Source organism: Letharia columbiana (assembly GCF_014066305.1).
Source record: "Letharia columbiana isolate WasteWater2 chromosome Unknown Sc0000013_s0, whole genome shotgun sequence".
In the NCBI taxonomy this organism is placed as follows: domain Eukaryota; kingdom Fungi; phylum Ascomycota; class Lecanoromycetes; order Lecanorales; family Parmeliaceae; genus Letharia; species Letharia columbiana.
The window spans coordinates 734086-1014793 of record NW_023501052.1 but is presented as its reverse complement, the minus strand read 5'-3'; the positions used below and the strand labels follow the sequence as shown (position 1 = coordinate 1014793).

The following is a 280708-nucleotide window of genomic DNA, read 5'->3' as shown; positions in this document are numbered from 1 at the left end:
ATAAAATCGAGATTAATAAGATATAAATTAAGCTTTAAAAATATAAGTAAAGAACTTAAACCTTAACTAGTCTAGTTTAAGATTTCATCTCGCTATATTTACTAAATAGAAAAGAGAATAATATATTAAACGCGTCGATAAAATCGATACTATTAAACGCGATCTCGAGTTTACTATCTCTTATAAGCTTTAATTATCGCTAAAAATTAAAAAAGTGATAATTATTTATAACGAAGATTTAATATAGATAATATTATATTTAAATAAAATAGATATTATAGATAAGTAATATAGATAGATAATATAAATAAATAATATAGATAAAGATAATACTTTAACGATAAAAGACGTATAAAGAGTTAAGTAAATAACTTAAAGAGAGATTAAGCGAGTAATATAATATATCTTTATAATTCTCTAAAAATTATTTTCTAAACCTTACCTCTAACGATTAGATATTTTAGATAAAATAATAATTAAGTAGAAATATTATTAGATATAATTAATCTAATTTCTAAGTCTATTAAAATACTCTATCTATAATAATATTCATAGAGATTATAATTAAGATTTTAAATAAGAAAAGACTTATAATTTAAGTTAAAATTTATATTTAATTATATATATAATCTAAGAAAGAAATAAAGAATAGTATAATAAAATACTTATCTCTCTTATTAATCTAAAAAATAAAGAATAATATAATAAAACGCTTATCCCTCTTATTCTTCACCGCCCATTCAAATATTAATAATAATTTTCTCGAAGTTTTATTCGATAGCTAGTAGATATAAAAAGACTAATCGCTATATTATATCAACTCGATATCTTACTTAACTTCTATAAAATCATATTAAAACTATATATTATACGTAAATAAATAGCTTATAATAGAGATATTAATCTTTAACTTATATAAATTTAATTATAATAATAGTAAAAGCTATAAACTTAACGCGCTATACTAAGCTAGATATAGTAACTTCTATAACTATAATATATTAGTATTTATATATTCTATATTAATTAATAATTAATAGTAAATTACTTACTTTAATTATAGATACTAAAAACTAATAAAAAAAGCTTATTAGTAGAAATCGATCTCGTACTCGCAATTAAGCTATCTTTAATATTATATAATTAATATCTAAGAGTTTATAGACTTATATTATTCGATAAAATAAAATTTCAACTAGATCTAAGATATAATTAGCGATATAATAAAATATACTTAAATATAAATAGTTAAATACATTATAGATAATATTAAGTATTATTATTATTATTACTTAGAGAAAGAGTTTTTCGCGAAAAAAGCTTTAAAAGATTAGATTTTATATTATTAAGATTTAGTTAATTATAAGCTTAATAGTTTTTAAAGTTTAAATCTTATCTAATTAAGACCTAAATTATAAGCTTAATACTCTTTTTATTATCTATATATTAGAAAACTATCGATATTTCTATATCGAGTTTTTATAGATTAACGCTAATTCTACTCTAATAATTATTCTTAATAATTATTCGTCGAAATAGTATATTATTTAATTACGCGTATCTAATACTTCTAATAATTAAAATTCTTCGACTACTATATCTCTTTATCTTATATATACTTTAACTTAAGTCTTATATCGTAATATAATCGAGTAAATTAAATAATAATAGATTAAAACTAAGATATAAGTTTTATTATAGCGCTCTTATAGATAGAAGTATAACGCTAATTCTTATTATCTATTTATAGATTTAACTAGTTATAATAATAGAATTTTATATAAATATTATTATTCGCTTTAATTAAATATATATTAGATAAGATAAATATATCTCTTAGCTTATATAAATAATATTCTCTTAATAATAGTTAATAGTATAAGCTTAATCTTAAGTAATATATTTAACTAAATTAAGAATTCTATCTTCTTTAATTAATTATTATATTATAGCGAAGCGAAAATTTTTAAATATAAATATATTTAAACTTAAGAATATAATCGAAGTTCTTTTAAGTAATTTATCTATTTCGACGATATAAGATTAATTACTCTATCTATAATATAAATATTCGCTAACTAATATAGATGTAGCTAGAAGATATCTCGAGAATATTAAGAATTAAAATATTTAAAAAGTTAAAGAAAAGTAATATCTCTATTATAAAGTCGGCTAAGTTAAAATCGAAGGCTACTTATTAATACCTTATACGCTTTATTAGAAAATACTTATTAACGCTATTAATAAACTCTATAGCGAATAAAAAAAGAAAGACTAGAAGAATAACGATAGATATATTTATAAAAAAGATTAAAATTAAAACTAAATTAAATAAGGCGAAGAAGAAAAAAATAGAGTAGAAATTAAGATAAGATAATATTTTAAAATTACGCCGCTAAGTAATCGATTACGAGTATATTAATAGAGATTATACGCTAATAAAGATCTAGTAATTAATAACTTAATAAAAAAAAAAAATATTTCGATATATAATACTCTTAATTCGCTTTTTACTAATATTAAGAAGTTTAAATCTATCTATATAATCTTTATCGTCTTAATACTAGATATATTTAAAGATCTAGATAGAGATATTTAAATTAAAGCTTTACTCTATAATAAGATATAATAAGATAAAGAAGTCTAATAATATTATATAATAATATCTATAGTAATATTATATATAGAGAAAGTATATATAAATAAGAATCTAGGTAAGAATATTTAAAGCTTTACTTTATAATAAAATATAATAAAATAAAGATTTAATAATATTATATAATTATATCTGCAATAATATTATATATAAAGAAATTATTAATATTATCTGCGATCTATTATATAATATATAATAAAATATTATTAATCTTTAATATCTATTACTTAAATTCTTTTTATCTTAATATCTATTATTTAAATTCTTTCCCCGCCTAATATCTATTATTAAAATCCTTTTCGCTATTCTACGAAATTAATAATTCTCTAATAAAGAGTTAAGCTTAGACTCTTTCCCTAGCTTCTTATATACTCGATAAATAATTATACTTAAATTTAAATCGAGTAATATTACTCTTATTTATACGAATATCTAAAAGATTAAATATTTTATAAATTCGTTATATATAGCGATAATATCATTATTTTACCTTTAGTATAAGCGAAAATAACTAGAGTTTTTAAGCTCGAGAATCTTAATCTATCGATAGCTAACGATTTCGCTAAAAGCCTTATTATCGCTAACGTAGTAAATATTTATATTATTAAATATAATCTCTTTAATATATTTTCTTCTATACTTAAAGAAGATCTTTTAAAAGAATTTAAGTTATAACGCGTTAAATTTATAATTTAATATAAGATATAGTAATAAGTAATCGAGGATAACTACGATATAAGTTATTTAAATATTTTCATCGTATTATCTATATAATCTATCGCCTTTATTAAATCGCGATTAAAAGAGTTTCTTAATATAAATTATTTAAGTCTAAAGTTAAGAGCTCGAAGTGAGATTAAAATATCGAAGGCGACGAATTAATCTAAATTCGAGTATTATAAAAAAATAAGTCGAGTATTACTATTCTAGTTTCTACGTCTAAAATATACTATAATATTCTTTAAGTAAAATATTAAGAAAAACGTCTATTCGTATATAACCGCTCTTACGCTTTATTTTAGAAGCTTTTAAATGACGATAAACTAGATTAATTAAAGTATTTCTAATACGACTTAAATCGCGTTATATAATATTATATTAGAATTAAATAATTATAACTTTTATTTAATAAATTAGAGAATATAACTTCGCTAGTTAACGCGTTTTAATAAGCGCTATTTAATTATAATTACTTAGCTCGATATATATTAAATACTTAAGAATAAGATAAATATTAAGCGCGTAGATATTTATATCTTAAAAGAGTATTATATTAAATATTAATAAGATTAAACTTATACTCTCTATATATATTAAATATATATTAAAATCAAATAAGATTTAGTTAGAGAGGACTCGAATATACTTTATATTATTTTCGAGAATTAAAAAGTCTATCGCACTCTTAATTATAATAAGAGAAATATTACTAAGTATCTTCTAATAGCGATAGAGATAAATTATATTTAATTAAGACTTAAGCTATACTAATATCTTAAAAATAATAAAATTATATATTTTATCTTCGCTAAATTTAAGAATATTATTTAATAATAATTTATAACGCTATATTTTTCTAAAATTATTAATTATATACTATAAAATAAGAATAAAAACTACTAGCGTAGAATATATAGATATATATATTATCGCTAAATAGCGATTATAATTATCTTAAATCTTAAAACATTAAAAGATATAACGCGATTATTATCGAATATTAAATCTTAATCGATTAAGATTTAATAGAAGATTATATAATATAACTAAGATCTTTAGCGCTATAATATAAAGTAGACTTAATATACTTTCTAATTATTAGTAGTAATTATTCTTTTCTAATTATAGAAATTAGAAAACTTTAATAGAATTCGAGCTATTTTTCGCTATTAATTATTTATAGAGCTATTATTAACTTAATAACGATTAAGCGCGCGAATTAATTAAATCTCGAGTACTCGCATTTAAAAAGCGTACTTTATTCTTAATTCTCTTAATATTATAATATTATATATTATTTATTAAAAGAATTACAAATATATATATCTTAAAAAGCTTTATAATTATATTATCTAAGTATATCGCTAAAAAGATAATAATAGATATTAACGAAGATCTAATAAAGATAAATAAGAATCTAATAAAGATAAATAAGATCGAACTTAATAACGTAGATTTAACTATAACGCTACGCTCTTAGAGATAGAAATATACTAATTCTCACTACTTACTTATAGATAGAAATATAAACTAAAATAGAACTCTATATAAACGCGGTTATTAACTATAACTAAAGATATACTAACTCGAAGATCTATAAATAAAAACTTATATCGATAATATCTTTCTAATATTCATCGATAGTCTAAGAGTCTTTATTTAAGATTAATCTAATCTTAATTAAAGTAATTTAATTTAATTATTAATATCTATATAGCGAAGAATAATATATCTAAGTCTAAAACGCTCGACGATTAATTAATAAAGCTAACGTTCTCTTTATTTATTAAGAAATCTAATAAGCTAAAGAAATTTACCTTTATTAAGAGACTATAGACTTCTTATTAATATCTTATACGCTTTATTAAAAAGTACCTACTAATACTATCGATAGATTTTATAATAAATAAAGAAAAGAAGACTAGAAAAGCGATAATAGATAAAATTATAAAAAAGATCTAAAGTAAATTAAATCTATTCTATAACTTTAAATTATAAATATATTAATAGAGGCGTAATAATCGTATTTAAGAGTATTAATAACGATTTTCTTTAAGTAAATAGTAGTCTTAATAAGCGTAATAAGAGAAAGAATAAGAAACTCGATAAGAAGATATTAAAAAATTATAAGATAAATATATATAAATAAAAATTAAGAGAGTAAAGCTTTATTTAATAATAAGATATTATAATCTTAATCTAATAGTATTATATAATAAAATCGAATATATTACTTTAAGAAACTATCTAATAATAAAGAGTTATTATAACGTCTATACTATAATATATAATATATAAATAAATACCGCTAAAATTCTAATATCTAACTTTTTTTATATTTATAATATATACTTAATCTAATTAACTTCTTAACTTACTCCGCCTATAAGCGAGTTCTTATAATATTTATACTATAATATATAATATATAAATAAATATTATCGAAATTTTAATATCTAATCTTTTCTATACTTATAATATACGCTTAATCTAATTAATTTCTTAACTTACTTCGCTTATAGATGAGATAAATAAATTAAATTTTAGCGTATAAAGTATAGATCTAATAGATTATAATCGCGACGATTATTCGCTTTATCTAAGAGCGTATCTTTACTATAAAGATAACGCCTATTCTTTCTCTAAACTTATTATAAATTTATATATTATTCTCGCTATATCTTTAATAAAGTGTAAAGTAATTAGCGTTTACATATTAAATAAATCTAATTTAACGATAATTAACGCTTCTTTTACTTATAAATTAAAGTTATAAAATAAAAATAATAAGATTATTAAGAATCTCTATTTTTATTTATACGCTAATTTACTTAAGTCTATAGCTTATAATTAAAAATAGTAATAATTAATTTAATATGAAGGTAAATAATACTAATCGCTATGAATAATCTTTATACTTTAATTATTTAAGATTATTAAAATTATCTAATATCTTTATCTTAAAAAGAAGATTTATTTAATTCTTCTAGACTTAAGCTTTAACGTATTTCGCATTATTATTAATCTTAAAACTAATATAATAAACTCGAAAAGATAGATTATTATTATAAGTTTTTATAATATAGCTAAGATACTAATAATTACTCTTCTACGTTTAAAATACGCTATAATATTCTTTAAAAAGAAGATAGAGAATATAATCGTAAGAGAGAAAACCGCCTTTACGCTTATTCGAAGTTATATATAAATAATTATAAATTAATCTAACGAGAGCATTTCTAATCTTATTTAAATCATATTATATTAAATCTTACTAAGAACGAGCGATAATTACCCTTATTTAGAACATCAAGCACTTATTATCGAATAGATTTTTCTCCTCTATCGGCGATATCTAGTTATATCTATTTATATTAATATATATTAGACATTTAAATATAAGATAAATATCTACGACATAGATATTATATCTTTAAGAAAGTAAAATATCTAATTTAAACTCTAAATATCTTAACTTTTAAGGGAGACTAAAGATCTATATTAAGTATATCTCTATATCTATAAACATCTAAATCGAAAGATAAATTAGAGTACCTTCGTATAGATTACTAAGCCTCATATCCTTATTAATAACTTTAATATAAATATATATATTTATAAAATAACTTTAATAGCGTTATTAAAAATATAAGAGATAATTTATAATTAATTAAAATATTAGCTATACGAATATCTTAAAGATAATAAAATTATATATCTTATCTTCGCTAAACTTAAGAATATTAATCGATAGTAGTTAATAATATTTAAACTTTCTAAAATTATTTATTAATTATAAATTATAAATTAAGAGCTAATACTATAGATATAAATATATAATTATATATATTATTATTAGATAATAATTAAAGTTATCTTAGATCTTAAGATATAGAAAAATATAGCGCTTATAACGCTTATAATATAAATTAATAAGAATTAAGTTTTAATTAATTAAGAGCTAAAGATAAGTAAACTTATAATAAAATCGTTCTTCAAATATTAAATATATTTAAATAGATATAGAGAAAGTCTAAAGAGCGAGTAATTAGCGAAAAAAATACGCTTTATAAATCTAGCGATAAATATTTCTTAATTTATAATACCGCGAAAGCTAGTTTAAAATAAACTCTATATTATTAGTTAATTAAGCGATATACTAGCGAAGAATCTAAATTAGTTTAAAGATAGCTCGATAGTATAAAATAATATAATTATCATATAATTATTAGAATAATAAAATTTTATAAAACTTTTAAACGTAATAATATATTTTTATTCGAGATTAATTCTTATAATAATCTAATATATATATAATTTAAGATATAAATACGCTCTATAAAATACTTACATCTATATTTATCGCTAATCTATTTCTACTATTATCCCTTAATCTTAATAGATTTTATATCTCTCTTATACTAACTTTATCGTCTCTATCTAAATCTATATCGATTTCTAAATCTTTTATAACGATTAACTAATCGTTAATACCCTTTACTTCATATTTATCGAAATCTTTATTAAATCTCAATATCCTCTTTAGATTAAAATCGCGATTAAAAGTCTCATCTCAAAGAATCTCTTTAATTTCTTTATCTATAATTGCGACTAGATTAGATAAAGATTTTATATTTATAATAACTATCTATCTTAATTAAACTACTAGCGATAATACTAAAATAAATAAACGAGTTATTTATATTATTCGAAATTTAATTACTTATTTAAGAACTCGTATAAAAAAGTAATTAATTAAAGAAGAATATATTAGCGAATAAAGTTATTAGCTTATAGTATACTAACTAATTTAAAATAAGAGAGAATCGCCTAAAAAGCGAATAACACTCTCTCGAGATATATTATTTATTATAAAAATTAGACTACTATAGATAAGTAGATAGCGAGAGTTATAAAATAAAGCTATTCTAGCGAAATTATTATTCTTATATATTTTATTTATTTATTTATTCTAGATAACGCGGAAGATTCCATATTTCGCTTTTTAGACGTTTTATAATATTTATAGCGAATATTAAGTAATATATAAGAAAAATAATAATTACTTATTAATACTCTATTAGTATTAATCTTTAGCGATATTTACTAATCTTAATTATTTCAAATCTTACTTATAAGCTATTATACACTATTATCTTAGATATTAAATTCTCATATCGATTAACGCTAAAAAGAGTATACTTAAAAATTAGCTAGCGAGATTTAACGATATTCTTTATACTATCTACCACTCCTATATCTTAATATCTATTAAAATCAACTACGATTATATCGAATAAGAGTAATTCGATTATAATAAGTAAATTTAAAATCGAGATTTCTCTCTCGAGAAAGTCTATAGCTTAGCAGATATTCTTATTCTTAAAATAGACCGCCCGCGAAGATAAACTCGATAGAGAGTATAATATATAAGTAATTATATTACTAAAGTTAATTAAGATCTATCGTAAGACTATAAAAGATAACGAGTATAATCTAAGCTCTATCGTCGTCGTTAATTCTAACTTCTAATTATTTAATACATCTCGCGATATAAATAAACTCGATAGAGATATAATTAAGAACTCTATCGTTTTAAAAAATTATTATAATAGAGAAAGCTAATTTATATAAGATAAACTTTTTATAAGATTTAAATAATTAAAAATAATTATAATAATGATAGACTCTTCTATTAATATTAAAGGGAATTTATAGAATCTTTAAATATCTTCTTTATAATATAGTAAATCGTAATATAATAAATCGTAAATCTATAGCGAAAAAGGGAATAAGAGATGAAAGACGAAGAATCTATTCTTTAATTAAATACGAGTATACTAGAAATAAAGTAGAAATAATATAATCTTAACCGCTATAATAGATCGATAGAAATCTATAGTATAAGAGATATAAAAGCTACATTCAAAAACGATTAATTAAGAGAAAGAATATAAATAAATAAAGAAAAAATTAACTATTCGAAGATAAGGCGAAGATAGAATAGCGAATATATCGATAAAGACGGCCGACTTAGTTAATAATTAAATTATATATTTCTATCGAGTATTTAAAAGACTAGACGCTAGCCGATTATATAATCTAATAAAATAAATTTAATTATATCTAGAGGAGAGAAGGGTATTAAAGTATTATTTACTAACGATATAACTTCTATTAGAGAGTTAATAGCGGTCGTTAAAAAAGTAAATTAAGTCTCTATAATAATAATATTAAACGCGTATCGAGAAATTAAATACTATCTTTAAGCGATATCTATCCAATATAAAGTAATATTAGAAATACGAGAAGATATTATAAGATATCGAAATCTCCGATTTTAATATATATAAACGAATATAAGCCTTAAATCTAACGATCTCTTAAGAATATAAAATTATAACTCTTATTAAAGTCTATTATCTTTATATAATATAAGACTTTAATATTAAGTAAACGACGGCGAAAGAGAAAAATATTATTAATAATAATTTACGTCGAGTTTAAAATAAGCTATAAAACTTAATTACGATAAGTAAAACCTATTTTATCTTATAGAATACATTTACACCTAGTATTTTTATTCTTTTATTAAAGTAAATTTCTAACTAGTAAATATCTTTTCTATAGACTTCTATAAATCTATCTTCTTATTATCTATACTAAAATATAATAATAACTTTTAAAGCTTAATATAATTAAAAATAAGTCTTACGAAGATAACGTATTATATTATCTTTAGTATTCTAAAGATTATAATATTATATCGTAATATTCTTAAGCTTATATTAAACCTCTTAATTGAAGACTAAAATATTTAATTTTTAAAGATAAAGATCTCGAAGCGTAGTCGACTAAGCTTACTATAATTAATTATATTAATAGAGATTAAGTTAATTATAAATATAGATATTAAAAATATTAAAAGCGAAGATTAGCGGCGAATTTAAGAGATTAAGAAGAATATAGATATTACTACGTAGAGGCTACTAGATCTAATATCGCTAGATAATAATATTATATCTTTAATCTTAAAGATTTAATCGTTAAATTAAAATAACATAAATATTACTTTTAATAAGAGTAAAGAAAAAGAATTATTTTATTTCTCGACTATATTTTAATTATAAGAGTAATAAATAATATCTATATAAGATTTATAATCGTAAAAGATTATTAAATAAAAGGCTAATAGTGTATATATATCTTAAGAAATACTTTCTATATATTTTTTACTTTACTTTTTACTTATATACTTTAAATTAAAATTATTCAAGATGAGAGAAAATTAATACGAGAGATAATTTAGTACTCGTAAATAGTTATAACTATATAGAAATAATATATATATAAGTAGATATATAGATATATAAATATATAAATATATAATTAAGTATATTTAATATAAGGGTAGCTAAGACCTTTCTAAATATATAAATAATTTAAAAAAATCTCTTAGCGCTAGAAAAACTTCTAATATCTAAGCGATATATCTTAAAGTGAAAATAAAGTTATATATAAAATATATAGATATAGATAAGAGAGAGAATAATAATATAGCTCTAAAAGAGAATAATTTAAATAAAGAGTCTACTATTAATATAGTAGCTATATAAATAATACTCGCTATAGCTATCTATATCTCTACTATTATATATTATATAATAATAAAATAATTAATTAAATAATTACGAATACTATAGTCTTAGAATAAATTCACTAATCTATAGTCTTTATAATTCTTATTATTATAAATAATAGAACGTATAATATAAAAGGATAAATAGAAATTATACGAGACTTAATTATATAAGAATATACTATACTTAGTATAGAGTTATCTCAACGCGAAGATTATCTTAACGCGAATTAATTTTATACTTAAATTCTAAAACTTTAAGTATAGCGTATTTCTATATAATTACGATATATGAATTATAGATAAAACTAAATACTTTTTCTATATTCGCGCGTATATTTTATAGAGAGTATATATATAGTAATATATTACGACTTATATATTTACTCTTTTAATCTACCTTTATAGCTAATTAATAATATATTTTAGATAATATATATTCATCTAATAATCTCATTTTCTAGAGAATATCTATATATTCTCTATATATCTTTAAGTCTAAAGTTCTTCTAGCATTCGCTATTTACGTCTCGCCATATATTATAAGACTTTAATACTATTCTTAAATTACGAAGATATATTCTTTTTCTAAAAGATATAATAAAGATTTCGTAATACGTTATTAATATTCTAGAATTAACTTAAGATATTAATACGATTAATAATCTATAGCGTAAATTAATATTAGATAGAATATAGAAAGTTTATAAATTATATCTAATAGCTTAATTATAAATCACGCTTAAATATATTAATCTTCGCTTAATAGACTTTTATAATAACGTTAATAGCGATATCGATTTTATTAATATTATTAAGACGATTAATTAACTAGCGAATTCGATATATAAATATTAATAGTAACAGCGAATCCGCGATATTCGATAAAACGTTTATAATATTTATTATAATATATAAAATATTACTAATAAAAGCGTTAATAAGACTATATAGATTGAGTTATAGTAGATATATTATTAATAATTAACTTAATTATAAAGAATATAAGATTTTCACTTAAAATATATTAGAAAATAAGATTAATTTATTAGATCTTACGAGATTAAGAACTAAATCTAGCGCCTTAACGTTATACTAGATAACCGTTTATTATTATTTCTAATTTACTCTCTATATCTTAAAAAATTTATATCTAAATATTATCGTAAGTATAGCTTCCCCTAAAGAAATCTAGTAGATAATATTATAAATTAGATTATTATTAGATATTTATAATCTTTAACTCTTTAACGTTAATAGCATTATTTGTATAACGATAAAATATATATATAGCCTTTTCTAATTACTTATAAATACTAATATCTAAAAAAGTTAATAATAAATATAAATTAGAATATAATATTTCGATTATTAATTAATATTATAATAAGAAACTTTCCGCGTAGTATAAACGAGTACGAAATTATAAGAGAGAGAAGAATATAAAGAAAGAGAGTAACGATAAAATAGAGTAAATAAATAATAAGATATTTATTAATCGCTCCGCCAGCGTAGAAATTATTAATAAATTTAAAATATCTTTAAAAATTCTTAAACGTCTCGCGAATAAGATAAAGTATTAAAGTAAGCGATTAAGATATAAAAATAGCGAGAAGTAGAAGAAGAAATAATATAGAAAGACTATAAGTTCGTTAATTAATAAAAGTATATAAGATATAGAGAGAGAGAAGAGTATACGAAATATAAAGAGGGAGAGAGACGATAATAAGAACTCGAATTCTTATAAGAATAAAAAGAAAAACGAAGCTTTCTAGTAGATCGCTTGAAAGTTAGCGTCTTAGCGTATTAATAAAAGAAAATAAATACCCCTCTTAAGTAGCGAGATATCTTTAAAAGAGTTACTTAAAAAGAAGACTTACGTAAATAGCTCTAAGCTTTTAATTAAAGTTATAAGCGTCGTAAATAATATAATAAAATTATCTCGTAATAAGTTAGAGACTAATTCTTCTATAATTATTTATTATTATATAAATCTAGACTAATTATAATCGTAGAGAATTTATAAAAATAATTATCTTATTCTACTACGCATTATAAAGTTAAGTTAAATATATCGTATATAATAATAAAATCATTTTATATAGTTTATATAAAAAGTAAATAAGCGAGACTAATTATCAAATAAGAACTATCTATTATTCTTTAATTTATATTAATCTTAATTATAAAGAAGCTTCTTAAGAAGATAGTATAAATAAAAGAGTTATAGAAGTATAAGTTAGATAAATAATAAGTAAAAGACCTATAAGCTAAGCTATAGAATAGATAAAATAATAAATCTTATAATATATAATAGTTAATAGAATATAATCTACGTAGAATATATATAATTAAACTCTTATTTCTATAACTTATATTACTAAGCGACTTTATTATATATTCTAGATAATTAAAGTAATAAACGCTATTAATAGAACGCGATTTTATTAAAATATATATTAAGCTCTCTATCGCTAATATTAATCTATATAATACTTTAATTAATAATATAATATCGTAATAATAACTAATAAATTAAATTAGAGACGCTATTAAAGATTTTAATACTTATCTTTATATAGAGAAATCTAATATATATTAACTTACTATTAATAATACTTATATATTACTATTACGCGTATTAAACTTAATCTTAAAAGAGTCTATAATAAAGGCGAATATATTTTAAAGCGAAGTAAATTATATCTAGATATTTAAATAGAGTAATAAATATTAGCGCTTAATTCTAGCTACGAATTTATTCTTAACTATAATCTTAATTCTATATAAATCTAAAAGAGCTTATAAATAGATAATTACTTTAAAAACAATTTAGTAAAAAGATTAATATATTCTACGCGCGGATATATATATATTTATAAATATTTAAAGAGACTATAAGCTCGGCGATTTAAATATAAATAATAATTAACTATAGTTATTCGTAGACTAATATAATTAATAGATAGTACTTAATTTATATAAAAGCGAATAAAAAGTATAATTAAAGCGTTAAGATCGCCTAATAGAGCTTAATAGCTCTATAGATATATTAAGAATAAAAATCATATATCTATATAGCGAGATTCGATGGCGCTAAAGCTAATATATTATATAAAGTCTCTTATAAATCGAGAATAAGCTAAGTAATTAAATTACTTCTTTAATTAAAAGGAAGATAGATAATAGTATTAAAAGGCAATCGACGTTACTTACAAATATAAGTCATTATTACTACTTATTTATCAACCTTACTAATTAATATTAAAAAAAGAATATTAAATCTATATACGAGTTCTAATATATAATTAAATATAAATCGCAATTATCTATTATAGATATAGATATCTATTATTATTTAGTTATCGACTTTACTAATTAGTATTAATAATAGAATTTTAAGTTTATATATAAGATATAGAGTATAATAAAATATAATCTTCTTCTATCTAATACGAAAATAAGAGCTTTATATAAACTATTAATATATTTAACTAAAATATCTAGCGTTAATATATTTATATTAAGCGAGTATTTAATAAAAGAAAGAGTTAATCTTTTTTAAATATATCTTTAATCGAGATAGCGAAATTAATAAATATAAAGAGGAAATAATTAGTAGAATCTAGCGATAAAATAATAGCGAAAAGCCGAAAGTAATATTAACGCTCTTTAAATATATCTTTAATTAAAATAATAAAATTAATAAACGCGAAGAGGAAATAGCTAATAGAGTCTAACGATAAGATAATAATAAAGAGCTAAAAGCAATATTAACGCTCTTTAAATACATCTTTAATCGAAATAGTAAAGTCGATAAACGCGAAAAGAAAATAGCTAATAGAGTCTAGCGATAAAATAATAACGAAGAGCTAAAAATAACATATTATGAGAATAACTAATAGATAGTAGATAAATCGAAAGAGAGTTAAAAAATAGAAAGAAATTTAAATATAGTACTACGCTCTCAATTAAAGTATAAAAGCATTACGCGTAAGATAATAGATTTATCTTTATATATATAATAAACTAATTCTTAAATATAAACTATCTATATATATAAGGTTCTATATAAATTCGCCATTATAGAATATATAGAAGAGTCTATAAACTATAAATTAATTAGAAATTTAGAAGTATATATTACTAGTATTAGATCTTAATCGATTAAGATCTATTTAATAACGCTAATAAGGCGTAATTAAAAGCATAAACTATCGATCTATAGATAAAAGTATACTTCCCTCTATTATAAGACTATTAGATTATTAAATCTTATTTAATTAAGATTATCGTTTTCGCTTATAATAGTATAACCTTTATTTCTTTATTTTCTAATCTAATTTAATACTCTTATTCTTATCCGCTTTATTCAACTACTTATTTCTATCCGCATTCTCCCCATTCATATTCTCTCTATTCATATTCTCTTCATCCATATTCTCTCTATCTATATTCTCCCCATTTATATTCTTCTTATCCATATTCTCCTTATTCGTATTATTCCTATTCATATTCTTCTTATTCATATTCTCTCTATTTATATTCTTCTTATCCGCTATCTTACTTTTAATAATATTACTTACTTCGAGAAATACTTAATTTAGAGATTATAAGACTAATAATTTAAAGAAAGTAAAAAGCTTCTCGAGAGCTATATTCTCTAGATTTATTATATTAACCTTTATAAGAAAGATCTAAGATACTATACCGCGCTTTAATATCTCTATAATATATATATTAATTACTATAAGAAAAATCTTTATATTCTTAATTACTACTAGTTAATAAGTAATTAAGTCTATATAAGTTCTCTAGCTATATACTTTTAAGTAGCTAGAGAAATATTAATATAATATCTAGATAATTATTTAAATTTCTTATATTTATAAAAAGAGAGAACTCGAAAAAAGAAGAAAAAAGATTATATATCTAAAGGCTTACGAAAGTTCCCTTAATACGTCTTTAATATACTTTTTCTCTATTACCTTCTTATATTTCTCGATTTAATCGAGATATTTAGATATATAGCTAAAAAGAGAATAAGTAATATACTAAGAGATAAGATTTAAGTCTCTCTTCTTTACTTCTAGTTAATACTCTCTATAGATCTTCTTAACGTAACTAATAACTTCGATATCGCGATTATCGATTAAAACCTTCTTAATCTCTATTATAAATAATATAAATTTCGCTAAATCGAATAATCTAATATACTTAACATCTATAGTCTAAGTAAATTCGCTAAAAATAATATAATACTAATTAACGATCTTTTATAACTCGATTAATATTTTAATAGAAGCGAGTATATAATAAAAGAGAGTACTCTATATTAAGATAAGAGTCTATTAAATATAAACGAGATTATCTTTAAATAATATTATTTCGAAATAATTAAAAATATTAATTTAAGATTAAATTAGCGTAAAATCTTAGATAAATAAATTATTTAGAATATTATAATAGCGAAAGCTAATATAAATTTATTTAAATAGAATTATTAATATAAGCGTAATTATTATCTTATACTTCTTAAATATCGCCTAAATATATATATATTAGCTAAGATCTATATAGAGTAGAAAATAATAAGTAAAGATATCGAGATTATTTCGATCTTAAATATATATTTCTTAAATACGCGTTTCTTAATTATACGTTTCTTAGACCCGCGTTTCTTAAATTCGCGTTTCTCTACTTTATAATCGCTAGTAATTATTTATTCTAACTTAAAATCGAGTCTTTATATCTTATAATTATTATTAAATTAAATAATTTTAAAATTCGATATTATTTAGCTAGCCGTCTCGCTTAATTAAATAAAATTCTTATCGCTTTTATAAGGCTTCTAATTAAGAGCTTTATCTTTCTTACTAGATTTAGAATTTTTAATAATAAAAAATATATTAATATTATTATTAATAGCTAGCTTTAACTCTTTAATAATCTTTTTAATCTCTATCTTTATATTTTTAATCTCTATTTTTACTTTCTTAATATCTATCTTTACTTTTTTTAGATTTATAATAATCTTTTAAATAAATATTAGAATATAATTAACTCTATACTCGATATCTTAATTAAATAATCTCTTCTTATCGACGTAATTATAAATAACTTATAGAGTTTAAATTATATTAATTCGAGTTAGATTAATAATAAATATAAACTTATATAATCGAGATATATAGCTAGACTATTAGCTAAGAAATTACTATAATTAAAATAATAATTAAAAATTATAATACTCGAGATTTATAAAGAAATAGCGTATAAGAAAATTTATTAATATATATAAATAAAAAAATCTATTAATATATATAGATAAAAATATTAAAAGTAAAGATAATTACTATAGAGTAGCTAAGGTTAAAAAATATTATATTATTAAGATTATTAAGCTTCTAGCGTAAACGCTAGCTTTTCTAATAATCGAGATTAAGAAATAGATTTTAATAAATTAAGACTTAATTTTATTATAATTAAAAGAGAAGAAATTATATTACTATAATTAAAAGAGATAGAAAATTATAAAACTATAATAGAAGAAAGTTTAAAAAAGAATAATAATTATAATTATACTATATATAGCTTTAACGCGAAAAGTCTTATACTTTAATTAGCTTACTTCGATAAAACTAATTATTATTATTTTTATTATTATATCTTAATACTTATTCTTTTCTTCTTAATAGATCTATTATAATAGACTTATTATAATATACTTCTTATAATTAAAATTCGCTTAACTTTTATTATATTATATATTATCTAATATCGATAGCGCTATAAAGCGCTTCTTATTATAAAATATCGCGAGATATATAAAAATATACTTTTTATACTAATAAATTTCGATTAATAAAATTAACTTTTTTATATATACTTAGATTATTAAAATAAAGAAGAAAATCGCCTTATAAATAATAGAAGCTTCGATATATATTTAAAGTCTTCTTATTAAAATTCTATTAGCGATAATATATTAGCCTTCTCTTTCTTCGATAACTCCCCTCCCCTTTCTCCGCCAACTTCTCTCTCTCTCTCTTATTTCACTTCGCTCTTATAGTTATTAAGCGTCGAAATTATATTATAACTCTCTACTCTTAACTCTTTAGATTTTCTCTCTTTAACTTTATCTACTCTCTTAAAAATAGAAATAAATAATTTATTCGCTAGCGATAAGATGATTAATTTATATAAGAGATATATATCGCTAATAAATAATAGATAAGATCTTTTCTTCGTTAACTTTTCTTTCTCTCTCTTATCTTACTTCGCTTCTATAATTATTAAGCGTTAAAATTAAACCGTAGCTTTTTACTCTTAACTCTTTAAATTTTCTCTTTTTAACTTTATCTACTCTCTTAAAAATAGAGATAAATAATTTATTTATTAGCGATAAGGCGATTAATCTATATAAGAGATATATATTACTAATAAATAATAGATAAGATAGAAGATAATGAATATTACTTTTATATTAAGAAGATAACTAATAATAAAAAGTTATATATAATAATTCACTATTTTATATATAAGAAATCTAGGTATTTTTTATATATTAAAAAATACTTAACTATAAGAGTTAATATCTCTTATTTATTTTATTATCTAATATATATTAAAATAAAGAAGATATAGATCTAGAAGAAGTTTAAGAGATTAATATTTTAGAATAAATAATAATACTATTACTAAGAGTCTAAGATATTAAAAAAAAATAAAGAAATAAATAAGAGAAGAAATAAGAGATCTAGAATTTGAACGAAATCTGAGAATAAGACGAAATTACGTCTATACGCGAGTCTTAAATATAGATATAAAACTTTAACTTATTAAAGATAAATTATAAATATAAATTATATTTAAAACGATAGCTTAATAATTAGTAGACTATTTCGCTTTCTATATATAGAGTAAAATTAATTAAAACGTAATAATATAATATAATTAAATATATTACTTCGTTTACTTTCTCGAGAGTAATATAAAATATTCGATTTAAGTCTTTATATATATAATTAGTAAAATTAACTCTTAATTAATTAAGATTTAATTAAGATATATCGTTCTAGAAAGCTAACTATCGAGCTTTAAGAAATCTTTATCTATAAGATTTTAATATATATAAAAGACTATAACGCTTAATAATATTTTATAATTAAATTTATAGATATAGAAGCGCTAGCTTTTCTAATAATCGAGATTAGAAAATAAATCTCGATAAATTAAAATCTAATTTTATTATAATATAAAGAGAAGAAATTATTATAGTTAAAAGAGATAAAAAATCGTAAGACTATAATAAAAGAAAGCTTAAAGAAGAATAATAACTATAGTCGTACTATATATAGCTTTAGCGCGAAAAGTCTCGCGTCTTAACTAGCTCGCTCGAGTAAGGCTAATAATCATTATTTTTATCATCGCATTTTAACGCTTATTTTTTCCTTCCCAATAGACTTATTATAACAAACTTATTATATATCTTATACTCTCGCTATCGCTTATAATATATATCTTATAATTATTTTCGAATTATAAAATAATACTTAAGTATTAAAGATAATAACTTAAATTATTAATATATTTTAAAAGCTAACTCTATTATAATAATTATTATAACTAAATAATAATCGAGTTATTATAGATCTTAATAAGAAGATAATTATATATTCTATTAACTCGATAAGTTATAACTTAATATTATATATATTATTAAAAAATCTCTAACTATATAATCGTTATTTAAGATTAGATTCTTATAAAGTTATATATCTATTATTACTTATAATAAGATAATATAGAAAGCTATAGACTTATTATAATATATCTATTATAATATATTTATTATTTATCTCTACTTATAAAATCAATATTAAAATTCGCTTAACTTTTATTATATTATATATTATCTAATATCGATAGCGCTATAAAACGCTTCTTAATATAAAAAACCGCGAGATATATAAGAATACGCTTCTTATATTAACGAATTTAGATTAATAAAATTAACTCTTTTATATATATCTAGATTATTAAAATAAAGAAGAAAATTATCTAATAAATAATAGAAGTTTCGATATATATTTAAAATCTTCTTATTAAAATCTTATTAGTAATAATAAATTAGCCTTCTTTTTCTTTAATAACTTCTCTCCCTCTTTCTTTATTGACTTCTCTCTCTCTCTCTTATTTTACTTTCTTAAAAATAAAGCTTTTTTTATCTCTAGCTATTAAGCGTTAAAATTAAACTATAACTTTCTACTCTTAACTCTATAGATATTCTTTCTTTAACTTTATCTACTTTTTTAAAAATAAAGATAAATAATCTATTTATTAGTAATAAGACGATTAATCTATATAAGAGATATATATTACTAATAAATAATAGATAAGATAAAAGATAACGAATATTATTTTTATATTAAAAAGATAATTAATAATAAGAAATCGTATATAATAATTTACTATTTTATATATAATAAGTCTAAGTATTTTTTTTATATCGAAAGATACTTAAATATAAGAGCTAATATCTCTTATTTATTCTATTATTTAGTATATATTAGAGTAAAGAAGCTATAAACTTAAAAGAAATTAAAGAGATTAAGATTTTTAAATAAGTATTAATACTATCGCTAAGAGTCTTAAATATTAAAGAATAAATTAGAGAATAAATAGAGAGAAGAGATAAGAGATTTAAAATCTTAACGAAATCTAGAAATAAGATAAAATTACGAATCTAGATTATTAAAATAAAGAAGAAAATCGCCTAACGAGATAATAGAAGCTTTGATATATATTTAAAGTCTTCTTACTAAAATTCTATTAATAATAATAAATTAGCCTTTTCCCTCTTTGACGACTTTCCTTCTTCTTTCTTTATCGACTTTTTTCCCTCTATTTTTTATCTTATTCTTTTAAGAGTAAAGCTTTCTTTATCTTAGTTATTAAGCGTTAAAATTAAATTATAGCTTTTTACGTTAAACTCTTTAAACGCTCTTTTTTTAACTTTATTTACTTTCTTAAGAGTAGAGATAAATAATTTATTCGCTAGCGATAAGGCGATTAACTTGATATAAGAGATATATATCGCTAATAAATAATAGATAAGATAGAAGATGGCGAATATTACTACTATGTCGAAAAGATAATTAATAATAAAAAATTGTATATAATAATTTACTATTTTACTTATAAGAAGTTTAGGTATTTTTTTTATATTAAAAAATACTTAAGTATAAGAGTTAATATCTTTTATCTATTTTATTATATAGTGTATATTAAAGTAGAGAAGCTATAGACTTAAAAAAATAAATTATCTTTACTTTACTCTTCGCTCTACTCTTTATAAATTTAATTACTTATTTATTTATATATATTACTACGACGATACTTTACTTACTTATTTACTTATATATATTATTATAATAACTCTTATAAATCTAGTTATTTAAAAAATAAAGAGGAGATTATAATATTTAATTAAAATAATAAACTAATTAATAAGGTTACGATATTTTTCTTAATACGCTATATTATTGATTCGACGAGTATTATAGTAATTATCTTTAAGAATTATATATTATAAGAAAATTTCTATATAGTATTACGCGTTTATTAAGATATATAATATTTTTAAATATTAATATCGCTACTATAACTAACTTAGCTAAATTTTTTAATAAAATAAAATTAAAAGTTTACTTTTTAATTACTATACTATAGCTTTTAATTTAACAAAGATCTATTTAACTATTTATTCGACTTTTATTAAGAGTTTTAAAAAGACTATATTACGTAATTACATATTTTTATTAAAGATTATATATATATAAAATATAAATATTATATATTAGATAATATACTAAAAAATTAAGTCTTAATAGAGTTTTCTACTTAAACTTATCTTAAGATCGATAAAGTTAAGTTAAAACTATATATAAAAGATTATAACGCTTAATAATATTATATATTAAATTAATATAATGTTAAGATTTAATATATATAACTAGTAAATATAAAAGAAAGTATATTATAACTTATATAAAGAAGAATAGATTTTAGTATTAATAATATAAGATTTATATAATATTAAATTTCGATATATATAAAAAATATATAATACTAAATTTCGACTATATAAACGAATATATAACGCTAAATTTCGATATATATAAATGAATATATAACGCTAAATTTCGATATATATAACGAATATATAACGCTAAATTCTAGCGTATATAAACGAATATATAACGCTAAATTTCGGCGTATATAAACGAATATATAATACTAAATTTCGATATATATAAATAAATATATAACGCTAAATTCAATATATATAAACGAATATATAACGCTAAATTTCGATATATAAAACAAATATATAACGCTAAATTTCGATATATATAAACGAATATATAACGCTAAATTTCGGCGTATATAAACGAATATATAACGCTAAATTCTAATATATATAAACGAATATATAACGCTAAATTTCGACGTATATAAACGAATATATAACGCTAAATTCTAGTATATATAAACGAATATATAACGCTAAATTTTAATATATATAAACGAATATATAACGCTAAATTCTAGCGTATATAAATGAATATATAACGTTAAATTTCGGCGTATATAAACGAATATATAACGTTAAATTCTAATATATATAAACGAATATATAACGCTAAATTTTAATATATATAAACGAATATATAACGCTAAATTTTAGCGTATATAAAACGAATATATAACGCTAAATTCTAGCGTATATAAACGAAAATATCGCGCTATAGTAATCTTATTTTTTTTTATAAAGACGAATCTCGAATTCGATTTCGAAGATCTCTAAATCTATATTTTATTTACTATTAAGTATCTATATTAATAATTATACTTATATAAGATATTTAGATAATATAAAATAGTTTAAATAATAGAAATTAAGTTAGATTTTGAGAAATTTTATAGAGAAAATTTAAATTATAATTAGATTTATGAATATAGAATATCTTATCTTAAAATATAACTTAAATATTCTTTTATTCGATTAAAAGATCAAATATTTCGAATATAATAAAAGAATTTATAAAATATATTATTAGCTAATTAAAGCTAATTTAGAAAACGCGATTAGAAGATAGATAATATCTTCTATAGAAATTAATCTACTTAAAATTATATAATTCTATATCGCTTAATTACTTATTTAAAATCGAGATTAATAAAATTATATTAATTAGACTTCTAAGTTATCTAAAAGACTATTTTTAGAAATCTTATTATTATTATAACGAAGCGCTTAGCGTTAAAGTTACTTTTATCGATATTTATAACTTTTTATTTTTTTTAATATTAACTTAAATCGTTATAATAATATAACTTTTTTTATAATTAATATAAAAATATAATAATAAACGCTAATTGTAATTTTATAAAGATATTATTAGATTTTCGAAAGTAATAGAATAGTTATTTAGTCTAGAGATAAGCTCTTAATCGTTAATACTTTTAAATATATTATTTATCTATTTAAATAGACTAATATAAACTTATTAATCTTTTTAATTAAAAGTATTTAATAAAAATAATAAAAGTTTTTAATAATTAAGACTTCTTATCTAATTATTTATAGATAAATAGCTATTAATATTATTTATAAATAATATTAAATTATTAAATCTTCTAAATATTTAATAAAAAAGAATAGTCTATATAATAATAATCGAGTAATTATTAATATTAAATTCGTAATATATAAAGAATAATTATTTTATATAATATTTCGATTATATATTAAATAAGAACTTTATTTTTATTAAATCTTTTAATACGATAGCGACTCTTTACTTACTCTTTTTATATTCTTTAACTATATTAAGCTATTTTAGATAAGATTCTTAAATATTAACTATAGTTCGACTATATCGATTTACTTCGAAATATTTATCGATATAAAATTAAGAGAACTCTAAGCCTTTAAAGTTATTATTATTAAATATAAAATAATTTTTAAATAATATAATAAATAGATCTTTATTACTATTATAGATCTTATTATAAATAAAATTTTCTTCGCTTTATAATAGATTACTTAAATTTAATTTAATAAAAATTAAACTTATATCGTACGTTAATATAAAAGAATATTATAAAACTATAAGATAATATATAATCTATCGAAGATTATAGAATTCTTATATTTATTATTTAAGATAATATATCTTTTATAGTAATATAATATCGTTAATAGCGAAGAATATCTTTAACTTCGATATTAAGTTACGCGTTATCTCGATTTAAATAACTCTTATTATAAATATTATAGTAGAATTTTATAAGCTTAAGAAAGTTATACTTTATTAGAGCGAGGCTATTATATTAAGTTAAGCTTCTTAAAATTATAAACTATAATAATTAATACTAAGACTTATAAATTTAAAATATTTATTACTCTTATAAAATATATACTTTTAAAATTATTTTAGTAGATTAATAGATAGTAAATAATTAATATTAATCGAATAATTAGCGTTATTAATACTCTACTTTTTTTTAACGTATATCTTATAATTTATATTAATATAGCTTCTTAACTAATACTATTATATATAATAACTATAGATATTTCTAAGCGTAAATTAAATAATATTATTAATCTATCTATTTTACTCATCGTTATTTAGATATATAATATCGAAATTAACTATTAAAAGATAAGAAAAGAAAATATAAATAATAACCTTTAAGTTATTATCGATAATATAGTAGCTTAAATAAAGTTATTTTATCTTATATAATTTTAAATCGTAAATAATTATTTATTAATTCTAAATAATTTATTATAGAAATAATAATTAAAGTATAAAGTAAAATTTATATCGATAAATAGCTAGACTCAAAATATCGAATATTATATTATTAATATTTTAAAAATGTTAAAATATAAGATCTTTCTCTCGAGTCTAGCGTAAAAAGCGCTTCTTTAGATCTATTAAAATTAATAATAACTAAATTTCTTATTATTTATAAAAAGAGCTTTTTAATTAATAATCTTAAAATCATTCGCTACTTTATCTCGCTTTATAATCTTATTTTAATATAAAAGGTGTAAAGCGTTATTAAAAAAGAACTCTATAAAAAATACTAATTTTAATAATTAATTATTTCGCGAAGAGAAAGAATATCTTCAAGAATAATATTAAAATTACTCGCTATTTAACGTTAGTTAGATTTTAAAAAAGAATTTAATAATAATATATTATAGATATAGTAAGTCTTTTAGCTAGCTCTAAGAATCTTTATAATATTATTATATAAATTAATAAAAGAGAATAATATCTTTAAATATAGTTTCTTAATCTTCTAAATTTATTTATAAAAGTTAAAAGATAATTATATCGCTCTAATCTAGAGTTAAAATTATATATATTTTTTAATCTATAATTATACTTATCTAAATATTTCGAGAAAAGATTAATTATTAAAAGATTAGAAGTATTAAGATTAATTAAATTAGACTTAACTTCACTTAATATTAAAAGTCTCTTAAATTATAAAGAAAGAAAGAATTATATCGAAGAAAGTATATATAAAAAACTCTTAGATTAAAAAAAAAAAAAGAGTTATATCAAAGAAAGTATAAATAAAAAACTCTTAAATTAAAAAAAGAAAGAAAAATTATATCGAAAAGAGTATAGATAAAAAACTCTTAAATTAAAAAAAAGAGAGAAGTTATAGAGAAGAGAGTAAAGATAAAAAACTCTTAAATTAAGAAAGAAAGAAAGGGTTATAAAGAAGAGAGCAAACTTAAGAGTCTCTTTATAAATATATAAATATTTAATTATAACGATAAATATAGAAAACTCTATTACTTAATTTCGATTATAGATATATATTTATAGCTAAAATATTTATAATCTTAATAAAATTCTAAATAAATAGAATAATATAAGTCTATCTACTTAGTTTACGCGATTTATTAAAATTTAAAAAAGCTTCTTTAAATAATAATCTAATTAAAAATCGAGTAATTATATTACTCTTACTTTAAGATCTAATTAAAAAATTAAATATAATCGAGAGAGGAAATTATTACTACTACGATTTTATTTTAATTAAAATAATATTACTATTCTTCTTCTAACTCTCTTAATAAATTAGAACTCTCTATAATATTAATAAATTAATTATTTTTTATTTAAATTATCTCTTATTATTTAGCTATAACTCTAAAGAGTAAAAAATCTATAAGATTTAAGAATTACGATAAAATAGTTATATCTATTTATAAAAATTAAATTTTATATTTAATTTAATATCTAGCTTAAAGTCTAGCTATAATCTTATAAGCGAAAATATATTTTTCTTTTAAAGTCTTTTTAGAATAAGTTATTATAATAAAGAAAAGAGAGTAAAGAAAGAAAAATTATATTCTTATAAGAGATAAGATTAAATTAAATATATAGTAAGCGCGTAATAAATATAAGTTAAAGATAAAATTCTATATTAAAATAATTAGAGATAAAGTAAAAAAGAATTTATTTTTTATTTAGATAAATATTATCTATAGATAATAATAACTTATTAATAATATTTAATTAAATAAATTATATATAATAATAATAGTATAAAACTAAATTTAATTAAATATATTACTTATAATAATAGATGATATTAATTTTTAAATAAGATAAAGTTAAATTTAATTAAGTATATTACTTATAATAACGCGCGATATTAAAATATTTAACTTCGCGCGTTATAGTATATAAAAATTATTATTAAATAAAATATATTAAAATAAATATAATCTATAGATTTTAGCGTCGCGATTATAGATTATTAAAAGATTTTAAATAAAGTAATATATAAAGAAGAAAGTAGACTAGATAATTAAAAATCGAGAATACTATTAAATTTAGTATATTCGCTTTTATAATCTTAGATCTTAATATTATTATAAAAAGACGTAAAATAATAAAATAAAAATCTAAAAGAAATTTTTTTTTTTTTTTTTTTTTAAGTTCTACGTATTCGTCGCTATAACTCTAATTTCTTCGCCCGTCTAATCTATATATATATAATATATTAAATAAATAAATATTAATAAGTATAAGATTTTAGATAATAGCGATATTAATATAGTAATAGAAATTATTATAATAGACTTAGATATATAATAAAGTCGACTAAGAAACTTAATATTAATTATTCTAATTTATAGATATAGATAATATTATTAATCGAGTAGATTAAAATAAGATTAAATACTTAAATTATTTATTAAGAAAATTATAAACTCTAGACTATTAATAATAAAACTCTTATTTCTTATTTAATAATTTAATATTATTATTATCTAGCTACTTATTTACTTTTAAATTTTATCTTTTAATTTTATTTTAAAGTTAATTAATAGATATAATTTTATATTAAAAGTAATATCGATAAGATTCTTAAAATAAAAAATTAATAAGATATTAACTATTAAGATATAAAGCTACTTATAAAATATTATATCTTAAAATATTTTTTAGATATTTTTAATAGAAATATTACTTTTTAATAGAGAAATATTTAATTATCTTTATTAAATCTTTTTAATTAAATGCAAAAGTAGCGAGATATTAATTAATCTTCTCTAAAGAATTAAGCTTATAAATATTCTATTAAATCTTCTAATTATATTTCTTATTAACTTTATATTAAATTAATAACTTATTTAAATTATATTAGAGAATAATTAATAGTTATTATAAAGTATAATAGTTTATTTAATATAGAAATTAGCTTATAATATTTAAATATATTTTTTATAATATTATTTTATATAGTTAATATATTAATATTTAAAAGACTATAATATTCTATCGTTAAGTTAATAAATCGAGATTATTATATATAAATAAATCTTTAATATAATTAATTTAAAGTTCGAAATTTTAATATTTATAAAAGATATTATTTTTTTAATTAAAGAATTAGATAACTCGAGCGTTAGCGATATAAGATTAAATATTAATTATATATTAAATTATAATATAATAAGTAAAGAGCCTATAAATTAAATTTATAGAGTTAAATTTTTCTAAGTTAAATTAAATTTTAGTTCTAGTTCTAAGTTAAATTAAACTCTAATCGCTTACTATACGTTTTTAATCTAAAAAGTATCGAAATATTAAAAAGAAATAAAGATAACGTATTAATTAGTAATATAAATCTTATAATATCTTTTATCGTAGTAAAATCTTTCGAATAATAAAATAGCTTTAAATTCGTCTAAATATATATTATTCGATATTTCTTTTATAGAGATTTAATTAACTATAAGCGTCGTAGTAAATTCTTCTCTTATAATATTATTATAATAATATATTATATTAATATAGTAGAGATAATAAACTAAGTTATAATAATATTCTCTACTTACTAAGTAATAATTTAATATGAAATCGTAGAGAGTATATAACGTGGGATCTTAAAGAGTTAAGTTATATTCTTAACGATAATAATCTTATTATCGCTTAATTTCTTCGTAATATTCTTTATATTTATCTATTATAATTTCTTCTCTTACTTCTTAATATAGTAGAAATAATAGATTAAATTATAGTAGTATTCTTCGCTTACTAAGTAATAATTTAATATGAAATTATAGAGAGTATATAACGTAGGGTCTTAAAGAGCTAAGTCGTATTCTTAATAATAGTAATCTTATTACCGCTTAATTTCTTCTATAATATTCTTCGCATTTATCTATTATAGTTTCTTCTCTTACTTCTTAATATAGTAGAGATAATAGATTAAATTATAGTAGTATTCTTCGCTTACTAAGTAATAATTTAATATAGAATTATAAAGAGTATATAACGTGAAATCTTAAAGAGCTAAGTCGTATTCTTAATAATAATAGTCTTATTACCGCTTAATTTCTTCGTAATATTCTTCGTATTTATCTATTATAGTTTCTTCTCTTACTTCTTAATATAGTAGAAATAATAAGCTAAGTTATAATAATATTCTTCGCTTACTAAGTAATAATTTAATATAAAATCGTAAAGAGTATATAACGTAAGATCTTAAAGAGCTAAGTCGTATTCTTAACGATAATAATCTTATTATCGCTTAATTCTCCGTAGTATTCTCTATAGTATTCTCCGTAATATTCTTCGTATTTATCTATTATAGTTTCTTCTCTTACTTCTTCTTTTATAGAGTATTAGATTAAGTAACTAGCTAAGTAATTAACTAAGTAAATTACTAAGCTAATAAGATAGATAATATTAATTAAGCGACTAATCGAGTATCGCTAACTTAAGAGAAATATATAAAGAAGAATAATAGCTATAAATTCGTTTAAGCTCTATTAAAAGACTTTAAAATAGAGTAATAAAGAACGAGTTAAGAAGAAAGACACGTCTTAGAAAATAGTATTACTAGATTAAAAGATATTATCGCTAGCTTAAAAGAAGTATATAAAGAAGAACGTATTCGTTTAAGCTCTTTTTAAAAGTCTTTTAACGCGTTTATAAGTAGTAGTAAATAGCTAGCTATTAAGCTCGCTTACGACCTCGATTATTAATAATAGCGAATTCGTTAAGAAGTAATCTAAGAGCGTTAATAGAGGGTCTAAGAGGCGAATAAAAGAGATATATATATCTAAAGTATTTAATAACGTTTTCGCGAGAGATATCGAGAACGATTATATTTATATTAATAAAATAATAAAATAATAAAAGAAGAATAATTATATAAATAGGTGAAAGGATTATTATTCGATCTCGAACGCGACTAATTATAACTATTATAACTATTATATTTAAATATTTATTTAATTTACTAATAATAGATTAAACTTTATAATTTTTATAGCGTTAGAAAGCGTATATTAAGCTTTATAATTTACGAAATTATAAAGTAATAATATTCTTAAAAAGATAATTATTTTAGAGTATAAGACTTCTATATATAGATTTTTAATAAGAAAAGCGTAAGAGAGCTATTAAGCTAACTTAGCTAATCTAATTAAAAAGCGTATAGAACTCGAATTAATAATTAACTATATATATAAATTCAAGATTTTCAAGCTTAGCTCTATCTTATTCTTTTATATATACTAATTAAAATTATAAAGATTCTTAACTTTATTTATAATTAATAATTTTAATAATTATTTCTTTATCTTAATAATACTATTAAAGAAATTATAGTACTTATATAATCTCGCGATTAAAATTTTAAAAATATATTTAATATAGAATTATAAGATAAATTTAATATTTAAATTAAATAATAAGTACGTAATATTAATAGTTACTCGCCTTTTTTTATTATTCTTTTAATTAAATATATTATAATTATAATAAAAGTTAATATTTATATATCTTTCTCGAAATATAACTTAAATATTCTTCTATTTAATTAAAATAATTAGAATATTCTAAATATAATAAAAGAATTTATAAAATATATTATTAGTTAATTAAAGCTAATCTAGAAGATATAATTAAAAAATAAATAATACTTTTTATAGAAACTAATTTATATAAAGTTATATAATTTTATATAATTTAATTATTTACTTAAAATCGAGATTAATAAAATTATATTAATTAAACTTCGAGTTATCTAAAAGACTATTTTTAGAAATCTTATTATTATTATAGCGAAGCGCTTAATATTAAAATCGCTCTTATTAATATTTATAACTTTTTATTTTTTTTAATATTAACTTAGATTATTATAATAATATAACTTTTTTTATAACTAGTATAAAAGTATAATAATAAATATTAATTATAATTCTATAAAGATATTATTAAGTTTTTAAAGTAATAGAGTAGTTATTTAATTTAAAGCAAGCTCTAGTTATTAATACTTCTAGATATACTATCTATCTATTTAAATAAATAATATAAACTTATTAATCTTTTTAATTAAAAGTATCTAATAAGAGCGATAAAAGTTTTTAATAATTAAGATTCTTATCTAATTATCTATAGATAAATAACTATTAATATTATTTATAAATAATATCGAATTATTAAATTTCTAAATACTCGATAAAGAAGTAATAATTTATATAATAATAATTAAGTAATTATTAATATTAAATTTATAATATATAAAGAATAGTTATCTTATATAATATTTTAATTATATATTAAATAAGAACTTTATTTTTATTAAATCTTCTAATACGATAATAACTCTTTATTTACTCTTTTTATATTCTTTAACTATATTAAATTATTTTAAATAAAATTCTTAAATATTAACTATAGTTTAACTATATTAATTTACTTCGAAGTATTTATTAATATAAAATTAAGAGAATCTTAAGTCTTTAAAGTTATTATTATTAAATATAAAATAGTTTTTAAATAATATAGCGAATAGATCTTTATTACTATTATAGACTTTATTATAAATAAAATTTTCTTTACTTTATAATAAATTACTTAAGTTTAATTTAATAAAGATTAAACTTATATTACGCGTTAATATAAAAGAATATCGTAAAACTATAAGATAATATACGATTTATCGAGAATTATAAAATTCTTATATTTATTATTTAAAATAGTATATCTTTTATAATAATATAATATTATCGATAATAAGAATATCTTTAATTTCGATATTAAGTTACGCGTCGCCTCGATTTAAATAATTCTTATTATAAATATTATAATAGAATTTTATAAGTTTAAGAAAGTTATATTTTATTAGAGTAAGACTATTATATTAAATTAAGCTTTTAAGATTATAAATTATAACGATTAATATTAAACTCGCGAATTTAGAATATTTATTACTCTTATAAAATATATACTCTTAGAATTATTTTAATAGATTAATAGATAATAAATAATTAATATTAATCAAATAACTAGCGCTATTAATACTCTACTTTTTTTTAATATATATCTTATAATTTATATTAATATAGCTTTTTAACTAGTACTATTATATATAATAACTATAGATATTTTTAAACGTAAATTAAATAATATTATTAATTTATCTATTTTACTTATTATTATTTAAATATATAATATCGAAGTTAATTATTAAAAGATAAAAAAAGAAAATATAAATAGTAGTTTTTAAGTTATTATCGATGATATTATAATTTAAACGAAGTTATTTTATCTTATATAATTTTAAATTATAAATAATTATTTATTAATTCTAGATAATCTATTATAAAAATAATAATTAGAGTATAAAGTAAAATTTATATTAATAAATAATTAAACTTAAAATATTAAATATTATATTATTAATATCTTAAAAGCGTTAAAATATAAGATTTTTCTTTTAAGTCTAGTATAAAAAGCGCTTTTTCGATCTATTAAAATTAATAATAACTAGATTTTTATTATTTATAAAAAGAGCTTTTTAATTAATAATCTTAAAATTATTTATTATTTTATTTCGCTTTATAATCTTATTTTAATATAAGAAATATAAAGCGTTATTAAAGAAGAACTCTATAAAAAGATATTAATTTTAATAATTAATTATTTTATAGAGAAAAAGAATATCTTTAAAAATAGTATTAAGATTATCTACTATTTAATATTAATTAGATTTCGAGAAGAGATTTAATAATAATATATTATAGATATAGTAAGTTTTTTAACTAACTCTAAAAATCTCTATAATATTATTATATAAATTAATAAAAAGAATAATATCTTTAAATATAGTTTTTAATTTTTTAGATTTATTTATAAAAGTTAAAAGATAACTATATCGCTTTAATCTAAAACTAGAATTATATATATTTTTCGATTTATAATTATACTTATTTAAATATTTTAAAAAGAGATTAATTATTAAAAGATTAAAAGTATTAAAATTAATTAGATTAAACTTAACTTCGCTTAATATTAAAAGTCTCTTAAATTATAAAAAAGAAAGAATTATATTAAAAAGAGTATATATAGAGAATTCTTAAATTAAAAAGAAAGAGAGAGTTATATCGAAAAAAGTATAGATAAAAAACTCTTAAATCGAGAAGAAAGAAAGAGTTATAGAGAAGAGAGTAAAGATAAAAAACTCTTAGATTAAGAAGAAAGAAAGAGTTATAAAGAAGAGAGCGAACTTAAAAATCTTTTTATAAATATATAAATATTTAATTATAATAATAAATATAGAGAACTTTATCGCTTAGTTTTAATTATAGATATATATTTATAATTAAGATATTTATAATTTTAATAAGATTCTAAATAAATAAAATAGTATAAATTTATCTACTTAGTTTACGCGGTTTATTAAAATTTAAAAGAGCTTCTTTAAATAGTAATCTAGTTAAAGATTAAGTAATTATATTATTTTTACTTTAAGATTTAATTAAAAGATTAAATATAGTTAAGAGAAGAAATTATTGTTATTATAATCTTATTTTAATTAAGATAATATTATTATTCTCTCTTAACTCTCTTAATAAATTAAAATTCTCTATAATATTAATAAGCTAATTATTTTTTATTTAAATTATTTTTTATTATTTAACTATAATTTTAAAGAGTAAAAAATTTATAAGATTTAAAAATTATAATAAAATAGTTATATCTACTTATAGAAATTAAATTTTATATTTAATTTAATATCTAACTCGAAATCTAATTATAACTTCGCGAGCGAAGATATATTTTTCTTTTAAAATCTTTTTAGAATAAGTTATTATAATAAAGAAAAGAGAGTAAAAAAAGAAAGATTATATTCTTATAAGAGATAAAATTAAATTAAATATATAGTAAGCGCGTAATAAATATAAATTAAAAATAAAATTTTATATTAAAATAGTTAGAGATAAAGTAAAAGAGAATTTATTTTTTATTTAGATAAATATTATTTATAGATAATAATAACTTATTAGCGATATTTAATTAAATAAATTATATATAATAATAATAGCGTAAAGCTAAATTTAATTAAATATATTATTTATAATAATAAATAATATTAATTTTTAAGTAGAGTAAAGCTAAATTTAATTAAATATATTATTTATAATAATATACGATATTAAAATATTTAATATCACGCGTTATAATATATAAAAGTTGTTATTAAATAAAATATATTAAAGTAGATATAATCTATAGATTTTAATATCGCGATTATAAATTATTAAAAGATTTTAAATAAAGTAATATATAAAGAAGAAAGTAAATTAGATAATTAAAAATCGAGAACGCTATTAAATTTAGCGTATTCGCTTTTATAATCTTAGATCTTAATATTATTATAAAAAGACGTAAAATAATAAAATGAAAATTTAAAAGATTTTTTTTTTTTTTTTTTTTAAGTTTTACGTATTCGTCGCTATAACTCTAACTCCTTCGCTTATCTAATTAATTAAAAAGATTTTAATATTATATTAAATATATCTAGACTAAATTAATTATAAATATTATTAAATTTAATAATAAAGTAATAGCGATTTAAAGTTAACGCTAATAAATTATAAATTAAAAAATTAATTAAATTTATTTAAATTATTAAATAAAAGCTAAATATATTTATAATTATATATATTATAATAATATAAAGCGAATCGAAAAATAAATATAATCTAAAGCTCTCTTAGAAGTTATTAGAGTTTAATAATATTTTTTTTTATAAAAAGTAGAGATCTTATTTATATTTAAGTAAAGAGATTATACTATTAAGATTAAAAGTAATAAGAAGTTACTATATAGTTTTTTATATAATTTATTTTAAATAAAGTTAATAAAGCTATAATATTATCTAAAGAACTCTCTTTAGAAAGATTAAATTTATTATTTAACTTTCTTAATCGAAGTATTAATTCTTTTTATTTCTAAAAAAAAAAAAGAGTTTTATTTTTATATTAATTATCGAAGTTTAAATATAATAATTATTAAAAATTAATATTCGTTATCTCTAATTATTAAGACTCTAAATTACTTATATAAGTTTAAAATCTTTATAAAGCTAAACTTTAAAAAAATTTATTATTAAATTTAAATTAAAGAAAATAAAAAATAAAAAATAACGTTTCGTAGTTATTACGACTACTTCGAATATTTAATTATATCTTTTAAACTCGTTAATATATTAATAACTTTTTAAATATATATTAATAAAGCTTTTACGAATTTAATAGATATAATATATATAATATATTTAAATAATATTTTAATTTATAGTATTAATTTAATAAAGTATTAATAATATATTAAATAAGTATTTAAGCGTTTACGCTAGTTTTAATTATATATTAATTTAAAAAAATATTAATTCTATATCGAATAAATTAAGTTTCTAGAGTTTATTATATTTATCGAAGATATTATAATAAATTAGAAATATATTATTATTATTAAAAAGTAATTAAAATTAAAAAGTTATTAAAATATATAAGTCTTTTTAAACTTTATTAATTTCTATTAGCGATTTATCTATAGCTATTTTAATATAATAGCGTTACTTATTTATTTACTTAAAGAAAATAAGAATAATAAGAAATTTAAATCGCTAGAGTAGATAAATAACGTTAAGCTAGCGTTTTAATAGCTTTAAAGTACTTTTATAATCGCGCTATTTCTACGCTATTATAATTTAAATTTAAAATTATATCTTAAGATTAACGCTTTTAACTTCGATATAAAAATTATATTTTTATAATTAAATAAAGATAGCTATTAATAATTAATAGTATTTTAATTTAAAAAAAAATTCTATAAAGTAAAACTATAAGATTTATAATTAAGAGCTACTCGCTATTATAGTATTTATAAAGTAATAATATTATTATCTAAAAGATAATACGTTTTATATTAAAATTCTAACGAATTATAATATTTTTAAAGACTTTATAAAGTAGAAGAAATTAAATTTTAAATAAACTCGTTAAATATTAAAGTTAACTACTTATAACTTTAAGATTTTTTATTAAATAAATAAATTAAATTCTATTAACTCGCTATTATAACGTTTTAATTATAAGAGAATATCGTTATTAAATATTAAGCTATTATTAATATTATAAAATAAACTTATATTTTAAATTAATAGCGAGTAGTTATAAAGAAATAAGAAGATTATAATAATAATAATATTTATATTTTATATTATCGACGTTTAGATAATTATTTCTAAAAGAGAGCTTAAGATTATATAAGAGATTATTTATAACGTATTTTAAAGACTAATAAAAATATTAATTCGAGACTTATAAACTTATAATAATTAAATAAGCTCTTTTCGAATTAATATTAATAAGTTAGCGATTAAGCGTTATATATATAATTAAATATAAATCTTAGACTTTAAGAAATTATTAAGATATAATAATCGCCTTTATATCTCTAGAAATAAGATTTTAAAAAAAGAGCTTATTAGTAAATATTATAATAATTCGTTATTTAAATACTTTAATATTATAAAGATATATAAGCTACTTACTTATAAATATTATTAAAATAAAAGCTTAAAGTAAGTTATCGACTATATTAAGATATATAATATTTATTAATAAATTAAGACTTCGCGATATCGTCTCTATAACGAGTTAAATTCGCTTTTTATCGCTATTAAGTTATAAAAGAAAATTTCTATAAACTTTATTATCGACTTATTAGCGAGTAAATATAAGAGTATTATTTATAATACTATTTCAATTATAATAAATTAATTTATAAAAATAATAAGATATATTTCTATATTTATTACGATCGATATCGCTTAGCTAATAAAAGTATTTTATTTTAAAATAGTATATCGCTATAATATATTAAATAATATTATTAATAATAGAGATTCTATATTTATTAGTAACTTCTAGTTTACTATTTACTTTTATTTTAAAATTAAGCGACGTCTAAGTATCGTCTTTTATTTATAAATTAACGAGTAAACTAAGCGTTAAAATTAGATATTAAAATACTTCTTATATATATTCGCTAATAATAAGTAAAATATTTAAGTAAAATAATTATTAATAATAGAGTTCGCTTATATAAATAGTTAATATTTCTTTATTAAAATAATATCGTTCTTTCTAATATATAAATATTATTTTAAAATTTATTAAGAGATTAAGAACGACTTTATTAAGAGAGAGATATTCGTTATAAATAATAGAGTAAAGAAGTTATAAGTATTAAAAAATAAGATAATAGAGTATTTTTATAGCGTTATTATAACTTAGTTTAAGTATTATAATAAAATATATTAGCTTTAAAGCTATAAAATAGATAATTTAATAATATTAACGATTAAGAATTTAAAGTAAAAATATCTAAGTAAGAAGTTATCTTATAAATTTATAAGATTATTTCGAATTATAGATAAGATAAAAGCGTAGATATACTATTTACTTTTACTCTCGACGTATAAAATTTATAATATCTTTTATATATCGTTATTTAAGTTTTATTATAATCGCGATTATAATAATATAGGGAATATTTTTATATAAGCTCTTAAGCTTATCGATAATAATAAACTTTAGAAAATTAAAGAAATTATTAATAAGATTACGTATAAGAAAGATATTTAATATAAAGTTAAATAAATTAATTAAAGTAAAAAGTATAATTAATAATTATTAAATAATAAATTTATTAATATTAGCGAGCTAATTTAAGTCTATAAATAGATAAATAATAAGCGAAAGTATTAAGTAATAAATAATAAATCTCTTATTATTAAAGAGTTTAATTAATTATATAAATTAATAATAAGTAAGTAAAGATAATAAAATAAGATATAATTATTAATTAGATTAGATATATTTCTAGATAATACTTATATTATATATATACTTCTTTATATTTACTATTATTAAAATATAAGTTAATAAAATAATTATATTATTTAATTATCTATTAAGCTCTACTATAGAGAGAATTTATTATATTAAAATATATACTATTAATATAAATATATTTTTATCTAGAGTAATTATTAAAGAACTATCTAAGAATCTTACGCTAGCGTTATTATTAAAAAAAGATTATTATTTAAATATTCTTTATTATCTTAGCGTTAGATTTTAAATTAAATTTATTAACTTAATTCTTTAATAAAAAGATAGTTAAAGTATAGTTATCGAGTTAATATTTATTAATATTTATTATATATCGATAAAGGCTCTTAAGCTCTTTCTTTAATAACTTATTTATTTTCTTTAACTTTACTATACGCTTATTTATCGTTATAAACTAGTTTTAAAAATCTATAATTATAATAGAAGCGATTAAAGTTATCGCTATCGTATATTTTTATAACTTATATTATTAAGTAATCTTCTTATTAAGCTTAGTTTATCGATAAGATAACTTCTAAAACTATTTAATACGACGATAGCGTTATATTAATTTTCTTATCTATATTTAAAGATATAAAGAAATTTTAATATAGCGATTAATATCGCGTCTTTTAGTCTTATAGTTATTATAGAGAGAAGATTTATTTTAAATATATAAATCGTCGTCTTAATAAAAGTAAGTTTTATATAATAAATTAGATATTAGAATTTATTAATAGATATATATATAAAGTAATAGTAATAGAAATAGTTAAGAATTAATAGTCGCGTCTATAAGACGACTATATATTTACTATTAAAGTTATTATTATTATTAAAAAAGAATATTATAAAATTATTAATTTATATATTAACGCGATTAATAATAATAAGATACTTATAATAAAGAGAAGTAGATTACTAGTATAATAAGATATATTATATTTATATTAATATTAATATTAATATTATAGCATTAAAGTAAATACTTATAAGAGAAATATTAGAAGTTATAAAGAATAAAAATAAATAATTCGAAGAGGATTTTTATATTTTTTATTATAGCGCTATTATTAATAGATAGTATTTAATAATATAAATAGTAGCGATATAATTATATTTCGCTATTATCTATAAAGTCGCGTCGTCTAACTATTATTATTATTTCTACTATTATTATTAATTAATAATTAAAAGTATTATCGCGAACGCGTTACTTTATTAATTATTTCCTTCGAATTTTTATAATAAAGATTATTATTACGTTATTTCGCTATAAACGTAATACGCTATAGAAATAATATTATTTATAGAAAAACTCTTCTTTCTTTATTTATCTATTAGATTTTTTAAGATTTTATTATAAATTCTTAAATTTAATATTATTCGCTATAGAGGCTATTAACTAGCGCTATAAAAACGCTAATATTAAATATATCGATTTATTATAAATTACTATTAATTAATATTATAGAAATAATATTATTTTTAAAAATAGTATTAATATTATTATATAATATATTAATAACGCGTTTACGACGCGTAATAGTTAATTCTATTATTTTATTAAAATAATATCGTAATAAATCGACTCTTTTCTCTTATTTTTCTATTAGAGTTTAAAGATTTTTTAATAAGTATTTTATTTCTATTTAGACGTCTAAAGATTAAGATTTAGAAGAGAAGATAATTATTAGATTTAATATTATTATAAGCCTTAGCGCTACTTACGCTAAAGCGTCGATATTATATATATTATATTAAGATTTCTTTTAGAGTTTAATTTTAATAATATATCTTATATACTTAGAGACTTAACGAATATAGATTTACTTTATATATCTCGAAGTTTTAATATTTCTTAGAGATTAATTCTACTATTAAATATACTATTAAATCTTATAATAATACTATATCTTTTATAGTCTATATTCGCTAGCTAACTACTAGTAAACTACGCTCTTATAAATACTTAATAATATTTTATAATTAAATTTATAGATATAGAGACGCTAGCTTTTCTAATAATTAAGATTAAAAAATAAATCTCGATAAATTAAAATTTAATTTTACTATAATTTAAAAAGAAGAAATTATTATAGTTAAAAGAAATAGAAGATTATAAAATTATAATAGAAGAAAACTTAAAGAAGAATAATAATTATAATTATATTATATATAGCTTTAGTATAAAAAGCCTCGCGCTCTAACTAGCTCGCTCGAATAAGATTAATAATTATTATTTTTATTATCGCGTTTTAATATTTATTCTTTTCTTCTTAATAGACTTATTATAATAAATTTATTATATATCTTATACTCTTATTATTACTTATAATATATATTTTATAATTATTTTTAAATTATAAGATAATACTTAAGTATTAAAAATAATAATTTAAATTATTAATATATCTTAAAAGTTAACTCTATTATAATAATTATTATAATTAAATAATAATCGAATTATTATAAATCTTAATAAGAAGATAATTATATATTCTATTAGCTCGATAAATTATAATTTAATATTATATATATTATTAGAAAATCTTTAATTATATAATTATTATCTAAGATTAAATTCTTATAAAATTATATATTTATTATTATTTATAATAAGATAATATAAAAAGCTATAGACTTATTATAATATATCTATTATAATATATTTATTATAATATATTTATTATTTATCTTTACTTATAAAATTAATATTAATATTCGCTTAATTTCTATTATATTATTTATTATTTAATATCGATAGCGCTATAAGACGCTTCTTATTATAAAGAGCTATAAGATATATAAAAATATACTTTTTATATTAACGAATTTAGATTAATAAAATTAACTCTTTTATATATATTTAAATTATTAAAATAAAGAAGAAAATCGTCTAGCGAATAATAGAAGTTTCGATATATATTTAAAATCTTTTTACTAAAATTCTATTAATAATAATAAATTAATCTTCTCTTTCTTCGATAATTTCTCTTCTTCTTTCTTTATTAATTTCTCTCTTTTACTCTTATTCTACACTTTTAAAAGCGAAGCTTTTTTTATCTTAATTATTAAGTATTAAAATTCAATTATAACTCTCTATATTAAACTCTCTAAATACTCTCTTTTTAACTTTATTTATTCTTTTAAAAGTAGAAATAAATTATTTATTTATTAGCGATAAGATAATTAATTAATATAAGAAATATATATTATTAATAAATAATAGATAAAATAGAAGATAATAAATATTACTACTATATCGAAAAAATAATTAATAATAAAAAATTATATATAATAATTTACTATTTTACTTATAAGAAGTTTGAATATTTTTTTTATATTAAAAGATATTTAAGTATAAAAATTAATATCTCTTATTTATTCTATTATATAGTATATATTAAAATAAAGAAGCTATAGACTTAAAAAAATAAATTATCTCTATTTCGCTCTCCGCTTTACTCTTTATAAGTTCGATTATTTATTTATTTATATATATCGCTATAGTAATACTTTATTTATTTATTTATTTATATATATTATTATAATAACTCTTATAAATCTAATTATTTAAAAAATAAAAGAAAATTATAATATTTAATTAAAATAATAAACTAATTAGCGAGATTACGATATTTTTCTTAATATATTATATTATTAATTCGATAAATATTATAGTAATTATCTTAAAAATTATATATTATAAGAAAATTTCTATATAATATTACGCGTTTATTAAAATATATAATATTTTTAAATATTAATATTACTACTATAATTAAGTTAACTAAATTTTTTAATAAAATAAAATTAAAAGTTTACTTTTTAATTATTATACTATAACTTTTAAATTAATAAAAATCTATTTAACTATTTATTTAACTTTTATTAAAATTTTTAAAAAAGACTATATTACGTAGTTACGTATTTTTATTAATAATTATATATATATAAAGTATAAATATTATATATCGAGTAATATATTAAAAAATTAAGTCTTAATAGAGTTTTCTATTTAGATTTATTTTAAGATTAATAAGATTAAATTAAGATTATATATAAAAGACTATAACGCTTAATAATATTATATATTAAATTAATATAATATTAAGATTTAATATATATAACTAGTAAATATAAAAGAAAATTTATTATAACTTATATAAAGAAGAATAGATTTTAATATTAATAATATAAGATTTATATAATATTAAATTTTAATATATATAAACGAATATATAACGCTAAATTTCGATATATATAAACGAATATATAACGTTAAATTTTAATATATATAAATAAATATATAACGTTAAATTTCGACGTATATAAATAAATATATAACGTTAAATTTTAACGTATATAAACGAATATATAACGTTAAATTTTAGCGTATATAAATAAATATATAACGTTAAATTTTAATATATATAAATAAATATATAACGTTAAATTCTAGCGTATATAAATAAATATATAACGTTAAATTCTAATATATATAAACGAATATATAACGCTAAATTCTAATATATATAAACGAATATATAACGCTAAATTCTAGCGTATATAAACGAATATATAATATTAAATTTTAATATATATAAATAAATATATAACTTCTAGCGTATATAAACGAATATATAACGCTAAATTTTAATATATATAAACGAATATATAACGCTAAATTCTAGCGTATATAAACGAAAATATTATATTATAATAATCTTATTTTTTTTTAATAAAGATAAATCTTAAATTCGATTTCGAAGATCTTTAAATTTATATTTTATTTACTATTAAGTATTTATATTAATAATTATACTATATAAAATATTTAAATAATATAAAATAATTTAAATAATAGAAATTAAGTTAGATTTTAAAAATTTTATAGAGAAAATTTAAATTATAACTAGGTTTATAGATATAGAATTAGATATCTTACGTAGTAAAGTAGAGTATATGTTAAAAATAGCGAGCCTTAAGGACGAGAATAATCGATTGATTCTCCAACTGCTTCTCTGGAATAGGACTATTTTTCATACAAATTTGGGTGGCTGGGAATCCCAGCCCCCACACCAGTCCCCGCACCAACTTTGAAGGCCAAATCTCAACAGCATACCTTAGGGCTTAGCGCTTATGCCCCAACATTAATATTCCAGCAACTTTGTCCTTAACTTTCTGTTCTTCACACTCATTGTTGTATGGCCCATGCTGATGCTAGATCGTCAACATCTACCTATCTAATACAACAGTTCATGATACTTATGTTCAAGCACTTGACTGCACTTGTCTCTACTCTACTCTATTCTGCTCAATTTTTTCAAACTTGGATCTTGATCATCCGCTGGTCTTTGTTCAGACCATGTCTGTTCTCCTCGAGCCTGACAAAGCACTCTTGGATTGTATATTTTCCCATTCCAAGCCAACAAGCATAACCATCTTATCCCAAACGTATGAAGTGTGCACCTTCATCGCACATTTGGACGCTACTCGCCCCACTGAACCATTGCCTGGAAATGTCGTCGTACGTCTTGAGCTTCCATCAAAAGTTCCCCTACGCACCGTCTCGGCTCTTCAACAACTGGCAACATTGGCGATCCCAGAAGTCGTTCCGGCTGTGTTCCAAACCGGTACCGCAAAACCGGGGGACGGACGAGAAATCTATTTTTCCGTTTCGGCCTTTGTGGACAACGCTGTGACGCTGGAGACGGTCTGGGATGATTTGACAGACCATCAGCAATCCGACATCATGGACACGGTGCTGGATGCAGTGACGAAGCTTCAGAATCTTGATCTGGCGGATGAATCCGTTCTGGCAATCCTGAAAGCCGGCGGGAGCGGGGTCTTTTTCAAAACGACTGGGAAAGAAGGAGATGTCTCGTCCAGCAACCCGAACAACGTAGCTCTCGGGAATCGAGAAATCGGATTCTTCAACGACATGCCCAATCTCCTCACGGCCATCATCGCGTACAACGGCGTGAGCAAAAAATTGACGTTGAGCCCCAGCGTGAGTGAACCAAGCGACGACAACAATGGCATCGTGATGGCCTCTACGGACGAAGAAATCCCAACGGTCCTCCACATCGGGCGAAAGGATCTCGAATCGCTCCAGCGAGATGCCGTGCTCTGCCACAATGACCTCGAACCGCGCAATCTACTCGTCCGCCCGGTGGATGTGGTGAGCGACGGCGGCGCATCGATCCAACGGTACGACCTGGCCGCCATCATCGACTGGGAAATGGCCGGGTTCTTCCCCTTCGCCTACGAGTACGTTACGAAGGACGCCCTCCTCGGCAGTTCAAACACATCTTTCAGCTGGTATTCTCTCTTCAAACGACGCACGGCACCACTGCTTCCTGCAGAATTGGCTCAACCATCATCCAATAAGTCTCAGACGTTTTTGATGGAAGCGATGGATCGGATACAGCGATCCAGGGGGCAGAAGAGAAGAAACGTCGGGGCCTTGTTTCGAGAACGATGGATCGAAAGGAAGCAACTGGTACCTGGCGCGTTTCTGGGGTCCGGATGGGTCAGACGGCCCGATGCAACGAGCGACGTCAGAGTGTACCGTAAAGAGGATAATGAACTGCTCGAGGAAGAGGTTTTGAAAGAGCTGGGCTTGCTGTAGATGGGTTCCTTCCTACCTCCCTCCATAAGTCACGGTACAATACAAAACAAAGCAAAGCAAATAACACTAGTAATGTAAGCTCCTCACGTAGCAAGACAATTGACGATGATGGGAGAGGCTGAAACTATCAAACAAGCGAGCTTTCAAAAACCTCCCCCTCTCCCTTCCCTTCCCTTCCCTTCCCTCCCCTCCTTCCCCTTCTTTCCTTTTTCTCTACCCTTCCTAAACCAGGATTACTTCCCCCATTCTTCCCTTTCCTTTCTTTTAAAGATCGTGGCCTTAGACGACCTCCCATACCCATAAGCAAAGCCAACTATTCCATACATACGGAGGTCGGTAATATGTGCTGGGGCGTGTCCTTCCCAGTAGTGAAAAGCTTGCCAAGTACTGGTTTTCAACTATTTTTGATTCTCAGGGAGATCCCCTAAAACCCCTCGGACCCTTCGGGGGCTCTTTAAGGGCTCTCCGAGAGCTTCTATCGAGGGGCTGTCAAAGCAAGCTCGAAATTTGATTATTTTAGTGATGGGCTAATTACTAATTCATACCCCGAAACTATGAATCCTTACCGAATCATACCCCTAATTACTGAATCATACCCCTAGGGGTATGATTCAGTAATTTGCCATTACTTGGGGTATGATTCGGTAATTTGCCATTCATGATAAAAATCGCAAAGGAGAAAATTCGCGACCTGGGCCATCCGACCATAGAAAAGAGGAAATATCTCCGACCGTATTCAATGTGTGACCTACCAGCTTAAAAATACATCAGACGAAAGCCGAGTGGGTGTTAGCAGCAGCCCCCACGGGGCCCTATTTAGGTTCAAATAGGGGTGTCTGGCTGTCAAGCGCAAACACCCCCGGGACCTGTCTGGCTGTCAAGCGCAGACACCCCCGGGACCAGGCTTTTTTGCGCTTGACAGCCAGACACCCCTATTTGGACCTAAATAGGGCCCCCGTGGGGGCTGTTGCTAACAGTGGGCTAAATTTGGCCCCCCAGCCTGTCTACACCCAGTCTGTGACTCTCACACACAGTCTTCACTCGCAATCATCTGCAAATCTGAAAAGTTCCTGCAAAATTTGAAATTGCTGATCGCGCGTTTATCGCGGAAATCACAAAATCCGCCGGATCAGTAAATCTGATTAGAATCCGCCTAAATTCCGTCGGTTTAGTAATTATCTTAACCTTTTTTATTAGTTCTATTAATTTAGTAGTAATATATACGAAAAAAGAAAAGTTCTAATAATCGACGTTATAATGATAAGATTTTATAATAATAAATATTAACGTTAACTCAAATTTAGCTATAAAATTAAACGATTTAATAAAATTAATTACGTAAGTAATACTCTAATATAATATATAATAATACGTATATTAATGATAATATATATTAATATTATATATATATAGAATAGTACTTAAAGTATATTAGAGTATATTACGTAAAATTTTTAAAGTTATTAAAAAATTTTTAAAGTTACTAAATTAATAGAATTAGTGAAAAGAATTAAATATAGATAAAGTTTACTTAATAGACTAAATCGTATTAAATCGTACTTATAATACGAACTCGACGAAAATCGTATAGAAATTCACTTTTTAAATTTATAGATAATAGTCTATATAGTAAGTTTAATAAATTACTAAATTATACCCTAAGCAATTAATTCTTATCGAATTATATTTTAAATTTTAATATAGAGATATAATTTAGTAATTAGAGATATAATTCGATAAGAATTTATAGTTTCGAGATATGATTCGATAATTAGCCCTTTTAGTAATATTTAATTAATTTTAAGCTTGCTTTAATAGTCCCTCGATAGAAGCTCTCGGAGAGCTCTTAAAGAGCTTCGAAGGGTTTAAGAGATTTTAAGGGATCTAACTCTGAGAATCGAGAGAGACGTTAAAGAGAGACGTTGGAGAGAGACGTTGGAGAGAGACGTTGGGGAGAGACGTTGGAGAGAGACGTTGGAGAGAGACGTTGGAGAGAGACGTTGGAGAGAGACGTTGGAGAGAGACGTTGGAGAGAGACGTTGGAGAGAGACGTTGGAGAGAGACGTTGGAGAGAGACGTTGGAGAGAGACGTTGGAGAGAGATATTAGAGAGAGACGTTATACGGAGAATAATATTAAAAGTTCTATATATACGCTAAATCTCTTAGTATACTTAATAAATATTCTAAATATTTTAAATATTCTTAATATTACTACTTTTTACTTAATAGCGACGTTAATACTATATATACGAGGTATATATATACGAAGTATATATATAAAGTATTATTACTAGAAAAATAAAGCTATCTAAGAAAAAGATTAGATTTATTAAAATGTTAAGTATATTAAGAGATTTAGCGTATATATAAGACTTTTAATATTATCCTTCGTAGTTTACTAAGAATCGAGAGAGATATTATAATTTATTTAATATACTTAGAGAAAGACCCTCTAAAATCCCTCTAATTCTTCGAGGACTTCTATCGAAGAGACTCTTCTCGTAAGCTCGATAATTTAAATAAAAATCTTAGTTTTTAGTATATCTTTACGAATACTTTATTAAATTTCGTCTTCGCTACTTTATTTAAAAGCGTATAATTAACTCTATAACTTTATAAATTTACTTTATTATCATTTATTACGTAATATTAAAGAAATTAAATAGAATAATTTAATAAAGTTAATATTAAAGATTTAGTCTTATAATACTTCCTCTTTTAGATATATTCGTATTTAGAACGAAAATAAAGAAATAAGATATATTTTAGATTAGAAATCGTAGTTTTAAAGAATCTAATTAATTAATCTTAAATTTATAGTTATTAAATATTTTATAATTTTAATCTTAAGTAATAAGAAAGTAAGCTTTTTAATTAAAAGTTCTAGATATATTAAGATAAGAGTTTAAATAGAGCTAAGTACTTAATATACTTTTAAATTTTATAAATAATATTATTATTCTTTATTTTAAGAAGTATTAATACTCTATATAATAGCGACGTAGTATATATATATAAAGTATAAATATACGAAGTATATATATAATAGCGATATTAATAGAATATATAATAGTAATAATATTAAAGTACTAATTATAGTATAAAGAAATAAAGAAAGAGTATAAAGACTTTTAATATATAAGTCTTATATTAGAGAATAAATCGTATATCGAATAATAATATTAGTAATATTATATAAATAAAATATTAACTATAAAGGTTACTAAGTAATATATATATTAAAGTTATTAGAGTATTAAGTCGCTAAGAAGCTAGCTCGAATAAAGTCTAGCGTAAGTCTAGAGAAGAAATATCGATTAAAATTATAATATCTTATTAATATATATAAAAGAATAAGATAGAGCTAAGTTAGAAAATCTTAAATTTATATATATAGCTAATTATAAATTTAAGATTATTATATCTTTTAGCTAGATCGACTAAGTTAGTCTAATAACTCTCTTAAGCTTTCTTATTAAAAATTTATATATAGAAATCTTATACTTTAAAGTACTTAACTTATAATATATATAATTACTTTATAATTTCTTAAATTATAAAGCTCGCTTTACGCTTTTTAACGCTATAAAAATTACGAAGTTTAATTTACTATTAATAAATTAAATAAATATTTAAATATAATAGTTATAATAGTTATATTAAACGCGTTTAAAATCGAATAATAATTCTTTTATCTATTTATATAACTATTCTTCTTTTACTATTTTATTAATACTATTAATTTCATTAATATAAATATAATCGTCTTCGATTTTAGATATATATATCTTTATTACTTATCTCTTAGAGTCTCTATTAATACTCTTAGATTATCTCTCGACGAATTTATTATTATTAATAATCGAGGTCGTAAGCGAGCTTAATAGCTATCTACTACTACTTATAAACGTATTAAAAGACTTTTAAAGAGCTCGAATAAATGAATAAATATATTTTTCTCTATATACTTCTTTTAAGTTAGTAATAGTACTTTTTAATTTAGCGATACTATCTTCTAAAATATATCTTTCTCTTCTATCTATTTTTTATTATTCTATTTTAAAATTTCTTAATATATATTAAATTCTAAATATTATTAAAAAGAAGCTTTTAAAAATATAATAATTATATTAAATATATTCGAGATTAAATAATAATTCTTTTATCTATTTATATAATTATTCTTCTTTTATAAATTTATTAAATTTATTAATTTTATTAATATAAATATATTTATTCTCGATATTCTTATATTTAATTAAATAAGAGAAGAAACTATAATAAGTAAATACGAAGAATATTATAAAGAATACTATAAAGAATATTATAAAGAATACTATATCTATAAATCTAAAAAGTTTCTTTTCATATAATTTCCGTCGAGTTTATATTATAAGTACGATTTAGTATAATTTAGTCTATTAAGTAGACTTTATCTATATTTAATTCTTTTCGCCGATTTAGTAACTATTTTAATTCTTTTTACTAGTTCTATTAGTTTAGCAACTTTAAAAATTTTTAATAACTTTAAAAATTTTACGTAATATACTCTAATATACTCTAAGTACTATTCTATATATATATGATATTAATATATATCATTATTAATATACGTATTATTATACGCTATATTAGAGTATTATCTACGCGATTAATTTTATTAAATTATCTAATTCTATAGTCAAATTTAAGTTAGCGTTAATATTTATTATTATAGAATCTTATCGTCGTAATATCGATTATTAGAACTTTTTTTTTTTATTACGTATTACTATTAAACTAATAGAACTAATAAAAAAGATTAAGATAGTTACTAAATCGGCGAAATTTAGACGAATTCTAATTAGATTTACTAAATCGATAGAATTTGGGCGGATTCTAATTCGATTTACTAATTTAACGAATTTTATAATTTCCGCGATAAACGCGCGATTAGCAATTTTAAATTTTATAGAAACTTTTTAGATTTATAGATATATAAAGAAATTAAGCGATAATAAAGTTATTATTATTAAGAATATAGCTTAGCTCTTTAAGATTTTATATTATATTAATTAATTACTTAATTAATTACTTAGTTAATTACTTAATTTAATACTCTATAAAAGAGAAAGTAAGAGAAGAAATTATAATAGATAAATACGGAGAATATTACGAAGAAATTAAGTAATAATAAAGTTACTATCGTTAAGAATACGACTTAACTCTTTAAAATTCTACGTTATATTAGTTATTTACGATTTTATATTAAAATATTACTTAGTAAGCGAAGAATATTATTATAACTTAGTCTATTATTCTTACTATATTAAGAAGTAAGAGAAGAAATTATAATAGATAAATACGAAGAATATTACGAAGAATACTATAAAGAATATTATAAAGAAATTAAGTAATAATAAAGTTATTATTATTAAGAATATAACTTAGCTCTTTAAGATTCTACGTTATATATTCTCTACGATTTTATATTAAATTATTACTTAGTAAGCGAAGAATACTACTATAACTTAATCTATTATTTCTATTATATTAATATAATATATTACTATAATAACGTTATAAGAGAAGAATCTACTATTATAGTTAATTAAATCTCTTTAAAAGAAATATTAAATAATATATATTAATTGAAATCGTTCGATATCTATAGCTATTTTATTATTCGAAAGATTTTACTATAATAAAAGATATTATGAAATTTACATTACTAATTAATATATTATCTTTATTTCTTTTTAATATTTCGATACTTCTTATTATAAAGATATAATCTTTCTCTATTTTTTATAAATAATTATTACGAATTAATTCTCTATACTCGATATATCTTTCTAATTAAATCTTAGCGCGTCTCTCTTCATATATATATATCTATATATTATATAGATTAAATTAATTTTATAGTAGTAAAAGTAGATTAAAAACGTATAGTAAGCGATTAGAGTTCGATTTAACTGAGAACTAGAACTAAAATTCGATTTAACTTAGAAAAATCTAACTTTATAAATTTAATTCATAGGCCTTTACTTATAAATAATAATATTTTAATAAATTTCGAAGAATAAAAAGCTATTAATTAATCTATTAAATAATTATTAAATAACTCTTATTATTTAATTAATTAATACTATTTATAATAATCTTAATTAGTATATTAAATAGCTAATTTCTATATTTTTAAAGCTATTCTTTATACTCTTAATAAGAATATTATTTAATTTAATAATTAAGTTTTTAATAAGTTTTTTAAATTAAAACTATTTATAATAATAGAAATTAAGTTATTAATAAAAAAGTAGCTTTCTTTTATTTATTAAAATAATAAATATTTTTAAATTAATCTCGCTTTTACTCTATTATTTAAAGTTAAAATAAAATTCTATAATAATATTACTAAGAAATTTAAAGTAGAATATAAATTTATATAATAAAATATATTTATAAATTAAATATATTAAGTTTAAGATATTTAATTATTATATTTTTAAAAATAAATATAATAATAAATAATATTATATATTATATATCTCTCTAACTTCGTCTAATTTAAACGATTTATATACTTTTTTTTAATATATTTAATTTCTAATTTAATTAGTTTTTAATATAATAATTAATTAATCTTAAAATTAATTTTTATAATAAATTAATCTATATTTATATTTTAAAATTTTTATTTATAATTAATTATATATAGTTTTAAGTTAAGTTATTAATAAAGTCGATTTATTAATTATAACTTTAAATAATTTATTAAGAAGATAATCTACTTAATTAATAAGATATATTAAAAATAAAATTATTAAATAAATACTTCTTTTTTAAATAAAGATATAATTATTTAATAATTTATAATAGATAGATTTAGTAATATAATTTAAAAGAATAATTTAAAATAAAAAGAATAATAATTTAATAGACTAATTATATAGAGTAGTTATTAATCTGTCTCGTCGATTATCTATAAATTAAATTACTATTTTATATTATAAAATAATAATTTAATTATAAAGTTATTCTATACGACGTTAGCGTAACTACTTATTTAGATATATAAAATTAAAAGAATATTATAAAGATAGTTAATAGTAATAGTAATATAATAAATCTACTCTTTATAATCTTATACTAGTTCGATATTTAATAAGAGAAGAAATTACTATAGTAGATAAATACGAAGAATATTACGAAGATAGAGTAGTAGTAGTAATATAATAGATCTACTCTCTACGATCTTATATTAGCTCGATACTTAGTAAGAGAAGAAACTATTATAGTAGATAAATATAAAGAATATTACGAAGATAGAGTAGTAGTAATAATATAATAGATTTACTCTCTACGACTTTATATTAATCTAATACTTAGTAAGAGAAGAAATTACTATAGTAGATAAATATAAAGAATATTACGAAGATAGAGTAGTAGTAGTAATATAATAGATCTACTCTCTACGATTCTATATTAGCTCGAAATATTTAATAAGAGAAGAAATTACTATAGTAGATAAATATAAAGAATATTACGAAGATAGTTAGTAGTAATAATAATATAATAAACTTACTTTCTACGATCTTATAATAATCTATTTAATTAGTTACTTAGTTAATTACTTAATTAATTATTTAACTAAAGTATTTAATTAAATAAGAGAAAAAAATATTATAATAGATAAATAAGAAGAATATTATAAAGAAATTAAGTAATAATAAAGCTATTATTATTAAGAATATCGCTTAACTCTTTAAGATTTCATATTATATACTCTTCTATAATTCTATATTAAATTATTATATAATAAGCGAAGAACGATATTATAATTTAGCTTACTATCTTTATATATCTAGATAATATTATATTATAGTATATTACGATAATAAGTATATAAGAGAAGAATTTACTACGTCGATTATAGTTAATTAAATCTCTATAAATAAGAATTATCTATCGAATAATATATATTTAAATGAATTAAAATCGTTCGATATCTTATCTCGATAGCTATTTCAGCTATTTAAACTATCGTAGATATAAGAATATTCTAGTTATTTTAGCTATTTAGACTATCGTAGTTATAAGAATATCTTAGTAAGTTTAACTAATAAAGCTATTCTAGTTATAAGAATATCTTAGCTATCGTAATTATAGAGAAGTCTTAACTATTTCATCTATTTAAACTATTATAGCTATAAAGATATCTTAGCTATTTTAACTAGTTAAACTATTATTAAGCTATAGAAATATTTTAATTATTTTAATTATTTGAAATATTAATAGTTATATTTAACTAATATTAAACTCGATTTTACTCCTATACGTCTATTAAAAGAATTTATATTTATAATATAATATAATAGCGATTATAGCTATAATTAGTTTATAATATAATATATATAATAAAAGTAAGAAGAATAAGTAAAATTTAAAGAGATTTATAACTCTTCGATAAAGATTTTATTAAAGTTCGTAATATTACTTAATCGGAGATATAGCAAAAAAAAAATAAGACTATTTTTACTTTAAATTATTCTTTTAAAATTCGTTACTAAATCTATCTAGTAATAAAAATAAATTATTTATTATATAAAAAGTAAATAAAATTTAACTTAACTTAAAATTAAAGCTTTTATCTTCTTTATTAATTTTATAATAATAAAAGTAAATTAAAAATATATAATAAGCGATTAGAGTTTAATTTAACTTAGAGCTAAGATAAAAATTTTATTTAACTTAAAAAAATTTAACTTTATAAATTTAATTTATAAACTTTTAATTAAAGTAATAAATATAATAAATTATAATTAAATCTATTAGAAAGAAAATTAAATATCTAGAAATTTTTAAAGATATAATAAACTTTTAAAAAAAAATTATATATAGAAGTGTTTTATATAATTTATAAAAAAAAATTAAAAAAAAATCGCTAAAATAATTTTTATTAATATAATTTTTTTTTTATATTAATTTTAATTTTAATATTATAATTTATATTTTAATAAATTTATTATTTATATATTAATTTTACTTATATTAAATTTATTTATAAATTATTTTAAATTATAAAATCTAAAAAAGTTTATTATCTTTCTCTTTTATATATATTTTTTATTAAAATAAAATATATAATTTTTAGAAAATATTAATATATATAATAGAATAAGATAGAGCTAAATTAGAAAATCTTAAATTTATATATATAGTTAATTATTAATTTATTAGATTTACGCTTTTTAATTAAATATCGTAAGTAAATAAATTAATATTTATAATTATTAAAAAAATAGATATATATTATTAATATATAGAAAAACTTCTTTATTTTCTATTAACTTTTTAAAATTTAAAATTTTAAATTTTAAAGCGTAGTCTACGCTTTTCGAATTTTTAAGAATTCTAAAATTTAATCTTATAATTATTAAAGCGTAAGAAATTTAAATATCGCTTATTAAGAGTTCGCTCGATAGTCGAATAGCTCTAATTAAAAAAAAATAGATATATATTATTTAATTTTAAAATAACTTTTTTATTTTCTATTAAAATTTTAGAATTTTTTATTTAAACTATAGAGTATAATATAAGTTTTTAAATAAAAAAAAATTACTAAATTTAGTCTTATAGATATTTAAAGATAAGAAATTTAAATATCGCTTATTAAAGATCGCTTATTAAAATTTACTCGATAGTCTCGATTTAAAAAAAAGATTATAAATTTAATTTATAGATCTTTACTCGTATAATATAAGTTTTTAAAAATAAAAAAAAAAATTATTATTAAAATTAATTAGATAATAATTTAAAAATTATAATATAATAAAATATAGATTTATATTTAATAAGATAAGTAGAAAAATATAAAAAACTTTTAAATTTATTAATATTAAATTAATATATAAAAATCTTATTAATATATTTAAATAATTTAAATATTTTTATAAGAATATAAATTATTTAAATTTTAAATTTTAATAAATTAATTATATAATTCTAATTCTAAATTAAAAATAAAAATAAAAATATTTTTTATTATTATAATTATCTTTAAATAATAAAAATTAAAAAAATAATTAGAATTCTCTATCGCTATAAAAATATATATTATAATTTATAATTTTTTATATAATAATTTTTTTTCTTAATTAAATTATATTTAAAAATCTTAAATAATAAAATATTATTTAATACGCGATTAGATATTTATATAAAAATAATATATAAATTTTAATTTAATTGATAGACTTGGCGGGATAACGAGGTACCCTCATTACCCCGAAAGGAAAACATTACCCCGACCCCACCCCACCCCGTCAAAACCCCGACCCGAAGCGGGGTGGTATTGGGTACCCAAAACCCCGCCCCACTCCGCCCCGTTGCGCAGCGTATAATCAGGGCTGATATTGATAACTCTTCCAAGAGTATTCGGCTCTCAGCTCCTCGTCATGCATTTCTTCGGAGCTATCCTACACCCTTAATCTGTCGCCGTTGCCACATGAGGTTCAGCATGGGTTCGGGTGCCCGGTTCTCTGGTCTTCGTGACCCCAAAGCTCTCATTCAAAAAGACGGCGTCCATGTCTTCAAGGCTTCGTCTTGCCGTCTCCGGATAGAACAACCACGTAATAGGCACGAAAGTTGCGTTAAGTGCAGCCCAGATTAGATAAAGTCGATACCCAAGCCCCTGAATAGCTTGTGGGGTGATGTAGACAACGACGAAGTTAGAGAGCCAGTGGGAGGCTGCACCGAGAGCGACGCCCTTGTTGCGCGTGCGAAGGGGCATGATTTCAGAAGCATACATCCACGAGACTGGAAGAATCCCGAGGGAAAATGCGTCGAAGAATAGGAAGGTGAAGGCTACGAAGGCCCATTGAGACTGTCGCGAAGACGATTGTCAGCCTTGGATGTCCCCCTAAGACGGGAAGACTGAGGGACCCACTGTAGTAGTATCCAAAGCCAGCATAGAAGAGATCATTATCATGCAGAAGCAACAAGCGGCTGCGCTTGACATCAACATTTTGCGACGGCCAAAGTGCTCAATGAAAAAGTATGGACTATAACTCCGTCAGGGGTAATTCAGGAAGGCTCGTGGAGAGGGTAGACTAACAGCCAAGAAATAAGGAAATACTGGAATCCTAGCACGCCGGAGATAATGAGTGAAAGCTGCGTGGACAGCCCAATATTGCGCTCGAAAGTAATGGGCAAAAAGTAAGCCAGTGAGTTAATGCCACACCACTGGTTCATCCTGACCCCAGTACGTTAACATCGGTCTTGCGAATGGATAGGATGGAGGCACGTACATATACGGGCCAGCTCCTAGGAGCACACGACTAATGTTCCTATTTCTACCCTCTGTGAATACCTCACCCCACGATGCCGAGCCTAGCAGAAGCTCCTGTTGCACAGACGCCTTGACTTCATCTCGCTGACGAACGACACTAGGGTGCTCGATGCTTACGTCCCTGCCTTCTAGCCTAGCGAAGATCTCCACAGCTTCTTCTAGCCTGTCATGTTGAGCGAGCCAGCGAGGTGATTCTGGGAGGATCGGCAAAGCGATGAGAATGATAACCAGAAACACTCCTTGGAAGGCGATTGGCCACCTCCATGCGAAAGAGGAGGGTTCGGCTTGGCTGCTGGCGAGGCCCATAAATGTGCTGAGTGGATGACCAAAGGCGATCAACGCACTCTGAATGATGAGAAGTGCCTGTTCGCATCATCAGCGAGAGCTTCTATGATCGGCTAATTGTATATACTTACCCCTCGATTATGGCTCTTGAAGCTCTCAGCTTGCCAGACAGGCACGTTGACTGTGTTGATCCCATTGCCAACTCCGGTCAAGGTTCTGGCAATTATCAACTGCACGCTCTCCGTTGCAGATGTCTGCAAAACGGTTCCGACTACCATGATCCAGCATCCCCACTTGATACTACCTTTCCGCCCATAACGATCAGCAGTCAGGAATGCCACGATTGCGCCTATGAAACAACCAATGTCATAGATAGCGGCGATGATGCCTTCGAGCTTGGCGCTTGGATTGTCGAAATCGGCGCGAAAAGAGCGCAAGCCAATTACAGCGCCGAGGACACCCTGGTCGTAGCCGAAAAGCTTGTAGCATGTGAGTCAGTCTTCAGGTGGACCGTCAAACTTCCAAGACATACACGTCACGTACGCATTAAGCTTTCAAAGATCAAGATAACTCAAGTAGGCGCTACGGTAACACACTTGGTATAGTAAAGATGAGAGTGGATGGGAAGATAGACCTACAAGGAAAGCTGTTCCACAGACCGCAGCTATGGCTCCTCGAAGGGTAGACCCCGTCAACAGTCCTTGCACCAGTTTTAGCAACGAACCTTACAATGCTACGGTAACGAGGAAGCAGAAGCGAACTTAGGATAAGTGTATCAGAAGGAGAGCAAAGCCATCCCCTTATGCGGAAAAGAAATACTGAAGTATTGAAAGTGGGCTGGCTCTTTTGTGATTAGGGATTGTGGTAGGTAGAGTCAACGTTGGTTGTCTTGGCCAGAGCACATTTAGACCAAGATGATCAAGGCAGGGGGCCAACGCTTGGGAAACTGGAGTAAAATACCGTAAGAAGGAGACACTGACGAGTGCTCGAGGTCGGATAGCTGAGTGTACTTGGATGAAGATGCGGAGCTAGGCCAAAGGTTGTTGAGCATGGCTAATGGGTTCTGCTTGTTCTTGTCGGGCAGTGTCTTTTCGTACTTTGTGGAGAAGATGATGCCAAATGTCTCGGGCTAACTTAGGCAGCATTCAGTGACACACTCTTCTTCAACAGGCATGGAGCGCTTATCGCTGGGCGCTCTCTGTTCACTTCTTGCATGCACTTACCTAGACTGCGCATTTGCCAAATGGACCAAGAAGTCTCGAGTCAGCTGTGAGCTCTCCCTCCTTGTCCCGTTCCAAACCATTCTTGAGGTCTCGATTTCCGACTGATGGGGGTTCTCTAGCGATTGTTGTAGAGTAAAGATCATAAACAGTAACAGAGATAGCGCGCCGATACTTGTAAGCGCCGAGCAAAAAACGCCTCAATCTGCAGGGGCAGTTTTTCTTGGCACACATGACATCACCGTGTTCGCTACGAAACTCGGTGGATCTACAACAGTACAAGGTCAACATACTCGCAAATAGGGGCTCCTCGACACGCAACATTTTGCAGCATCAGACAGCCTCATACACCACCAGTCTACATCCTGTCTTCAGACGAACATTAACCATGAGCTTGTTCTTCCACGAGACTATCATGCTCTACCTCGCAACGCTCTCCCTCACCCTTCCCTGTCCAAGCTGGAGGAGCAATAGAAGACCTGCCAGCATCTAACAAAACAACCAGTCCCCCATCCCACGTGCAACAAGCTTCTTCGGTCAGACTCATCACCGCCTCTCGTAGGTTCCAGTGTCTGTCCCTTCCTGCTTCTCACCCCCATGAACCCATCTCCAACTCATGCCTACTCAACACTTTCTCGATCTCCCCCGTTGTCCAACTCTGCCTCTGCTCTGCGGCTGTTATCTCATGGTTTTTCTCCAGTGAAGTCAGGTTAACGCTTTTTAGTAGCCTTCCTTCGTCGTATCCGTGGCGTCCCGGTCCCCTTCGTGGTTGGTGACGAGCGAACCCACTCAAAGAGGCTTCGCCACCAAGTCCAAATCGACTCTCCATGGCAGCTATCTGCTGCAGGTCCCCTAATGTCGCCGGCCTCATCTCCAATATCGGCCGATTCTGCATACTCCATGGATGTTCCACTTCTTGCGACTCCAGCGCTCTGTTTTTCGCGAACTTATTGATAGCTTCTTGGTAGTCCCCTGTTTGAACAAGGATTCTTTTGAGTTTCTCCTTCTCGACAGGGTCTGTTTGGTAGGCCATGAGCAAATTGTAGGATTCCGAAGGTGGCGTCTGCTGTCTTGTGGGCCTTGGCACGGGACAACCCTTCTCTTGGGGGTGCAGGTACGACTTGTATCGATCATTTGTGTGTGGACTATGGGTTGGCTGCAAAGGTTTCCGCCAAGAGAAGTCCTCTCTTGCTATGACCCAAGGGTGTTTCCTCTTGTACTGTACATTCAACTTTCGTCCGAACACTTGATGGTAATTGAGCTCCAGGACCACTTGCCGCGCCTCCTCCGACGTGGCAAAGGTGGCAAATGCCATGCCACGAAAGTCATCAAATTCGTCGTAGAGATAGTTCAAAGCCCTTGGTGGTGGGAGCTTCATTTGGCTCATGAGGTGTAGCAGATGACCAGTGTTCCAGTGGATGGGAAGGTTCTTGATCATGGTTGTCGTTGGTATGATCTCCTCATCGGCATCAGTCGCATACTGCTTGGAATGTGCAAAGGCCATCTCGTTACATTATGAAGGTTCTTTCATTGTTCATTAGCTATGTGATACAAAGATTGCTTGAAATCGGCGGTGCCAAGGCACTAGAGCAAACTAGTGGGGTGTTTAACACATTATAAAAACCTGGGCCCAGAGGAGGTGTCTTTAACACATTAACTGTACCAATCTAGCTAGATCTTACACACTGCTCGATGAAGGTGTTAAAAAGCGTTGTGTTACATGCGCGATGGGCCGGGAGTTGTTCGGCTCATTGACCAGCGATAGTGAGCCTTCAAAACAATCAAGATTACGCGGAGGTCCCAGATCGCAAATGAGGACAAGAGGCAATCTGGGAGTCAAACTCTCCACGTACCTTTCGTGTGTAGTTTATCGCTTCAATCCTGCTCCTTTCAAATTTTGCCCGTCAATCATTGTGATGTTTTGAAAGTAGGTCGGGTATCAGGCCTACGGTGCATCTTAAATCCCTACAGATCCTAGTCTCTCTCTACTCATACGGCATATGAGAAGATAAGCAGGTTGTCCAGGATCCTTGTAGTGGATTCCCGGAAAATGCTCCGTACGCCTTCGCAATGACCAAAGATGACTCTCGCAATTTTGCCACGCGTGGCCTCCGGATCTACTCGTACAACTTCAGACGGCCAACAGTATCTCCTCCTTGCACATCAAGCGGTAGCAGAGCAGAGTTGAGAGAGTGAACCCATTTCGATCGTTGTTGAGGCGCCAGAGAACCCGAAAGAAACCCGAATGGCAAGACAGGGTGGCAAGCGCCCCCGGAAGAGTGGTATGATTGAGACTCCAGTTGGAGTGGTCGTCCATATCCTTCAATTGCCATACTCTGAAGCCATCCGGGTCGGCCAGTGAGAAGAGTCGTTTTGCGATAGGATCGAAATCACTACAGATATCAAGAATGATGTCGTAAGAGACCTTCTGACCATATGCTGCACGGCAAAAGGGTCAACCTTGGAAAGTCATTAAATAGATCAAGAGTGATCGTACAAATAGCAGCGGCAGAATTGTTACTGAAAGTCTGCTGGTTGAAAACATTGCTCGGGTAAGTGCACGTGACATTGAACTGGTTGTCATAGTCTACTGGAACGAGAACGCGTTTGTCATTGCCTTTCCATGAGAGCATGAGTACATCATCGCTAACAGCAGTGGACAAGATGATGTCCCTCTGCGCAACGGCTTCGGGGAGCATGAATCTAATCGCGCTCTGGCCAGTTGAAGGCTGTGGGAAGAATTTTTTGCCATCAAGGATGTGAGACCTGACCACCGACTATGGAGTAATTGATCCATCAGTAACGAGGTCGTCGGCTCTCGGAACCAGCATCACCTACGTGGAGACCGTCTGCAGCATTGATCACGTCTGTGAAAATTGCCTCTCTGTCCGCCAGCATTATTGCTGTTTTGGTAACATCCATCGACTCCACTTTCAGACCGGACTTCCCTATGATACCACTTCCGAGCGTCACCTGCATCAATTGCTGATGTAACTGCGGCTGTTGTGGCTTGCGGTTTTTCCCTCCAGCCCCACTGCCACTGGTGGGCAAGGATCGACTGCTAGGCGGTATACCAGGAGCGAGGGAAAGTTCGACGTATTTTCATTCACATCAAAACCAGCGTCGCCGGAAGCGTGGGTCCGAATACAAAATCTTATTTACGCCACGTACTGATCCAAAAGATCCGGCGCCCTCAGTTGAGTTCATAATGAGCAATGCACCAAAAACCCTTTCAGTGGAGCTTCGTGCTTCATGGGACTCCATGGATCTGTCTTTTTCTCTCTTTCTTCCCGTTGCCTCATCGTAATTTGCACCTCTTTCTGCATCTACTCGCTTGATGTTCCCAAATCATTTCTTGTACAGATGATATTCCTCGTTATGTCGGTCAATCCAGCTTCTTTCCCTGTGGGGCAACTCGAAAAGTACAAGACTACGCCCGCATTACCCTTTCCACCGGGTATTGTGTCAAACTTCGCGGCCCGCAATCAGCGCGCCAATATTTACAAAATTCCTTGCGCTACCCTCTTGGGAATAGTCTATATTTTTGTCTGTATTCGCATGTATGTCAAAGTTTGGATCAAGCGTAGGCCGGGCTTCGACGATCGTAAGCTACCAAACGTTTTCTCGCTGATTGTGCATTGTTGCGACGGTAGGTTCGCTCAACCCAACACCGCAACACTTTTGACTCATATGGTATTATAGATGGGGGTTACTGCATGCTTCGGAATGGCGATCATGAGTAAGTACAACTTTCAAAGTATGGCAATCCTTTTGTTGACTACGTATCAGTGTCACAGCATGGGGTTGGCAAGCACCAATGGGACGTACCGCTGTCCGAAATCCCTTTCATAGTCCGAGTAAGTGAACAGGAAGGATTTCTCATTGCGCAATGACCTTACACGATGTAGTTCAGGAGATACAATAACATAGTCTTACCGCCTACCATGCTCTTTCTCAGGCTGTCACTCCTGCTGCTATATGTACGCATCTTCGCTACCGATAAAGTCACCAGATATGTTAAGGAATAGTTCTTAATATCATAATATTGGTGTGGTGTAAAGCTGTTCTATTAATCTATGTGGTCTGCAGGCACATAGTGCGGAGGAGGCGCGCTAAGGCCTAATGAGGAAGGTGTACCGAGTGTGAAGGATTAATCCGTAACAAGATATCTAACATACTTTGAGACGACGTTTTGTATTCTCGCACATACCATTTTGATGTTCCTTAACATCTTCTTATACGTTGACCCTGTTGTCGACACCAACAAAGCTCTCGGGGCTGTGAATCTTTTCAGTGACATTTGTATACTATGCGCTCCTATTGCAGCATTTTCGACATCTCAGCTTTCTGTCAAAAAGAAAATCGGCATCATGTTAGTATTCATGATCGGAACTATGTATATTGTGTCTTTTTGCCAAGGAAGAAGTGACTCTGCTAACGTCAACTCAGAGCTTGCGCGATGAGTCTTGTAGGCCTTATATTTCGACTACAAGTTCATCAAACGGAGGTGGATGCCACGTACCTTTTAGCAGGCACTTGTCTAGTCACGTCCGTGCCCCATACAGGGATTCAACCGCCTCAGCTTGCTTTCTGAAACCGCTAACTTCACACAGCACCATCGAACAACAGATAGGTCTGATGTGCGCTTGCATGCCTTCTTTCCCAGCCATAGTCAAGAACTCGCCAACCCTCCAAAGATGCATCCACTCAGTTCAGAATCTGGGCTCGTGGACTCTCAACCCGAGTCCGCCCTAGCTCGACAGCAGATACGAGGAGAAGTAACCAAAAGCGCTTTAGTCTTGACGGGTCTGTAGAAGACAGCTTAGAGCTCCACGGCAGGGAGACTTCCACAGAAGCCGTGTTGCCTGAGAGCCCAAAGTCGTAAAGGATTTCGTTGCTAGAGATTGCCATTGTAATTTGACCATTCTCGAGAAGAGGAATTTACAGGGCTCGCCATCTGTATCAAGGGTTGCTGTTGAGTAAGGCAGCAGAGAGTGACAGGCAAAAATCAGCAAGCTCTGGTCTTGAAGACCAACATCCCTCAGCCTCGTCGACCAGGCTGCTGCACTCCACGGTCGCCGATTGTCAAAGAGCAGACGCCAATCGGGATCCTTGGGATCAGTAGTTGCAGAACCTTGCAACCAATTCATCCAAAGACGCACTCAGCTACAGGATGCAAGGCGTTGTTTTCATTGCAACGCCCACTACGGTATCTAAGATTGGCGGACCAGCATCTGCTTAGTAGAAATACAATTCCGCGACGTTCTGACGGTGGCACAAGGCAGTAAGGTATATTGACAATCTGGGAGAAACTTACACGGTCCGCAATAGTCTTCTGGACGACGAGACATTTCCGAGGTTCAGATGTTGTTTTTATGTTGAGACCAAAAGACATGAAAGTTGTTGACGCGCCGCTATCGCCAACGCAGTCTAGACTATTTCAGACTAGCGCAGCGTCTCTTGGTAACAGCGGGCAGCGATCATGCGACTGTTGACCTCGAGACATTCCCATCTATAAAATCAGGTAGGTACTATGAATCACATGGGTCTGCTCCTCGATCATCTGCCTTGCCAACGATACAATTCTTTAGCGACTAATGCCACAAAATCTACAGACTCGATGGCCGATTCAATTGCTGACGTGGCGGCTGTGGCTCTTCGACGCAACGGCAAGAAATTCTCTCGCGAACCATGCAGGAGGTCGAAGCTTCCATGCGACCATATAAGGCCAATGTGTGATGGATGTCAACGTCGGCGAGCCCCTGAAAGATGTGTCTACCACCCTGCGCCCATGACCAATTGACAGCAGCCAAGCCCGTCAACAGTCAACTAGCACTGGATGGTGAGGCTCAGGCCCGTGCTTTGAGTGATCCGGACCAGGAAGGCTGGAATCTAAACTCCGTTGTGGGTCGCGCATTTTGGCTCCGAGTGTCCGTCATCCGCATCAAATTCCGAGAGGAGATACTAGAACTCTCTCTCGGCGCAAACACAGCTAATCTGGATGGACGAGCCCGGTATCACACCAAACAGAGCATCAGAACCAGCGAATAATCTGCAGTTCAAAACTCTCAAAGGACGCCTCCGACGCGCGGGACACTTTCTACCTTCGAAGCTCAGAGATCGCTCAGAGATCGACCAGATCGCTGGGTATTGGAGCGCCCAATATCTGAAAACTTTTTCCAGCTCTCCGAACAATTCGATTTTGTCTACGACGGTTTTTGTACAAAGAAAACTAATTAAACGATCGTGGGTCCCACCGGCTGAGCTTGTCACTATTCCAAGATCTCTACTGTCGAGCATACTCACATTGACTGGCAATCGCCACCGCCAAGGATGGTACTCCAGTGATTTGCCTTGGCTGGTAACTACTCGTGAGGTAATATCGGTGTCAGGAGATGGCTTATGCTGTATCGATCGCATTATATGCACTTCCACCGGCAGGAGTCCTTGCGCTCGAGCTTTTGCATCACTCGCGCCGCAAGCTGCCGGCAAGTCCTGACTTTCCACGCTCGAAAATCATCCAGAGCCTGAGCAATTTAGTCTCGTCCATTGATTTTCATCGTTTGCCCGACCAATGGAAACTTTGTCATTTGCGGCCCAGCCATGAAGATGCTCCAAGCGATACTGGGTACAGTACTATCGCCCGAACACAGCTATAGTGAAATTGAAGATGCCGAGCCCGCCTCTGCTTTGGACACGCTCACGGAAGAGACATTGGATGATCAAATGTGGCTAAGTAACAACCTTGACATGGAGTTTTGGACCAGTTTGGAGGGCCATCCGCTGCTTGCCTGCGCGGAGTTGGCGTAGTATGCTTAGCGTTTGGAGCGCAATCCAATACTGCAGTCAGTCGCAAACGATGCAACCTCGCGAGCTAACCTTTATTAAGCATTTTCTCGACATTCAGCATATGAGCAATTCCACTTGCACTTGCGAAACTTCGTCTTCGACTCCCACTAGACGCTTTTCGGCTTCCCCTCAAGCCTTGGCCCGCCCTCGTCCCGAGAAAAATTGGGAGGTGGGCAGTGATCTCGTCGGCGAGAGCTTGACTAAGTGCAGACTCGCACGTGGTTAGGAGTAAGTCTATGACATATATCCCAGACCCTTTCTACGGCTGTGCACTCTAAGATGGAGCTTGTGAGGCCTAGGAACAGGCTGATTGTCAAGGGAGCCGTGTAGTAAAGCATCGGGAGGCAAGTCATAGCGCACATGGAATGGAAGCGGATCGGATGCTGATGAATTACATCTGCCGAGAATCAGGACCAAGGTACCTTAGTATATCTTTAGTGTCATTGGCAAGACGCATTCAGGCTAAACGGCTGATCCCGTAAGGCTAGGCAATTGGTGTTTCCCTTTCCCCGCATCTATAATAAAGCATAAAAGCATAAAAGCATAAAAAAAGCATAAAAGAAAAAGTATAAGATGATGCATTAAGTTTCCTTTCGTCATATATCCAGGAACGAATATATTGTGTTTTTGCGGGGTTATTTGCGGGGATACCAAGGAATTCCCATGTTTACCCGGAGCTTGCCTTGGCACCATTCACAACCTTTCTTCATCTCATAGCCGTGGCTTTGAGCAATGGTACAGTCGCCGGACATGGAAGCGGGGTTACAAGGGAATCGACCAGGGCAGCAACGGCTTTCCTCCTTTTTTTCATAGCCTCACCGAGGGAGTATAAAGACCAGCATAATGCCGACTGATGTGTCGGTTTCGTCGTCACGTCCATCCGTAAATTCATCCGAGCTCTCAAGATGCTTGCAACTTCAATCATCCTCATCACCTCTTTCTTGGCGTCGGCGAGTTTCGCGCAGGACCTTCCGTATGGCGAAAGCAACTACAGCTCCCAGGCACAGCCTGACTTGACACCTCAGACCGTCGAGACTCTCAATCTATCCTTCCCTGATTGCACAAGCGGACCTCTCAGCACCTACACCATATGCAACCTATCTGCAAGCTATATGGACCGCGCTTCTTCCCTCATCTCCCTGTTTACCCTGGAGGAGCTGATTAACCAGACCGGCAATACAGCCCCAGGTGTTCCTAGGCTTGGCCTTCCCAATTACCAGGTCTGGAACGAAGCTCTTCATGGATTGGACCGTGCAAACTTCGCCAAAACCGGCGACCAATACGAATGGGCGACCTCCTTCCCCATGCCAATCCTATCTATGGCATCCATGAACCGCACACTGATCAATCAAATTGGGACCTTGATCTCTACGCAAGCTCGTGCCTTCAGCAATGCGGGAAGATACGGTCTTGACAGTTATGCCCCCAACATCAACGCGTTCCGTAGCCCATTGTGGGGCCGTGGGCAAGAGACACCTGGTGAAGATCTCTTCGTAGTCTCTCAGTATGCCTACGAGTACATCACGGGGATGCAAGGCGGTGTTGAACCAGAGCACCTCAAGATCGTTGCTACAGCAAAACACTTTGCCGGTTATGACTTGGAGAACTATGATAACCGATCCCGCCTTGGATATGATGCAATCATTACTCAGCAAGACCTTGCCGAATTCTACGTAAGTGATTCTCTTAGACATGTCCCCCAAAGAGGGAAATTGGCAAGACATGTTACATTTCTATCGATTGGCCCAGGGCTTTGCTTTGAGAGTGCGTTGCTGACTCAGAATTTTCAGACGCCACAATTTCTGACCGCCTCAAGGGATGCAAAGGTCAACAGTGTCATGTGCTCCTACAATGCAGTCAACGGCGTCCCAAGTTGCGCCAATTCTTTCTTCTTGCAGACTCTTCTCCGCGATTCCTGGACGTTCGATACTACCGACGGCTATGTCTCTACAGACTGCGATGCTGCGTACAACATTTATGATCCCCACATGTATGCTTTGAACACATCCAGTGCTGCGGCTGACTCCGTCCGAGCTGGCGCCGACATCGACTGTGGCACAACCTACCAGTATCATCTGAATGAATCCATCATTGCTGGAGAGATCACTCGTGAGGAAATTGAGTTGGGTGTGAGACGCCTGTACTCCAATCTTGTTCGTCTCGGGTACTTCGACGGCAATGGCAGCGAGTACCGTCAACTCACCTGGAACGACGTTGTGTCCACCGATGCGCAAAACATCTCCTACGAAGCTGCAGTCGAAGGCATCACCCTACTCAAGAACGATGGCACCCTACCATTATCCAAATCTACGAGCAGTATCGCTCTCATTGGTCCCTGGGCTAACGCAACCGTGCAAATGCAAGGCAACTACTTTGGCACACCGCCTTACCTCCTCAGCCCTCTCGCCGCTGCTGAGGCGTCCAGTCTCAAAGTCAACTACGCCTTTGGCACCAACATCTCGTCGAACTCAACCGAATACTTCGCCGGCGCCATGGCTGCAGCCAAGATGTCCGACGTCATCATCTTCGCTGGCGGTATCGACAACACAGTCGAAGCCGAAGGCTCAGATCGCATGAACATCTCTTGGCCCGGCAACCAACTAGATCTCATCTCCCAGCTCAGCTCAATGGGCAAACCTGTCGTAGTCCTCCAAATGGGTGGTGGTCAAATCGACTCCTCATCCCTGAAGAGCAATCCCAACGTCAACGCCCTAGTCTGGGGCGGCTACCCAGGCCAATCAGGCGGTCAAGCCATTCTCGACATTCTTACCGGCGCTCGGGCACCGGCCGGCCGCCTTATCACCACGCAATACCCAGCTGAATATGCCCTTCAGTTCTCCCAAGATGACATGAACCTGCGCCCGAACGGTAGCAATCCAGGCCAGACCTACAAATGGTACACAGGCGAACCAGTCTACGAATTCGGCACCGGGCTCTTCTACACCAACTTCAGCATCTCCGCCTCCTCCAACAACGCCTCCACAACATTCAGCACATCCGATCTGACCTCAGCCGCGCATCCCGGCTACGCCTACACGGACCTCATGCCCTTCATCAACTACACCGTGACCGTCACAAACACCGGCTCGGTCGCCTCTGACTACTCCGCCATCCTCTTCGCCAACACCACCAATGCAGGACCGGCACCCTATCCCAACAAGTGGGTCGTTGGCTTCGAGCGCCTAGCCAGCATCGCGCCGGGTGCGAGCAGCCCGCTGACTATTCCGGTCAGCATCGGCAGCATGGCGCGATACGCCGATAATGGGGATGCGGTGCTGTATCCTGGTAGTTATCAACTAGCGCTGAACAATGAGGGGGATGCGGCCACTCAGGTGACGTTGACGGGGTCGGAGGCAGTGCTGATGCATTGGCCGGAGTGGGAGCAACAGGTTGGTCCAGCATGAGGGGATGTAGTAGCATGAGCTGAGGTCAACACCGAGTGAATGTAATGAAATGCCCCCTCAGTCATAAAGGTGGCTTCAAATTTCTTTGACAATGACGACGGAAAGCCTTTGAAAGCAGAAAAGGTGATGATAATAATGTAAAAGCCTTTGATACGTAGCCATGTATTCTCATACCATAATAGTCAAGAGCCATCAGTTCAATATCAATCGTCGAGACTCGAAACTCGAGAACCCCGATATCTTCTGGGTAGTAGTAGTCTTCTTGGGATGCACCAAGCAGAAACTGAGCTCCTGCTTCTCGAGGCCAGCAGTAATCAACCTGTGGTGCGGCTTGTCCATGTTGTAGTTTCCCGTCACCGCCATCATCTTCCTTCCAGCCCCTTCCGATTTCTTGACCTGGTGTACTTATCTCGTTCCCTCGTTATTCACCATGTAATATCGAGACTCACGCAACTACCAAAACAACACATAGAAAGCCAGACTCCCACCCTAGCAGAAATTCTATAGAAAACAACCAACAAGGTGACGAGAGACGAAGTCTTGCCCTCCGAAGCCGCGAGTGAGCCAAATTGAAAGGTGTCGGTATGTCTACGTAGACCGAGGTCTTCGGCTTGGCTCACATCAGCATCGAGAGGCATGGCGACCGGATAACTGAAGTCGCAAATTTTAGTAGCCAAATCGTCATCTTGCAGGGTGTTTTCGGAAGCAATGTCAGATATGATCACTGTTTTGGAGTGTATGTATTCGATCGTTCTCGCTAGCTTTAGGAATCCATCGGGCAGTAAGACGGGACGGGGGCTGCTTTGTTTCGGAGCAGCTACGAAGCGATCCCTGTCTCATCAAGGCGATTTCAATGCCTTCGTTCGAGATTTCAATTCACCTAACAATGCCAGAATGGTGGCCTCGGCGTTGATAGATATGTTCCTCATTGTCCAGAAACGCACAACCATTTCCGATCAAGTGATCTTCTATACGTGATTCTTGAGGCAAAGCTTCCGTGTCTCTCCATCACGCTGCGATTTTGAAGACAGTCTCATTGGGAAGGATTACAATCCCTATGCGACCTGTGCGTACGACGTCTGCCACCAACGGGCAAATCACCGAATCATACCCTGAAAATATAGTTCCTTGCCGAATCATACCCCTACACCAAATCCTACCAAAAAATGAGGTATGATTCGGTAATTAGGAGTATGAACTGGTAGGGATTCATACTTTCGGGCTATGAATTAGTAATTTGCTCCCAACCGCGATCCATTGTGTTATAACAGGCTTGAAGGCATGCTAGAGAAGAGAAGGTGTTGATACGATATAGCAGGTACCGAAAAAGGACTCGACTTGTAATGTATAGATCCTTCACGGTCTTCACATCGATGCTCGATCGAGGCGATTGTTTTCTAATTTGCGACTGTTGAATCACTCTCCACCATCTTCAAAGTCTCATCTGTAGTTGATTGTTTGAAGACGTTATATCCAGTTGAGTTTGTGAACCTTTACACACCTAAAATCCTTGACTTGGGATGACGCTAAGACAGAGTCTAACCCAGTGTATGCTAGCCTCGTAAAGATCGTTAGATTACCTTAGCGAGTAGCAGCGACCTTCTTTTACTATATATATACGATAAATATACGATTATTTTATTAAAACGTATTAGTAAACTATCTCCGCCTTTAGACTATAAAGAATAAAAAACGAACTAAATAATTAACGATTATATATCTTAGTACGTATTAATAAAAAATCGTATCGAGTTAAAAATAACTGTAATATTTTTAATACGTTTTATAGATTAAAATCGTTACGATATCGTTACGAATTATTAATATCGTTATAATATTATTATAATATCGTTATAAAACTAAGAAATCGTTATAAAATTAAAACCTATTTCGAAAAGAATAAAAAATTAAGAATCTCGCAATAATAGCTTAGTTAAGGTCTATTAAGAATAAGATATTTATAAAATTAATTATTTTCAAATAATAGATATATTCGTTAATTCGAACTACGGATCTATCTTACTCTATAAATTTTTATTACTCGATTAAATTTACTTAAGCTAAAGAAGAGTCTATTTAACTATATAAGATAATTTATATAAATCTATTATTACTAAGATATCTATATAAATATCATTATTCTATTAATTTATAATTACTATTATAACAGACTAGATCCTTCGATTTAACGTATTAAAATTTGATACGCTTATTAAGAGAAATCAATTTGCTATTATTTCGAAAAAAAGCTAGTCTTAGAATTTAGACTCTATATTTTTAGAGAGGGAATCGGAATATTATAATTCCGAGTCGATTCTATTATATCCTCTCTATAGAGTCTAAGTAGAAAACTATAGAATCGCTATATTAATCGTTATTTTATATAAAATATTCGTAATAGTTAATCGAAATGCGAAATTCGCGACTTTTAACGATTTTTCTACGATTATTATATAAGCTAATTCGAGATCGCGATCTTCGCTAACGCTTATAATATCTATCTTTAATTAATTAATTTTTATTAGAAAAATCTTAGATAATAGCGTATTATATTTAATACTATTAAAAGATTATATAATAAATTAAATTAAGAAATTACTTAAATAAATTTATTATATTACTCTTAATTAGAAAGTCGAATACTTAAAATATATTCTCTATAGAAATATATATTAATTTAAATACACTTTATTTAGAAGTTAAAGAAATTATAATATATATATTTTAAATAATATTAATATAATTAATATATCTAGAATAAGCTTATATAGATATAAAATATATTAAAAATATTTAGATATCTAACTTTCTCTATAGCGATAATAGCGAGATATCTTTAAACTTTAAATATTAATCACTGCAAATCTGAAAAGTTCCTATAAAATTTGAAATTGCGATCGCGCGTTTATCGCGGAAATTATAAAATCCGTCGAATTAGTAAATCTAATTAGAATTCGCTTAAATTCCGCCGGTTTAATAACTATTCTAATCTTTTCGCTAATTCTATCAGTTTAATAGTAATATATATAAAAAAGAAAAGTTCTAATAATCGACGTTACGACGATAAGGTTTTATAATAACAAGTATTAACGTCAACTAAATTTAACTACGGAATTAAACGATTTAATAAAATTAGTCGCGTAAGTAATACTCTAATATAGCGTATAATAATATATATATTAATAATAATATATATTGATATCATATGTATATAGAATAATACTTAGAGTATATTAGAGTGTATTATATAAAATTTTAAAGTTACTAAAAAATTTTTAAAGTTACTAAATTAATAGAACTAGCGAAAAGAATTAGATATAGATAAAGTCTACTTAATAGACTAAATCATGCTAAATCGTACTTATAATGCGAACTCGACGGAAATCGTACGAAAATTCACTTTTCAGATTTATAGATAATCTCTTTATACTTTATAATAATATTCTTTCTCTATATAATAACGAAGTTTAAAAACTTTTAATAATTTAAATTAAAAGAAATTTAAAAATTTATATATTTAATTCCCCGCGTACGAAAGTAAGATAAATATCACTTTAGCGATTTTATAAAATTTTAAAAAACGAGTATCTATAGCGGATTAAACTCTTTCTTACTCTTATTAAGATAAAAGTTTAGATATCGCGAAAGTGCGGAGGAGTAGAGTAGTTACCATGATTTTAATAGTACCTTATATACTGTTAGCAATACCTGCGGCTGATACTTAGTGTCTATATGTACGCAGGGGTGAATATCTCATATCAGCCAAACCACCAAAAAAATGAGGCTTGGCAGGGTTTCCTGCTCAGACCCACTGCGTGGGGCCACTGAGACTAAAAAAGCACTACTAAAAACATATGACGTATTTAATCCTTTTCGAAATCATGGTTGTATTACAAAGCTACCGCCAAAAGGCGGTAAATCTTACTAATTTGGTTAAGGTACGGTTAGCGCAACTCATAGCCCTCCGCTAAGGTAAGGCTGTAGGGTTGAGTGGCTGAAGTAGCCGCTCCCTTCTAATCTCAGCATCACCCTTTATGTTTTTGTAAGAATCCCATAGTTTGGGGTATGAATTTGTAATTCGCCCTTTATGTTACGGAACCGGAAGTATTACCTTGCCACCATACAACAGTATGCAATAGTCATCGCCCTCGTCTGTATGCTGCTGCCCGTTTCCCCTGCTGACAGCTCATTACTTTCCTAGCCTGTTTGCTGACCTTGAGCGAGAGCTGAGCGAGAGCTGGTACCTTTGAATTGCCTCAGATGTCCAAGACGGAAGGTATAACAGACATGTTGGAGGTTCTGTGTCTGATGGCGGAGATCTACCTGCATTCCACACTGGAGAGTGTTGGAATGTTAATCTCGCTAGTGCTGAGCGCATTGGAGCACAGCAGCTAAATGACATCTTCGCCATCTCCATGCTCTCTTTTCACGTTCGTTCTTCAAATCTGGTTGAACTGCCTACTCGCGGAAAAATGTTTTCACCACCGCCAATTGTAACACTCGTTGCACTGTCCTTCCTCGCATTCTTTCAATTTTGTATTCTCCGACCTCAAGTTCTCTATTTAGCACACAAAAGTCAATCTTTCGCAAGTGTCTCTTCAGAAACGCCTCCAAGCGCCTTGAACAAAAACACATCTGCGATCGACCCTCTCTTACCAGATGTCTTACGACCCAAGATTCGACAGGTCAGCATGCGCGTCTACAACGCGACAAATGAAACAAACGATGCCCTTGACGAACGGTGCATGGCTACTCATATCGAATACGGGAAAAGATGGGGATACCCAACCCATGTACTGCGTGAAGACGTGAGGGGAAAAGGAGAGTGGATGGAGTTGGTCTTTAGCAAGCCGCTATACATGCTATCCCTTGCAGTTGCTGAGATGGCCAAGCCGACGGATGAGCGCGCAGAATGGCTCGTGTAAGAATCAATTCGAGACTCATTCGATTTAATCCTGAAGCTGACTCGCCAGCTAGATTCTTCGATTCAGACACGATCCTTTTGAACCCAAACATCCCCTGGACCCTCTTCCTGCCCCCGTCCGACTTCTCCGACATCCATTTTCTCGGCGGCCGAGACTGGGGATTCGGAAGCGGCTTCAACGCCGGCGTCTTCTTCGTCCGCATAAATGAATGGAGCGTAAAGATGCTGACCGAGGTCGCTGCGCTCCCAGACCTACGAACGGACGTGGAAATTGATCACAACGCAGAACAGACAGCATTCAAGTGGGTGTTGAAACGAGTCGGCTACCGCGAGCACGTCTTATACCAGCCGGTTGAGTGGTTCAACGGCATTGAATACTCCCATAACCATTTGCCTCGGGTGCAGGATGGGGACATGTTGATTCACTTCTGCGGCCTGAAGAAGCACAAATTTGGGGCGGTGCAGAGATGGTTGGATAGATTAGAGCGGGCCCCGCATGAACTTCAGATCCCGCTGGAGAAAACGAGTTACCAAGCCAACATCGATGCTTACTGGACACGGTTGATGGAAGCAAGAGATCTGACACAAAAGCTCGACCGTCTCCACGATGGCAATGATACTACCCAATATTTACTCCGGGCCCAGGCAAGGCTACAGCAAATCATTTACGACGAAGCTGACAAGTCCAGCTTTTTTCGAGCTGTCATCAATCAGGTCAAATCTGCTCTCGCTGCGGCTGAAAATCCAGCGAATAGTACAAAATGAAGATCGCCGAGGTTAATAGGATCATAAATACACGTGAAAGCGGCGTCGCAGCGGAAACGTCTGCAAGTTCAAGCGCTGCGTTATTAATACCACTTTGAAAACCTGATTTCAGCTCAACAAACGACCCTCGGGCCCGGTGAACCGCCTTGAATCTGGCATCAAGGCCATCAGATATCAAAAGCACATTTCGAATCACAGATGACATGAACGCTAGCCTGCGTGCATCTCCCTGCTCTCCCAACATGCAACCTGCAATTCATGGGACACTGGCCTCTCATATGCGGCAGCAACTTTGCCACCTCGCTGTCATAGCCCGCTCGCTCTTTCTCGATTTCTCTACGCCTACCTAGCGGAAACTCAAGATGCCATTCACCCATGTGCTTCCCACACGTGCTTGCACCCGGACGGGGGGGTGAAGCAATAGCTCTAGCCCAATGAAAGCCATGCATGGACTCAAAGGCACCGTTCTGCCACATGGAAATGAGACGGTTTGCGCGGATATCTATCTCCAGCGAGAGCTTTTCACATCGTGACAACATATAGAAAAACATTCTTGGCTCAACCCCAAAAGACTCCGTGTCGACCGCTGCATTTAACAGCTTGTTCCTGCCCTCCGAGCCTATCTTATCAAGCCAGCTGTAGTCCGTTGTGGAACCAGTCAGGAAGACGAAGTCGAAGGAATGGTACTGATGGATGGTTTCCTGGTAGATCTGTCGACATGTGAAGAATAGCCCACTGCCGTTGGTGGCGCTTGACCAGTCTCGACCAGACACGTAGCGCCTTCCTCTGATATAGATGTGCTGGTAGACCGTGTTGCGCAGCTCCGGTGGTAGTCGGAGGAAGCCTGTTGAAGGCATTTTGGGAAGAGCGCTTTTAGGAGGAATTGTCCAGTGCGAGCGAGCAAGTTATAAAATCTATAAGTAGTTATGAGGTACGCAAACTCTGCTGCACGTTTGCTGTTTATTCCATTGTCATCAGTTTTCCCCCAACTGTTGCAGCGGGACAAACAAATCGTACTGCCCTTCTGGACAAAGCTGCTTTACATTGGGTGGCTCGCTGCGTAGAATAACTATACGCCGAGATCGGAGAGGAAAAGACCGAGTCTCCTCTCGCGAAGGTACGCTTATGTCTTCCCATTTTCCCATTCCTCTTAAAAGCTGTCCGAGAAGAAATCAAAGTCTCAGAGAATCCACAGATCCTTATCTGGCCGCACGATTTCGATATGGCAGAACCCGATCTTTTGTAAGGCCGGGTGACGCTGGATGGGAGCCCGGAGTGTTTGCCCTGTTCATGGCGCCTGGTCCCGAAAGCGGCATCAAATAGAACGATGGAAAGGACTTGACGTGATGGTGCGATTGGAGGTCGATAGGGCATGTGGTCAGAACATCGTACCAATCAGGTATTACTTTGATGATATGGACGAGGGGTTTGCTTGAAGGATCTCTATACCATACGTCCCTGAGATTGTTGGAGTGAACAACGATCTACTCTTCTTCAAGGGTTCTCTCTCCAATGCGTGATCCACATGATCCAACATTACTAAAGGTTGGATCTACGCCGCCGCCTAGCTCAAACCCACGTTCATCTGGAGCCTCTCAATTCAATGGTGCGGGCTCTAAAGTGGGAAGAAAAGGTTTAGATAAGGGAAAAGCCGTAAGAGGGGACCCGAGCAGCTTAGCAGGACTTGGGCTCCTTGACCATGTACAGTGACTATCAAATTGGTGGATTACGCCTTCGATTGCCACAAAACCTCTGCCTTTGGATTGGGGGAAAAGGGGCCCCCTTTTGGCTTGAGACCTAAGCATGAAGTCAAGAACGATTTGAGTGGAGATAAGTGGAGGTGCGCTTGACAAGTCGAGAAGGTTCTTGATCCGGACGTTTGACATGAAAGGCCGTAGATACCCGGTTCTAACATTGTTCTTGAGGTTTACGCTAATTTCATGTTGAAAGAAATAGCCACTGATCGTACTACAATTGTACTCTCCTGTCAGGGCATGAACCCCATGGAAGATGGTGTCTTGAATCGGCATTCCACCCCGACGCTAAGAAGACTGATCGCTACCGTAATTAGATCCCTTTTAGGCCCCTACCACTCGCATCAGCTCATCCCCGACGCAGATAATCCCACTCCTCAATCGCCAGAACAGCCAGAGAAACAGTCAATCCCTGATGCCACGCCACGCCAGATACCCGGGTGAATTGGTATACAACCCCAGCCTCCCAGCTCCCATCTTCTCTCTGCAGCGCAAGCAACCTCTCCATATTGCGATCATTCCTCACTCCGCATCTCGCCGCGGCAATCAGCCTAGAAGCAAGCGCCAGCGCATCGCCATCGGCCTCCATCCTCTCTAGCACGCAATCTCGCAGCACAGGTCCAAAGCGCTGGCGGAGATTAGGAGCCTTTCGTAGCAGACGCGAGACGTAGTAGAGGAAGACGTCCGGGGAAGGGTAGTAGTGCGTTCCATCTCTGAAAGCGCGGGTGTCCAACACCTTGAAGATCCACTCTTCAGTTGCTGCAAGCTGGTGACCGCGACCGTATTCATTGAAGAGTGCGAGACCGTTGACGCACATTAGAATATCGACGCGGACTTTGTCGTCGGAGAGGTAGCCTTGCAAGATTCCTTCTGAGTCCACGTATTGAAGCATTTGATCCATCACACCTTGTCTTGCCCCATCATCAAGGTGGTCGAAGACCGAGTAGGCCAAAGAGTTGCAGTCGACATCTGGCGGAAATTCCTTGAGACCACTGGGTATAGGGCCATAGTACCAGCTAAAAAGACGTTGGTCCGGATCGTAGTAGATGAGGGACTTATCATCTGTGGCGTCCAAGATGCAATATTGCATATAGGCGTCCTTGACGGTGATCCCGAGACTTGTTTCTAGATCGAGCTTGCCGGCCTCGCTCTTCAGCCAGGCTTTGGCTTTAGCGATGGGCTCACGGCAAAGTTGGAGAGCGTGCGCGATGCACTCGAGGGGGTCGCCACATGTGATACCGTAGAAACCGAAAGAACGCGCAGTGATCACGTTGTCGATGTGGCTGCCGATGTAGAGAGTCCTTTCGGGGTCTAAATCAGCAGCATTCAGGGCTTTCTTCAGTATCGCGGGATGTGGTAAACGTTCGTTCAGATTGCTGGAAATGAAGATATCGTTGAAAAGATCTAAAGGTTCATGGAGTGTTTTGAGTCTGTCAAAAACGGGCTGCGGTAGATTCCCGACGGCGTAGATGCTGTGCGTGCTTCGAAGCTCCATTGCTAGGGCCAGCATCTCTGGTGATATACGCCATAACATTGCTGAGTCGACTGCATCTGCAACCTCGGCTTCCGAGAAATCTAACTTCGCAGAGATCTGCGCTTGGCAATCTTCGACGGTGATGAGGCCTTTTTCAAATTTGGACCAAGCCAAAGACGTGATGACATCGTATCGTATTCCCTTGGTGCGCTTGTCAACCTCCGAACCGTCGGGAGACGACAGGAAGACACTGTTCAGCTCGAAGAGAACATTGTCAAACCACTTGAATGTATCCAGGTGAGGCGGTGAGTATGAGAGCGGATTTCCCTGGACAGTGGAGACGGATGTTGCTGCAGCTTTAGTGGATGGAGAGTGTGACCGAGATTCCGGAGGAGAGTCTGGAAAGATGGTAGGGATGTCTGAGGATACTGGCACTGCATCAGGGTCAGGAACAGAAGTTCGGGTGCTTTATGGATAATGTGGGTTTACTGAACCGTGTTGAGATTAGCGAAGGTCTTCTGAGAGCGAATGTGAACTTGATAGTCACCTTTGAGCGAGGGATGACTTGGACTTATCCATGCTGTACCATCCGAACCCGAGGCTGCTCTGTATGTTTTGCAACAGCGTTGGCCTGAAGCCAGTTGAGCCATGAAGATGCCGTCCGCTCATGATGTCCGAGCAGCTGTAAGAAAATTTTGAAAGAGGTTGCTGTTGCAATTTGTCGTGTAGTCTTGGGGCCGGACTTGTAGGATGTGAGGAGTAGGTGACCTGTTATAAGAGGGGGCTAGCAGGAGCGCGCCAAACCGAATCTCTGCTGGGACAAAAGGAGGAAATCTCAAGGGCAGCTAAGGATGATTTCAAGTTGCGCAAATGTCAAGGCTCATGAGAACCGAAAGAAGTCCTGAGTCGCGAATCCTGTTCATAAGAAAGGGTTACGGCCGAAAACCAGAGGGATGGCAGAAACCGGAAATGACAGGGCGCCCCAAGCTGGGCACTGCAAGTAGCCGAACGACAAGCGTTGTCCTGCATGTCATTGGATCGAGGCACTTGAGCTACCAAGCAGCTACTATGCTGATAAGGCCGAGAGTCAATGCTGGTGGTCTAGCAGTCCCTGTTACTCCGCTCATGATTTCGGCATGCCGTTGCATAAATGCAGTTTGGAGGAGCAGCTGCATCAGGGTGTTACATTTAGCGCCCTTCATGCCGCTTGTATCTCGCACTATACAGGGTGTGACATTCTCTTTGTTCTTGAAAGTTGTTGACTTATCATACGCTGAGCGCTTTAGGTTGAGCAGTGGAGGTAGGTGGCTACCAATACTAACCTCGTCGTAGACCATCGTAGTACAAGTTGCGAGGCCAGTGATCCTTCGAGGGCCGTCACAGACGAAAAGATCCCGGTGGTACACATTGATAGGGTTGTCCTATGTCTCTGAGATGAAGCATATGTCAAGACTACCAAGAGTCAGCACTAAGCTTAAGTCTTGGAGACGAAGGATTTCTAACATCTGTGATTGGGAAGACCAAGCTTAGAAATCGCCTTAGCTGAAGTGAGAGTGTTTCTAACCGATGATAGGGCGTAGATCAGAGCTAGATTGAGTGTTCTTGATGGTCAGAAGAAGGATTCGAAGGATTGAACACGACAGTCAGGATCCAAAGGATGTTCCAAAGCAAGATTGATAGGGCGGGATGGCCGAAGAATAGCCGACGCGCTACTGAAATAGGCAACGCTCAAGGCTTGGCATTATCCCGTTCCCTCAGGCTTGAATCCTACAAGGCCGCATGAAAAGATCATTCAGTAACGACAACAAGCGTTTTACTGGTGCCAGGCTCCAGAATTGCTACGATAAGGCATGCATTAGATCAATTCTACCCTGCGGTGTCTGGCGGCCTGCGCAGTAGCGTCGGATGTCTGTGGGTAACTACGCCACATCACTTGCAGCCAGCGAGCCGTTCGTCACCATCTGTAACAATCTGCCTTAGCAGGGAGTTCTTCGAGTTCGCACTCTACCAGGTACCGACGGTGTGGAGTCTGACAACTGCCTCGACTCTGGAGAGGGCCTTAACGTCAAAGCTTCTAGTCCATTGGTTTTGTGATCAAGGAGCAAGTAAGTCGCTCCAAATTGCCTTGCTGCTGCTCATGTTTTTGAAATCCTGTGGGTATCTTGTGGGTTAATGCCATTTGATTCTCAGTCTATTAGACATTACGTCTAGCGAGCGTGCATTGCGCAGAATTGGAGATGTGAAATTGAGCAAACCCTGGCTAGATCGAATGCGAAGAAGAAAATACAACACGTGGAGGCAATGCCGAGTTGCTCGAAGGTGCCGTCCGCGCCAAACTACCGAAGAAAGATGAAGAATAAAGCTAAAGGATAGCTGCATCGATGACTCCGCGTTTTTCAAGCATTGATCCTTGACTGATTGCGTCGCCTCTTCCTCCAGATCTCTATTGTGGAATAGCACCTCACAAAAGTCGAACAATGAATTTCTCCAAAAATCCTTTCACCCATATCGAAGGCGTCTTCAATTTCCGTGATGCTGGCGGCTACGCAATCGCTGTCGACCCGCTCTACTCGGTCCGGCGCCGCTTCATCTTCCGATGCGCCAACCCAGGCAGGGCAACATCAAATGGAGTGCAACAAATCCGAGACTTGGACATCACCACCATCTTCGATCTGCGCTCCGCCACCGAGATCGAAAGAACCAAAGATTTCGCGCCGACAGCCGAGATCCCGGGCATCAGGAGAGTACACGTGCCGGTGTACGTCCATGGCGAATATCCCGCCCATCAAAGCGTAGAGAACCTTCAGAATTATACATCGGCGAACCGTCAAGTAAGCTTACGAAGATGTCGTTATGGGATTGACTTACATTAAAGCTGACCCCAAGAACAACAGGATTCAAGAGGGGCATATGTGGAATATCTCGACAACGGAAAAGATGCCTTCGGAACCATCTTCACGCACATACGAGACCATCCCGACCAAAATTGCCTCATCCACTGCTCCGCGGGTAAAGACCGGACAGGCGTCGCTATCGCTCTAATCCTGGCCACCGCAGGAGTGGAGACCTCGACGATACAACAAGAGTACCGATTTTCCAGAAGAGGGGTTGAAGCCCATGAAAGAATCCGTCGTTCGCTATCTGACCGAGAAGTCGGGCTCGGAGTGGACGGATCAGCAAGTAACAAGTCTTCTAGGACTGAGGTGAGTGGAAAGACTGCAAGCAAGTCGTGCTGTATGAGAGGAGCAGCTCATCCGTTGTATTTTAGGCTCGATGCACTGAGTGAAATGCTCGATGTTTTACGAGACGCTCATGACGGTGCGGAAGGGTATCTAAAGACGCAATGCGGCTTCAGCAACGAGGACGTAGCGATCATAAGGGAGAATCTGCGTATCAAAGAAGCTTGAGATCGGAGATCAGAAACGTCAGCTCCGTCGGAGATACAGCCAGCGCATGAAACTAGTAGCCATGGGCAGTGTCCCGAACTAGGATGTCAGACCATCATCACGATGAAAGAGCTGAGAGGTGATTCAAGAAGTTGAATTCCTAATTCAAGGTCACGCTACGATACTCTAGCATGCAATGTTTTGATGTGGATGGACCTCACAACTGTATGCAACACTAACCACACGCACGAAGCCCCAGCATGCAGTACGTTTGATCCAAATTCCGATAACAAAGCCAATCAACAGCGCTCACATTCCCCCTTGCTCTCCATTTGGGTGCATAAAACTTTCCTTCTTCTCTGACTCCTGCTGATCCCCTTGCTCTCCGTTCGTTGGTATCATTGTTTCCTTCTTCTCGGCTACCAACACAGTGCTCGACCTCGTGAGCTCCAATCCCGACGCCAGGTTCTGGGAGCAGCCCCGGGACGAGGCCGCCAGAGTCTTCCAAACAATCGATGATTGAAATGATCCCGCCACCCTCCCTAAGCTCTCGCCTGCTGACAGCACCATCCGCGAGAGCCTCCGTCGGAATCTCATGCTCCCACACTTCATCCACCCCGAAGTCATGCCGGAGGATGGAGTCCCATTGCCAAGCGGACATCATATCCCCATGGGCGCGTGGATTAGCGTCAATGCTGTCGACTTACACCACAATGATCGCTTCTACCGCACACCCGACGGATATCATCCCTTCCGCTTTGCTAAAAGGCACTAGGATACGCTCGGTGGGGCCAACAAGGAGACCCTGACCGACTAGGCTTCAATCCCCGCAAAAAACAAGGTCTGGCGACTGCGAGCGATTTCTACCTGGCTTCTGGCTATGGGAGGCATGCGTGGTATGTTATACCCATGGCCAACGGGCTTCCTTCTTTGTGTGAAATATGTATTAAAGTTCGGCAGTCCTGGTCACTGGTTTGTAGCTCATCAGCTGAAGTTAATGCTCGCCTAGATCACCTTGAGGCACGATATCCAGTACATTGCCCAGCGTCCTGTGAGGCAAAACTTCGGAGACAGCATCATCCCTTCTCTTACCGCCATAATCATGATTCGCAGGGGGAAGCTCATTTGAGGAGTATTAGGTAGCAACATACCGGTGACAAACGTAGTGAGCTCAACCTACAATATATTTTTGGGGCCAGGGCTGGGCTAAGACTGTGGATTATGACACACAAGAAGATCTATGAACAACATGAAATCGAAAGGTAAGCAGTCGAGAATATACTTCAACTTAGATAGTTGAACTTACTTAGGTAGGAAGCCTTTATCTTTAGTCGACTTCACTAGCAAGTGCTTAAAACGTGGCTAATCACAAGGTTACCCTTCTTGATGCTTTATTTACGACGAAATTCCCAACGAGGCAGTCACCATCCACCACTCCAGCCAACACCGAATACAGGATATTGGAGTATAGTACCCAGATAGTCGCTGGCGTCGCTTCGAGAAAACTTTCTCTTCGGTAATCTAAACCGTCCTGTATCCCGTGATGATCTCGCAAGGGCTCCGTCGTTTTCAGCATGCTCAGATTCAACGCAGATAGATAGACCATGCATGCTATGGAGGACTTTTGTACGTGTTTCGGTCAATTCAAACAGCCGTGAATGATGCTGGGTCCGCAGCTGATGGGTTCGTAGCGAATGGCAATAAGCTTGGGAGTGATATTCACCCTGTTGCATTGACTATTCGAAGCCTTCGGAGAGAAAAAGCAAACTCCCGTCCACTCAGCGCTTTGCCCCAAGGTGTCGCTATTCCTGCCCTTCTTCACAAAGCTTGCTCAGGTGTGCTGATACCGCCACATAGGTTCCATATTCCTCATCGGGACAAGGGTTCCACTTCCACGGCACTGGATTCCAAGAATACATACAAATACAAAAAATGAGTAAAGGCTAAATAATTTCTAAATACAGGAAGCAAAGAGCCCGCTCCTTCAACCACCAAGCTCCACTTTCTGCATACTTCCCTCACGTATGCATCGGCTGATCCCACATCAATTTCAACATCAAATCCGTAAACGACCCATCCGGATTCATCAACTGCGCCGCGGGGCTGACAAAATTATCCGCAAGATGCTCCATGCAGCCAAAAAAGCCATACTCGAAAACATAGTCAGTGCTGTCCATGAAATTCGCAACCTGGACCGTGAACCCAACCACGGATGGTAGATCTTGCGCGGTGGAAGCGATCTCGGACACGATGATGGGTTGGTTGGGGTACAAAGCGTGCATGTTCTGGATCTCTTGAATCGCAGCGTTGCCATCAGCGCCGTAGTAGTGGATGCCGAGGAAGTCGGGCGGGTTAGCGGCGACCTTTGACATGAAATCCGCGATCCAAGTATGGCCCGCGTCGTCGCCGGCGCAGGAAGGGCTGACGAGTTTATTGCCCTGGTTCCTGAGCGGCAGAAGCTGGCTGTTCCAGGCGTCCGCGGCTTGCTGCGTTGAGATGCCGTTGCGCTCGGGCTCGTTGAAGAAGTGGATAATGCTGTTTCGGGTCGCTTGGATGATGGCCCAGTCGGTGCCGGAGAGCTTGCCGGCGTCGTGAATCATGGGGCGGAATGGCGCGCGGCCTTTGAGCTCGGGCGGCGTCCAGGCATTCCAGTTGCTGACGGAGTGCATGGGGCCGTTGAAGTTGACTTGGTCCATTTGGCCGGGGCAGTTGTTGGTGTTGGTGTAGTCCCAGAGGAGGCACCTTTTTTGAGCCATCTTGCGCGAGGATCCGGATGCGATGTTTGAGCTGAAAGATGCTCACCGCTGCGATAGGCTGGGGTACTGATGTGCAATTGATTGGATGTCTTGAGATCTGGGGTATGTCGAAGAGATCTAACAAAAAGAGGAGGCTGGGAAAGTGGCTGGCAATGTCTATGAGAAGCTTTCAGCAATTGCGACGGACTACTTATATTCTCGAGCTTCAGGCAAGCTATGGATCAGCTGATTACAGCCCGATTCCTTCGTTTTCTTCAGGCTACGTTGCGCTTACCATCTTTGTGGAATGGATCCGTGATATCAGGCGTGATATCTACGCTGACATCTACAGTCGTGCTTGAGGAAATAGATTCGTTCCTTCTCTGTGGCCTGAGGTCAGGACGAGACTTCAGAATGTCCCTCGAATCAGGATTGCGGTCAGAAGAGACAACGCATCCCTCTGCCAGGATACTGGACGGAGGACGATTAAGAAACACTTGCGACATTAATAAATACACCGCCCTCTTTTCAAAACCCCGTTCTCAGGTCTTACATGATCGCATTGCAATGGAAGATTATCACGATACTTCTTCATCCTTTTCGATGAGTGGCAACCGATCTCAAGGCTTCGAAGGCCCCACGAGAGTTCGTCATGAGAATGGGAAACCAGCTCACTCCGCTGACATTCAGGACCTCCTCCTGCATGTTCATTCAAGTATTCCTACTCTGCGCGCGGTCTGTACTAATAAAAGCATTGCTGGCGGTGCTAGGCGCATCGGATGGAGAAGATGGATGGGGCTCTGCTCGAAACCTGTGCCACTTGCTCGCTAGGATGACCATGTCAGCCTCATTCTGCCTCAATTCAGCCCATGCTCGGATGAAACAAGGAGCAAGATCTGTCATTTCCACGTGGGCTAAGAGCTGTGCAGGAGAGGATGGAAGGATTTAAGGCCACTCCTTCAGCTGCGCCTACCCCGCTGGTTCGTTTCAGAATCCTTCCGACTCAAAAATATCTTCCACATCTTCACAGGAAGACTCGAATGTCTCTTGTGTATTGATTTGAAGATGTCGCAAACCGAGTCTTACTATTAAGATCAAGTTGGAAAACCTGATATTCTGGTTTTCATGTCAAAGGTCACATTCTGCTGCTCCTGCGCGTTCGCACTTGTCTCCATAAACCATGTTCCCATCAGCGCAAGAGTTTCTCCATGCTCACAGGCTTTTTACGCTGCTGAAATTTGCTTGGGCACTTGCTTATGTATGTTGCAGCTACCGCTGAGCGGAAGACGAAGCCCCGTAAGCTGAGTCTTCAGCCCTAGAAATTCAGCTTTAGGGCTCCGCCTCTTCCTTCAATCCTTTCACTCCGTTTTTCTAAAGTGCGATCATCATGTTACTTTGACCACCTACCAGGAAGACGAGATGGCGAAATCCACTCAAAGCCACGTTGTCCATCGAGATCATGATATAAGGCTCCCTGTTCCTTGCATTCGCCGGCAGAACATACACGTTAGCGCCCAAGAACAACTCCCCCTATTCCACCGATCTTCAGGTACCCGAAATCCCAAAACATGCATTATATCAACGTTCACAATCAGTCCGACCATGACCAAATGTTCGAGGTACACGGCTTCAACAACAACCACACCATCAACGTCAAGCCAGGAGCAACGACAGTCTTCCCAGCTCCGGATAGAACCTCAGGCGCAATCATCGCCGTGCACGATGGTTTCGAAAGTGAGCAAGCCGAGATTACCAAGGATGGTTTCATGGGCAACGATTTTATCGACGTAAGCAACATCGTCGGCGCCGGCGGCAACATCACCGTCCAACAAGTTGGGGAACCCTCCACTCGCAAAGGAGACCCGGTCTTCATGCAACAGCTCAACGCGTCGTGGCACCGAGCGAGCGCCGGTACAAAAGCGTCGCTGAAAGAGTGTGTGCATCTGAACGAAAAGGGCGACGTCGCGAGGATATCCGCCATCAAAGATTACCCCCAGCTGGAGAGGTTCGTGCGCGGATTTGCGGATGGCAAGACATACATCGGCGTTGGTGCTTGGGGGGGCAGTCCCGGCGTTGGCAGTGACAATGCACAGGTAATCTAGCTCTCCAGCGATGTCTTCGCGCTTCCGCACTGACGCGACGAAAGAGCTCCGCTGCGCACGGCGACAAAGACATCCTAATCACCTACGCCGACGGCGACGCGACCCCAAGCCCCCCTGCCCACATGGCGCACCGCCCAACGCAGAAGCGCCTCGTCGAGCACACGACCGGCGAGCACAACCACGGCGGGCCCGGTATAATCCTCACCAACAAGTCCAACAAACCCTGCACGTACTACTTCTACGACAACTTCTGGTAAGCAACCGAATCCCCCTCAAACCACCACCGTGTCCCTCCCAAGATCCCAGTCTGACATGTATCCCCCACCCAGGAACGGCAACGGCACCGCCGGCTGCAACTTCACCCACCCGTCCAAAGCCACCACCGTCCGCCCCGCCACCACCACCTTCGTCCCGCTGCCCTCGACCTTCAAAGGCCGCGTGCAGCGCGGCACCGCCCTGCCGGCGACGTGGGTGGAGTTCCAACTGTGCGCCGCGAACGACGGGGCGGCGCACGGGGACGTGTCGCTGGAGCAAGGGTGCGACGGCGCGGCGACGGTCGCCTCGACGGACGGCAGCGACCGCAGCAACGGGTTCCACGAGGACATCCTGCGCGACGCGCCGCACGCCGCCGTGACGCGGAAGCCGGGCGGGGAGGTGGCGCTGGCGAGCACGGTGGGGAACTGGATGGCGGGGCCGAACGGGGCGGCGGTTGAGTGGGCGAGGAAGATGGTGGGGCAGGAGAGGGCGTATATCACTGGTGGGACGGGGGTGCCGGATGTGGCGAGTCATAATCAGGTGCTTGCGGTGGACTTTTATTGAGGGGAGAGGGTTGTTGGAGGGTGGAGTTGGGGAATGGCGTTGTTTTGGTGGATCCGGTTGGGAATTGGGTTGTGGGTCTTGGGATGTGTCTGTGGCAGCTCTTGGGAGCAGAAGGTAGGAAGGGAGCATTGCCCTATATCACGGGTGAATTGGGAGAATGTCAGGCGTCAATTTCGAAACGCAATGGCTAGCATTTAGAATCAAACTTGGTACCCTAGGAAGTTTTGAGACGGCTATTAAGGACAACTAGACTGTCACATCAAACCAGTATTCCAAACCAGTACTCCAAATGAAAGGACAGTTCAACCCCGAGTGAAGAAACAGCCGTTTCGCAAAGAAGTCGACTTTCCTATCAATCGAGAAGAACAAGGAGCAGTGGATGTAATCTGCTGAGCCGGTATTAAATACATCTTGCCACTGATTGTGTCCCTCCCTCGAACCCGAACATCTCTCCGACGCCAGTCGTATCAAAAAGCACTTTTCTCTCAACAACGCCAAAAGCAAGCAGTGCCATAAGAATTGCGTCTATGTGGTTGCGGCATCCGTAGCAGTGGTGGTGCTTGTGACTACGGTCACGCTCGTGCTGGAAGAGCTGGAAGAGCTGGACGATGAGCTTGAGTCGCTTGAGGAGGACGAGGAGTCGCTTGAGGAAGACGAGGAGTCGGTTGACGAGCTAGTCGAACTAGAAGATGTGAGGGTTATGGATGGGGAGGTGATTGAGAGGCTCGAGCTAGAAGATGTGAGGGTTGAGGATGGGATGGTGATTGAGGTAATCAAAGAGGAGCTGGACAATGGAGTCGTGGTTACAGCGGTGGATGTGCTCACTGGGGTGGTGCTTGGCGACGTGGTAGTGGTATTCGATGTGCTGAATGTACTGAAGGAGGTGTCGGAAGTGGTGGTGAAAGATGTAGTGGTAGTAGGTGTGGTAGAGGGTGTGGTGAATGTATCGGAGATGGTATCGGAAGTCGTAGTGCTGTCCGGGGTAGTGGTAGTCGAAGCGGTGTCATCACCGCACACGCCATCGCAAGCAACAATCTCGCCATTGACACACTCGGTACCAGCGGCGGTAGGACCGAAGCTGATCAGACCTCCCTGGTCACAGATGAAGAAGGTGAGGCCATTCGCCCCGCAGAAGAGTTGGCCATCGGGGGAGCAGTTGCCAAAGTTGTCGGCGCGGATGCGGTTCTCGGTTGTGTCGCAGAAGGTGCCTTGGGCGACAGAGCCGAAGAAGAAGTACTCGGTTCCGGTGGAGGTTGGGACGCAGAGGGAGAAGGTGTCGGGGGTGTTGCAGAAGATGCCGTAGACGCCGCAGCCGGTGTCGCCGGCAACGGAGCGGGCGGGGGCTGGGCGAGGAGTGGCGGACACGAGGCCGAAGACGGCGGCGAGGCCGAAGAAGAGAGGAGTGTACTGCATTGTGACGAAGAAGATTGTTTTTGGTGGTTTTGTATGAGGTAGAAGGGCTTTGAGTAGGAACGACCGTGTTTCTTGAACAAAAAGCTGTTTGGCTTGAGAGAGCGAGCGTTGTTGAGGAACGAGGTTGGCTGTTAAAACCGACCTGGAGGGCACTCTTATAGCTTGCGGTGATTTGAGTTACAGATTGATCGCGACATTGCGGGGACGAGAATCTAGACGATGGAGCTACGAGAGTGGGGTACTAAAGCCACTCCTCCACGACGACTGGATATTGTTAGAGAGTGAGAAGCAAAGGCTTCCACCGATTTCATTAACTTGAGAAGAATACTGACTTGTGTCTTGGTTAGGGAGTTTGACCGCAAGCACCTGAATGTATAGACTTTAGCTTATAACCCGCTTGTTGTTGCCACAACCTCCCAGTGACAAGCCACACTGTCTGTAGCGACGAGCCAATGATCCGACGATACCCATTGGACTGGCGCGAGGCGGGAAAGACTGGGTATCCGCTGCAACGGCTTGCTTGAGAAGATTAGAGAAGCAAATTCCCTCTAGGAGGATTAGGCTTCACCACACGCCTAACTTACAGCCTCACCCAATCTTTGAGCGTTGAGAATCTCTCTGCAAACCCACCGTGGCTGGCGCAACCCTTTTCATTAGAAGATGCAAATCTCTCGAAACAGCTCGCTGGCGTGCATCAACCGCCTCCCAATGCCTTGTTGAGACCTCCACGGTGGGTACCACAACACCAACGCCGTTTCAAGAACAACAGCAAGGGGCATTGACCAATGCCTCATCTCGTGAATGTTAAAAGATGGTCAGATGACCGTAAAGGAAAGGTTCTCAGCTTATCAGCTTTGGCGACTTTGGCAACTCTGGAGTGCGGGAATGATGTGAGAGGCTGTTACCGTGTCCGCTGAGTCACTCAACTGACCTAACTGTTCCCCACATCTATGAGTCAGGTCTTGGCTATCATGAAAATTGCGACGTCGAGTCTTTAGAGTCTCCCAACTGCGACTCTAAGTCGGTAAAGGTTTAGTCGAGTTTCGTGTCTTCATTTTGTCCTCATCCTTCTCGATACTTGTCAGCCAACATGTTATGCAAAGCCAAGCAACGCAAAGATGAATCGTGACCAGAAAGAAAATTTGGACCACAGACATAGCGAGGCATCTCTGGAAGTCTGCACGAGGCGGGCTTGATGATGCACTGAGACGAACGATTTTCGACTTTGCGGTTTGACAGGGAGGGGAGGAGGGTTCTCGGACAGACCGCCACTAGCATATTATCGGTGCTGTCATCTCTTTCACATCACGTAGCGAGATTGGCTGAGCCAACACCACATCTGTGAAGATGACGGCAATCCATGAGCCAATGGTCTGGAGACTGTGAGTTCTCATTTGGAAAGCTTGGATCGTTCTACTTCATTGAGCAGCATCTGCAAAAACCCTACCCCCTCTATCACAACTTTAATCCCAGTAGTATCTTCCCTCATAGCAGGCGTGAAAATGTCACGACAGATGTCCACATCCCTCTCCTTTACCGTATCTACAACTCTCATGCTATGTCCGAGAGTTCGGAACACTCCAGCTAAGCCCAAGTACAGCTCAGCGGATCCCAAGTTCATGCCTAAACATTGTCGCGACCCCCTGCTGAAAGCGATGAGATATCTTTGCAGCCGACGTCCTTCCGTCTCTAGTGGAAGCCAACGTTCGGGCTTGAAGAGATGAGGTTCGGGAAAGATATCCACGTTGTTGTGTATATGGACCGATGTCATGCTAACGGGGGTTCCCGCGGGTATGATCCAATCGTGATAGCGCAGCGACTGGTCAGGCGACACTCGCTGCAGCCGATGACTGACGCCGTGACTGATGCGCAGCGTCTCGAATGTGGTGGCAGTCAGATATTCCAGCTTCTCCAACTCCACCAAGGGCAGTGGATGGGCTGGATCGGGTATGGCCGTGGCCAGCTCATCTGTGAGGGTCCTCAAGACATGGTCATCTGACAAAATATAGTATGTGGCAAGCGCAAGTGCCATACTGGTCGTCACAGAGCCACCCCCTAGCAGTGTCTGCGCATCTTCCATGAGACGAGATGCCGACTTGTCATATGGAGGGAGATCTGCATCGAGGAGTGTCCGGAAAATGCTCGGCGTCCCTGCTCTGTCCTTTTCATCGTCGGCTCCAGATTTGATTGCATTGATCTGCCTCACCCATTCTCGCTGCCATCGGAAAGTGGTTGCAAAATCTGGCACGAGAAATTGAACAAGCCATTCTGGAAGTGCTAGTAAGAGGGGTAATAGCAATGGAAAATGCTTGAGGATGTGTACGTTTGCTAATGTAGATGCGAAGAGCTCATAGATTTCGGCACCATAGTCTGGCTTGTCGAGGAGGCCGTACGATTCAGGAAAGCAATATCCGGTCACGATGTCACCTGTCATGGCGGAGTATGTATGTAACAAGTTCACTGGCTTGCCGAACTTCGAACTCTCGCGCAGTCTCAGGCATAATTTGTCGACTGCTGCCTGTATGACGCTACTATAATTCCTGATCGATTGCTTAGAGAAGAAAGTAGCGTACGCGTTTCTGCGGCGACGATGAAGATCGTGGTCGACTGTGGCTAGGATGCTGTTTGGTGTTCCAAGCATAGGTACCTGCCAAGACGATGAGCCCATCTATCGACTGGAAAGTCTGCGACACTGCAAATCACGCCTGAAGCTCCAAGAAACTTACAGTCCAGGACCACAAATCCGTTTTCCGTTTGCTCGCACCAACATACAGTTCATCGATGAAGTCTGGGTCGATGATGTGGATCTCACGTGGATTGATGCGCACAATCGGTCCGTACTTCTTGTGCAGCTCCGCGATCTTCCATGTGTATCTTCCACGCCTGACCACGTCGTAATAGAATTCATACCAGAAGGTCAGCGCAGCAAGCTTTGGACCGGGAAACGATGCAATGGGGCTGAAGTACAGCCGGTAGACGGCGCCGTAGACGATGTAAAACACGAGGGCGACGGCGACAAATTGAAGGGACGATGCAAGATCCATGCCTGGCCCCTACAAAGCTGACAGTGGGCGAAGATGAGAGTGACAAAAGGTACAAGGGTGGCCTCGAGGGTGGACCGTGTCCAGGACTTGTGCCCCGCCGGTGCCGCTAGGAACACCTGCATGTCGTAGTTGCATTAGCGTGACAAGCTGCAAAATCTATTCGGGCCGTTGAGGTTTGGATGTGGCCAATCGCAACGCTTCTTTATTAGTCAAGACTGCACGGCATTTCACTCACGATTGTCTTTTTACTTACTTTAGCTATCGAAACTTTGGATGACGGTGGCAGAACTGAGTAGGTACATACTTGTGGACCCTATCATTCCGCCAGCTCCTGAAATGACGCGAACAATCCATACAGACACCATCGTGTTGCCTATCTCTTTGTCAGTTTCGTGGATATCTAGTTAGGGTTGTACACTCTTTCAAGGCCATGGGTCGCTGTCAAACAAGCGCCAAAAATTGCTTCATCAGGCCTGCCGCAACCCTCACCCCCCTTGGCTTGGCACTCACAAAAGTAGGCAAAAACGGAAAGATGGGAGCTCTTAGAATGCCACCTTTTCGACCGGCCCACCCATTGGGAATCAAAGAATCAGAAATTTCCCCCGTGCCCTCTTCTTGCTAACTTTTTTGCCAACCAGCGAGGTGGGAACCGTGCTGCCTCTCTGGCTGAGTCTATGTTCGCAGTGGAATCAAGCGCTGGTAAGACTCAAGTGTACAGTACTCTGAGTATAAGCTGCTGGCCTGCCCAAGTGCATCCCGCAATTATTTGGGCAAGCCGATGTGAGTTGATCCAGGAGTCCCTTCCAAAGCCGGTCTCTCTGTGCTACCAAGTGCGCCGGCAGCCTTCTCAGCAGGTGTCTGTGGCGCCGGCAATTCCTTGGTTCATTAGACGGGTCATTCATAATGGTCTTGGCGAACCCGTGGATCTATTTCATCGTACCGTTTCTGTAGAGAAACGTAAGGATAGAAGTCATCGCTCTGGTAGTGAGTATTAACTCTGTGCAGGTAGGTAATGTGTTAAAGATTTCAAATTGGAAACCCCAAGCGTGGATTCCGTAATCAGCCTCGAGGATGATCTTGCGCAATGTATTCTGACCTTGCAGACCTAATCCGAACAGCCACATATGACCCTCTCTAGCGAGGTTGGCTACCCATGTGTTGGCGGAGAGCAAGACTGGGTATGCTTCGTCGTTAAATCTGGCGGGATGCTCGAAGGATCGTTCTCCCAGACTCTTCACTTGATTGCACATTCGGCCAGTCATTTTCGGATTAACCAGCTGTTCAGAGCGCATCAAGACGTAGTTGTAGATTTGTAGATGGAGTTCAGGTGGCAGACGTGTGAGCAAGAGGCAAGCCGTCATCTCGTGGACCGAAAATTGACAGACCTATGATCGTGACGGCGTGATCCGACCCCGAGTTTTTGGTGGTCGAGTCTTTCAAGAATAAGAAGGTTGAGTCCGGCAGGTGAGCTGTTGTGGTACACAGATCAAACGTGTTGCGTGAAGTGCCAGAGCAGGGAATAGCACGTTGTTGAGTGTTGTAGACACGGAGAGCGGCTTTTCAAGGACGATGGTATCAATGGTATCAAAATTCTACGTGCAGTATCGATATTTACCAGGCAGACAGCAGGCTGTCGAGGAGGCAGCAGGCTTGAGTGTGAGCCTCCTGTATGATTACTTACCGACAATATTAGCCGCTGAGATACAAAGCCAGCTTTATCCAGCATTGGGCCACGGAGAATGTACTCTTTGGGGCTCGAAGCTTGTGCCGTTGTACAATAACGATTTTAGCTGGCATTTCGAAGGGTTCCTTATGCATTGTTTTGGGTCAGGACGTGGTGGAATTTAGCTATGCTGTCCAGAGGCTTGTTATGTTGTATGGCAGAAAGAAATTTCAGCAGGATCTTCGGATGGTTACCTTACCTTACAAGTAAGTAAGTCGGCAGTTTGATTGATTGATTGATTACATCATACTACCCTGAAGTCTTACCTTGATAACCGACTATGCGAGACGCGTAACTAATCTATCTAATCGTTTTTGAACTAGTCGAAAGCTGAAAGGGGGTCTCTTATAATCGCAGAGTCTCTAATTTAAGTGCCGTATTCTTCTTTTTAATCTATAATTCTTATATATATATATATACTTATAGATTAAATAAAGAACTCTATTGAGTTTAGAAGTTTTATAGAAAATAATATCTAAATCTTAACTCTTTTATTAATTATTCTACTCGATGAAATTACTTTAACGATTATTAAGAGTTATTACTTCTTAGTAATCTATTACTTAATAGATAAGATCGAGATTTAAGATTCGATATTATTACGTCAAATACGTTTCGATAAAGCGAGATTAAATAATTTATGCTATATATCTTAAGGCACCTTTAAAAGATATAAAAAAAGATAGAGATTTTCTCGCGTTATAGACTAATTACTAATCGATAAGAGAAAAAAAGATATATCTCTTAGAGGAGATATAATATAATAATATAATATAAATTAATAAATTAGTATAAAGTGAAGTATAAATATAATATAGTTATTATAATATATTAAGATATTAAGATCTAATATATATAAAGACGTTAAAGCTAAAATAATTAAAATGATATATAATATCTAATATCCGTATTGAGAGAGTAGAATTAATATTATTATTATTAATAATAATAATAATATTATTTATAGAAGGGGAAGATTAATATATAATAGTAATAATTAACTATTAAGTCTAGTTGAAAGAAAGACTTCGTAACTTAGCTATCGGAAAAGGCGTGTAGTATTACGATATTTAGAGGGTTATTAGTCCCGAGGCCTATAGTCGTATAATCGCTTTATTATTTTTATTAAGGGTTTTTTTATAAAAAATTTTTTTTTTATTTTTATTAAAAATTTTGGTTTTTTGGTTGGGTGGTTTGGGGTTGTTTTTAAAAAAAAGGGGTGGGGGTTGTGCGAAAGTTTAGTAAGTCGGCAGTGTTATGATACAGATCGCTTATCGCGTAACGCTAGGCTCCAGATAGACTAGCTGGATCGACAGCCCTAACAGAACTTGGTAATCACCTGACCTGCTACCTTAGGTTAGTGTATCATCCGTGCCAAGGAACCTTTCTATTTTGGTCCTGGTCTTCCCGGTCCCCTGAGCATCTGGCAGACTGGCATCAACCTGCGTCTCGAAACCCCTGCCCAGTCTCTTATATCTCGCTATTACCTTATCACTCTTTGAGTAAACAAGTAAACAATCATATATCTCTCGTCGACCTCCTGACTCTCCTGCCATGAGAGAAAGCCGCGCGTCAAGACAAATCTCTTTATCGCGACCTCCGTAAAGTCCATCGATTATGTCCTACCAACCCATCGACCATGACGATGAAACGCGCCGCTTAAACTCCTTCGATGTTTCTGATTCCACCAAAGGTTCACGGTCGAGGACTCGACCAAAGTATGGCTTCACCGCCCCTCGACTGCACTCTCTCATCTCCGTCGCCGCGGGCACTGTCATGTGTCTTTTTGGCTACGAGCAAGGAGTCTTTGGTGGTATCATCGTTGGCCAAGAGTTTCAGGAGTATTTCCATCATCCATCGCCATCCTTGACGGGCTTTGTCACCAGTGTCTACGATCTGGGATGTTTTGCCGGCGCCTTACTGACACTTGTTGTGGGAGAATGGCTGGGGAGGAAACGCATGCTGATCATTTTCACCATCATCATGACGAGTGGAATTATGCTGCAGACAGGCGCGCATTCCATGAATCATCTGCTTTGGGGGAGGTTTATCGCCGGGATAGGGAATGGTGGTAATACTGCGACAGCACCTGTCTGGCACGTTGAGACGTCCCATCAGGATGCCAAGGGCAAAGCTGTCGTCAAAGAAATGGTGGTCAACGTGATGGGCTTCGTCATATCCAACATAATCACCCTCGCCTTTAGCAGGATCACAACAGAATCTCAATGGCGCTTTCCGTTGGGTATTCAACTTATCTTCATCGTCATCATTCTCGTACTCGTACCTATTCTACCGGAGTCTCCCCGCTGGCTGCTGGCGAGGGGGAGAGATGCTGAGGCAAAGACTGTCCTTGCCAGTCTCAGCGAGCATGATGTGGAGGGGGATTTCAAGGGAATTCGAGACTCCGTCCGCCAAGAAATGGCCGTTCAAGCATCCTGGTCGCAGATCTTCAGAGGTGGTCCAGCAACCCGAAGACTCTTGTTAGGGATGCTACTTCAAGTTTGGTAAGGAACTTCATCGCGCAAGTCCCTCTTCACGAGATTGCGCTAAAACCCCACAGCCAACAGCTCACCGGCATCAACGTCCTTTGCTACTACCTCCCTCTTGTCCTTCACAAAAGTGTCGGCCTCCCCGAACTCGCCTCCCATATCCTATCTACCGGCATTGCAGTACTTTACATGTTCGCCACTGCAGCCTCGCTCTTCTTCATCGAACGACTAGGTCGGCGCCCTCTGCTAATGTCGATGGCTGCGGCCATGGCTATCTCCTTCCTCGGCATCGCCATCAGCACGGAAATCAGCCACGACAATGGCCATCATATCCCTGGTATCGTGGCTACAGTGTTCATCACCTTCTACTTCTTAGCTTTCGGCTTCGGATGGGTCGCCGTGCCGTGGCTGTACCCCGCCGAGATCAACTCGCTCAGCATGCGGACCAAAGGTGCTGCGCTTGCTACCGCCTGCGATTGGCTGTTCAACTACGTGGTTGTGCAGACCACACCGATTGGCATACACTATCTGCACTGGGGTCTGTATCTGCTATACGCAGTCTTGAACGCCTCCTTTGTCCCCATCATCTACTACCTCGTCGTGGAGACAGCCGGTAAAAGTCTGGAGCAGATCGATCAATGGTTCGCTGCAAACACTGGATGGCTGGTACATAAAGCCGGCAACACAGCCTTTGCAGTCGCAAACGGAGCAGCGACGTTGGCGAATGGAGCATTGGGACATGATGAGATGCGAGAGGGTAACGAGCACGAGAGTATGGTCAAAGCGTACGAGCAGCAACAGCGGCGGAGCTACGACACTGACATGCGGCCTATTGACGAAAATGACTTTGCGCTGGATGAGGAGGAGGAGGATGATAGTTTTCAGTACCATGAGTCATTGGATGTGGAGTAGGCGCAAGCGGTGTTAACGGAGCTTGTTTCTTTGTGTGCTACTTAGACAGTACAGCAATTGTAGAATACCCGATAGATGATAAAGTAATAGATGATAGAGTAGTCAATGTCAGCTTTTAGATTTCTCAATCATCGCCGACAACCTGCACCATGGGCCCACCAGCCTACCGTAAAACCAGTGGCAATGCCAAGGGGGGGCTGAAAAAAGCTGCATGGTTCGAGCGGGACAAAAATCCGCGCAAAGCAAAAACATCAAAAGTCACAAACATCTGCACAAACAAAAAATTGCTACGTGACTTGAGGAAACAAAAAAGAAAAAAATTGGTAGCTTCTCTTTGATTGCTTTGCGGAATTAGTATTCATACCTACGAGTACAGATGTTACTGGGGTCGAACATACAGCGTGTCATCCTTAGTGCAGGGGCCATGCTAATCTTCTCTAGTTTGGAATCAGTAGCCGAACTTTTTTTTGCAGCGAACGGGTAAACCAACCTGTATCGTTTCAAATTGACCAAATGCCCCCGTGAGGGGGCAAACTTAATTGCTCTTAAACATATATATATAGCAAAATATTTAACTGCAGAATTTCCAAATCCTCAACTGTTCCCTACCCTGCTCTACAAACACGCCTCACCCTTCCTATCATCCATACATTCGAAGAAGAAATCGACACCAGTATTCGACGACGCGAATGCACCATCCTACATATGCCGTAGCGATGTAAATAGGCGCAAAAGGCTTTCCTTTCGAGCACCGTCTTTCGCCAGACCGTGTTCCGCTCGTCGCGCCTCCTGCAAAAGGCTTCCACTGTATCTCATCCGAGGCTACGGACGACCATCCGACCACGCTGAGCTCGAAATCTCGAGCGAGCTACGGGACTGGTTTTGGCCAGGCTAGGCACGAGGATCCCACGGGTTGGCAGGGTGCACGAGTCGGAGGGTTCGACCAAACATCGAAAAGTCCCTTCGATCGATCCAATGACAGGGAGCTTTCGAGTTCGCAATCATGCTTTCTAAGAGATTTGATTGTTTTGCAGCTGAAAGTTTCATTGTAAAGGCTGGCATTCCGAAGCTAACGTGTTGCGAAAATGAGCCTATGCCTGCATACCAAGCGGCCAATCCGACGGTTGAGGTGGCTGTTTGCAAGAAAGCTCAACCCTCTCTGTATACCTCAACTGATGACGCCCACTGCATACACGACGCAACAACTCCCACCGAGGAGACCGCCCTGTCTAGGCTCTTACTGATCAATCGTGTAGAATGCAAATTATTTGTAAAGAAGCAAAAAGTGAAATACATGATTGGATCGAAGGCCTCCCTTGCTTTTGAGAATCCTCTACCATTTCTTCTGTTCATCATATTTTCCGATTAAGTGATCTACCTAGGAAGTTCTGACGTCAGAAGCGCCCATCCTCTCAATGTGATGGCTTTCCACCCGGATGGAGTGTTTGCATGGATCAGTGGTATATGGTGGCTCGGTGGGCCAGACCTGCGAGGTGTTTTGCTGACTTGATACTTCAGCTATTGATGTTCCAAATGTGAAGGCGCCTGAAACATGGAAGTTTCAGCTCATGACATCCTGGCGCAAGTCTGATGATGACGAAAAGATTGAGACTGCAGATGTTGGGTTGGCTGATGTCAAGATGAGAACCAAAGACTTCGCAGATCCATTCCGTAGCGCTAATGCTTGGATACCCAAGGGTACCCCTGTATACACCAACAGAGTGACATACTGGCAGCCCGTCCCTTGGGACAATCTTGGTGGAATGATGTCTTTAGCAGGCGATGCTGCTCATCTAATGACCTTTCGTAAGCTCCACGCTGGTCTTAGATCAAACATGCACTATGAAGCTCACGGACTCTTCCAAACCGGGGTCAAGGTCTCACCCATGCGATTGCAGACGTGGCAAAATATGTCGCTGCCCTTCGAACCATGAAACTCGATCAAGAAAAGCTGAAAGATGCCATTTGTGATTATGAGAACGAGATAATCGCGAGGGGAGGAGAAGAGGTCGGATTGTCAACGATGAACACTGAGATGGTTCATCAATGGGACAAGCTCATGCAGTCTCCACTTTTCCAGAAGGGAGCCAAGAGAATCGCATAAGCAGGCCCACTACCAGAAATACTCACAGCCTTCGTGCGTATCGGCCTTAGATCTCTGTAATATTCTGGCATTCAAATCCAAGAAATCGATCAACGATATGGGAAACCCACTCCAACGGAGTTTTGCAATAGAAGAAGATCATTCTTCGCGTCAAGGTTAGCAAGACTTGAGGATGTGTACCTCCACGGGTGCTATAGTTTGCGCTTGATGAGCTAAGATGAGTGTGGGGGAGAAAACGAACGGAGAGGCCGAAGACAGATGGTATCCCTCTTCGTCGCAGTCATAGTCACTCTGAACGAAAGGGGGCAAACGACTACGGTCGTATCATGCCATACTAGCTTCAGGGTATCTACCGCAATGGACCATCTGCTCCCAGGCCACTAACCCACACGGCACTCCCCGGACACTGACGGGTGCTAGCTCTTCCCTGTGAAGTATGGCTCGATCACGACTTTGCGGCACCAGCTTTGACTGTGAACGTGTTAGCTATCGTGACAAATGTTTCATTCTAGAAATATGCGTACTCAATATGATATCGCCGTCGGCCACCACTAGCACTGGAAGTCAGCATACATTCCTGAGTCATATCAAGCAGGATCAGGATTTCATCGAGTTATGCTCACCATAATCTTTGCCCTTGGTCATGACCTTTCCAGCACCTTTCAGTGAAGTCTCATCTTTGTATTCTTTGAGCATCTCGTAGTTGTAGACGATACATTGGATGAACGTCTTCTCAAAGTCTGCAAATACATGGTCAGTAAGCCCATCTCCAGTCTAGGTCCCTCTCAACTTACCTCCATGAATCACCCCAGCAGCTTGCGGCGCCTTTGTCCCATTTCTGATAGTCCACTGCCTCACCTCATCCGTTCCTGTCGTGAAGAAGCTGCCAAGGTCAAGCATCTTCCTCATGGTCGTGATAATCTTGGGCAGCGCGGATTTTGTACCGAGCTTTTTACATTCCTCCTCTGCCTCTGCTTCAGTCTCGAAACGTGTGAGGCGCTCTTCAAAGGCGACAGAGAGAGGCAGTATAGGATCGCCTGGCGCGTGTTCTTTGACCCATTCGGCAATCTTAGGAAGATGCTTGTTCTTTTGTCGGATGTAATCTTTCTCACTAAGGTTGACGAGGTAGACGACGGGTTTAGCGCTGAGGAGGAAGAGGGGATTGATGACTTCGACCTAGTCGACCATTTGAATTAGCGGTAGCCCTTAGAGAAATGGGCAATCAGATCGTGTAGGAGTATGTTCTTGGTGTCAGAGTTGGATTTCATTTCAGTACGGTCTCTGCGTTATTTAATTGAGCCGTTCAACGAGCTGGGATTATATCGAGCTTTGTAACTCTTGTTCATCATGCAAGAACATGTTGGTGGCACCGCGCATGGGGTTGCACTCACTTCCTTGGGTGTCCAGTTCTCTTTCCGTACATCCTTACCATCCTTCAGCCATGCGAGGATCTTCTCCACCGTAGCTTCCTCCTCTTTCAGCTTCTTCATCTCTAAGCTCTGGCCGCCTCGTCTCGTCTGCTTCTTCAAGTTCTCCAAAGCCTTTTCGACGAACTCGATATCCTTAATGCGCAGCTCTTCACTGATAATTGTAAGATCTCGTACTGGATCAACGTCGCCTTCCACGTGTATGATCTCGGCATCATCGAAGCATCGGACGACTTGGAAGATTGCATCGACCGCTCTGATGTGTGACAAGAAAGCGTTTCCAAGACCAGCGCCAGTGGAGGCTCCTCGAGTCAGGCCAGCGATATCGTAGACGGTCAAATTGGCAGGTACTTTTGACTTCGGCTTGTATTGCTCGCAAAGCCAATCGTATCTATCATCAGGTACGATGACACGAGCTTCTTCGGGCTCGATTGTAGCGTACGGAAAGTTCTGCATCCAGGCGCATAAGTCATTTGTCTCGTACAATGCTTCACGGTTGACTCACAGCTGGGTTGCCCAGTGAGCATTTCGTGATGGCTTGAAAGAGGGTCGATTTGCCGACGTTGGCCAAGCCAACCTGTAGAACGACACGAGATTAGCAGCACGCCTGATGGACATTTGTGAGACTGTATCATACGTACGATACCACTTTTCAAGCTGTTGCCCGGCCGGCCCAGGAGCACCTTCTTCTCTTCCTCCTTCTTCTTGGGTGGCATCTTGCTTCGATGTCTCGCTGAAGAAGTTGTGAAGGCTCGCACTGTAGGGTTGGTTAAAAAGACTCTGCGCGAAAGCACGGATGCTGGCTGGAGGTGGATTTCAAATGCAGATCCTGCTGCTTTCGGGAAAAGTGTGCGAAGGCTCGAAGTGAAGAGAGACAGTAGGTGAAGACAGGTAGTCGTATTGAAAGTTGGTGGAGAGAGCAATGGCCCCTCTCTTTAATCGATCAAGTCATGCGTTTATAGCAAGAATTGTGCGTTGCAGAATCTGAGCTTTAGACTCACAGCCGGTATCGCTGCCGCCTAGAGGCGCGCGCTCTAGGGATCAACAGCCGCCCCAACCTCCAGGGCCCAGGCATGACACTCTAAAGTAAAGTAAGAGGTCAGCTCAGTGTCTCAAAGATAACCTCGCTGAACACTCACGTTCCACGTCTCATCTGACCTAGTCGTTCTTATCTTTGTACCTAAGACCTCTCTCCTTACCGCTTGCTGCTTTCCGCAACCCTCATCACCGCTGCAGCAGTGTCTGCTATCCAGTGCCGCTTCCATCTACTCCGCAGCTCTACCTACACGCCCCCAATACGAAATGTCACCAAAGAGCCAGCAAAAGGCCCCTCGGTCGCGGTCACATACGCCCTCCAGAAGCCAACGTGCTCATAGCAGCAACCGTTCTTCAGCCTCCATCCAGAAAACAGAAATCCTCATTAACGTCTACGACCTTCTACCCGTACGCCTGTCCTCTAGTCCTACACTCCTCCTCATGCTGATCCGACGGAGCAAAGCCAGGCACAATCGCATCCGCTCTCTGGTTCATCGGCAGCTCCCTCCTCCACACTGGTGTCGTCATAAAGTGCTTGGATAGAGAATACGCATTCGGTGGCCATGACCGGCCAGGGATGTCGGGAGTATACTGGACAAAGCCACACACGGAGCCACCTGGAGGTACATTCCGTTGCGAACTGCTACAAGGCTTCACCTTCCGCTCCGAGCATGAAATCGAGAACTTGATCAAAAAAGTCTCCCAAGAGTTCCAAGGAACGTCCTACAACCTCCTATCCAATAACTGCAATCACTTCACCAGTCATCTCTGCGAAAAACTGATTAACAAACCCGCCCCAGCGTGGTTGAACAGAGCGGCCAGCATAGGCGTTGCGCTTCCCTGCGTCGTGCCGCGAGAATGGATAGCTCCGCCGGATCATGATACCGCTGATGGGGAGCTATTGGAAGAGGATGATGAAGATGAGCGGACCTCGATGTTACGGCGACAGTATCATCGGGGATCTAGTTTTAATGGCAGTACTGCTGGCAGTGCGATTGCCAGTACGATGGGCAGTGAGGAGGAGGAGTGGGATAGCGATAGAGATCGAAGGAAAGGCGGAAGTGGGAAGGGGAAGAGCGCTGTAAGAGATACGGATGATAGAATAATGCCTGCGAGCGAGAGAGCGCCGCCGCTAAAGGGGCGTTGATCATGGTATTCGTAGCTTTAGCTCAAATCTCAGCTGGATTCGACAAAAAGCTCAGGATCTCTTCCTGCGGTTGCTCCCGAGCAAACCCCAAAGAAGGGACTTTATACCACATCCGCTTAGGTGCATCACTTCCAAGCGGCGAAGAATTGGCTCCTATTTGGGTGTTTTTTCCCTGCTCCTACTACAAGTCAAATCGGGAACGTAAAGTACGAAGATGCCCCCACAGTAAAAAGGTGGGTTCTCATCTCGTAGCTCCATACGTCCAGGATAATTTAAGTATGCAATGTGGTGTCACTTTGGAATTTCATACTACAAACCGTCATGTCAGCAGATGGCGTTGTATTGGATGCAGAAAGCATTTCGACGCCGCCAGTCGCTTGATCTAAGATGGGCGTTAAGAGGCACCCAAGTGCGAGAGTTGGAGGTCTTGTAGCCAGAACACGCTGGTCTTAGATCATCGTCCTTCAAAGTCAAGGCCCGTGGCTCCATTCTGCTGAATTCAACATAGTATACACACCACCGCCCTGGCCTAGCCCAATCTTCTAGGCTTTTTACCCCTCGTACCCCCAAATTTCAACCTTGTCCCATCCATAACCCTCACAATCCTGGCCCTCAGTGCCCTCCCCTCACTCCCCAGCAGAATCTTCGAAACCGCCTCCCTTCCAGGCCCAAAATTCCTCAAAACAACCTCTAACTGCCTGATCTGTCCTCCTTTCCCCTGATAGTTTTCGTCCAGCATAGCTTGGTTCTTGATCATACCCATAACATACGCTCCCAACTGGTATGCCGCATCGTAACTGCCTCGCTGGGCTTTCTTAAAGCCAATGTTCCCAGAGGAGACGGAGATGATCGGGTCACGGTTTCCGGCTGTGAGGGTGATATGGCAGTTGTGGCGGGTAGCGTAGATGTGGAGGTGGTGGGGACGGATGAAGGGCATATCTGTGAGGGAGGGGTTCGCTTTCCGCATAAGACTCTCTGGTATTAGAGGCTCGTTGGAGAGATCGGAGAATCGCGATGTGAAGGACTGAGAGAGATCCGCGACGCTGCCGGTAGCAGAGGTGTTGGAGGACGCAGGATTTGTGTCGGCGAGGTCATGGGAGGTGGTGGTCAAAAGGCGCTTTTGGGGGATCCGGAATGGAGGAAAAGCGTGCGCTCGGGCTATCTTTTGACGGCAAGGAAGACATACTGATCCTAATGAGGGTAGTTGGAATAGTGAGCGCTTCATAGTAGCTGATCTCTACGTTGAACGAGCTGTTAGAGCAGAGCTGGGCTGAGGGCTGTCCAGGAAATGCTTTGACTGTCTTGTCGGCCACCGTAGCGGAATATTGCCCGCTCTGATCTATCGTACTTGTGTACATCCTACGCCGCCGCCGGCATCTTTGATGTCTGAATAACTGAATCTTTACGCGTTCTGACTTCAAAGTGGGCGGTGCCTCCTCATCGGCTGCTGACTTGTAGAGGCTACTAGCATGAGACCACCCTTGCATTTGCTGCGGCACATTCAAACTCGCGGTAGTCTCGCAGCAAGATGCTTCACTTCCGCTGCAATATGCCCCAGTGGGCGGACAGCACCTTTCCGATTATCACAAAGCGACCTACATAATAACAATGCCTCTACATTATATTTCCTTTCCTCGCGGCGACCTCACAGCTTCCTTGACCAGCTATCGAGGAGCGCCTTTTCTACAACGCCCCACGCGAACGCCATCAGTTTCAGAGACTTAAAATCAGAAGACAAGCCAAAGGACTCCCCAAGACAAGAAGCAAAGTCAGGTGCAGATAAAGGAGCTCATAAGCAAGAGCCAGCATCGGAGGAAACGGAGAGTCCTGCAGAGCGGGCATATCGAGAGGCTCAAAAAGAAAGCGAGAAAGAGCGGGAGAGTCGTCACTCAAGTACCAAAGATGAGTCCACCAAAAGCGAGAAAGAAGACGAGACAGGCAATGGTGAAAAGAAGCAAAAAAAGAAAGAAGAGCCGCCACCTCCACCTCCACATGGAAACAAATCACCCTGGCAGGTCTTCACAGAAACACTGCAATCTGAGTTCCAGGCCTCCAAAGAATGGAACGAGTCTACAAAAGCGCTTTCGCATTCAGCACATCAATTTACAGAGAATGAGTCCGTGAGAAAGGCTCGAGAAGCGTCCAGCCGTGCATATGGGGCGGCCACATCAGTAACGGGCTCGGCGCTCAAAGGGACGGGAAAGGTATTAGGACAAAGCGCTGCATGGACTTGGGATTCAACAGTCGTCAAAGGGGTACGGTCTGGCGTTAACGCTACCGGTCGAGGGATTGACGCAGCTACAAAACCTGTAAGGGAGACCAAGGTCTATAAGAGTGTCAAAGATGTCATCGATGATGGCAGCAGCTCAAGATATGGCGGCTGGGTAGAAAAAGAGGAAAGAAGGAAAAAACGCGAGCTGAGGGAATTGAAAGACTCTGGAGGGTTGCCAGGCAAGCGGGCGGAGAAGATGGAGGAAGACCCAGAGTACAATTCCATGAACGAGAAAGCAACCAATATGAATGTCGCTAATTTCATCGTAGTGCCGGCACAAACGTCACCCTGCATAAAGATTCCAAGTTCCATCAAACATGGACCAACTTCAGAGACTCCAACCGACTCATGCAGTCCCTCTTCTCCCTCAAGTCGAGCTACAACGAATCCGAAAACCCCCTCGTCTCAACAGCCCGCAGCATCACGGACCGCGTCGCTGGTTTTTTCGCCGAAAATGAAACTGCTCGGGTCATCAAAAAATTCCGTGAAATGGACCCATCATTCCAAGTAGAACCCTTCCTCCGCGAAATGCGCGAATATATCCTCCCCGAAGTTCTTGACGCCTACGTGAAAGGGGACACCGAGACCCTCAAGCTCTGGCTCTCGGCCGCGCAATACCAGGTCTACGCCGCCCTGACCCAGCAATACACTGCTGCCGGCCTGAAATCCGATGGACGCATACTAGACATACGGCATGTCGACATACTGTCTGCCCGCATGCTCGAACCAGGAGAGATACCGGTCTTCATCATCCGGTGCCAAACGCAAGAAGTTCATGTTTACCGAAATGCCAAGACAAACGAGCTAGCTGCTGGTATGGAGGATAGGGTGCAGCTTGTCACTTATGCCCTTGGGATAACAAGGACGCCGGAAGATGTCAATAATCCGGATACGAGGGGGTGGCGATTGATCGAGCTGCAGAAGAGTGCTAGGGATTACATATGATACAGCAATTTCAGCTGTGCTAACGGTATCTTGTCTTGCATTTAGCGCGCATGGAAAAGCAAGCGTCCTGAGCTCATCCAAGTGTATAATATCATCCGAAGCATCTCGTCTGTCGAGTTGGAAGCAGGGGTAGCGAGGCGTCTATCGGACGTCGAATTTCGGTCGCCACTCTCAAGCAAAATCTAAATTTCTACTGTACATTTTGATTTTTGAAAGACGAAGACCCCTTTCAATGAGCTATCCGGGGTACATTGGCAGGACAAGATGGTAGAGGGATTGAATCTGCGACTTAGGAGAGCTTTTAGCCAGCCGTATAGACTGCGCATCCGACACGTAAAACTCACCGTAATTGCATCAAGCTTCAGGCAGATCTTTATCCTCCAACCCTGCAACAAGCTCCATGTATACTCCGCGCGTTTCGGATGAAGTAGTATTGTCGGCGCTCTTGTTGGCGTGCCCTAGATAACCTCATATGCTGTCAATAAATTTGTTGAGCACCGGCCGTCCTCTACCTTTTCGGCACATGCCACCGAAGCCTACAGCCAGCCAACACCCTCCGCCCACTGGCCCCACTCTCATCCGATGCTTGCTTGAGCCTGTACGCTGTCACGCCTTTTCGTATCTCGAATGAATGCACTCTCTTAATCCATATCTCCGGGCCTTCTTCAAGAGCGCGTTACCTGCCCAATGCAATCCGGTCAACAACCACGTGAGTATACCACCATACCAGAGAGATCTGGCGGACTGGCGCAGGGAAATTACACGAAGCAAGAGCTGACGTTGATGAAGATTCTCCTTGTCCCAACGACCGAATGCCTCCTGACCGGCAAGGACCGAGAGACCAATTCTACATTTGCAGACTTGGCTGGATCTGAGGATTTCCTGGGCAGCCATGTCCTCAAAATCTCTGGCCCTGCAGGTCCTGGAAGCAACAATGTGCGAGACAGCAGGGGTAAAGCGAAGCAGTTCATTACAGTCAATGGGCGGACTGTTGTGGTGAAAGAGTCGTTTGTCTACAGCAATAAAGGTATGGCAAGATCATTGGCACATAAAGACTTCCCTAGGGTAACACTTCTCCAGGCTTTAGAAACCTCAATCAGGCGCAGCTTCTCAGCGACCAGCTATACTATCCTGACAATCTTGATGCGCAGCAATGGCTCATATACTATATCTCGAGACCTCTTGTAGGCTCCTACCAGCCAATCAATATCACGCCAGCTATCCTTCCAACCCTGTTGAAAGGGTTCAAACCTCTTACCATTACCCTGAAAGACCCGTTGGGCGGACAAGGAGACTCTGGGCCCTCCTCATCAGTCAACAAGAAAGACGTACGGTCGTTCAACGAACTACTCAACAACTTTCCAATGATCGCGCGGCAGATGCAGCCCGGGTTAGAGAAGGTGTTTAAAGACTTCAACAAGGAAATGCAGGATCGACCTTCTACGCTTTCGCGCAAGTCATCAAACACCTCTCGAAGATCTTCAACAGCATCCTCACATTCCAAGACCAAGGGGTCCATACGTAGCAGATACTCAAACGGCCATACAGCCGCGCCATCCATAGCAACAACACGCGTGGATGAGGAGGAAGACCATATGCGGAAGACGTTGGAGACTGCGGTGACTGCGGCGATCGATCTGTTTCAGCAAGTGGATAAGCAACAACTGTCTTTGCTAGGAGCTACAACTGACCTCACGGGCCCTACTGTGGAGCGAATCATCGAGCGGTATGTCACAGAGCAAGTTCACGACTCCACTCTCTTCCCAGTGCTTCGGAACAGCAGACGGCTGGAAGATCTGGAGCTCGAGTCTCGAATTCATCAGATGCAACACATCGATATTGCTCAAGTTGGCATTGAGATAGAAGTTGGTCGGAAAGGCAAGGAACAGATGATGGACAGGCTCGCCAAGGGAGTTGAAGAGTTCCGTAAGCTTGGTGTTGCTGGCAGTCCTCAGCAGATGATGGAGATTCTTCTGGCGACGCAGAAGGTCGTCACGAGTGACCAGCCCATAGCTAAGAATCTTGATTCCGCAATGAACGACCGTATAGGACCGGAAGGATCGGGGAAGCCGCCTCCGTCAATAACCATGAATGCCGATACTCTAGTCTCCCTACTGCTAGTTGTGGTCATTCGTTCCCAAGTACGGCATCTTCACGCTCGATTTTCCTATATGCGAAACTTCATCTTCGTCGATGATGTCGAAAGTGGTGAGGTTGGATACGCGTTGAGTACATTCGAAGCAGTGCTTTCCTACCTGGCGTCTGACTCCGGTGGCCTACGTAAAGCAAGCAGAGGGAACAATCGACTATGGCAGGCTGCTAGGAGTGGCGATGTCAAGGATATCAAGGCGATTATGGATCCTGAACCGGAATCTGTTCTCAACAAAAACAGAAGTTCCGCCTTGCACGAGGAGCCCGATGAGGATGCCATTACCGATGCCGACGATGACTCGGAGAAAGGCCGCTTCGTTGGCAAGGAGAACAGCAAGCACTTCGAACGTCGCTTATCCACTGCAACCACCGAGGACGGCAACACTTCGGAAAACTCCACCTTGGCACACGTCTTTCCTTTCCAGGCTCTTCAAGCCTCCCGCAAAGGTAAACATGTTTCCATGGATATGAGAAGCCTTTCAAATTCTTCGGAGTACTCGTTCATTTCTCGAACAACTACTCTGGACTCAAAGTCAAGCAACGTTGAAGGCGATACCTCCATCGAAACACTTGCGCAGACTCAAGACATAGATGGCAACTCGGTACTCATGATGGCCGTGGAAGCACGACAGCCAGAAGCACTTGAGTATCTGTTGTCCTTGGAGGAATACTTTTCCCCTAGGCTTTTGCTGGAAGACTCCAACAAGGAGGGCACCACGCTTCTGAGTGCTGCAGTCCAATTGGCTCACACCGAGCTCATTGATGTATTACTACGCTGCATCTTTCAAAGGAGAGACACAGAGGAGATCCTCGACTACTTCGGCAGAGCAGATCGTCATGGTCGAACGGTTGCCCATTATCTTTTTAACGCCCCATATCTGATTCCCCAGTTCTCCGAGATCCTGCCATGGAGAAGGAAAGACAAGAACGGCCAGACGCCTTTGCTCGCTTTGTGTAGATCCTACGATCATAATAACTATGCGGAGATGGTCAACGAAGCGTTGCAATTCGCAACGCATGAGCAAGGCGACGGCCAGCCACTTCATCTGGACGATCATGTTGACGCGAAGGGCAATACATTACTTCATGTGGTCAATGATCCTACTTTAGCTGTACGAATACTGAGGCATTGCGACTCCGATCCAAACGCTACCAATGACAAGCGTTTCACTCCTTTAATGGTGGCCAGCAAATACGGTCGAATGGACATGGTCAGAGCTTTATTCAGCGATCAGAGGGTTGACGTGTTAGCTAAAGAATCAAGAGGCATGACTGCAGTTGAGCTTGCTAAAGACGACGAGATTCGGAATCGCATCGACGACATGGTGCTCGTTTCCAATGTGCCTGCTGCTGACGGGAGAGTGACAGCCGTTGTTCGGTCATTTTTTGTGGAGGATGCCTCGATACGCTTGATTATCAAGTCTGCTGTCCGCAATGACAATGGAATGATCGGCGTCACCACTTGTAGGCGGTCGTTGACAGATTTTGAGAACCTGGCCAAATGGCTTTCCGTGGAACATCCTGCTTCATGGCTACCGTCAATCTTCAACTTTCGTTCGCCCTATCAGATAGCTTCTCGACCTTCAAGAGCAGTACTGCAAGACATTCAAGTGCGTCTCGACAAGTTCTTAAAGATCATGCTTGCTCACTCAACCTTCTCGACGCACGAGCTGCTGTGGGAGTTTATCCTCTTCCCTGAGATACAGCCAGACATGATGGCAGAGCGGAGCCGGAAGAAAGCGGAGCTTCGGAGCGAGAATATCATGGAGGATTACGAGCCAGTCGAGGATGTGAGGGATGTTTCGACATTTGTTGAGCATGCCCGGGAGTCGATTCGAGGCATCAATTATTCGACCAAGAGCGTGATACGGAGGGTCGCCAGCGTCCGCGTCGGCTCGTCGAGTACGTATACTCCAACTTCTCGGCGGCAGCAAGCTGACTGCTCCCTAGATTTCTCCATCGCCCTGGACTTATGTGCCAAGGATTTCTCAACGCTAGCATTTCTTCCATCCTCTTACGTCGTGGCCCTTTCCCGCTTCGCCACCTGCGCTCAAGGTCTACCCTCAGATCCTCACAAATTCTTTCATCAAGATCTGCAAGCCATTTCCTCCACCATCCTTGCCATTCTCTCATCTCTAGCTCGCCCTCATTCCTTGATCAATTCGCTTGTTAACATCCAAAAGACTGTTGATCGCCACGACTCTTCGCTACGACGCTCCGACCGATGGCCGCTTGGTCTACTCGATGAAACACGCAAAGGCATACACGCTGATGCGCAAGAGAAGGCTGAGAAGAGCAGGGAAGAAATGAGGAGTGTGGGCTGCGAGTTGACCTATACACAGCAGACTGTTGCCGGTGAGCTGGCTGGATGGCAAGAGCTGCATGCTAAGCTAGGGAGACGAGCAATCAAGGCTTTGGCTGAGAGGATGGTAGTGAGGGAGAAGGATCGACTTGAGAGTATGAAGAGGGCGGTGAGGGCAATTGTGGATGTGAATCAGAAGCAGTGAGATGGTGTGGCCTTAACAGATCTGGTGGTTGGGTGCCTGCAGTCCGTTGGACATATGGCTCCTAGGACTCTTTCTTCGTTCATGTCGTAGGGTGGGCTTGGATCCCTCGGTGTTTCTTTGGACGAAGATACCCCAAATCGTTGTCAATCAATGTTTTTTGCTCTACATCAACGATATCCTGGTCGTGCATGCGTCTTAGTGGCTTCCACGCAAAGCATGTCGCTTTTGGCATTCTTGAAGACATGGAATGAATCTCATGCTTGCTTGTTATCGTACACACGTACATTTTTACCTTGCAGAAGAGGCATGCACAGCCGATATCTATTTACCCGGAGGTTAAGGTGGATAGGTACATGTAGTGTACAGGTAGCTGGATAAATACAACATATCTTAGCTGCAGATCCAACCGCCCCGCGTGCGTCACAGCTTCTGAAAAACATCCCACTTTTCTTTGCCCTTTTTTTTCTTCTTTACCTACACCTTCACCTTCAACTTCAACAAAAGACTTTTTCTTACAATCAGGATTACATTTTGAACGCCCTGAAATACATCAGCTCAACTATCACCATGGCCACCTCAGAGATGACCTCGTAAGGTTCCCCTCCCTCAACCAGACCCTCACCTGCTCAAAACCCTGACTAAATCTGTATCAATACAGCAAAACTTTTAGTCTCAACACTGGCGACAAGATTCCAGCCATCGGCCTCGGCACTTGGCAAAGCAAACCCAACGAAGTGCGTGATGCTGTCAAAGTTGCGCTGACTAAAGGCTACCGTCATATCGATACCGCGCTCGCTTATGGGAATGAGCATGAAGTTGGGCAGGGTATCAAAGATTCTGGGGTTCCAAGGAAAGAGATATGGTTGACGACCAAGCTGGATAACACATGGCATCATATTGTCGGCGAGGGCATTGAGAGTAGTCTGAAGAGCTTGGGGACGGACTATGTGGATCTGTACCTCATGGTTGGGATTTCATGTTGGTCCTTGTAGACTTGCGCTGATTAAAGAAGCATTGGCCGTCCTCAACCGACCCAAAGGACAAATCGAAGCATCTACCAGACTGGAACTTTATCAAGACATGGTAAGTCCCTTTGCTCCACTCCCCTTCGGTCCTCCCCTTGCCCTATGCCAACCATACCCTAGGCAAGAGATGCAAAAACTCCCCGCCACCGGCAAAGTCCGCAACATTGGTGTGTCTAATTTTGGTATCAAAAACCTCGAAAAACTCCTCAGCGATCCCTCCTGCAAGATCGTCCCTGCCGTCAACCAGATAGAACTACACCCCAACAACCCGAGTCCGAAGTTGGTGGCATTTAACAAGGAAAAGGGCATTCACTGCACGGGGTACTCATGTCTAGGGAGTACGAACTCGCCGTTATATAAAGATCCGACGCTGTTGAAGATGGCGGAAGAGAAGGGAAAGACGGCGCAGCAGGTGCTGTTGATGTGGGGGCTCCAGCAGTAAGCCTACTCTTCGCTTCCTACTCCTAGTATCGACGGCTTTTTGTCTTGTGAAGCGTTTTCAGGCGTGAATTCCTTTGTTCCTGTCGTGTATCATCCTCGGTGCAAGCCTTGTAATTCTTGGTTTCTTGTCTCGAAGAGACCATGCTGACTTGGAGAACTCACTTACAGTGAATGGTCGGTCATACCTAAGAGTGTCAGCCAGGCCAGAATTGAGAAGAATTTCGAGCTGAATGGGTGGGATTTGTCAAGTGCGGAGATGAAGCAGCTGGACGGGTTGACGGATCGATTCAAGGTTTGTGGAGATGGGTGGTTGCCTATCAAGGTATTTCATGGAGATGATGAGTAGACTGGGGATGTTCAAGGATGAAGTGGGCGTGCAACGGTCTTCGGAGACTTTTGAGGGCGCCAACTTTGAGCTAGCGTCCAAGTCAGATGATGATGCATCCAGAAAGAGTTGTGCGCAGAGCGCACAAAAGGTTCTACACGTTTTCAACCTCTTCCACATTGCTTTGGGACTAATGCCGCAGAGTTTTTCAGTGCTGATCTCAGCTGGGTGGCGCTTACTCATACAAGTGACAATTCGGAGACATACCGAAAAAGTATCCGATAACCATCCGACAATCTTCCATCCCCACCCCCCAATATAAGAAGACTGGAGCCTCCAAATCTCCGGAGAATCATTCTATGATCAGGAAACACTTGACAAGACACATCTCACAAGCAATCAGACCCATAAAACTAATCTACCACGCAACTCCCAAGACCCGAACAACTTGCTTCGCACAGACACCAAGCATGTCTCAACCCCACCCACGCTCCGAACACCCACCAAACACATCTTTCGACCCCCCAAGCCCCTGCACTCACAACAACGATAACAACCACAACCACGCCCATGTGCCCAGCACCGCCTTCTCCGGCGACATGGCCCAAACCTACAGCCAACGCACGGGCGGCTGCAACATCGTCCTCGCCGACCACCTCATCTCCCTCATCACCCCCTCCCTCCCCCCTCCCACCACCACTCCAAGCCTCCGAATCCTCGACAACGCCTGCGGCCCCATGGTCCTCACGACCCAATGCCTGCTCGACCCGTCCATCGCAACCTACCCATCCGTCCACATCTCCGCCGTCGACCTCAGCGCCGACTTCATCGCCGCCAACCGCACCGCCATATCCACCCGGAGCACCCTCGGCCCCAAAGTCGACACCGCCGTCATGGACGGCGCGGACCTGCGCTTCGCCGACGACACCTTCGACGTCAGCTTCACCTCCCTCGGCATCTTCGCCTTCCCGGACCCCGTCCGGGGCGCCCGGGAGCTGTACCGCACGCTGAAACCCGGGGGCGTGACGGCCGCGACGACGTGGAAGGGCGTCGGATGGCTGCCGCTGCTGCACGCGGTCGAAGAAGAAGTGCTGCAGCCCGGGCGGGCGAAGACGCGGCTGCCGTTTCTGGAACCGTGGGCGGTGGCGGGGAAGCTGGAGGCGACGCTGCGGGAAGGGGGGGTTCGAGCGGGTGGAAGAGGGGGAGATGGAGGGGGTGGCGTGGTGGGGTGGGGTGGGGGAGGCGGCGTACTGGCTTACGGCGTCGGTGAAGATGATGGTGGGGCGGGGTTGGAGTGAGGAGGAGAAGGAGAGGATGGAGGAGGGGTTCAGGACGGTTTTGGAGAGAGGGGTTAGGGAGGGGAGTGAGTTGGTGGTGACGGAGGCGGAGGGGGGAAGGGTGGGGTGTAGGATGGTCGCGTTTACGGGGTTGGGGTGGAAGTAGGTGGGAAGGGAGGGGTGGACAGTGTGGAGTTTGGACGAGTGGTTGTTGGGGTGGTGGGGCCTGTGATGTGGGGGGACTTTCTGCTGATGCGGGCCTCTTCGCATCTTAAGATCACCGCGGGTTGGAATCCTACGTTGGAAATCATCCGAAGAGATATCATTCTCGAGCTCTCGACTGCGTGGGCATCTATTAAACACAACTTTCCTGAGTCTCGGGTAGTTGGGAAGGGGGGGAGCGTGGTTGATCGTGGAGAGTTCTCGGTTCGGTCAGCATGTTGTACGAGCCGCTTTATATTTCGAACCAGAAACAAAGGCTTTCCGTGGCTAGATTCTTCAACAATGAACCTAGTCTTTTTCCACGACAGGAATATTTGGTCGAGGGTGAAAGATGTATGTTGTGAGTGCATTGGAATTCGGCCCTACAGCTGAGGTTATCCCGCGACTTCTCGGCTTCCTCAGAAGAAAAGAACGCCTCAATGTTCTTCCTTGCCGCCAAACATAGAACATTTTCATCGTTGTCGATACGACCTGCTGCCAGACCGACTTTCCAGCTCCGAGTAACGCCTCGAACCCGCACTCGTCCCGACGCACCAGGCTCACCCTTCATAAGCCCCGCCTTCCTCGCTCTCACAGCAACAACCTTACTCAGATTCCCTCGCCCTCCTTTGTCACACCATTCCCGTCTGCTCCATCACGGTCGGTTTCCATATCCTTCTTCCACGTGTGGTAAGCCTGCCGCACATACTTCAACGTCCCCAGACCCTGAGACCCACGCCACACATGCAAGTGCCTGGCCAAATTCGCACCAATATCAGGCCCGGTGATGTTGCACTGGGCGAAATGCGTCATGATGGCGCCGGGCCCGCTGCAGGCGGAGATGGTCCGCAGATACGAGGGGTGCGAGCTCAGAGTCAGAGCCAGGTCCGGGAAGAGTATGTTCCGCTTTGAGCCTCTGGAGAAGCCGACGTGCTGTTCGCAGAACCGATAAACCGTCAGTGGGGGAGCTGGCTCAGGAATGGGTGTGAGGCGGTGGCGCCCGAGGATCGGAACCACATACCGTCAGAGTAGCAACGCCGTTGTCGACAACGCTCGAAAACGCGCCGGTGTACCGGATGACGAGTCTGTCAGCCTTCTGGATGACTCCGGCGAGGAAGAGTTTTTCGAACTTCATCTTGCTGTAGGATTCGAACACAGAGTTCGGATCAGCACCTGTGCTCTGGACCCATAGCGGGTCATAGTTGTGGAGGGTTGCGAAACCGTTGTCGCCGACTTCGTTGGTGACGAATCGAAAACGTGGTTGGGGTATCTTCCTGTGGGAGCTTGGTTGGCGCTGGGGTGGAATGGTGTTTTCTAGCTTGAGCTGGAGCGGTAGCGTCATTTGCGTAGGGGCTTGAGGCTTGATGCTGAGGGTCGTAGCTGTGCTGGTGAGGAAGGCTAGGGTCGAGGTTTATGTCATCATGATTTGAAATGGGAAAGCTGCTACTGCGCTGATTGTAGATAGGATCGGCAGCTGTTGTCTCCGTATATGGACTGGAGTATTGGCAACGATCATGTTGAGGATAGCTGGTGTCCGCAAACGTGTTGCTAGTGTACAACGTGGGATCATGGGTACTAAATGGCCCACGATTTGGGTCTTGATGATCCACTGCAAGGTCTGTGCTCTGGTAATCACCTTCTGGTAGAGCATTGAGACTATTAGACGCGATATCGTTATCTGGGTGACGCGCTGAAGACGAGGGGTATATGCCATGGCTCTGAGCAAAAAGAACGCAGGCAGAAAGATACTCAGGATCCAAAGAGCGAACATCGACACTGTGAATACCATCCGACATAGAGTGTTCACGCCCGTCTTGTTGATGTGGCCATTGTTCAGCCATGGTAAGAGGGACACTTCAAGTCTTCTTGAATGCGTAGAAGATGAACAAACGCGTAATATAAAGCTAAAGCTCTAGATCAATAGAGGAATGGGTGGACCAGTGTGTACAAGTCAGCGTGTGTGAACGGATGGATGTCCGGGTGAGAAGTCCGTAGACGTTCAACCTTAGTAATAAGCTATTCCGCTTCAGGAATTGTGTTGTTTGTTTGTAACATCTCATTCACTCACTGTTTCCCCGAGGTTTTCCCATAGTATCAATGATTCTTCATTTCATCTTTGTGAATTTCCTCAGATAAAATAAGTAGAGAATCTCAACAACATGCGGCGATGTCTCAAGCTTGCCGACTCTGGCTATCACAAGTGAATGAGGTTGTTTTCCAAGCATCACTCCAGATATTGTGATTCTGGACCACGGATGCTTCTGCTGACTGACTGCGATTTAAACCTGCAAGTAAACGAGGATGTAGAGTACAGATGTCAAGCAAGCAGGCAAGGAGCTACTTGTTCTACCTCGTCATTCCCAGTAGCAGCTTTAGTGTTGTACTGTGCCGCACATCTGTCTGACCCATTAGCGTGCCGTGGGTTAGCCTAAGGCTATCATACTCAAGGCAAGGCTTTCATATACTAAGTGGTCTCTGTGACGAGTGTTTCTATCCCAACCATAACTTCGTGTCATACCTGCACCAAGATGAGGACTCCAGATCGAGTATGAGATCAGACTACTGCATAAATATCGCAACTTGAACGTTGACACAACTCGAAAATCTGGACCACCTTGTTTACTTCCGTAACCTCCGCACCATCGACCGTCCGAGCCATCGCACAGCTAGCACTCGAAAGCATAGACTCATCTCGATAACTCGTCCCCAGCATGACCGATCATATAATCGCCTTGGCCACGTTCGAAGACCCAGCGAAGTTTGAAGCCGCAAAACTCTCTTGGATCGAAGCTGGATCAATGCCATAGGGGGCCGACATGTAGTAGTTCATCTGGAAATCGAAGAAGGAACCGATAGCGTAGGCGTAGATGACGAGGGTCGCCTGCGTGAGGCCCGGAGACGCTGGTCGAACTGATCAGTAATCCTTCTCGAGGCGTTTATTTCGAGGATCGATGGTAGCTTACGGGGAACCAAATAAGCGCCGCCCGTACCCTGGCTCACACAGTCCCTCATGACGAGCTGAAGCGCTTCGCCGAAATCGGTCCAGCGAGACTTGCTGCTCGCATAGATTCTTTGAGGTCCAGCATAGCTCAGCAACGCAACTCTGAACTCATCTAGAGAATTGTGGATCAGATACGGTTGTGTTCACAGAGACGCCATAGATAGATAGAACGTACTGTTTCCCCAGATCTTCGGAACCTGAACTTTAGGTTCCGTAGCAACGACGGGCGCAAATGGCGTACGTTGCAACTGGGGTTCGACAAAGAACCTTCTCGTGTAATCAAACGGTGGCAGTTGCTGTGCGGTGGGGACGTCGGCGGGTTCGGGTGATCCGGCCCACTTGCCACACCAGTGGTCAGCCGCATTTTCGGTAGAATTTTCCGCTTGAGCTTGGCAGAGGCCAGCAGCGGCGACCAAGATTGAGGTGAAGGCAAGCAAGTACATGGCTGTAGAGGCGAAGCACGAAAAGGAAGTATCTTCTCAGAGACAGGATCTGATCCTAAGAAAAAGCAGCCATAAGGAGCCTCTTATATTCCAGAGAGCCTTGGTCTGTGAGAAGAGAGTGGTCCCCTTTCCTCATCCATCTCTTCGATCGTTGGATTCGCATCGCGTTGCATGAATCTAGCACGACGGAAGGACCTATGTACAAGTCATTTGCTTCGGACGCTTCTCCGCTTCCCCATGAGTTTTTGCGGGGTAATGGGGAAGTTAGTAACCCCTCAATGTCAGGCGCACTGGCAGAGTTGGAAGTATCCATTCAAGCGAACCATAGGTTCATATGGCTACGGAACATGCACTGAGCATGACCTTAGGCTTATGGGTAAAGTAGCGGAAGCGTAGCGAGTTCCAGGAATGTCGGTCAAGAAGAAAATCATGATCACGTGTTTCTTGCGCAACAGATGTACATCTCGACTGTTCGAGACTTGCGCCTTTCTCGCTCTTGGAGAAGCGACGTTTCGCACTGAGACAATGCAGTCATACGCGCGTAGAACGGTTCTCGGAAGATGAGACCCTAGCCTTTCTTCTCAGGACTTGTAAGCCTTGACGTGGTCGTAGATTTCGAGGATACCTCATTCGAGGTCGAAGCCTGCATTTGGTTTTCAATTTCCAACAAGTCTGAATAGAGTCCAAACTTCGTGAAGACGAAGACTCGCATAACGCTAGTCGCCAATCAATCATGACGCACACGATTTTGGCTTGCATGCGCATTCTCCTAAGAACGTGTAAGCAGGCGCTTAAAGTAGATGGCCGCGCAAATGAGCAGGAATTGTCCATCCAATCATGACCCGTTTTACTTTATCCCGTCTCGCTTGCGTGCTTTTATATCTTGAGAAAGGTAGCCTCTAGGCTATCGCCCAAATGAGCGGTATTTCTTCCCACCAGCCAATGCGGAGTTCGCTCGGGGGCATGATCTTTGAGGACACGCACTAGAAGACGGCACGATGCGCTGCTAAACTCTGTGGTTATTCGCGGAAAGATTGTCTCGTAAGACGTTCTAATGTACCTCTGTAAGCGTGGGACTCAGCGGTTTCCCGCGCGGATAAGCAGCACTATGGTTTCGACTTGCATCTCAAAATCTTCCGTAGATTGCATCCGTTTGCTATTCACCATCGATCTGCTAAGCATGTTTAATTGCGTGTCGCTAGCAATGTTTACAGATGTTGGTGCGTCTTCTTTTCGACTGGTAGTACTGGCTGTTGCACTATCGTCCTCGTTCGCTGTGATTCTCGCCTTACCTGCGTTTCCTCTATCACCAAACCTCTCACCTGTCCAAGTCAACACCTCATCACTCCTGATCTCTCCGAATCCCGGTCCCCCACAGGAACCAACGTGTCCCCCCACCGAGCAATGGGGCGTCACCCTTGGACACCCCTCATACGACGACTGCGACTACATCCTCTCAAATCTCTATCCCAAAGACCCACTGTCCAAACCAGTCCTGCGCAATTTCTATGTTGCACCTGCGGACGTATCGCACACGATGTCGAATTTCAAACTGCCGTATGAGGAGAGTTACCGTAAGCGATTTTCCAACAGACCAAGCAGAGTGAGAGGGATCTTTGGTTGTGCTAATCTCGCAGCAGAGACATGCAGCATCCAAATGCTGTTAGCGGCGGACTTCATCAACATCCCGAACGATGAGGCCACCTGGAATGATCTCAGAGGCGCGACGCGGACAATACTCAGGACGTGCATTCGCGGGAGGGGATTAGGAGGCGTGATCACCAAGAACGGTATATTTTCCATACCAATGACCCATATCAGACATCATAGTTTCCGATAACTGACTTGCGATTTAGGAAAGCATGGCAACATAGAAATTGTTGTATACGGCAAAGATTCAATATTCGCTAAGAACCAGATATTGAAGAACTCGCCAGACCAACTCGCTAGATCGATCGCGGCACAGGAGTTGTTGGAGTTGATGAACATAGTGATAGTTCCGGAAACTGATCAGCCAGAGTCCGAGGTCAGGACTGTGGCAAATAGAACAGTCAACCCCACAAGCGAAAGCCGGTTGATCACTGCCGGGGTACATGTAGAGACATCTTGATCGGCGTGGCTCTTTGTGTGACAATGTTGTGATAGAAGGATATTCTGGATTTAGGGCTCGTCAGACGAAGCCATGATACGGCTTTTTTGCTTGCGTGACGTGGAATTGGGAAGTCAAATGTGTCATAGTATTAGACCGAGAAGACAAGGTGCTCTCGACTATTTGGCAGTTGACCATCAAGAGAACACTAAGACAGCTCCTGCAGCTCTGCAATCGAGATAACTTGTAGAACAAGATGAAACGAAGAGGCCCTTGCTGGAGAATTGTACGGAGCAAGTTCGCGCCAGCATGAAAGGTGGACATCCTTCCATTCACTCTCGCAATGCTTGACATTTTGAACGGAAAGCAACTAGGCAGCTCTTTGGCCTATTATGGCTACCAGGACCATGGCACAACGAAAGAGCCCAGAATATTCTTAACTCGATCAGTTCCACAGCGCGTCTGGTGCTCCTGAACTTCCCGGTACGGACGGATCAATCCGGTGGGCTGGTCCACCCATCGACCTGTCGACCTGGAACTTCAGCTTTCTAGCGAAAGTACCGTCCAGTATGATCAAGCGCACGATGACATCGCCGGTATGCTAAGTGATCTTGTCAAGGTCCCAAGGCTCTTTGGGGAATAACCCTATCGACAGAGATTCGAATTTGATCAGGTTAGAGGTAAGCCAATGGGGACACAGTTGTATCGAATTTGGCATGGCTATGTGTTTCTCGCCAATGTCACCAATTCCATGTATCACGCCAATCCCCCGTGTTGGTTTAGCTACTCTTGACCACGGTCGTCAGCTCATTCTTGGTCGACTAAGTCCTATGGCGTCCCTTTGCAGGTCCGTCGGTGACATCTAAATGTCCGAGATCACTGTCATTGACATAATCTGATCGCTCGTCGCATGGTTTGTCCCAGATATCGATATGACCGTAGTCCGTCTCGCTCTCCACCTTGATGTCGTATAGTTGCGCACAATGAAAAAATTGTTAATTTGGCAGAAACATATAGAAAGGCTGTTCTTCAAAAACAGATCCGATTTTAGAAGCTCCAAGTGATGGGATGAAAGCTGAATGCCTTTGCTGGGTGCTGGCGTTTCATGAATAGACACACCCATTTTCACTTCTTCTGCCTGCTTGATAACGAAATAGCGTCGTTTTCCGTTTGAAGCATTGGCGCCGCTGGGTCCCGTGCTTCCATCTAATGTCTTCAACGTGGAAGCAACGTTACCAGTCACCAGCGACGTATCCTCGTGTTGCGATTCCAGCAGAGGACCAGTCATACAAAACAGAGGTGAAAACTCAGGCAATTCGGCTATGGCCGCACCACCGAAAATTTATGAATCTCAATGATATCAGGCTGTGACCGTCGCCAGCATTGGCAACCTCTAGAATGGTACCATCAAGGGCGCTGCTGTGGATCTCGACCACGCGTTGGCGAGGTTCCGGCCGTATTATCGTGACCTTGGGTTCGAAGTGTGTGAAAGCCAACAAGATCTGGGTAACAATCCAAGTCTTGGCATAATTCAAGCAGTTTCTTAAAGCTGACCTTGGCTACCGGAAGCGTTATGCTATCGGATTTCTGGGGGCGACAGGTGACGGTATCAACCTCTCTCTCTCAAAATTGTGGGTACCCCAAGAGGCACCCTCTACCATTCTTGGCGACGCTGACGGCGTCCAATACCCCCGCTTTTCTCGAGGAGGAAAGTATAGCTGTAAGACCGGCGAATCGACTTCGACGGCACCTGCCATCATTCTAGCTCTGATGCGAGGCTCAATATAGTTTTTGCGTAGAACACGCTGTAGCTTCAGCCTGGTATAGAGGGCCAAAGTGAAAGTGAAGAAAACGGGTGATACGCCGAGGACGGCGAGAGGAATACCAACGTAGGTGATGACATCTGTGGCCGACAATATGCTGTAAGAAGGTCAGTGTATGACTGATCTATGGATGCGGAAGCACTGTGGTGAGTGAAGTAGACTTGAGCAGGTAAGGCCACTAGTGGAGAATGAGGTCAAGTAGCCTGCCTGACGTTCAGAGCTACTTTGCAGCTTCTCATCAAAAAATGCTTGGATAGTTATTCCCCGAAGATGACCCTTTGATTCACAGTGCTACGAAAGCATCAAGGATTTACTAAGGGCCAGTTCGGTAACCACATATTTTGAAAATAACCCCTACTTATTTTCAACTTAGCGTCATATATATACAGGGTATCGTTCGGTTACCATATTTTCAGAATATATTTTCAAAATATCTGAAAACAAGCCTCGAGCCTTGTTTTTGGCAAAATAAGGCTAAGCACGCTAAAATAATGGACATCCATGACCAATATACATATAGGTATTAGGGTTACCCTAACCCTAACCCCACCAGTAGGGACACCAGCAGGGACACCAACAGGGACACCAGCAGGGACATCAATGGCAATGATGGGGGCAATAGAAGTATCAATGATAGTCAAAGCCTATGCAGCAGTAGCAGCAGTTGTCTCCGCCATAATGACGTGAAATTATAGAAATTCAATGGTCACTGATGGAGAAGATGATTTTCTCAATTTTTGCGACGTTTCTGACTCAGCCTCAGAAACAGAGTTACCGAACGGAACCGTATATATCAGTATATATAACAGAATAAGATAGGGCTGAGCTTGAAAACCTTGAATTTGTATGTGCAGCCAATCATTAATTCAGGGTCACTACGCTCTTTAGTTAGACCGGCTGAGTCACCGCGGGTAAATAAACTAGCGTCCGCAACCATCAAAAAAATAGGTGTACGTTATTCACAATAGGAATAACTTTTTGTTTTCTATTGAAATTTTGAGATTTTTTTTAAATTGTGGAGCGCCGTTTGCGCTTTCCAAATTCTTAAGAATTTTGAGATTTGGTCTTATGATTATTAAAGCGCAAGGAATTCAAATATCGCTCACCAAAGATCGCTCACCAAAGACCGCTCACCAAATTTACTCGACAGCCCTGATCAAAAAAACGGTTATGAATTTAATTCATAGGCCTTTACTCGTATTTTACATATTTTGAATATAAATTAGTGTCATTTTTAAGCCATATTTTCATTTGCCAAGAGGTGGCGTTATTTAGTGAAAATAAGTAGGGGTTATTTTCAAAATATGTGGTTACCGAACTGGCCCTTAATGAACGGGCTTCGGTCTGATGTAGTTGTCCAAGCTATCGAGCATGCTAGCCATATCTAGCTTACTTGTAGCTGGGATTGAATCCGCCACACTACAGAAGCGGGACGGGTTATGCTCGTTACGACTAGACCAAAAGGTGATCACTAGTAATCCGTCACTAAACAGTAACTTATACTAGTTGTAGGCTTGAAAGCGTATGACCGCTTTCCCACACATATCTACTACCTAGGTATTTGTATGAAACTGCGAGTACAATTATCATTCTAATATCGCACGTCGACTAGAGACTACGATGTAGAAAAATGTGACGATAAGACGACAAGTTTTCATATCCTGAATTAACAGTACAACTTATGACTAACTGCTGCTGAAACGAAGGCTCCCGTCGGCCCGAGTTCCCCCTGCCACCAAAAGACCCGTTCCAACGGCCAACGATTGAGTTGCATGCTATATCTTATTACTACTCTCGATGAGGAAGGAGGAAAGCTCCTCGATGCAATATGTGGAATTGCTGGCCAATCACTGCGCATGGGACGAAATAACGCTGGACATGAGATAAAGGTAGCCTCGAAATCATTATTTCCTTTTGCAACAAATTTCTCTCGTTACACCTTTTTCACGACTATTGTGTGGTAACAAAGACTCAGGTTCTCTCCACATCTGGCCGTCTGAGAGGAAGGCGATCGAACATGGCGGACTCCCTCGACGATAAGACGGCCCTTGAACGGAAAGACCCCGAAACCACCACTGGCGCTGTCATCGAGATCCCCATCAACGCATCCGGGCATAAGCAAGAACTCGACCGCAATTTCAGCTTCCTCGCCATCTGCGGACTCGCCGTCACAAGCGGCAATGTCTGGGTGGCACTTGGAGGAAGCGTGACCGTCGCAATCTATAACGGCGGTCCTCCAGGCGTGCTCTATGAATTCATCGTTGTATCCGTCTTCTACTGGCTCGTTGCAGCTTCAATCGCCGAGCTCGCTTCTGCCATGCCGTCCTCTGGTGGGGTCTATCACTGGGCTTCTATCACGGCCGGGAAATACGGTCGCGTTTGCGGCTGGTTTGCGGGATGGTGGAACTTCCTCGCTTGGGTCTTCGCGATTGCTGCTACTACAGAAATCATTGGGGCACAAGCTGTGTCCATGTACGCGGCTTTCCATCCGGCATTCGTGACGCAGAGGTGGCACGTCTTTGTTGCTTACATCATTGTCAATTGGCTGGCTTGTTTCTGTGTGCTTTTTGCCAACTGGATCCTTCCATTACTGGAACAGGGAGGCGCTTTCCTCATCGTGGCCGGCGTTCTGATCACAATAATTGTATGCGCATCAATGCCGCCTATGCACGCTACCAACGCGTTCGTCTGGAGTGAATGGACAAATACGACTGGGTATTCGAGCAATGGATTCGTTTTTTTACTCGGCATGTTAAACGGTGCCTACTCTGTGGGAACTCCAGATGTAGTAACTCATCTCGCGGAGGAGATTCCCAAGTGAGAGGCCTTGAACGGTGTCAAGTTGGCTACAGTGTTTACTAATCCTCCACCACCAGGCCAAGCAAGAATATCCCCAAAGCTATCCTCGCCCAATTCGTCATCGGCTTTATCACAGGCTTCACTTATCTCATCTCCATCTTCTACAGCATATCCGATCTCAATAAAATCCTCGATAGCACCTTCCTCTTCCCCCTCGCCTCCATTTACCAACAAGCGACCGGCTCAGCCGGAGGAACTCTCGGCCTGCTCATCATCGCCATCTTACCCAACCTGATATCACTACTAGGCTGCTACCTCACCGCTAGCCGCGTGTTCTGGACCTTAGCACGTGATAACGCGACTCCCTTTGCTGGCTTGTTCAGCCGAGTCAGCCACAAACACCGCAACCCTTTCAACGCGATCCTCCTCTGCGCGGTCATCTCCACCATCCTAGCTTGCATCTACCTCGGATCCCAAGCGGCTTTCAACGCCTTTATAGATTCTTTCGTCGTGCTATCAAGTATATCCTACTTAGCAGCCATCCTCCCGCATCTGCTAAGCCGACGGTCCGAAGTAGCGCCAGGCTGGTTCTGGATGAGAGGGCCTACCGGCTTCATCGTAAACGCTGTCGCTTGCATGTACATCATAGTCTTTGTCGTGATATTCTGCTTTCCGTTCTCCATGCCCGTTTCGGCGCCCACGATGAATTACTCCAGCCTTTTGACTGGCGGCACGACGATATTTGTAGCGCTGTTTTGGTTTTGGCGGCAGCGGGAGTATGAGGGACCGAAGTATGTTGCTCCTGATGCTGATATGTTGGCTGCGGACGCCATATAGCATTTTGGATGTATGATTTTGGAGTGTATGAGTTTGGGGATGTGGATATGATACTATAGTGGAACATAAGGGGCCATGATCTGTTATTTGTCCAAATTATTCGTAGTGTCGCTATTCCTGCTGTGGGTGCCAAACCACCTCCAAACCATGAAACTGCTGTTACTCTGTGCTTAGACAATACACCCCAGCGACAATCCTCGACATAGCAGGGACTGTCTGATAGTGAATTCCAGGGGGCGAGATATCTACGATTGTGGCTAGCAATTAACTCGGCTCCAGCTACCTGATTTCACATTCAACTCTTCTCAACACTCGATCACTAGGCCCAGGAACCCCAGTCTTGTTAGTTTGGCGCATCAGCGTCGCCGTATACTGATTCCAAGAATAAGTCTTTATTTACCCCTAAACAAACCGACATTTTGACATATCTCGGAGGAAAATGTGGTGGATATAAGAGGCAACAGCCCCGCCTTCGAACGCAACTCTGCGCGTACTAGGAAAACATCTGTCAAATTCCAGAGGCAATTTTGCTCGAGTCCATAGAAAAATGGCAAGCAACAGAGGGAAGAACCTCAACTACCCAGGTAACTCTGCTCGAAATTATAGAAAACGATCAGCAACAGAGGTAAGAACTCCAACCTCAGAAGTTGTATTACGTACGATAATGAACATATAATAGATAAAATGGAGAATATACCCGACTACAACAGCAATGTGTCTTTTGTCGACGAGAATCTGTCAAACGAAGAGGATAAAGTTCCTACTCCTAATGACAGTAGAGCTCTCGAGCGGGAATGGTCGAGCGAAGGAAAAAAGCTATAGTATGGCTTTGGTGCGGAGACAAGACGGCAACGTTCACGGGAGTAGATTAATGTTGGGTGATAATTTGGCTTTGGGCGGAACTATGAAGGTAACAAACATGGGCAATGGACTGAGCTGGACGCAGGTTGGTCGGCAGAGTTAGAGGTATATGATTCGTAATAGGTTTGATTCCTATTGGCGCTGGCTCGGCTGGTACAATGGTGTTGCGGTTTTTAATTTTCTCGGGATACCTCGTATAGTGATTGTTGCTAGTCCAATGTAGCTTAGTCTGCGTCGACATACGAGTACTGCTGTGATCAGAACATAATTCCAAAGTGAGTGACCTGAGGCGTCATATTAATCCTATATGAATATACGTAGTCTCAGTAGCCTCACGCAGTGAGTCTAAGCAGGAAACCCTGTCAAGCCTCATTTTTTTGGTGGTTTAACTGATATAAGATATTTACCCCTCGTACTTAGTTTTATAAGAAAACGTATAATACTAGAAAATGCGGAATCTTAAAACTAATAAATCCGGTTCATAATACTTAAATGTCTACTTCCTACTAAATACTAAATTTCTATAATAACTCCGTTATATAATAAGAATAAATTACTCTAGTTCTTACTTACTATTATTAAGACTTCTATATTAAAGAACCTAAATTATTATTTTTTAAGCCTTATCGATCTACTAACTCGTGAAAATCTATACCTCTTCTTTTACTATCTCTTCTTCCACTATCTTTTCTTTTACTATCTCTTCTTACTATCTTATCTCTTCTACCTCTTTTTCCATATCTCTTCTATCTCTTCTATCTTACTATTATTATAGCGGTAGAGACTATGACGAAGACTATAGCGAAGACTACGGCGAAGACTACGGCGGAGACTACGATAGAGACTCTAGTAAAGCGAATAATAGTAGTTTTAGTAAGTCTAGCGTTGAAGATATAGTAGCCTTTTTTTTAACTAGACTTCTATCTCTCTTTATATTTTTAAAAATACCTAGTTCGATATAATAATATTTTTAAAATTCCTATTTGAATTACTTTATAGCGAAGTTATTCTTTTCGCTATTAAATAATATTAAGATTTATAATTTATACTTTCTTTTAATATACTTATCTATACTTAATCTTATTCTTTTTTTATTTATTTATCTTAATAAGATTATTATTAATAATATTAAGTAAGATATTAATAGCGAGAGCTAAGCTATATACTTTATTAAGCTTTTCTAATATTATAAAATTATAATTTTTAATCTTTATTTATTAAAGTAGCTAATTAATTTACTTTATATTTACTAGTATATAAAATATAAAAACTAAGTTATTCTTAGATATAATATCTATAAATATATCTAGATGAATAAATTTAACGATAATTCTAATACTTTAAGTTTAAATCTATTAAGAATAAGTTATAATTAAATTAAAAATAGGCTACTCTTTTATTATATATATTTAATATTCTATTTTATTATAGCGTTCTTTCTTATTATTTAAATTATTTAAATAAAATATGCTTTATTTATTAAGTAGCTATCTTTATACTTTATATCTTTCTCTAAATATTTATAATATACTATTATTAAAGATATAAAAAATTCGATATTAAGTAATTAAAGTATATATATAATATAAATAAATAGATATAAGAGAATAATATCGTTATTAGTATAGAACTCTATAACTTTAATATTAATATATAATATATATTCATTATAAATAAGAAGACGATATTATTCTTAAATTGTCTTTCGAGTCTATAGCTTAAAGCTTCTATAAGAGATAAGTTAGAACGCTATTTTAAGAAGCGCTTCTTCCTCTTATTAAATTTATATAAGAAAATAGCTTACTTAATAAATTAATTTAGATCTAATACGTTATTTATTTAATTAATTTTACTTATTCTTAATTTATATAACTTTATTCTCTATAATATTATATTAAGTCTTTATATAACGCTTATCTTTAAAGATAATAATTAATATAAAAAGTCTTTTATTAGCGAATATATATTCGATAAAAATTATTTATTCTCTACTCTTATTCTAAGTTTTATATATCTATATATTATACTTAAAAGATAACGACTTTTATTCTATTAGTAGAATCGAGAGTAATTTCTTTCTTATTTATATTATATATATCTATCTTCTAAATATTATATTTCTAAATTACTAACTTTATAAGTCGAAATTATTATATTAATTTTATTAAATTATAAGTTATAGATTATTCTTTATTTAATAACTAATTATATTAACTTTATAGCTTTTAATAACGTCTTAAAAAGCTAATTATCTTAATTTAAGTCTAGTTCTTTATAATCTTTTTTTACTATTAATATTTCTTTAGTTATATTTTAAATAGAGATAACTCTTAAAGATTAATCTTACTTTACTATTTATAGAATTTATAAACTTAAAGCTTACTCCTCTATAGAACTTAGTTATTATTTATACTTATATACTTCTTAATAAAAATAAATCTTTTTATTAATATGTTAATTAAGAGTAGAATAAGTAATATTATAATATAATATAATTAATAAAATAGTAGACTTCTTTTTATAAGAATCTTCGTTAAGCTTATAGATTATAAAGAGCTTAATTATATTTATTAATTATAATATCTAAACGTACTTCTTTAAATAGCTTCTTTAAAAGCCTTTAAAGAAATTATAACGAAGAGAAATATAATTTACTCGCTATAATAAGAACTATAAATTAATAAATTCTTCTCTTAATCTTCTAAGTTATCTATTTGATAATTAATTAATATTAAGAGTTATATAAATATATCTATTTTAGATTAAGAAGGCTTATAAAAAGACTTATAGAAAGGCTTATAGAAAGGCTTATAGAAAGGCTTATAGAAAGGCTTATATATATCTATTTTAGATAATAAAAGATACTTAGCTTATAATATTAATAGGCGACTTGAAAGAAAAACTCGAATATAATATTTTTAAACGAATTAAATTTATTCGAAGTCTTTAGAGTAAACCTTTAAGGGTTATTTTTTTATATTTAAAAATCGATTACTTAGACCCTTATTATTTAATAATTACTTTATATTAACCTTACTTAAGTACGCTTCCCTTATTACTCTATTTCTAAAGATCTTTTAAAGTAATATCACGTTATTATTTAATCTCGCTATCGTTATCTAGTTCTTTATAGCGATTATATAAATATAATATCTTAAAAAAAACTTACTTAATATTAATATAGAAATTAAAGACTTACGACTCGATTTAACTTGAGAGTACTCGAATTAATTAGAGCGTATTATTCTACGATTTCTTCTTCGCTTAAAAATATAATATTAAATAATTACTCTATAGTAAAATATATTTATAACTATTATTCTTCGTTTCTTCATTAAATCTCTTTAAGATCGAGGTCTTATAATGCTAAAATACTAGATATTAAGACTATTACGTAAGATATATCGTAATTTCTATCTTATATAATATTTTAGAGTATTAAAAAAGAAGTTTAGAAATCTATTTAAGAGTAAATTAGTAGAGATCTAATAAATTTCAGATATATATAAGTGAATATTAGCTATAAATTAGAATAAACTATATACTTATAGTATAAACTCTTATAAGAAATCATGTATAAACACAATGGACGTGTACTGGACTTCGTGGCGGTGCTGTGGCTTAATTACCTGCATGCTTACGAAACATCTGCAGGGCATTTCTCAGCCCCCGTGCCGCATGCCTGCAGGCTGTCTTTGCGCAGCATCTAAAGAGCGAGGATTCCCGATCACCACAAATACCCCTTTGTTTGAGTGACTGCTCGCGAGAGACAGATTCCATACAGCACCGCTGCCACCGCATAAACACTGCCCCAGCAAAGAATTGCTTCTGGTAGCCTTCGGACTTTGCGCGTTTGTGCGGACTCGTGTCTCGCTGTTGATTCGCAGCTCATCCTGCCAAATCCTTCGATGACTGATTGGCTGGCGTCTTTTGGAAGTTCACCACGGCGTCCGGTGCTGAGGAGACTAGGCTCTGTCATCCTTGCCATCGGGTCTACCTGCCACTTTTCAGTAGAACCCTGTCATCAGGCGGTAGCTCGGGCATTTGAGGCGGCCCACTAGACATCTGAGGCACCTTACCATCAAAAGTCCGTGGCATTGATCGACGGCCATCTACCGGATGGATCCGGTCACCGCCATCGGCCTAGGCGCCAGCGTACTCCAATTGATCGGCGTAGCCGGTAAAGCTATTAAGTACCTCAACGACATCAAAAATGCCCCACGAGAGCGTTTCCGCCTTGCTCAAGAGCTAAATAGCCTGTACGGGATACTTATAGAACTCGAGAATCGCGCGGATGAGGCAAAGGCCAGCGGAGATGACGACTGGTTGAGAGGTGTCCAGTCGCTTACTTTCAAGTTCGGCCCCGTTGAACAGCTAGAAACCGCGCTGGAGCTGATTGTGAACAAAGTCAAGCCGGTCTCAAGGTTTAAAAAGGTCGGCAAAGCACTTGTATGGCCATTTACCAGAAGGGAAGTTGAGGAATTACTGAGGCAGGTTGAAAGGCAGAAGTCGACTATCATTTTCGCTCTGCAGGGGGACCAAATCAGCCTAGCAAAGGCCATCAAAGCCGACACCATGCACATACCCGCTCTCATCAACGGAGTCCAGGATATGTCAATCGGAGTGGCGTATCTACAGGATCGTCAAGAAGTGGAAGCGGTTCAGAAGGTCGTTGACTGGTTTTCCCCTCTAAGCTTCGGCGACCGGCACAATGATGTCCTCTCCCGTCGGTGTGAGGGAACTGGGAGTTGGTTCTTTGAGACACCACGAAGCCTCCGCGTGGTTATCAAGCGCGGACAAGGCCTCTTTGTGGTGTAGTGGAATCCCTGGAGCTGGCAAGACCACCATCGCCGCTATTGTGACCGAGCACATCGAGCGAACCCTCGTACACGATCAATCTGTTGCCGTCGCCTGCATCTATTGTAATTACAAGGACAAGATGGTCCAGACTCCAGCCAACCTCCTGGCCAACATTTGGATGCAGATACGCCAGAAAGGAGGACTTTCTCCTGAAGTGGAAGAGCTTTACGCCTCATCTGTGACCAAAGGATCTTCTACCCGCCCAAGGCTTGACGAAGTTATCAAGGTTCTCAAAGCCGAGGTCAACCGGCATGCCAGCGTCTATGTCGTTATTGATGCTCTGGACGAGTGTGAGCCTGCGTACAAATTACGGCTTCTCACGGAGTTGAAGGTTCCTCAAGCCGAAACTGAAGCTAATGGTTACCTCCCGCTACTATGATGCTTTCGGCGCCGATATGGGAGTCGATACTGATATTGAGATAGTTGCAAGCGATGATGATATCAAACGTTACGTACAAGAGAGAGTATCCACAACTCCTAGACTTGGCCGCTGGATCGCTGCGGACTCAACCTTGCAAGCAACGATTGAGACAAAGGTCATGGAGGCAGCACAGAACATGTAAGTCGGCCGCTGATTCTCCAAACGGGTTATGAGCCATGATTTGATGCGGATGCTGATATGGGTGTTTTTAGGTTCCTCATGGCGAAGCTTCTTCTGGACTCTCTTGTTACCAAGATGACGCGAAAGGCTCTGCAGGAAGCTGTCGGAGAGCTACCAAAGACCCTCCTCGACACCTACGATGACGCATTGAGCCGGATTTATAAGCAGAACGAGGATGAGAAAGAGCTCGCTGAGCGTATATTATCTTGGGTATCGTACGCTTTCCGGCCTCTGAACATCATGGAGCTTCGACATGCACTTGCCGTAACAACAGGTGAAGACCACTTTGATGAAGCCAACATGCCAGACGAGGAAGATCTCCCATCTGTTTGTGCGGGGCTCATCTACATTGAAGAAGGTAGCAAGATCGTGCGTTTGGCTCATTATACCGCGCAGGACTATCTTGAGAGTATCCGCGACCAGAATTTCGTTGATGCGCGTCGCTTACTAGCAGCGACCTGTCTCACTTATTTGACTTACGATGGCAACCGACTTTGCTGCAATGGCCGGCATTACGTCTACCGTTTTGGCCGAGATGGATATTACAGCGACAACGTCGATGGGCTCTTGGGTTGTCCTTATGCCATGCAAATATCCAATGCAAGTGAGACAGCAAAGGATGTAGTAGACGGCGACAAGACTTCCTTCTACCATGCTCAGAGTGGAACACCGCTAGCACTCTATCAATACGCAGCGCACTACTGGGCACGTCACTTAAAAGACCGTCTTGAGAAAGACTTGCAATCGTTGGCCGTGAAGTTCATCCTCGATGACATGAACCGTCAAATGGCCCTCGGAGTTCTCCGACAGCTCTGGTGGACCTCACGTATCAAGGGACCGTTGACAGTCGCTGTGCACTATGATCTCCGTCATATATGCCACACCCTTCTAGAAGAGCAAGTTTATGATTTAAATAACGAAGAAGGGGAAGGCTACAATTCTCTACTCTCAGCCGCCGAGCTCGGACGCGATCAAGTCATCAAGCTACTCCTGCAGCAAACAGATCTCCAAAGCCTCATAGATGCCGACCGAGATTTCGTCCTCACGCCCCTCGATTGGGTCGCATGGACCGGTAATCGTGCTGCCGTTCGGTTTCTCCTACAAAGCGCCGGCCTCGTAAGTGCAGACGATATGACACCAGAGTCGGGCAGATACTCAGTCTACAAATCGCAGAAGCTGCCAGAGAATGATGATCCACTAATTGAAGGCCTCGAATCCATGAACATATTCGCTACGATACCACTCATTGCAGTCCTCAGCAACGTCTCGACCCTCCAGACAGCACTTTCCCAACCGGGCGCCGACATCGAAGACCGCGACCCCACGCACGAAAAGACCGCTTTACACCACGCCTCACAATCCGGTCGCACCGGCATTGTCGAGCTACTCCTCTCCAAAGGTGCTGATGTGCGAGCCAGGGACTTCTACGGCGAGACTGCCCTGCACTACGCCGTCGACAGCGGTAATCTAGAGGTAGTCAAGCTTCTTGTAGAGGCGGGCAGCGATCTAGACGCGCGCAATGAGCTTGGGAAACTGCCGACTGAGATGCTACGCATCAGGGTGGGAGACATACCGTGTCCGATCCATCAGGATGAGCTATGGGAGGAGACACATGAGTTTTTGTTTGGGGAAGTGGTGAGGAAGGAGGGGAAGGAAATGCAGTTGAGGCAGACGGAGAGGAGGGAGGTGCGCAAGAAGTATGGGGCCAGCTGGAGGGAATTCCATAAAGAGGCTGAGTAAGAAGGGGCTTGAAATGCTGCTATGCTACTTTAGGGCAGTATGAGGTTATCAGGACAAGATGACAAATTTTGGTTCGTTTGAACCTCCAGTCAAATTTGGTGCGGGCTTGATGATTATCATGCGTTACGTGGCTGACGGGGCTCTGTAGGTCTCCGCAATGATCGTTTGTTGCCAACAAAGCTCAGCAAACACTTCTAACACTACTCAAGTATACGAGAGACCTCCTATGCCCTTCACTAGATCAACTTTTTCCAAAATGCTAGCCCGATGGGCTAGCAATCCTCTGATCCGTTTCCTCGACACACTCAGACTTGTTCATTAGAAGAACAACCTGCAAGCCCAGGGAATGCGAACAATGAAACCTCAATTCGCGTATAATTGGTATACCTCAGACCGATGACTCATCAGCAGCTATCGTTAAAATGATCCGAATGGCCACCATACATTCCGTTGACAAAGAGCCCTTCGTCTCTCCCTTCCCCACTCTCAAAACCATCCGAGCCTTTCTATTCATCTCATCCTTCGCCGCGCCTTCTTATTTTCTCCGACGACAACAGAGACCGCACAGTATCGGGCGAATCTAACTCGACGCAGTAATTTAGCGCCGCTCAAGTGCTCATTGAGCCTCACGCATAGGCCTACAGATGCATATAGATCAACCTAGGTTCTTTCTCCACTCCCAGGAGACTGGGATGCTATATATGAGATACGCTCCAGACAATGTTTGACGAAGTAGGTAGAACTGTGGGATTTTAGTCCAACCGTGCTTAACACTTCACCCTAGTGGCGTCTTCGTGCGGGTCATGTCGGAGAATAGGTCTATTATCTTGATGGTCTGGTACTTATAAGTTGTGACTAATTGGCAGCAAGCCACTCGAGAAGGCGGAAGATGAGAGAGCATGTTAATTATATACAGTATGTATGTATGGTACTTGAGAACGATGATATCGCTGACAGCAATACTAGTATCTTTGAACGGAATAATGGACCTGCCAAAGCTTTTGGATGACGGAAGGCGACGGGTTTCTTCGTTGCCTGGTGCTAAAGCACAATGACGCCCAGGCTTGTCTTCTTGGCTCGTACATGTCTGGCTCGGCCATACTGTGCAAGATTTCACCCTTTGTATGTCTGGTTCGGCCGTACAATGAGAAGTGTCGTGGAATTTCTTTGTGCAGGAAACATAGCTATCTGTCGAGTCAATGCGGAGTATAGTGTCATGTGGCTACTTGTCGGCTCACGTTGGGACTGCTCACCTGGCTATTTCCTCTCGACTTATCCATACAACCTTCGGCCAGCTCTTTTACGTATCCCCAGTCTCCCATCGCTGCTGCAAAAGAATCGAGAAATCTCATACTTTGGAATTCACCGCCCCAATTGTTCGAATAACTCTACATACGACTACGCCGGAAGGCGAGTAACTGGTCTACTCCTGTTGTTTCTTCTCAAAAGCTTATCCTTGTGTACCACAATATGACAGTCAGAGGCGCGACCCAGAGAGAGAGCCCGGATGGCCATGTTCTCTTCATAGAAGAAGTTCGGAAACACCTAGGTGTGAGGGCCAACGCCGGCGAAAGTTCTTCCTTAGCCGATACCATTGAAGCCCGCCCCAAGGTCCTCCTCATCGGTCACGATATGCATGACGATTTTCGGAAGATGAGACAAGACGGCATCGATCTCCAAAAACACTTCCAGTACTCGGGTTGCGTCGATACCCAGGTAGTTGTCGAGGACACAGGTGCAAGCATGGGCAAAGGGTTGAGCGATCTGATGTCACACTACGGACTGGCCAAGCTCGAGTTCAAAAAAGTAGGTTGCCCCAGAATGCCAGGCAAATGGGTTTTTGTGGGCGCCCACTGCTCGGGCAACGATGCCGTCGCAGCTTTGGAGTGTCTTATCGATCAAACCTTCGATCTGAGCCTAAGGACACCCGGCGACAAGGACTCCGTAGGCCTGGAAGATCTGCCTGAAGACTGGTTGAAGAAGCCTCTTCAAGGTATGAACATGGATTTGATCCTGCTGAGCTACGACACCGAAGGCGTAGAGACGCCTAAACTACAAACCAAAAGTCGTCAACCGTACGAGCGAGCACGGCTTCGCATGGATGCGCGTCGCCGACTTTGCCCATATTCCGCCCGGAGACCATGGGCAAAACTGGCGTTCCTTTATCCGCGCACGACACTGGATAAACCACGATTTCCGCAACTTCTCGAATTGGTTCTACTGCATCGGCAATCCGAAAGGCTTCTGGCCCAAGTATGGCGAGTCACAGTATTACCATGTGTCGGAGGGTCCGGCCCCGTTCCATAAGCTATTCGAGGAGCTTGCAAATGCCACTGCTGGCGCTTCCGAAGGGTTTGATACCGTCGAAGAAGTCACAGCGATGCTCGAGCAGACAACACTCGAGGAGGAGCGCACACCGGCCGGTGGACGTAACATGGCCATTACCCGAGGCAATGCGAACAATGTTAGAGGAGACATGACCAACAGCAGAGGCATGCAGCCTCCCTTCCGAAGCAACGCGAAAAACATCGGGGAGGATACCGCGGCGATTAGAGGCAATGATTCAAGCTGGGCACAGATTGGTCAAGGCAACGAAGGCAAGAAAATCCAACAGCAAAGCCAGTGAGACAGGAACAAGCAAGAAGGGTGGACGGCAGCGAGGGCTTTTACAATCGGAAGCGCATGTTAGGGTACTACTTCCTCCCTCATTAGGTAGACAGGCCAATGTCGAAATCCTCTGACAACACAACTCACGCCTGCGAATGATGGAGTACGCCTGACTGGTTTAGGAAAGCGTGAAGACTATGGGGAAACGCGGAAGCGCCTTGATTCCGAGGGTCCAGCCCCTTTCCATCAGCTATTCCAGGAATTTGCGAGTGCCGTTGTTGCCAACGAGAGCTCTGATGCGATAGATAATGCTAATATAAAGGGAATTGCCACTAAAGAAGAGGTCACCATATCACTCAAGAAGACACCGATTGAGAAAGACACAAGGGTCTTCGAGGAAAATATGATAGAAACGAGAAGTAACAGCCCAGCCTCCGAGACAATATTATGCGCAGTAGAGGAAATACACCAAACTTCAGAGGCAATTCCGCTTGGGCAAGTGAAAATAAGGCAAGTAACGGAGGCTACAATCCCAATGACAGAGGCAATTCCGCTCGAGGTTATAATAATATAACAGGCAAAAAAGGCTATAAACCCAACTATAGAGGTAATTTTGCTCGAGAAAGTGAAAACCTGGCAAGCAACAGAGGCTACAAGCCCAACTACAGAGGCAAATTCTCTCGAGGTAATGGGAATATAACAGGCAACACCGCAACACCATTGTACCAGCGCCAATAGGAATCGAACCCATTACGCATCAAATACCTCCAACCTAACAACAGAAAGCGACGTGCCAAGCCTCTTCCGGCTCGGCCTCTGTATTGGGGTCTCCTTCAACTAACCCCATATTTCTGCACCCCACAAGATTCAGCGGTCACGTTTGGTACCCGGATGTTTGTAAATTGAATCATATACATTGATGAAGAATCCTATGTACAGACACCGAGTTTGGATGGTGAGTAACTCTATGAAAAAACCCCTTTCCCTAGTGATGCGTTCTCGAAGTATCCACGCTAATAGAAAGACATACCACCCTGGTAAAAATGCGCTTAGAGTTGATTGAATCACAAAGCGGAATAACGACAATTCCCTCGAAAGACTCAAAGAAACTTCCCAGCCCACGGTTGCTGCGACTATTGTCGCGGATTATATACCGATGCTCAACCCCCTGCCAGATGCCTATGGCTCACAGCTGTTCCTCGGCATTAGCATCATACCCTTCGTGCTCCTCATAAACCCATCGAAAGTCTGGCTGCTGCAACGTCCCATCCCCGTTGCGAGCCGCCCATCTCCCCCTCCTCATCGGCGCACGGAAATGCTCCGATTCTCCGGAGCCCTCCACTTCTCAACCGCTCCACCCCACGCCTTCATCCGGAACAGCTCCGGCAACGGGTCCAACCGTTGCGGATTCTTCTCCGACTTCCACCAAACCCGGAAGGCGGCCCGGATCTCTCGATACTGCACGTTGTAAGTATCCTCCAGGTTCGTGACCGGGGCCGCTTCACCCGTCCACTCCCGGTAGGCCTCTCGCGTGTATCTCAGGGCACTGTCGAGGCTCTGGGATTGCCAGCCGTTCACCGGCCGCACATCACGGAAGTCGGAGGGTGCTCCGGGCTCCGCTTGGGCTGGCGGAGGCGCCTGTGGTGGATCTGGGCCTTGTGCGTCGGCCGCTTGGGGAGCTTCGTCGAAGTTTATAACGGTCCCGTTTATATATATGTGCTGTGGCGGCGTCAGGTGCGCGTCCTCCACTGGAGCTTGGGACACATCCGGGATGTTCTCATTGGTGTGTAGTTGCGGTGGAGGTAGGCGCGCGTCCCATTCTGCCTTGCGCTCTTTCTGCACCGTTGCAGCCTTTGGATTCTGTGCCGGGGGTGAGTAGTAGCTTTCGGTGGCGGTTATATCCCGTCGCTTTGGCTTTGGTTCACTGGTGTGCTCATCCCAGTTACTCTCTTGCTCTTGCGGCTCCTGTTCCCCGATATCCTGCTCCGGGACATAGGCGTCCTGCTCCCATTCACCCACGTGATCTTCCCTTCTGTGCTTTCCGAGGATCTGCTCAGGCAGATGTCCCTCGGAAAGACGTTGAAGGTACTCCGAATGACGGGAGGGTGCATCAGTCGTGCCTTGGTCCACACTCTCGTTCGAAGCAGCAACAAGAATCGGGCCTCCGTACACATCGCCGTTTAGTGGATTGCTGGGCCCAATATCCGCAGCTGGTCTGTCGTAGAAGCCTCGACCGGTATTACTGAAATTTCGGCCCGCTGCATCCCCATATGATCCGAGTAAGTCCGGCATGGTCCTAAAAAGCTCCTCTGGTGACTTCAACGGGCCCTCTGTGTCCTCATTGAAATCGCACACAGGCTGTGAGGTCCCAAGAGGCTCCTCTAGCGACAATAATGGAACTGGGGCACCTTTTGCCCCATAATACCGTCGTCGAGGAGTCCTTTCATACTGAGCACGACGCTGAGGCCCAGGGACTATACCAGGATTTTCCGTCTTTGCGTTGTCGCTTGGACGGGGGCGCCATTTTCTGAATCTCTATCCGCTTGGACGCTGGACTCAAATTGGCCGGCCTGGTATCCCATATTCTGTAGTTGGCCAATCTGCTGCTGTTCCGACGGTGAAATTTCCGCGCCTCGCTCCTCCTGAGTCTGGTTTTGGATCACCGGATTTCCAGACTCGACATAACCGTATTGGGCATTATGGGCTGATCTTCCCACTCCTGCGGCCTCCTTTTTCCTCGTATATATATTCTGGTCAACTTCGTCTGAATCTTCGCGCCCACGTCTTCCCAGAATCTGTTTGGGCGCTTGATACAATCTGCGACCGCCTTGACCCAAAGTGTCTCCTTCATGCTTCGGAGCACCATTCGTGCCATTGATGAACCCTTGGTGCTGAACAGGTGGACCGTCTTGAATGTTGTAGGTATAGTCAGGGGATGGATTATGCTGTGGCTGATACTGCAACCCCCGGTAGTTGTTTTGCCCGATAGAGCCTTGTGCTGACCACATCTGCCCTCTGCATTCCTGCTGCAATTGGTCCAAGCGGGTATCAGTCTCCAGCCCGATGCCCTGATAGTATGGTACCCTTTGGTTCTCCGCAAAATGATTGTTGCCCAGAGAATGCGCCTGCTGGTTTCCTGCGGAGACGTTGATGTTTTGATACGGTGACGGGGCTGTACCATATGTGCCACTGTACGAGCGGCCTCCAGCCTCCAAAGTACTCGTGTTCTGGTACGGCGTCGATGCGGCACCAAACGTGCCATAGCGCTGTGGTTGCGAAGACGCCGGCTTTCTATGACCATTTCGCGAGCGACCTCCAGACTTGCTCTTCCGTTGAGCAGGATTCGAGTCTTGATCATAACCATCCTCGTCCTCACGAGGACGCTTTCCGAACGCACTGCTGGCCTTCCCTGCATCTGCTTCAGCCTTCTCCTTGCCTTTCTCGATCTTCCTTAGTGTCTTTTGCAAGTTCTTATTCCGAGTCTCCTCATCCAGTGCTCGCGACTCCCCCGCCCTCATTCCGTGCTTTCCAGTGTTTCCTAGCTTCACTGAGTCCTGCTCCCATGGGAACAGGTCCCTCGCGAACCCTCTCGTGGAGCCGGTCAGGGAAGGATCAAATCCGTTTTCAGCGAAAAATGCCTTCAGCCCTTTCCTAATCTTGTCGGTGCCTTGACGTATGTTCCCTGCCACTGTGCCTTTCTCGTCTCGGAAGCGCTGCGAAGGCATGTTTACGTGCGTGTTAGGACTTCCGATGTATTTGGTGATCAGATCATACGTCTTCGGCTTTTTCTTTCTGATCCACCTTGGCATTCTGGCCCACTCATCTTTCTGCGATATGCTCGTGTTTCTAAGTCGCATCACTTGCAACTTGTACCCTTCTGTCTCAGCCGAGAGCGTGAGTGGCATGTCCAGGTGCTTCTTGACAGGATTGTTGTGAGGGTCCAACAGAATCTTGTTGTCCTCAAACCAGAATCCGGGATTTGGCCGGGGGTTAGGCTTGCGCTTCTTCTTCGCTTGGCCCTTGTCCCCAGCCTCCTTATCATCTGGGTCGCCCTCTGGCTTGTCTTTGGGCCAAACGAAACATTCGTCTGGGCAGTCATCACGGTTCGGACCCAAGTTCTGATGTGGGAGATAGAAAGCCGTCTCGCTATGTGGCAACCCATCGGTGGGATCAGGATGCACTGTAACTACCAGTCAGTCTTGGCACCTGACGATCTGATAGTTATACTCACGATATTCCTTATCCGGATGCTCAGCCTGGGCTCGCGCGATCAGAATCTCCCTATAGCTATGGTGTGAAGCGGACTCCTCTGTACACGTCAGCATGGTTCATTCAAACATGGAGCAGAAGCATTATAACTTACGCCATTGCTCAGTCTCCGGGTTGAACCAGACTTCGGCACCGTTTCTCGTCCCGGTACGACCCCATCCTCGCCTACGCCGACTCTCTATTACGCCCGTGTCAAGATCTATCCGGTAGTAGTTTAGATCATCTGCAGGGTTGAATTTCGGGTCGTTCTCTGTCACCTCCGTATCGGCCTCCTCCGCGCCTTCATGGTATGTGTTGGGTTGTTGGCTAGAGTACATGGAGTCCTCACGACCATGGGTGTTGCCGGAACCATATTGCTGCACAGTGCTTTCCATTTGGTAAGGTGTTCCCGAGGAAAGTCCAGATGTAGATTGTGGGGAAGGATTGAGTGTGCCATAAGCAGAGTCAATGCCTGATGTATTGACTACTGATCTTTCTCCATTCTCGACAGAATGTAAGTGGGAACTAGCCGCATATGTGTCGAAATCTCCTTGTGGAATTGGCGTGTGGTAGATGGGGCTCGTGTGCTCGTGATCATCTTTCTTTGTCTGATGTTCGTCCTGTGCCACAGTGTCTGGAAAATCCGAAAGGTCTCCGTTGGCGGCATGAGCCTCGGGGTTCTTCCACTCTTCTGAAGAGAACACGTCAGATTGGAATTGGAACTGTTGTTCATCATCCCCACTTGTCAGACCGACTTGTTGTTGGCCAAAGTTGGACGTGTCGCTTGCTGGATTCATGTCTTGAAGTTGTGTTATCTTTTCTTGACCTTCCCCGAGTTCGTTGGGCTCGAACAGATGATGCTGAGACACACTCGTCAGACCGCCTTGCCGTTGACGGTAGCTGGAAGAGTCATTGTCTGGGATGGTGTTTTGGAGACTTGAAACTTCTCCTTGGGCTTCCACAATCTCGTTCGGCTCATACCGCGATTGGTGTTCCCCGTATGACAGACCAGCCTGTGGATGCCCATAGCTCGCATTGTCAAAGTCAAGATTGAAGTTGGCAGGGTCGAAACCATTGATGTCGACACTATCATCAAGGCCATTGCCAAGTTGAAAATCTCCCTGCTGCAAAAAACGGCTTGGCTCGGAGTATTCAGACATAGTGCTGAGACTCGCAGAGCACGCTTTAGCTTGACTAAAGGTAGAGTGTCAGCAATGTCTTAACGTCATTGGGTTCCTAGGTAAGGTGTTTGGTAAGATTAGTGTTGATGCGTGGGGAAGACCTGATATGAAGAATGGAAGCGGTCCGGCCACAGAGGTGCCCAAGTCTCGTCTTGGTCATAGTGTACGTACCTGAAGGTGTTTGAAGGTTGGTGACGGAGTTGGCGAAGCTGTGTTGCCACAATATAACGAGGGAGCGATGTGAACGAGATCTGTAGGTATCTCAATCAGTCTCATGCAAAATGTTCGAATGCTATGTGCTTTGTGGAAGCAATATGAGAACGGATGTTGCGGAAATTCGGTGATGAATGGCTGGTGGTAAGAGAACGGGAAGTTGTAAGGAAGAAGTGCTCTTATACTGGGAATGTGACCTGGAGGTCTTTGTGTCGACACTAGCCTGAGAATCTTGATGTGTTTGGAGTTGCTGTGTTTGTGTCGACACTAGCCTGAGAATAGAATTCTGAATATGTGTTTGGAGTTGCTGTGTTAGGAAGATGGTGTCGAGTCTTTTCTCTCCTTTTCGTAAGACCACAAGCATATAGGGGTAATTACGCGTTTCCTTACCTCAATAAGCAGCAGTAACCACCGAGTAGCCTCAGCAAGAGGACCAGTATGCCACAGAAAGACTCCAGAGTCTATCAGTCAAGGGGCTCGTCCACAGCATCATCTTTTCCCAATGTCAACAAAAGGCTTGGCGCCGGCGGAACCTAGCTTCATCGTGCCAAGACTGCTTCTATGTCGTAGCCTCCGGCCGGCACCCGCTGACCACTGGTTCATCATGCTGGTGTCATCGTCTTGCAGCGAAGTCGGCCCCGCCATCATATCAACATCTCCTCGTGCTTCCCGATTTTGCAAGCCAACGTCGACAGAAAACAATGGCTTGGCTGATGCAAACCCTCCAGTCTAGAATGATATGCCTGTATGGCTTCAATTTCAGCTGGGCGGTATCTTCCCGGTACAGGTCTGGCCCGCAAACTGAGTCGACTTCTCATGCTCCCTTGAAGGACACCGCAGGATTCTCAATCAGGGGAACACAGACAGATCCGGGAACAGTGCTCGAAGCGGAATCGAATGTTGCTTTATCAGTCGGGCGTAGCGGCGTTCCGGAGCTCCAGTCCGAACTCATGAGGATCTCTCGGTGCTCCTATGGAAGAATCGTGGCCGTGGGAGGCATGTTTTGATGGGCTCCGATTGCCTAAGCCGAAAAACTCGTGAACCTGCATCGTGTCAGCCCTCATGGGTACTCGTATCTCATCACGACGTCCTCGAAACTCACCGCTGTGTTCTGCTCTCGTGTCCTCGAAGGAAAGATATCTCGAGACGTTCTGATCACAAGGATCAAGCGCTTAATGACCATAATGGGTCAGCATGTACATGGCGGCCATGTTGATCAGCTCGTCGCTAAGGACAGGGAATGCGGGAGCGAGAAACGACAGGAGGAAGAGTAGGAAGCCCTAAACGCTCGGTTGAGACGGGTAATGGAAGGGATTGTCAAAGAACACTTACGTGATTGACAAAACGCCTCTTGGAAACTCATGTTCAGCGCGCTTCACCTTCTGCGCTTCGACCGGCTACAGAATCATGACCGCAAGCGGTTGTCGCGTCTTTGTGAAGTGGTGTTTGTAGACACTCGTGGGGATGCCGGCGCTGCTTGCTCTCAGGCGATCTTCCCGCTCGATCTCCGGGTCGTGCATCGCCAGCGCCTCGAGAATAGGGCCGCTGCTAGCAACTGCTTGGATTCTAATTCGAAGCGTTCAGAGTACTCAGCCCTCTCTCGCTCCTAATCTTCAATGTAGGAAAAAGATCAGGTGTTTCGAAGACCTGGAGATGATAGAAGGTAATGTAAGGCTAGCATCTCAAGATCAGGAGACAGCGGTCAAATCCGAAGAGGCTGATGTTGAATCGACGGGAGGGGGGGGGTTGACTCCACTATTTGGCACGGTGAAGACGGCAGTTTCCTTTTTCAAACAAAAAAACCATATTATAGTATATATAGAAGGCTGACATTCTGACTTGGGAAAGTTGCAATGTCTCTCACAGATCAAAAGGATTGTGTCTCAGAAGTTGACAGTTCTTATAGCAGTGGAAACGGGCGCTAGACTACTTCACTTGTCTGTTTGTCTAATGACATTCCGCGCGGAGATGAAGAAGATGAGTGATGAGACAGAAATAGAGAAAGATCGGCGAACGAGGTGTTTGCAGTAGTGAGTAGGAAATCCCTTAACAATAAATATTATATCACTCCAACACTTGCTCCATTCCTCGCGGGGACCATGTTGTGACCTAATCCTTTCTCGCTGTCATCAACTCATGATCTTTTGAGATCAAGTCATTTCTTGGCCTGACCACAGGAACCTTGTCTGCGCCTAATTGACTATTTCATACGCTTCTCTGTGAACGTTCCGCTGTTTTCTGTCCTTATTGGACGCCCTCTTTGCGATCCTTGTTCCGCTAGGGTTCAGCTTGGCGAGTTGGCTGTACGGAGTGCCAGTCTGTCTTTGACACTTGCTGTGCCGCATGCAGCGATTGGAGTAACACTGGTTTTGTTTGGTTGCTGGGAGCTTTTTGCCGCCGAGAGTCAAATGATTGCTCGTCTTGTCCGCTGATACGCTTCGCTGTCAAATAATTATCTTTCCGGACAGTGACTTTTAATTTATATCTGCATGAATGATTTTGAGCTTTGAGATGTAGCAGTTGAAATATCAAACCCTGGAAACATTCTAAAACAGTACATAAGCCTTCGAGCAGAAGAGTAAAATGATCAGTCGTGCACTCCCAAGATCAAATTCCGACTCTCAGGGATCTTCTCAGTCTCAAAAACTTTAACGTCATGCGCAAAGCGAGACTGCTGAAGATTCTTTTAAAGATTCCCTAGGTCTCCAGCGACTTCTTCCCGCTTCTTCCCGCTTTTTTTGCATCGAACAATTGCAGAAGGCTACATTGCTCTAATCGTATTCCTCCAACCATCACTTAGCACAAAGGGACCAGATGCTAGGTACACAAGAAGACATTGGCTATGTAATCCTTGCGCTTGCACTCATGGCCATTTCTGAACAATAAGGAGGGAGTGATGTAGATACGGACTTGCAGTGGCATTGAGTGAAAGAATTGCCAACGAAAGCTTTCATCATAAGCGTTGTATACCTAATGACTGCTCCTTCGATAGTATCGAAATGGACATAGAAAAGAGACGGCACGGTGTCATCGTGTCAAAGATTTGACATGCGCTTTCCGGATGGCTTCTTGATATACACAGAGCGATAAGGAGTGACTAGAACTAATGCATGAATGCATGCACTGACAGAAAGAATATATGCTTGAGCTTTGGCATACCTTATTTCTGGAGGCATCTTGTAATCCACTGTGTTGGGGTAGAAGTACAGAGAATCGACTTACATGGAGATACCTTCAGGAATTGTCTGATTTTGACTCCATAAGTACTGTGGCAGGTTAGCCGAAGGTCTTGGCGGGCTATTTTAGCGGCCGAAGCTAAGCAATAAAATTCAATCGCGCGAAAAGCTCCTCAACCTTTTCACTCGACGTCGCTTCTCTTGGTTAAGACTGGACTGCGTCCAGATATTACTGTCGGCACTCAATGCTGGATAGCTGTTCTTTCACTCCTCTGTACCTAAATATCTTGTCAGGATCTGGTGGCTACGTGTGACGGCTCTTCCGGCAAAGGTTCCGCTCATACCAAAGCCTTGGCGCAGGGCGAAGTCGTAGTGTTTGGCCAGATATGCGGCATGTTGAAGATGCAGTAATGACTCACGATATTTGAGAGCCCACCGCAAGAGAAGGTAGTGTAATTGTATCCCGATCATTTGGCCTTCGCCAATCAATGCCTCTCCTATCATGATTAGCTTTTTTCGTGGCTACACTCTTCCCGGTGCCAGTTCCGCAAATGGGGGTATTGTCAGAGGCGTCAAGGTTGGATCAACGTAGTGAAGCAATTATTCAACGTCGTTAAAGAAGCACAGCAAGCTCATCACCGTTGAAATCACATTCCAAGCCTGCCAATCATGTTTCTCTTAGTTGAAAAGTCACTTGAAGGCTTTGTGCGAAGCCCACCTTGGTATGATTGAAGGGACGGGGATCTGAGCTAAGGTTCTTAGATGCACGAGCATCAAATTGTGAGTAGTCCACCGTCAGTCTCATTCCTTGGCGTCTTCGCCAAGAGCTTGGCACGCTAGTATCTCACAATGTTTATTTTCTTCAATCTCCCTTACTTTATTCAGTAAGACCAGCGAGATGATCGTTTCGCCCAGGACTTCAAAATACGCCAGCGTTTCACACGGCCGAGTCCGGAATATATACGTAAACTTCCCAGGCGTTGATCGCTGGACTTGCTGCTAGGTTCACGAAGATGAAACACCCGCTTGTTCCGCGCCGCGCCATACGTTACAGATTTTAATTCGACTTCATGTTGTTGACGTTGACGTTGCGGTACATTGATATCCTCTGCCATCTCTTTCTCTGTTTTCTGTATGATATAATGGTCTGGTGGATTGGGCTCTGTTTACATGCGCGCTTCCTTCATCGAACGCAAAATGTCCAACACCTGTGATCTTGCCGCTTTCCACACCGTAACTGCCAGTGACCAACATGAAATTTCAATGGCTACTTTCAATCTTTAGCCTGCTTGGGCTGCCGGCTGCGCGAGGGTGGCCTGTTATTCCGGTATCTTCAACAGGTCCAAATCCATCGACCGTAGTACTGGGCGCGTCGACGATATCAGCGGCGGCGTCTTTGACATGGACTGAGAACGTATCGACCAATTCCACATTGCATAAATTTTTCTCCTTCAATGGCTCCACGAAGGCAACCAACGTCAATGGGCCGGTCACCGTACTCAAGACAATTGAACTCATACCCCGGCCATTACTCAGTGATTCATCTGCGGGAGCTAGAGAACCTGCGAAAAATCTAACCCGCGATGGTTCACCTTTAGCTACCATTGCCCAGCAAGCAACAGTGCCCACAGTTTCGCCGCCAGCCAAGCCAAGAAGCTCTTCCGAGCCTAGCATTTCATCGAGTCCCCAGGGAGCGGGTCTGCAACTAGTTGGTCAATCGGTCAAGCGCTCCATGCTCCAACCAATAATCGTGGGAGGGATCACCTATGCCCCAGTCCATGCGCATCACACGCGCAGCAGTGCTGGCATTTGGCAAGGAAAATCCCGGGCCAGCCTGGCAAACTCTGAGACTGTAGAATGGCATGGGTATTATGCAAAACATGACTCGGAGCCGAATGGGCTTGACCACGAAAATCTGAAGTCCGTGCAAGGGCAAGGAGGCTTACCGCCTGTTGTCGTAGGAGGCCTGACGTACAGACCAGTAGGCGAAGAACTTGAATCCGGACGGCAGACTCCAGCACCCGTGAATGTTGCAGGGTCGGCAACAGAGACAGCAAAGCCAGCGGCCAACCCTTTAGTAGAGGGTGGAACGATGTCCCGCCTAGAGCAGTCGGAACCAACGGCAGCAAAATCTCCGTATCCTGCGAGTCCCGGTGGCTCGAGCCGTGTATCGATGCAGTCTCAAATCCCTCCCTCGCCACCAGGAAGCTCGATTCTCGTACTGGGCTCGCAAACTTTGACAGCCGTCCCAGGAAGTAGCGGCTTCATTCTCGGTAGCGGCTCCCTGCTTCCTGGCTCTCCCGCAATCACCGTCGACGGCACTGCAGATTCCCTCGATCCGTCTGCAACTCTTAACGTGGGGAACTCCACCGTCATCCTCGCCGCCTCCGGCGCTCTTACCATAGCAAACGAGACCTTCGTACCCCTTGGCAGCACAGCGATTTCCGTAAAAGGCACCACCCTTTCCATATCAGGGCCCGCCATGACGAACCAGGGCACCCTTCTCTCTCTCGCCCCCAGCGGGCTCGTCGTCGACGCATCCACATTCCCCTTCGCAACCCCCACTCCAACCGCAGCAGTGACAACCACCAACCAGGCTTCCGCCCCACCACCCCCCTTCGCGATCTCCGGCCACTCAATAATACCAGCATCTCCATCAACCTTCACCATAGCCGGCGAAACATTCACCGCCTACCCCGGCGGCCTGGCCATCGACGGCACCGAAGTGTTCCAAGGCAGCACCGCCATCACCGTCTCCGGCACGGCCATATCGCTCGGCAGCTCCGACCTCGTGGTCGGGACGAGCACTGTACCGTTCGCGTCGGTCACCGGGTTGGGGCCGGCGCTTGCGTCGGGATTGGACACTGTTGCGGGTGCGTCGGGGGGTGGGGTGGGGCCCGATGCGACGAGCACGTCGGCGAAGGGGTCGCATCGGTCAGCTGCTGGGCAGTTGAAGATGAGGAATCTTACGGCGATGGTGTGGCTTGCGATTGTAGCGCTGATCACTTCGGTGGTGTGAGACGATTAGAAGGGAAGGGGATGCTTTGGCAGACACGAGACTTATCCCCGCTTCTACAATGTACATATGTCTAATATATCTATCTACCTAGCATCTTACTCTCAATGCATCCGCCACGCGCATCTGATCAACACTATTAGTGTCTTGAGTATCTAGAGCAAACCCGCAGCCCCTTCCTCATCTCACCCTCCCACTCCCCCGTGCCTCAGAGCCAAACGAAAGCCAACGAAAGCCAAACCAAAATCCACATCAAGCCACGAGCCATTCTCCGCCGCCATCCGCACCCAGCGCACCGTGTTCCATCCAGCAACAGGGCGGTACATCTCAACGGGAGCTTTTCGAGCCGCGAGCCGGATCGATCTTCCCGGCCTCTCGTCGGGCCCGCAGATAGCATTTGCGTGAGCTGCCGTGGTTCGAGTAGGTAGGCCGAGAGGTGGGGATTATCTTCCAGGAGCGTCTGCATGAGGGGGTGGCCGGCGTGGCCCGACATCAAGCATGGTTTACGACATCGGGCCACGTCTTGACGGATTCTTTGAAAATCGCGTCGTTGCTGCTCTTGAGGGCGGGAAAGCCTTACAAGCGCGTGAGGGTGTGTTGTGGGGTAGGTTGTGCTCGCGGCCGAAGTTCAGGAGGGCTTGGATACGGGGGAGATGGGCTGACAGTAGGCTTATGGTCTCTCGCCTTGGGGGAACGCTGTTTTGGGGTTGTTCTTCCGGATCGAGCGCGGTATTGGTGGAGGTTGGATCTGACAGAAGGGTCTCGAGCCGGTGGGAATCACCCGTGGAACAAGCTTCCTGTAAGTTTTCGATGGCGGTGTCGGTCGGCGGGGTGCTGTCAGATTCTGACGCTGATGTTAATAGATTGGTAACTGATGAAGGTATTGAAGATGAGGAGGATTTCCAGTGCAGCAAGCGAGTAGGTAGCAACAAAATACAAAGCTGTTCCCAGTACGGCACCAACGGTGGATGTCTCCGTGTTTCCAGCTTGATGAGAATATGCACTGACGGAACCCCGGCACACGTATTCGCCGTGCTTCAGGATTCAAACATTTCGATCTGCATTTGGTATGCCTGAATATCTTGTCCAGTCGTAACATCCCCTTGACCTTTGCTTTTCCACTGCTCTTGTAAATAAGCCGTGGGACAATTCACAGACAAGGCGTGATCGCTCTTTAGCATCGGGATGAGGCTGCCTCTTATCTGAGTTACTGACACCGTAAGCTGAGCACTATATTTTCCACCAAACACTCCATCTGCTATTCTCGCAAGCCTAACGCGCCACAGGCTAGCCCGTCGTCCCCACGGGCTGCACCGTTCACGCGACCGGAACAACGATGACGAGTATCTCCGTCGTGCAAAAGCTACCTTAGACACCTAGACGCTGTTTTGGCATACTGCGTGCAGGGGTACGGAGATCCGAAGGCAACGTTATATCTCATTGATATAAGCGTCGACAATCAAGGAAGGCTGAATAATTGCCTTCTTCTTACTTTGGGTTGGACACAGACCTTAATACTACTCCCTCGCTCCTCAGGCTCTTTACCGAAATCTCTCAACTGCGGAAATTGCCATCAAGGGGCTTGGTGAAATTCCAAAAAAAAGGTTCTGCAGCGAAACCAAAACAAAAACAAAAAAATGTTTTACCTTTTTTTAATTGAATCCTCTCAACTGATATTGTTATGAAGTCGTCCCTGACTGTTTCTTCTTCGGGCGCCAAGTGATAGGGCTGAAGTTCAAGGTAGTAGAGACCGTCGTTCCGCGCCGTCCCTAGCGCTGAAGATACAATGTTGGAGGGGTGGAGGGGGACGACAGCTGAGATGTTTACATCCAAATACGGAAGAGAGCATACTGTGGACTCACTTCGCAATTTGCAGAACTGCTGCGATCAAGTGTGGTTGGTTGGCTCATTATTTCCATCATGACAAGGCCTATCATGTTAAAGCCATTGGCTATACTTACTATTCTATCGTCTTGCACTGCAGCCGCGTTTCATTTACAAGAACCAAAAGTCCTTCCAAGCCTCGACAGTTCCACCGGCGTTGGGGTCACATACATCCCCATGACTGACCCTAATCGCCTGGACCCTTTCACCAATTACACCCAGCAAAGACGAGTCATGATATCGCTGTACTACCCCGCTCAACCAAGTCCCCCTACGAACTTGCTCGAACAGCGACCGAAAGCCGACGACTGGCACCACATAACCCCTTACATGCCTCCAACGACCGCCGCTCTATACGACGAACTCGTCACTCCATTCGGTTTCCCCACCAACACATTCGAGCAGCTCTCGACCCTTTGCCAGCAAAATGCTCCGCTTCAAGATGACTCCATGGCCCACCCGCTCCTAATCTTCTCCCCAGGCGGCGGGGCGCCGCGTTTTTTCTACTCCACATTCCTAGAAGATCTAGCACGCAAAGGCTACGTAGTCGCCGCCATCGACCACCCACACGATGCCCTGGTCGTCGAATTCCCTGATGGACAGGCCGTCATAGGGCTCAACAAGTCCCTTACCCGAGACGAGGTAGAATTGCTCATCACGGTACGAGCGCAGGACATATCCTTCGTACTCGATGAACTGAGCCGTCAATCTCCATCATCCGCCAAAATCCAAATCAACACGACGGATGTCGTAGCGTTCGGCCACTCACTCGGCGGCGGTACAATTGCAGAGGCAGCGCTGAATGACACCCGCATTAAAGGCGGTATCAACGTCGATGGCCGCATGTTCGGTTCGATGGAGAAGCCAAACACCACCATTTCCAAACCGATCCTCCAGTTCGTATCCGAAGCCTCCAGTGCGGATCCGTACTGGCGCTGGGATGAGGAATGGGCGCGTCTGTCAGGCTGGAAGCTGGAGCTCGTATTGAACGGTGCCGCGCACTCGACTTTCAGCGATATGCCTCTCGTCGCCGAGGTCTTGGATGTTCGGAAAAAGCTGGGCGAGGACGGGAAGGAGCTTCTGGGCAAGCTGGATGGGATCAGGGGGTTGGAAATTGTGGTGGAGTATGTGAGCGCTTTTGCCGAGTTTGTGCTGACGGGGAAGAAGGGAAGTCTGCTGGGAAACAATGGTGATGAGAGGTTCCCGGAAGTCAGGGTGAGGAGACATACATGAATGATATTCAACGTATTCTTATGTTTGAGAAATATATGTAAAGCACGACGGAGCATGTGAATGAAAGGTTCAAGCCGCGGAGATAGTCTATTGCGCAATTCAGGATGATGTAGTCGCGAAGACATGAGTGAACCTGACAGGACTACTTGTGATGAGAGGCAATGAGAGTTGCAAGTGTAGGGGACCACAGTAATATTCAATTGTTGAGAATAAGAACATGGAAGACTTGGTGGAGTCTACCTATTCTTTTCCCGCACACGAATAGGTTCATGAGACGGTGACCAGGTGCGAAGAGTGTGGGATGGGAATGCCCGGCCAGACAGGGTCTGGCTGCTCTCGGAGTTTGCGATCCAGCCTTGTGGGACTTGGACGTAGAAAGACCGAGATAAGTCTTCGAGCAGTGAGATGGAGGACAGGATAATGTAAATCCGTTACTTCGAGTTGCGAGGCTAGAAACGAAAAATGCTGAAGAGTGGGAAGTCGCAAAGGGATTGAGTGGTTTTCGCAGAATGGTACTAATTACATGCAGCGCTGAGAGAGGCTTCGCATTCTGCCTACTCCTTCTCGGGTCTGGTCTAGCAGGTTTTCGTCATCTGGAGAGTATGGGGCTGGTAGAAGATATGCTATCCTGCTGCGCGTGGCGAGGAGCATGTAGGGAGTGGGGGTGCCGACCAAAACCGTCCTAGCGTGGAGGGCGCAGTTTCCAGCCTGATGGGTTTATCAGGCTCACCAAACGACTTCCATCGTGACTCCACCACCCTTATCCATCGCAATTCCATCAATTCAGTATACAGAACCTCTATGCCATCACAACTATGCCCCTGCCTACGAGTGCATGGGCACAAGCGCGAGCGCGCTTTCTCGAAGACCTCGAGGAGCCGGAGCGACTCATGTTCGCAGAAGCTTCTCTGGAAAACATGTTCTACAGCGCAAGCGCTCTCAAAAGACCCATCAAGACGGTAGCAGGACACGATATCTTGCCTCTAAATTGAATTCCCTCCTAGCCGGCATCGATCAATATGGCAAGGCTATGGACGTGCTTGTCTCAAGCATCAACAATCTCAAGTCTGTTATGGGGTTCTTTGCGAATTATCACTTTTTTTTTTTCCCTGGCCCGGTTTTAGGAGGTTTTTTTCCCATTTCAAACATACTTCACAGTCATGATCGACATGTTCGAGCAGATTGGCGATGTCATACCCACAATTCAAGTTCATACGAAACAATCTTCTCATCCAACCCGAGATCCCCACCCCCTTTCCAATTCTTTCTTTTACATAACCAGATTCTGCACAATTGCCAAGGCCGCTTGTCAAAAGGCTTGGAAGGCTGGCTTCGATCTCTTAAACTATCTCACAAGAACACTCCTTGCTGATTAGCTGTTGGTAGTCATGAACGCGAAGATCACCTTCAAAACTTCTTGGAGGTCTGTCGAGCAGCAATTTGGAACGCTGATGACAGACTTAGAAAAAAAAAAAATTAATTGAAGAAAAACTAGGGCGGCAATTTTTTTTGGGGGGGGGGAAGGGGGGGGTCCCCCCCAAGGAAATTTTATAAACCCTCCTGGCAGAAGTTGGTCGAATTCTTCTGTCACTGCTCCCTCAATCGCATGGGAACAGCAAGATCCAAACCTGACTTGAAACAAAGCCAGGTACTGGAACCTGGAGTGTAACTCATATTTTTAGGCCGTGAAAAATCGGCTACAGGAACACCTCAGCAAGAAAGTCTCTGATGCTAGGGTACTCGAGAGCAGGAGCTCGAATCCCTATAAATACGTTTTGCTGGATCTGTACTGACGAAGAACCTACCAACAGCCGGTTCTGGAAAGACCATTCTCACGTAAGCTTTTCATCTGTGGGCACTGAATCCTGATCTGATCGATAGTCCAGGGCTGGCGTGATCAATGCTCTGTCGCAAGAAGTGGACTGTCAACATACTGGTGTGGCTTATTTCTATTGCGATTATGCTGATCACGAGACTCTTGACGCTTCCGCTATACTGGGCACAATCATCCAGCAATTGCTGGTCGTCAGGTCTAGTATAGATGAAGTAACAGCGGTAAAGATCCAGAAGCGTATGGTGATGGAATGCGAAAACCTCTGCCTTGTGACCTAACCAAAATCCTGGAAGGTATCATTCACCAATTACCACCATTGTGTTTATATCATCCTTGATGGTGTGGATGAAGCTAGTCCAGACACGCAAGAGAAGCTGTTCGGCAGTTTTGCGAAGCTTTTGACATCCTGCGGTACGCTTCTGAGGCTGTACTTTTCGACTCGTGAGATCCCTCTGATGTCAGACCACTTCCCATCGTGCCTGAGCTTCGATGTTTCGGGAAGCCGCGTCGCTGAGGACATCGACCATTATGTCAAAGTGTCTGTTCAACAGAGGCTGCACAGTCTTCCGGTCATGCTCAATCACCCCTATCTAGAAGAAAACGCGGTTCTTGAGCTTACAGCAAAAGCGCATGGACTGTGAGTCCCCCCTTTCGGTTCTTCTTGCTTAGTTCCACCGCCGAATTTGCAGGTTTCCTTGGGTCTCTCTTCAAATGGAGAAACTTTGCGACCCTTCTCATTCAGAGCGAAGCTTCAAGTCTGCCTTACAAGACCTAGCGGAAGGGCTGACAGCAACCTACGAGAGAATTTCTCAAAAGATTGCCCGCCGTTCCGTACGTCAGAAAGCTCTCGCTGAAAGAATTCTTAATTGGGTTGTCTGTGCCAGGCGCCCGCTGAGGTTTGACGAGCTCAAAGATGCCGTTGCCGTTGACTTTGGTGACGTCTCGTGAGACAGAAGAAAGACTTCGGCAGAGACTGAGGGGAAACGTTTCCTTCATGTGTGTGGCAATCTGGTCGTATTCCACGAAAGGGACAATACAGTCCGCCTTGCTCATCACACGGTTGGGCAGTTCCTTGACGAACAGAAGAGTCATCATTCACAGACCGACGTCAGGATCGGCAAGATTTGCTTGACATACTTGGGCTTCTCTGATTTCGAGACCCAAGTGATTTCTGTTGAAAAGAACCAAGACCATTTTGGTGCACAGCCTTCAAGACAGGCGGGCTTTCCCCTTGTTCCCCAGGTTCTGGGTCTTGGCAATGGTGTATACGATTTCAGACTTGGGCTACATAACCGGAACAACACGCGGTCAATTCCAGATGTCAATTATGATGAGCTCATGAGAAGATATGGAAAAAGGCCTTTGCCGGAATCATTGACCCGAAAATACTGCCTTTTGGACTACGTCATAGAGAATTGGATTTGGCATGCAAAAGAATTTGATACACACACCCTGGAGTCTTGGAGCAAATTTGAAGAAATGGTGTTCTACAAAGCCTTACCATTTGACTTCAAGCCATGGCACAGTCGAGAAGGACCGTCTAATCTGCCCCACTTGACAATGTATCTTTGGGCCCTCGAGAACAACCACCTTCCTCTCCTGCTTCTTCTCAGGGATCTTTCTGGTCACCGGTGTCTGAGACCCTACCTACAATACAGGACCTTGTGCTGGGATCAAGTGCCACCGCACCTACTGACACGTAGTGCCAGGGTAACCGCAGTTGACTTTCATCGATATCCTGATGCCTACGATTGGCCGGCGATGAACATCTTTCTAGATGGGCGAACAGAGATACAGATCCTCCAACTCTGTCTGCAGGAAGATCCATCGGTCTTCTCAACCCCGCATATCAGGGCCCGCGCTTTGGAAGATGCCAACTTAGGAGTTATCCAAAGTCTATTGCGAAGTGGGGCGAACTTGCAAAAGACCGAAATCGATGCAACCAATGCCCTGCATATTGCTAGTCGAAGAGGGAATCAAGATCTTGTCAAGATACTCTTGGATCTCGGTGCAGACGCCAATTCACGATCTTCTAAAGATGAGCGCGGAAGGACTCCTTTATACGAGGCGCTCGTGAACAATGGGTCGGGCAATCCTGACCATCGCAGGACTTTTTCATACGAGGCGCTCATGAACGATGGGTCGGGCAATCCTGACCATCGCAGGACCTGTGTAGATCATGCACGTTCAAGTTCGTCTCTTGACATGATAGAGTTTTTCTTCCCCCCCGGCAGCTCCTAATTTTTTTCAAGGGGGGGGGGAAACGGTTTTATAAAAGGCAGTAGGCTTAGGAGAGGCTTATGTACGACTCCTGCTATCACATGGAGCCGATGTGGAAGCTAGGAACGATCGACAACAGAGCATTCTGGACCTGACTGTTGACGCATTGGACAGCAGTATTGACGCTCTAGTCGAATACGGCGTCAATTTAGAAGCTAGAGACGCAAATGGTCAAACTGCGTTTTTGAAAGTCGTCGGGGAAAGACATGACACTCGAGCTAGAGTGGAGATGCTCATTGGACTTGGGGTTGACGTCCACGCAAAAGACGATAGGGAACAAACTGTTCTCCATCTTTATCTTCGCTCGCATAAATATTATCGTGGCTCGAGTGATGGAACACTACGGCGTTTGCTAGAGCAAGGGGAAAAAAGCCTTGGTTTTTTCTGTGGAAAACACCGATAACCCACAATTCAAGTTGCTGCTTGAGTTTGGGGCCGTCTTCGGCCGCAGAGAGGAAACCATCATCAACTAAGGCTGCCGCTCATAGGAACATAGAGTTGGTGAATTCACTGCTTCGGATGGGGCAAGATCCAAACCTGTTGAAAAAAGCGAACCGAGTGCCATATTTTTAGCCGTGAAAAATCAAAGCAAGGAAGTCGTAATGAGGCTGCTCGAGGCAGGAGCTGAACCCAAATTTGATGGGAAAAAGTTTTGTGCCTCCGTTAGGCCGAGCTGTCAGGGCTAGAGACAAGGAGGTTGGAGAAACTCTGATCCAGGCGGGAGCAGCCATCCAATTGTCGGATCCTCTCCTATGCAGTCCAGTATACATTGCAATCACGTCGAATGACGTCCACATGCTCGAGTTTCTTATCCGACGAGGAGCAGATGTATCCACCTTTCGACCCGAGGATTGGAGGGACCTGCGAGCGGACCAGATATAAATGTGCGAGTTCCTGTCCGAGCTCGGTGTCCCTTTCAAGCTATACAACAATAAATATTTTGGCTGATTTATGATGAAGATGTGTTATGAAAACGGACGGGGCTCATTTGTGACTTAGCTATACTCTTCGACAGATTCTCAATTATTTTGGATCCTAGCCGCTCCTCTTTCTCCTTTAGCACCGGCGCAGTATATACTCAAGCTAAACTCTGTCATGATAGTCAAACATAAATTGCGTGCAAGTTACCAAACGCACATATAAACGTGATTCAAGGGCCAGCACTTGACTTTCCGAATTCGACTGCACAGCGAGCATGTAACGCGCAAGGTCTGAGAAGAAGATGCAAGCTTCTAAGCCCCACATGGTTGTCCTACGCGGAAGATTGGGCGCTGGAGTATGCTGCATGCATGCCCCGTGCTTCGCCCACTGTTGGCCCCCCCTCAGCCCTGGGGGGAGATGTTCGTCCTAGCGATTGGGGGGGGTCGATCTGGCTTTGGTTGTACCTGTTTGGTCTTACTGCATTTCTGTGTCCGCAAACGCAGTCTGATCACGAAAGGTACATCGTGGCTTTCGGTCACAGAAGGAAGTTTAAACCAATCTGTCTCGGTCTTTGGACCCAGTGCCTCAAACACTCAACACAACCCCAATGGCTTCGGTGGCGCCACGACGTCAGCACATGCTCTCGCCGCCAAACCCAGGATTACTGGAATCTTGCACCGTGGAACACCAGCGAGGATCTCGTGGCGGCTCGTCCGGGGTGGATTCATGCCAGGATCGAGTTTTTTGAGGTAGCGGACTTTACTGGCGAGGGTAGTCACGATGAGACCGTCAAGAAAGGCGACTTTGACTATGTGATATATACCGCGGTACCGACTCTGCATGGTACGAGGAACACGGACTATGTAAAATGGTATGAGAAGCCCAGTATTCAAGGGTGAGTGCCCACCATCACCACGCTGTATATGGATAAGAGGAGGAAGTGAGTGGATTGAGCATGTGTGGGTCCTTGTTCACGCAAGCGTGAAACGAATCATCAATGACGCTGTTCGCATTGGTCGTAAAGACGGCGTTGGATCGCAGGATCCTTTCGTAAGCCTATCTTACCACGGAAACAGCGTCCATCAGCTTAAACACCGAAGCACAGATCTCCTATGGCGCGGAGGCTAGAAGCAAGCCGAGAACGCAACCTGGCAGTCCGTCGATGGAGAGAAAGTTCTCGTTTGCTGTCACGGATCTCTTGTTTGCGTTGATACTAGGGCTATCTCTTTAGCCCATCTAATCCTTGCGGAAGGTCAACTTTGGTACTGGCCACGAGTCACTTGTATACCTAATTCGTCTTACGGCTTAGGACCCAAGAAGAAGATGAAGAAGGTAAGCTGATACGGCCGTTTGTCAAAGACTGGCGTTCGCGATGCGGTAGAGCGGCTCATCAAAGCGCTGATAACGGTGACAGCCAAGAACAAGTATTCTGTACCGGGCCAGTTCATGAAGTATTAGGACTTTGCTGATAGGTTGAAGAATCTGCTTGAGATATCAGGGAAGGTTCGCAGAAGATAGTGACGAGGACATCGCGGTAGCGAAAATGGATTGAGGGTCATTGAGAAGGTGACATCGATGAGATGGCACACGAAGCTGGAGACTCATCAGAACACTGCAAAAGCCAAATTTGGTTTGGAAACCGAACTCGCACAACCGTAGGAAACATGAGTGGGAATATCGATCTTGCTACAATGTAATGTGTGAGTCTCAGTAGCGAGTCTGACGTTGTTGGACGAATATCTGTATTGCTCAATCCCTTCAGGGTCCTATTCGGTAAGTTCTATCCGTGAGATATACATCGTATGTGAACCGTTACAAATGCAGTATTTCTAGACTCCTTCGGCGCTCGCGAGCCAGATCTTAAATGCTCGCCGCGGTGCCGTTTGACGGCGTCCGCAATGTCGGAAATTTGGATCGTGGCCAATCAACTTCAACCATTTGTTCTTCGTGGTTTCGGTAGACTAGACGGATCTTTCAATGCCATCATGTCATCCTTTCTCGGCTTAAAGACAAGGATGAGAGCGCTAGTCGTGAGTCCTAATCAGATCCGCAATAAGATATGTAGATCGAGAATGAGAATATTGAAGCAGAAGAGTCTCGAGCGTGAGTGACAGAGGGAGAACGTCTGCCCCATACTTGAGTACCTGCCCCTTAGAGATGAAATCCTGGATTTTGGCTCGGCTTCGACAGGGTCAGAAGAGTCTTTAGAGTCTTGAAGTTCTCGGAACAGCGAAATGGTCGCAGTTTGAAATTTTGGCATTGGAAAAACAAACACGCTGCATTGTCGACCTTGTCAGGTAGAGTACAATTGGTGTGAGTGAGTTGAATGAAATGATATGATATAAATAGCTATGCTTTCTACAGCGCATTTCTCTTGAAATGAAGTGGTTCAAGTCTTTTTAGCAGAAGTTGCTAACGCTCATTTCTGCGAGCGCGAAAGATTGTGTGCGGGACTTCAACTGCTCCAAAGCCTTAGGATAACCGTCTTTCCAGCGGAAACAGAGTTTTGGAGGAATTTAGGAGCGAATGAACTTGGTCGGGCATGTGTTTTATCTATAACTGGGGGAAAAGAATCCGGGCTAGAATCTATTGGAAAGGAGATCTGAATCTCAGAACACAGGCCACGCCCCCGGGACGGGCTCATCTTCCACAACGCGCGCGCAGTATTCACCCAGAGGTGGATAGCGGTCTGCTTCCGGAACGCCTTGGACCTCTTGGATGTGACGCAGCAATTTTTCAAGAGCAGAGATGCTTTCCAGCTCATCTTCGTAGGGAGCGGGCCACCAAAACCGCCTAGGGCCCTTGCTTTGGTAGTATCCCTCCCAGTTGGGTCCATTTTTCATCCGTAAAAGGTCGAAAGCCGTATTTCCATCTTTATCTTGTGCTTCTAAGTCTAGCTTCGTGATATCTGCATGGCGCATTACCTCGCAGAGCCGATGAATGTTTGGCGTATATGTGCATGTATGGGTGATGGCAAGATGTAAAATCGTGCTCCCTGTGACGGTTTTCACATCAAGGCGTGCGCCAGCGCGTGCGAGAATATCAAAGGTCTCAGGGGACGAATGACAAGCAGCATACATTATTGCAGTCTCCCCGTTCTTGTCAGCAATCTCAATGTCAGCGCCGTATTTGATCAACTGTCTCAGACGGCGTGCTGCGTCGCGAAGCTGATAGTCGCAAGTCAAGCGCATTAGTATAGTCACACCCTCGACACCACCAAATTCCGCACGGTGGTCGAGGTCGATACCGTGTCTAACGAGCAGCTCGTCCACCGCCAAAGTGTCACCTTCCAAACCGGAATCAGGCCATGGCAGCCAGCCAGTATCGCGAGAGCGACTGAGGGTTGCACCGGAATCGAGAAGCAATTCTACAATTGCGTAATCTAGACATTCCTCTACATCGGCCCAAATAGGCGGATCACCAGTATTCGGGTCGGCTCCTCGCTCTAGTAGTCTTCTAACATAGTCCAGTTTTCGATGGGCCACTGCATACCATAATGCACTCCGACCATGTCTGTCCAACTCGTTAATAGCAGCTGAGCGTCGCAGCTCAGCATTCAAGGGAAGGCTGCTTAGTCCACACACGATCTGATGCAACATAGTAAAATTTTCGCGCTCCGCGTGGCATTCCCATTCCACCGTAGGCAGAAATTCAGTCAGCAACGTGTACGGCCGATCAGTAAAAAACCCGTTCGGAAATTTGGCGTCAAGAACGAAGAGTTGCCATAATAAGTTCTCGACCTCGGCCGTAACAGACCGTGGATTGTGGCAGAAGTCGCTGTAATTTGAAATACAGAACATTGTCTCAACATTACCGTGAAGCGCGGCCCACTGAAAGATTTAGATCAGAAAATATTTCCTAAAACTGAATTCTCTATGGCTGTTCTTACAGAAAGAAGATTATCCCCGTATTGGTCAACATCATATGTTGTACAGTCTCCATTCGTAAGAGCAAGCTTCAATGATTCGACGTCACGGAGTGCTACGGCTATAAAGGCTGCGTTGCTATGGCTTACTACTCGGGGGACTCTAAGTAGAAGCTCCGGACCGCAAGGTGGAGATGATGTAAGCCATACGAAAATCATACGAGATGCCAACCATTGCGGTAACAGATATTGGACTGATATGCGTGGCGCAGTAAGAGCTCTGCATGACTCGGTGTCGCACTGAGTTCCGAGTATGAAAGAACCAGCTGTCTGGATGTAGCCACGGCCAAAGATCTTCGAGAGAGTCCCAGAGGCGCCGAATCGTCTGAAAACATGGCACTTGCAGGCGCAACCTATGGCACAAATGCTGACTCTCTGGATTTTTCTGACACGAAGAATACTTTGAGGATGGAGCTTGGACACAGTCTGGTCCGCTTGAAGTGTTTCGGTCTCGGTAATTTTCGCTACGGTATCGTTTGCTTGAGGGTCTGATTCGAGAGTAAGCTGTCGGACCGTACCCAGCGAGCCAGCCAAAGCCGATTGAGTAGAAGGCGATTCTTCCAAAAGCTGTACCAGCTGGGCAAGAGCAGGTAGTATAGGGAGTATTTGATTGCTGAGTTGTCGATGCTCGGAGAGCGTTTGATTTGTGACCCGGGATACCTGATCCAGGGTTATACTTTTGAGGGAACTTAGCGATTTATGACATTTCCTCACGAAGGTGCAGAAAGATGGTGACCGAACATACCTGGTGTTGACGCCGACAAGTGCTACTAGGTTAGCTGTGACATCACGCAGTTGTCCCCGCAGTCGCTCCACATCCTTTGAGCTGCGTGTCCACTGCCAGCGGTCGACTTTATTACTAGTTCCCGCCTCTGTCAATTTATATTCAATCAATGACTCAAAGTCGACTAGGATTCTGCGGGCCATCTCGAGCAGCCTTCCCAGCTCAACCCCAGGATTCTCATGAGCTCTCTGGACAGCTTGCAAAACAAGCTCAAGTTGAGATATCTCGGCGAGTAGGTCGTCCAGTTCCCGTGGCGCGTCTTGTAATGCTTTGAGGCGGCGGATTCCTTTGATGACCTTTGCAGTAGCGCCAACCACGGCAATAACACTCGCGCCCACCGAGAGAGGGTCCATTGAGGACGCGGCGAAGATCTCGCTGCCTGAAATTACAAGGCTAGGACCCTAAAATATAATTCTTTGCGCCGCTAGAAGATACGGGCTTTGGTCTTGTTTCTTCTGATTGTCACCACAGATATTCAGTATCGGGATCAGATACTGCAAGAAGTGAAACGGATATTCATCATGGTCAAGAGAGAAAGAAGAAAGCAAGAAAGAGGTGCGAGGGGAAGGCAGACATTAAAATCCCCCGCACTTCGCCCAGCTCAGCCTTGCGCTAATGTATGCACGACGATGAGTAGGGAGGTTTAGCAGTTTTTTTAAAAGAAATGATTTAAAACGGGAACAGCCCTACCCTTCTACCGCTAACCCGATTAAGCAATATCACGGACTTCGATAAAACCTTTATCGAAGAATTATAAATCTCTTTGAATTTCACTTATTTTTCTTCTTTCATTATATACGAGTAAAGGCCTATGAATTAAATTTATAATTATTTTTCTAATTAGGGCTATCGAGTAAATTTGATAAGCGATCTTTGATGAGCGATCTTTGATGAGCGATATTTGAATGTCTTATCTTTTAATAATTATAAGACTAAATTTAGTAATTCTTTTTTTTCTCTAAAAGCTCATATTACGTTCTATAATTTAAATAAAAAATCTTATAAATTTAATAGAAAATAAAAAAGTTATTCTAAAATTAAATAATATATATCTATTTTTTAACTAGAGCTATCGAGCGAACTTTAATAAGCGAACTTTAATAAACGATATTTAAGCTCCTTATTTTTTAATAATTATAAGATTAAATTTTATAATTCTTTTACTATTAAATAGCGTAAACTACGCTCTATAATTTAAAAAAGAAATCTTAAAATTTTAATAGAAGATAAAAAGGTTATTTTATTTATAAATAGCGTATATTTAATTTTTAATAAGAAGACGTAAAAGAATTATTAGACTAATTTAATCGATTTAATTAAAGAGCGTAGCGAACTTAAATTTATAATTAACTATATATATAAATTTAAGATTTTTTAACTTAACTCTATCTTATTCTTTTATATATACTAATATACGAGTAAAGGTTTATAAATTAAATTTATAATTTTTTTTTTAATTAGAACTATCGAGTAAATAGATAAGCGATCTTTAATAAGCGAACTTTAATAAGCGATATTTAAATTCCTTACGCTTTAATAATTATAAGACTAAAATTAAGAATTATTTTTTTATTTAAAAATTTATATTTTATTCTATAATTTAAAAAAAGAATCTTAAAATTTTAATAGAAAATAAAAAGGTTATTCTAAAATTAAATAATGTATATTTATTTTATAATTAGAGCTATTCGACTATCGAGCGAACTCTAATAAGCGATATTTAAATTTCTTACGCTTTAATAATTATAAGATTAAATTTCAAAATTCTTAAAAATTAAGATAGCGCAAATCGCGCTCTAGAATTTAAAATAAAAACTTTAAAATTTTAATAGAAAATAAAAAGGTTATTTCTATTATAAATAACGTATATCTATTTTTTTTAATAAGAGGCTCGAAAGGGCTAGCGAGCTAACTTAGTCGATTTAATTAAAGAGTATAATAACTCTTAATTTATAATTAATTATATATATAAATTTAAGATTTTTTAGATTAACTCTATCTTATTCTTTTATATATATTAATAAGTCTAAATCTATAAATTAAAGTAATTTATAGAAAGTAAATAAGTAACTTATCTTTAAATCTAATTTCGAGATTAAATTCTATTAGAATATTAGATACGAAGAGTAATATTAAAAGTTCTATATATACGCTAAATCTCTTAATATGCTTAGTAAATTAACTCTCGTCTTAAGAGCGATAACGAGTATAGAAAAGATCGTAAGGAAGATAATATACGATTCTATAACTCTACGAAGCGAGTAAATAAGTATATACGTAGCTATATAAAGTATTATTACTAGACTACTAAAAAATAAAGCTATCTAAGAAAAAGATTAGATTTATTAAAATGTTAAGTATGTTAAGAGATTTAGCGTATATATAGAACTTTTAATATTACTCTCCGTATGTGATATATAGAATAGACGAATTAATTCTTTAAAACCTCTTCGGGGCTAGGTTCTAAATATAGTACAAAATTAGGTGGCTGGAAAACATGGTGGCTGAGATGCGCGGAGGCTAAAAACATGGTGGCTGGGATGCGCGAGGTCATATTTCGACACTCCCCTGCAGCCACATTTCGACAAATTCGATTCTCGAACTTCGAAGAGTAAAAAAAATTTAATTTAAGATTTACTTAGAACTATAAGATCGAATTTTAAAAATTTTAAATTATTAGAAAGCGTAGAACAATTTCTATAATATAAAAAATAATAGTAAAATTTTAATAGAAAAAAGAGAAGTTATATTAATAATAGATTTCTATAAAGTTAATTAACTCTAAATTAATTTAAATTTAATTAATAAGAAGTTAATTTTAATATCTATTATAGTCTTTTCATTTTAATTATTATTATTATTATTTTTATTATTTATAAAATTTTTACGAATTCTACGATTTTACGATTTTTACGATTTTAGTTTTACGATTTTTTAGCGATAGAGATTAATAGATTCGAGTCGAGAACGAAGCGGAATATTTTCGAAAATTATTAAAACTATTATTACTCGACTATCTAAGCTTATATAAAAAGATATTCTTAATAGAGTAGATAAGTATTTAATAAGCGATATTTAAATCCTCTATCTTTAAATATTTATAAGACTTAATTTAGAATTTCTTTTCTTTTATAAAAGCCTATATTTCGTTCTATAATTTTAAAAAAAAAAATCTCAAAATTTTAATAGAAAATAAAAAAGTTATTCTAAAATTAAATAATGTATATCTATTTTTTAATTAGGGCTGTTCGGCTATCGAGCGAACTTTAATAAGCGATATTTGAATTTCTTACGCTTTAATAATTATAAGATTAAATTTAAAAATTCTTTTTTTATCTAAAAGCTTATATTTCGTTCTATAATTTAAAAAAAAATTAAATTTTAATAGAAAATAAAAAATTTATTCTATATATTAATAATATATATCTATTTTTTTAATAAGAGAGCTTAAAAGAATTATCGAGTTAATTTAGTCGATTTAATTAAAGAGTATAGCGAACTTAAATTTATAATTAGCTATATATATAAATTTAAGATTTTATAACTTAATTCTATCTTATTCTATTATATATACTAATATATCTACTTATATATACGTTATTTTTATATATTTTTATTATTTATAAGTATTAATCGTAATTAATATATATAATAGAATAAGATAGAGCTAAATTAGAAAATCTTAAATTTATATATATAGTTAATTATTAATTTATTAGATCTACGCTCTTTAATCAAATCGACTAAGTTATCGCGGATAAATAAATTAGCGTTCGCAATTATTAATATCTATTTTTATAATTTATAAAATTCTTATAAAAAAATACGATGTTATATTATTAATATATACGAATAACTTTTTAGTTTCTATTAAAATTTTTAGAAGTTTTTTAAATTTTAAAGCGCTATTTACGCGAAATTTTCGAAATTAATTAAAATTATAAATATTACTCTATATCTAAGCTTATTAAAAAGTAAATTCTTAAATAACGATAATTAAAGTTTTAAAAAAGCGATATTTAAATTGCTCTAATTAAAAACATTTATAAGACTAAATTTTAGAATAACTCTTTTTTTTTCTATTAAAATCTTAAGATTTTTTCTTTAAATTATATTTAAAAAATAAGCTTTTAAAACTTTTTTTTAATTTAGTCTTATAACGTATTTAAAGCGTAAGAAATTTAAATATATCTTATTAAAGTTCGTTAATTAGATAGATAGTAGAAGATAGCTCTAATTAAAAAAAATTATAAATGTTAATTTATAGATCTTTACTTATTATAATAGAATAATAGATTAATAAGTTTATTATAAAAACTATAGCGTTATTAACTATTTAATTAATTATTTTATTATTATACTAATATATAATATATAATAATAGAGAGATAGATAAATATAGCGAGTATTATTTATATAATTGACTATAGTAAAAATAAGCTCTTTATTTAAATTATTCTCTTTTAAAAAAATAGATATATATTTATTTATATATAGAAATAACTTTTTTATCTTCTATTAAAATTTTAAAATTTTTTTTTAAATTTTTAGAGCGCTATCTACGCTTTTCGAGATTGTTTAAAAATTCTATAGATTTAATCTTATAATTATTAAAGCGTAAGAAATTTAAATATCGCTTATTAGAGTTCGCTCGATAGCCGAATAGCTCTAATTAAAAAATAGATATATATTATTTATTTTTAGAATAACTTTTGTATTTTCTATTTAAATTTTATAGATTTTTTTTTTATAATATAAAACGAAAATATGCTTTTAAGATAAAAAAAGAATTTTTAAATATAATTTTATAATTATTAAAGCGTAAGAAATTCAAATATTAATTATTATAGTTCGCTTACTAAAGATCGCTTATTCATTTACTCGATAGCTCTAATTTAAAAAAAAATTATAAATTTAATTTATAGATCTTTACTCGTATAATTTATAATAATAGAGAGATAGATAAATATAGCGAGTATTATTTAATATAATTACTATAGTAAAAGTAAGCTCTTTATTTAAATTACTCTCTTTTAAAACTATATTATTATTCTTTCTCTTATCTATATCTATATATAGCTTTATTTTACTTTAAAGTATATCGCTTAGATATAGAAGTTTTTCTAGACGCTAGAAAATCTTTTTCGAGATTATTTATATATCTAGATATTTAAAAAGGTCTTAACTATCTTAGTATTAGATATGCCTAATTATATATCTATATATCTACTTGTACATACGTTATTTCTGTATGGCCTCACTGTTTGCGAGCACTAAGGCCTAAGATGTCTCTGGGAGAGCGCTTTCCTTTTACATTTTCTGTCGTTACCTACACGCCTGGAAAAGTATCGCCGGGATCCAATGATTGCGAAGGAACCAAGGTCCCCAAATGGGATAGCAGCGATCCTACATGCACGTTACCGTCAAAATCAGCCAATAGGGGCAAAGAGATGTCAACAACCTAAAATTAGCGACATCCATTTCGATTGCCATTACTCAACGCTTGACTGATACAATACCTTTGTCCTTCTCACATTCTCATACGACAAGCATTATTCCAAACTCTGAGCCAGGATTTGAAACCACTATACAAGAAAATCATCAACCAACGATCCCCTCAGGCAGACTAACACAGACTAAGAAGAAAGCTACCTTTGTGTCACCTCCTCCAACCATGCCAACCACCCTCTTCACCCTCCCCCGCGAACTCCGGGACGAAGTTTACATCTATCTTGCCCATTCCCCCAGCTTCACCTTCCTACTCGCCTGCCGCCAACTCAACGAAGAAGGCACACCCCTCCTCTACAAACACGGCACCTACCGCCTCCGCGCCCTGACCCTCCGCAAAGAACACCTGCCCGCGCCCCCCAAACCACCTCCGACCTCTCTGATCCAAAACCTCCACATCGCCATGCCGCCGATACATTTCGGGCACCACAAAAGCCCCAACTACGAAATCTCGCGCCGCACTACGGAATCACTGAGCCAATTCGGTGGCACCGACATTCGGCGTCGGATCTGTCATTTCGATCTGCAGGGGTGGACTCTCTCCGCAGGGATGGCAAAGGTGTTGGGCGGTTTCCGCGGGTTCGACGTCGTGCGCGTGGAGGTACGGTTGAAGCCTTATAGTGATCACTATAACGGAGGGATCAGGCCGCACGATGAGGATCGCGCGGATGAGGAGAGGGTTGACTGTGTGCGATTGATCGAGGAGAGACTTGGGACGGCGCTTGGGGAAGCCAAGTGGGAGAAGAAAGACTCCGGGACCTGTTTTGAAGAGGTTCTGGTTGCGGAGTTCCGGCCTTGTGGATCAAGGCAATGAATGGGTCTAGGGACGTCGAGAGGGGGGAGTGGAGTTGCTGTCGTTTACGATGGTTAAGTTAAAGGTGCAAAGTACTGCCAGGGCATGTGAATTTCCAAGATCACGCATATTCATGACTACCGCGGGCGCCACAAGCGAGGAGAGTCTCTAAGATATTCCAAACTCCCATCGATCCCAACATGCTAAATCACAAAAGCCTGAACTCACTTCCTAGAAACCCTCTCCTCATCCCTCATTCAGTTCTCATTGCCCTCATCGTTTCCGCCGTTCCTACTCTCTCTCGATCCTCTCTCTCCCGACGCGCTCTCTCCAGATCCTCTCTCTCCTTTGCCATCCCCAGTTCCTCCCGTTGCTCATCCCGCAAATTCACCATCTTCCCATCCCTCACCACCAATTCACCCAGTCCGCCAGGGTCAGCCATGATGTGCCCCGTTTCGCGCTGATAGACACTATTATACACACCACCGCTGGCCCAAAACATACCAGTCCCGGCGGCATAATCAGGCTTGTTGGGCAGTCCGACCGCTTGAACGTCCGACTTCGGGTCTCCGACCTGGTGTCCTGCCGCAGTATCCCTATCGCTATCTTCCGGAACCGAAATCTCAGACTGCAGCTCCTGAACCCCACCCCGTGCGCTTTCGTCAGCTGGACGGCCCGGCATGCGTTTCAGGATCTGGAGTAGCTCGTCGGGTGTCTGGTTTGAAACCCAGAGGTTGAGGGTGGGCGGGGCTGGTGCTTCTCCGATGCGACGCAGTTCGGATTGGAAATCGGCGCTCATGCGTGCTGAGAGCTGACGGGCGGTGCCGTTGTGGTCGAGGATGCGGATGCTCATGGTGAGGGAGATTGGGGTTGGTGAGGGGGAGTTGGTTGTGAGGGATCAATTGCTCACAGGGAGTGGATGTATGGGTAGATATAGGATTGAAGGATAAAGGATTGAGGGAGCTGCACGGAAAGTACTGGAAAGGATTGGACATGTCTTACGGGGTAGGGGGCAGTAAGTAGTAGGCCTGATTGTCTTTGTTCTTGTGGGAAACGCGGCGCTCTGCATACTTGATGGAAACTTGTGCTTTCTTCTTAGTTCTACCCGATTCTACAACTTACAAACGACGGCATGTCAAGAAGAGAACCTTTGTCCGGTTTGTGAACGTGTAAGCGCTCGATATAAACCTCTTCAGATAGCATGAATGATCCCATCATTTTCGTGAATGGCCATAGACTCTATATTCCCATTTCCATACGCATTATAACAGATGCCTATGTAGGTCGGACTGCAACTCCGATCGCGCTGGACCAGATAGTATTTCCATGTTTCCGTTGTTCCTTTCAGGACAAAGCAACCTGACTGTTGTCCTGACAGAGGCTTAGGTGTCTAGAAAGCGGTATCAGCGTGTTTGATGCTTTTACCTTTGTCTGAAAAGCTATGTCAATAAAGAGCAAACGTACTCCTTCTCTTGCAGCGATCGAAGTTCTCTGTGCCAATATCGTCTGGGAAGGAAATCATGTCCACAGCTATGTTGTATGAGATCTCTGTACGTGAATGAATGACATAATGTCTTCTTCCCAGACATCGTGTGACGCTGAAACTTCGATAAATGGACTGACAAAGATTAGCGCTCTGACAAAAACATCGGTCCGGTAGATTCTGCCGCTAAATACTCGGCTTACTGCTGATTGACACACTTCCACTTATGACCAAAATACAAAACTTCAGTTGTCATACATGAACCCAAGAAAAAAGGCTACTCTGACCGCGATACTGCGTCTGGGCATGCGACCGCGGTGGAATGGATCCCTTTGCGATTCCCTCTCTTCGTTTCCAGTCTACAACGTTGTTGTATAGTTTGAAGACAGAACCACATAGAAGCAGTCACCAACAAAGCTGCGATTGCAGTCCAAGAAAAGACCTACATTTTGACCACTTTGATTCAACGGTTGATGATTCATCTCAAATATGGAAGTGGCAAGATTGATCGGGACGTAAACAAAAGCCAAGATCGTGACTAAGACTTGTTCAAGCGGGTGTGATAAGATTATACTCTATCGGGTTCTAACATATCGTTGACTTTAATCTGATCAGGCAAACCATCTTACGATTCGGTAGCTCACACTTCTTACCTCGTTTCGCTTCTTCAATCTCCCGGTTTGAGAGCTGGATGTTCCCTTGACTCTAAGATCGACAAGTTCCCAATCTGAAGTTACATATGATCTCGAGCTTCCGCTTCTTTAGCACGCGCCTCGATAACGGCCTCTCTGATACTTCCGTCGTGTCTCAGCCATGTGTTGCTTCCTAGCCATGTTGCCGCGTCTTACGAACGCACGTATTTGACAAAGCCGTTTCTGCTCTTTTCGAGACCTTCAAGTCTCCTACGCAACCAGAAGCGCTGTTGAGCAATGGTATGGTTGGTCCCTTGTTTCTGATCATCTGAATGCAAGACCATGTTTTCGACTTGACAATGTAACTCGAGAAATGCAGATTGTGAGATTTCACATTGAACATGTAGACGCAGAGTTTCCAGACATAGCAGAGGCAGCATCGCGACCCAAAGCGGAGCACTTTCTGCTGCGTCAGTATTTCGATTCTTATGGACATACTTGGGCATGAGATTGAGTTACAGGTCTGACGACATAGATGCAAGGTTTATCCGGTAGGCGTCTGTCGAAAGTAGAGCGATAGAGTGATGCGCTTCCGCTGAACTCCCCTTTCACGAGTTTTTCGACGATGTCATCATAAGGGTTTTCCAACCTGTCGACAGCCGTGCCCATGATTTTCCTCGGATCATACATTGGCGCAACAAGTAACACAGGTGGAGCACCTTCCTGTAATTGATAGTTTCGTGCCACGATAGCAACGCTGTTACCGATTTTGACATACTCCGATCCATTAGGCCTCAAGGAGTCATTGTAACATGGGGTCCTGGCGTAGCTAGTTGCGCCCATCGAAAGCAGAGTCTCAAAGAAAGAACGATGTATCTGTAGGCTTAGGCCAGGGCGCGTCGATGATGCCAGGGTAAGGGTAGCACCTCCAAGGGATCGACCACAATACGACTCTCGCCGGGACATTCTCAAGTCGCGACCGCAGATTTTGAAGTATCTGAGTGCGCCATCTAGAACCACCGCCCAACCTCGTCTGCACTTCCACGTTGACCGACGTGTGCCCATCCTTCAGTATATCGAGTACGAAGATATTGCCAAGCCTACACCGGTCGCCATAATGAAGATTGTCTCTATACAGTTGATTCAGGCCTCCCAGTAAGTCTTTGAATTGCGGCTCTGTTTCGGGCAAAGCTTCCAAAAAAAGGACGTGTAAGACGGATGAGTAGCCAGTCTCCGCCTGGACATTTTTCCAGCATTGGGGACGCTGGTCCTCATAGCTTCTAGTATCAGATGAAAGAGTCGATAGCTGTATCTCGTATACCTCAGAAAAAATACTCAACAATAGTTTGTAGAGTTAGAAGAGCGCTCAAGATGACAGAAATGAGTTGTTGATCGACGATGGCCTTGCTTCACGGTGAGATCCTGGTGAGGTCTCGGCCGCAAGATACGCTAGTGCCGGAGCAGCTAGCTTCGATTGAGGAGCATGAGGTAGGAAGTTGCCATTCGTCAAGTCTGTCCCCTGCCATCTCAGTCAAGATGGGCCCACACATGGAATGATGGGATACCATATCTTCATGCATCAATGTTCTAAGATTCCTCGCAAACTTATTTCCAGCAGTTCCTAGAAACCTGAGGGGAGCAAGTCCATACAGCCCAGCACATGCTCTGCTTCCCAAGGACATTGTGAGACGCGATCCCTTGAGCGTGAACAGACAAGGAACCGAAGAAGATTGAGCATCAAAAACCACGGAGAGATTCGACAAAGAATCCGGTCGCGTAGAGCCAGGAGTTTTGTTTTCGTATGTTCCCAAAGCACCAAACAACGCGCAGACTTCCTCCCTCGAAAGCACAAAACAGTCTACCGTGCGGTAACACTATGCCATCGTTGACCTTTGTAACTGCCTGGGTAGCAGAAAACGCTAAAAAAAACATGACAGGAAAATGCAAAAATGTTTTACCAAATCCAGCAACGAAGCCTAGCCAAAAAATGACGAAGTGAAAGAACACCCAGAAGAACGCATCTGCTGAACCGAAGAAGTCTCGAACTACGACCTAAATCGCCGAAACCCCAATTCCAAGCGCACGATACGCCGGCGCCCGAAAATAGCTAACGCAAGTATCGTGATCTCAGCGCTGCACGCAAGATGGACAGACCTTTGCCCAAAGAAGACCCCGGACGTACGACTCCGCGTCAAAAGCGCGCCTACACGGTGGGCTCTGAGTATGCCGCTCGGCAGGACGATGATATCCAGTGACACAGGTGGCGCGATCTGGGCTCTGATTCCAGAGGTGTTTGAGGATCTTACTGTTGCTGTTCTGGTGAGAGATGGTAGAGAGGACCGCAGTCCAGCAAGTGAAAAGGCGGGATAGTGTTTTACTCCCCATGCCGGGAACGAGCTGGATGAGAAGCACAATCAACACTACCATTTTCAAGCGATAGTTCAGTCGTGGACAAAAAACTAGAGCGGGGGCTCAGAGTTGTAGTCTGGAGAAAATGTGACATGGGTTGAGTGCCTGTCGAGTGTATCCAATGCTGGTGAAGGTTCTCAAAGACTGGTCAACTTGGGATCTGCCCTCGTGTAAGGAAAGTGGAAATCTTGGGCCCATCCAGCGTGTTTGAATCGTTCTCGCCATGGTTTCTAATGCAATGTGAACACGTAGCACAGATACGCAGCACAGCGTTATAAGCACCACCTCGCGAACGGAGTGATCTCCCGCCTCTCACGTTCACTCGACACCTCCTCGAGCACCATCCCGAAATCATAACGTCTCCTCGTCCATTCGCAAAGAGACCCACCCCTCCCGCTTACGCGTAAGCTTCCGAGCCGGGTCATCCAAGAAGATCCGCCTCTTCGTCGTCATTTCGTTCCTTATGTCTCAGCTAAACACCAGCAATATCTTCAAAGGACACAATCTGCAGAGCCGCCGCGAACTCTCCGCCCGACTTGATATCCAACCATGACCCCGCGCCCAACTCCACGCTGTCGTCACCGTATCCATCAGATCATTTCAACCGTATCGCTTTCCAGATCCGACTCCGTCCCAGCAACCTCTTTACCAACGGCCCTCGATCGGCCCCCGCAACAAAACGAGATCTTACACATATACCAGATACCGTGGAAAATATCCCGTACGTCCAACACATCCACCAGCGCGCCGCCCAGACTCCTAGTCCGCGGCAACTCTCTCGACAACTCCAAATACTCTTCCGCGGAGAAGCTCCAGAGGAAGACGACCGAGGCGATAAACATCTCCACGCAAGTCATGAACGCGGGCGTGCCGACCGCGAAGTCCAGAATCGACACATACTGCGTGCGCTTGAACCATTGGTACTGGGCGAAGAGCTGGAAGACGGGAGCCTGGGTGAGGGTGACGCCGACGATGCCCTTGAAGGAGAAGAGTTTGTAAACGACCTTGTACTGTTTCAGCTCGGGGGCCATGCGGCGGGCGAACCAGACGATGCCGAGGACGCAGATGGAGGTGGCGATGGACTCGATGACGCTGAGGGCGGTGCCGGTGCTGGAGAGTTTGTATTTGACGGGACAGGTGACGCCGCTGAGGACCCAGACGAGAATGTTCAGGACGAGTTTGACGGGGAGGATTTGGAAGACCATGACCCAGATCATCTTTGCGCAGAGTTAGCGACGCGGTGGGAGAGGAAGCTCGTGGTAATTTAAGAAAGGCTTACTTTGAACCAGCGCAAGCTGCCTCCGTCGTGCTTGAGCTTGGGCTTGTTTTTGACGACGCCGAAGCGTTGGAGGTTCATGAAGAAGTGGTCCCGGTGGGATTCATGTGGGGCGACGTAGAGGACGAGGAGATAGAACATTGCGACGAGAGCGAAGCATTCGTAGAGCTCGGGGAAGGGTTCCAAGACCCATGAAGCGTCGTAGAACCAGAGCGCAAACAGACTGAATATGCCGGATATTGGAGGGAAGATGATTATTCGGACAAGCCTGTCGAAGATACACAATTAGACGGGATCGCTTGGAGGTTTCTGGAGGTATTTACTGTTTCTGCTCCCTTGGTTTGACCCAGTTGGATAGATGTACGCTCGCTAGTGAAACGGAGAATATGAGACACAGGGTCGTGGTTACAGCAGAGACGATGAGGAGAATCTGATGGTAGGTGTACCCGCTTGCATAGGGTTCAGTCTTATCTAGTCTCCCCATGAGTAATCACACATTTTCGATCTCATGCTGGAGCATACTGAAGAAGGCCGATAGTGTACAAGTGTCTTCGGCTTGGTCCACTGTTGCCGTGACGTTTATTCCGGTGAAGTTTAACGACATTGTAAATGAATGATGTAGTAACACAAATGCGCTACAGAGATGCGACTCCAATATATTCTACTGCAACGCAAGCAGATTCGAATATGCTTGAGGTAGCAAGGGAGCAGAAGTTGAAAAGGTAGAAATTGGGAAAGGGAACTGGCGTGGGCATACCGTCTTAAGGATCCGGGAGCCCACGGCCGGGGCTGTCATTGAGATCTATTCATAGGCAAATGAAGCTTATTACCTGCGGTCCTATCCGCAATACTAAAGGAACGGAGGCACATAAAGTAAGCCTGTTCATTGTTTTCGAGTTAGCGAAGGATTGTGAAACGTATTCGGGAGGGCGCAGTTCCCACAAGGCTGACAAAGGTTGCACGACCGGTATACATAGTAGTAATGGACTCCGTTGTCCGATGCTGTTGGAATACTCGTATTTCTCTAATACGAGGGCCGTCGGAAGCTTCGGATAAGATTCGCGGGCACCAAAAGAGTCAAAGACCGACGAATCGCGAATTGATGCGACTCACCAACTTTCAAAGTTGTACTCGTATTATGTTTCGCTTGGTAAGTGGTAATCCAGTCGCAAAATCCCAAGCCTTGTCTCGATAAAGCCACTTGGACCAGTAGAACACGTTTCGGCAAGACCTTAAGCTATATGGTGCAGATGGCATTGCCCATGTTGCACAGTCGGCGTTGACTGTGCATTGTTGTTCATCTCACTAGAGCGTCTGTAAATCCCTGCTTAGCGCATCCTTCGTCAGCCCACACACAGCCAAGCCTGCGCCTCCCAGCAGACAAATCTTCTCTGCGTCCTCTTTTCTTCTTACAGAACCCCTCATTCTTCACGGACTGGTGCGGGTAAGAAATTATTTCTCTCCTATCCGATGCCGCTTTCTTATAGGCAACCCTGAGGTCTAATACAGTCAGTGCATACCAGAAAGGCCGGCAGAGGCGTTGGAGCGAGGTACTCCAGCTCCGGCTGAGGGGACCCTTGATAGGCCCCGGTAATTAAGAGACACTGGGGGCCAAAGTTCTAGTCCTAGCATTGATGATGGCGCAACCGTTCATCATAACTGGAAAACGGCCAAGCCTCCAGGGATCGTCCGGGGACCGGAGTGAGAAGATGTCCATGCCAATTGAGGGATAATGTTATAAATTGGGAAATATCTACCACCCAAGCCCCCTGATGTTGTTCTAGGCAACCCCTATCAACTCGAAGTTTGAATAGTATGGCTAGCGAACAGTCCCGATCTGAACTCATGTCTCGGATCTAATATACCCCTACCTGTACGGTGTGTAGAGTCTTTGATGAACAGTTCGAATCGAATGGTTCGCTTTAAACATGCGCTCTCGACACGAGTAAGTTTTCAGAACAACTCACAAAGCCATTACGTGGGCACGCCCAAAATCGATTGACAACCATTTTTAGAGTTAAGGAGAAGAAACAAAGTACATTCGAGCGGATCGAATCAACCTTCTGTCCCGCAGGTCTCCATGCCACGCACTTGTGTGTCTGTCCAGGTTGGGTTCATCCCCGAACGCCGCTTTTCCACTCCAAACCCGCCAAACGCGTTGGATGTGAGCTCACTGTGACGCTTCCACAGCACAAGCGATCCTGTGCGGCCTCCGCTCACTTTGTAGGCCGAAGATAGGGGCGGCGGTGGTAACGAAAGTAGCAGCGCTGGAGTTGGGGGAAAAGGTTGCACCCTGAACGTATCACAGGCAAGGCATGGGAAATTACCAAGTATTGCAACTCAAGTAAAATTGAAGCAATGCTTGTTGAATGTGTTGCTATTCTGGAAGCCAGAGCTAGTGATTTATGCACCGTCGAGGTGGTCGAAGTTTTGGCTTGGTGCCGACCCAGCCTTCCCCAAGACGACATCGTTGACTTAACGATTTCGATACTCAGAAGATAAATCTCCACCTTTTATTCACCGTTACCACCACTTGTGCGTTCCTCTTGGTCTTCAAGGCCGCTTGGATGACAGATCGCTTCTGGAATCTGGAAGCGCAGAAACTTGAGTCTCTGCAAATGTCAATAGAGATATCGTCTGTATCGAGCGGACCTCTGTCGAGTAGAAGCCCTGGAAGGGCTCCCAGAAAATGCCAACGAAAAACGCGGTCTGTCGACTTGAACATGATATGATAGATGATAATTTGTGTTGGATCGTGAGAGAGTGTTGACATGAGCTTGGGCGCGGCAAATTTGCCGCTACCCTTTCTCAATCGGAAAGACCACAACAGAAATTCCGAGCTCGCGATCGGAACACGTTATCATCAAAAGGTGTTTGTGGACAGACGATCTAACATCAGTCTATTACCCAGAGATTGACGACATATAGACGGCTCCGACAATAAGAGCCGACCCGGATGTAAGTGTAAGTGAATACTCACAGCGCTTTCAACTTCTGATCTTGAATTGAAAAGCCTTCGTGCCCCCCGAACAGCATTTGCTGCTAGAGCAACATATGCTTACGAATCTCAGAACACCATCACAATGACCCAAAGTGTCGAGCAACGCTTCCTCTGTGACACTTGCCACCTCCGCCACCGCCGAGATCAGATCTGTTTTCCATTATGCTCGCGATGCCAAGGAAGACACCATACACATGCTGCTTGCAACGGTCCTAGGGTATTGATATGGTCACTGCAGCAACTGCGGTATCGATCGGTTCAGGCTATGCCACCACTGGTGCCGCCATCAGGTTATGGGAACGCTTATCTACCAGCACAGCATCAAATCTATCAGCAGGGCTTTACTTCCTATGGCGCTGCACCTTATGACGCTGTACCTTATAGCGCCCCCCATACGGTGCTGCCCCTTACGGCGTCTACTCCTACGCGTATCCAATGCAGCCTCCACCGCATCAGAACCATTACCAATACAATTATTATCCGGTGCAGCCTCCTCCTTACCAGCACCCCCCGCCTCTCTCCGCACCACTTCCACCTCCTCAAAATGCCTACGCATTCCAGTACCCACCTCCTCCACAACAGCCCTTCTCGTACCTCGCCGGGCCTCCGCCACCTCACCACTCCCACGCCTTCCAGGCGCCACCTCTACTGACTCAGCCGGCATACAATATTCATCCTCAGCCAGGGCAGTGGGTTTCGCCATACGGAACGCAGCCCAGTCTCGTTCAGGCTGACAGGCTTAGAGATCGTGTTACGCGTGGCCGTGGCAAGAATAGAAAGAGGAAGAGGGGAACGGTGGAAGAAGAGGATGAGGAGCTTAATGCGATCGTACAAGAGGAGCCTGCGAGGATGAGGATAGAAGTTGGCGTCAAAAATGAGCATGAAGATGATGAGAACGGTTCCAAGATGCCTGTAGTCAAAACGGAGCCAGCACCTAGCCCCGTTGGTGATGGTTCTACGTCTCCAAGGATTGGGAAGTTGAGCAAGGGGCAGAGGAAACGTGCTCGGCTGTTTAAGAAGAAGACCGAAGCCGCTGTTCCACAGAGCAACAATGCGAACGTCCGCCCCGAGCCAAGAGTGAAGACGGAAGATGGGGGGAAATGGAGAGGCCGGAGGTGACAAAGACGAAGAGAGATGAGGAGATCAACGAAGGAGGCATCAAACAAGAGGATGCCGAGGCGGAAGAGGAATGAGGGGCGTGAGGGGTCCGGGGTCAGTCTAGGGCTTCTACGAGGGTTAGAAAAATTCAAGCGATTGAGAAGATCTTGATGCCGGAAGCCAATAGACTTGATTTTGCCTACCACTAGGTAGCCAATAAATACTTCCCATCACATTGCGCTATCATCTCCCTCCTTTACACTCCTCTCGTACTTTTTCCAAAACCTTCACTAAACAAGCTTACCCAGCTTTCACTCATCACCCTCTGCCGTTCTACGAGCTCTCAACCCCAGCACTATCGAGATATCGATAATACACAGTCACGTCTTTTAGCACTCAGCATGTCAACGTATTCGAGTAGTAGTGCAGCCCAAACAGCCACTCTCCAACCTCTCCACCAAGCCCTCCGATGTCTTCTACACTCCAGAACCCCTTGGATCAGGGAGTTATATACCGCTTCCTAGACCTACCAAAACTGATGACTGACCAGCCGTATCGTTCCATTCCACCGGCTTATCCTACTGTGCGTAAGAGTCAAGGCCACTCCCATATCCATGTATAACGGTGTTTCGACTCGCAGCTCAGCCTTTTCAAATAAGCAGTCCCTGTTCATTCGCTGCGTGGCTGCGAGGCGGGGAAGCATTACTTGTATAAGCGGCAGAACTGTCCTCAATTACTCCGATGCCTAATACAAATAAAACATATAATCCCTTCCCCCCTCGTCCTTTCCGGATTGTGAGATAGGTAGACTACATGTGACGGTGCGGTAAAAGGTGAACGCAACTCAGTGCTTTCCAAATATCAATATACGGGAAATGTTTCAGTCTTTTCTCCCCTTTATCCCTGCCACCCTTGTGCCTCGAGCTGACAACGCACCGATACGACGGCAGTAGCGAAAGCATTCTCTATCGTGTTTCGAATATTAGGGTTTCGTTATGGAGTGGAGACTTAGTGATATCTTTTTCTAAAGCGATGGACGAAGTATAAGATTTTTATCAGACGGGGTTTTTAAAAGAGTCTTACGACGCTGCTGGTTCTGTTAGGCTGCTGTCATGCGATAAGCACTGAAGACTAATACGATAGTTCAAGAGAGCACACAGTTTCCATCGAGCGAGTACTTTCGTTTGAGATCCAATGCCCTGACAGACCGCGCTCGATTGATCAGTTGCGAATCGCCCGTCAGAGACTTTTCAATCTTCGCCGAGAAGGTCTCGACTCTAGACGCGAGAATTTTCGGACCTGCTTAGCAGAGTTCCTTGCATGTAGTGGAGTGTTGAACTCACTAGATGCTGAGAAAGAGTAATACTCCATCATCGTAGGGAAGAGAAGTTATCGAAACTCGAATCAGTCAATGTACCGAGACCAAGAATGTCAGAAACTCGCTCTCTTAAAGTTTACTTACAAAGATTATAATCCATCGTATCAACGCTTGAAGGAGTCAAGCTCAACCAACATAGCCAACTAGTCCTATCGCTCACTGAAGATTCTGACGCATCTGCCTGTCGTGGCAAGCCGCTTGACTCCCGAGGCGAAGTGCACGACGGAGGAAAGGAGATTGGCCATTTTGACTTGTCGAAGAACACACGCGGGCCAGAAATACTCTTTCTAAGCCTCTACGAGCCATTACCATTCATTGACATCTTCAAGCCAGGATCCACCTTTCTGGGCCTCTCCGAGCCCATCGATCTGGCGCGTATCCCCTCAGATATGGGCTCTGGAAGGGTGGCACGGGCATCGATGTCCGGCATGTCATGGAGTGCTTAGGCAAGGCCAACATCTGTCTTGGGCCGGCACCCCGAGCTACATACGCAGAATCATATCCCAAAGGGCACTTCACAAACCTCCTGGAGGTGTTCCAGAAGTAGTCGACAGACAAAATGTCGTTCTGGGTGCAAATGTCACATACATTTCATGATTATCGCAAGCATCTTCGATCTTTGATTCCAAACTGATTCATTACAGGCGCTTTGTTGTTGTGCTAGCAGACTATCTGGCTTTGGCAGAGAGTAGACTTGGAATTTTATGTCGATTCCGTGCAAGCCTAGTCCATGAAATTCTTATCTGCAGTCCTTCAAACAATCGTTGATACAGCCCCGCCAGTCATGCTCAGCGAATGTCAGATATGCGACCAATCTTAGCAGATTCAGCAATGGAGGGCCAGCAGTCACCAGGACCTTGGACATCAACGCTGGAGATGCAAATTTTGTTCTGCGGGATTGTTTTTGCAATGTGCTCACAGCTGGCGAAAAGGACTACGTAGGTCGTGGCGGTCGTAAAGCAGAAGGTACGATTGTACGCAAAGACACAGTGTCTCCAGCAAAAATGCTCTGTCTCTTGTGGATATTTTGGGGGAAGAGTCATTGTTTTCCACCTCCTGCCATCGCCATTTACACATCTCCCAGGCCAAAAGGCCTCCTTTCACCGCCCTCTCCATCACCCACACGCCTCCCACACCGAAAGACATTAAAAGATGTGCCTTCCATACCTTGCCGGCGACATCCTAGGGCATCAAAGGTCGAGAAACAGCCACTTACTCTCAGAGGGTGGTGATAAGCGCTGGTGATGTATATACTCTATTATTGTAACGAGAAGAATTCGCGCGTTTGAGCTTTGTTTGGTATGGAAGGATAATGTAGGTATCGTGGTATCTAATAAAAATAGCAAAATGATAGCCCATTCCTTGGCGATCTTTTCTCCAATAGGTTAGGCGAATGCACGTGCCATCATGACAAAGATCTATTCGTACACAATAATATCCTTGGCACTGCCTCAATTTTTGAACCACAGCTACCTCAAGAATCATGACCATCTCCGCCACTCACACACCAAACCTATCATCCCACCCGTCACAGCCTCTTCATACCGTCTGATCTGCTCCGCACTGAATTACTTCAAAGATGCTTCAGCCGCAGCGACGCAGCCATATTGAGAATAAATACCTGCTCCGCTCCCCTTCCTGAATCCTTACCCCAGACATTAGATTTCGCATCATACCACCCACCCCAGTATCATCATGTCCGACTACACCCAACCCCCCAACACCAATGCTGCCCGCCACGGCGAAGACAGCAAAATCAACCCGCCTTCATCTCACCAGGCCCTCCCCAACCACCGTGCCCAAGCGCTCCAATCCGCATCGCCCGACCTCCGCGCCTGGGCCGAAGCAAAACAAATGCACAACCCCGGCCAAGACGGGTCCTTCGCCACGGGCCAGATATCCATGGGCACCGGCGCCGTGTCCGGGGGTCCCGTGTTTCTGCCTCGCCGGGATGACACACCGTTGCCGCCCGATGAGCTGTTGGGCTTGAAAGGAACCGCGTTCCATGTGGGAAGTGACGCGGAGAAAGCGAAGAAGGAGCAGAAGGAGAGGGAGAAGACGGAGCGTAGGGGGATCTTTGGTCAACATGGGAAGGAGGAGGGGGAGCATGCTGGGGGTGATGGGAAGAGGGGGAGTTTGGCGGGGTTGTTCCATCATCATCAGCATGAAAAGGATGCCGGGGGGAAAGAGGCTGGGAAGGGTGCAGATAGCGACACCGTTCGGTAGATCTCCGTGGTTTCTGCTGGTGTCGAGCGGACGAATCACACGGGTACTTTTCTGCGGTATAGAATATACCGGGCATTCACTCTATCTGCAAACAATTATTTCAAGCAGTCTAAGTAACGCGCTCTAAAACCCGCATGATAGCAGACGGGCGTATACACCGGTAACAACCAGTCAGACACCCTAAGACCCATCCACGATGCAACTACTCTCTTCACTCCAACTCTTCTCTCTCTCACCCTTTTCTAGACACCAACGTCCGATCTCCTAATCAAACTTTCCGGTACGAAGGTTCCCCACGATAAAGCGAACACCTTGAAAGTCCTGCTATAAGGTACATCAAACTCCGCGTCGGATTAATCAATACGGCTTTCAAGCAAAAGTGGGCTGCAGGTCATTTCTAGCCCACTTTGAAGGCCTCCCTTGTACATGAATTCAATGCCCGAGTCTCATCTCGATGAAAACAATATCGGTACTTTGAACCCTTGTCTTCTCTCAGTTCTACTCGCAAACCACCGCCTACAACCGGTGTCCAGGGATGCCACGGCAGTACAAGATCATCAAAGCAGCATGGAACCATTACTCTCTTTTGCTATAGGAATGTGCCTAATCAAGGAGTCTTTCTCAAATGGTAGATCCTACCACGAAACCAACCGGGGACTGCTGGACAGGCGTCTTGGAAAGTGTCGTTCGGCGTTTAAAATATAGCAGGTTGGTAGACAGGTGTTCAAGCTCGAGGTTCTTCCACCTCCTATCGTGGCACCAATCAACCATAATGGGCCAACGGCACTCCATCCCCCACTCCAAGGACTCCAACCCAAACCCCTCGTTCACCAGGAAAGGGGACGATGCATCTACACCACGCCTCCCTGGCTACAGTCAACTCTCACTACCACCTGAATACTCTCCTCGCCTCTCTCCCCAAAATCTCCCCATCGATCTCGTTCCTGAAAGTAGCACGATATCTCGACCCTGTTAGCAGGCTTTGTCTACGTTACACCAATCTCAAGTCGTCCATAGGCCTCCCATTCCATATAGATTTAAAGCTTGGCAAACTATCCAGGGAACCCACGCGGCTCCTGAGTCAGGTTCCGGACACAAGACCACGCCTGAACGAAAGCAGAAGGGCCCCTCGGTACGACCTCAAGCGCGAAGATGGACCGCAGCTGCCGAGACACTTCCTCCCAGACGGTTTCTTCGGCATTGGGAAAAGCCGTTCGCGGCGCCCGTCTCGACCTCCACAAAAATATCCCTGCCTCATCTATCGAGCTTGAAAAAAGCCAGACGGCGAACGCAGCTGTCTGGGTCAGACGGGGGAAAAAGTGTGGCAAGTCCCCATCGCTCGCTTACCTACGAGCACATCGCTCTCCCATAACGCGCCCAACACGGACCGGGAGGGCTTCTCCTGCGCCTCCATCCACGTCATCATACAATCCCATCATCCTCTCGAGTCTGCTTCTTTATAGCGCGCCTCTTCGTTCTTCGAATCAGCCCCCACAAAGAAAGGTGAACTGGTCGTAGCGCCATCAGCTCTCGGTCGCGCATTCGCACGTCCACAGCTCGCGCTCTCAGACATCTTTCCGACCGGCACGTCTCACTCCGATGACCCGATTGGGAGAGAACCGCACCGTTGTCCGCGATGCCGTGGATAGTTCCGATTTCGAATGCGGGCGCACTGATAGGAAGGGTCACGCACGGCTGCTGAGATTGGCTGTGTGGAGGTATTTGAGTGGGTCAAAGGGGGTGGGGGGGGGGGGGGGTGACGGATCCGAAGTGGTTTGGCGCAGTTGAAGCAGAAGAATGTGACGGTAGAGGAGAGCAGGGTGAAGAGGATATTCGATGATGAACCTTTAGCGCGGTGGGAGTGGAGGTATGGATGTGATGGACGCGGCTTGGAGAGGGGCGCTGGGACAGTGTGGGCGGATTACGCACGTGGGGGATATGAAGGATCATGAGGGTATAATGGCTGTCTTGGAAAGAGGTTGTCTGAAAGACCAAGAGGATTTCTATCGATCTGAGTTGAAATCATCTCATTATAGTAACGCTATAGCTTGCGATCTAAGTTCGGACGTCGGGTTATCTATACTGTAACCTGCAACATCAATCCGGACTTCAGACGCGTCTCCCGCGCCAGCGTGACGGGATGCGCTCTGTTTTTTCTTCGCCTGCAAAGGTAGACTTGATTGAGGCTACGTTCTGCTGAATCGTTCGGCAGTGTCAAACAGCACATGGCGCTTTTCCAGCTGACTCGGTAGAACTTTCCGCTTGACGTTCCCTTCGGTTGTGCACATTCTTCCATCTTCAACTTCGTTATCGATCTTTCGTTTGAATAACACCCACACATAAAGACACTAAATTCATTTCCTTGTATGCGAGAGGATGTGCAAGTTTCGTAGCCTAAGTGGCGACCTAGGTAGATAACCGCATAATCCTATAGCCTCACTTTGGCCAGATCAAGAACCGTGTTCCAAGCTCATGACGGTGCTACTGCCGGTCGTCAGCTCCGGGCGATCTGAATCTACTGCTTAATCCTGAGATCTCAACAAGAGCGACCCCATGCCGCCTTGACAACCTCACGGATTGACAGAAAAGCCTGCACACGCAAAACCCGTAAATCTACTACAACTCGCCAACGAAAGATCTCATTCAGAATCCCTCGCTCCGTGAGATAGGAAAACAAGCAGAAGGGGTGACTTTTACCGCAACTGTTGAAACTTGAGAATGGGTATTGATAGAACTATTCCAAATGATAAGGTGGGAGGATCGCTTCGTGTGAGGCTCTTCTGTTACCCGCGAGGACAGCGTAGATTGGAAGCAGAACCTTTGAATCCAGCCTTGCGAAAATGGCCATGGACACGCGGTCTTAGTCAAATCCCTCAACAAATGCCTTGCAGACCATTTCGGAATTGTGAACAGAAGCTCCTGTCTTTGGAACTAGCCCGAAGAGACCGATGACCAGCAGCGAGCGGACCTTTCTGCCGGACCTGGCCACCGAATGGTCCAAAACGCAATCCTCACGTCTCGATGCTTCTTATGATCGAAGCTCGCTTTTTCGACAAGAGATTCCTTCCCTTCCGTTGTTGGCAACATGAATCGTTGACCTTGACAGCGCTTTCCTCAGATGAATGTGTGGTTCAAAAGCCATACTTTACATTTCAACCAATCAACAACGATGACGGCAACAGGATGGTCGACGAGCCATCCCCAGAAGAGATCCCACTCGACAAGTGAGATGGAAGTTCGAGGATCCAAGGTTTCCCGAACTCCTGGGACGTAGTTCACGGTTCCGTGGCGTTGTCCTTGCTCCCCAGTCAGATAGCATTTTCGATCGGGTTGAATCGGTAAAACCGAACGTCAAGGGGCTTTGAACTTGGCACTTTCGATCCATCTCGTACTTCTTCCAATGATTTTTCTAAGTATAATCGAACAAATGGGATCGCCTTGCCCTCGCCCACATCGGCGGTGGCATTCGGGGTAACGAAGTGCATTCGACATTAATCCAGGACAGGAAGGAGAAGCAAATGCCAGGCATAGTTTTTCCTCTGTGGCTTTGTCTTAGCTTAGTCAATCAGAGCTAGATTCTAGCCTTCTCGCTGTCCCTGTTTCTTTCACCTCCACTTGACCGCTTCCCATGGAAGAAGCACCCAATGTGGAATATGTACGGAGCAGAGTGAGACACGCTTTTTCCGGCTATGGAAAGGATCGCTGGTTTCCTCTCGAGCTTATGACACGTCGTTTGCGTTGTTCGTAGCGTAGAGCATACAGCACAGATCACAGGTTTGCTCTAGGACTCCCGCAGCCCGAACAGCCCTCCGGGGCTTGGTTGAGAGCTCATGGTGCCACCTCCTAAGGTCCGAGTCTCGTATGGACGACGTATCTAAGCGGAGTATAGTAGGCTAATAGCTTAGGCTTTTAGACCGTTCCAATGCCGTCCTTCTCTGCTCCGAGCGCTGGTGAAAGACACCAATCAGATGGCTCTTTCCCTAGGCTATCAATCCGTTATGTCACAGTGCAAGGACGAATATGTATTTTAGGGGCTTTGCCACCAAAATTAGTAACACTTCGGTAAGAGTATGTAGCAGAAGTCATGCATATAGGGAATTCAAAATTTCTAAGTCCCACTGAGGCAAGCTTGCCGGTGCACTGTGGGAATTAGAAATCCTAAGGTTTTCGCCCGCAAAATTTTCCCTATATGCATAACTTCTGCTACATGCTCTTACCTTCTATTTAAAGCTTGTTGTATGCTGTCGCTCTTGCCCGCCAAAATTGCTTCTTCGAATGGTATCAGACCCTTCGACCTAGGGGTCTGGCGAATTGATTCCCAGTCAATTTTCGAGATCAAACCTCACCTGAGCTTACCAACGCGGAATTTCTTGGTTCATTAGCGGCCTCCAGATCGCGTTTCTTGGTCATAGCTCCATTTCCATCTGTGTATCCTTGGGGACCCACGCCTATCCCCCAAGCTTTCGACACGCTTCTAGGCCCCCAACTCCAGCCAGCGCCTCGTCTGATAGGCAAATGATACATCCTGAAGCCAATGTAAGAGATGACAGTGCCCATCAACGAGCCGAAAATGATGTCAAATCCATGATGCCTGAAATCCGAAAAACGCGTTGATGCAACATAAGCGGGGATCGAGATACAGATGAGTGGTAGGATTAAAAGATAAGTCGGAGGAGCCGCCGCTTGCTTGCGCAGAGGTACTGATCTGCTCTTGGTGGATGCGGGAGCATCATTTTTGAAGTTGTCGGAGTCACCGTCGATTAGGCCTTGATCATATCTTTTGGCATCTTGCGTTGAAGATTCGAAGGTGTATGGGAGTAAATATGGAATGGTGACGGAGAATTTGGAGCAGAGGAAGAGAGTCAGGTAGAACATGCCAGCCCAGGAGACTAGACAGAGCACTGTTAGCCAGCCTAGGGACAAAAGGCAGAGTACGGACTTACAAGAAGAATGGCCGCTAGGAAAGCTTGCGAATCCATCATTCAGCTTCGAAGCATTGGGCTGTCGGCAAGCCGTAGAAGAGACCAAGAGGTTCCATAGTGGTAGCTGGCTCCCTTCGCCACCTAGAGCGTATTGCTGCACAGTCGCAGGATCTAGATTACATCTTGATAGCAGGTCTGGCCTTGGTCTGCCAATTACGTTTTTAAGCCCTTCCGTGAAAAAGAACGTCGTGGCTAGAGCAAGCGCAAGTCCCATCCAAGCAGTATTCCACTCCCATAGTTTCATCCTCCACATGAGTGACTTTGGTGTTCCCCGTGACACGCCAGGTCCTGGCGTGAACACCAGCGTCACAAAAGCCGTGACGAGAGCGGGTATGACCAATGCGATGGTGACAAGGAGGCCTGTTGATATCTTTTCATGCTCGACGTATGGGAAGGATATGTCAGGGTCGACTGGGGAGAAGGGTCTGTGGTTCGGTGTTACCTTCCAGAAGCCTGCACCAACTGCTGCAATGCCACTGTAAAGGCTCGTCAGTAAGAAGCCGAGCGTTGAATTCCAGGAGAAACAAACATGATGACGATCCAGTCGACCACGTATGAAAGCGCCAGTCGCTTCGGTGTATGAGTGAGTGATGCCATAGCTGCGTTTTAGAGTCGACAGAGACGGTGGGTATTGGTGAAAGTCCTAGGGACTAAATACAGGAGGGAAGCATCACTGGCAAGACAAAGACTATCTTACAACAATGACGAATGCTATTTTTAATGGAGCACGCGACGATTTTGCCGCCGTCGCGCCAAGCCGGCGCCGCTTTAGCCTCGCACGACCTGCGGCCGAGGGTCGCCGAGGGGGTCGCTCGATCCCGGGTGATTGCGCCCCTCGACGTCCATGAGCTTCTACCTGGTCGTGGTAGTTTCTCTTATCAGAGCGACCCGACAGACAGTCAGAGAATAAATTCGCACGCCTCGGGTGCGCGTGGTAGGTGGGTACCGAAGTCTAGACGCCGCCTCTGTACAAATATTCGAGCATTGTCGTAAAAGTTCCGTACGAAGTTTCATTGGGATGCACCAGCTCACCATCTTATGCTATATAAGGAATGGCTTGAATGATTTAGGTAAGTGATACATGTACACCCACTTTTGATACATTGACACAATTCGTATGTCTTGGTCTTCTCAAACGTGGGTGCAGTATGACTTGGTGCAATGTCCAAGGGGTTTCGCCATTCCAAGCGTTCATCGGGCGCTGGTCGCGGGTCCAAGTTGACTCAAAAGGATATTTTCGTCTCTATTATGAGCGATGGAGTCATGAAGAAGTCAGCGTAGCCCCTGAGTTTGAAAGAATACGACCGCGAATCGGCATGACAATGCTCATACTCAAGCATACGAAGGCAGATACAAAAACCTTGGCCCGCCGGGACAGTGTGCATTTTCAAGGAGACAGTCTACTGAGTCTGGCCTTGAGAAGGGCGGATGAAGGGATCATCAAACAAGTTCTCGAGTATGATAGCGACATTGACAGAAGAAAGCCAACATTCAATATGGAACCCGTCCGCTGAATACGCCTCTCGAGTGGCTATGCTCTGGATTGATAGGGGACATAGACCTAAAGAGGACCCTGCTTGCACTCCTCTTCAACTGGGAGTTGTAACCGAGTAGGGCCCCAGGAAAACTTCAACCGCAAAATTGAAACTCTATCCAGCGAAGATTTGTTCGATACAAAAACATGCCGTTCATCACCATTAATGTGACAACTTAGCCTCGGAGAAGACAATGAAGTTCTCTCGGAGCCAGATCAAGGCTGTCATCTCCCTGGTGCCGATAGGTCTGAGTTCCGAGCTGCGAGTAGGGCCCTCTAAAACAATCAAGATCCAAGGAAACTGCCTGTATCAGTCCTCGATATTTCTGCCAGTTCCAGAAACAACATCTTGGTCAACATGTTTACCGTCTGTCCTCGAAACATATCAGATATTCTCTGCCATTTCGACTTAGCAACCCTTGCCATCCACTTCTTGCTGCGGACAATACTCTATTCAAGCAGTACCAGAACGCCTGCCAAGAGGCCCCGGACTGGAGTCTCATTCGGGGTCACGTGCGACCTAGCTCGTTCTGGTGAAGCGGCTTGGCACACAGATTCTCGAAGAGCAGAATAGAGTAGGATACTACGGAAACTACCATGCTTTTCAAAGTACATACTTACACAACCATTCAGGCTTCACATCTCGACGCACTGAGGGTTCTAGAACGGCTCCCGACTCCTGAGAGGAACCTCCATTACACACAGCAAGTCCTATAGCCCACGACGATTCGACACTCTTCCGTATCTTTGAGGTCCTTGACAAACTAAAACTGCAAGGCTTGAACTTGGACACGATGTCACGGAACCCTCCTTCAAAAGACAAGCTGGAATGGTCACAGTTTTCAGTCAACGAGCCACTGACTTCTGAAATGAAAACCAAAATTAGATCGGAGCTTACGAGATCTTATCACTCTTTCAGGAAAAGTGTATACGGCCTGGAAACCAAAACCCACTGGGCATCCAACCTTGGCCCAGATACCGGCATGTTCATTCACAACAATCCAATAACGCCACTTGATGATTGGACGCTGCAGAAGTTCTGCAACAAACCAGCAGCATTGTACTGGGCGCGTTCGGCTCAAATCAATGAACGCTGTCCACGCTTAACATTCGCTTGTATCTACAAGCAATGGTTCCGTTCCCACAACCACGATCCGAACATCGAATTCGGTCAATTCTTTGCAAATCCCATCCGGATTTCCTCCACCGGTCCCGAAACAATAGCCGGTACCCTCGAAGCCCACAAGTGTCTCTGCAATCAGGCAGCCTCACTTTTGAATATCATCCGACGAGGGGAGGCTGGCGAAGTTCGTTTGGGTAGTTGGCCAGACCCTCGAAATTGCAGACTGCTTCCTCTTTATCGAGCGATACTTGTTGTCCTCGATAATTTTGATCCACCTAATGTGACCAACCAGCACGAACGCATAAAGTTAGAGAGCCGGTTCAACGGCAGACCGTGATTATGGTTTTGACTGGTGACGACAATGGTCTCAGCGCGCCAATAATTTTCGATACCATCAGGTCGCAGTCACTCCCACTTGCAAAAGCTGACATCGCCGACGACGTAGATAATATCCGTGTCTCTTTAAAAACAGCCGTACATTTCATTGCGGATTTACAGTGGCAAGAAGAAGAAGCTTTCCCGGATTTGCGACGGATTGCGACTGATCGATCCATTGGCCCAACAACCGATAACATATCGTTCGGCCTGATCAGTGCAGATGAATGGGTTGATGAGATTGTGCACAAATCAGAAGAGGAGGGCGACAACATTGTTATTGAAATGAAGTCTGCGGCGTGGAAAATGAAAGCGAAGCAACAAGGGGATAGCGTTCTTCAGCGAGAGTTCGATAATTTCTCTCCGATGTGGGAGTAGCTTGGCTTGGGAACTCTTGGAGGAAGGAATGATGCTGGTGGGTGGATGAGGGTTCGGAATCGTCAAATATGTCGTCTCGAATCCCCTCCTTCTACCGCATCTGGTTCACAGTCGTCGATCCCTTCTTATCCATCATCGGCGTCTACGGTAACCTCTTCGCGCCCACCTCCATCCTGAATTCCTACTCCTCCTCCTACGTCTCCCCGCCCACCACGGAAACAATCCCACTCCTCGATACAACGGCCGGCTTCCTCGCAGGCCTAGCCTTCCTGCAGGTTGCCCTATTGCGCGCAAAACCTACGGATCTAACGGTCTGGGGCGCGCTACAGGGTAGTACGGTGCTGGTGGATATTGCTATGTGTGGGTGGATTTACGAGGGTGTTGTGTGTCGAGGGAGGACGGATTGGAGAGACTGGAAGGTTGAGGAGTGGACGAGTTTGGGGAATACGGCGGGGGTCGCGCTTATTAGGACGGCGTTCTTGTTAGACGTTGGGATGGGGGGAGAGGAGAGGGGGGACGGGAAGGGGAAGAGGATTTGAGAGGGTACACGCGTAGGCTCCTAGGATATACGTGTTAGGTAGAGACGAGTGTGGGATGGTGTTAGATAAATAACAGATAAGAGCTTCATGCATAAACAAAAAACCCATTAATACTTTACCTCGTCTTATAAGGCGAGGGTAAGACAGGCTCGAAGAAGCTATATAGAGTATTCAGATCCCTGTTATCGTAACCGTTCCTGCGAGCGAGGGCTAAGGCCCGCTCTCTTTCATACCCGCGGTGGTAGCCTTATTCGGACTTCGGGTCACCCAAATTAGGCTGTACGAGAGACGGCGCTTTTGGATATCTTACATCTGGGGGTAAGTAAGTGGAAGAGTGAGGGTGAGAATAAATGTTCATCAAGTCGAATGTCGCAGCTAGCTCACTCGCTAAAGCGGCCACGCCCGGGCGAATTCCGACTTCCGCCCGCCAAGCCACCCGACTACTAGATTAACCTCCAGGGGAACTCTAAGAAGTGTCAGAATGTTCAACTGAAAACCTCCCTCTCAATAGCAGACTGCACTTCACACCGTGAATACCTGGCATTCAAGGGCTGTTGAAGCGTTGATACAGGGCGATGAGTTTCGGTGGACCTGGTGGAGGACAGAAAAGCGCCAAACCTATCCCGCCGGAGCGTGGGAGTTTCCCCTCTCGACCATGACGGAGAGTGCAAGCCTATCATAGCAGACTACCTCCGATGCTTGCGCAGAGTCAAGGGGACGAATGACCAAGAATGTCGAATGATGGCAAAGGAGTACCTCAAATGTCGTATGGAGAACAATCTAATGGCGCCTGATGAAATGAAGAATCTTGGTTTTGCAGAGGACGACAAGACGGAACCTATACCAAATCACGCTGGTGGAGCCACGGCACATAAGGTTAGGGATGATGGGAAGAAGATATCTTGATCGTTGAGACCCCTGTAACGTCTACGTATCATTCTCCCTCGACACTACACTACAGGTGGAGCATTCGGCGTCTACAGATACTCCGTTAGCGAGATGGCATCCTATCCTCTACCTCCCAACCCTTGCCTCGTGGCGATACTCTTGCTAGTGAAAACCACATCCGAGCCACGCATCATCTTTCATTACCCACCAAAACCGGGTGAAGACAATACGCATTTCACAGACATGTTTAAAGAGAGCCCTGCGGACGACGATTCATCCAGCTCATCAAGCGATGACGAAAGCCAAGACTCTTCAACAGAGATCCCCAAACCTATTGAGCCAAAGGGGGAGAATGGCACGGGGAAAAGTACTCCCGAAGTGGATGAATATGGCTCTGCGTCACCAGAGAAGAGCGATGGGTTGAAAGGGGTTAAGGCGAAGCTACAATGGAACGATCTATTCGGCTACCAGTCTAGTGTTCTGTCCAAGGTGCTACTACCTGCTGTGAGCTGTCACAAGAAGAGGTTCGAAGTTGGCCTGAACGACAAGGTATTTCTGGGCCGCCCGGTTTTTGCGAGGCCGGAGGGTACCTGGAAGAAACCAAGGAAACCGAGAAGGTCGTCTAGCAAAAGTGATGTGACTGCAGAGAAAGTCAAGGATGTCCGGGAGCAGGGCAAGGGCACCAAAGTAGAGACGTTTGATTATGCGAACAAGGACAGTGGGACATCAGGCGTCGACACTCACTTGGAGAGCCAGTCGGACTCCCATCGAGATGAAGACACACTGAAGAAGGAAGATGCGATCGAGGACGGAGAGCCTGTTGTACAGACACCAGACACGAAGAGTAATAGAACTAGCAAGTCAGATATGCTCCCATTAATCAAGGAAAAACAGAAGCCTCTGGCAATGTTTCACGTCGTCTTCGTGCTCCGGCCGCCACCGCTTGAATATCACCTACGGGTGAAAGAGATGTACGACAATGTCACCAAGAAACTTTCTAAGGCTTTGAAGTGGGAGCAAACTCGTTCAGGTTATGTGGCGAGGGAAACAGCTGTGATCACATCATTGACAAAGCATATGGACAAATCAAACAGTAAGACGCGTTCAGCAACAGTCTTGACTATCGCTCATATGTACAGGCGAAAAGCAAAACCTGGCAACTTTGTATCACGACATAATCTCGCGGTCTAGTCTCGCGAAAGCCATATCAACCCTCTACAACAGCATCACCGCTTCTCAAATCGCCCATATCAGTTTGAGTCCAGCCTTGTCTCTATCTCTCCAGATCCCGTTCCCCACCTCCATCTCAATCCTCCCAACCGCACTCGCGCCCCAGCTGCCCGGCCTCTGGCTGACGACCGCCAATTCCATGCCAACGGACGACGACGTCCAGGGTAACGGGCCCCAACTAGGGGCACATTTCACCCTTTTGTTGCTATCAGACCTTCATTCAATCATGGCAGATATCAATGCCACCGCATCGCCCATCACTGGACCTTTGACCCATTACCTCCGGGTCACCACATCCAACGAATCCTTCCTGCAAATCTCCCAATCCTCAGGAATCCCCCTCACCGAGATCCAATTCCTCGCCTCCCACCTCATATACTGGCGGCGTGCCCGAGCAATCCCACCACTCCACCAACGCGACGTCTACATAGTATCACCGAATGCCGACATGCGGAATTTGGCAACCGCATCTCAGAACTTTGCCAAGCTCTTTCCTGCGCTTCCACCACTACCCAAGATTCTCTACATGCTCTCGCACACGCCGAGACCATACTCAGCTCTCATCCCCAGCAAAGACCACAAGCCAACCTACATGGATATCTTGGCCTGGCTGATGCGTGGAGGCTGGGTGACTCAGCTCCGAACATTTGCATGGGTGCGAGTACCAGCCGATATTAAGGAAGCTGTGGCCAAGGAGACAGTGATGAACGCATCACGCAAGAAGAAATTCTCAGAAACCGAGAGCACCGACGAGACCGACACCGACACCTCCAGCGCCAGCAGCACAAACCTAAGCGTGCCCCCTCCCCACACATCCTCTGCTTCCCCCTCCCCCACCTCAAGCACCCACACCACCCTCCCCATTCCCCAACCCACAACGCCCCACACCCCCTCCCTAATCCCAAACCCGCGTCTCGCATCCGCCCTCCCCTCTCGCTACCTCTCCGCCCTATCAGCGTACGTTCTAAACACTCAAGGCGTCGACGCGCAATCGGCCTGGGATATATGCGTCAATTATTTCGACGGACATCATGCCATTGAGACCATTCCGGTCCGAGAGGGGTGGAAACGGAAGAGGGTTGCGGAGCTGATGGGGGCATGGGAGGGGATGGGATTGGTGGTCAGGGGGAAGCATTGGTAGGGTTTGCGAATGAGAAGAGGTACAGTTCTTGAAATGTGAAAAAATGATCAGGTGTTCCGGTTCAGACGCCGAGGAAGCTCGTCTCAGCTGGATCTACTGCAGTGGAATCTGGTGAACTACGGGGGCGAACTCCGAGACTGGTTTCCCATTTGCGCGAGGTTTCACGCACCGTTCATACTCGTTTTGGGGAAGGGACTGGGGTCAACATGATCGTTCTTGTGAATGTTAGACAGAGGCAGTCATATCCCCACTCTATCAATAGCTTGAGCGCAGGTCCTTCGTCCTTGCCCGATAGTCTACATCAGCAACGCTCTTGTGTGGAATGGATTCATAATCTTCTATAGTGACACATGTCCACCGGAAGACATCCACATGCATAGTTCATGATCCTCTACCAGCGCCTCGGCCTCCACCCATCATATTTCGTGCCCTGGATGATTGTCAATTCCCGTCCCCATGCCACCAAAGAACGCAGAGGGTTTAAACTCACATCTCAGCAATATTCGGATCGTTCATCATAGCGGCCAGATCCGGCATGCCCCCTCCCCCACTGGCACCTCCTCCTCTCCCAGCACCTGCTTCGCCTGCTCCTCCCCGTCCTCCCGCCGCCCAGCATGCCCGCCAGCGCACTCAGATCAGGCATGCCTCCTCCTCCTCCTCCTCCTGTCCCAGCACCTCCCGAGCCCCCACCACCGAGACCAAACCTCTCCGCCATGCCCCTCAACTGCGGGTTATTCATCAAGCCCTGCAGTGTCTCCGGATTGCTCATGAGGTTCTGCGCCATATTCGCGAACATGGGGTTGCTCATCAGGCCACCGAGATCCGGCATGCCTCCTCCACCCCTCCCACCGCCGCCGCCCATCATACCCGCCAGGGCACTGAGATCTGGCATACCTCCCCCACCACTCGCGCCCCTCGCACTAGTCCCGTCATCGAGATCCTCTTCCAACCCACCAGCCGCCCTCTCCCTCTCCAACTCGTCCACCTTCTCCTTCGCCGTCTTGAACCCCTTCTTCATCGCCTCGCTTCCCCCATTCCCTTCATACTCGATCCCCTGCCCATAAGCCTCCATGCTGCCCCTCGCGTCCCCGAGCACGAACCGCGCCAGCCCGAGCCGCGACCACGCCTTGGTGTACTTCGGGTCGGCCGCGACGGCCATTTCGGCGTCGGTGCAGGCCTCGGCGTGCTTGTGGCTGGCGCTGTAGGCGGCGGCGCGGTTGGAGAGGTAGATGGGGTTCATGGGGGCGATGGCGATGGCTTTGGAGTAGAGGTCGATGGCGGCCGGGTGGTCTTTGCGCGCCATGGCGGCGTTGCCCTGGGATTTGAAGCCTTCGGATTCCGGGGTCGGGGCGGAGACGGCTTCTGCAGGTTTGGGTGCGCTGGCTCCGGTCGTGTTGCCGCCGCTGCTGCTGCTACTGGCTCCGGTCGTGTCTTTGCCCTTGAGTTTCTCGTAAACGCCGTAGATGCTCAGGAGTGATTGCGAGCCGATGGCGTCTGTCATGTGCGATTTATTGGAGGGGTCGACGTGGAAGGTGTCGGCGATGCAGGAGGTGGCTATTTCTATGCTCTCGGTGTCTTCAGGCGTTATGGTGCCGTCTTTGAGGGAGGTGGAGAGGAAGTCGATTATGGCAAGGGCGAGACGCTTTTTGGTGTCGAGGGTGGACGCCTATGGGGTGGTTAGCATTGGTGGGACTGCGAAGCTTGGTGGAACTCACCATGATGGCGCTGAGAGTATATAGGGGATTTAATAGGTCTGGTGGATTTCTCAGAGTCTGAAGAGGTATTTAAGTAGGCTGGTAGATTGTTGGAGTCGTGGGTAAAGGTGTGGTGTTCACAGGGAGAGCGCTGCAAAAGCTGGTATAAACTTGGACCCTGCATTGTGACGATCCCGAGGTTTGGCCGACCGCCTATGACGATGCTGCGAAGACTTGAAGACCAACAACAAGTGAAAAAGTCATGTCGGTCTATTCCAAACATAGCTTCCTTGACCAGACTCTAACATTTCAAGTCTCGATAGCCACAGGTTCGCAGGCTTGCTACCCAGAAGCCAGCCGCAGAGCCAGCAACTATTGACTCAATGCCACAAAGCCTGAACGGCCATTGAGGTTCCGGTTTATCGCTCCTATCTTGTTATCCGAGTTTATGCATCTCCTAACCTTATGAAGCTACGACAATTTGGGTATCAAGTCGCCTCAAAATGTTGACTTTTATAGTTGCCATACTGGAAAGGTGAAGAAGCTTGTATTCTTATCCTGTACATCCGACGGTGTACTTCTCAAGCTCTTCCACCTCAGTGCGTAAGAGTTGACCCCCAACTCCTCATTCTCACTCAACTCTGTCCTAGATCGACTATCTGCAAGGAACTATTCTCCAAACTGATGGCAGAAGTACTTTCATCTGACAAGCTTGCTAGCCCATTTCTCACAGTTGTCAAGTCCACACCCGTCACACTCACGAAGATTCCTTTATCTGCATCAAGCGTGGAGATACCCCCAAATCCTTGCTCTCTCCCGCAGATGCACCTCAGCATAATCTCGGATGCCCAGTATACCATCTTAAGTAACGTGATGTAATCCGAGATCGACAGGTCTAAACTGGTATCCATCATCAAATAGCAGCTTTTACTATGCTGTACGAATGGCATTTCGATACCGCCCGTCGGTTCCGTTGTGAAGAGTTGAGGGACCAAGATCTTTGGATCGCTGAGAAGTACCATGACGGCATCGGTGCAATCTTGTGTATTTATCTTTTGAGCAGCGGGCATGCCGGACCCAAGGCACCTCACCAATGGAGCGAATCTACCGCTGGCTTCTGGATACTTGGTAGTGTTGCTCGAGCGCTTATCCAGGTTGGCGGACTCGGTGCCACTGTATTCGTAAGAAGGTGTTGATACTGTCCGGTTTCTCGGTGGCGATGCAGATATTGCACTGGACGGCGACGAGACTCCTGTACCGGATGGCACCTCGAGAATTGTGCCATTTCTAAGATGTGTTGAGCCGAAGCCGCTGACACCTACGTAGAATTTATCTGCAGCTGTCCCAACATCGGCGATTCCACCTATTGCAAACTTGGACCCGTCCAAGCATCGGTCCAAGATCCTGTTGACCGTAGAAGCCACGTCAAGAAACCGGAACCGGTCCTGAATCGTGCTTTCATCATTGTTCTTGATGAAAACCACGCATTGCCCGTAGTGCCAATTGTTATATTCCGTTTTCATGATATTGATGTCCGCAGCGTCTGTGTAGCCAAAGGTCTGCTCCATCATCGGGTTTGGTAGCCTCAGGATTATTTCGTTTATGATAACATTACAATCCGAGGCAATAGCAGGCAGCAAGCGGTGGACTGAGGCGGGGTCGAAGCAGTGCACTGGATACCTTTTGCGGGCTTTCAACCCATCCGTAAGAGTCATTGACAACGAATTATGCTCTGGCACAATCGGGGATGATCTGCTTTCGAGGATGCGAGGCCCACCCGACGGAAGAGAAAGTGTGGTATCGCTCCCTAGGCTTTCTCCACTTCGCGTCTGTATGCCCGACACAACAACATAGAAACTCAGTGGAAATTTCAAACGACCAATATCAGCATTTCCACCCAATGGTTCTTTAGTGTCGGCGACACATTTCTGAACTATCCGCTGTGCCACTTCTGCAACGTCCACTGGGCGGAACCTATCGACCTGCTTTTCATCTATGTTTCGAACACGCATGAAGCAGTTTCCGAAAATCCATCGGTTTTCTGGCAGTGAAACATTGATTTCCGCAGTATCCGTGTAACCCCAAGTCTGTGCCCGAAGCGGATCCTTCATGCCAAGAATGATTGTGTTGATAATGAACTTGCAGTCTTTTGCATTGGCACCAGGTAGGCGAGATCCCCTTGGATAGCAGTCGATTTCGTGGCCGATCTGTACCTTCGGATCTCCCGTAGAATTCGATTGAGATCGTGTCTCATTCAGAGATACTAACGCCCCGTTTGAACCCAACATTCGCGGTTGAAGTCCTGCCGGACCGCGATTTGCCAGGTTGGCATTCGGAGTTCGCTTGGAGACTTCCGAATTAGGAAGGGTCGAAATGTCAGCGTCATTGACAGCGTTGACGTTAACATCTGGTAGGTATCCTTGCAAACCAACATAATACGACATTACGCGCGACCCGATGGGCATTGATCCCCCTTGGGCCTTCCTGTGACTCGTCACGCAATCTGACAAGATTTTGTTTGCCGTCAGTGCAACCTCAAAAAGAGTAAACAGGTCAATCGAGGCGCTCGGTGCAGAGTTGACATAGACACTGCATTGACCAAAGATCCATCGCGCGGGGAGCCAGTCGCGATACGACTCCATGTACATTTGCTCGGAGAAAGGTCGCCTCTCAAATGGTCCATCAAGGCGAAGAATGACATCATTGAGGACCGTGGTGCAATCTTGAGCTACTGCGGTAAGATCGAGACTTGCTCTGATATCGAAGCATAGAACTTGGTATGCTGGTGAATCCAGATTCGAGACCGGATTTGTCGAGTTGAACTGGGGTGAAGACACGTTTGCGTTTGGTACGGCTGCCGGGTTAAGAACTCTAGAGGGCAATGGTATTGCCGAAATTGGGACCAGGAAGAGTAACGCTGTATTGAGAGATTTGCCCAAGAGCAGCATCGCAGCTGCACCCTCACTTCAATCGACGCAGATTTGTACGCATTCAAGTCAAGGCTATAGGTTTGAGACGAGAGATGAAGGGAATAGAAGAGCAGAGGCGTACACCTCGATCCAAACAAGGTCACCAGAGATGATGAAGGAAATAGGCGCCTTTAGCAGTCGCGAGTCCTACGCATGGCGGATGTTGACTGCGCTGGCGCACAAATCAATGAGCAAGCCAAGGTAAAGCATATCGCTCTTACGGAACCGTCATCCAGAGAAACTGCTCATGCAGGGCAATAGCGTGGAAGGCACAAAATAACAGATAGCTCTTTTCTCAGAAAGACTGTTAGATCGAACTGCATGCTGCAGAGAAGAAACATGCGCTATTTGAGATTCCGATAACATGACCTGTAAGTATCCAAATGCTTGTCAATTGTAAGGAGAAGCATATTCGATGCCAATCCAAGGAAGTTGTGAGAATTGGAGGCAATCTGCTTGTGCAGGATGAGGATATTCTACAGGAGTCGATCGAATAGCTGTACAGAGATACATTGACGGACCGATATCTCCCATGAAGAAGAGCTGCGTATGGGCGATGAAGAGATACAGCATAGGGACATAAAGAAAGAAAAAAAGTGAAGTAACAGAACTCACTGCCCTCCTGCTGAGAGAGGATGCCGCATGCCGGCGCCACCGGAGCCGTCCGCGGCTTTAAGCAAAATCGGAGTTAAGCTATCGCCGTTCGGCTTACCAGACAGAGCTCCCTTGAACCTCACTCCATCCTTTCACTTTGACTCCAATGTATCTTCCCCTTACCGACAACAGATAATGACAATGGCCAACAATCTCCTTCATCTACCTCACGAGGTCTTGCATAGTATCATAGCCAATACAGACCCGCAAGACCTCGCAGCGTTATGCTGCTGCCGAGCTCTCAATGACTTCATCAAGAACAATCACCTGCTCCACAAGGAGATGTACCTCAAGACCTTTGTATGGCATTGGCATGATCCAATCTATCCGCCGTGTTCACACTGAGTGGTGTGCCTTGTGTAGGATTCATTATCCCAAAAGGACAACACTGTCTGGGGCCCCGAACTGCGAAAGCTGGTCAATGTCCAGAAGATCCTCGAGTCGAGTGACGATGCTCTTAAGGTAGCGTTCCCGCTCTCATCTCAAACGTGAAAGATACTGACGCTGTAGTAGTTATCCCAATTGCAGACAGTAGCTGTATCCATCCAAGATCTCTTGACGAACGCCCCCATGGACCCACGTACCTCCCTCAATCTTCCATTCCTTACGAACCTTTTCGAGCAACGACAAAACGTTAATACCTTCCTCTGCAGCTCATCACTCTTTGAATGGGCTAGAGCAGAGTTATGGGGTGATCTATCTACAACTAGGCAACGGAGAGACTTGGCAGCCATGCTCACAGAACAGAAGTTCCCTCGATCTCTGCGTAACCATTCCACCTTAAATTCTCTTGATTCGGAGACAGTTGCAGACCCGATACCGGAACAGCCAGAGTTGGGCGACCTGTTGGCTTACGTCTCCAGAACTGGAGATACAGGCTCTATCCCAGTACCAGTGCCCGCAGAAGCGCATGCCGCCAGCCCAACGAGCGCACTACAAAGACCACAACCATATGATAGGCAGCTCAGCGCAAAGCTCCATTGCTTATATGGTGTCTCAATTGGGACTGTCCGCAAGACTTGCGAGAGTTCCCCACCGCGTTACTCTCTGCGCAACGACACTGCGGAAATACATCCTTACGCTCGCTCCCGGGTTTACGACCTTAGGCAACACACAGAGAACGGCACTTTCTGGGGTCCATTTCTTGATGATGGCTTAGGAACTGTGGACTGGGAGAAGCTTGAAGCGATCATGATCATATTAGACTACAACCTGAGGCGCTCAACGGAGGTCCATCGCCAGTATGAGGGTATGCTGGAGCTGCAAGAGAATCCATGGGTTGGGGCAACACCTCATAGCTTCATCTCGCCTCCGCAGTCTGTGCCAATGGAGCCTCCTTTGCCACTTGAAGCGCAAGACCCTTACAGTGTCACGGGGACCTGGATGCGTGTTGTATGTTTCCTGGATTATACCGCACTGTATGACTTCAACTTTGGTGATGACCAGCCCGAACGTGACCATCTACGCGAGCCTATCGATACCGAGGAGGCTACTCGCTTGATCACCATGAAGATTCACGTGACTAAGATCCAAGCACCTGGTGAAGATGATGGCCAGCAACTTCCGGTTGTCCATTTTCAGGGCAAGTCCTCATCAATCCGGCCATCATGGGATCCCAACGCGAACTCCAAGATCAAAGGTAAGACATAACCTCATCACCTACCGAGATGATTAGGCTAATCACGACCAGGTACCGTGAGATTGACGCCTCAAGGCGAGGTCAGGTGGACAACCTTTTCTGTCTTTCAAGGGTAAGTGCTTCCCGCTCCCCAAGGAAGTGATCCAGAGGCTAATTGCTATTGTGCAGCGAGGAGAGATGGCGAAGCGAGGGCATTCAGATTGGAGGCGTCCGGTCAGCTCGTGGTGTCTTGGGCTTCTGGTTCGACAAAGACTTCGATGAGCATGGCCCGGCTGGGCCTACAGCCTTCTGGAAGTCGCATGATGGGATAGAGGCGAAGAAACCGTCAAACACTCACGGATGGAATCAATTTACTGTGCCTTCATACTGACTTTGCTTCCGTATCGGAGTGCGGCACTGGGCACCCTCGGAGTTGGTGGCGTGTGCAGGGACTCCAACATGCGACAGCTGAAATAGTGTCAAGTTCAACAATTCATTGAAGTCAATAGGAGGCGAAAAAGAGGAGTAGGATGTAGAGAAGAGTTTTATTGATCTCCCGAACATGCATTACGAATCTGACTGAATTTCTCACGCGCTAATTTGAGGTCAGAGCTACTCTCGTTGTGCAAGGAATAGAGTACAGCTATTCATGAATTGTTTGATGGCCTTCGAGATGATGAACACTCATCCTTTGTCTGGCACAATGTCCTGAGTCCTCGACTGATCTATGGTCGCATTCCTTCACACTTGGCTTCACCCCCTAGTTCCAACCTCTTCTCTCGAAGCAAAAACCCCATCCACAAGATTTCCGTATCGTTCCCTCTCAATCCCCAACCTTCAACCCTTCCACCCCCTTCAAAGCATCCTCCTCCCCCTCCTCCTCCTCCTCCCACCTTCCCCACCAGCCCCCTCTCCCACAACTCCCTCCCACTCATCTTCCCCTCCTCAATCTTCACCTTCCTCGACTTCCCCTCCTCCTCCACCTTCCTCCTCTCCTCCTCCTCCCTCTCCACCTCATCCCGGAATCCCGCCCTCCAGGCCAGAAAACTCTCCCTCGTCACAGCCTCCCCGTGAAACTTGGCATTCTCCGCCTCTTCGGCCTTGGCCGCCTCTTTATCCTTCTCCGCCTGCACTTCATTCAACCTCTCGCCAATCAGCAGCTCCGCACTCTCCTTCAGCGCGCTGATGAGCGTAAACACCATCGCCTGACCCATAGACTCGGTTATCGTCTCGTCGATGGACGATAGCAAGTGTGGTTTGTCCTCTGGTAGAGATAGCTGAGGCAATCGGGGAGCATTTTGGGGGAAGGTGATGTCGAGGTTGGGGGCAACGTCGGGATAGGATTCGGGATAGGCGACTGTGAGGACGAGGTTTGCTGGTGGGAATGTGTCAGTCAGTCTCTTGCCCGAATATGTATGTGGGGAAAGACGGGATGTGGAGGGAAATGGAGGGGGGCACGTACGAACTTCTGCATCTTCATCTTGACCGGGTATATCTAGTGCTATCGAGACGCGGTAGGATGTCTCTGAGATATCTGATGTAAAAAGGTGTGAGCACTCTTCCATCAGACCAAGAAAGCAGACTCACCAGCAATCTCATCCGGAAAGATAGAATCAAGGACCTCTCGTTCCTCAACCTGCTCCTCACGACCCATCTTTCCATCTCGTCAAAATCCTAACCCACTGCCTCCCACCAACCCGCCATGCCCGCGGAAATCACATAAACCCATAGGGCTGAACACTCCCGCTTTAGCGCCCCAAAACTCCACTTCCACCTTCCCAAAAATTCCCACCAACGAACGAACCCCCACCATGCCCCCCCGCTGGCTCCGCATCCTCTCGAAACCCTACGTCTTTCTCCCCGCCGGCTTCCTCATCATCAACGTCGCCGTCAGTATTTTCCCCGACCCGCCCGCCGTCCGAGAAGCGAACGAGCGGAAATGGGCGCAGGCGCAGCAGCGGCGCGAAGAAGCGTACGAGCGCGCCGTGATGGAGCAGATCGAGCGGGCGAACCCGGGCGCGTTCGACCGAAACTGGGACCCGGATCGGGACCGGGATTAGACCCGGCTTCTTCGACAGCAGCGGCAACGGACGTGCTCGCGGAAGCGGAATCGTTGTTGAGAGAGGGGAGAGGAAGGGCGGAGGACGCACTACCGGTTGCGTTGCGAGCGCTGCGGCGAGCTGCGGGGCGGGATGATGCCGCTACGACGACGCTGCCCGCGCTCGGTCTGGTCGCGGAGATATACCTCGAGCTCGGCGACGCGACGGCCGCGCGTGAATACTTTCTGCAAGCCGTTTCGTTGGACCCGGAAGGGCGGGTTCCCGAGACGCTCGGCGGGGGCGCGGAGAAGTTCCTCTGGCTGGCGCAGCTGAGCGAGGAAGGCGGGCAGGATAGCGTGGCGTGGTTCGAGCGTGGCGCGGCGGTGTTGCGGCGGGAGATTGGAGCGCTGGGGGAGGGAGAGGGCGAGGGGGGGGGAAGAGATGCGGAAGAAGCTGGCGGGGGCGTTGTGTGGGATGGTGGAAGTGTACATGACGGATCTGTCCTGGGAGCCCTCCGCGGAGGCGAAATGCGAGAGTTTGATTTCGGAGGCGCTGCTCGTGGCGCCGCGTTGTGCGGAGCCGTTGCAGACGCTGGCTTCGGTACGGATATCGCAGACGCGGATACCGGAGGCTAGGAAGGCGTTGGGGGATAGTATGGGGGTATGGCGGGATTTGGAGCCCGAAGACGCTGCGGTGCCGGATTTCCCCACGCGGATTTCTTTGGCGAGATTGTTGATGGAGGTGGAGATGGAAGAGGAAGCGTTGGGGGGTTGTGGAGAGGTTGGTGCAGGAGGATGATGGGAGTGTGGAGGCGTGGTATTTGGGGGGTTGGTGTTTATATTTGCTCGGAATGAAGCAGAGGAAGAAGCATGATGAAAGGAATGGCGCAGCCGAGGGGGATGCTATGGAGGATGTGAATGGACATGACGAGGATGAAGAAGATCTTCTTACCCAAACTATGGTCTCGAGTCGAGAATGGTTACGGCAAAGTTTAAAGCTTTATGAACTGGTTGAATATGAGGATGAAAGATTGAAGGACCATGCGATGGAGTTGGTTGAGGAACTCGATGCCATTATTGGGGAAGGGGGAGAGGATGAGGTAGACGGGGGCGAGGAGGAGTGGAACGGCTTTGGAGAGGAAAGTGAGAAGGAGCAAGAAGATGAGGAGATGGATGAAGGCTGAGATTGCTCCATTCCGGCTCTGGAGACCAACGTCAAGAACAACGACATGTATAACACGATCACGATAATGGACGGCGACATTTCGACCATAGATAATATCAATCGCAAACAAACCAGATCAAGGGTATCATGCCACCAACTCGTCACTCTCCCACCCGACCTCCCCACAAACCTCCTTCGTATACCTCTGCATTTCCTGCAAATTCTCCACGATATCCGTCAAAGCGCCCGAAAAGGCATACTGATACACATCCGCCCACCTCCTGCCTTTGCCTTCTTCATGCCCCATCCTCTCCCTTCCCCCGTCCTCAACTCCCTTCCCCTTTCCATCCACCTCCGACCGCCGGACTTGCTCCGCCTCCATGACAGCCATACAGTCCAACAATCTCCTCCTCGCAATCGCTGCGCTGGGCAGATACCGCGGCACGGGCTTATCTGCCCTAAGAGCGCAGGCGAGGACGTAAAGATTCATGAGGATGACGGCGACAGCGTCACGGCGGGGAACAGTCAGTGAAGCGATGGCTGCAGGGTCGGAAGCGGCCATGTTGGGTTGGAAATAAAGACTCGACTGGCGCACTTGGACAAGGTGCTCGAAGAAAGACTCGCAGGCTGCGATGAGGGCGCTGTAGGGGAGCGGGTTGAAGGGAGCTCTGAGGCGCATTTCGTGCCTTGTCAACTCCATGAGCTGCCGCATTCGCACAAAGCCTTCTCTTAACCGAGCTTCGAGCATTTCCGATCTCACTATGTCTTTTGGACCCGGTTCTTCACCTTTCGTGTAGTAGATGTATTTGGCTACGACACCACGGTAAAGGATGGCTGAATGGAGCATCGTGCTGGATAAAGATTTTCTGAGCTCGTGGCGGGCGACGAAAGGCCAGAGGACCCAGTTGACGGTCAAGGCGGCTACCAACCCCACGACAAAAGCAAGGCCTCTGGTCCAGGCGATGGCGACGACAGATGGGTAGCCACCTTCCGTATATGCGCTCAATGAGACCACGGTGAAGCTTAGGCATCCAACTACTCCTGAACGAGGATGCGAGCTTTGCGTGGAAACGGTAAAGCATTGGTATCATGTAGACGGCGGCAAATACGGCCATCACGTACGGATTTCCGTTATCTGCTGCGTAGGCGAGCCCACCCCAGATCGCACCAATGGCAGCGCAAAAGGTCCGCACAGCAAGGTCCTGGAAGGTCCCGCCAACGCGTGGATGCATCATGGCCCAAACCGTGACTACAGTCCACCAGCTTTCATTATCATTCCACCATCCTCGACTCTGTGGAAGCCAAGCAGGGACAGAGAGAAGCGTAGTGACCAGGGTGACTTTGAAAGCAAACCGTGATTCGAAGCCTTGTAACCGGTGTAACATCTCCCACGCTCGATATCGAAAAGGTGCTTTGCCCGAACTCTTGCCATGGTCATACTCTTGTTCTTTTTGGTACTCTCCGATCACTGGTGGCTGTTCTGGCGCATCCTTCAAGCCCTGCCCTCCTGCTGCATGTCTTGCCGCCGGAATGTAGGCACTGCTCTGAAGTTCCGCCATTGTTCTATCCAGTTGTTTCTTGCTACGAAAGTAGAAGCCCGCTGTCAGCCCTCCACGGTCGTGTCTTACCTGGTAATTAGTCCGCATGATTGCCTTATGGAATGGGTAAGACGGTGCGCGAATACTCCATTTTCTTTTTGCCTGCTCCATTTCTAAGACCTTGGCCACAAGCGCCTCCACTTTGTCTGCTGTCTGGCGTACGGGGTGAACGAACAGGAAAAGCTGTATCACATCAGGACTTTTGGCATATTCAGACGGCAAATGGGGGTGCGCGACCAGTAGAGCGTCGGCTGAGTCGAACGCTTCCTTGGCGGTTCGCAGATTGTCCAGGGCTTGCGAAAGGATGTATGGTTCGTTTTTTGCGGCTTTTTGCCCACCAATAGATAAAATCGTTTGGTCTGCGCGCGTAATATTGGCTACCATGGCGTCAATCAATACTCTCGTGGGCTCCTTGAGGGTGTGGCAAATTGTCCGCTTGGCTCGATCATGGTGGAGTATGGGACCCTGCTGCACATCACCGGTACTCTGCTCGAAGGCTGGCTCAGTGGGCGAATCGGAATCGGCAAAGAGAGTTGGGTCAGGGGTGATTGCCAAGATAGATCGTATGACACCTTGGATCAGGTTGCGTATCAGTGCAACATCGTTGGGAAGGAAACGTGAAAACGTAAATTCGAGAGTAAAGTCTCGAACAGCCTGAGAGATATTGACGAACTGCCAGGCAAGCTTGCGTTTCAGAAACGGCATCTCCGGGGATGGTAACACAAGTCCCGCTTGTATTGTGTTCAATGAATCATGAAGAGCAAGTCTAAAGAAGGGTGAGATACCGTAATGCTGACCAAGTATAAAGGAATAGTGCCTTACGCAAGCGACCTTGAACCAGCATCTGGGAAAACGAGGACTGCGATGATAAGGCAAACAGCCTGGCCTAGTACCCACGGTATGCCATAATCGAAGACCTTTTTCCAGCCCACACTCTGGGATGTGTCTGCTAGACATGTGTAAACGATGGCAATTCCAGCACAGAGTACGGCTTGATAGAGCCTGATGAAGACGCATCGTAACCAGCCGATGAGTACAGCGAAGATAATAAGGAAAGTAGCCAATATACCGCCGTATCCGGACTGGGCTGTAGCCGTAGATGTGGAGACGTAAAGAGCTAGAGACCCCCAGCCCAAGCCAGCGACGGTACCGAGGATAGTGAGAATAGTACCGTCAAGCTGGCTACCGACCGCTCTTCCTGGGTGATTGATGATTGCAGAAATAACCATAATGTAATTATATTTGCCAAGCCAGTCCCTTGAAGCTGGTATTAGACAGATGATATAAGTAATTATAAACCCAAGAAATGTCTTCAAAAGGCGGATACCTGCCCTAGACGTACTAATCCTCTGGAAAAAAGCCTTTGCTTCGCGAAATTGCTGAGGCAGGAATCGCCGTAACGAGAGTGGATGATTCTTCTTCCGGAATGCATCTGGCAAAGTCTCGGCTGCTTTCATCATCAGATCCTCATGATTGCGTTTTAACGGCCGATTAAAGGCAGCGTCGAAGAATCCATCCCGCGATTCCTCAAGACCGTACCCGTCGAGATCTGCATCTACAGCTTGGAGGAGATGCTCGAGCTGCAGATGACTGGTACTTGCCCCAGGAGATGGTACTGGAGATGTTTTCAGCGCCCTGGAGTCTAAAGCGCCTCGAGGGGCTGTAGAGGTGTGAGCAAAGGATCCAAGGATGACATCGTGTGCACCAGCCAAGCGGCGTTGGGGGCTTGGTTCTTCTGTAAGGTGTAGACTGTTGGGGTTCCGTTTCCTCAAGAGCAAGTGTGGTCCGGATGATGTATTTTTCTCGCCATGGTGGGCCGGCTTACGTCCCTCAGCGGCCTCGACATCTTTGATCTCTGACTTGATTGTTGGTGTCTTCAAATAGATCTTTGGGCCTGTTCCTGCGGCCATTTGTTAATCAGATGGCAACAAGGTTTACCGTCTTAGCTATGTCTGCCTTGACATGGTTCAGGGTTCCCAACTTATCCCGGGCCATAGCCAGGACACTAGCAGAGATGTATTAGATGTATTTGTTGTCGTTATTGCCTTTCTTGGCAGAATATGATAGTCACAAACGCGCTAACGCCTCGTAGGGCTGAATGCGCCTAATGCTGTACCTGAAAGGTACCTTACTTTCTCTCTTTGTGTCACGTACTTTTCTTCTATAAAGTCGATTTAGCAATGTACTTAAGTTTGTGGCACGATCAGATTTGCTTTCGCCTTCCTGTTGGCTCTTTGTTTTCTCTTTTCATTGATTTGTTCTATCTTATTATCTACAATTCGTACGTATCTTCGTTCCATCTGTGAACTGTGTTTAGAATAAATTTGTAAGATGTTAAGATACAGTATACCAATTTTGGAGTATTGTACGGTATATGGCAAACGAGCCCGTGATCTGATGGTATCCTGTCAGCACTGTTAACCACTAGGCCATAGGCTCAAAAATGCGAGGGTATCGCGCTTCATGCACGATTCACCCTATCGAACCCTATAATAGGTGCTTAGGTGTCAGGTCAGGCCTGACATATCCTGAGTTCAAAGCGGAATACCTTCATTCAATTTCACCTATCAGGCTATCACTGAATGTCACACGGAGCGCTGACGCTAATCCGGAAAAAGCCAGCTATTGCAGCCTTTCAAATGGCCCCGCATCGTCAGCCTCGTCGCTCCGTCTCTGCTCTTTCATCTCTTCCTCTAGTATTATCTCTGAATGCGTGAAATTTTGGCGTCACAATGTCGACATCGAAGCATGGCAAGCGCCAAGAAGAATACCTTCGCACTTTGTATGAGCCTGACGTGCAGGGAGAGCTGGCCCAGCATCTTATTGAGTACTTGCGCATACGGGACTGATTTTTCATCATGCTAACTCAACAAGCATCGTATTCGTACACGGGCTGAACCCCCACAGCAATGCCGATTTTGCCAATGCTACCTGGACCCACGAGAACGGGAATTTCTGGCCTACCAAACAGCTCCCGAAGCGTGTCCCATCAGCTCGCATCCTTGTCTTCTCCTACAACTCACAGGTAGCCTGGGACACCAGTAAGAACGGGATTCAAAAACACGCCAATAACCTGCTTGATCGGCTCTCCGGAGCTAGAGAGTCCAGACTTGCTGATGTGTGCGCCCACATATGTGGTTCGACAGAAGACATGCTAATGAGATAGCCACAGAAAAACTACAGTGTACCCATCATCTTCGTCGCACACAGTCTCGGAGGCCTAGTGGTCAAACAGGCACTCGTCACTGCTAAGATTGATGACACATACATTAATCTCAGAAAAGCAACCTATGGCCTTGTCTTCTTCGCTGTACCCCATCAAGGCGGCCATGGAGCTGGTCTCGGCGCGATCGCAAAGAATATCGTGTTGTCGCTGACGGGTGATGCGAACAACGACCTCATAGAGTCACTGAAGTCGAATTCTCTCTTTCAGGAAAGCCAGACGGCATTCTTTAAGCATCAGCTGGAAGACTACCAGATAGTCTCGGTCTGCGAGGACAAGCCAACGAAGCTTACCAGATTTCTTGGCAAGGCAACGGCTTTGGTGATTTTACAGCTCTGCCGAACTATCATTAGCACACCGAGCTGACAATTAGTACAGGTCGTTGTCGACGAAAGGTCTGCGACTTTGGGATTGCCAGGCACTCGGGAAAAGCTTCTGACTGTCAACTCGAACCATTCAGAGGTCTGTAAGTTCGAGGATGACGATGACAAGTTTGAGCCTATCAAACGTGCTATTGGAATGCTGGCAGATCATGCTATCGCCGAGCAGAAGAAGACTGCTGCCGATCAATCTCGCGATCATTTACACGCACAAGGATGTACGTAGTCGGTGAGCTAAGCTTGTCTTCAAGATGGCTTCATGGTGGTCAGTATTTGACAGAGCGTATCTTCATATAGATGTCCAAAAATTTCTCGATGGCCTCCACTTCCCCGCAATAGTGTCCCGTGAAGAAGAAATTGCCGATGCTCACCAAGAGACGTTTCAGTGGATTTTTGATGACTCCGGCGATGCAGTGCGCCCTTGGCCCAATTTCGTGGAGTGGCTCAAGACAGGCCGGGGAACATATTGGCAAGTGTTCCTGCTTTCGTGCGTCTTATATTAGCTGAATGAAATAGGATCTCCGGCAAAGCGGGGTCTGGGAAGTCGACTTTGATGAGCTATATCTGCGGGGATTCACGGACCATGAGGTCCCTAAAGATCTGGGCAGGACCAAAAGTTTCAACAGTGGTTACGCCGAGATTCTTCTTCTGGAGTCCCGGCAGCCCGATGCAAAAGACTTCCGTGGGATTGCTTCGGTCTCTTCTCTATCAGATATTTCAGGAGTATCCTGAGAGTGTTCCACTGCCGACAAGAAACGAATCCCTCTCAGATTGGACGGAGAAACGGCTTCGAAGGATTTTTCAGAACTTAACTCGTGATATATCGAGCTCATATCGCATTTGCTTCTTTATTGATGGACTGGACGAGTTCAGCGGTGATCACGACGCACTGATTGAGATGTTTCAGGAGCTGGTGCAGGATGAGAAAATCAAAGTGGTACTGTCTAGTCGGCCGTACCCAACATTCGATCGAGCATTTGGCTCCAGAGCTATGCTTAAACTGCAAGACCTGACTAGAGCCGATATTAAGAAGTTTGTGTTGGATAAGTTCTTCGCTCATCCGAAAATTCAGTCAATGGCAGCCCAAGAGCCTCAGAATGCCTTCGAGCACGACCTTTATGATTTGATCAATGATATTGTCTGGAAATCTGACGGTGTCTTTCTTTGGGTCGACTTGGCTGTCAAGGACCTGATACGAGGGATCAACGATGAAGACAGCCTAGAACAACTGAAAGAAAGGCTTGACTTCTTACCAACAAGACTTGAAGATCTCTACGCACAGATGCTCAGTAAAATCGACAAAGTCCATCAGGAAGAAGCGGCTTGGTTCCTACAAATTGCACTTCATCAGCAGTCGAACGCGTGTTCGCACCGGTCGAACGATCTTCTCGACTTCACGCTTGCAGTCTATAAATGTCTGGACCGTGATCTTGAGTCTTCAGCGGATTTTCCTTCGCAAAATGTGATGGATCATTGCCAGTGGACGAGAAGAAGGATCGCAACGACCTGCGCTGGCCTTCTTGAAGTCCACCAACCAACATTCGGCAGAAGCACCGCGCAAAGTTCCCCAGAAAACACCAGTTCAGAAGACACCGATCCAGAAGGCGCCAATCCAGAAGACACCGATCCAGAAGACACCGATATTAGAAGACACCGATTCAGAAGACACCGATTCAGAAGACACCAATCCAGAAGACACGATCCCAGAAGTCCAGTTTGTGGTCTCATTCCTGCATCGCACCGTCGCAGATTTTCTAAACGAATCCGAGCAAGGAAGAAAGTTTCTAGGTGCAAACACGTCACCAAATCGAAACATTTATGTAGTATGGGCCAAAGTGCTAGTGGCTAAAGTACGAATGCTTGGGTTTACTCAGGACACAAATTTGATTGAAGCTTTAACCATTGAAGACATCATGACAGCCGCCTCTGATGCCGAATACAAAACTGGTGTGGCTCAGACGGCAATCTGTGCCTATATAGAGCTCGCCGTGACAATCCTAGATCAGAAAAGAGGAGTCCCTGTACCAGGGTCGCACTGGTGTACACGCATAAATAAGTGGGCTTCGCGTTGGAGTTATGGAGTACGGTATAGTTACTTGGAGCGTAGCCTAAGCAATCAATTTCGCTATACCAGCAATCAAGCTAAAGAAGACGGCTCGTCGAGGCCAGCGTCAGATCGGCCAATCGACTACCTTGGCTTTGCAGTGTCCAATGGTTTGAAGTTGTACGTGCAGCAGCAAATAACGTTACTCCCAGCCGACTTTCAATCATCTACAGCAACTTACTTGTTACGATGTACAATAATTTCTTCTCGCTTCGACGACATCGGCCCTTCGCAGACTTCGAGATTCCTTGACCTCGTTTGTGCGCTTTTGAGACACGGTGCAAACCCAAACGTGCCGGTATGTGAAAGCACTGTCTGGGGTCATTTTCTGGCACGGATGGTCTTTGCGAAGGACGACCGAAGATGGATGGACCATGAGCTTGCACATACTATGGAAAGGCCCTGGAGAACAGCGTTCAACTGTTTCATCGAGCATGGGGCTGACACGAATGGCATACTTTCCATGCAGAGGTGGAACTTCCTAAAGTTTGAAATCGAAGAACGTGACCTTCACAGACTTCCGAATGGTTCTTCGAGATTTAGAAAAGTGCTAGGAATTTGGTGCTACCTTCAATTTCCCATCAGTGTGTCTGTTCCAACACTGATTCGGTACTACTTGGGCGACTCGCCCGACTCTGCAGATATTCTTTCAGCCTGTATGCTCAATGGTGCTTTTTATCATGCAAAATGCACGGAAATATCCATCGAATTTTGAAGATGGTGAGGACCTACCCCCACTAAAACAATGGGCGCTGTCCGATCAGCAGTCGGATCGACTTCTTGAAGCATTCGAAAGATACGTCATACCCACCGTGCCACCCCGATCTTCGGAAGCCGAATTAAAGCGTCTGGTTCTATGTCTATACGATGAGATTTCGATGAAGGAACCAGTTCGCATTCAAGGGTCGAACTCTTTCAGGTCTCCAACATAATTGATGTTCACGCAACGCATGTTTAGCACACCTTGATGAACTTCTGCCAATTCAGTTTCTGAGCAACACAAAGGTCAGTATCTGTATTACAATGAGTTCGACTTTCCCACAGCGCGCTCATCAACCACGCGTGCCAAAATGCAAGTCATCTGCGAAATGCCAGCTTGTCGGTGAATGGCTGAGGCTGGCTGAGGAGCGTCTCATCGCGCCATGCACTTACCTCGTCACCGGAGCACATGTGAGATACGATTAGATACTGAAATCCAATCACGCCGGGAAAGATGTCCCACGTTGGCGCAACAGTTCCCGCAAACCACGGCCCTTTGATTATCTACACCAAGATCTTGAAATTGGTGAGACATCTCATTGACCAAATAGACGGCCACGGTGAGTCTCACGTCTCCTTCATGGCGCGATCTATATGCCGAATATCACGGCTGAATCACTTGATGCCTAAGACGTGACTATCGTCAACCCCAACGGCACCAGTCGGCCCAAGAGACGTCCCATCGAAGAAGTATAGTCTGCTGCACCTGGTTCCTATCTATCACATTCTGACAAGCCTTGCACTCAATGTACACCAGTGAGCTTCACGAACGTGAAACAGGAGACACACCCGGATGTCAAGGCCAAGTCCAGCCACACGAAGTTCAGAAAGCAGGAGAGTCTCGCTTCAGGGGCGGGATATATCCAGAGCAAGCGCGGCAACGTGAACGTTGATGCTAGACAGCTACATGCATCGTCCAGCTGCAAGCCTACGGCTCGAAAGGGGCTGACGATAGGGATGGCGAATACAGATACGATCTGATGGTGTGAGAGCTGTGAGGCCTTGGAGAAGAGGTACGGAATCATGGTGATGAAACTCGGCAGATTGAGACAGCTGAGCGATCTGTGATAGTTAGCATGTACGACTTTCTTTCTGAATGGGGATTTCCGTCGGCCAGGCCTTTGGTAGCCTTTGATGGAAATGGAGGTCTGAGCCGCTATTACGAACCATCATCCCAACGAGTCAAGGGTCCTAACAAAGTTCGCGCGCACGTTGTGTCTTCGCGGTAGCGATTCATATGACCAGTGTCTCATTCGAGCTCATATACACACAGAAACGACACCCTTCCCCGAATCCTCGCTCAACCAACGCCTCAGTCCATCATTACAACAGATGCACATATTCCCTCCCCCCTCAAAACACCTTATCCTTATACTCCAACCAATCACTACTCGTAACGACGACCTCATCCTTGACCCTGATGCCCCCAGCCGGCACATTCATCTCCTCGAGACTGATCTCATCCTCCCTCCCCCTCCCCACCACCTTCCCCCCGCGCACGTTGGCCTCGTGGCGGAAAAACCCCGGCCGCGCGCCCCCCGGACTGACCGCCTCCGACGGGTCCTCCAGCCGCTCGAAATAGCCCTCGCGGCAGTCCTCGGGGCCGACGCGCGGACTGCGCCAGGCGATCCGCGACGCCGCGCTGCTGGTGGTGTCCTGGGCGCTGGGTTTGCTCCTGGGCGTCTTGCTGACGCCGACGCCGCGGGTCGTGCCGCGGGCGAGGAGGGAGATGAGGGGCCGGAGGCTGGGGATGCAGGCGCTGATGACGCCCATGGAGGGTTCGGCGGCGGACCAGATGGCCGAGTCGACGTAGTTCCCTGGTTGGGCGGCTTGTTAGAGGGGCTCCCGGGTGGGCGGGTTGAGAAGGGGTTTGGTACGTACATGTGACGTCGACGGCGGCGAGTCGGGATAGCACGACGAGGCGGATGATGCTGATGATGCAGACGCTGCGATGACGGTTAGCAAGTGTGTGACTTTTGTGAGGCGTGCGGTTAGAGGGAGTGGCAGTCGCGGGCGTCGGCGACACTGAAATTTCGAGCACAGGAACCGTTGGGAAGACACGTTGCACGCGTCTTTCCGGCTACCAGCCAGTGTTGTCCGAAAGATCAAGGTACACCGACGCCGAGAGACAGCTTCCTTTCTCGGCCGCGGGCTTAACGTGGGCTTGACTTACAATCCTGCGCAAACGAATATCCCAGTCAACACTCCTTTTTGCGAAGCCGTTGTCCGCAGCCGCCAAAGCAAAGGTATCGGCTGTATTGCTGTTAGCACTGCGCACGTGAGTGAGCCGGGTGACTTACGAGCATTATAATAAAGAAGTCTATAACGCAATTGATGGCTCCAGGAACGATTTGTACAAGGTCGCCGTTGGCACACTTGCCCGGTCCCAACCTGTTCCAAAAGTGGTGTATCGGTTGACTTCATGCATGATAAGCTTTATGCCCCTTCCTGTCTGTCAAATTAGAGCTCACCATTGGAAGATCGCCGTCAGTAGGGATCCCAGGAAATAGCACAGTACGATGCCGACTGCGATGAACAGGAGTAGCTTCAGCTGTTGGACAGGAAAAATGCGTCTATAGAATGCAAGACTGAAAGACGCCATGGTTCAGCTAATTGACATTCTGAACTTCTCTTGCGGGGAAATTGGCTTACATAGCGAGTTTTACAACGGAAGTGGCAGAAAAGTATCCAATGAGATAGATGTACAGGATCTTGAGGAACTCGACAGTGTTGTCCGCGGGGTCCTTGAGGCCATATATGTGCTTGCCAAAGTCATTGCGCCGCTCCGCTAGGAGAATGTCAGCCCAACGCACCAGATCTTGTCGGGCCCGAGCACTGACAGATGAGGACGCATATGCATTGGATGTAACACAGAGCCTAGATCATTTCCTTCAGCGACGCACACCCAATATTGTCCAACTTTGGGCGTCACCAACACAAGCAAGGACCACGAAGAAGTCATCCCACCAGTAGCCGGCGCGAGCGACCTTTCTCGATACCAGGCGCGCGATGACGAACAATGTTGGCAGTACTATGAGGGTGATCATAGATCCGACCAGTCTTGGCCCTTGGTCCGCGTTCAAGTCGATGCCAGGAGGAGGTGTGTCCGCCATGGCACCTGTGTGAATGCTATTGATGCCAATGCGCGATGTCGACACCTCGTGCCCTGTCCATAAGATACTACGTCGACACCATGATGCTGAAAGGAATGCGAATAGGTAGCAGAGATGAACGTCAAGAAAGGTGGCGGAATATCTTCATTTGAGCTACAGTAGTCTAAGAACTAGATGCCTCGTTTTTGCCGTGTGTCTGGACTCTGGAACATACATGTGATGTGCCACAAAATTTGACGTTGGGAAAGGTCATATCCTAGTCGAAACTCATGCCACAAGGTGAAATTGCCAAAGCTAGAGCCGAAGTTGCCTAGAGCTATCCCGTCTTTTGCGTCTGAAATGACGCTTACGATTCCAAGTTGAATGCAAGGAAACGCGCTTGGGCTGGTGTATGAGGTTCCTGGATTGAGCTCAAGGATGGAGTGCAAAATCACGCGATGCCAGGCTTGATATGGTTAGAAGACGGTGGATTCAATCAAAAAGAAGGTTGGAGTCAGGGTTCTTGAAGCCAGCTGTGCCACGCTTCCCCCACACACCTCCGCACCATCGCGATTTGAGCCGGCCCGCCCCCTGGAAGCATGAGAAGCTCGGACGAACTTTGAGAAATCTGATTGGTAGATTCGGAGAGTTCAACAGACCCAGTGTCCGGCCTTGTGGCCAGTGCACGCTATCCCGAGAACTGCCCATTCTTTCGTATTCATGCAGTAGAAGACGTGCCATGTAAAATGAGAAACACTTCTCCCAGAATTGCTAGCGAAAAAGAAAACTCTGCTTTGCCTTATTGTTAGGGTTTCATAAATCCCTGCAGCCGTGAAGTTGTGAACCACGTGAGAGTCGTTTTCCGGAGACGAGGAACGCCGCAGAGCTTGTATTTGAACTAGTGGTCGAAGGAACTTGCTGATGACGATAATCAACACACCACTATGTGATCTTTGTCGATCTGTGTCCGCTATCGCCTCCTTGAGAGCAAGGGAAAAACCCAAAAAGAAAAAAATCAGGATTGCCGTATTCCTAGATGATCACCTGTGGCTTTCCAATCGGAGACTCAGACAAAAATTTAGCGGAACACTAGGCCAGAAGCTGTCCGCCGGAAGCTCAGAAATAACAACCAGGCACCGTGTACTTTATCACGTTTCTGCATAGGAAGAACAGGATGATCTGGAGTCTTGATCGATTTTGAACAGCACCTGCCCAACCCGGACGTTCAATTCCTCAAACACTTGGATGTACCCCTCTAGTAACTCTTGGGACCTTTCTGTACTCTGGGGCCAGTGCATTTGGTCGTGACTTGGTGGCACACTATCCGCAAAAATCAATGTTTTCAGACTTGGGGCCACTACCCCCGGGTTTGCCCAGAGTATGGCGCTGAGGTAGTTTTTTAGTCGTCGCTTGCAGTGTTTCTCATGCTCCGCGGCTTTTGCGCTGTTGCTCGAGGATATCCAGAAAAATGTGTTCGCCTCCAGGTGCAGCATTTTGACCAGATTGAAGTGCCGAGGAAGGAAGCGCCAGCCCGACATGGCGAACGGTTTCCGAAGCGGAAGGGAGAACGTGTTTCTGCCATAATAGTACTCCAAGGTTTCTTGGTAGAGCTGATGGCAGGCGAAGAAAAGAGCGGTCTTGGTGTAGTGAGACTTTGGGTGGAGGAATTCCACGATACGGTCCTCAAGATAGATGAATGAGTAGATGTGGCATCGTATCTCCATTGGGAGTGTCAGTAGATGAGGTTTGTCGGACATGGCTGGGGGTTGCTGTGAAAGGATTGGAAATGGTTGTGAAAGTGACGATGCTGACATTTGTGACTGAACGACGCACCAACGAATAATTCGGCTAGCAAAGTGCTAATGAATAGGCTCAATTCGGACTAGTGCTGAGATACTGGTCCAGGCCTAATTTGTAGTAGCGTGCTATTGATTGAGCTTTTCTAAGGTATGCTTTTCTCCTTCAATTCTTAGATATATCGAGTACAGTACATCTGCCTCTGCGTTAGCGCTTACTACTTGAGTCCATATTGTGCCATATCACACATGAAGAAGGCAGTATAGGCGTCGGAGTCCATTTCCCTTCTTCTCATCCGAATCAATAGTCTTGTCGAGACGTCTCTATCTTTCGAAGAATGTCTGTCGACAGCAAAAGAGATCGGGACACAGCGCCTTGAACTACGAGTTTCTTCGAAAGACATCATTCACGTCTGCTCTTCGCCTTGAGGCTGCATTATCGCAACACGTCTATCAGTCTCGACACCCCAGCCCTGGGGCTCAAGGCATTAAATATATATCACGCCGCTGAAAAAGAGACCAAGATGATCTCACTCATCTGATGTGCTATGACATGTTAGATAGCAAAGAAAGAAGAAGCTTGACATTGCCGGGATGACGCGGGCCACAGTCTTGTTGGAAAGTATGGCTTCTGCACTGCGGTATGATTGTCAAGCCTACGACCACGGGATCGAAAAACCTGACAGTATGCGGCAGCTACTGCAACGGTCCTCAGGACTGTGGAAGCTCAGATGTCATGGAAAGCTGCTTCTGTGCCATACCTTCGCCTGCAGACTCCAGGACTCTTGGCTTGGACATTGTCGATCCGGTTGCTGTTTGTCTAATTTTGGCTATGACGACTATTAGCAGCCCGCTAAATGGAAGAAGTGTTTCAGGGTATGTGAATGAGAGGGAAATGGCATATCAGTGTCGTTGTAACTCGACGTACATGTCGAACGAATGCTGTGGATCGAGAGATGGGAGGGTGCCTCGGCCTTTACAGTTGAGGTAAAACCTTCGGATTTCGCTTTCCGGAAACAAAGACGGATTGGTGGTGTATTATCACTTGGCGAGGTGTCGAATCTATACGTGTAAATATAGACCGAGTGACTTGCTGCACCAGTAGTGTTTGTGAGAGTGATTATTGCAAGTTGACATCGTAGTCACTGATGATTGATAATTCATTATGGTATAACTGGCCAACCGTAATGACATCGGCAGTCGGGAATTACTTCGTACTGCCGACATTGTACTCGAACATCAACTTCGGGCCTCCTGACCGCAACAGGATCTTCAGCGATGGCCGCCCACGACAAAGTCCGATGGCATCCACCGCTCAAGGCACCGGCTATCGAAGTCGTTGACCTGCTCTCCGACTCGGAATCCACTTGCACTCCGCCGAGAACCAGCGAGCACACAGGAAAGCACGACGCGTACAGCACAGTCTTGAGAGCGAAGGGCACGGCGGATGACGATATACAATGGCGTGCACCTCTCAAGGCTCCTGTGATTGAGCTCGACGATCCGCTCCCGCTAGATGTATCGACGGGAATGGGCGAGGTCCTCGTGAGCGGTGAAGATGTCAAGGCGCGCGACGCGTCAGTGGAAGGAAGCGATAGCGATGAGGATAGTCAATGGTCTCTCTACGAGGATGCGCTGGGTGGAGACGAAGATGAGATGGTGGTACGTTCTGGTACGGATATTCTCACCCTGGTCTGTTGCTTGCAGTGCTAACATATGCAGGTGACGGCTCGTGCACTCTCGAAGAATCCTTGGCATTCCGCAAACGACTAAGACTCATTGGAGGTGACAGGTTTATTGCAGAGACGGTGGAAGCAGGCAACATAACGGCCAAGAAGCTGTGTACGGCGTTCGGCATCCGGCCACCATTCTTCTTGGACGGGGAACCAGATGAGGCGTACTACTCTCTACTGGACCTTGCAATGTGTCGTGAGCTATCGAAAAGGGCCAAACTGCCACAACATAACACCATTGAGGATGCGGTATCGTTGTTGAAGAAGTCACGGAATATCATTGTCCTCACTGGAGCTGGTGTAAGGATATCGTGGCAGATTGTTGGATTACGGCTGATCGGCATAGATATCAACAAGTCTCGGTATCCCAGACTTTCGATCCAAAGAAACCGGTCTGTACTCCCAGCTACAGCATCTCGGTCTCGGTGACCCGCAGGAGGTGTTTGATATCAGCCTCTTCCGTGAAGATCCCAGCATTTTCTACAGCGTTGCCAAAGACATTCTGCCGTCGAGCAAGAAATTTTCGCCGACTCACGCATTCATACGACTGCTGCAGGATAAGAACAGGCTCTTAACAAACTTCACGCAAAATATCGACAATCTGGAGGGCCATGCGGGGATTCTGCCAGAGAAGCTAATTCAGTGTCATGGATCCTTCGCCACTGCAACGTGCATTGAGTGTACATATAGGGTCAAATGCGAAGCGATATACAAGGAATTGAAAGCCGGAAGGGTAGCGCGTTGCGATCGATGTATTCAATCTATAAGACAAGCGAAACCGGGTCTCAAGCGGAAACGAAGCTCCAATGGGTCGTCTGGTTCGAGGAAAAAACGGCAAAGCTATGAGGATAGTACGGATGATGAGGATGACGATATTGCAACTGCAGGAGTCATGAAGCCGGATATCACCTTCTTCGGCGAGGATCTCCCAGCGACCTTTCACAATCGATTGATGGATCATGATAGGGACCTCGTAGATCTTGTACTTGTTATTGGGACTTCGCTGAAAGTGGCGCCTGTGTCGGAGGTTGTTGGGGTGTTGCCGCATCATGTGCCTCAGCTGTATATTTCCAGAGAGGTAAGCACCTGTCATTTTCGCCTCGTACTAGCGATACTCATCTACTTTCAGCCATGCAATCACGCCAACTTTGACATCGACCTTCTGGGTGATTGTGATGCCGTCGTCACCGAGCTCTGTCGACGTGCTGGATGGGATCTGCAGCATGAGATGATCCCCCATGATGAGAAAGTTGACGTGCAGCTGAAAGAGGGCTACGACTCTCGATTTTCTTTCAAGGTTGTTAAGGCATAGCGTGGAGTGGTTTGCCTGCATTATACCCATTAATTGCATCTGTGGGAGCGATGAAGGCGTTGTCGGTACAGAGGCTGGGAGCATGATTGATCGGATGGATCACTTTGTACTCTATCATTTCTATATATCTTAACTGTAAAAGACGAAAAGACCCACAACCTATACAAGCGAGTCGATTGTGATACCATACAGCCATTTGTGGTCTTTCCTAGCAGCACGACTAGCCGCGATGTCGGAAAAACAAGCGGAGAACTGGTTCCTCGAAGCATGCAGAGACGGCTTTGTATCCGAAGCAGACGCAAGGGGAAATATTATACTTGACATCAATGCTATGGATTATTTTCAGGTCAGAAAATCGCGGTGCGAGCAAGTCGAATCGCAGAACAGAAGCTGCTGGCAGCATGGCCTGAGCCCGCACAAAATTCAACTTCAAAAAATCAATGGCCGAACTGCCAAAGTGACAAACACGAATCCGAATGGCGTCAAAAGTGTAGCAAAAGAATCATCAAGAAGGCTCAATCCGGCGCAGAGCGCTATGACAAAAGTCATGACGAGCCAGAGAAAACACCACTTCCGGCCCCGCCGATTGCGCAAAACACTATTCTCGACGGCTTTCAGCAGGCCGAAGCACGCAAAGATACCGTCAACGATGACTGTTTCGTGCGGCGAGATACGACGAAAGAGCTCTTGGAACTGATGGTGTTGGGAACGCCTCCAGTGGACAATGTGCGCGGCCGCGAGGCTGAGGCAAAAAAACGTCAAACAAAGATCGACGATCATGGGCCATTGGCGCAACGAGAACGCGCCAGCGGAGAGGCTCAAGGCGCGAGTGACACGGGCGATGATGCTCAGACTGAGCGGGAGCATGATGGTCAAGACCATGAGGGGGATGGCGATCTGCCAGAATAGCGAATTGTGTAGGTTCCCGGTCAGAATCTCGACAGTGTTCATGCCAAAGTATGAGGACACGAAGGCGACTGGCACGTAAATGGCGACAAGGAAACCGATGATTCCAGCGATTTGATTCTGCTTTAGTTCTTCCAGTGATTTTGCCTGGCGAGATGTGTTAATTTGATGACCCAGCGGTCTTGCAAACCTTACCTGTTGTTGACATTCGCCCAGATGCACCATCGTCAAGTTTAAAGATTCGATGAGATAGTCTGTGTCTTTCAAAACATTGTCCTTTCGAGTCGTTAATGCCTCCCCTGCTGTACTTGAAAGCTGTCGGCAAAGTTGTTCTTTGGCAGCTTGAATATGGTGAAGTGTCAAGGTAATAGAGTCTTGCAACATTAGTAGGTAGAGATACTCGGCCCTGCCAGGGTGATCACGGCTGTGTATAACCTGATGGGTCGTAAGTAAAAGCTCAATTTGGTGGTAGCAGACAGTGTATACTATCTCAGTCGCTCGGTCGAAAACCTTCCCTATGAACTCAAGCGATTCCTCGTTCATTTGCTCATGGATAATCAAAATGATCTCATACAAACATTTCAAAGGAACCACGTCTACTAAATTTTCAGGCTGGGTTACTCCGCCATCCTGAGGTAGAGGGTGCGTGAGGAGTATCCTGAACCTCGCCAAAGCTCTAGTGGAGTCAAATGATAAAGTCGTGTTACAGGAGCCATCGTCTTTGAAATGATTGAACAGCTGAATGATCTCCATGGTTGGCTTTGCTTTGTAAGGCCGCCTTGTATGGATATCAAATACGCTAAAATCGGGCACATTAAATGGCCAAACGTATTCAAAACCCCAGCTGGACGAGGCTGGCACGACTGTTGCATACTACTGAGTTGCTGGATAATGAATCGAAAAATGCAAAAGAAACTTACCTTGAGAAGGAAGGCGAAAGACGCGATTCCTATCGGCGTTGCTCTTGCTATCTGAGCTCTGCAATATGATATCGACGAACTCCTGGCTTGCGTAACCACTCCAACAGAGAAGAAATGCAAGGAGAGTTCGGGCCCAGAATTGCGGCTCAGAGTAAGCTGAGAGAGTGAACAGACGGAAGTACGAAAAGAGCCGCTTGATTACGGGTGCAGTCTTCGTTAAGCAACTGTGACATGTTATATGGCACCGACCAAACCGGGCAGGCTTAGAAACATACCATAATCGAAGTGTACCTGGGGAAGCTTGCTCATAGTCCGCTCGGAATTGATGGAATGCTTCATATACTGACAGGCTGCTGACATTCTCATTTGGAAAGAACGAGGTGAACGTTACATTCGAAGAATCTTCATTCCCATCAGTTGTTTGCGGCCAGGCAACAACAAGGCGAACAAACCTTGACTTGATACCGCGAACCAGATTAGGCCTTCGAAAGATGCAGCAGGCTTCTCGTTCAGTGTGTGGTAGATATCGGCTAACGTGACCTCTTTCAGGTCCCTCAAAAAGGTCTCGAAGCCGTCTGGGGCCACAGGTCGTCTTCGATAGAGCAACTTGCTCCATATGCTATCGAGTACGCTGTTACTTATTTCTTGGTCTCGAGGTACGCGAGGCGGCACGACGGGTAAAGGAAGGGCATAATTGCGAGTGTGAGCCTTCCCTTGGGGTAGTCGGATAGCGAACTCTGTAATGTCTACCATGCCTGGTTAAGACACCGCATCTGCAGGATATCAACGAAGGCCATGGTGTGAGCTCGTCGACCTGTTGCGAGGCTGCATAATTATGGCGTCTACAGCTAGCGAGATCCTAGTTCGAGAGGGGAATTAGCCAAGAATCTCCACTACGTGCCATGGACCACCCCATAGCACACCGCATAGGCGATCTACGATAGAAAATGTAGAAGAACATCTTGACCGTATAGTTCACCATTCCATCTCAAGACTGAACAAAAAGAGGGTCAAAACTCAACTATCCAAAGCATTATTCAGTCAATAACCATCCTCTTCCATCACCCCTGCCATCCCCGCCATGTCCACCCCACTCTACACCTCCCGCCTCTCCCTCCCCCTACTCCACCAAATCCTCCCTCAACACCCTCGACATCCACTCACCCACCCACTCACCCCACTCCCCATCCTACCGGCTCGTGTAATACGCCCCCCATCCCTCCCCTCTCACCTCTCCCACACCCAATACAACATCGCACTGACTCCCCCTTCCCACCAGCTACATCCACGGCGGCGCCTTCCGTGACCCCCTCGTGAGCTCCCTATCCCTCACCCCCTCCCTGCCCGCCCTCTTCCAAAACCCCCACGTCGCCGGTATCGCCTCCCTCAACTACCGCCTCTCGCCCCACCCGACCCATCCCACGGATCCCAGCGACCCGTGCGACGGGGCCCGGAACGCGGAATGGCCGGACGCGATTGAGGACGTGAGGGATGCGATACGCTGGTTGAAAAAAGAAGAGGGGTTGGGAGGGGGGGAGTGGATTGTGTGCGGGCACAGTGTGGGGGGCACTATGGCTGTGATGGTTGGGATGGATGGGACGGGGGGTGGGGGAGATGACGGGCGGGGAGGAAAGGAGGGAAAGGAGTGGGAAAGGGGTGTTTGGGGGGAAGAAGGCGGTATGGATGGGTTGAAGGCTGTTGTGTCTCTAGAAGGTATTTACGACTTCACCGCGTGCCGGGACGCACATCCGCGGTTGCGGGATATGTATGATGCTTTCACTACGGGGGCTTTTGGGCCTGAGGAGGAGGGGGGATGGGAGAGGGGGGACGTGTTGAGGTGTAAGAGGAGGGTTAGAGATGGGGTGGAGGCTGTGGTTGTGGGGCATAGTAGGGATGATGAGTTGGTGGAGTGGGAGCAGGGGCAGAGGTTGATTGGGGTGCTTGAGAGGGAGAGGGAGGGGGAGGGGGAGGGGGAGGTGGTGAGATTGGTGGAGGTTGAGGGGAAGCATTCGCAGGTTGTGAGGGACGGGGTAGCGGTGGGGAAGTGTGTAAATGTTGCAATTAGGGTGTTGGTGGAGAAGGCAAGGGCGAAGGAGGGAGGTTGATGGGATTAAGATCGGTCCCTCTGTTAGGGACTCTTGGCTTTCTCTTTAAACACTGACGAATGAAGCATTTCCAACCTCTGAGCACCAGTCTTGTCAGCGCTCAACCATGCACCTGATGCCAGACCGCTGCTTTTCGTGACTCGACCAACTCCTCCAATAGCGGTGGGATTTCAGGCTGTGGTTGTATGCTTTCGTAGTCATTTCGTCTGACTACTCCGGGCTTGGGAGGCTTTGCCTGTTTCTCCGAGCCCAGTCGCTTGTTCGTGGAATGCTTGGCTTTATTGAGCTTCTGCTCCCAGAAAGAAGCGTTTTCTTGTTTACGGTTCAGTTTTTCAGCCTTCTTTTCGGATTCTTCTTCTTTTCTTCTGGCCCTTGCCTCTTTAATCTTGGCTATTTCTGCATCCGTCTTTGGCCGGAGGCTAGCTTCCTTGATCCGCCTCAATTCATCCGATGTTTTGTACTTGCCACCTCTTAGGCGCCATTCCTGTTTCATCTTTGGCTGTCGAGCTTCTTCCTGTCCTTGCTTCGCCACTTCCTTGTCTTCGATTTTTGGGTACAGTCTCTCTTGAACCTCTGACTCTGTCAATCCTCTCCTAGCCAGCCGTCTTGCCTTCGTTGCTTTATGCTTCTTGTCTCTGATCCTCAGCTTTTCCTCTTCTGCCAGCGCCTTCTCTTGTTCCTGGATGGTGTACATATTCGCAGAAATGTCTGCTCGCTTTTGTATAGCTTCAACTTGCAATTTGTGATTTGAGTCCAGGGCTCGCTGGACTTCATGTTGCCAAGGATGTACCTCTGGGCCCCGGCAATCCGATTCAAATTGCTCGTCAAGGATTTCATCCCACTCGTCTTCATCTGCAGCGGTTGGAAGCTCGCTGGTCAGCCTCGCGGCTCTCAAGATTCGGTGTTCGCGCGTCTTGACGGTATCGCGAATGACGCGGCTGAGGAAGGGAGGCTGGGGCTTCTTTAGCCGGAGGAAAGGCACCCTATTGGCGTTGATGAGCTTTGGAACGTGGCGGCGGCCGGACAGGTGAAAGAATGGACGATCGAGGGTACGCCTGGCGCCAGGGTAGCGTGCTGCATGTCTTCTCGGAGTCTTTTGCGCTGGAGCAATCTTAGTTTGAGGTGACGAGGGAAGATCTTCGGGCTGCGCGCTCGTGCTTGCAGGAGAAGCGAGCTCCAAGATGCGATTCAAAAGACGTTGTTGCCTTACGCCATCGTTAAGACCGTCAAGCGTCTACGTTCACGTTAGAGCAACCAGGACCGGTCTCCGTAATTCTCGAGATTCACCTCATAGCCCAATTGAAGAGCTGTAGAGATCTGAGGTGGGCTCTGGAGCTTCGAGTTTCGCTTGAAAATTGCCCGTATTGGCTTGCGAAAGAGGTGCTGGTGGTGTTCATTCAATTGTAGTTTGTGCTTCTGCCGGAGGATCGCACGGTAAAGCGCGAAGCCTGGGGCATGGTTAGGGGATAGCAAGCAGTCCAATGTACTATTACTTACATGCAGCGCGATGCACTCCTGATCTTCTGAGAACCAGGTACCTCGGCATTCAAGGTTCCATAGACGTGAAGTATTGCGACATGAAGAGGGCAGGGAAACGGAAATCGAGGCGATCGCTAGTTCTGAACCGCGGTCACGTGCCAACGCAGCCTTATCGTGGGACGAGCGAATGCGTGGCAGGATTACGATGCAAAATTTTGGCAGAGGTCACATATACGAGTAAGATGTCTTTGTTTGCTACGCCCATCTATCTCGAGAAGGACCGTCTGGAAAATGCTGTCGTACTCCAGCCATGCAAATGTGGAACCAACAGTGCCCGCTTGTCGTAACTTCGTGACCTGTTGTTTCCCTCTTTCCCATCACTCCTCTCTTCCGGTAATCAAAATGTGGAGCCTTCGGGAGGCTGAGGAAGCTTCTTGTGTTGTGGTAATGCCATGAATCTAGGGGCACACGGTCAGCCATGTGGGCATGAAGTCGTCAGGGTAGGCATCTCACCTCCTCAACTCGATCAAGATGGTTTCCATTGTGTTCTCCCTCTTCCACTGATACAGACATGGCAATCGTTGCGGGTCCACCTAGGATCTGTTAAACACAGCTCACACTTTTGAGAATGTAGCCCACCTTTCCAGTCCTCTGATCAACGCAGGGTAGATTGATTTTGGAGACGAATTGGACCGTTGGTGGTGTATCAGGGTAGGTTTCTCCACAGTGAATGTTCAGGCTGTAGATCCGATTCTCATGAGCACTCTGTTATTTCATGTAACATCAGCCTCCGTGTCTCATAGCAGCATGTCAGACGTCCAGCGTACGTGAGGGGGTCCAAGTATCGTGCCATTCCAATTCGACATCAACAGGTCATCTCCATCCGACAGCCCGTAGGAACAAGCCTCTACACAGCAGCATCAGTCCCGTTCCAGTTGGTGTGACGCCTCAATCTCAAAGCGTACCTGCTCCAAGCCCCTTCTCGCCCTTCTCCAACTCTTCCAGGAGACGAAAGTTCCTGGGTACCTTCGCTCCCATGTCCGCTGAATCTTTGTATGTTCGCCTGACGGTTTGGAGATAATGATTCTGCAAATGTGAGTCGAGGAAATGTTGATGTTGCACGAGGACTGGAGTGGATTGCCAAATGCATTATGCCAAAAGCCCACTTTAGATTACGATACCCGCAGGTTTCTAGCGGTAATTTTTCGGATTTAGGCAATCGAGTTCCACTTGCTGGCCTCTTCTCCATCATTGAATGCTTTTCATTTCCTCCTCTTTTTACTCGTGGAACTTTTTATTCACGTAAAATATATGGATTCTAACAGATGTAGGTTGTAGCCGCTTGTTGCTCTTCAATGGGTGTGGACTGGCCATGACCGCCCAATTGCTCACCTCCGAACTGTCAACCCTTATACAGGAGTCCAAGAGGAAGAACCCAGAATTAAGAGCGGCACGTTCGTAATCTCACTGATGGCGGTGCCATGTTTCTAACAAGGTGTGCAGGCTGCTGAAAAGTCACTGAACGATCTCAAGGCTCTCCCAAGGACGTCCGAAGCTCAAATAGCAGCAGGTCTGTCTGGATCCTGGAGCTGCCGAAAAAAGACTGACTTTGAAAGAGATTTGAAATGCCGACCGGCGTTCGTGAAGCCCTTCTTGCTCGCCTGCAGTACTCGCAACCCAAAGTTTGCAGGTACCGCTGCTGTCTGCCTACAGCGGATAGTCGTTGCCAATGCATTGCCCAAGGAAACCCTACCTGAGGTCCTAGGAGCTTTTCGAGAATGCTCGACTTTAGGTAAGTTCTCCGGCTTTGACTCCACTTCCATTAGTCATTGACCTTCCACAGCTCCTGATATTCAGCTCAAGGTGTTGCAGGCGCTTCCATCCTTGCTACAGAACTATGCAAGCAGCTTGAGTGGACAGCTTCTGGTGGCAGCTTTCCAAGTTTGCTTTCTTCTCTACAGTAGCAGGACTGCTGTTGTGTCGAATACCGCAGCGGCTGCTATACAACAGCTTGTGAGCTCTACCTTGGAGAAAGCTGCGATAGAGAATGGTATTTTAATATTCTGGTACTCATATGCTATACACGCTCATGCAACACAGATGGACAGTTCGAGCATGAGCCCTCTGTCGAGGTTGCGATTGGAGACGGCACGACATCAATATACGGCACATCACTGGATGCGTATCGTGTACGTTTTCATAGCATGCTTTGAGCAATTTCTTCTGACGCCGTTCTCCAGCTCCTGGACGACATTTGTCTCTTGACTGATGGACAAAAGCCAAAGTTTCTCCCTGCGGTAAATCTTGTTCAAAATTACGGCCTGGAGTTGCTGGAGTCCATGCTTGCAAATCACGCGGATACTGTCATGGCTCATCCGGAGCAGATCCATGTATTACGTCTCCGGCTGATGCCGTTGATCGTCAAGATCTTGTCGGAAAAATCAAGCTTTTCGAGCACAGTCCGCACGATGAGACTACTCAGATTGATCGTTAGTCGCCTGCTGTTTGCACTTGCACCTGAATGCGAGATGGTCTTGAGTCTACTGAATCACATGCTTGACCCGGACGCTGCCGCTCTTTGGAAGCGTGCTCTTTGCCTCGAGGTACTTCGTGGAATTCATTCCGAGCCTACACTGGTCAGGAGCATATATGCTCACTTTGACGAAGCAGAGGAACAAAGGAACATCATTCGTGACCACTTGGGAAGCCTTGTACGACTGGCCTCGGAAAAGCCTGCAATCATTGGACTAGGGCAGCAGTCATCAGTCCCTGTCTCGACTACGCAAGATGACACTTCAGACGAGCAAGCCGCTATCCAGGCTGGTGGTCTGATAGGCATTGGCGCCATTCCCATGGAAAACAATACCAACAAGTCTGGTATAAGTTCTCAATGGAGTGCTATCAGAATACCGTGCATTGATCAACTCGATAAGTCAGAGCCCCCAACATTGCCTGCGACGTACATTTACAGTCTTGCCTTGACTTGTATCACCACGTTTTCTGAGGGTCTCGCAAGATTTTTGTTGCCGTTTACCGTGCCTACAGACAATAAGGCGAAACGAAAACAACCTATCTTTGAAGGATGTTGTTGTGGAAAGCCGGGCAGAAAAGAAGGCCGAAAGGACTCAGTCTTTTGGGGGCCGCAGAATGCCTGTAAATCCACTCACACTCAAGGATCATGTTCTGTACACACAGATCTCGACCTCTGGCCACATGGTAGAGCACTGTTGGCCAGCGCTACTTGCGGCCTCCTCTACGTATCTCAACGCGACCTTGGACTCGGACAACTATCATGCGCTAATCCGATCTTTCCAAAAATTCACTCAAATCGCTGGCCTTCTCGATCTGGCGACTCCTCGAGATGCGTTTCTGACAACCCTTGGTAAAAGTGCTGTGCCCTTGATGAATACCACGGTAGCATCTCCGCAGACCAATGGACAAGAGTTTGGATCTCTAGCAGGCGAGCTTACGGACAGTGACCGTGATTCAAGCCCAGCGCGGAATAGTAAACCTCGCCACACTCGAAAGTCTATGGATTTATCGTTGCCCACACTGAATACCCGGCATCTTCTCTGCTTAAGAGCTCTCCTGAATCTGGGCATCGCTCTGGGTCCGGTGTTGCAGCAGTCCTGGACGATCATCCTCGAGACTCTCCAGCAGGCAGATCTAATAATTTCTCTTGCTGCCCCAGGTCGCCGAAAACAGAGCAGACGATCAACAGGTGGATTGGAAAAGGATTCCGCCGCGGAACTTGGAGATGGTGCCGATGACTTGAGACTAGAGATCACGGCTGCCGAGACTGCTGCATCTAGATTGTTTGAGAGTACGGCCGACTTACCGAACGAAGCTTTTATGGATTTTCTGACATGTATCTGCTCTCTACTTCCGGTCGGTGAGGGTTCGTCTGGAGGAACACCGATCGATGGGATGCTCAACGCGAAACCTGCGGCACGGAAGCACCAGAGAGTGCGCAGCGTATCTGGCATTGCCATGGACGCAGATGTGGCAGGCCACAGCAGTGGATTCGTGCTGGACAAGATCGATGACGCCATCCAAAGTAATGTTGGGCGACTACTTCAACCAGAGACGACGGAGACGGGTTGGGACTTCCTCTTAGAGAAGCTTACCAGCGTTTTAAGGAGTGGTCCCTTACCCTCGGACGTTCGCATCAAAGCAGCGAGAGCTTTGGACGACTTGGTCGTGATTGTGGCAGTCTCCGAAGAGGAGATGTCTTCGGAAGAGCGTGACGCTGTCAGAGGTAGAAGCCTAGAAGCCTTGGCGAACGAAGTCTCATGCCTCAGCGTTTCTGGACCGCAGAGCACGAGGAACTCCCAAAGCTGTGAGATTGAGATACATCGACTTTCATTGGAAGCTTTACGATCAATCCTGGAACATTGTGGTGATTCACTCGAGATTGGATGGACCAGCGTTCTCACAATCATCAACAGCATCTTCGCTACACCAGTAAGCGACCATACGACTGATGCAACCTCGCCTCGTAGTCGATCGCAAAAGCTCGTCTCGCCTGCGTTTGGATCGTTACAGCTCATTTGTTCCGATTTTCTAAGCTCTGTACCTCCTTCGCATATTCTGTCCTTATTAGACACCCTTCATTCTTTTAGCGCTCAAGACCAGGACTTGAACATCTCCCTTACTGTGAGTGCTTGGGGAGCTAGTCTAAGTCTGGCCTACCACTGACGACATCAACAGACAGCCACGTTCTTTCGTAATGTTTCAGACTTTCTACAGCGCGACGGCGGAAGGATTGAACTTGAACTTCTTGAATACCCATCATCCGACGGAAGCTGATCTGAAGCAGTGGGCAAAAGCTCAATATGACGAGAAATCGACCCAAGCTTTGTGGCTATACCTATTGCTGCGTTTGACGCTGTTGTCCACTGATAGCAGGCTTGAAGTTCGCCACAGTAAGTATACCAACGATGATGCCTTGGTTTACCAGTCTATAACAAATACCCAGGTGCCTTGCATACACTTTTCAGAATCTTCGACGCGTGTAGTGATCAATTGCCAGCCGCAGCAGTACGGATCTGTTTCAACGTTATTTTAGTAAAATTGCTTGAATCAAATGAGCTGCGACGACTAGCTTTGAAGACATCTCTGCAATCTGTTTCCAATGAGGGATTGACAGACAGCTGGAATGAGTCAGCAATTGTTGAGATTGAAGGCTTATCGGGCTTGTTTACCCAGTGGCTAGATACTTACAAGAGCAACGAATCACTCGCCCCGATGTTCCAAGAATTCTTTGGGCAACTGATCGGCTGCCTGAAACGGCAGTCATTGACTGTTAGCAACGCTGTCTTTACTGGAATGAGCAAAATCCTTGCGGAGATCGAGAGCCTCGAAAGCTTAGGGAAACCTCTATTGGTCAAAGCGTGGCAATTGTGGAAGGACGGTAATCCCGCTTCTCACGTCGATGATTCCAAAAGGAAGAATGGTAATCAAGACGCCTTGATGGCCTACATGCTCTGCTTGGGGCAGCTCTTGCGCCTGATATCGCAGGACCTTCAACTTGACCAGGCGCACATAATTATGTTGCAACTAAGAGCCTGCGTAGTGGAATCGAATGCCGCGGCCTACAGTACAGATGTTGATCGCGTGACGCCTGTGCAGGGCTTGGTATTGGAGATTCTGAACTCTATACCCACCAATACTCCAGAGTTGGTGCCAGAGCTCGTCGGATCCATTGATGGTTTTGTGACCCTAGCTTATGAACAGAAAGGCCAACCTTCAGGAAAAGCTCAAACTTATATTGCTCTCTCCAAAGCTGCAATGGATCTACTTGACTCATGCATTACAAATCAAACCAGACGTCCGGATGTCAATGCCACAGATCTGGTCTCTAAGGCCTGTTCTGCCCTTGCTATACCATTACACCTCAAGTACAGGTGGCAGACCGAAGGCAAGGGGCCATCACCCTGGCGAAAGGCTACGTCGACGGCACTCGCGATACTGGAAGCGTTCATGCCTACCATTTATGCCTCTCAAGATGGCAAGCAATCCGACTCGCCGTTTTGGGAAGTGGTCGTCAGAATCAGCGATGGCATTCTAGCGGCTGATTGCGACGCATGCGCCCGCTGGCAAGAGATGTCTAAAGATCAAGTCTTTGACGTTGATGCTTTCACAAGGCTGCAGAAGCTCATCATACCTGCTCTTGGGTCGTCATCGATAACCGATGCCATACGACGAAAGTACGCGGAGTCCATCTTCACGCATTCGATGATACATGAGCCCCATCCAGATGACCTTGCCAGGCCGGATCAGGAGCTTCTTGAGGGCCTACGCAGCACACACATTGGCCGGGTCCAAGAGCTCCCGCCTTCGCCTCGGTCTAAGCTTAGCTACATACTCCTCGATGAGCTCTTCGGTCTCGTCGCTGTTCATGATGGCTCGCTTGAGCGCGTACGATTAGCACAGGCAGCTGCTCCCTACCTGATCTTGCGTGCAGGCCTTACACTGAAAGCATATATCATGGATCATCCGCTGCGAGGGCGTATGCCCCAACCATGGTCGCAAAAGAAAGAAATGCTGCACGTTCTGCGCAAATTAGTTGACTTGGACTCGGAACCGAAGGCCATACCTGCTGCGCCTGGGATTACTTCGGAGCGCAAGAAGCACTTGCATAGACTGTATCCATTAGTGACAAAGGCATTAAAGGCTGCTTGGAGGGACGAGGAAATGACAAACGCGTTAAGGGAGGTATTAGACGCTGTGGGAGATGACTTTGGGCTTTGAATAGACTTGATCATGTTGCAACGAATTCTAATCACAAAAAACTTTGCTTTGCATACCACTAGACGTTTTACTACAGCATTATAATCATCGACACACAGGAAGTGAAAGTGGCAATTGGACGCAAACCCGCTCCTAACCCCGTGCTTGGAGACAATCACTTAAAGTCAACCTGCCTGACCGTACCATCCTCTGCCAAATGCACATTCAACCTATTCTCGTCGTCAGCTCCCTTCCATTCAGAGTAATGGCCAGAGGGAAGTGACCTATCCGGCTTGAAGTCCTGCGTAACCATACTCCCATGCTCAATGACTCGATGCTCCTTTGGCAGATCCTGCTTTGCGAAGCTCTGTGTACGTTCACGTCAGCTCACTCAGCCACCACATAATACCTCAGCGTGGAGCGAACCGTCGTATCAGAAGTGCTGTCGCTGAGCTTCTTCCCCACGAGCTTATTCATCCAGTCTTCTTGCTGATTGTTGGAGCCGCCTGAGCTCATGAGGCCGGGGACGACGAGTGGCATGATGGGTGGCTCGAGGAGTTACGTGTGGTGAGAGTGATGTGTGCTTTTCTATTTTGAAATGGAAGATAGTGAAGCTGCTACGGCGTAAGTTGGAATGTTGTTTACATTACGCAGGCAGCCTTGAGGCTGAGTCACAAGCCACACTCCGCCCCGCCAAATGACGTTGCCAAGCTCAGGGTCCGAGGGGTCCATTCTTTGTACTTATCTCCGGTCCGTCCACCTCCTCGATACCCTCGCCATCCACAATCACATTCACATTCACATCCACTCATTGACCGCCCAACATGTCCTCTCACGACTACATCGACCAAGACGCTCGCTATGCGCAACAGCTACAGGCTGAAGAAGACGCTCGCGGTGCCGCTGACGGACGTCCTGCTACAGACTATCCGCAGCAGGGACATGCGCCCTCCCCGCAAGCAAACCAGCAGGGTGGCTATCAGATCGGCGCGGGTTTGCCGGTGAATCAGCAGTATATGGGTGCGGATCAGACACCGGGGGTGCAGCAGGGACAGCATAGTTCGGCTGGAGGGGCTCAGGGTTACGGTTACGCTCCACCACCTCAGCAGCAACAGCATTCTTCGGCAGAAGGGGCTCAGGATTACACACCGCCGCCTCAGCAAATGTATGCTTCTGGCATGTCTGGACAGGAGTCTCAAGGGTATTACCCACCGCCGCCTCCTCCGGGTCAGCACATGCCAACTTCGGGAGCTCCTGGGCAAGACCCAGCGCCTTCCCACCAGATGCCAGCTTCTGGAATACCCGGACAACAATCTCAAGAATACTATCCACCGCCACCTCCTCAAGGGCAGCAGATGCCATCTTCTGGCGGTCCTGGGCAAGCATCTCAAGAATACTACCCACCACCGCCTCAGCAATCTCACGCTCCAGCTGGAGTAGGACTCTCTGGTCAAAGCCTCAACACTGGATTCCAACCGCCGCTACCTCCTCGAAGACCAAGCGCGCAAAGCATGAATTTCGGCGATGATGACCCTTCTAGTCCTATTCATTACACCCGCGATCCTCATAAGCTGGTCGCCTACCTAGTACCCTTCCCGAAGCCTGTAATTAAGGGTGTCGAGCCTTCATCGATTCCAGACCGCTTTCTCATCTACACGCCTCCACCACCTCCCCTTTCTGCACCTGCCGAGGGTGAGAAGGAGGACAAGTTTCACAAGGTGCAACGCAAATGGCAAAATGAGGTTCGGGCGGCCAAGACCAGTGACGCGAAGACTGCAAGTTGGAAAGGCGTCAAGAGCAAGGCTACCAAGGGTATCAGCTGGGCCATTGGGAAAACGACGAGCTCGAATCTGGATTTCGTGAACCGCATCCCCGGAGCGAAATCAGACTCACATGACAAGCACACTGAAGACGGCGTAAATGAAGGCGATACCACACACAAGACGGTTGGTCTGGAAGAGATGGTCCTGATTTACCCATCGTCTTATGCGGCTTCTCCGGAACAGGTCAAGGCGGAGTTCATCAACACTATGATGCGTACCAAGTCCAAAGCCCAGCGCGACTCCATCATAGCCACCGGTCTCCTACCTGTCTCCGGCGCCATTGATCTTTTGGCAACAGTGGTGTGGCCATTTGGTGGGCTATTGGAAGTCGACGGTGTCTGGGCTTACTCTTCTATTCGAGGCGCTAAAACCGCGAGATCCGTGACGAAGCGCTTGACATCTTCAACTCAATCTGGAAACACACACGCTCAAACCGAAGAGCAAGAAATGGCAGGAGATAAGCTCCGCCTCACCTTCACCCAATCGCCACGTCTCGAAGTGCTCAACCACTACCTCATGGCTAGATGTCGAGACTACGACCACAGACATTTCCCGAGCGTGGAGATGGCGCCTACTGAGTCGGAGGTGTTGGCAGCGATCGGATGGGCGCCGAGTCAGACTGGTGGTAATGAGAAAAACTGGGAAGATGAGCAATGGGAGACTGAGGAGGTAAAGGAGGATATGAAGAATACTCTGGGAAAGGCGTCAAAGGAATGGGATAAGTGGTGTAAGGCTTTTGCGAAGAATCCGGAAAAGGCGATAAAGAAGTAGGGAATAGGAAACATGGAGCCAGGAAATCATGGCCATAGTAAACAGCGTGCTGGATTTTCTATGGGTTATATAGACAGAAAAGATTGCCTATACCGGTTCTGATTTCAAACTCAATGGAGCAGCTTATTAGCCCGTCCATACGACTTCTATAACTGAGAGGTTTGATCCTCTAGGTGTTGTGATACTCTTCAGTTGGAACTTTGGGTGGGCATGGTTGAACAAATCTGCCCAGTCATCGCTATCCCTCTCTCGCGCGTTCAGAAGCGACAGCATATGCATGTCCATCGCCCTACACAGCAAAAGACCCCCAGTCAGCTCTGTAACCCACCAAAATCTGGTGCGGAAAGAGTGCAGACCTCAATCTTCGTTCCTCCATGATGGAAATCGTGTGTATTTCCGGTAGACACCACTCGTTGACGATAATCCTGGCCCCAGGTTTCAACGCCGGCACGAGCGCTCTGAGGATCCGGGAGCAATCTTCGTCGGACCAATTATGCAACACCAAGCGGAAAAAGTACACATCGGCGTCCTTGACAGGTTGCTCGTTGAAGAAGTCATGGGCCATGAACCGAATTCGTCCCTGTATCGCAGTCGGAGGCACGAGATGCCTAGCGATAGGATTCGGTAAGTCCTGCACCACGGCGACGAGTCGAGGGAATTTGCTCGTGAGCGCAATCATCGCCTCCCCCGTCGAACCACCGAGATCCACAACGACGGCTTCTCCAAGGTCGGTCCAGAGCGGATCGTCGACGATGTGGTCCAGTTTATACCCAGGCCCTGTACTGAAGGCCGACATACCGCTGGCGAACTTTGTCGCTCGCTCCGGATGCTTGCCCAAGTAATCAAAGAGCGTGTCGTCCGTACCCCTGGAGCAGGAAAAGCCCTAGCTCACACATTCAGCTTTCCGCACCACCATAACGTCGCTCGGGGCAGAATACACTCTGAGCTGCTCTTTGCGACCCAGGCCACTTCCGCATCGCATTGACCGTCTATCCCGTCCCGTCAGCAGGAAAAAAGCCGCCCACCGTCCATGAAAACCACAGTCCACGCTCACCTGAGCTGCCGCCGGCCAGGCCTCCCCGAGATTGACATTTGCCCAATCGGCGAACGCCTCATCCTGCGCCAACAGCCTCGACGCGGCGGTATGCTCCACGACGCCCTTCCTCGACTCCCGAAACACACGCTTCGTCATGGCATGGCGGAGCACGCGACGGACCTCTCGCTCCCCGAGCCCGCACGCCCCGCCGATGTCCGCAAACGTCGCTTCCTGCCCGACGGGGAAGGATCGGGCGATGCCGTAGTCCACGACGACGTGCAGGCTGACGAGATCGTGCTGCTGGAGCGCGGCGAAGCGGTGGGCGAAAGGTCAGCCTCGCGTACAACAACATCTCGATGCACTCGGTGCCACCATCGCGGAAAAAGGGGAAGCGAACCCCTTCGGATTGCAGTGCCTCCTTCGGCCCTTGCACGAGCAGCTTGAGCTCGTCGGCAGCCTCCACGACGGCAGCGCGTGCGCTCGCCAGCACTTCCGGTAAGCCCGGGGGCGCGTCGGCTGCGAACGATAACGGCGGCAGGTCGTGTCCGTTCAAGGTAGTTACTGATGCGCTCCGTGTTCTGGGAGATGATGGCGGCGAGCTCGGTGATCCTGTCCGTAGCGCGTTTCCATTTCTGGGATCGAAAGTTGCGTGTGAGTAAACGGTGGATCCCGGTGATGGATCGGGGGGAGAAGCTTCGTCAAATCAGACTCGGATGGCGTCCTGCACCGCCGCTCACGTGAACAATCCCAACGGTGGTGCGGGCCGCACTTCACGTGCACGCCCCAGCTTCGGGTGCACCTGGACTGCATCAGCGGGTTTGTTCTACCGGGGGGGGGGGCAGCTGCTGTGCTGCACACGGGGGGAGGATGGACGCTGAGCGGTGGGGTACATGAGGCACCCGGTCGGATCCTGGGGTGTTTTCGGGTGGCGGTACGATGCTGGCGCTCGCACTATTTCGGAAGAAAGCATTATAAAAGGTGCGAAGCTGCAGGTCGAATCCTTCGATTTCTGTCTGCACTAGTCACCACCGGACGCGGCTTATCTACATGATTCCTTATGCAACTAATTGGACGAATGTTCTTATCTGAAGTTGGACCACGCAAATGGTCAGATATGCTCCCATGATCCTTGTGCAACGCCTTTTAAAACTCAATACATTCACGTAAGGGGAAAGAATTGATTGAACCGTCCTCGCGGATCATGTTCTCGCTTGATCTTCTGCAATCTTGCAACGTTCCCTCCATAGACGGTTTCCAAAGGCTCATCACCATTGGCATAGTTGATGTAGCTATAAAAGGGGTAAGTGAATGCTGCTTTCGCATGATACCGGTAACATCACAAAGAAGATTACGAGTCACTCACGTCTCATTTGAAGGCAAATTATCAGTGGACCGCCATAGATCTCGGACCGCAGAGCCGAATGCCTCCGCTCTGGAATCCAAAGCCGGATCCGCATACCAGGTGTTGACTACAGCATTGTACTTGATAGATGAACGGAATGCGTACGAGGACGATGCGTTGCCGAACGACGTGGCTTTATATAACGAGTAGCACTCCACCAAGACACTTGTGTTCTGCGTACCTGGATTCTGTATGAAGGTGTTGTATTCATTCCAAATCGAGCGCCAAGTCGCAGGATCCATTTGCGCAAAGCCAGCACCGTATGAAGGTTTTCGGCCTCCCTTCGCGCAGAAAGTGTCGCTTCCTGCATTGATAAGGTTGTAAGGTATCCAGGCAGTCTCATCCGCAACTGGACCTACGGCGGAAATGGAAGCAAAGGCAGCTTTGCCCTGGGTCTCATTGCCAAGATAGAATGGGATCGCGATGACGGTAGCCGTGTTGTTCGGTGGCAAGGTTGCAAAGTACAGAAAAATGGCCATGGGAGGTAAAAGATCCAGATCGTTGATGGCTTGGACAAGCGCTTCGATCTTGTCTTCCGTGAAGATGAGTGGGCCAAGCCAGGCACCGTTCTGCGCAGTTGGGACAGGATAGGACTTCATCGTTGCGGAGGTGACAATGCCGAAATTGGGACCGGCGCCTCGAAGAGCCCACCAGAGGTCTGTATCTTTGGGCCCCACCTCGATAGCGGTACCGGACGGTGTCACAAGATTCATGGAGAGGATGTTGTCAACCCCGAATCCATACAAACCCATCAGACGGCTATATCCGCCGCCAAGAGCTGCACCAAGTGTCCCAATGCAGTTGCAATTGCCTGTCAACACTTGCGTTCCGTTTCCGTAGGCGGCATCCACGACCTCTGATACAATAGCTCCTCCTTGGAACGTGACCTGAGTTTTGTTGGCATTGAATCGGATTTTTCGAATGCCTCTCAGGTTGATGAGCACGTCATTCTGTCCTATGGTGAAGGTGGTACCCCAGGCATTTCCGCCATTCTGGGCCAGAAAGCGCAGATTGTGTGCAATACAATATTTGACCTGCCTTCTCATGAACATCGAAGTCGGATCAACGACGAAGAAGGAAAGGAGAAACGCACTGTCAATAACACATCATGTTCCGATGCCACATTCACAACCGTACCGGGATTTGGCGCGTCAAAATCGCTCCATCTTGGAATCGCGGAGGTGGTGTGCACGATCGATGCATGTCTCGACAACTCCGGGCCAAGATTCTTGTCGATTTGGCACTGCTGGTTGCAAGTGGAGTTGGCGGGACTTGTGGGTAGAACGACGGCAGACACAAGAGACAGAAGGAAGGGTAGGATGTACAATGATAACGGTGATAACGGCCACATGTCTGCTTGCAATGCCGGAACTTGAAAGCTGATAAGAAGTGGGAAAAGGATGTGATGAGGTTTAAAAGGCGAAAGACAATGGAGGTCGTTGTCTCAAGCCAGCCTGGTCGCGTGGTGAATGTAACTCCAACTCCCGCTTGGTGCGCCATTCTCACCCTTTAGGAAGGAGCGTCTTACAATTCTTGCCGATGCGATGCCGATCCCAGGGCACAGCCATTCTTGGGATTAGCCTCACCAGTGTGAGGTGGGAAAGCTTCAAATGTGATGGTGGCATGGGCTCCACCGTCTACTGGTATTAAACACGGCCGAATATCTGCGCGGGTCTTTCTTTATTATTGTAGGTACGCAAGTGGAAGGAAGCTTTGACCTCTTTCGTCGGGAGCATGTTTGGTGCTTTCTACCCGACCTGACGTGTTATTTACGCTACTCTCGGGAGAATGGAATGGGGGTGGTGTTCCCCGGCTGCACCAGACACAGACGCCCGGGACGCCGAAAGCAGGGCCTAGGAGCGGGAAAGCTGTGAGACTAAGGTAGGTGGGCTCACATTCACAGACCAAATCATTCTCGTATAATTATAATTTTACAATCTTGATATCTAGCAAGGGAAATCCAATCCCATCTGCGGATTACTAACGTGGTCAAAATCATCTTCGCTTTTTGTTGCTTCTTCTGCCTTAAGTACATGTACATTGTGGCGGTGGGGTTTGGGGTCAGTGACAAAATCAGTGGCGCGGCACTACCTACTCCGTTGAGAATAACGGATCGAAAAACGAGGCAAAACAAGGCAAACGGATCGTGAATCATCATCTTACGGCCCTATGAAGTCGTCCTTCCGAGCCTCAGCTGATACATGCTTACGCTCTCGCTCTCAGCCCCACTCTCCCGACTGCCGTCACCGCAACTTTCCATTCCTTCCCACAGTTGCCCCTCAGTCCTAACCCTTGACTTTCGATTTCTCGTCCGGCAGAGACCAGGTGTAGACCACTCGATCATCGCCGTCCGCCGATTCGGCACGCTTGCTCTTCTCGTCCGGCAGAGACCACGTGTAGACGACTTGATCATCGCCGTCTACTGACTCTGCTCGTGGGAGGAGGCCTGTCGGTGGTCAGCGTACGGTTGGATCCGCGTGGCCAGATGGTTTACCATACCTTCGCGGCGGCTAACGGGAAGAGCGTTGCAGGCAAGGCTGAGGGCGAGACATCCCCACACGTAGATAGTCGCTTTCATCGTCTCGAAATTCGCAAAGATGAATCTTTTTGACCCCCTTATTGGTGTTGGGAAGTTGAACGAGTTTGGAGACGGGTTTGAATGGCTAGGATTGTGGAAAGGCACCTGTTATAACTGAGTTTGTGAGCGGGTCACCTTCTAGATTTAGGTGCATCATTGCATGCAGCCTGTGTTGTCTTTCTCTTGCTTTCTTAGTCCCTTCTCCATCGATTGCTCATACCTACTTGCATTGCTCGTCTTTCTCTTGCTTCCTTAGTCCCTTCCCATCGATTTCTCATCCTTGCATTGCCCAACGCGCGTTGGTCGTTGACCATCCGGGCCATTTCGCAAGTTCAGGACTACTTGCCCCTTCCGAAACTCGTCATCTGACATCGTTCCAAAGATGTCGAATCCGAGTAAGTGCTGCTTTAACCGCTTGCAATCGGATCCGGTACTCTAAACCCCACCTTTTTTCCTTGGCCATCTCATCCATACGACCGTAGACCTAGGTATACCATTCCTACGACTGTCTCTCCGAATCCTCGTCCACAGCATACAGGACTCTGCGGAATGTCTGTGGATTGGCAGCGGGGCTTTCTCGGAGCGTATCTTTCAAAGTCCGGAGGGAAGGACTATGTACCTCTACGCACATCTGAGGAAAATAAAGAAGAGCCGGGAGCCGACTTGAGGCCTGGGAAGAAGTCTAAATGGTATATCATATGTGTTACCCTTCTCGTTATAACCTCTATGATTGGTTCCGGGGGCATTGGTTTCGCCTTGGGAAACCGCAGATGGAGCGCCTCAAAGGGCAACGTTGATGGTTTTACGATCCGTCACGACAAAGTCAGGGTGAAGGATACTGACCGGGGCAGACTTTTTGATACCGCCGGGAGACGTCAGATATCCAATGGTGTACAACCTGACCTACACGGAGGAGCCCTCCCCCGAGACGGACGCAGCCTGGGACTCCATGTTCCCGAGTAAGCGGAGACGGATCCCAGGCCGTGAGCCATACTGACTTCGAAGCAGAGGGCGTCGGTTTTGTAAAACACCCAGAGGTGTCGCCGAACCTCTCCGGTCTCGCAGTCTTCCACGAACTCCACTGCGTGGTAAGCGATCCCGAAACCCGCCTTTCAACCAACAACGATACAACCCCTACCCCAATCGCAACTCGCCGCGGCCAAAGACTGACCGTGCTATTCCCCCCCCCTTTAGAATATGTTGCGGGTGGGCTATTACGCAGCCCTGAACGGCAACCTCGCGGACATGCAACGCGTCCACGACCACAACAAACGGCCGGACCCGCACCACCTGCGGCACTGTTTTGATTACCTCCGCCAATCCCTGATGTGTAGCGTCGACACGAACCTGGAGCCGGTGGACTTCGAGTTGGGCGGGGTCACCGGCTGGGAGTTTCGGCGCACGTGCCGGGATTTCGAGCGGGTCAAGGGGTGGGCGGAAGAGTGGCGGAGCTGGCCCGAGGGGATCGGCGAGTCGGAGCGTCTGTAGAAGCGGTACGTCCGGGTCGATGTTGAATAGGTCGAGATGCATGTTTTTGTTATCGTCACGTCATATGAAGTTTTTAATCGAGATGGTCCGGTTCCATGTTCTTTCAACGCCAACTCAGGTCCTGTTAGCACGGTTCGACTCCTACCCATTCCAAAAGGCTGTCCCGGTTCACACACTGATGACATCCCAAGGCGACGGCCGTCAACCGTGGTCGATTCTCAGAAAGATAGTGGAAGGTGCCGGGCGAAGGACGACCCCTGTACATGATAGACACTCGCATCATCTCCATGCCAATGATCTATCTTCCCGTCAGGTTGTCCTTCCACCTCAGACAGTCGCACGAATTGGGACGTACCGATGTGCGCTCTCCACTCCTCCATCTCCGCTTCCCTTTCGTCGACAAAAAGTCGTCTTTGTATTCCATCGCCTGATCGTTTTCTAACCCGCCATCATCAGCACCGTATTGCTATTCGAGCCATGCTTGAGTGCGACTCACCAGGCGGTGCAACCCATGGTGCGCGCCCAGCTCTGTCGCGTGGCCCGAACCCACCTGCCACAGGTACAGAGGTCAGGTTGTAGTATTCGAGATCTTCACGCGGGACTCGGATCCTGGGTGTCTGTGGTTCTAGGTCAGCAAAAGTCGAGCGTGATTGTCCGTGAGGGGGTTCCGGCGCACTTTCGAAAAACGTGTGCCGGGCGGCATCGAGCTGTGGGTCGCGTGGGGCCGGTGTGCACTTTGACTGCTGGATTGCGGCGCTCGAACTGGACAGCGTTACTGTGGGCGAGGGCTTTTGTGGTGAGCGAGCAGGTACGGTCCGATGTGGAAGAGCTAGGATGCGAGGGTGGCAAGCTACTTACGGGGGAAGATGGTTGTCAAGTCGGCTGTTCACACACTGGCTACGCACTGGTGCTTTGAGATACAGGAGAAGGGAGAGGATAAGGAGGGGAACGTGGGCGAATGTGAGGATATGGTAAAGCCATTGGTAAAGGTTGTGGCTCTTTTCTTTTGGCCCACACTTTCCTGCAAGATGGCATTGGAACCGAGACTGGAGCTTGTATCCTTTTCCTCCTGCTGTCCGAGAAGAGGCTGAACGTCTGGGTAATTTTCTTCGTCTAGTAAAACCGCGCGGTTAGAAAACATTGGAGACATGGCAGAAGCTAGCTGGGGTTTTCTTTTGGAATGAAACACTGACAAGGCGGTGAAAAGGTCTGCCACGCGTGTGGAAAATATCAATTGGAGCGTCAGTTGGGGTCCCCCTTTCGCACAACAAGTCGTACATACAACATATTTACATTAAATTAAGACACGCTTGACAGCCGCTGTGTAAAAGCAGCGAGAACAATCTAATGACAGTGGGCATTCAGGCTTACTGCGTAAGCCGACAGTGTGCCGCATCAATAACTGTTTTTGCAACGCGCAATGCATTGGAAGTGAAAAGATTAATAAAGGATGCGAAGTGTAGGACCCCGAAGGCTGTCAGAGCGGGATGCCACATGGCAACTGCAAGCGAAGAAATGGAAAATGCCGGGACTAAAGTAGTATGTACCTAGCACCATTTGCGCTGCAAGGTCCTGTCAGCGGGTGTCCCATTACTACCTACTGTACGTTTTATAGCTCGATGGCGAATCAGAGAAGAGAGCAGCGTCGCTTTGCGTCAGAACGGCCAAAACAAGTCCTACGCAATCAATTCAATTCGGTTCGTCCCTTCCAACCCCGCAGAGTATGATCGGGCATACCGTGCGTATCTCGTTGGAATTGAATTAGAATACTGCTGACAACAGGACCACTCGGAGACTTCCCTGCGCCAGTAGCCATAACTTCATATGCAGGTAGCGTGTGCGTTATCAGGCAAGGATTTGCGAATCCGCTCCCCTCCCCACTTTTTCATATGCATATCATTTTTCCATTGGTGGAGCAAAAGCAATTCAGCCGCAAGGCTTGGCCAAACCATCCGCACACCCTCCACCTCTACACCAGTCGGCTCTGCTTCACTTCGCAAATTGGAAGTTGGGGCCGTGTAGCTGCAGAAGTATATGGGCGGTGTGGGGACCCACGAGGCTCGCCTTCTGAGAGGTTACCTACCTGGAACACTGCCACCCACTGCCCATGTGCCGGCAGTTCCGGTGCTTCCCGGACGTGAAAGCAGCATTCTGACCAATCTATCTTGTCCATCTGTTTTTGCGCATTCCGGAGCGGATAAAGTGGTTTGGAGGTGTGGAGGTGTGTGTGGGGTAGATGGGTAGATGCCGAGGATCATTCTCGGCACGTTGTCTCTACCTACAGTACCTACCTTCCTAAATCCTTCCACGGTCATTTCAGATTAAGGTATAGTCCTGCGTCAATGGCTTTGCCTCACCCAGAGTATCACGGCAGTGGTTGAGACTCTCTTTCAGTTACCTTGATGTTATAATTCCTTCATTGTTGAATCTACCTCCATTTGATACGTGAACAGTCCCTGTTTCTACATAATTCGCTACCTTAAACTACAAATAATCCAGAGGTCTTCTCTCACCCCTGCACACACAAATCATCTTTGTCAGCCCTAATCTTAATCCTCCTCCCAAAGGCGTACAAAGAGAAGCCGTGAAGAAGAGAGCGACGAGGGGTATTTGCGACTCGACATGGGCTACTCCCGTGGGCAGACCATCGCCATCGCCGTCATATTTATGGTATTGCCTACGTCTGTTGTGGGTCTGCGGATATGGGCAAAGACCATGAGCCGTCGAGGCTTTGGATGGGATGATTACCTGATCTTATTGGCTCTGGTAAGGCTTTGACTCTACGTTTGCGATCAAGTTTCTAAGACTACCTAGGCGACTACGATAGGGTCTTGTGTAGTTCAACTCATAGGTATGTACACTCTATGCCTAAACGTCGACTCTGTTTCCTAACACGTGGTGAATAGCTGCGATTGATGGACAGCTCGGCCAGCATCAGACGGACGCGCCAAATGGCATGCCAATCCTGAACGACCCTCGCTTTTTGCGCTACGAGACGGTAAGGAGGACACTGCCCTGCTCAGGCCCGTGTAGTAACATGATCCATCACCAGTGCAAATTTGCGTTACAGATGCTCACGTACTCCGGCTATGGTCTCGCCAAAGCTTCGATTCTCGTCCTCTATATGCGCATCTTCGATGTTCGAGCATTTCGTATACGAGCGAAAATTCTCTTGGTGGTTGTCACCGCATGGACCATCTCCTTTTTTTTTGCAAGTTTGTTTCAATGTTATCCAATAACACCCTTGATCGAGCCGTTTTACGGTAAGAAATGTGTGAACGCGATTCCGCTGTGGTATGTTGGCAGCTCAACGGACATCCTGTTGGATTGCCTGATTCTCGCCTTGCCCATACCGATGGTCCTGAAATTACAACTTCCCCAAAAGCAGAAGATAGGTGTCATATGTATGCTTCTTTTGGGTGCATTGTAAGTACATTATAGTCATTCGTCGTGCGCTGAGGATGGCCTTACTGATCGTCATCAGAGCCACTGCTTCGAGCGTTGCGCGCTTGGTGGTGTACGTCCAAGTCGGCAATATTCTGGCTGTCCATTTCAACGATGAAACGTGTAAGCCTCTTTGTCCTTCAAACTCAGCGCTCACTAAGTCTTTCAGATTACACATCTCCGGTCTTCATCTGGAGCGTAATTGAACTTGCTCTTGGCGTCATCAGTGCGTGTCTACCAACTCTTCGCCCTATCTTTCTGCGATACAGGACCAAACCCAATTCGCAAGAAAGTGGAGTGTCGGCATACAAGTCCTTTGGTTCCTTCCGCTACGGTAGACATCCTTACGGACGCTCGGCTTCGAGAAGTGACGACTACGAGATTCCAGTGCTCAAAGCTTTGGAGCCTGCTGTGCATACCCACATCAAGGGACCTGATGCCGAAAATCTGGAATTGCCAGAAGTGGGAGTCATAATGGTTCATCAGAACATTGAGCATGTCTAATATATTGATGATGGCCTTTTGAAAGATGTTTTCTCCATTCGACACGTTATACAGGTACCTTTCAATGGGACCCGCGCCATGCTGCCGCCTTCAAATCATGGCTTGCGGACGCGAAAGCACGGAGTGTGCAACGTTGCAGGGCAAGATGCAGAACGGGGTTTGGTACGAAACACATCCCTTCAGGATTCAGTCGGACAGCGGTCCATGACGGGGTCTCTGAAGCTGCAATCTGATCCAAGATCGAGTTTTTGACAAAGCGTTTGGTGGCTACTTGCTCATAGCGCGGGTGTAACGGCGTTAAGTCTTTGTACGAATCCGCACGCTGTGTCTCTCTTGTAGCCACCTGTATAATAGATGTTTCATGATGTATCTGCGTGACTGGCACAAAACAACGTGACTGGCGATAGCTCCAGGGTGGCCACTAGATGTCTGCGAGCTGCATACGGCTATGCAACCTTGGTAGTGAAGTAAGGTACATTCGGCAGTGAAAAGCTCCGAGTTCCGATCCGAGTGATGGTGGGGGAATGTGCGAAAGAGCTGCCTTAGCTTCGACTGTTTGTATATTTACCATCCCCCCTTTTCACTCCGCCCTCTCACCACACTCCTTCCTGGTACTACATAAAAAGCTCATGCAAAATATGGCGCCAACAGAGGCCGATTACATCGTCGTCGGAGGCGGCCTGACTGGATGCGCGCTTGCATCTCGTCTCAAACAGGGCGATGCATCGCTCAACATACTCCTCATCGAAGCTGGTGTTGATGCCACTGGCGATCCTCGCACCACGGCTCCCATGGGTTGCTTCGCGCTCTCTCACTCCGAACTTGACTGGGCCTATCAAACTGATCCCTCAGTCACATACCAAGAACCGTGCTCACTACAACGCTGCCGGCAAGACCCTCGGAGGAGGTAGCACCCTGAACTACGGCGCCTGGACTCGCGGTGATGCTAGTGATTATGACGAATGGGCTAACGTTGTGAAAGACCCTCGCTGGAGCTACAAAGGCTTGCTTCCTTATTTCAAGAAGTCAGAGCATCACTTTGATGCCAACTCAGATCCGCAACAGCATGGCTTCGAAGGGCCTATACATTACGTCTCGGTATCCGGCAGCGATCCAGAGCGACAGTACCTTCTCCGTAAGCCAGTACATGCTGCATGGACGGAGTTGGGAGTAAAGCATAACCCTGACGCCAACAGCGGCCGCTTGGCCGGTATCTCAGAAATCGAAGAAAGTTGGCGCAGTGGGCTTCGGCAGCCGTCTCATCAGGCGTACGGGCTCAAAGGGGTGCAGGTCCTCACAGATACAATGGTCCATCGCGTTCTATTTTCCACCAATAGCGAAGGCAAGCACGTAATATCGGGAGTTGAGCTTGCGGATGGTAGTCGGATATCTGCACGCAAGGAAGTCATTCTATCGGCTGGTGCACACCGAACACCACAGCTGCTAATGCTATCCGGCATTGGGCCCGCAGACGAGCTGTTGAAACACAACATTCCTCTCCTGACAGACGCATCACAAGTCGGCCGAAATATGTTCGACCACTTCGCCCTTTTTCAGTTCTGGAAATTACTTGATCCCTCAAGAGGCCTCGCAATGGGTACTCCACATTGGACCTCTCCTGCCTACTACAAAGGCATGCCCTGCGACTGGGCAGTGAAAGAAGCCGTACCCACAGACCTCCTCTCGACTGCTTTACGCGCTGACTCCGTCTCCGATGTCGACGCTGCGGCCCTCTTGCACCCCACACGCTGCCATCTCGAGACCCAGATCATCTACGCTCCTGCTGGCGCTGATCATGTTGGATTAAGCCTACCGATGGATGGCACTCACGTCGCAAGCTCCGTGATGCTCCTCCTACCTACTTCACGCGGGACGATCTCTCTCGCCTCCACCTCCGCTATCGACCCGCCTGTCATCAACCCAAACTATTACGCCACGTCTACTGATCACGCGGCGCTCATATACGGCGCCCGACGAGTCATGAAGGCAATGCTGGACACAGCAGGGGGCAAAGAGTTCATCGCGTGCGAAGTGACGCCACCAGGGATGCCAGAATTAAATTTGCAGTCCGGGGATAAGGAAATCGACGAACGTATCAGGGCTGCTGGCGTGTCGCATGCTCATGCCTCGGGTACAGCGGCGATGGGAAAGGTCGTGGGACCTGATCTAAAAGTCTATGGAGTTGAGGGATTGCGGGTTGCGGACGCGAGCGTGTTTCCAGTAGCAATTGGCGGGCATCCACAGGCGACGTTATATGCAGTAGCGGAACAGGCAGCAGAGATAATCTTGAAGGGATGAGAGTGTAGAGACGTAATTTTCGAGTGAAGGTGGGAGGCAAACAAAGGGGGGACTCGGTTGGTTGAGACTCACATGTGCATTGCATTGCCTCGCATTGCATTGCCTTGCATGTCGCATGTCGCACATTTCAGGTTGCAGCGAATTTGGGCTTACAGAAAGTAGTACAATAGACTTGGACTGTTGCCATTGCAGTGCTTCAGATATGTATGTCAGCATTTAGTATCAGAAAATAGAAATGGGGAACGGAGGACTGGTTCAGCCTGATCAGTCTACCTTTTAGAGTACCTCTGTAGGCATCAACCACTTGACCTCCATCATTCTTACCCCACCCAACCGCGGCGCCTTCTGTCTACCAGTCACAACAACACCTGACCCCAACTCCACACCAAACCATCTTACATAGAGTTCATCATAGCCAAGTTGATTTCGAGCCTATTCTCTTGTTGACCAAAGTTCAATCAGCCCCAATGGCCTCACCCAACAGCCACACCTACCTGGTGACGGGCGCCAATCGAGGCAAGAGATCCTTCCTGTCGTATCCCAGCCATGCTTAATTCGAGTCTCAGGCATCGGTCTAAGTCTAATCACCACCTATCTCTCACGACCCAATACCACCGTCATCGCAGGAGTCCGCGACCCTTCAACCCCTTCGTCAAAAGCTCTCTCCGGCGTCCACAGAGACCCTAGCAGCACCCTCATCATTGTCAAGATCGACAACACCTCCGCCACCGACGCCAAAACCGCGGTCGCTTTCCTGCAGTCCGAGCACAAAATCTCGAAACTCGACACGGTCATCGCCAACGCCGCGGTGCAGAATCTAGTCTTTGCCACATTGGCCGATGTCGACCCGGCGCAGGTGCAGGAGCACCTCTCCATCAACGCCATCGGGTCGCTACTGCTTTTCCAAGCCGTTTTACCGCTGCTCCAAAAAGCATCGCAGCCGAAGTTTGTCGTGTTGGGGTCGCCTATTGGGAGCATCGGTGGCATGGAGAAGCGACCTGTGCCGATGAGTGCGTATGGCGTCTCCAAGACCGCGGCTCACTATCTCGTGAGGAAGATGCATTTCGAGAATGAGGGACTGATTGCTTTCGCTGTTGATCCCGGGTGAGATCCCTGACATTCCGTGTTTGTAAAGATGATGGGGGGGGGAGAGATCTAACGTTGCCTGGCTTTAGGTTCGTACAGACCGCCTCAGGCAACGAAGCGGCTCGTGCTTTCGGCATGGGAGAGGCGCCCGTACCAGTGAAGAAGAGTGTTGAATTCCTGGTCGCTACGGTCAGGATCTCGTCTGATATCTCAGCCTTGGGAGCCGCATCGCTAATGGATGTGAATTGCAGATTGACGGTGCCACTAGAGATAAGACTTCTGGCCATTTCCCATCTATTGAAGGCGAGGACTGGGCCTGGTAAGTTTCTACTAAATATAAGCACGAGTTCTCTGCCTGAGCTCGAGCCGAATCTTGGTCTACGCACTCCAAAGTCGAGGTCCGGTGCGGAAATAACTTCCACGAGCTTCTGTAATCATTGCAACTTCTTCCAATCCTAAGCGTATAATCTAAGATGTTGCGTTGGAAACTATCATGACCGGGGCTTCACGTCTGATTACAGATAGTAAAAAACAGTCCACCACAATGGAACGCAGCTAACGTCCAGTCCCAAAGAAAACCCCCTTTATCTTTCTCTCGTGGCGAAAAAATTGGTGTTCTTTGAATGAAAATTGCCCCACTGTTTTTGTACCCCTCGCACAAGCCTTAGTCGAGCTATGGCGCAAAGCCAAGACCTTCCACAACTGGCTACAGCTAGGCCTCAACATCAATTGAATCTTGCACCCAGAATAACTTTCTTCAGTGGGTCTTGTCTCTAGAGGCTTGATAGAAAACGGCAGAGACGATGAGCGTGCTACACTGGAGAAGTTCTTCTCTATGCTGCAGTTGGACAGGACGTTAAGGTCTTGTCAAACCCTCTCCAACACGACAGAGCTAGGTCATGGCTTCAAGACTCCCCAACACTCCAAACCATGAACAAATTCTTTGATCATCCTCCCCTACCTCCGCCTGCAACCATGATGCATTTCACTCGGGACGCGACCACGTGTAAACAACTTGATCATCCCCATCCGTCACCTTCTCTGATCGCTTTGCCTTTCTCCTCCGGGCGAGACCATGTGTACACGACTTGGTCATCCCCATCCGTCACCTTCTCTGATCGCTTTGCCTTTTCCTCTGGGCGGGACCATGTGTATACTACCGCATCATCTCCATCGATCTCAGTCATTGTACGGATTGATTTTGCTAAGAGAAATGATTAATTAGTCCCCATCATCCTCGGAATATACCATAAGTGTCTCACCTTTCTCCACGGGAAGAGCAGTGGCAGAGACGGCAGCCAGAAGGAGGCCGCAAACAAGCGTGTTGAATCTCATGGCGAAATAAGTCGTCTTATGGTTGAGTCCGGAATCGGGAGTAGGTGTAGGAATTGGATCTGGAAGATGAGAATTATTGTGACCGTAAAGCTTTATGTTCAGACGACGGTCGGATGTCTTATTGATGCAAGGCAAGTCTGAGCCTGAGTGAGTTCATTAGAGGCCCACGACTTCTAACCAGACCTGACATGTGGAAGGGAGCCCCACCGCTCATTGCTTCCCCTCCGGCCTACTGCAGTAACCGCTAGTGTAGGATTCAGCGAAGTGCTGGCTCCAGGGCGATGGTCCTGTTGATCAGCTGCGCACCACCATTGTTAGGATGCCATCACTAGCGAAGGGCCCCACCCCACGCCAAGAGAAAAGTATACATACGGCCCTCGGGTCTGTAAACGGAAACCAGTGCGAGTGGCTTGTCGACCAAAGCATGCTCGAAACGTGTTTCGTGTATGGTTCCGTGGTGAGTGACATCGTCGAGGCCAATAGCTAGCTCGATTAGTATGCATGGTAAGCTCATGTACGCTGGCGGGGTCCTCTTAACCCCTCCAATGACGTGGCCTCCTGGTTCCTGTAGTCAGCCAGGCTGCAGAAACCCTCCTCGAAGTTTGTCGGTTGACAGCTGTCGATAGCAAAAGTCAACCCGCCGCCGCTTTTACAACCTCCCGGGTCTTCTTTGGCCATATGCGTTCTAAGGCTCGCTGGCTAGGGATCAATCCTTAATATCGAGTATTGAGAACAGTACACGTCCTTCTTCGGGCTGTTCAAACGAACCATTAAACAGTCCTCGCTCAAAGACCATGGCACCATTTTCGCACCATTTTCGAACAAGCCGGTATGCTCTCCTCAAGACCTCAGACGACGGCAGCAAAGAGGAACCCAACGGTCTTTGGCCAGAATCTCAACCCGCCACTCCCTGGTCCACCTTCCAAGTGCGCCTCCTCCTCCTCCTTTCGAGCGCGCTTTCCATAACCATTGGACTTGCCGTGGGCTACCTCGCTCGCCAGCCCCAATACTCCGGACCGCTCGGTACGTCTCCAGACCAGCTTGTCCGTCCGACCGTCGATTGACCAGTCCTCGTAGTTCCATCCGGCCATACGGACTATCCCATGGTCTACAACCGGACCTTCTCGCAGGCACCCTCGGCCGAGAGCAACGCCGCCTGGGACTCCATGTTCCCCAGTACGCGCCCGTGCCCCCCCCGCAGACATCTCTCGCCCCTGAAACGCTCTCGGTACGAAAAGGATCGCTGATCACCGTGGAGCAGGCGACGTCGGTTTCGTCAAACACCCCACGATCGCGCCCGCCCTCTCCGGCCTCGCCGTCTTCCACGAGCTCCATTGCGTGGTACGTTTAACCCCCCCCGAATTTTCGAAGAACGTCCCCTCTCCGCCCCGTCTCGGATGCCCTGCCTGCCCGCTCGGCTGAATCCTCCGGGGCGTCAGAACATGCTACGCGTCGGGTATTACGCGGCGTTGGACGGGACCATTGCGGAGATGCAGCACGTGCACGATCACAACAAGCGCCCGGATCCGCACCACCTGCGGCACTGTTTCGATTACCTGCGTCAGTCCCTCATGTGCGCCGCGGACACGAACCTCGAGCCTGTGGATATGGAGTTGGGGGGTGTGACGGGGTGGAGTTTTCGGCGCACGTGTAGGGATTTTGGAGCGGTGAAGGAGTGGGCGGAAGAGTGGGGGAGTTGGGATGAGGGGTTGCGTTCTGAAGCTGATGCTTGAGAGTTTTATACCAAATGGTCCCATGTTTTGGCACGCTGGGTTGTCTTTGCAATGCGATAGGTTTCCAAAAACGAGATATACCGCACAAATCCTGCCTCTTAGTTTCTGGATACTTTGATAGATAAAAAAGGTACCAGTTCGAATGTTTCTTGTAACTTCATTCGTTATAGACTTATAATAAGTTGTGAACGGGGAGTTTGAAGGCCCTTCTTTGGGGACTAATGCCCTAACCCCCACCTAGGGGTTCAGGGACTCGACCCCGGAACTCGGACTCCAGACGCGTGAACGGTCCCCGCAACTCCGATCCCCGAAACGCGAACCCTGCCAGGATAAAGAAATCGAAAGACATGACCACCTCGAGTCCTTGAACGAGCAGTCCGACCACTTCCTCACTCCGCCAGGACCCCGGGCTCGAATATGGGCACCGCGCGCGCCCGCACCCACTGCATCAAGCGGTCCCAGTCTACGCACTGGTGATGCCCGAGAGCGACGGCCGTCAGCCGCGGCGGCGTGGTCGGTAGGTGTTGGAACGTGGTGAGTGAGGTGTCGCCGCGGCACATGATGGACTCGCGGAGCATCTCCAGGCAGTGATCTAGGGTTGTAGGTCAGACGTGTGCTTCTGATGCGGCAGCTCAATCTTCCTTCCTCCGTCTATGGAGTCACGGAGCAAGACAGAGCGTCGGATCTCGGTACGCACGTATGTGGGCCCTCCACTCCACCAGCTCTGACTCGGGCTCGTCGGCAAGGTAATAGTCTCTGTAGATCCAATGGCGGATTTTTTTCTGTTCGCTTGGATCAATGTCGAGTCCACCTCTGGAAACGGGGCGGTGGAGAGTGACGGACCAAGCAGTGAAGTTCATGATGCACGCCTAACTCTGCTGCAAACCCGGACCCGTTTGCTAATGGTATCGAGCTCAAGTTGAAATACATAAGATCTGCAGCTGACACGCGGATCCTGATATCTGAATACAGTATTAGTTTATTCCAAGCAAGCCGTATTCCTGACCAAATGGGGAGCAAACAGCGACGGGTTTTGGGTGATATATACCTTCGAACAGCTCATGCCAAGCAGCGTCGAGCTCAGGACGCGGCTCCCCTGCAAATGCGTTGCCGTGAATCCGAACAGGGAAGGGCCTGCGCTCATAGTGCACGGCGTCACTATCCGCAATCGCTGGGTCGCTCTACAATTAGCTTGCTCGGCGCCTGAGCTTGAAGCTGGATATGATTCAACGCTTACATGGAAAGAGGTCGTGACTATTTGCGCAGGCAGTATTTGCGTGGTGGCTCGACGGCATCCAGCCATAAAAGAGGCCAAGGTACAAGAAGCAGAGCACCGCATAGGCGAAAGCGAGAAACGTGTTGTGCGAGCAGACATTGTGTCTCCAAGATTGCGCGGATGGCGACTGAGGCAGCGGTCCGGAACTACACTTCGGCGTGGATTCTACGTCGCCCAGTAGGGGGCTAGCACTTTCTCTCTTGTCTGCTTCTGACATGACTGGACACACAGGCGCATGAAAGAGGTTTTGCATCAAAGACCACAAACTTGCAACGATCACCGGAAGAAAGGAGTCTCATCAACGTCCCACCTTTCGCACCGATGCAAAAGTTCTGCTGGGACAAGCTCTACCGCAAACACGTCGTTAAGGCGGCAAGAGAAGGTCTATCTCACATTGGGACCCACGTATGGATAAAGACTCTTGGACCAGGATTCGCATAATATTAGGCAGATGTTTATTCAGGTTGCCTGACATGCCTTGACGCAGTCCGTCGTACTACCGGTGAGTGTGTAGGCACTTTTCGGAGATTACCGTGGGATCGAAAGTTTCCTTGATGTCTGCAGGTGACTGCGCCAAGTACGCTTTAGACCCGAGTTGTGAAATGTCAATGTCGTTGTACCTAGACTATGATTAGGCACACCGCCGACATGGAGGTTAAGACATTTGGATTGGCCCTGTCATGGGATGCCTCAGGGTCACTCAATCGATTGGTGCATAAAGAAAGGATTGCGTTTTTGGCCTACAAAACACTGGTCCAATCGAATGACGGCGCATATATAAAGCAACTCAATCATTCAGATCGCTCACATGCGCTTTTTAAACCGTTGGGTCCAGCTCATCATTCGCGCTCTCGGTAGAATACCCAGCCACCCTCAGTGAAGTCCAGCTCAGCCAAGAAAACCTACTGTAAGTCTTGCCAGTAGACAGGTTTAGCAACGTGATTCAATAAAATAATACAAAGCGGGAACAGCCTTACAGCCCTACGACTTTACTCAATAAGGTAAGAAAGTGAATTACCTCAAAAGGTATTACACGTAATTATCTAATGGGTAGGTTTTAGAGAATTTTAAGAGGTTATACCTCGGAAAATCCCCTCTTAACTTAGAAACCTATCGAATTAATTAATATATAAAAGACTATATTATTATAAGATCTCTTTACATATAAGATATCGTTTAAAATATCGATTTTTAGACGTAGATTATAATTAAACTATAAGATAGAGATTTTAATAGTTTACTAAGTAATAATACTTAATTATACTAAAACTCTAGAATAAAATTATAAATATTCTCTTCGTAATTCTCTTCGTAATATTTAAATCTATCGATAATTAATTAAGTAAAATCTTAATAGTAAGATAAGTAAAATAATAAGTAGTCGAAGTAGATATAGATTATTTACGATATTCTACGCCCTAAAATTAAATATTATCTTTCTTTTAAAGATATTCTCTTATACGTCTCTACTCTCTAATTAACGATAGCGAGCTTAGTAAGATCGTAAACTAACGTCTTAAATTATACGATATTATAGTATTATAAAACTTCTTTATATATAAAATATAATTTTAAATAAGAACAAGTAAAGGCCCATGAATTAAATTCATGGAGTTGGATTTTTCTAAGTTAAATCGAATTTTAGCCCTAGCCCTAAGTCAAATCGAACTCTTTTTTTTTTTTTTTTTTTTTTTTTTTTTTTTTTTTTTTTTTGGGGGGGGGGGGGGGGGGCTTTTTTTTTGGTTTTTTTTTGTTTTTTTTTTTTTTTTTTTTTTTTTTTTTTTAATAAAAAAAAAAGAGGCCTTTTTTTTTTTTTAAGGATTTTTTAAAAAATAGAGGAAAAAAAAGAGGATGTTTTTTTTTTTGGTGTTTTTTTCCATAATTTCCCCCGCCGCAGTGAAATCTTTCGAATAATGAAATAGCTTTAATTCGTCTAAATATGCATCGTCCGAGGTTCCTCCTGCAGAAGGCCTAATTGACTGTGAGCGTCGCAGTAGAGCCTCCTCTTGTGATGTTATTGCAGTGATATATCATAATATGTGCTGGGGCGTGTCCTTCCCAGTAGTGAAAAAGCTTTAATCCAAGTACTGGTTTTTAACTATTTTTGATTCTCAGGAAGATCTCCTAAAACCCCTCGGACCCTTCGGAGCTCTTTAGAGGTTTTAACTCTCCGAGAGCTTCTGTCGAGGGGCTGTCAAAGCAAGCTCGAAATTTAATTATTTTAGTGATATTTGATTGATTTCAAGCTTGCTTTGACAGCCCCTCGACAGAAGCTCTCGGAGAGCCCTTAAAGAGCTCCGAAGGGTTTAAGGGATTTTAAGGGATCTAACCCTGAGAATCGAGAGAGACGTTAGAGAGAGACGTTATAGTTCACTGAGAATCGAGAGAGACGTTGTAATTTATTTGACATACTCAGGGGGAGACCCCCTGAAACCCCCTAACCCTCCGGGGGCTCTCCGAGGGCTCTCCGAGGGCTCCTGCCGAAGGGGCTCTTCTCGCGAGTTCGATAAATCTTAGTTTTTAGTATATTCTTACGAATACTTTATCAAATTTCGTCTTCTCTGCATTATTTGAAAGCGTATAATTAACTCTATAATTCTATAAATTTACTTTATTATCATTTATTACGTAACGTTAAAGGAATTAAATAGAATAAATTGATAAAGTTGATGTTCGAGGTTCAGCCTTATGGTGCTTCCTCTTTTGGACGTACCCGTGTGTACCCGTGTTTAGATCGAAAATGAAGAAATAAGGTGTGTTTTAGACTAGAAATGATGGAATTTGATGATCTGATTGGTCACTAGCCTCTTAGCGTAGCACCCATTCTCATTTTCAAGTCTTGAGCATTGAGAAAGCAAGCTTTCCAATTAATGCAGTGGGGATGACAGGCCAAGTTGCAGTGGTGTTCTCCGCTTGCTGAGTGATGATTTGATGTGGAACCGTGGAGAGTATATGACGTGGGATCTTGGAGAGCTGAGCCGTGTTCTTGACGATGGTGGCCTTGTTGCCGCTTGGTTTCTCCGTAGTGTTCTCCGCATTTGCCTGTTGTAGTTCCTCCTCTTGCTCCTCAATGCAGTGGGGATGATAGGCCAAGTTGCAGTGGTGTTCTCCGCTTGCTGAGTGATGATTTGATGTGGAACCGTGAAGAGCATATGACGTGGGATCTTGGAGAGCTGAGCCGTGTTCTTGGTGCTGGGGGCCTTGTTGCCGCTTGGTTTCTCCGCAGTGTTCTCCGCATTCGCCTGCTGTATTGACTTCTCTTGCACTGGCTGAGTGGATTGATGTGAGATCGTGGAGAGTAAGTCTGTTGTGTCACTGCTGCTGATGACTGTCTCCGCAATGTTCTCCGCAGTGTTCTCCGCATTCGCCTATTGTAGATCCTCCTCTTGTTTAACTAAGTGCGAGGGTACCGAGGGTAAATGTGTTTATATTGATGGAATTGGTAGAATTGGTAGAATTGATAGAATGGTGGAAGAAGAATGGTTACACAAACAATTATTATCCGATCCCGGACGCGTCTGGTGTGACTACCATGACTATCATATTTGAATGTTCATTTAATCCACCAATAGTAGGCCAAACTTCATAATTTTTACAGCGTTAGAAAGCGTAAAGCGAGCTCTACAATTTGAGGAATTATGAAGTAACTGTATGTATCGCAAGCTGAGTACTTCAAAGTGTAAAACTTCTACATACAAATTTTTGATGAGGGAGGCGCGGGAGGGCTACCGGGCTGACTCAGCCGGTCTAACCAAAAAGCGTACAGGACCCGAATTGATGATTGGCTGCACATACAAATTCAAGGTTTTCAAGCTCAGCTCTATCTTATTCTATTATATATATTAATTAGATAAACGCTTCGACTATATAATAGTATCTTATATAATAATTAATTTAATATTAACGTAGTTCTTATTATCTTAATAATTAAATAAATTTCTATCGAAACTTAATAACTTTAATATAATTAAAATCGTATACTCTTTTTCTATAATATTAATTATATAAGTTATTTTATTCGATAGTTAATTATTACGCTATATAATAGAATAAGATAAAAAGAGCTTTAAACTATCTTAGAGATAAGATCTCTTAAATCTTATAATACGAAAATCTAATTAGATAACTATATATATAAATTACTATTTTATATTATAAAATAATATTTAATTCGTAAACGATCGATAAGGCTAAGTATTATTCTATATGATTAGTCTATTAAATTATTATCTTTTTCGTTTTAAATTATTCTTTTAAATTATACGAGTATAGAGGTCTATATTAAAAGTTCTATATCCGTTAAGACTCTTACGCTTAGACTTCGAATAACGTCTTATCTAAAGAACTATCTAAATAATACTAGAGTTCTTCGAAATCGCATCTAGTTCTAGTCAGGTTTCGGGGCTTAATATCTCTATCAAGCTAAAAGAAGTATCTAAAGTTCCATTTATACGCTATAAGAAGATATTTCTAAACTTCTCCTCTATAGAGCCGCTTTCTAAAAGTAGAATTAAGGCTATACTAGCGTATATATAGAATTTTCGATATAGACCTCTATAAAGGTCTATAAATTAAATTCATAATTATTTTTTTAATTAAGGCTATCGAGTAAATAGATAAGCGATCTTTAATGTGCGAACTTTAATGAGCGATATTTGAATTCCTTGCGCTTTGATGATTATAAGACAAATTTTTAGAATTCTTAAAAATTCGGAAAGCGCAAATAGCGCTTCAAAATTTTTAAAAAAAAAATTCAAAATTTCAATAGAAAATAAAAAAGTTATTACTATAGAGGTCTACATTGAAAGTTTTATACCCGCACTAGTATAGCCTTAACCTTACTTTCAAAAAGCGGCCCTATAAAGGGAAGTCTAGAAATATCTTCTTATAGCGTATAAATAGGATTTTAGATACTTCTTTTAGCTTAATAAAGGTATTAAGCCCCGAAATATATAGATATTCTTCTTTCTTAGATATTATTAAGAATATATATATATTAATAATAAGTCTTATTATAGTAAGTAACTATAGTATTAAATATTTATTAATATTAATTAATATACTTTAATAATAGTATATAAATTAGCTAGATTATACTCTAAAGAAAGTTTATCTTAATATTATCGCGATATTTTATACGATTCTATATTACTTAATCGATTTCGCTTATTATAACGATTCGATCGAATAAAACTATAATTTCTACTTCTATAATTTCTATAACTTCTATTTAATAGAGAAAATACTTAGAAAATATTAAATATTACTAAGCTTTTATATTATATTAATATATAATATATATCTAAAATAAACTTTAAGAATAAGAAATCTAATTCTTTAGAGATATTATTAGATATTATAATTAAGCGTAAATTAGAGAAACTATAAGAAGCTAAATTATTAGATATCTAAGAGAAGCTTAAGAAATTTATTCGTTAAAGGATATAATAATATATAATATATAAATTTAGAATACTCTCTAACGTCTTTATTAACGACTTTATTTAATATATTAGAGAGAACTTTAAGATTCTTAGTAAGAATATTATTATTAATCTACGAGATTATCTATAAATTAATAAAGTCTATATTAAAAAAGAAAGAGAACTCTTAATAGCTAAAGAATTAGCGGATGTAATTAAAAAGAGATCTTATAGCTATTAGACGACGAAGATTGTCCTCTATTAAAATTATCTTATTACTATTCTTAGTAATAATTAATTTAACTAATATAGAAATAATAGTCTTATTAATCGAAGAATACTATTTCTCTCTCCCTTATAATCATCTTATCGATCGAAGAATTCTATTCTAGATTCTCTCTTCTAACATCTAAACTTACGATCTAAATTATCGAGTCTTATATCTATTACTCTCACCTTATTAAGTTATTTAAAACTTCGATATTAAATAAAATTATAATTATAATAAGAAACTTATTATTTTAATTAAATTATATATTAATAAGAAGAAGTATAATAAAAATCTTATTAAGAGTCTTAGCTATAAATTTATAATTTTTATAAATCTTTATATAAGAGTCGAGATTCCCTTAGTAGATTCTTTAAATAGTATTTCTAATTATATTAAAATCTATAATACTAAAATATTATTACTCTAGCTATTAAGAAATTAACCTTATTATTTAATAACTCTTTAATTAATTTTAGAACTATTTCGAGAGAGAAGAATATTATTATCTTATACTTTATAAGTAAAATAATATTAATCTAAAAGACTTACTTTAAGCTAGTCTTAAAAAGAATAAAGAAATTATCTTTAATAAGATAATTTAATAACTTTATTAAATTTAAAGAGAATTAGATTATAAATTTTAATTAGATATAATACTTCGAAATAAGATAATTATCTTCTTATAGTAATATCTCTATATATAGTATTATAATTCTATAATAGATAATTATAATTACGAGATTAATTAATAATATCTATACTATAATTAAGAATTACGAAGAGACTATAAAGACTAAAAGATTCGAGTTATTTAAATCTATAATATATTTTACTAATTAAAAGTATTATATTAATTAATCTTTAAATTAAAATAATTATAGTAGATTATTCTCATAAATAAATAGCTTTTAAAAAAAGCGATACTTTATCTATAAAAAGATAGACTATTAATTAATTAAGTATATTAATAAGAAATATTAGAAGTCTCGAAATAAGTTCGCTAAGCGGTTTATCGACTTTATTAATAAGCGATATAACTTTTATATTTAAGAGTTTAAAGATTAAAAGAATAAGATCGAGAATCTTAAGATTTTAACTCTCGATATTTAAAATAATAACTTAAAGAAGATCAAAAACTTTATTATAATTACTTTTATAATTATATTAAATTAAGTCTAAATATATTATTTAAAGCTTTTTAATTATTTTATATATTATAATATTATTAAATTTAATAGCTTTCTTAATATTAATTAATATATCTTTAAAATAATTTTATAATATTATATTAGATATCGAAGTTATATATATATTTATTATTAAATATAATTAAGTAAAAGTTTATATAAGAGAATTTAATATATAATTAAATATTATTATTAATAGTATTATTATTTAATTTAAAATTAGAATAATAATATTAATTAAAAAACTTATAGTAAATTCGTTTATTAATCGAGTCGACTTTTATATAATATAGACTAATATCTTATTTTTACTATATATTTAAGATATAAATAAACTAAGAGATCTATCTAAATAATCTTAAGAATTAAATTATTTTAAGAAATAGTTCTATAATCTTAATTATTCGCTTTTATAAATATCTATTTTTAATATAAGATTCTATATTAGTTAACTATCTAATCGATATCGAGTTATATTAATTATATTATCGATTTAATTATTTCTTAATTAATAGACTTATTTAAATTCTAGAAAAAAGCTAGCTATAACGATTTTAAATATTATTATATATTTAAATAAATTATCGAGTTCTATATACTCTATTAAAAGCACTCTTAATCTTTTAGATTATTTTAAATTCTTACTTAAGAATAAGAATAATATCTATTTTAATTATATAATTATTATCGATATTCTCTATATTAATAATAGCTTAATTTTATAAATTATTAATAAGAAAATTTTATTTTAAATTACTTGATAGCTAACGAATATAACTATCTTCTATATATAAAATATACTTAGATTATACTAAATAAATATATATATTAAATCTTTAGATATTATTATTTATAACGCTAAAATTAACTTTAATAATATCGAATTTAAATAAAACGCTAGAACTCTAAGTATTTAAATAAAATATATATTAGTTAAGATCGCTAATTCTATTAATCTAATAAAACGATATTATATTTTATTAAGATAAGTCTATTCGATAATTACTATAAAATTAAAAAATTAAGATATTAAGAAGAAGATTTATTTATAAATAACTATTAAGACTATTAATATTATAATTAAATATAACGATATTATTCTTATATTACTAGTTTTTAAAATCTTTTCTTATATTATAAACGATAATATATTAACTCTATTTATTATTAAGAGAGTAAAAGCTATTAATATAGTAATAACTAAAATTATAAAATTTCACGCTAAGAGATAAATTAATAATACTCTATATTAACGAAATAACTCTTAAATTATAAAAATATATAATACTCTAATTAATTTCTTAATACTAATATAAAGAATATATTAAAAGAAGTAAACTAAACTATATAAACTACTAGCTACTTCTTAAGAGATATATATTATTAAATTATCTAATAATCTTATAAACTTTCAAGTTACTATTATTAAGTTATATTTAAAAAAAATAGATATCTTAATTAAGCCTCTTAAGTTTCTTAAATAAGAATCTCTATAGTTAGATAATACTTAATATAAAAATAACGATAATTAAGATTATTAAAACTCTTTTTAGAATACTCTACTACGTTATAACCCTTCTCGATATTAATATATTCTCACTTATTTTCGAAACTCTATTAATATTATAATCTATATATCTAAATTTATATTATAATTATCTTTATCGAACTTTTAGATATCTTAATAAAAAGAATTAAATAAACTACTTAAAAAGAATATATTTAAGATTATAAAGATCGAAGATATTTCTATAAAAGTATAGATATTTAATAGTTATTTTATAAATTAAATTAAAAATAAGAGTATTAAGAAAGTCTTTAAGAAGTTATAACTAGTAATATAAATATTTAATAACTCGAAGAAGTATAGAATTCTTACTTAAACTTCTATTATTTAACGAGTTAATTAATAACTTATTATTACTCTAGCGTTAGCTGTTCTATAGCTATCTCTATATCTACGCGATATTACTTAAATATATATATAATCTTAATTTAAGTTAATTAGAGATATCTTTATTTTAGTCTTAGCTAAAATAAGACTATTCTTAAAAATAATACTTTATATTATTCTCCCTCTCTATAAAGTTACTAAGTTCGATATCTACTAATTTTAAATATATTATAAATATTATATAAAGAAGCTAAGAATAACCTTATCTATATTCGATATTTATCTTTTATTAATATATATAAAAGAATAAGATAGAGCTAAACTAGAAAATCTTAAATTTATATATACAGTCAATTATAAATTCATTAGGTCTACGCTTTTTGATTAGATATCGCGGGTAAATAAATTAGCGTTCGCAACTATTAAAAATCTTTTCTTCTACTTTTAACCCTTCAATAACTTTACTATTCTCTATTAAATTTTTTTTTTTTAAATTATAGCCCGTAATTTACGCTTCTTAAAAATGAAAGAATTTTAAAATTTGGTATTATAATTATTAAAGCGCAAGGAATTCAAATATCGCTCATTAAAGATCGCTCTATTACGATACGTTAAGGCCTTACCTCGACTTAGAACTAGAGCTATCTAGCGTAGACTTAATATTACATATATCTATTCTATAGATATATAGAATAATTAATATCTTTTATATTACATATTAAATTATAATATAATTATATTATTTTCTAATACGCTTATCTATTTACTCGATAGCTCTAATTAAAAAAAAAATTATAAATTTAATTTATAGATCTTTACTCGTTTAATAATAATATAATAATAATTATTAACTTATAAATCGATAACTCTCTTATCGCCGATATTACCGAGTTTATAAATCTAAAATTATAAGAATTATATATCGTCGAATTATTAACTAAGTTATATAAGAGACTTATTTTAAAATAATCTCTCGAATTTAATAGATTTATTATTACTCTCGAGAATAATATAAGAATTAATTAACTTAGAGAAGTAAAGAAGATTTAATTATTTATAAAATTATTTATAAAAGAATAATATATCGTCTAGCGAGTATAAGAAGTATATATTATTACTATATTATAGCTATAAGCGATATTTATCTTATTATATATTATCTAGATTATAGAGTTTATATATAAGAATACTTAGTATCTAAATTACTTTCTTTTATAATAAATAAAAGAAAGAGATTTTATATTTATTAAGTTAGATATAACGTCTCTAAGAATTATAACTTTTATAAATTCGTTATTTATTAATAATAAAGATCTCTCTTTTTAAATCGAATATATAATAGCTCTAGCTAACGCTTAGAATAAGGCTAATATTATTTATTAATAATTAATTAAATATCGTCGAGTTACTAGAAGCGTATTAGTCTTCGAACTTTATATATTATCTCTAAAATTCGATATTATAGCTATTATAAAATCTACTCTAGATTAAATCTTCTCTAATACTCTCTAAAGAAAGATACTTCTTTCTATATATATAAACTCGAAATCTTTATATAAATATCTTATTAAGCTAAAAATAATATAAGAGAAGAGATTAATAATAGATATTCTATATCTAAAATAGTTATATAAATAATAAGAGATTATCGAAATTCTATAAATTAGAGAAGATAAGAATCTAGTCGATTTAATAATAAAGAATAAGAAATATAATATACTATAATATCTAGTAAATATAAATTATCTAGAATTAGATTTAGAAGATTAGATAAAAAAATAAGATATTAATACTAATTAATAGAAAGTCGTCTTAGCGTAATACTATTAGAAATACGTCTAATATAATTAAATCTACGCTTATTATAGTAGAGAGAGTAATTATAATTATAGAGATTATAAAGAAGAAATATAGTATATAAATAGTCTTATTTTCTATTTTTTACTAGTATTAAAACGACTTAATACTCGCTATTACTAATACTTATTCGATCTAATTATAAGTATATAAAGGTATTCTCTATATATAGATATTCTTCTTTCTTAGATACTATTAAGAATACTATATCTAGTAATAAGTCTTATTATATAAGTAACTACAGTACTAAGTACTTATTAATAAAACCGCTACATCATAGAGAACCTTGGCATACGGTCTAGATATCGCGTCTGCCTAAGATGATATTTTCTTCACCATTGATACTGCAATAACCACCACGTCTCGATAGAAGTCTGAATACCGAGGCTCGCTTAATTTCGGTGGAGTCAAGAACATCAAAAAAGTCCTCTCTTCATATCTGATTATCATCACGAAATTTACGTAAAATATTTTAAATCAATATCATCAAATAGCGTAGAGTCTCCCCTCTAACATTTCTGATTTTGAATTTAATTAATCATATTTAGACGGCGTGAAGTTGGTTGCAAGAAGGTCACATATGCCGGGTAAATCTTGGTGTTCGGACTTCTGTCGACAACTGGTGAACTAAAAGTAATCTGCCCAATGTAGGCCTCAGAACGCAACACACGAGCAGGTATAAGCTTGAAGACGGTTCCATCTCCTCTCGAGTTGAGCTAAGCTCAGCTCTAACGAAACTTTCCTGGTTCATACAGCAGACAGAAAATCAACAACGTTCTCAAAAGTATTATCCGTTATCAGGCTGACACCTCGATCATCGGCGCGTCGCCATCAAAAGGACGCACGGCCAGGTGAACCGCCTGACAGCATCTTCCCCGCCCATAATCTCTGTCAATTCCTTGAAAAGCCCATCAATCTTTGCGTCCCCTTCGCCATTCGCCTCCTTGAACCCCGGAAACAGCACGCTAAAGTATCTCTTCACCGCCGTCACATCCCATCCATTCATCCAAAATTCCGGATCCTCGCTTATGGTAACTTTTTCCCCCTCAGAAATGTTTAATACAGGCTCAATGTCAAAACCGCACGCCTCTTTCCCAAAGAACGGTAGTGTCCCATGCATGTTCCACTTGAAACGCTACACGTCTGTCCAAGTGTCGGCTAGAAAGCGTACGTAGTCGAGCCAGCTCTTTATACTATCGGCGCAGCGCTTAAACCCCCAAACGCGCGTCGGCCCACTGCCATGAATCACCTTGGCCTAATTACGTACCATAGATAGCGTCGAGAATCGGCTGGCCCTTGGCGAAATACGCAGGCTCCGAAAACGTTGGGCGACCGTAGAATCAAGTCGCGAGAGTGTCGCCTGGCTTAAGCAAATCGGCGAAGCTCCGCAGACCCCGGTCTGCGTTCATCAGGATGATAGCTTCAGCGGTAGCGATCATATCGGCGGAGCCCCGGGGGTGATGGGAGGAAAGGTCTTCGCCTTTGAATGGGTGAACCAGATCCGCGATGCGTCGAAGTCGGGTTACAGGCGCCCTTAAGCCACGGTGAGGTGGCTGTTATTGTTATCCGACGCGACGACGTAAGAAAAGTGAGAAGCCAGCTCGGTAGCGATTTGGCCGGCGCCGCAGCCGACGTCGTGGACAACGACGTAAGAGGACGAGTGTGCTGCATGATACTTGTACATGATTTCGTAAAAAGGTTGGCTGTAGTTTGGGCGTGTTGAGACGTAGGCATCCCAAAACTCCAAATCACTGGCTGGGACTTTTCAGAAGTTCTCCGAGTCTTCATGGTTTGATACGTTCCTGGTTATGGTAAAATGCTGCTGTAAGAGATGTTAAAACATTAGGGAGATTGTATTAGAAGCAATGTTGTCAAAACGTTGGTCGAAGATTAAAGTGCAGGAATAAAGTACTAGATTTCGTAGTATACCCTCTATAACTCTATATCACTCGAGTTACTAGATACGTAAATCAAGGGTTAAGATAAATATATAATATCTCTTATCTATAAAGACTAGAAACTTAGAATAATAACTTTACTTGGTTATTAATAGAGGGGTGAATATATAATTCTCATCGATGACGGCGATAGCTGTATTTAGATGCCCGTTATCCGTATATTAATATCTAGAATATTAGTTTTAAGAGAGATCGTATAAATATCTATTAATAAATACCTCGGTATATAATTACTACTATGAGATCTATTACTAGTTATAATATTTCTAATAATATCTAAGAAAGAAGAATACTATATATAGAAAGAGTTTTTATATATTAATATATTAGGCTAAATAAGTACTAGTAATAACGAGTATTAAGTCGTTTTAATATTAGTAAGAAATAGAAAAAGTAAGACTATTCATATACTATTAAAATATTACTTCTTTAAATTCTTTTCTATAATACTCTTTATAGTTATAATTACTCTTCTTATCATAGTAAGCGTAGATTTAATTATATTAAATATATTTCTAATAGTAATAAAAGAAAGATAATCTTTTATTAATTAATATTTTATTTTTTAATCTATTCTTTTAAATCTAGATCTAATTAATTTACATTTATTAATCTTTATAATATATTCTATCTCTTATTCTTTATTATTATATTAATTAAATTCTTATCTTCTTTAATTTAGAGAAACTTAATAAACTCTTATTACTTATAAGATTATTTTAAGTATAAGATATCTATTATTAATCTCTTCTTCTAAATCGTCTTTAGCTTAATAAGATATTTATATATAAAAATTAAATCTATATATATAGAGAGAGATATTTTTATCTAAAAAGTATTAAAGAAGATTTAATTTAAAGTAAACTCTATAATAATTATAATATCGAATCTTAGAGATAAAGCGTAAAGTTTAAAGATTAATACGCTTTTAGTAATTTAATAATATTTAATTAATTATTAATTAATAATATTAGCTAGAGCTATTATATAACTAATTTAAAAAAAAATCTTTATTATTAGCGAATAACGAATTTATAAAAATTTTACTTTTTAAAGATATTATATCTAACTTAACGAATATAGAATCTCTTTTTTTTTTTTATATTATAAAAATAATAATTTTAATACTAAGTATTCTTATATATAAATTCTATAATTTAAATAATATATAATAGAGTAAATATTATTTATAGCTATAATATAGTTAAGATATATATTTCTTAAGCTCGCTAGATAATATACTATTCTTTTATAAATAATTTTAAAAATAATTAAATCTTCTTTATTTATCTAAGTTAATTAATTCTTATATTATCTTTAAAAGTAATAAATAAATTTAAGAAATTTAAGAAATTATTTTAAAGAAGCTTTTATATAGTTTAGTTATTAATTTAGCGATATATAATTCTTATAATTTCATATTTATAAACTTAATAATATTCGCGATAAGAGAGTTATCGATTTATAAACTAATAATTACTATTATATTATTATTAAATAATAAGTAAATATTAAATATAGACGAGATTATTTCTAGCTTCTCTATATAATATCTATAATATATCTAAAATTAATAGATATCGAACTTAATAATTTTATAGAGAGAGAAAATAGTATAAAGAATTATTCTCGATAATAATTCTATTTTAGCTAAGATTAAAATAAAGATATTTTTAATTAATTTAAATTAAGATTATATATATATTTAAATAATATTATATAGATATAGAAATAGTTATAGAATAATTAATAATAAAGCGATAATAAATTATTAACTTACTCGTTAAATAATAAAGATTTAAATAAGAATCTTATACTTTTTTTAGTTATTAAATACTTAAACTACTAATTACGACTTCTTAAAGATCTTATTAATATTATTATTCTTAACTTAATCTATAAAATATTTATTAAATATTTATACTACTATGAGAATATCTTCGATCTTTATAATCTTAAATATACTCTTTTTAAATAATTTATTAAGTTCTTTTAATTAGAATATCTAAAAGTTTAAAAAAAAATAGATTTAAATATATAAATAATAATATTAGCTAAATTTTAAAAATAAGTTAAAATATATTAATATTAAGAAGAGTTATAATATAGTAAAGACGTCTTAAAGAGAATCTTAATAATTTAATAATTATTATTAATCTACTAAGTATCGTTTAACTCTAAAGTATCTTATTTAAGAGACTTAAGAGAATCTTAATTAAAAGACTTAATTTAAATATCTAATTCTTTTAAATATAACTTAATAATAGTAATTCGAAAGTCTATAAAATTACTAGATAATTTAATATTATATATTTCTCGAGAAGTAACTAGCAATTTATACGATTAAATCTACTTCTTTTAATATATTCTTTATATTAATATTAAGAAATTAATTAGAGTATTATATATTTTTATAATTTAAAAATTATTTCGCTAATATAAAGCCTTATTAATTTATCTTTTAATATAAAATTTTATAACTTTAGCTATTACTATATTAATAGCTTTTTACTCTCTTAATAATAAATTAAATTAATATATTATTATTTATAATATAAGAAAAGATTTTAAAATCTAGTAATAAAGAAATAAGATTATTATGTTCGACTATATTATTAATAATCTTAATAGCTATTTATAAATATAAAAAATCTTCTTCTTAATAAACTAATTTTCTAATTTCGTAATATTTATTAAATAGATAGACTTATCTTAATAGAGTATAATATTATTTTATTAAGTCGATAGAATTAGCGGTTTTAACTAATATATATTTTATTTAAATATTTAAAATTCTAGCGTTTTATCTAAACTCGATATTATTAAAATTAATTCTAGCGTTATAAATAATAATATCGAAAAATTTAATATATATATCTATTTAATATAATTTAAATATATCTTATATATAAAAGATAATTAATTTATTAGTTAGTAGGCGATCTAAAATAAAATTCTCTTATTAACGATTTAAAGAATTAGACTATTATTAATATAGAGAATATCGATAATAATTATATAATTAAAATAAGTATTATTTTTATTCTTTAGCGAAAATTTAAAGTAGTTTAAAAATCGAGAGTATTTTTAATAAAGCGTATAAAACTCGATAATTTATTTAAGTATATTAATACTTAAAATTATTATATTTAACTTTTTCTAGATTATAAATAAATTTATTAATTAAAAGATAATCGAATTAATAATATAATTAATATAAGTTAATATTAATTAGATAGTTAACTAATATAAAATCTTATATTAAGAATAAATATTTATAAGAATAAATAATTAAGATCGTAGATTTATTTCTTAAAATAATTTAATTATTAAGATTATTTAAATAGATTTCTAATTTATTTATATTTTAAGTATATAGTAGAAATAAGATATTAGTCTATATTACGTGAAAGTCGATTTAGCTAATAAATAAATTTACTATAAAAGCTTTAATTAATATTATTATCTTAATTTTAAATTAGATAATAATACTATTAATAGAGATAATATTTAATTATATATCGAATTCTCTTATATAAACTTTTATTTAATTATATTTAATAATAAATATATATATAAATTCGATATCTAATATAATATTATAAAATTATTTTAAAATATATTAATTAATAATAAAAAAAATTATTAAACTTAATAATATTATTAGTATATATAAAAGAATAAGATAGAACTAAGCTTGAAAATCTTAAATTTATATGTGTAGCCAATTATTAATTCGAGTTCGCTACGCTCTTTAATTAGATCGACTAATTTATCGCGAATAAATAAATTAGCGTTCGCAATTATTAAAATCTCGTATTAAAAAAATAGGTGTACATTATTAATACATAGAATTACTTTTTTATTTTCTATTAAAATTTTAAGCTTTTTTTTAGTTTTAAAGCGCTATTTGTGCTTTTCGAATTTTTAAGAATTTTGAAATTTAGTCTTATAATTATTAAAGCGCAAGGAATTCAAATATCGCTCACCAAAGTTCGCTTATCAAAGATCGCTTATTAAAGATCGCTTACCTACTTACTCGATAGCCCTAATTAAAAAAATAATTATAAATTTAATTTATAGACCTTTATAAATAAATTAAAAAAAATTCGTAAAAATATATAAAATAATTAAAAAGCTTTAAATAATATACTTAAATTTAGTTTAATATAATTATAAAAATAGTCGTAATAAAGTTTTTAATCTCTTTTATATTAGTCTTTTAGATATCGAGAATTAAAATTTCGAACTCTTAAAAATTTCATTCTTATTCTTTTTATCTTTAAACTCTTAAATATAAATATTATATCTTTTATTAATAAAGTCGAAAAATCGCTTAGTAAACTTATTTCGAGAACTTTTAATATTTTTTATCGATATACTTAATTAATTAGTAATCTATCTTTTTATAAATTAAATATTATTATTTTTAAAAGTTGTTTATTTATAAAAAGATTTACTATAATAATTTTAATTTAAAAATTAATTAATATAATACTTTCGATTAATAAAATATATTATAAACTTAAATAACTCGAATTTTTTAATCTTTATAGTCTTTTTATAATTCTCGATTATAGTATAGATATTATTAATTAATCTTATAATCATAATTATATATTATAAGATTATAAGATTATATATAAGAATATTACTATAAGAGATAACTATTTTATTTCGAAGTATTATATTTAACTAAAGTTCGTAATTTAATTCTCTTTAAATTTAACGAAGTTATTAAATTATATTATTAAAAATAATATTTTTTTTTTTAAGACTAGATTAAAGTAAAACCTCTTATATTAATATTATTTTATTTATAAAATATAAAATAATAATATTCTTCTCTCTCGAAATAGCTCTAAAATTAATTATAGAGTTATTAAATAATAAGATTAATTTCTTAATAGCTAGAGTAGTAATATTTTAATACTATAGATTTTAATATAATTAAAAATATTATTTAAAGAATCTATTAAGAGATCTCGACTTTTATATAGAGATTTATAAAAATTATAAATTTATAGCTAAGACTCTTAATAGAACTTTTATTATATTTCTTTTTATTTATATATAATTTAACTAATATAATAAATTTCTTATTATAATTATAATTTTATTTAATTTTAAAATTCTAAATAATTTAATAAGATAAGAGTAATAGATATAGAATTTAATAATTTAGACTATAATTTAAAATTAGAGAGAGAATCGAAGTAAAATTCTCTAGTTAATAAGGCGATTATAAAGAGAGAGAAGTAATATTCTTTAATCGATAAGGCTAATAAAACTATTACGACTAAATTAGCTATTATTATAAAGAATAATATTATTACTACTTTAATAGAGAATAATCTTTATTATTTAATAACTATAGAATCTCTTTTTAAATTATATTTATTAATATCTTAATTATAAAATACTCTCTTTCTTTTCTAATATAGACTTTATTAATTTATAATAATTTCGTAAAATATAGATAGTCGTCTTATTAAGGTTTTTAAAATTCTTTTTAATAAATAATTAAAATTTCTTAGTAAAGATATTAAAGAGAGTTTTTTACTTATTTAATATATATTTCTCAATTCTTTAACGAACGAATTAATTAAGTCTTTCTTAAGTATCTAATAATTTAACTTTCTTATTTAGTATTTTCTCTAAATTACACTTAATCATAATATCTATAAACGTCTTTAAAGATTTAGCTTTCTATTTAAAATCTATTATTAATCTATATTAAAACGTTAATAATATTAAGTCGTTTTTTAGAGTATTTTCTAAGAATTACTCTAATTCGAAAAAGATAATTTTAAAGTAAAATTATAATTTTATTTAATTAATAGTACTCGAAAGCTAAATCGATTAAATAATTATAGAACTTTATAAAGCTATTATAATAACGTTAAAATAAACTTTCTTTAAGAGTATAGTCTATCTAATCTATATACTTATTTAATATATTAATTAATATTAATAAATATCTCGATATATAGTTACTACTATAAGATCTATTACTAGTTATAATATTTCTAATAATATCTAAGAAAGAAGAATTCTATATATAGAAAGGGCCTTTATATGCCAATGTACTAGGCCGAATGAGTACTAGTGGTAGCGAGTGTTGAGTCGTTCTAACAGTACCGGACATTCAAGCACCCTATTGCTTGGTGGGGTTCCAAATAAATAGTAGTGAACTGTGTGTCGTCGATCGTTTCCTGCATTCCTGTATCATACTTGCAGCATGCCCCTGTAGAAGCAGGATTACTAGAAGAATTGGCCCTCGGGCCTTGGTGAACTACGAATTACCCGATATCTAGCCTCGCCCAATTCCCGCAAAATCATGAGTAACTGTCTAAGTCTTCCCGCAGCCTCCACCATGGACTCGCTGATTTGCTCTCCTCAGCAACCAATTGGTAGTGGCAGGTGTCAAAGCGTCGATACCAAAGAAAAATATGAATACATGATGGTCCCTGGAACCCAAAACGTCTGAACCAAGCGTCACAGAAGGGGTGGAGTCACTATAGAAGAAGCGGCATACCGTGGCTTTAATAGAATCGTATTTGACACTGCTCATTTCTTGTAGTTGCTGGAAAGGGTTGTAAGGACTTGGATGCCTTCCTGTGGCATATCTGCAAGGGCAATGTCCTCCGCATGAATATCAGTTGCGGGTCCTGGGGTCACTAGACGGCTAATAGAGGCGTGTTCAGCGTTGTTCGTATTCTGGTAGTAACCTTCGAGGTCTTCGTACGAGCTTGAACTGAAACTCTTCCAGAGATTTTTCAAGTATGACCATCCTTTGGGGGTGGAACGGTGCTGCTTGCTCCATAAAGGAGCCAAGGTGGGCAGACAAGCGCCGATGATGGCAATAGGGTTCTCAGCAAAGCCCCAGAAGAGAGGCCCTGCCGTATACCCTACATTGGAGAAGGTCAGATGGTGGACGTAGTATGGAACGTCTAGCATGGTAGAGGAGATTTACATAGAGTGTCCTTAATGTACTCCTGTTGGTTCTGATCTGTGAACTGGACTAGCTGCCTGAACGAGACGATTCGAGGAATCCCAGATGCAAGTACTCTGTATATCTTGTTAAGTGTGGAATATCAGTGGTCGTGTCGTGAGGATTCACATACACCGAGCCTAAGAGGAGCATGTCTATAACCTTTATTTTAGTTTTCCACGGTAGTTGAAGCGAAGCTACCATTGGAACTGGAAGTGCCAACACCAAAATATCAAGTATTAGATCAGAAATTGCCAGTCCTTGATACAGTATCAGAACTTGAGTGCAATGTAACGGGAAGTCTACTTCGAAGGACTCCCAAAAGTACGTGGGGGGACTGCACTGGGCTGCCAGGGCGGACGTGAAGGCCAGCGACCAGCTAGCCACAAGGCCCATCATTATACCACTTGCAATTTTGAAAGCTCTCACTACGAAGAGTCTGCGATAGAATAATAGAATGGAGATTTTTGTGATGCCGAGGTTGACCGTAGTAATGATTTCGATGATATACCGGCACTGGCACCTTCGTCAGCATGTTTTGCTCAACGCTTGAAGCAGCAAGATACGCTTATGGTCAATCTTGCTCATCATGCCTTTTCGTAATTCGTAAGCTCTGGCGTATGAATGAGCTCGCCCTGAGGGCCTAGTTGCTGGTGCTGGCCCAAACCTCCTATCTCCGCAGCTGCAGCTTATCAGTAAGTATTCCCTTTGGTATTTATAGGCGTCACAATTCGTTTGACTCGCATCCCATATTCAGTGGTTGCCATACCGAGAATTTCCACAACACCGGTACCAGTGCAGAGAACCTATGATATCCGTTAGCTACCAACGCGCCAACCAAGCATCCATGCATGGAGATTCACAAGGGCGAAGAGTATAAACCAGTCATCCATGCCGACCGTAGCGCGAGTGAAATGGCGGGCATAGAACCGAAGGCCTACGACAACCATTGGGAGGATTGTGAATGTTACACCGACACCTACGAGCACTGGTTTTTGGTACTGAGAGGACACATGGTTCCATGATTCCATTCTTTTGGTCGGGCCGCGCGTTCAGGCTCTTATTGCTGGATCTCGTAAAACTGTAACGAGCAATTTTGTGAGCGAGCGTCTGGCGAAGGAGCTGCGTTTTAGTAGCCCTTGAGAAGTAGGGTAGTCCTTGGCTCAGCATATGTCAGTTATACACGTCGAATAGCAGGACGTGATTCCTACCTTGGGATCAGCTGCTCAGTCAATATAAGTTGGTTGGCGGAAGAAGCGACGAGTGTCGATTGTAGAAGGGGTTGAAGTAACTAGCAGTAATCGTAGCAGCATGACAAGACGCTATATCCTTTGAGTTGAAACAGCCCTAGCCTTGCCACCAGTTGCGAGAAGGTGAGGTGAATTTGCATGACACTAATGCACGGTAAGCAATTATAGACCAGAATGAAGTACTGGTACGGACTGGAGGAAAGAACAGTATGATTGGACAGGAACGTTTGGACCCTAGCGTGTGCCATTTGAATGCCGGAAAGCCGTAGTGAGGGGTGGTGGTGACAGGTGAGTGGTCAGGGTGGAGTACCAAGAAAGGTAAGGCACTACAGAAACTGTTTTACTCCAAACACGAGCTGAAAGAAGATCGATGTGCCTTCTCATCCAGTAAAACAGGCACGGTTCGATGCATCTTTGCTTAAACCATCCGTATGCTTCCGTAGAAGAAGGGCAGATAGAGCCTATCAGCCAGTAAATAGGGTACAAGATCTCAACCCGACCCGGGGCCGCCACGTAAACGCTTCAGCCTAAAGTAAGATATCTATTTATACTCAGAGGTGTTATGAAAAATGCTATGAGTCTTATCGAACATTTAGATCCGAGGTCGCTTAAATCAAAACTCGAGAACTCGAGGAGACTAGCGTATTTTATAGACTCTATAATTATATATAAAAATATATATATATATATATATATTTTTTAAAAATCGCTTATATAGTTAATATATACTATTTTTAAAATAAGTAAAAAAAAAATTAAATAGTAAATAAATAATATTATTATTAAAAAATTAGAATTTATTAATAGATTAAAGAATAAGTAAAGGCCTATAAATTAAATTTATAAAGTTAAATTATTCTAAGTAAAATCGAATTTTAGCTTTAGCTCTAAGTTAAATTAAACTCTAATCGCTTATTATATATTATTAATCTACTTTTATTATTATAAAATTAATAAAAAAGATAAAAGTCTTAACTTTAAATTAAATTAAACTTTATTTACTTTCTATATAATATATAATTTACTTTTATTACTATAAATTACTAATTAATTATATACTTATTTAAAAAAGAAATATCTACTTAATAATTTTATTCTTAATATATCTTACTAGTCGAATAAATTATCTTTTTAATAAATTATCTAAAACTATAATTAATAAATCGATTTTATTAATAATTTAATTTAAGACTATATATAATTAATTATAAGTAAAGATTTTAGAATATAGATTTAAATTAATTTTAAGATTTATTAATTATTATATTAAAGATTAATTAAATTAAAAATTAAATATATTAAAAGAGAATATATATATTATTTAAATTAAGCGAAGCTAGAGAAATATATAATATTTAAATTATTTAATATTATATTTATTTTTAAAAATACGATATTTAAATATTTTAAATCTAATATATTTAATTTATAAATATATTTTATTATATAAATTTATATACTTTTTAAATTTCTTAATAGTATTATTATATAATTCTATTTTAATTTTAAAATATTTATTATTTTAATAAATAGAAGAAAGTTATTATTTTTATTAATAACTTAATTTCTATTATTATAAATAATCTTAGTTTTAAAAAACTAATTAAAATTAAATAATTAAATTAAATAATATTTTTATTATAAGTATAAAAAATTGATTTAAATATATAAAAATTAGCTATTTAATATAGACTAAGATTATATATAAATAATATTAGTTAATAAAATAATAAAGTTATTTAATAGCTAGTTAATAGATTAATTAATACTTTTCTATTCTTTAAAACTTATTAGAATATTATTATATATATTTCATAATTTTTAAATAAGTTTCTTTATATTAATTTAATATTAATTAATTAAATTAAAATTTTAAAGTCTTATATTTTTTTAAAAATAGAATATTTCTAACGTAGTTTAAGCGATATAATTTAATTTAATACTTTTAATAATAAAAGAATTTAATAAAAGTTATTATAAAAATATATAATTATATTATTAAAAGAAGTAAAGTTCTTTTAATTATTTACGCTACGTAATAAAGCGAAGTAAGACGAGATTTAGAGTACTTAATATTATTTCGCTTTTAGACGATATTTCAACGAAGTAAGATCGAGTCGAGGTGGTATTTTTCTATCGAGATAATAGAGTATCTTATTATTCTCGCTAAGCGTTTAATTAGATTAACTTAAAATACTAATCTTAATAACGCCCTTATATCGTCTCTATAGTATTTTCATAGAGTCTTAATTTTATATATCTTATTATCTTTCTAAGTATCTATATCTTATACTCTTATTTAAATTACGATATTATATTTTATACTCTATTTTATTTTATTTTTAATATATTTTATTAAAATTTAAAGAGATTACTTAGAGATATCTAGAGTTTATTAAAATAATAAGATATATTTTAAAATCTCGCTTTTCAGTCGAGACGGGATCGAGATTTCGAGGAAACTCGAAACCTCGACTCGAAACCTTATCTCGAGCTCGACCTCGCTCGAAACTCTATCGAAGTCTCTTATCTCGTTACGTAGTATATAAATATTTTAAAATATATAATTAATAATTTTAATATTATAGCGATTTTATATAGAGAATTTATTCTAGATAATATATTAAATTATAATTAATAATTAAGTTAAATTAAACTCTATTAATATATTATAAATAAATTAAATATTATTATTATTTTTAAGAAGAATAAGAATAATATTAGATAAAGTTATAATAATAGCTATTTTAGAGTTAAATTATACTCTCTATAATATAGTATTTTAAAATATAATTTTATTTATATATTTATAATTATTTAGAAAAAAGAATTAAATATAAAGATAAGAGATTATATTTTAAATAGTATTAATTATAATAATTTAATTATTATAAGTAAAGGCCTATAAATTAAATTCATGAAGTTGGATTTTTCATTTTTCTAAGTTAAATGAAGTTGAATTTTTCTAAGTTAAATGAAATTTTAGCTCTAGCTCTAAGTTAAATCGAACTCTAATCGCTTACTATACGTTTTTAACCTACTTTTATTACTATAAAATTAATTTAATCTATATAATATATAGATATATATATACGAAGAGAGGCGCGCTAAGACTTAATTAGAAAGATATATCGAGTATAAAGAATTAATTCGTAATAATTATCTATAAAAAATAGAGAAAGACTATATCCTTATAATAAGAAGTATTAAAATATCGAAAGAAAATAAAGATAATATGTTAATTAGTAATATAAATTTCATATTATCTTCTATCGTAGTAAAATTATTCGAATAATAAAATAGCTATTAGAGTAAGATATCGAACGATTTTAATTCGTTTAAATATATATCGTCTAATATTTCTTCTATAGAGATCTAATTAACTATAAGCGTCGTGATAGATTCTTCTCTTATAATGTTATTATAGTAATATATTATATTAATATAATAAAGATAATAGATTAAGTTATAGTAATATTCTTTACTTACTAAGTAATAATTTAATATAAAATCGTAGAGAGTATATGACGTAGAATCTTAAAGAGCTATCTTAGTGGGAATATCTTATATATATATTATTTCATAATATAATATTATAGATATACTATACGATAAGATATTTCATTAAGATCTCGAATTCATATTAGAAAAATAATATAATATTCGACTCTATTTATATTATATTCGAGTACGATATAATATTACTTAATATTAAATATTCTATAAAATATTTTATATCTTCTCGACTAGTAATTAAGATTTTAAGATTTTATTATAAATTTCTAAATTAAATATCTATTCGCTATAGAAGCTATTAACTAGCGCTATAAGAACGTTAATATTAAATATATCGACTTACTATAAATTATTATTAATTAATATTATAAAAGCGATATTATTCTCGAAAATAGTATTAATATTATTATATAATATATTAATAGCGCGTCTATAGCGCGTAATAATTAATTTTACTATATTATTAAAATAATATTATAACTAATTAACTCTTTTCTCTTATTTTTCTATTAAGATTTAAAAGTTTTTTAATAAGTATTCTATTTATTTAAACGTCTAGAAATTAAGATCTAGAAGAAAAGATAATTATTAAATCTAATACTATTAGAAACCTTAACGCTACTTACGTTAAGACTTTAATATTATATATATTATATTAGAATCTCTTTTAGAGTTTAATTTTAATAATATATTCTATATATCTAGAGACTTAATAAATATAAATCTACTTTATATATCTTAAAGTTTTAATATTTCTTAGAGATTAATTCTATTATTAAATATACTATTAAACTTTATAACGACTCTACGTCTTTTATAGTCTATATCCGCTAGCTAATCGCTAATAAACTACGCTCTTATAGAAATAACTTAGTCGATTTTTATCGAATTATTAAAGTAAGATTAATATTAAGTAGTTAAAGTAAAATCTAAGTTAAATAGCTAGAGTAAGTTAGTATTAAATAATAAGAGTAAAATTAATATCGAATAGTTAAGATAAGTTAATGCTAAGTAGCTAGCGTAAAAATATACTCTCTATATTCTCTATATCTCTATCTCTCTTATATAAATAAAATTAAAAAATACGAGATTTAAAGTTCGCGACGTTTAAAATAGAATAGATAAAGTAAAAAGTCGAAATCTAAAAACGATTATATTAGACTAATTCCCTATTAAAATTTAACTTAAATTTAACTTTTTATTAAAAAGCGATTTTTTAGAATTTTATTTTTTAGATTATCTAGTATATAATAAAAATTAATTAATCTAAGATTAGAGAATATATATAGAAATAGTTGAATAAAATAATTAGAAGAAATGCTTTTAACTATATATCGTCGACTATAAGACTTTTATAAGATTATAATATTATTTTATATAACTAGTTCTTAGTAATAGTAATTAATAACGATAAATTCGAGATATAATACTTAAGATATTAATAATAAATAGATATAAGTCTCTCGAAAGAGCTTTAGAAGTTTAATAGCGATAATAGTAATAGCGTTAAAGAAATAGCTATTTCGATATAAAATAGTAAGATTATTAAATATTAAATCTAATATAGTAACTTAGCGAGTAGCTTAAATAGATTATCTATAATATAAGAATTAATAAAATAGCTTTTCTAAAGTAATTTATAATAGATAACTTCTTTAAATTTAAATATAAGTATAGTAGAATAGCTCTTCTACTAGATATTATTATATTAAAGTTATATTAAGATAGTAGTAAGATTAATAACTATTAAGAGAATAAGTAAATATAACTTTTAGTTTAAGAGTATTCTAAAAAGTAATAAATTTATCTAAATAAAGAATTTTAGTAAGTTTATTAGTTATCTATTTATTAATAAAATATATTATATATCTATAATATTATTATTAATCTTTTCTCGTATTTAATAATAAATAATATTAATATATTTAATACGAGTATAGAATTAAGCGTTCTTTACGAGGGTAATTATATCTTAATTATTATCGAAAATAATAGTAGCTTTAAGATCTATATCGTTAAGATAAAGAAGTTAATTAAGTAAGTTCTTTAGCTAGATTACTTCTTTAATAATTTATATTTAATCGATATACTTTATTTTATAAATTAATATATATAAAAGAATAAGATAGAGCTAAGCTTAAAAATCTTAAATTTATATATATAATTAATTATTAATTCGAGTTCTCTATACTTTTTAATTAGATCGGCTAACTTATCGTAAATAAATAAATTCGCGTTTATAACTATCAAAATCTCGCCCTTTTATATCTTTCTTATTAAAAAAATAGATATATATTATTAATATATAGAATTACTTTTTTATTTTCTATTTAAATTTTAAGATTTTTTTTTTAAATTTTAAAGCGCTATTTACGCTTTTCGAATTTTTAAGAATTTTAAAATTTAGTTTTATAATTATTAAAGCGTAAGAAATTCAAATATCGCTTATTAAAGTTCGCTTACTAAAGATCGCTTATCTACTTACTCGATAACTCTAATTTAAAAAATAATTATAAATTTAATTTATAGGTCTTTACTCGTAAATAATATTATAATAGCTTAACGCTTAGATAATTAACTAATTATATCGCTTTCTATATTAAAAAGATAGCTAGATATAAATATTCGAATTATATCGCTAGCTTAATTAGAATTAATATAATCGATAAGTTCTTAAAGAAAGTCTTTATATACGAGTTTATAGTATACTATATTTCTTAGATATTAAAAGATTTAAATAATCGTATTTTAATATACTAAAATTAAGTTAACTAAGTAGCGATTTATTAATAATATTATATAGACGATATTAAAACGAGTATCGAGTATAATATATATAAAAGATTCTATCGCGAATTAATAATTCTTTTATAATTTTCTTAGAGCGATATAGTTCTTTTCGATAAAAGCTAGTTTATAATTAATTTTAAGAAATATCGATATTAAAAAAATAAGATTTTAATAATTAAAATAATTTAAAACTAAGTAATATAAGTCTCTTATCTTAGACGAAGAATATCGCTATAGCGATTTCTTTTAATAATTATACTTAAATAGTAAATATATAATCTTAAATTTAATATATAAAACTTTACGTTAAATTTCTTCTTAATTTACTAAATCTCGATATTACTTAAATTAATAATTAAGATATCGTTAATATAAAGTACTATAATAATATCTTTCTTAAAATTTATAAATACGCTATTATTCGATTCGATAGAGAGAAGATTTAGCTTCTTTATATACTTCGAGAAATATTAATATTAGATTTAAGAGAACTACTTTAAATTATAAAGTATCTTATTTAGCTTATAAATCTTAATATTATCTTTATTAAAGCTATCGAGTTAACGTATATAAATCTCTTTCTTTATATTATTATATAAAAAGATAATTTTAATATTTATTTACTTTAAATCTTAATCTAAAATAACTATAAGTATAAAGATTATCTTATAATTTATAGACGTTATTATCGACGCGAAAGTATTATAATAATTATAGCTCTTTTATTATTCGAATTTTTAAATAACTTAATATATCTTATAGCGAGTAATTTCTCTATCGAGACTTTATTTTAAGATATAAACTTATTTATCTTTTAGAATATAAGTCTTAAAAGGCGTCTAGATAAAATACTAAGTATTATTATCTATAAGAGATTTATACTTATTCTTTATAGAAAGTTTCTAATTTATTTAAAATAGTTAATTAAATATAATCTACTCGTAAATAATAAACTTAAAAATATTTAATTTATTAATAAAATTTATAAGTAAGACGAATATTATAAAGACTCTTAAAAGGAAATTAAAGAATAGATTTTATAAATTTAGAATTATAAGATTTAAATAATTATATAATACTCTTTAAATAGCGTTTAACTTATAATCTTCGCGAATAGTTTAGATAATTTTAATAATAATAAATAATAAATCTAAATTTAAAGAAATTTTCTATATAGATAGCGTAAGTTAAATTATCGATATAAATATAAATATAATATTTAATCGAATAACTTATATTAGAGATATTTAAGCTAAAAACTCTTATATAGTTAATTAAATCTATTATACTAGAGACTCTTATATAGATCTTTATAAAGACGCTAGCTTATTAGCTAGTTAGAAAAAATTTAATCTTAATCGATTATAAATATTAAAGATTTTAAAGCTATTAAAGATTTAATAATTATTCTAATTATAAATATAATATCTTCTAATACTTCTTTAAATTTAATATCTTTTAAAATATTAATAATATACTATTTATTTAATATCTCCTCTATAGCGAATATTAATATTATTAGATATTATCGCTTATTCGAGAACTTATAAATCTTAATTTCTTCTTTTAAATCTATAATTAAAGATTATTTTTTTATAAAGTATACGCTATTAGCGTAAATAATTATCTTCTTAATAGAATTATATAGTTAAAAGATATACTTTCTCTTATACTCTAATAGTATATACTTTTTACTTTAATTTATAAACTTTCTTTTAGATTTATTTTATCGCGTAAGCGATAGAATCGATTATACGTAAGTAAGAAAGAATAAACTTTCGATAATAGAAGATCTTAAAAGAGATTACGATAATTTTAATATTAGATTATTATATTATTAAATAGTTAGCGATAATAATAATTTTAGATTAAAAGAATTTATTAAGTTAAGAGCTTAATAAAATAAGATATATCTTATATAATAGAGTTTATCTAAAACGCTTAACTATATTATTTATCTAAAGATTATTAGAGATAATAAATTTCTATTTAATACTTAATAGAGCGAGATAATTAAGAAAAACTCTAGAAATATACTCGCTCTCATTATCGAGATAAATATAAAAATTTTATAATTATATAATTTAAGATAGATCTTAAATTATAAAAATATAGCGAAGATTTTACTCTTATAATAGATATAGTAGACTTTAAAGTAGAAGATAAAATTATTTTTAAATATTATAAAATATTTATAATTATTAAAATTAATAGAGAATAAAAATCTTATAAGATCGCTATAAATGAATTTATTTAATTATATATTAAGCGTAGTAAGATTAATATAGAGAATAGTCTTTTAATATCTTATAATATAGTATTCGTAAGTATACTTATTCGCGATATTCTTAGTAATATCTATATTTATTACTATTATAAGAAATCTATTTAAATTCTATTAATTTAGATAATTTATATAAATATATTAAAGTTAATAAATCGAGTTTAAAGAAATACTATATATCGTTTAAGTATTATTTAGATTATTTTAAAGATTAAAAAAGATTAAATCTTAATTACGAGTATTTATAAGCTTTAAATTATTTTTAATTAAAATATAGTTAATCTTATATAAGCTAACTATAATATTAATATTTAAGAGTTTATTAATAAAAAAAGATTAACGTCTATATTAGATATATATAAGATATTAAGTAAAATAATATCTTTACGTTTATCTTAAATAAAGTAATCTAAGCTAATAATATCGCGATTAAAAAACTATACTTAGCTATTTTTAATATCGCGAATTAAGTAAGAGTAAATCTTTTTATAAATAATAAATATTAAATAATTAACGAAGAAATAGCGAGAGTAGTTAAAGTCTATTATTATTAAAAAGCTTACTTTCTTAATACTTAAAACTTGAAAACGAGAATAAGTATTACGCTAAGAGGCTAGTAACTAATTAAATTATTAGATTTTATTATTTTCAGTCTTAAACTTATCTTATTTCTTTATTTTCGATCTAAACGCGGGTGCACACGGGTACGTTCAAAAGAGGAAGTTGGAAAAGAACTTTAAAATCCTTAAATCTACCTTTTTTAATTTCTTTTCTTTTATCAAAAATATAATAATAAAGTAAATTTATAAAGTTATAGAGTTAATTATACGCTTTCAAATAATATAGCGTAGACGAAATTTAATAAAGTATTTATAAAGATATATTAAACTAGTAAATTATCGAGCTTACGAGAAGAGCCTCTTCGATAGAAGCCCTCGAAGAGCCCTCGAAGAGCCCCCGAAGGGTTAGGGGGGTTTTAGAGAATCTCCCCTAAGTATATTAATAACGTCTCTCGATTCTCAGAATTAGATTTCTTAAAATCTCTAAAGCCCTTCGAAGCTCTTTAAGGGCTCTTCGAGAGCTTATATCGAAGAAGCTATTAAAGCAAGCTCGAAATCAATTAAATATTACTAAAAAATCAAATTTCGAGCTTACTTTGACAGCCCCTTCGATATAAGCTCTCGGAGAGCCCTTAAAGAGTCCCCGAAGGGTCCGAGGGGTTTTAGAAGATCTCTCTAAGAATCAAATATAGTCAAAAACCAGTACTCGGCAAGCTTTTCACTACTGGGAAGCCCGCGCCCCAGCACATATTATAAGAGTATAGATTAACGAAGTTTATAACTATTAAGTTATACTTTAGTGTTAGCAACTCAGCTAAAAAAGCTAATTCCGGGGGTGTCTGCGCTTAACAGCCAGACACCCCTATTTGGATCTAAATACCTGCCCGCAGAGGCCCCGTAGGGCCCCCGTGGGGACTGTTCCTAACAATGCCTCCCCCTCTAGGGGGCTCGTCCTCGAGCTCCGAAGACAGTGCAAAAATCGCGACGTTCCGAGCACTCTTCCCCGAAAGATCCACGATTTTAAGGACAACATGCCCTGTGCTCCGGGGTTTACTCCCCCGAAGACTCCTAAATGCCCGCTCATTTGCGGGGCTTGAACTTTGCCACTGGGGTTTTTGCCCACGGGGCTACCAAGTGAAAGGCCTTTGGCCCCGCCTTCGCACCGGCACAATGTGGGAATGGGGCTATATTCCGGGCCTGTGGCCTCGCCTTAGCGCACACAAATCAAAGGCCTATTTTGGCCGGCCTCGGGGTTTCTTTCCTGGGCGTCTGCTTGGGCTTTTTGCCCTGGGGCGTTCTGCCCGAAATGTCCTCAATGGAATAGGGCTGTTCTGCCCGAAATGTCCTCAATGGAGTAGGGCTGTTCTG

General features: G+C 40.8%; 80 protein-coding genes across 80 annotated transcripts; 43 read left to right on the top strand and 37 right to left on the bottom strand.

The window, feature by feature from the left end:
* Positions 1-43201: 43201 nt before the first annotated feature.
* On the top strand, positions 43202-44467 carry HO173_005216 (uncharacterized protein; the record flags this gene model as incomplete). Its single annotated transcript, XM_037307134.1, has 1 exon — positions 43202-44467. The coding sequence occupies one exon, from the start codon at positions 43202-43204 to the stop codon at positions 44465-44467; it is 1266 nt and encodes a 421-aa protein (XP_037166258.1).
* Positions 44468-54936: 10469 nt separating this feature from the next.
* On the bottom strand, positions 54937-57852 carry HO173_005215 (uncharacterized protein; the record flags this gene model as incomplete). Its single annotated transcript, XM_037307133.1, has 6 exons — positions 54937-55335; positions 55399-55513; positions 55567-55704; positions 55760-56163; positions 56217-56564; positions 57730-57852. 6 exons carry the CDS (start codon positions 57850-57852, stop codon positions 54937-54939), a joined length of 1527 nt encoding a protein of 508 aa, XP_037166257.1.
* Positions 57853-57894: 42 nt separating this feature from the next.
* Positions 57895-58809, bottom strand: HO173_005214 (uncharacterized protein; the record flags this gene model as incomplete). The annotated part of the gene is made up of 1 exon (XM_037307132.1): positions 57895-58809. One exon carries the CDS (start codon positions 58807-58809, stop codon positions 57895-57897), a length of 915 nt encoding a protein of 304 aa, XP_037166256.1.
* A 627-nt stretch (positions 58810-59436) lies between these two features.
* Positions 59437-60284, bottom strand: HO173_005213 (uncharacterized protein; the record flags this gene model as incomplete). Its single annotated transcript, XM_037307131.1, has 3 exons — positions 59437-59744; positions 59803-60082; positions 60144-60284. 3 exons carry the CDS (start codon positions 60282-60284, stop codon positions 59437-59439), a joined length of 729 nt encoding a protein of 242 aa, XP_037166255.1.
* Positions 60285-63074: 2790 nt separating this feature from the next.
* Positions 63075-63356, top strand: HO173_005212 (uncharacterized protein; the record flags this gene model as incomplete). The annotated part of the gene is made up of 1 exon (XM_037307130.1): positions 63075-63356. One exon carries the CDS (start codon positions 63075-63077, stop codon positions 63354-63356), a length of 282 nt encoding a protein of 93 aa, XP_037166254.1.
* A 552-nt stretch (positions 63357-63908) lies between these two features.
* HO173_005211 (uncharacterized protein) lies at positions 63909-64115 on the top strand (the record flags this gene model as incomplete). The annotated part of the gene is made up of 1 exon (XM_037307129.1): positions 63909-64115. The coding sequence occupies one exon, from the start codon at positions 63909-63911 to the stop codon at positions 64113-64115; it is 207 nt and encodes a 68-aa protein (XP_037166253.1).
* A 944-nt stretch (positions 64116-65059) lies between these two features.
* Positions 65060-67558, top strand: HO173_005210 (uncharacterized protein; the record flags this gene model as incomplete). The annotated part of the gene is made up of 2 exons (XM_037307128.1): positions 65060-65827; positions 65945-67558. 2 exons carry the CDS (start codon positions 65060-65062, stop codon positions 67556-67558), a joined length of 2382 nt encoding a protein of 793 aa, XP_037166252.1.
* A 4472-nt stretch (positions 67559-72030) lies between these two features.
* On the top strand, positions 72031-73247 carry HO173_005209 (uncharacterized protein; the record flags this gene model as incomplete). Its single annotated transcript, XM_037307127.1, has 2 exons — positions 72031-72479; positions 72536-73247. 2 exons carry the CDS (start codon positions 72031-72033, stop codon positions 73245-73247), a joined length of 1161 nt encoding a protein of 386 aa, XP_037166251.1.
* A 167-nt stretch (positions 73248-73414) lies between these two features.
* Positions 73415-74104, bottom strand: HO173_005208 (uncharacterized protein; the record flags this gene model as incomplete). The annotated part of the gene is made up of 1 exon (XM_037307126.1): positions 73415-74104. The coding sequence occupies one exon, from the start codon at positions 74102-74104 to the stop codon at positions 73415-73417; it is 690 nt and encodes a 229-aa protein (XP_037166250.1).
* Positions 74105-75350: 1246 nt separating this feature from the next.
* Positions 75351-78256, bottom strand: HO173_005207 (uncharacterized protein; the record flags this gene model as incomplete). Its single annotated transcript, XM_037307125.1, has 2 exons — positions 75351-76909; positions 78247-78256. 2 exons carry the CDS (start codon positions 78254-78256, stop codon positions 75351-75353), a joined length of 1569 nt encoding a protein of 522 aa, XP_037166249.1.
* Positions 78257-78952: 696 nt separating this feature from the next.
* HO173_005206 (uncharacterized protein) lies at positions 78953-79882 on the top strand (the record flags this gene model as incomplete). The annotated part of the gene is made up of 2 exons (XM_037307124.1): positions 78953-79306; positions 79370-79882. The coding sequence occupies 2 exons, from the start codon at positions 78953-78955 to the stop codon at positions 79880-79882; spliced, it is 867 nt and encodes a 288-aa protein (XP_037166248.1).
* Positions 79883-81879: 1997 nt separating this feature from the next.
* On the bottom strand, positions 81880-82617 carry HO173_005205 (uncharacterized protein; the record flags this gene model as incomplete). Its single annotated transcript, XM_037307123.1, has 1 exon — positions 81880-82617. One exon carries the CDS (start codon positions 82615-82617, stop codon positions 81880-81882), a length of 738 nt encoding a protein of 245 aa, XP_037166247.1.
* Positions 82618-84164: 1547 nt separating this feature from the next.
* Positions 84165-85517, top strand: HO173_005204 (uncharacterized protein; the record flags this gene model as incomplete). Its single annotated transcript, XM_037307122.1, has 3 exons — positions 84165-84689; positions 84743-84951; positions 85028-85517. The coding sequence occupies 3 exons, from the start codon at positions 84165-84167 to the stop codon at positions 85515-85517; spliced, it is 1224 nt and encodes a 407-aa protein (XP_037166246.1).
* A 525-nt stretch (positions 85518-86042) lies between these two features.
* HO173_005203 (uncharacterized protein) lies at positions 86043-86930 on the bottom strand (the record flags this gene model as incomplete). The annotated part of the gene is made up of 1 exon (XM_037307121.1): positions 86043-86930. One exon carries the CDS (start codon positions 86928-86930, stop codon positions 86043-86045), a length of 888 nt encoding a protein of 295 aa, XP_037166245.1.
* A 1390-nt stretch (positions 86931-88320) lies between these two features.
* HO173_005202 (uncharacterized protein) lies at positions 88321-89974 on the bottom strand (the record flags this gene model as incomplete). The annotated part of the gene is made up of 2 exons (XM_037307120.1): positions 88321-89577; positions 89657-89974. The coding sequence occupies 2 exons, from the start codon at positions 89972-89974 to the stop codon at positions 88321-88323; spliced, it is 1575 nt and encodes a 524-aa protein (XP_037166244.1).
* Positions 89975-93314: 3340 nt separating this feature from the next.
* HO173_005201 (uncharacterized protein) lies at positions 93315-95098 on the top strand (the record flags this gene model as incomplete). Its single annotated transcript, XM_037307119.1, has 2 exons — positions 93315-94201; positions 94258-95098. The coding sequence occupies 2 exons, from the start codon at positions 93315-93317 to the stop codon at positions 95096-95098; spliced, it is 1728 nt and encodes a 575-aa protein (XP_037166243.1).
* Positions 95099-96518: 1420 nt separating this feature from the next.
* HO173_005200 (uncharacterized protein) lies at positions 96519-97202 on the top strand (the record flags this gene model as incomplete). The annotated part of the gene is made up of 3 exons (XM_037307118.1): positions 96519-96558; positions 96617-96904; positions 96976-97202. The coding sequence occupies 3 exons, from the start codon at positions 96519-96521 to the stop codon at positions 97200-97202; spliced, it is 555 nt and encodes a 184-aa protein (XP_037166242.1).
* Positions 97203-97647: 445 nt separating this feature from the next.
* Positions 97648-99345, bottom strand: HO173_005199 (uncharacterized protein; the record flags this gene model as incomplete). Its single annotated transcript, XM_037307117.1, has 7 exons — positions 97648-97673; positions 97727-97753; positions 97826-97942; positions 97997-98378; positions 98594-99079; positions 99135-99206; positions 99271-99345. The coding sequence occupies 7 exons, from the start codon at positions 99343-99345 to the stop codon at positions 97648-97650; spliced, it is 1185 nt and encodes a 394-aa protein (XP_037166241.1).
* A 586-nt stretch (positions 99346-99931) lies between these two features.
* On the top strand, positions 99932-100811 carry HO173_005198 (uncharacterized protein; the record flags this gene model as incomplete). Its single annotated transcript, XM_037307116.1, has 2 exons — positions 99932-100072; positions 100128-100811. The coding sequence occupies 2 exons, from the start codon at positions 99932-99934 to the stop codon at positions 100809-100811; spliced, it is 825 nt and encodes a 274-aa protein (XP_037166240.1).
* Positions 100812-101340: 529 nt separating this feature from the next.
* Positions 101341-102036, bottom strand: HO173_005197 (uncharacterized protein; the record flags this gene model as incomplete). The annotated part of the gene is made up of 1 exon (XM_037307115.1): positions 101341-102036. The coding sequence occupies one exon, from the start codon at positions 102034-102036 to the stop codon at positions 101341-101343; it is 696 nt and encodes a 231-aa protein (XP_037166239.1).
* Positions 102037-102280: 244 nt separating this feature from the next.
* HO173_005196 (uncharacterized protein) lies at positions 102281-104028 on the top strand (the record flags this gene model as incomplete). The annotated part of the gene is made up of 2 exons (XM_037307114.1): positions 102281-103296; positions 103353-104028. 2 exons carry the CDS (start codon positions 102281-102283, stop codon positions 104026-104028), a joined length of 1692 nt encoding a protein of 563 aa, XP_037166238.1.
* Positions 104029-104715: 687 nt separating this feature from the next.
* HO173_005195 (uncharacterized protein) lies at positions 104716-108686 on the top strand (the record flags this gene model as incomplete). The annotated part of the gene is made up of 3 exons (XM_037307113.1): positions 104716-105055; positions 105109-108081; positions 108130-108686. The coding sequence occupies 3 exons, from the start codon at positions 104716-104718 to the stop codon at positions 108684-108686; spliced, it is 3870 nt and encodes a 1289-aa protein (XP_037166237.1).
* Positions 108687-109253: 567 nt separating this feature from the next.
* HO173_005194 (uncharacterized protein) lies at positions 109254-110498 on the top strand (the record flags this gene model as incomplete). The annotated part of the gene is made up of 5 exons (XM_037307112.1): positions 109254-109276; positions 109345-109651; positions 109699-109769; positions 109832-110149; positions 110321-110498. The coding sequence occupies 5 exons, from the start codon at positions 109254-109256 to the stop codon at positions 110496-110498; spliced, it is 897 nt and encodes a 298-aa protein (XP_037166236.1).
* Positions 110499-110947: 449 nt separating this feature from the next.
* HO173_005193 (uncharacterized protein) lies at positions 110948-111775 on the top strand (the record flags this gene model as incomplete). Its single annotated transcript, XM_037307111.1, has 1 exon — positions 110948-111775. One exon carries the CDS (start codon positions 110948-110950, stop codon positions 111773-111775), a length of 828 nt encoding a protein of 275 aa, XP_037166235.1.
* A 789-nt stretch (positions 111776-112564) lies between these two features.
* Positions 112565-113297, bottom strand: HO173_005192 (uncharacterized protein; the record flags this gene model as incomplete). Its single annotated transcript, XM_037307110.1, has 2 exons — positions 112565-112888; positions 112977-113297. The coding sequence occupies 2 exons, from the start codon at positions 113295-113297 to the stop codon at positions 112565-112567; spliced, it is 645 nt and encodes a 214-aa protein (XP_037166234.1).
* A 1377-nt stretch (positions 113298-114674) lies between these two features.
* On the bottom strand, positions 114675-115399 carry HO173_005191 (uncharacterized protein; the record flags this gene model as incomplete). Its single annotated transcript, XM_037307109.1, has 3 exons — positions 114675-114856; positions 114919-115068; positions 115132-115399. 3 exons carry the CDS (start codon positions 115397-115399, stop codon positions 114675-114677), a joined length of 600 nt encoding a protein of 199 aa, XP_037166233.1.
* A 1204-nt stretch (positions 115400-116603) lies between these two features.
* On the top strand, positions 116604-117509 carry HO173_005190 (uncharacterized protein; the record flags this gene model as incomplete). The annotated part of the gene is made up of 3 exons (XM_037307108.1): positions 116604-116973; positions 117040-117189; positions 117256-117509. The coding sequence occupies 3 exons, from the start codon at positions 116604-116606 to the stop codon at positions 117507-117509; spliced, it is 774 nt and encodes a 257-aa protein (XP_037166232.1).
* Positions 117510-118350: 841 nt separating this feature from the next.
* HO173_005189 (uncharacterized protein) lies at positions 118351-118776 on the bottom strand (the record flags this gene model as incomplete). Its single annotated transcript, XM_037307107.1, has 1 exon — positions 118351-118776. The coding sequence occupies one exon, from the start codon at positions 118774-118776 to the stop codon at positions 118351-118353; it is 426 nt and encodes a 141-aa protein (XP_037166231.1).
* A 2552-nt stretch (positions 118777-121328) lies between these two features.
* On the top strand, positions 121329-122947 carry HO173_005188 (uncharacterized protein; the record flags this gene model as incomplete). Its single annotated transcript, XM_037307106.1, has 2 exons — positions 121329-122128; positions 122188-122947. The coding sequence occupies 2 exons, from the start codon at positions 121329-121331 to the stop codon at positions 122945-122947; spliced, it is 1560 nt and encodes a 519-aa protein (XP_037166230.1).
* Positions 122948-127927: 4980 nt separating this feature from the next.
* On the top strand, positions 127928-128626 carry HO173_005187 (uncharacterized protein; the record flags this gene model as incomplete). Its single annotated transcript, XM_037307105.1, has 1 exon — positions 127928-128626. One exon carries the CDS (start codon positions 127928-127930, stop codon positions 128624-128626), a length of 699 nt encoding a protein of 232 aa, XP_037166229.1.
* A 121-nt stretch (positions 128627-128747) lies between these two features.
* HO173_005186 (uncharacterized protein) lies at positions 128748-129047 on the top strand (the record flags this gene model as incomplete). Its single annotated transcript, XM_037307104.1, has 1 exon — positions 128748-129047. One exon carries the CDS (start codon positions 128748-128750, stop codon positions 129045-129047), a length of 300 nt encoding a protein of 99 aa, XP_037166228.1.
* Positions 129048-129207: 160 nt separating this feature from the next.
* HO173_005185 (uncharacterized protein) lies at positions 129208-131009 on the top strand (the record flags this gene model as incomplete). The annotated part of the gene is made up of 2 exons (XM_037307103.1): positions 129208-129227; positions 129302-131009. The coding sequence occupies 2 exons, from the start codon at positions 129208-129210 to the stop codon at positions 131007-131009; spliced, it is 1728 nt and encodes a 575-aa protein (XP_037166227.1).
* A 1470-nt stretch (positions 131010-132479) lies between these two features.
* HO173_005184 (uncharacterized protein) lies at positions 132480-133635 on the top strand (the record flags this gene model as incomplete). Its single annotated transcript, XM_037307102.1, has 2 exons — positions 132480-133002; positions 133076-133635. 2 exons carry the CDS (start codon positions 132480-132482, stop codon positions 133633-133635), a joined length of 1083 nt encoding a protein of 360 aa, XP_037166226.1.
* Positions 133636-134915: 1280 nt separating this feature from the next.
* HO173_005183 (uncharacterized protein) lies at positions 134916-135908 on the bottom strand (the record flags this gene model as incomplete). Its single annotated transcript, XM_037307101.1, has 1 exon — positions 134916-135908. One exon carries the CDS (start codon positions 135906-135908, stop codon positions 134916-134918), a length of 993 nt encoding a protein of 330 aa, XP_037166225.1.
* A 182-nt stretch (positions 135909-136090) lies between these two features.
* Positions 136091-139093, bottom strand: HO173_005182 (uncharacterized protein; the record flags this gene model as incomplete). The annotated part of the gene is made up of 4 exons (XM_037307100.1): positions 136091-137796; positions 137848-137925; positions 137980-139058; positions 139089-139093. The coding sequence occupies 4 exons, from the start codon at positions 139091-139093 to the stop codon at positions 136091-136093; spliced, it is 2868 nt and encodes a 955-aa protein (XP_037166224.1).
* A 4593-nt stretch (positions 139094-143686) lies between these two features.
* On the top strand, positions 143687-145453 carry HO173_005181 (uncharacterized protein; the record flags this gene model as incomplete). The annotated part of the gene is made up of 1 exon (XM_037307099.1): positions 143687-145453. One exon carries the CDS (start codon positions 143687-143689, stop codon positions 145451-145453), a length of 1767 nt encoding a protein of 588 aa, XP_037166223.1.
* Positions 145454-147370: 1917 nt separating this feature from the next.
* Positions 147371-148567, top strand: HO173_005180 (uncharacterized protein; the record flags this gene model as incomplete). The annotated part of the gene is made up of 1 exon (XM_037307098.1): positions 147371-148567. The coding sequence occupies one exon, from the start codon at positions 147371-147373 to the stop codon at positions 148565-148567; it is 1197 nt and encodes a 398-aa protein (XP_037166222.1).
* Positions 148568-150929: 2362 nt separating this feature from the next.
* HO173_005179 (uncharacterized protein) lies at positions 150930-154501 on the top strand (the record flags this gene model as incomplete). Its single annotated transcript, XM_037307097.1, has 3 exons — positions 150930-150937; positions 151355-152542; positions 154120-154501. The coding sequence occupies 3 exons, from the start codon at positions 150930-150932 to the stop codon at positions 154499-154501; spliced, it is 1578 nt and encodes a 525-aa protein (XP_037166221.1).
* Positions 154502-156211: 1710 nt separating this feature from the next.
* On the bottom strand, positions 156212-158664 carry HO173_005178 (uncharacterized protein; the record flags this gene model as incomplete). The annotated part of the gene is made up of 3 exons (XM_037307096.1): positions 156212-157432; positions 157492-158203; positions 158273-158664. The coding sequence occupies 3 exons, from the start codon at positions 158662-158664 to the stop codon at positions 156212-156214; spliced, it is 2325 nt and encodes a 774-aa protein (XP_037166220.1).
* A 5321-nt stretch (positions 158665-163985) lies between these two features.
* On the top strand, positions 163986-164633 carry HO173_005177 (uncharacterized protein; the record flags this gene model as incomplete). The annotated part of the gene is made up of 1 exon (XM_037307095.1): positions 163986-164633. The coding sequence occupies one exon, from the start codon at positions 163986-163988 to the stop codon at positions 164631-164633; it is 648 nt and encodes a 215-aa protein (XP_037166219.1).
* Positions 164634-164865: 232 nt separating this feature from the next.
* Positions 164866-165465, bottom strand: HO173_005176 (uncharacterized protein; the record flags this gene model as incomplete). Its single annotated transcript, XM_037307094.1, has 1 exon — positions 164866-165465. The coding sequence occupies one exon, from the start codon at positions 165463-165465 to the stop codon at positions 164866-164868; it is 600 nt and encodes a 199-aa protein (XP_037166218.1).
* A 4261-nt stretch (positions 165466-169726) lies between these two features.
* HO173_005175 (uncharacterized protein) lies at positions 169727-171016 on the bottom strand (the record flags this gene model as incomplete). The annotated part of the gene is made up of 4 exons (XM_037307093.1): positions 169727-170353; positions 170416-170680; positions 170736-170883; positions 170935-171016. 4 exons carry the CDS (start codon positions 171014-171016, stop codon positions 169727-169729), a joined length of 1122 nt encoding a protein of 373 aa, XP_037166217.1.
* Positions 171017-173848: 2832 nt separating this feature from the next.
* On the top strand, positions 173849-174532 carry HO173_005174 (uncharacterized protein; the record flags this gene model as incomplete). The annotated part of the gene is made up of 1 exon (XM_037307092.1): positions 173849-174532. The coding sequence occupies one exon, from the start codon at positions 173849-173851 to the stop codon at positions 174530-174532; it is 684 nt and encodes a 227-aa protein (XP_037166216.1).
* A 3052-nt stretch (positions 174533-177584) lies between these two features.
* HO173_005173 (uncharacterized protein) lies at positions 177585-178115 on the top strand (the record flags this gene model as incomplete). Its single annotated transcript, XM_037307091.1, has 1 exon — positions 177585-178115. The coding sequence occupies one exon, from the start codon at positions 177585-177587 to the stop codon at positions 178113-178115; it is 531 nt and encodes a 176-aa protein (XP_037166215.1).
* A 4335-nt stretch (positions 178116-182450) lies between these two features.
* Positions 182451-183694, bottom strand: HO173_005172 (uncharacterized protein; the record flags this gene model as incomplete). The annotated part of the gene is made up of 3 exons (XM_037307090.1): positions 182451-183004; positions 183059-183573; positions 183627-183694. The coding sequence occupies 3 exons, from the start codon at positions 183692-183694 to the stop codon at positions 182451-182453; spliced, it is 1137 nt and encodes a 378-aa protein (XP_037166214.1).
* A 719-nt stretch (positions 183695-184413) lies between these two features.
* On the top strand, positions 184414-186507 carry HO173_005171 (uncharacterized protein; the record flags this gene model as incomplete). Its single annotated transcript, XM_037307089.1, has 3 exons — positions 184414-184553; positions 185518-185951; positions 186047-186507. 3 exons carry the CDS (start codon positions 184414-184416, stop codon positions 186505-186507), a joined length of 1035 nt encoding a protein of 344 aa, XP_037166213.1.
* A 68-nt stretch (positions 186508-186575) lies between these two features.
* HO173_005170 (uncharacterized protein) lies at positions 186576-187046 on the top strand (the record flags this gene model as incomplete). Its single annotated transcript, XM_037307088.1, has 1 exon — positions 186576-187046. The coding sequence occupies one exon, from the start codon at positions 186576-186578 to the stop codon at positions 187044-187046; it is 471 nt and encodes a 156-aa protein (XP_037166212.1).
* A 999-nt stretch (positions 187047-188045) lies between these two features.
* Positions 188046-190305, top strand: HO173_005169 (uncharacterized protein; the record flags this gene model as incomplete). Its single annotated transcript, XM_037307087.1, has 2 exons — positions 188046-189027; positions 189074-190305. The coding sequence occupies 2 exons, from the start codon at positions 188046-188048 to the stop codon at positions 190303-190305; spliced, it is 2214 nt and encodes a 737-aa protein (XP_037166211.1).
* A 493-nt stretch (positions 190306-190798) lies between these two features.
* On the bottom strand, positions 190799-191806 carry HO173_005168 (uncharacterized protein; the record flags this gene model as incomplete). The annotated part of the gene is made up of 1 exon (XM_037307086.1): positions 190799-191806. One exon carries the CDS (start codon positions 191804-191806, stop codon positions 190799-190801), a length of 1008 nt encoding a protein of 335 aa, XP_037166210.1.
* Positions 191807-192634: 828 nt separating this feature from the next.
* Positions 192635-194947, bottom strand: HO173_005167 (uncharacterized protein; the record flags this gene model as incomplete). The annotated part of the gene is made up of 1 exon (XM_037307085.1): positions 192635-194947. One exon carries the CDS (start codon positions 194945-194947, stop codon positions 192635-192637), a length of 2313 nt encoding a protein of 770 aa, XP_037166209.1.
* An 810-nt stretch (positions 194948-195757) lies between these two features.
* HO173_005166 (uncharacterized protein) lies at positions 195758-197631 on the top strand (the record flags this gene model as incomplete). Its single annotated transcript, XM_037307084.1, has 5 exons — positions 195758-195922; positions 195986-196084; positions 196136-197261; positions 197313-197373; positions 197430-197631. The coding sequence occupies 5 exons, from the start codon at positions 195758-195760 to the stop codon at positions 197629-197631; spliced, it is 1653 nt and encodes a 550-aa protein (XP_037166208.1).
* A 334-nt stretch (positions 197632-197965) lies between these two features.
* HO173_005165 (uncharacterized protein) lies at positions 197966-198894 on the bottom strand (the record flags this gene model as incomplete). The annotated part of the gene is made up of 3 exons (XM_037307083.1): positions 197966-198615; positions 198703-198774; positions 198828-198894. The coding sequence occupies 3 exons, from the start codon at positions 198892-198894 to the stop codon at positions 197966-197968; spliced, it is 789 nt and encodes a 262-aa protein (XP_037166207.1).
* Positions 198895-199179: 285 nt separating this feature from the next.
* HO173_005164 (uncharacterized protein) lies at positions 199180-199914 on the top strand (the record flags this gene model as incomplete). The annotated part of the gene is made up of 1 exon (XM_037307082.1): positions 199180-199914. The coding sequence occupies one exon, from the start codon at positions 199180-199182 to the stop codon at positions 199912-199914; it is 735 nt and encodes a 244-aa protein (XP_037166206.1).
* A 215-nt stretch (positions 199915-200129) lies between these two features.
* Positions 200130-200462, top strand: HO173_005163 (uncharacterized protein; the record flags this gene model as incomplete). The annotated part of the gene is made up of 1 exon (XM_037307081.1): positions 200130-200462. The coding sequence occupies one exon, from the start codon at positions 200130-200132 to the stop codon at positions 200460-200462; it is 333 nt and encodes a 110-aa protein (XP_037166205.1).
* Positions 200463-200588: 126 nt separating this feature from the next.
* HO173_005162 (uncharacterized protein) lies at positions 200589-201191 on the bottom strand (the record flags this gene model as incomplete). Its single annotated transcript, XM_037307080.1, has 1 exon — positions 200589-201191. The coding sequence occupies one exon, from the start codon at positions 201189-201191 to the stop codon at positions 200589-200591; it is 603 nt and encodes a 200-aa protein (XP_037166204.1).
* A 34-nt stretch (positions 201192-201225) lies between these two features.
* Positions 201226-203951, bottom strand: HO173_005161 (uncharacterized protein; the record flags this gene model as incomplete). The annotated part of the gene is made up of 2 exons (XM_037307079.1): positions 201226-202807; positions 202864-203951. The coding sequence occupies 2 exons, from the start codon at positions 203949-203951 to the stop codon at positions 201226-201228; spliced, it is 2670 nt and encodes an 889-aa protein (XP_037166203.1).
* Positions 203952-204773: 822 nt separating this feature from the next.
* HO173_005160 (uncharacterized protein) lies at positions 204774-208463 on the top strand (the record flags this gene model as incomplete). Its single annotated transcript, XM_037307078.1, has 7 exons — positions 204774-204868; positions 204916-205159; positions 205214-205585; positions 205643-205862; positions 205942-206113; positions 206161-207248; positions 207295-208463. The coding sequence occupies 7 exons, from the start codon at positions 204774-204776 to the stop codon at positions 208461-208463; spliced, it is 3360 nt and encodes a 1119-aa protein (XP_037166202.1).
* A 1397-nt stretch (positions 208464-209860) lies between these two features.
* Positions 209861-211620, bottom strand: HO173_005159 (uncharacterized protein; the record flags this gene model as incomplete). Its single annotated transcript, XM_037307077.1, has 8 exons — positions 209861-210324; positions 210389-210453; positions 210681-210760; positions 210808-210925; positions 210979-211095; positions 211160-211295; positions 211348-211384; positions 211444-211620. 8 exons carry the CDS (start codon positions 211618-211620, stop codon positions 209861-209863), a joined length of 1194 nt encoding a protein of 397 aa, XP_037166201.1.
* A 1127-nt stretch (positions 211621-212747) lies between these two features.
* On the bottom strand, positions 212748-213356 carry HO173_005158 (uncharacterized protein; the record flags this gene model as incomplete). Its single annotated transcript, XM_037307076.1, has 1 exon — positions 212748-213356. One exon carries the CDS (start codon positions 213354-213356, stop codon positions 212748-212750), a length of 609 nt encoding a protein of 202 aa, XP_037166200.1.
* A 1317-nt stretch (positions 213357-214673) lies between these two features.
* On the top strand, positions 214674-216440 carry HO173_005157 (uncharacterized protein; the record flags this gene model as incomplete). The annotated part of the gene is made up of 4 exons (XM_037307075.1): positions 214674-215067; positions 215118-215428; positions 215475-216206; positions 216258-216440. 4 exons carry the CDS (start codon positions 214674-214676, stop codon positions 216438-216440), a joined length of 1620 nt encoding a protein of 539 aa, XP_037166199.1.
* A 429-nt stretch (positions 216441-216869) lies between these two features.
* Positions 216870-219019, bottom strand: HO173_005156 (uncharacterized protein; the record flags this gene model as incomplete). The annotated part of the gene is made up of 4 exons (XM_037307074.1): positions 216870-218209; positions 218267-218490; positions 218542-218668; positions 218719-219019. The coding sequence occupies 4 exons, from the start codon at positions 219017-219019 to the stop codon at positions 216870-216872; spliced, it is 1992 nt and encodes a 663-aa protein (XP_037166198.1).
* Positions 219020-219061: 42 nt separating this feature from the next.
* On the top strand, positions 219062-220371 carry HO173_005155 (uncharacterized protein; the record flags this gene model as incomplete). The annotated part of the gene is made up of 2 exons (XM_037307073.1): positions 219062-219066; positions 219546-220371. The coding sequence occupies 2 exons, from the start codon at positions 219062-219064 to the stop codon at positions 220369-220371; spliced, it is 831 nt and encodes a 276-aa protein (XP_037166197.1).
* A 100-nt stretch (positions 220372-220471) lies between these two features.
* Positions 220472-221917, bottom strand: HO173_005154 (uncharacterized protein; the record flags this gene model as incomplete). Its single annotated transcript, XM_037307072.1, has 3 exons — positions 220472-221605; positions 221659-221819; positions 221869-221917. 3 exons carry the CDS (start codon positions 221915-221917, stop codon positions 220472-220474), a joined length of 1344 nt encoding a protein of 447 aa, XP_037166196.1.
* A 330-nt stretch (positions 221918-222247) lies between these two features.
* HO173_005153 (uncharacterized protein) lies at positions 222248-222888 on the bottom strand (the record flags this gene model as incomplete). The annotated part of the gene is made up of 5 exons (XM_037307071.1): positions 222248-222308; positions 222364-222443; positions 222490-222615; positions 222678-222757; positions 222816-222888. The coding sequence occupies 5 exons, from the start codon at positions 222886-222888 to the stop codon at positions 222248-222250; spliced, it is 420 nt and encodes a 139-aa protein (XP_037166195.1).
* Positions 222889-222957: 69 nt separating this feature from the next.
* On the top strand, positions 222958-228603 carry HO173_005152 (uncharacterized protein; the record flags this gene model as incomplete). The annotated part of the gene is made up of 9 exons (XM_037307070.1): positions 222958-223047; positions 223189-223308; positions 223354-223642; positions 223694-223900; positions 223951-224039; positions 224091-224782; positions 224904-226506; positions 226565-226775; positions 226829-228603. The coding sequence occupies 9 exons, from the start codon at positions 222958-222960 to the stop codon at positions 228601-228603; spliced, it is 5076 nt and encodes a 1691-aa protein (XP_037166194.1).
* Positions 228604-228757: 154 nt separating this feature from the next.
* On the bottom strand, positions 228758-229122 carry HO173_005151 (uncharacterized protein; the record flags this gene model as incomplete). Its single annotated transcript, XM_037307069.1, has 3 exons — positions 228758-228812; positions 228867-228949; positions 229009-229122. The coding sequence occupies 3 exons, from the start codon at positions 229120-229122 to the stop codon at positions 228758-228760; spliced, it is 252 nt and encodes an 83-aa protein (XP_037166193.1).
* A 284-nt stretch (positions 229123-229406) lies between these two features.
* On the top strand, positions 229407-231176 carry HO173_005150 (uncharacterized protein; the record flags this gene model as incomplete). The annotated part of the gene is made up of 1 exon (XM_037307068.1): positions 229407-231176. One exon carries the CDS (start codon positions 229407-229409, stop codon positions 231174-231176), a length of 1770 nt encoding a protein of 589 aa, XP_037166192.1.
* Positions 231177-231302: 126 nt separating this feature from the next.
* Positions 231303-234965, bottom strand: HO173_005149 (uncharacterized protein; the record flags this gene model as incomplete). The annotated part of the gene is made up of 8 exons (XM_037307067.1): positions 231303-231465; positions 231533-232059; positions 232115-232165; positions 232231-232495; positions 232557-232844; positions 233376-233501; positions 233576-234648; positions 234708-234965. 8 exons carry the CDS (start codon positions 234963-234965, stop codon positions 231303-231305), a joined length of 2751 nt encoding a protein of 916 aa, XP_037166191.1.
* Positions 234966-235899: 934 nt separating this feature from the next.
* On the bottom strand, positions 235900-236192 carry HO173_005148 (uncharacterized protein; the record flags this gene model as incomplete). The annotated part of the gene is made up of 2 exons (XM_037307066.1): positions 235900-236060; positions 236114-236192. The coding sequence occupies 2 exons, from the start codon at positions 236190-236192 to the stop codon at positions 235900-235902; spliced, it is 240 nt and encodes a 79-aa protein (XP_037166190.1).
* Positions 236193-236211: 19 nt separating this feature from the next.
* HO173_005147 (uncharacterized protein) lies at positions 236212-237680 on the top strand (the record flags this gene model as incomplete). Its single annotated transcript, XM_037307065.1, has 6 exons — positions 236212-236299; positions 236575-236587; positions 236681-236991; positions 237044-237151; positions 237201-237280; positions 237387-237680. 6 exons carry the CDS (start codon positions 236212-236214, stop codon positions 237678-237680), a joined length of 894 nt encoding a protein of 297 aa, XP_037166189.1.
* A 124-nt stretch (positions 237681-237804) lies between these two features.
* Positions 237805-238960, bottom strand: HO173_005146 (uncharacterized protein; the record flags this gene model as incomplete). The annotated part of the gene is made up of 4 exons (XM_037307064.1): positions 237805-237978; positions 238036-238118; positions 238177-238468; positions 238874-238960. The coding sequence occupies 4 exons, from the start codon at positions 238958-238960 to the stop codon at positions 237805-237807; spliced, it is 636 nt and encodes a 211-aa protein (XP_037166188.1).
* Positions 238961-240302: 1342 nt separating this feature from the next.
* On the top strand, positions 240303-241628 carry HO173_005145 (uncharacterized protein; the record flags this gene model as incomplete). Its single annotated transcript, XM_037307063.1, has 6 exons — positions 240303-240446; positions 240495-240531; positions 240587-240678; positions 240733-241106; positions 241165-241247; positions 241294-241628. 6 exons carry the CDS (start codon positions 240303-240305, stop codon positions 241626-241628), a joined length of 1065 nt encoding a protein of 354 aa, XP_037166187.1.
* Positions 241629-242348: 720 nt separating this feature from the next.
* Positions 242349-243926, top strand: HO173_005144 (uncharacterized protein; the record flags this gene model as incomplete). Its single annotated transcript, XM_037307062.1, has 1 exon — positions 242349-243926. The coding sequence occupies one exon, from the start codon at positions 242349-242351 to the stop codon at positions 243924-243926; it is 1578 nt and encodes a 525-aa protein (XP_037166186.1).
* Positions 243927-244393: 467 nt separating this feature from the next.
* HO173_005143 (uncharacterized protein) lies at positions 244394-245335 on the top strand (the record flags this gene model as incomplete). The annotated part of the gene is made up of 4 exons (XM_037307061.1): positions 244394-244442; positions 244493-245030; positions 245102-245201; positions 245264-245335. 4 exons carry the CDS (start codon positions 244394-244396, stop codon positions 245333-245335), a joined length of 759 nt encoding a protein of 252 aa, XP_037166185.1.
* A 696-nt stretch (positions 245336-246031) lies between these two features.
* Positions 246032-246561, bottom strand: HO173_005142 (uncharacterized protein; the record flags this gene model as incomplete). Its single annotated transcript, XM_037307060.1, has 3 exons — positions 246032-246216; positions 246275-246490; positions 246555-246561. 3 exons carry the CDS (start codon positions 246559-246561, stop codon positions 246032-246034), a joined length of 408 nt encoding a protein of 135 aa, XP_037166184.1.
* A 580-nt stretch (positions 246562-247141) lies between these two features.
* HO173_005141 (uncharacterized protein) lies at positions 247142-248080 on the top strand (the record flags this gene model as incomplete). Its single annotated transcript, XM_037307059.1, has 4 exons — positions 247142-247370; positions 247425-247523; positions 247609-247688; positions 247787-248080. The coding sequence occupies 4 exons, from the start codon at positions 247142-247144 to the stop codon at positions 248078-248080; spliced, it is 702 nt and encodes a 233-aa protein (XP_037166183.1).
* Positions 248081-248702: 622 nt separating this feature from the next.
* Positions 248703-249797, top strand: HO173_005140 (uncharacterized protein; the record flags this gene model as incomplete). Its single annotated transcript, XM_037307058.1, has 4 exons — positions 248703-248777; positions 248827-248974; positions 249053-249525; positions 249588-249797. 4 exons carry the CDS (start codon positions 248703-248705, stop codon positions 249795-249797), a joined length of 906 nt encoding a protein of 301 aa, XP_037166182.1.
* Positions 249798-252223: 2426 nt separating this feature from the next.
* On the bottom strand, positions 252224-252899 carry HO173_005139 (uncharacterized protein; the record flags this gene model as incomplete). The annotated part of the gene is made up of 2 exons (XM_037307057.1): positions 252224-252724; positions 252888-252899. The coding sequence occupies 2 exons, from the start codon at positions 252897-252899 to the stop codon at positions 252224-252226; spliced, it is 513 nt and encodes a 170-aa protein (XP_037166181.1).
* A 7903-nt stretch (positions 252900-260802) lies between these two features.
* HO173_005138 (uncharacterized protein) lies at positions 260803-261108 on the bottom strand (the record flags this gene model as incomplete). The annotated part of the gene is made up of 1 exon (XM_037307056.1): positions 260803-261108. One exon carries the CDS (start codon positions 261106-261108, stop codon positions 260803-260805), a length of 306 nt encoding a protein of 101 aa, XP_037166180.1.
* Positions 261109-268516: 7408 nt separating this feature from the next.
* Positions 268517-269093, bottom strand: HO173_005137 (uncharacterized protein; the record flags this gene model as incomplete). Its single annotated transcript, XM_037307055.1, has 3 exons — positions 268517-268857; positions 268923-269017; positions 269074-269093. The coding sequence occupies 3 exons, from the start codon at positions 269091-269093 to the stop codon at positions 268517-268519; spliced, it is 456 nt and encodes a 151-aa protein (XP_037166179.1).
* Between the last annotated feature and the right edge of the window lie 11615 nt (positions 269094-280708).